General features: G+C 42.5%; 6 protein-coding genes, 1 long non-coding RNA gene and 2 other non-coding genes across 30 annotated transcripts in view; 4 read left to right on the top strand and 5 right to left on the bottom strand.

Annotated features, from left to right (window-relative positions):
* LOC132777958 (integrin alpha-M-like) overlaps positions 1 to 10,847 on the bottom strand; it is a 12,390-nt gene extending 1,543 nt beyond the window's left edge. The window contains exons 1-6 of the mRNA XM_060780530.2: positions 10,639 to 10,847; positions 9,242 to 9,319; positions 5,758 to 5,885; positions 4,097 to 4,242; positions 1,620 to 1,770; positions 1,286 to 1,436 (exon numbers count right to left, since the gene is read on the bottom strand). Coding sequence (XP_060636513.2) covers positions 1,286 to 1,436; positions 1,620 to 1,770; positions 4,097 to 4,242; positions 5,758 to 5,885; positions 9,242 to 9,319; positions 10,639 to 10,690 — 706 coding nt within the window. The 5' untranslated portion in view covers positions 10,691 to 10,847. The remainder of the gene's footprint in view (positions 1 to 1,285; positions 1,437 to 1,619; positions 1,771 to 4,096; positions 4,243 to 5,757; positions 5,886 to 9,241; positions 9,320 to 10,638) is intronic.
* A 7,270-nt stretch (positions 10,848 to 18,117) lies between these two features.
* ACP4 (acid phosphatase 4) lies at positions 18,118 to 28,247 on the top strand. Its single transcript, XM_060783083.2, has 11 exons — positions 18,118 to 19,056; positions 20,965 to 21,060; positions 21,183 to 21,269; positions 22,281 to 22,418; positions 22,739 to 22,837; positions 23,752 to 23,847; positions 23,975 to 24,107; positions 24,761 to 24,843; positions 25,874 to 25,980; positions 27,417 to 27,586; positions 27,668 to 28,247. Exons 1-11 carry the CDS (start codon positions 18,958 to 18,960, stop codon positions 27,751 to 27,753), a joined length of 1,194 nt encoding a protein of 397 aa, XP_060639066.2. The 5' UTR covers positions 18,118 to 18,957; the 3' UTR covers positions 27,754 to 28,247.
* A 477-nt stretch (positions 28,248 to 28,724) lies between these two features.
* On the bottom strand, positions 28,725 to 34,266 carry LOC132777957 (uncharacterized). Its single transcript, XR_010910142.1, has 4 exons — positions 34,176 to 34,266; positions 32,210 to 32,293; positions 30,169 to 30,265; positions 28,725 to 29,103 (listed from the first exon to the last, which is right to left on the bottom strand). It is a non-coding gene; the product is annotated as an uncharacterized lncRNA (long non-coding RNA).
* On the bottom strand, positions 29,970 to 30,059 carry LOC132779874 (small nucleolar RNA SNORD88). The gene has a single exon (XR_009631863.2). It is a non-coding gene; the product is annotated as a small nucleolar RNA SNORD88 (small nucleolar RNA).
* On the bottom strand, positions 30,590 to 30,680 carry LOC132779873 (small nucleolar RNA SNORD88). The gene has a single exon (XR_009631862.2). It is a non-coding gene; the product is annotated as a small nucleolar RNA SNORD88 (small nucleolar RNA).
* A 9,544-nt stretch (positions 34,267 to 43,810) lies between the features above and the next one.
* Positions 43,811 to 87,354, top strand: LOC132777956 (protein kinase C and casein kinase substrate in neurons protein 3-like). Of its 5 annotated transcripts, none has more exons than XM_060780525.2 (11): positions 43,811 to 43,936; positions 44,055 to 44,143; positions 65,892 to 65,959; positions 68,807 to 68,963; positions 69,158 to 69,393; positions 71,232 to 71,393; positions 72,119 to 72,294; positions 72,936 to 73,056; positions 73,740 to 73,837; positions 83,122 to 83,216; positions 85,862 to 87,354. In XM_060780525.2, exons 2-11 carry the CDS (start codon positions 44,104 to 44,106, stop codon positions 85,975 to 85,977), a joined length of 1,269 nt encoding a protein of 422 aa, XP_060636508.2. In that variant the 5' UTR covers positions 43,811 to 43,936; positions 44,055 to 44,103; the 3' UTR covers positions 85,978 to 87,354. The 5 variants fall into 5 exon arrangements, with proteins under 5 accessions (XP_060636508.2, XP_060636511.2, XP_060636507.2 ...); XM_060780528.2 differs by adding an exon at positions 55,741 to 55,790 and having other exon boundaries at positions 43,811 to 44,143; XM_060780529.2 differs by lacking the exons at positions 43,811 to 43,936; positions 44,055 to 44,143 and adding exons at positions 46,247 to 46,802; positions 55,741 to 55,790.
* Positions 87,355 to 95,413: 8,059 nt separating this feature from the next.
* LOC132777955 (cathepsin D-like) lies at positions 95,414 to 133,404 on the top strand. Its single transcript, XM_060780523.2, has 9 exons — positions 95,414 to 95,571; positions 108,307 to 108,457; positions 110,890 to 111,013; positions 113,072 to 113,190; positions 116,535 to 116,734; positions 123,587 to 123,718; positions 125,916 to 126,111; positions 126,524 to 126,622; positions 131,242 to 133,404. Exons 1-9 carry the CDS (start codon positions 95,507 to 95,509, stop codon positions 131,515 to 131,517), a joined length of 1,362 nt encoding a protein of 453 aa, XP_060636506.2. The 5' UTR covers positions 95,414 to 95,506; the 3' UTR covers positions 131,518 to 133,404.
* Positions 133,405 to 144,013: 10,609 nt separating this feature from the next.
* On the top strand, positions 144,014 to 228,013 carry LOC132777953 (voltage-gated potassium channel KCNC1-like). 18 transcript variants are annotated; one of them, XR_009631718.2, is made up of 10 exons: positions 144,014 to 144,361; positions 155,135 to 155,974; positions 175,595 to 176,528; positions 189,959 to 190,153; positions 190,616 to 190,686; positions 207,163 to 207,283; positions 211,513 to 211,555; positions 213,027 to 213,084; positions 214,126 to 214,174; positions 217,521 to 217,610. XR_009631718.2 is itself a non-coding variant. In XM_060780518.2 (8 exons), exons 2-7 carry the CDS (start codon positions 155,375 to 155,377, stop codon positions 213,041 to 213,043), a joined length of 1,938 nt encoding a protein of 645 aa, XP_060636501.1. In that variant the 5' UTR covers positions 144,014 to 144,361; positions 155,135 to 155,374; the 3' UTR covers positions 213,044 to 213,084; positions 217,521 to 217,608. The 18 variants fall into 18 exon arrangements, 7 of the variants coding, with proteins under 7 accessions (XP_060636501.1, XP_060636500.1, XP_060636499.1 ...); XR_009631720.2 differs by lacking the exon at positions 211,513 to 211,555; XR_010910136.1 differs by having other exon boundaries at positions 213,027 to 214,174.
* A 30,697-nt stretch (positions 228,014 to 258,710) lies between these two features.
* TBC1D17 (TBC1 domain family member 17) lies at positions 258,711 to 287,561 on the bottom strand. Its single transcript, XM_060780510.2, has 17 exons — positions 287,479 to 287,561; positions 285,770 to 285,868; positions 284,375 to 284,449; positions 282,001 to 282,112; positions 280,819 to 281,032; positions 279,012 to 279,123; positions 278,279 to 278,443; positions 276,922 to 277,053; positions 276,620 to 276,723; positions 276,403 to 276,497; positions 270,291 to 270,407; positions 269,402 to 269,502; positions 267,864 to 267,963; positions 267,328 to 267,425; positions 262,824 to 262,940; positions 261,859 to 261,945; positions 258,711 to 260,094 (listed from the first exon to the last, which is right to left on the bottom strand). Exons 1-17 carry the CDS (start codon positions 287,497 to 287,499, stop codon positions 259,882 to 259,884), a joined length of 1,962 nt encoding a protein of 653 aa, XP_060636493.2. The 5' UTR covers positions 287,500 to 287,561; the 3' UTR covers positions 258,711 to 259,881.
* Positions 287,562 to 288,358: the final 797 nt, after the last annotated feature.

Below are 288,358 nucleotides of genomic sequence, written 5' to 3'. Positions count from 1 at the left end.
AGATTTAAAGATGGGCTCAAAGCCAACCTTAAAAACTCTGGCATAGACACAGAACTGGGAAGCCCTGGCCCTTGAGCGCTCCAGCTGGAGGTCAGCTGTGACCAGCAGTGCTGTAGAATTTGAAGATGCACGAATGGAGGGTGAAAGAGAGAAACGTGCCAAGAGGAAGGCGCGTCAAGCCAACCCCGTCCAAGACCGCCTTCCACCTGGAAACCAATGCCCTCACTGCAGAAGAAGATGCATGTCAAGAATAGGGCTCCACAGTCACCTACGAACCCACCGCCAGGACACCGAACTTGGAGGACCATCATCCTCAGACTTAATAATACATGTATTATCTCCCCTTACTTACTTAGGGATCGCCTAAGTAAGTAAGTAAGTTGGGGGAGATAATACATGTATTTCAGAAGGACTGCTGACCAATATTGGCGACGGGAGGACAGAAATGTCTTGCACTGACATTTTCATCAGCTATTAGTATTATCACAATTCACGTTGCTAACGGTGACTTAAAAAGTTTATGGCTTCCATGCAAACTATCAGGGGCTGGATCTACACTGCCCTATATTCCAGAACCTGATTCCAGATTATCTGCTTTGAACTGGATTATATGAGTCTCCACCGCCATATAATTTGAAATAATTAGATAATCTGGGATCAGATCCTGGGATGAATGGCAGTGTAGAAGCTCAGGTTCCTACACTGCCATATAAATTCCTTATTATCTGCTTTGAACTGGATTATATGGCAGTGTAGACTCATATAGTCCAGTTCAAAGCAGATAATGTGGGCTATCTGCTTTGGTAATGGCATTGTAGATGGGGGCCTCAGACTTACCATCCTCAGAGACATGTTTGATGAGAGCCTTATAAAGGACTTTGCTACTGGATTGTAATCAGGCAAGTGACCAAGGGTGCATCTAAACGGTAGAATTAGTGCAGTTTGACACCACTTTCACTGCTATAGCTCAATGCTATGGAATCGTGGGAATTGTAGTTTTACAACGTCTTTAGCCTTCCCTTACAAATAGCGCTGGTTTGGTGTCTCACCAAACTACAACTCCAAAGTTCCATAGCATTGAGCCATGGGAGTTAAGGTGGTGTCACACCACATTAATTGTAATGTATAGATGCCCCCCTCAATGCCAACCTCCTTTATTCTTTTGTCAGCAGGAAAACCTTTGTTTATTCAAACATGGTTTGGGCAACTAATTGGCTGGTCCTTTCCCAAGTTCTAAAATTTTCTACTGCTTTGCTGCCTTTCCCCAGCTCCCAAATGCTGGTACCATGGTTGGCACAGATCTTCTCTTTCAGCTGGGTCTGGATGTCCCGGAGGCCAGTGAAGTGTCTCACAACAAAGACGTGGTCTGCGGTAGGGTGAGAGCCAATGCTGTGGAGCTCCCTCTGGGCAACTTTGCTTGTGAAGACTATGCCAATCTGCCAGAAGAAAAGAAACATGTTTGGAGGTGAATACAGTAAGCTTGAAAGGAAAAGATGGATAGCAAACAATCAGCTCAGTGCTTAGTTTTATGTCATGATGTGACATTTATTCCAACTACACAGGACAAAAAAGTGTAATTAATTAAATAAATAAACATATGTAAGTATGTTACTCCTTACCCCAATGGCAAAGCGTGTAATTTTGGCTCGATTGGCTTCCTCTATCACCTCTTCATACTCCAACATGTCCCCAAATTTCTCCCCATCAGTAAGCACCACAAGGAACCTCTTGGCTGTAGGTCGGGCACCTTTCTGTGTAGTGAATAGCTCCCTTTTGAGCAGTAGAGAGGAAGGAAAAGGAGGATTAGCACCAAGGAAACAGCAACAGTGGTAGAGTGGCTATAACATAGATCAGTGACTCCCAAACTCTAATTCTCCAGGTATTTTGAACTTCATCTTCCAGAAACCTTACCCAACAATCAGGGATTCTGGGAGCTGAAGCCCAAAACATCTGTAAGGACAATGCTTGGGAAACACAGAAGGCTTGCCCACATCTCCTGCATCCTGAGATTGTGCATGTTACTATTATAATGCTCCTATGTATGTTATAATATACAATACTACTGTTAAATGGATTTGTAATTGACTGAATGACAAAAACCAAAGGGTGCTCATGTATGGGTCCTCGTCATCCTGGAAAGAAGTGATTAGTGGGGTTCAGTGCTGTTCAACATCTTTATTAATGATGTGGGTGGAAGTATAGAGGGCATGCTTGTCAAGTTGATGGATGGCACCAAATTGGGAGGGATAGCTAATACTCCAGAAGAACTGAAATGACCTTAATAGGTTAGAGAGCTGGGCCAAAACTAGCAAAATTAATTTCAACAAGGAGGAAATGCAAGGTACTACACTTGGGCGGAAAAAATGAAATGCAGAAATGCAGGATGGGTGACACCTGTCTCAAGAAAAGTACATGTAAAAAAGATATTGGAAGTCTTAGTAGATCACAAGTTGAACATGAACTAACTGTTGGGGTCCATCAGCAAAGATGATGGAGATTCCTCAGAGAATGAGTGGGATTATGGCTTTCCCATTGAGAGTATGTGTGTAATCAGGGTGATTTGCAGGCCTCAAATCAGAGAGAAGTGCCAGCCGTTGCAGAGGAGTCAGGGGATGTTTAGGATTCCAATGTCCATTCCTTAGCAACTGGGGAAAAGTCAGTTTCTCTTGGGAATCAGTCTTCAGGCCCTTCTACAGGTGCAGATGGGGAGTTTCCCCATGATATCAGATTAGGCCTCTGCATTGAGGGAGTCAAGACTCCATGAGAAATTCTTGAGACCCAGGTCTCAAAGACATGACCTCATGGCTTCATGGCTAGGTCTGAGCTTAAATTAAGTGATGTTTACTTGGAGTCTCCAGAGCAGACAACATTGCTATAGATTCAAGGTCCTGGTTCAGCTCTCATGCTCATGATTCCAGTCTCTTGTGTTTGCCTATGTTCCTGAAAGAGTTTTGCCTTGGAAAACTCCCTGTCTTCGTGTTTATGGATTTATGCTTATGTTCTTGACTTCCTGGATTTCATGTACCTAGCTATTTTGGACTGTTGATCTTTTGTATATATGGACTACTATTTCATAGCACCTTTTCAACTGCTTTTTGGGAAATGCCCCTTCCCCCCTTTTGTAAAGGCTTTGTAAATAAACTGCTGTACTGGACTCTGTGTGATGCTGGGTGAAAGGGTGTTCCAAGCCTAGAGTGAAACACTAACAATGTGAAGCAGCAGCTAAAAAGCCATGCATAAATATTTCAAAGGCTATAATAGGGAAGAGGGAAACTGGCACAATGTGTTCAGATTACAGTACAGAAAAGAAAATTCTACTTGAAAGTTAAGAAGAATTTCTTGACTATAAGAGCTGTTCAACAGTGGAACTCTCTGCCTCAGAGTGTGGTGGAGACTCCTTTGGAGGCTTTTAAACAGAGACTTGATGGCCATCGATCAGGAGTGCTTTGATTGTGCTTTCCTGCATGGCAGAGGGATGGCACTCTTCCAACTTTATGATTCTATGTTTTTGAATGTATGTGTTAATTTCTGCTTCGGATGCCCAGTTCTTTGCTCCTGATGCTGCCCACAGCCAGTTTGCAAGAGAGTAGGGGAAAAACAGAAATTTAAAATGTTCGGTTAGCCTATTCAGCTAAAAGAAATGTGTCGCTCAGTAATCACAATAGCAAATTAAGTCCATATTTGCCTTCACAGGTTAAAGCACTCCATGCAAAAGCATGTGTTTGGCATACAGTAGGGAAAAACACAAGCAGCTGTTGTGGGAATCAAAAATCATTTTAGTTGCAGGAGTTGGTGGAGTCAGTATATGAGGGGAAGGGATATAAACTTTTTTAAAAATAGCTGTTGTTTAAAGAAAAGGGGACTGACGAAGGAGAGGGTGTGTTTTGGAAAAATGGCATTCATAACCTTTTTGAAAAGAAAAAAAATGATTTCATATTCTTTTAACAAATCTGAATCTCCATGAACATCTGGAAACCACCTTTTGGAAACTACTAGTTAAGGAAAGGCTTGGCCTTGTTAGAAGTCAACCCTGCACCCTCCACACCCCACTAGCGATGCCACTATACAAAAGGAGGAATGGTAGCAAGATACCCACGTGGCTTTCCTGATCCCAGTGGCTGTGTATGAGGAGCCTCTTAGCTGATTCACTTCTCTCATCAGGTGGTCAGGATCACGATTTCTCTGGAAATGTCTAAAGTCAAAATGCTCTTGAAAGTGGCTGGAAAACTGTAGGAGAGCAAACTGAAGAAGACATGGAAAGATGAAATATTAGTACTGTTGTTTTGGTTTTATTTTATTGTATTTTGCTGTAATGTATTTCTGGGCTCGGCCTCATGTAAGCCGCCCCGAGTCCCCTTTGGGGAGATGGTAGCGGGGAATAAATAATAATAATAATAATAATTATTATTATTATTATTATTATTATTAATTGGGGAAACTGCTCCTTGGAACTCCTGTGAACATTTATATTTCTTTCTTTGTTTATGCAATAGTGCCATGCAGTAAGAAAAAACTGCTTCTGAATATCATCTGCAACTGAGATATCGGTTTCATAGATGACATTAATTGTTCTCTGATCTCAGTTTTGGATTACAGTATATCTATCATACTTTTAGCTTAGATCTAATTATCACATATTTATGAATTAATATTTGGTTCCTCAAGTAAATAAATATTTGGTTCCTTTATCTCCATAGAGATTACCATCAACCCTGCCACATGAACTGGCCAACATTGCTGAACAACAGAGCACTGGCCTTTCTGGTGCTTCCCATAAGTTTCCAACTTAGGGTGCATCCACACTGTAGACTTCATACCATTTTAATTGTCACAGCTTAATGCTATGGAAACACAGAAGTTGCATCTGGCTTCTTATATCATCCTATAGGTAAAGGTAAAGGTTTCCCCTGACATTAAGTCTAGTCGTGTCCGACTCTGGGGGGTTGTGCTCATCTCCATTTCTAAGCCAAAGAGCCAGCGTTGTCTGCAGATACCTCCAAAGTCATGTGGCCAGCACCGTAGAGCACAGTTACCTATTGGTCTAATCACATTTGCATGTTTTCAAACTGCTAGGTTGGCAGAAGCTGGCCCTAACAGCTGGAGCTCACCCTGCTCCCTTGATTCAAACCGCCAACCTTTCAGTCAGCAAGTTCAGCAGCTCAGCAGTTTAACCTGCTGCACCACCAGGGGGCTCACATATCAACCTATAAGGCGCCGTATTTTAAAAGCTATTTTTAAATTTTTAATGTATACTCTATCTTACCGCCAAGAAGTCTTGGCATTGAAAAAATGGGACTTTGGGTGCATCCTACAGTATATGAATACAGCTTGGCGCCACTTTAACTGCCATGACCCAATGCTATAGAATCACAGGTTTTGTAGTTTTGCAGCGTCTTTAGCCTTCTTGGCCAAAGACTACTGGGTGGCTCATCAAACTACAAATCCAAATATCCCCAAACGTTGAACCATGGAGTTGAAATGGTGTGAAACTGCATTAATCCTATGGTGCAGATGCATCCCTCTTCAAGGTCTTGGAAACCAGACTGGAGTCATGCCTCAGTCTTTCTTGCAGGACAGTAATGAGAAGAGGAATTCCATTTTAACTGCTGCACATGGAATGGAAAGATCAGGCAAGAGGCCATTTTTGTCTTCACTGGAACCAGCAAGATGAATCGGGACAGCCTTGTTTAGGGATTGACCATGAAAATTCACATCCCACCCAAACCCACTCACTATTGTGCATCATTCCTTACTCACATGTGTATTCTGAGGGAAGCTTTTCATCATGAGAGCAAGAAAAACTTTCATTTGAATGAAATCTGAGGGACGGACGCTGGTTGAGCCATCAAGCAGGAAGACAATGTCTCGAGCTTCATTGGGACACTCTGCGTGGGTAAGAAAGAAGCAAAGTGGAGTCATTTATTCCAAAGCAAAACCATTCCCTTCTGTTGCCAAGAGTCTTAAGCTTATCAGGGTTCAGTATGAGCCAAGCTTCAGTACTAGGTTTTCTTCACACAGTTCTTGTACGTTGTACAGTTCTCTTGCCCAGATTTGTTTTGAAGATGCTTGCCATTCCTTTCTCCTGAGCCTGAGAGAGTGTGACATGCCCAAGGTCACTCTGTAGATTTTGTAGCTCAGCAGTGATTTGAACTCTGGTCTCCAGAGTCTAAGTCCAATGTTCAAACCATTATGATATATATCATACTGGTTTATGAAGAAATTCAGTAGTAAATCTTTCCCCATAGGCCCCAACTGACAAGTGTTTTTTTACACTGGCTTCGTTAGCTTTTTCAGCCTTGCTGATACCACTGGCCACATAAATAATTTTAAATGCTATCACTGCACCTTGAGTAGTTTTTGCAAACTATTTCTATGTCTTTATGTTAGATATAATTTAATTGTTAGGTCATGTCATGACTTAATTTTAGATATTGTGTTATAATTTGGTTTTAGATGTTTGGCTATTTCTTTTGTTGTATTTGCATTTCTGGTTTTATCAAGGCATTGCATGTTTGCCTTTTATCAGTTTGAATCCGCCCAGAGTCCTTTTGGGGAGATAGGGTGGAATACAAATAATAATAACAACAATAATAATAACATTGGAAAATGTTCAACTTGATTTTTTGCTGTTTTATTTGGTGATGAAATATAATGGCCTTGCTGCAAAAAACATTCTCCTTTCATACTTCCAAAACATATTTTTGACTGAACAGCTCAGCTCCATAGTTTTTTGTTTGTTTGTTTTTCATGTCAGGAGCAACTTGAGAAACTGCAAGTCGCTCCTGGTTTGAGAGAACTGGCTATCTGCAAGGACGTTGCCCAGGGGACACCCCGATATTTTGATGTTTTACCATCCTTGTGTCTATGCATGGGGAGCTGGAGCTGACAGAAGGAGCTCAACCCGCTCTCCACAGATTCGAACCTCTGACCTGTCAGTCTCCAGTCCTGCCGGCACATGGGTTTAACCCATTGCACCACCGGGGCCTCCATTGTGAGAAGTAACACACCATGTAACACTATTTTTGTTCCTGGGTTATAGATGTCATTTCTTAATTGGTTCTATCATAAAAACATGGGGAAAATATTAAACTGTAAAAAAATTGTTTTTGCAGGACACCCCGTAGCACATTTTGCTATAATTTTAATAAATATCTCATAGAGTCTTGACCAATTCAACCCAGTCTGTGGCAGCCACAAAAATGAAGTTTTTGGAGTATAACAACAATTACTTTCAAAGTAAGTCCCGCACAATTAAACAGGAAATAACACTTCCAAACCAAGAACAGTAAATGTTGCAAAGTTTGTTGCATAGTGTAATCAAAGAAATACCTGTCTCTGAGAGCATGCACAATACTCTTGCTTCATCTGGGAAAAAGCAACATACTAGACTTGGTGCAATTTTTCAATTTATTTCTTAACTCTTCAACCCCTGTTCCTGTTTTTGAACCCTGCTGTTGGAAAATTCCTTATTTTGTAAGAAATTGACTAATAAGATAAAATACTAAATAGAAACACTTCTAAGAATGGAATTGCTGTAACTTTCGAAACATACCGTAACTATCTTTCTTGCATTTCCTTAGCCTCAACCTCGAATCACTAACATGTAAACATGGGATGTGAGTGTGACATAGAAAAGGCTGGAAACATCTATTTTTTACATGTTTTTTAAAAATCCTTAGCAAATTATATAATTATAAATTATATAGCACTTTCTCATGTTCAAAACACATGTTATTTGGTTGTAAGCTTAATATTCACCCTTTAAGTTTAGTTGTAGTGTGATGAGACACAAGTACTCTTTGGCAGAGAAAGCTAAGGAATTTTGAAACTACAATTCTCAGGATCTCATAATATTGAGCCAAGGCACTTAACATGAGGACAAACTGGTACTTCTACACTGTAGAAGTAGAAGCTCTAGTTAAGTGTTCTTGCAGGTTAAAAATGGATTTTCCCCTTTTTTGGGGTAGTGTTGTACTCCTAATCCAAGCAAACCTGCCTAGCATATTAACTAGAAGTGAGCCTTCTCAATTTTCAAGATGATATACGATGTAGTGCCTTTAGGGCAGTGTTTCTCAACCTTCCTAAGGCCGCAATCCCTTAATACAATTCCTCATGTTGTGATGACCCCCAACTATATAATTATTTTTATTGCTACTTCATAACTGTAATTTTGCTAGTTTTATGAATTGTAATGTAAATATCTGATATGCAGGATTTATTTTCATTCACTGGACCAAATTTGGCACAAATACCCAATACGCCCAAATTTGAATGATTTTGTTATTTGGGAGTTGTAGTTGCTGGGATTTATAGTTCACCTACAATCAAAGATGGAAATTTCCAATGATGGAAATGAACCAAACTTGACATACAGAACTCCTATGACCAACTGAAAATAGTGGAAGGGTTTGGTGGGCACTGACCTTCAGTTTTGGAGTTGTAGTTCACCTGCATCCAGAGAGCACTGTGGACTCAAACAATGATAGATCTGGACCAAACTTGACACAAATACTCAATATGCCCAAATGTGAATACTGGTTGAGTTTGGGGGAAATAGACCTTGATATTTGGAAGTTGTAGTTACTAGGATTTATAGTTCACCTACAATCAAAGAGCATTCTGAACCCCACCAATGGTAGAATTGGGCCAAATTTCCCACACCGAACCGTCATGCTTTTAAGGTACTTGCTGATGCGAACTTCCCTCCAGCCTCTCATGCTCTCCCTCACCCACACACACGCACCACTGTGGCATAGGCCCTGGCCCTTGAGTGCTCTAATTGGAGGTCAGCTGTGCCCAGCAGTACTGCAGAATTCAAAGAGGCACAAATGGAGGGTGAAAGGGAGAAACATGCCAAGAGGAAGGTGCATCAAGTCAACCCTGACCAGGACTGCCTTCCATCTGGAAACCGATGCCCTCACTGCAGATCAAGAATAGGGCTCCACAGCCACCTACAAACCCACTGCCAAGACATTTCACTTGGAGGACCATCATCCTCAGTCTATGAGAGATCGCCTAAGTAAGTAAGTAAAGTATAACTGGGTGAACTTGCATTTGAACCAGTACATTGAATTGGTCCATCTAAGATTTTTTAAAGGTTCATCGATTTAGTTTTTGAGTCACAATTTTTTTTTCTCCCTACAATTTCTCACTCAGGTAGTAACAACATTTAATAATAATTTAATAATAACAGCATTCCCTAACTCTCTGCCTTCTAAACTTATCCCCAGCCCTTACTTACGATCTTTTCCTGGGTTAATCTGAGGAGGCTCCACAGGAGTTAAGGCATCAGAGAGATCAAAGATGTCATCAACAGATCCTGTAAAAGAAGAAACTAGAATAGAATGATATCAAGACTATGGGTGGGGGGTGGGGGTGGGGGGAATAAATATTAAAAGGTGGTTAATTTAGGAGAAAACACACAACTTAGGAAAGGCAATTTATTTTCACTTCAATCTACTGAAAAGGTTAAAATTCTGCCTCTTGCCTTGATTTACAGAATGAAGAGGGAAAGGAAAGAAAGAAAGTAGGATTTTTTAAAAAAGCAGATGGAAAAATGGAACAGCAAAGCATTAATCACGACTGTCCCTGCCATATCAGGATAGTTTGAAAGTATAAAGTACCATATGTGTGTTTTAATGTATTCTGTATATGAAACAGAGAGGGAGGTTATGCTGCTATATGTATAAAAGGAAACAAAAAGTATTGATTTTTTTCTTTTTTTGGGTCAGGAGTGACAAGAAACTCCAAGTCGCTTCTGGTGTGAGAGAATTGGTCGTCTGCAACAACATTGCCCAGGGGATGCCCAGATGTTTTGATGTTCTACCATCCTTGTGGGAGGCTTCTCTCATGTCCCCGTATGTCCAAATATGGACATGTGTGTAAACTGTGTGTTTCATACATACTTAATTTTCTGTCTATACAATTTGAATAGCAACTTCAGGGATGGTTTGTGGTTTGGCTTTGCGTGAGTGTTCTGTTCAATTTATACTCCGAGCATCGGAAGAGATTACATAGGACATCCAGTCCAATCCCATTCTGCCATGCAGGAATATACAACCAAAACACTCCTTACAGATGGTATTCCAATCTATTTAAAAACCTCCAAAGGGGAAAACCACACACATTCTGAAGCAAAATATTGCCACTGTCAGCTATCACATAGTGCTTAAACAAAAACAACAGAATTATGGTGTTTGCAGGTAGAAACACTCATAGAATCATAGAATCAAAGAGTTGGAAGAGACCTCATGGGCCATCCAGTCCAACCCCCTCCCAAGAAGCAGGAATATTGCATTCAAATCACCCCTGACAGATGGCCATCCAGCCTCTGTTTAAAAGCTTCCAAAGAAGGAGCCTCCACCACACACTCAAAAGATAGATGGAGGAGTCTTCAAGGTTCACTTCATTATTGTGTGCCTTCAAGTCATTTTTAACTTGTCAGTCTTAAGGGTTTTCTTAGCAAGATTTGTTCAGATGGGGTTAAGGGAATGTGATTTGCCCAAAATTCCCTGGCCGAGTGGGGATTCAAATCCTGGTCTCCAGTCATAATTCAATCCTCAAATTGCTGGCTTACGTGGCCCTCTCCACTACTCCCACAGATAAACCAGTAAGTAGATTTGGGGACTATATACTGACCTGCTGCTCCAATGAAAAAGAGGGTGCCAATGAAGGTGCTAAACAGCCTCATGATAGGTCTCAAAATCCTTCCTTGTCAAGGCTTTGGGTCCTTCCTATGTGAGAGCTATGGTATTTGTAAGAGGACAAAGGGCTTGTAAATAGGAGGGCACTGACCAGGGAAGGGCATCTAGTGGGGCAGGAAGCCACAACTTTGCTTTCCTGCCAGTTGCAAGCACATTCTGGTGTGCAAACATTTGCAGCATTAGCCCTTTGACCTCCTACCATAAAAACAGTTAGGCACCTGTGATCAACTTTTTAATAATATATTAAAACATGACATCAGTTAGGAGTGACAGATACCAGGACTCTCAAGGAGGCTTGTATATTTAGAGTATCTCTTATCCTGAAATCCAAAGTGCTCCAGAATTGTCCCCATGGAAGATTGAGATAGGGACACCTTTGTTTTCTGATAGTTCAACTGAATTGGATAACTAGGACCACAGATAAAAGGATCCATGCCCGGCGAGTGCAAGCTAAACTGAATGGGCCAGGACTGAGAAACACCAAGTTGAAAACAAGTCACAGAGATTTATTCAGTTTGGCCAGTAGGGATGCAAGTACAATTGTGTGCTTCAAAGAGTACAAGCATAAAACATATGGAGAAAGCAAAATGTCTTATACAGTTTGGCAGCTATTAAAAATTCTCACTCCGCTAATTGACTGACAGAGGGGCCGCTCTGGATCTGCATCCTGACTGAGAATGCTGCTGAAGTCACTGCCTCCAGGTGGGGATTTCCTCTTGCGGGGAAATGACAGTTTGGAATTGATTGACTAGTGAGCCAATCAGTTAATAGAATCATAGAATCATAGAGTTGAAAGAGGCCTTATGGCCCATCCAGTCCAACTCCCTGCCAAGAAGCAGGAAAATTATATTCAAAGCACCCCTGACAGATGGCCATCCAGCCTCTGTTTAAAAGCTTCCAAAGAAGGAGCCTCCACCACACTCCAGGGCTGAGAGTTCCACTGCTGAACGGTTCTCACAGTCAGGAAGTTCTTCCTAATGTTCAGATGGAATTTCCTTTCTTGTACTTTGAAGCCATTGTTCCGCGTCCTAGTCTCCAGTTGATGGGATGTTCCCTGGGAGAATGCATCATTTGCAAAGATAATGCTAAAGAAATGACAGTGTGCTCTTGATTAGCTCAACTGTCCAGTTCTGAGTTTGACAAACATAGGAGCTTCCGCAGGCAAAGGCACAAGGCTCCTAAAACAAGAGGTGATGATTTTGGGCAATCAAGGGCTGTGCCATGAACCATTAATCCTGAGTTTATCTGGGCTGGGAAACTTATCTATCTCTGCGTACATAAATAATGGATTTTTGATTATTGCTTGTCTGGGAAACAGCCAGAGGGATTCATCCAACCTTCTAATTCTCACGGAAATACCTCAGCAGGGCTATGGGGAGGTGACTGTCTCTGGGCTATATCTTGTTATATTTTATCAAGAGATAGATACAGTACACAAAAAGATGCAAGTTACACAGAAAGTCAAGGAAAACAGATAAAATTTATTAAAGGGTTAGAACAATAAAGCCTAGTAGTGGTGGGGAGGGGGAGTGTTGAAGCTGCCGCTGGTCTGTTCTTGATCTTCAATGCTTCAAAATAGCAAAAGTTTGACAAAGCATTTTAAAAATAATGTATATATTTATTAAGGAGCCACTATATATCTTTGGGCGGGCGGTCATTGTGGTTCAACAACACAATGTACACACACTTGGTTTCATGCACAAATCCTTCCCAAACCCGTGGCTTCACTGCAGATTACACAAAGTCAAGACTTGTTGCAGTGGTTCTCAACCTGGGGTTCCCAGATGTTTTTGGCCTTCAACTTCAAGAAATCCTAACAGCTGGTAAACTGGCTGGGATTTCTGGGAGTTGTAGGCCAAAAACATCTGGGGACCCCAGGTTGAGAACCACTGTTAGGGTCAATAACACTGCCTATTAATCTCGCCCCCCCCCCCCCCTGATTTCAGAAAGCAGAATAGAAGCAGCTTGTCTGAAAACGAAGTAGGACCATCTGGAGCTGGAAGAGAATTTTGCCCAGAGAACTACCAGTGTTTGTGGCTGTGTCAGAGTTCAGCCAAAGGCACATTCAAACACCTCCTTTGTTCACTTTTTGTTACTCTATCCTGTTTCCATCTATTTGCAAGCAACGAAGTTATACTTTGTATTCTTCGTGACTTTGTTTTGCTGCAATGTATTCCTAAATTGGGTAGGATTTGCGTAGATCTGGCCTTCCAGATCACTACAGGAGCTAAAAGAAAACTGGGGAGGGCAACAAAGAAAGCATTTATCAAATGGAAAAGAATTGGGTTTCCTTAGTGTTTACTCTTGGCGGCTGCACATTCTCAGCAGCTATATTCCAGGAAGATCAGGCTCTGAGTCCAACTTGGCTGGCCTGCTGCATTCTCCAAAAACAATCCATCAGGGGTAAAGTCCAAAGCCGTGTTCCTGGAGTAAGGCATAACCTGTCCACTTAGCACCAGTGCTAATTGCAGGCAGAGTGAGCACAGCCTCCAATATTTCACAGATAAAACCTAGGATGGCTAAGCAACACCAAAGTGTAGTCAAGGTGGCAAAACTTATCAATGAGGAAGAACACAAAAAGAGAGCTTGCAGCAGTTTGATTTTGCGTTAACTTATTCGGAAGAGCAGTACTCTGCCCACTGTGCTGAGTTACTTCTGCACAAGCTGTTTTTGCCCTTTTAGCTCAATGTATAGCAACTAAAGTAAGCAAACGACAAAGCAAGAGGAAACAGAAACTGAAGAAGTGGGGTGGCAGAGGACTAATCAGGAGTATTCCCACCAGATCAGGATAGATTATGGAGTGAAACAGCTACCTCCAGTAGCAGACTTGGCAATCTCATGGATGATAATAAAAATCATTTTATTTCTTACCGGCCTCTCCTCACGGCTCAAGGAAGGTTACAACATTGCTAAAACACATAACGTATATACTCGACTATAAGCCAACCCAAATATAAGCCGAGACAACTACTTTTTAAACAAAAATCTGGGAAAGTGTATTGACTTAAGTATAAGCTTAGGGTGGGAAATAATAATAATAATAATAATAATAATAATAATAATAAGGGTGACAGTCGCATTGAGGAAAAGCAACAGGAAAAACCCAGCTGCTATCAAGACCTCAAAATCGAACTGCAAAGATCTCAGCTGGCATTTGGAAACAATAAAAATTGACAAAATCATGATCTGTCAACTGCAAAAGGCCACCTTACTTGGATCTGCGCGCATCATTTCAAAATACATCACACAGTCCTAGATGCTTGGGAAGTATTTGACTTGTGATTTTGTGATACGAAATCCAGCATATAGATCTCGTTTGCTGTGGCATACTGTGCTTTTGTGTCAGTAAAATAATAATAATAATAATTATTATTATAATAATTATAATAATAATAATCTTTATTTATATCCCGCCATCATCTCCCCAAAGGGGACTCAGAGCGGCTTACATGAAGCCAAGCTCGGCGATACATTACAGCAAAATGAAATACAGAACAACAAAAATTACATCACAATAAAATAAATGCAGCAGCTACTGGTCAATTTCAAAATAAAAATAGATCCCAATAAAATTACTTAAATTGAGGCATCAGTAGGTTAAATGTTTTTGAATATTTACCGTATTTTGAAGAAAAACAGTAAACTAACTCTGTAAGTGGAAAAGTAGAGTCAACAAAAGCAATATGGTATCAACAATAAAATAATAATAATAATAATAATAATAATAATAATAATAAACTTAATTTGTCTCCCGCCCTATCTCCCCATGGGCACTCAGGCTGGCTTCCAACACAGTAACAGGCAAACATTCAATGCCCATATAAACAATGCAGAGCTAGACATACATCTATAATTGTATATACTAATTTCACACATGCATTTCCCCTATATATATAGGATTGTATATCTATGGCTGGAAATAATAGTGGTCTTATACTTTTGGTCACCCAATTTACAATACCTGTCTTAATGTTTAACTTGTTTTAGGCAGCTTTGAAGGCACTGAAGTTTGTGACTTAGCCTACTGCAATAAGATTGCCTACAAAATGTGGACTGTCTACAGACATCACATTCAACTCCTGGAACGATTCCATTAGTGTTGCCGCCAAAAAATCCTGCAAATCTCTTGGGAAGAGAGATGGACAAATGTCAGCATTCTGGAAGAAGGAAAAAACCCCAGCGTTGAAGCGATGCTCCTATGCCATCAACTCCACTGGACTGGCCACGTTGTCCGAATATGCAATCACTGTCTCTCAAAGCAGTTACTATATTCCCAACTCAAGAACAGGAAATGTAATTACATTGCATTGGTGGACAGGAAAAGAGATCGAAAGATGGGTTTAAAGATAACCTTAAAAACTGTGGCATAGACACCGAGAACTGGGAAGCCCAGGCCCTTGAGCACTCTAACTGGAGGTCGGCTGTGACCAGCAGTGCTGCGGACTTCAAAGAGGCATGAACAGAGGGCAAAAGGGAGAAACATGCCAAGAGGAAGGCGCGTCAAGGTAACCCTGACCTGGACCATCGTCCACCTGGAAATCGATGTTCTCACTGCGGGAGAACATGTGGATCAAGAATAGGGCTCCGCAGCCACATATCGACCCACCGCCAAGACACAACACTTGGAGGACATCATCCTCAGACTATGAGGGATCGGCCTAAGTAAGTAAAGTAATAAGGTTTTCTAAGCAGCAATTTCAAATAAGAACTGCTGTTCATGGTGCACATTAATATACCCCTTTATCTCCTTCTGAGAAAATGTGTGAAGCGTGTACTCATTTGCATGGCAGTCATTCAAGGTTGTTTTTTGAAGCAGCAAAAATACACATATTGTGATTCCTTCCATGCTGTTATTGTAATGTGACCCAAGGAAACAAATCAATTCAGCATTTTCTGTTGCCAGAGCATTTCATTAAAATAAAAATGAGAAATTACATCAGGATAACCAGGATATTGCTAGCAAAAGCCCAACCACACTCTATAAATTACACATATAATTCATATGGATTCCTGCTGTTGTTCACATGGTCAATGGGAAACTGTGCTTCCTTTTGGCCATCACTACTAGAACATGCAATCTGGCTTCAGAAAGATCTAGGTTACAGTTTCCAAGTGTACTGTGGATTTCGTCCCTGAAAATTCAACCTCTGGCACAATCATATCAAAAGCCTGAACATACTTTTTCCATTGATCTACCAGATATTATTGACAAGGAAGCAGTCTGAAATAGTGACATGTACCATTTCAAAGCAGATAATGTGGAGTATCAAAATCTGGATTATATGGCAGTGTAGAAGGGGCCTTAGAAGACCAAATGGAGCTTCACTGATGGATCTCTTCCTATCATCCTGTTACGTAGAAATATCAAAACTTTGGTGGAAGATAAAACAATTATACACCTAGGCCACTGTTATTTTTTCAGAATTCGATTTGTTAACTGATGACCTCACAACCTCTAGGAGAGAATTTCAATTTACTGTTATTGTTGTTGGTTGATGCCTGTTTTCACAATATTGTTGGTTTTATTAGTTTTATACTGACGTGGTGTATTTTAGCATGCTATATTTTAACTGTGTTATTTGGGCTTGGCCCCAAATGTAAGCCACCCTGAGTCCCTTTGGAGAGATGGAGGTGGGATACAAAAATAAAGTTGTTGCTGTTGTTATTATTATCATCATTATTATGCCTGCCATAGATGTGGGCAAAACATCAGGAGAGAATGCTTCTGAAACATGGCCATACAGCCCGGAAAACTCACAGCAACCCAGTAATTCCAGCCATGAAAGCCTTCAACAACACATTGATAGACTAAAATCCATAAATTGAACTTTCCGCAGTCAATGATATACTTCACTTGCATTTTCTGTTTAAGCACCCTTTTTATGCATAATCACTTGCAGGGAGTTTTTTAATGGGAGTTTTTTTTATTAGCCTGTTGTTGCTTGATACTTGTTTATTATTGTTATGCTGTTTTATGCTATTTTATTTATTTATTTATTTATTTAGAGCTTTTATAATCCAGTCTACTCAACCTCCGAAGAGGGACTCAGGTCGGCTAACAACAGAAAAATTCATACACAAATAAACTAAAACATAATAACATCATAATACAATAATACATTAAAATGCATTACAAAACAGATCAAATAGTTACATACAGCCAAATTATCAAGGTAAAATCACAAATTCATCACCATCCGCCAGTATGGCCGGCCGTTATTGACTCGATCATCATTCTGAGAATGCTATATCCCAGAGCCAAGATTTTACCAGCTTTTTGAAAGTCAGGAGGAAAGGGGCAGATCTAATCTCTATCGGGAGAAAGTTCCAGAGTCGAGGGGCCACCACTGAGAAGGCCCTGTCCCTCGTCCCCACCAGACGCGATTGTGAAGGAGGTGGGACCGAGAGCAGGGCCCCTCTAGAAGATCTTAACAATCTTGATGGTTCATAGGGGAGTGCAAAGAGGTATTAATGCCACCGTAATGGGACCACCAAAAACTGTAAGGAACTTCCGTCAAATGCTAATTAAACTGCCACCATAATGTATAGAGACGCTGGTATTAAAGTCTCTGTTAGTCTCTGTTTATGTTGTGAGGTAATTTTGGTATAGTGGAATGCACCGAACGTAAAATCAATGGAGATGAGGCAGTTTTTAAAATAACAAAGAGAACAAGTTTATTGTTGAACAAAGCTTGTGGTTGCAATATAAAGATGTTCAGCTTGGCATATACTTGATGGTTACAATATGGAGAGGTTATGCTTGGCATATACTTGATGGTTACAATATGACTTGGTAGAGATACAATTCAGCCTTTGATGTTACAACTTTTAAACTCTTGCTCTGGTGAAGGTGTCTATTATTCAGTGTTCCCTGCTGTGAATATTCTCACTGTTTGATCTATACTGGATCAAATAAAAGAACTCCAGTCTTCCACCGACTGGCAATCGCACAAAGCCTCTGTTAGCTCTTTTTAACTAAAGAAATCTAACAAAGTTTTACCCTACAGCTCCCTAGCTGAAGAAATATTCACGAACACTAACTAACACTACACTTCTTCACTCCTCAGAGTCTCTTTCCTGACTCTGCTACTCTCTCAGAGTCCTTATCTGACTCTGCTACTCTCTCTCAGGGTCTCTTCCTCCTGACTCTGCTACTCTCTCAGAGTCCTTATCTGACTCTGCTACTCTCTCTCAGGGTCTCTTCCTCCTGACTGAAACTTAACTGTCACTTTCAAACCTTTTTCTCTCTAAGCTCCTCCCACCTCCTCTTCTGCCTTGTTTCCATGGCAACATATCTCTCACAGCTGGGCCGCTCCAGCCACAGGCAATCAATGTAAAACACAAATACAGTTTTAAACACATTATAATAAACACTTCTGTACAGGGAGAATCCATTCGGACAGGTAAATTTGTTATTGTTCTGCTTTTAATTGTATGTTGCCTGGGCTTGGCCCCATGTAAGCCGCCCCGAGTCCCCTCGGAGAGATGGAGGCAAGATAGAAAAATAAAGTTCCCCCTCCTCCTCCTCCTCCTCTTCTTCATTTTTTTAACTTTTGCTTGCTTTTTAATAATTCTATCTTTTTAAAAAATATTCTATTTTATTGTGATGATTTTAATTGGAATCATATTGTTTTTACCTTAATCCGGAAGAAAGGTGGTATCAAAACAGAATAAATAAAAAATATCCCCTTCCTTTTGAAAAGCTCGTGTACCAGTAATGACTGGTGTGATAGACATCCAACAGGTTTGTGTGAAAATGTGACTATTTTCTGTGCTGGTCAATGACCGAAATAAATGATTTGATTGATTGATTGATTGACATCCAACAGGTGACATCATTGATCCTGCATCTCTGCGCTAGAAAATCCTTCCTTGATTAATTTCTCCCGGCAGCTTTAAAAGCTGTAAAATCGCAGCCAAAAACAGAGTAACCAGTTACTACATGCTGGAACTGTTCCCTGCAAAGTGAACATGAAAGACGTCATGTCTTGGTTTGGACTTGTAATCATGGGTACTAACATCCCCCCCAACTCCTATGTGCAAACACATTGTTTCAAGGGTGTGTGTTGGGGAAAGCATATTACATGGTTAACGCTGGCCTCTCACGCTGTGGTGGTGTCTGCTAAATCTAGCTTGTCAGCAAAGTGAAATCAAAGATAATTATAAGGTGTAAGGATGGGACCTATATTATAAAAACATTTCCCCTACGTCCCCCCAAAGAGACACATCCAAGTAATAGAACCTACTCAACACCATGAGACTATCTGATACTCTTGTGCCTTTGATGGTTTTCCTGCAAAATGTTTTGCATCTTACTACAGGTCAAGAAAGGACGCTGCGCTTCGTGACACTGGTAGGCAGAATTAAATGATGATAATTCTTGGGGATGTTGGGAAAAGAAGGCAAGACTTGTCAGGTCTTTAGCATAAGAGGGCTTGGATACTAGATTGCTTGAGGTTCTAGGAAGAATTGGGATCTATCGACAAGAGGAAACTGTGCCAAAGTTGGGTTGCTGTGAGTTTTCTGGGCTGTATGGCCATGCTCCAGAAGCATTTTCTCCTGGCGTTTTGCCCACATCTATGGCAGGCATCCTCTATGACAGTATAGTGATATAGTACAATATAGTAATATATAATACTAGTATTGTGCTATGCTAATAATGATAATATATTGTATGTACATATAATATTGATCATAATATTGTAATACAATATAATACTAATAATAATACAATATAGATAAAAGTAAAGGTTTTCCCCTGACATTAAGTCCAGTCGTGTCTGACTCTGGGGGTTGGTGCTCATCTCCATTTCTAAGTCGAAGAGTTGGCGTTGTCCATAGACACCTCCAAGGTGATGTGGCTGACATGACTGCTTGGAGTGCCATTACCTTCCTGCCAGAGCAGTACCTACTGATCTCCACACATTTGCATGTTTTCAAATTGCTAGGGTGGCAGAAGCTGGGGCTGACAGCAGGAGCTCACGCTGCTCCTCGGATTCGAACCTGTGACCTTTTGGTCAACAAGTTCAGTAGCTCAGTGCTTTAACCCACTACACCACCGTGAGCTCCTTAATACAATATATTACAATACAATAATACAATATAATAATATTATAATTATTGTACAATATAATAATAATAAAATACAATAATATAAAACAATATAATAATATAATAATTATATATTTTATATTACATGTAATATTATTAATAATATTGCAGTATAGTGGTATACTATTGTAGTGGTATACTACAATATAGTAATATATAATGCTAATACTGTGCTATTCTGATAATATAATATATTGTATGTTCATGTATTTTGTAAGTTGCCTTGAGTTGCTTCAGGATGAGAAGGGCAGCATATAAATGTTGTAAATAAATAGATGTGGGTGAAATGTCAGGAGAGAATGCTTCTGGAACATGGCCATACAGCTCGGAAAACTCACAGCAACCTAGTAATTTCGGCCATGAAAGCCTTCAACAACACATTGTGCCATCGTTTGTTGATTATTTGTGATAAGAGTGAAAACCAAGGATGGTCATTCTGAACCAATGGATTGTATATGTTGAGCTGAGCGATAAAAGACTAGACTATATGGCAAGAGTCCTTCAGGACAATGTGGTTAGTAAATCTCTCATTCATAAACATATGCTGTATTGGTTATACATCTTTAACCCACTCGCAGGACCTCAGAAGTAGTAGTTTTCTATTTACTTTGCCTTGTCTTTGCATTGCATCTTTGCTACCAGTCATATGAGTGGTGGAGTGCCTGTTGGCATCATGTTGTGTTCAAACTTTCACAGCCACTCAGTGGCATAAAGAGTTAACTTGTACTAGTGACCAGAAAACTTAAAAAAAATCATGAAGCCACCATAGATCAACAGGCAGCCTGAAGGCATATATGTACTCAGAAAGGCTCACAATTTATAGACTCCATGAAGAATGTGGGGTTTAAGAAGTGATCTTAAGTTGAGAAGGATTCCTAGAATGGACAACTTCTGGCACTACCATTTGAATGACATTCTCCAGCTGTTCTGTCTTTTCCTTCTTCATTAATGGAAAGGAATGAAATCTGGAAGAAGCAGTGGAAAAACACGGAAGGATCGCAAATTGAGGCATGCTGTCATCTGTATCCCCATCAAATTATCCAACAGAGGTTGAGCAATTGCTCAATATGGTGTCATCTAAACAGAGCCTTGATGGATTATTGTGGTTTAGAAAAGTTTTGTCTTGAGTTTGAAACCCCTTCTGTCTTAGGTGTATCGCCATGGTGATCGATCCCCCCTTGGAACCTACCCAATGGATCCCCACAAAGCAGCACCCTGGCCAGAGGGATTCCAGCAGCTCACCAAGGTGGGATCTGGTATATGTGTGAGAAGAGGAGGTGGATGCTCTTGAGTCCACAATTTATGTGTCTGTTTGTGTAAGGCAGAGGAAGATGAGGTATTCATTCTTGTTGTTTCTGGCCCTTGCAGGTAGGTATTTTGCAACAAAAGGCTCTTGGAAAGTTCCTGAGGGAGAAATACGATGGATTTTTGAGTGCTGCCTACAAACCACAAGAGGTAAATCTATATAAATAAAAATGTAATGTTAGTTTGTGGGATTAACATAACTCTAAAACCACTGGGTGAATTGACACCAAATTTGGACACAATACACCTATCAGGCCAACGAGTGACCATCACTCATAAAACACATAAAAATACAGCAGAAGGTACTTAAAAAGCCAAAAACAAAAAAACCAAACAAATCTACATTACAATGCATGTGCAAAACCACATATATACACATATACACAAATATATACAGAAATATATACACACATATATGCACACACAAAACACACAGAAAGGGGGAAGGAAGTTAGGAGAAAAGGAGGGAGAGAAAAGGAAAGAAGGAGGGAAGAAGAGAAGGAAGGAAGGAAAGGTAGAGAAGGAAGGAAGGAGAGAAGGAAATAAAAAAGTGAAAGAGGGAAGGAAGGAGAGAAGGAACAAAAGAGAGAAAGACAGAGGGAGGGAAGGAAGGAAAGAGACAAGGCAGGATGGAACCAAAGAGCAAAGGAAGCGAGAAAAGAAACAGGTAGAGAAGGAAGAAAGAAAGGAAAGAAAAAGAGGGAAGTAAGGAAATGGGGAGGGAAGGAAGGAGAGAAGCGAGGGAAGGAAGGAGAGAAAGAAAGAAGGAGAGAAAGATGGAGGGAATGTTTGCCACAGCAACGCGTGGCAGGTACAGCTAATATTTGATATTTACACAATAACATATTACACTCATATCACTTGCCTTCAGTAATTCCCAGCGCAACAAATAAATATAAACACAGTAATGGAAACCTGAAATATGGGATAATTAATTTATTAAAAACTTCCAAAAACTAGTGAAACCAAATGTGTTATTCAAATCAGTAAGAACTCTTTGTTAAGAAAGGAAAATCAAACAAAAAACTATATAAAGAGCTTTGAAAAATAAAAACATTTTTGCTCCGTAAGATATCAGGCAAATATCCCAAGGAAGATGCCCAAAGTTAAGGGGTCTAATAGTAGGGCTAGCCATAAATAATATGGGTATATCCATTTTAGATATACATTCGCAGCACGGATTATGACCGCACCCTCATGAGTGCCCAAGCCAACCTGATGGGACTCTATTCAAACTCGGATCCAGAGACTGGCTGGAGTCCTGTTCCTGTCCATACAGTGCCTATTAAATATGATAAGGTAAGCTAATGGAAACCAATAATCTTGGACTGTGTGAAATGAGATTCCTCTCTCCATGCCGTACACTGGTTGCCAACTTCCTGAGATCATTAAGTTTAAGATTTATTTATTTATTTATCAACCTTAAGTAATTAGTCAACACTAAGGGGTGATGGGAACTAGCATGGTAGAGAGCTGTACATTCCTCATTTCTGAAAAAGAAGGAGCCCTTAAGGAGAATGTATGGCTACTTTCTGTAATGCTTTAGCTCTGAGAAAACAAGGAACTAGATTTTTCCTATAATCAGATTTTGTTTGTTTTCCCTAAATTGATCATCACAGCTGCTGAAATCACCAACTCGGACTTGTCAACGCTACCAACATCTGATGGAAGAGACAATTAATTTGCCAAGTTATCAGGCTAAAATGGAAGGCTGGAAGGTATGAAGACGAAGAGGCGGAGGGAGAAGAAACTTCCTAGCACTGCTCTTCCCATTTAATTAATGACAATTAAAAATACATTAAACAAATGATCCAATTATAATGTTTAAAATAGATGAAAAACATTTTCAAAGAGGAAAATTATTAGTACCAATAGTAGATACAAAATAAAACAGCAATAATTAAAATGCCTGACACTAGAGTCTTTTGCACGTGCATGTCAATAATCTTAATGGAACTTCCAGCTACATTGATTTTCATATTATTGTATCTGGGGGAAACAAATAAGATTATAAACTGAAATTTTGATGCCAAATATGTTAATACCAGGCAGAACATCTGAAGGAATGGATTTCATAAGTGGGTCACCATGGTCACCACTATATTAAAGAGTGTTATGGGGAGCAACCATATTTCACCTATAAGACTTCAGCCTATTTGCATAGAAATATGACTCTTTTGATAAATGTATGGTGTTTTATGCAGTCATGCTGGCCACATGACCTTGGAAAAGTCTACGGACAATGCCGGCTCTTCAGCTTAGCACCACCTCCAGAGTCAGACACGACTAGACTTAATGTCAAAGGGAAACCTTTACCTTTAATAATGCAAATAACATACTGAAACTAAGCAACTGAAATTTAATGTATTGTCGAACGCTTTCATGGCCGGAATCACTGGGTTGTTGTAAGTTTTTTGGCCTATAGGGTCATGTTCCAGAAGCATTTTTTTCTCCTGACATTTTGCCTGCATCTATGGCAGGCATCTTCAGAGGTTGTGAGGTCCAAAGATGCAGGTGAAACATCAGGAGAGAGAATGTGTCTGGAACATAGCCATACAGCCCAAAAAACATACAACAACCCAACTGAAATTTACCTTTCTAAATCTAGTTTCTCACCTTTACACTTGTACAGGGCTTCATAAGAGAGATGGCCAATTACACAGGACTTAAACTGGAGCAACTCACTCTGCGGGGCCTTTGGAGAGTACACGACTCTCTTTTCTGTCAGGTAGGAATATTATATCACATTACATCCCCACTTTCCAATATAACTTTCTACAGTTTGGAAAAGTAACTTTTTGGCCATTGACCACTAACTTCTTCCAAGTTCTGTTTTTCTCTCACTTCCCTCCTAGAAAATCCACAACCTGACCTTGCCTGGCTGGGCCACACCACGGGTTCTGAGGACGCTTGCTGAGATCGAAGCATTTAATGTTGAAGCCCATGTAGGAATGCACGCCAGCCAGGAGAAAGTTCGATTCACTGGAGGTACATTTTAATTATTCAGTTTATAATCCTAGGCCTTAATCAGCAACACTACATCAACAACATTACATTACAAAATAAAACATTTGATCATATAAATATAGACAACTGTTAGAGCAAACTTGTCAACTGTATCCATCTGGTTTACCAGTCTGATAGATGACTTTGAACTGCAGCAACTCAGCTTCACCACCACTTGGGTACAAAGTTGATATGAACCAGCCCTTATCTACCAACTTGGGACTGATCATAGACAGAGTGAGGCAATTACCTGTTTGTTTTTTGGCCGTGTCAAGAGCAACTTGAGAAACTGCAAGTTGCTTCTGGTGTGAGAGAATTGGCCATCTGCAAGAATGTTGCCCAGGGAACGCCTGGAGGTTTTGATGTTTTATCATCCTTGTGGGAGGCTTCTCTCATGTCCCCGCATGAGGAGCTGGAGCTGATAGAGAGGGAGCTCATCCGCACTCTCCCCGGATTTGAACCTGTGACCTGTCGGTGTTCAGTCCTGCCGACACAGGGGTTTAACCCACTGCGCCACTGGGAGCTCCACATGTCTCGTGGAAAATGGATGTTTGCTGTCTCTGACTTTCCCTCTTATGTTTTTTACATGTATGACCATACCAGTTTTATCAGCATTGTGCTTATTCTCGCTATAGGATTGTTACTGGATGCCATCCTGAGCAACTTCTCCAAAATTACGTGCCGAGACCTGCCTCTCAAAATGATTATGTATTCTGCTGTAAGTCCACCCCTACCTTACAATTTCCAAAGCAACACTGAAAGATGGGGTGGTTGAGGGATTTGCATGTCCAAGAGTGTAGGTTCATAATTATAAAGTTATTTCAGATGCCTTATCACTAAAAAAATCCAAAATATCCTGGCTTTTAAAATTTTGGATACACCAGAGCTAAGTGTAGCAGGAAATGATCTCAGTAGTCAAGAGTGGAACACATATTTTCAAAAGCCATTTGGAACGTGATTGGAACAGCCTGCCTAAAACCAAACAAAGAAATAGCTGTCGAAAGCTATAGGTTGCTGTGAGTTTCCTGGGCAGTATGGCCGTGTTCCAGAAGCATGTCCAGGGTGGGAGACAATTTCAACATTCACACTTGCCTCAATCAAACAAGAGTTTTCTCCCACCCTGGACATTCCACAGATATATAAACCTCACTTGCCTAGTTTCCAACAGACCTCGCAACCTCCGAGGATGCCTACCATAGATGTGGGTGAAACATCAGGAGAGAATGCTTCTAGAACACAGCCATACCGCCCGGAAAACTCACAGCAACCCAAAGAAATGGCTAATGTAACCAGATGCCATTCTGGGAAGATTCCATCTTCAGCAACTTTGTCACTTGGTTTGGGAAATGTACAGAAGGGTTTCCTAAATAAATCTTAAATTATAAAGCAAATTAATAAAGCATCATGGCTTCCCAACAAATTCAGAGGACTTTCACTCTTTCCAGCTGAAGGAACAAGAGTTCTTGAGAATACTAAGAACTATAGCAAGGCAGCTAACAACATATTTTAAAGCACTACTAAGTAAAATTATATGGATTTTGTGCTGCTGCCTTAATGTTCTTGACTCAAATGTTCTTAGAAGATTTTAGGATGAAAATGTTTAATTGGCCTTGTGAGCACCACTGTATATGCTGAATATTATTAAATCTTCAGAAAAGCATAAGGGTCTGGTAAAGGAAAGGACACAAAAGCATTTTTAAAATAGATATGGTCACACTTTGTCTAAATTGCTTTTCTGCTCACTTTAGCATGACAGCACCTTGATTGCTTTGCATGGAGCCCTGGGCATTTATAATGGTCACCCACCACCCTACGCTGCCTGCCATGGATTTGAGTTCTACCAGGAAACCAATAAGTATGTCTGGTTATTGTTGTTTTTTTGTGTCATTTCTGGTGTGAGAGAATTAGCCGTCTGCAAGAACGTTGCCCAGGGGACACTCGGATGTTTGATATTTTACCATCCTTGTGGGAGGCTTCTCTGTCCCCACACAAGGAGCTGCAGCTGACAGAGGGACCTCAACCCATTCTCCCCGGATTCGAACCACTGACCTGTTGGTCAATAGTCCTGCCAGCACAAGGGTTAATTTAATCAAGGTGTCTGGTTAAACATGGGAGGGAGGCATTTATTTTGTGGGCTGTTAGGCGTGTCCTAGGATTTTCACTTTTTTCTGGACACATGCATGTGTACCAGCAAGAGGATGGTAGCCCCTGCTCCGCAGCATCCTAGAAAATAAAACAGGCAGCCATTTTGAGTAATTTGCTGGCATTTATTGTTCGTACAAAGCAGATTATGTGAGAATTGACTGATAGAAGTATCCTTGCGGCACAGCCAGCTGCTTCCCTCAAGTGTGATTTGTCAGCACATTTAACTGCTGACGCGTTACACCAGCAGCTTTTAACCTTTTTTTGACTCACAGGCCATTTGAAATTTGAATGGAAGCTATATGTCACCCTCCTTGGAAAAGCATTTTTTCTCAAGTGACAGCCATTTTGCACACATGGTTTGCAAGCCTCCTGAAGTCTCATCTTGAAACCCATTCATTACAGCATCATTATGAATAGATGCCGAGGTGGGATCAAAAGATTCTGATCACACTATTTTGCCATCCTCAAAGGTTGCAAGGTCTGTTGGAAACTAAGCAAGTGGGGTTTATATATCTGTGGAATGTCCAGGGTGGGAGAAAGAACTCTTGTCTGTTTGAGGCAAGTGCTAATGTTGCAATTGGCAATCTCGATTAGCATTGAATTGCCATAGATGTGGGCAAAACGTCATAGAATCAATTGGAAGAGACCTCATGAGCCATCCAGTCCAACCCCATTCTGCCAAGCAAGAAAATTGCATTCAAAGCACTCCCAACAGATGGCCATCCAGCCTGTTTAAAAGCTTCCAAAGAAGGAGCCTCCACCACACTCTGGGGCAGAGAGTTCCACTGCTGAACAGCTCTCACAGTCAAGAAGTACTTCCTAAGATTCAGATGGAATCTCCTTTCTTGTAGTTTGAAGCCATTGTCCCGCGTCCTAGTCTCCAGGGCAGCAGAAAACAAGCTTGCTTCCTCCTCCCTATGACTTCCTCTCACATATTTATACATGGCTATCATGTCTCCACTCAGCCTTCTCTTTTTCAGGAGATGATGTTTCTGGAACATGGTCATACAGCCCGGAAAACTCACAACTCCTCAGCAATTTCGGCCATGGAAGCCTCCGACAACAGATTTTGCCAATTGTTTTAACCTAACTGCACAGCCCAGAGCATCGCCTGTTAAAATCCCCAATTTTCTCCTCTTATTTCAGCTCATTCAGTATTGGCATGTTCTATCGCAATACGAGCAACCAGCCACCTTATGAAGTAGCCCTGCCTGGTTGCTCAACACCTTGTCCACTCCCACGCTTCATTCAACTCACCCGCGCAGTCATCCCACGTGACTGGGAAACCGAATGCCAAAACCCTCAGAAAAGCACAGGTAACAAAAGCCCCCACGCACCCCAGGAAACATTTTTGAGTGAGCCCAAATTTACATCTGTCCTTAACACCTGTTTTGTAGGACGCACGGTAACAGCCCTGGCTGTGGCAGTAGCTTTGCTGAGCCTCATGCTAATTGGAGTAGGTGTTCTGTACTGCAGAAGTTAATGGGAAGACGTGCTCGTGGCAACAATCAAAATTCTCCTCATCTGAATAAAGACATCACTACTGTCTTTGTGCATCTATGGAGTCAATTAGAACCAAGGCATTTTTATGTAGGCCTTATGCCTCGGAAAGGTTTTAAACAATGGATTTTAATGTCGAGATAAATGATTTTAATGTTTATGCATGTGTACAGTCTGTTTATGTCCCGGCATTGAATGTTCGCAGTTTATATGTTGTGCTCTGCCCCGAGTCCCCTTCGGGGTGAGAAGGGCAGAATATAAATGCTTTAAACAAATAAATACACTTATACGAGACACCTATTTGGATAGTTTTATCAACACTGGCAGGTGTAAAAATCAGGGCATGGACCACAAACACCAAAAGATGAAAGGTGTAACGTACTCACAAGTGGCCAGACTACCAGTAATGTAACTATTAAGATCTGCAAAGGCTAGCTATGGTTCAGCCTGAAAGCACCGAATCACATTTCCCCCGACTCTGGTGCAGAAAAGCTATTCTTATGTAAGAATTATTTTCTTTCCATTTTTGTAGTAGTTTTCTAAGCCCTTTCCTGTAAACATGGCTTCATTTGAAGGATTCCACAACAAAGTTTTAAAAAACTAGAGTGGCTTAGTATCTTCGGTCTTCATTGTTGTATGGCTTTGTTTCCAACTTATGGTATCCTATTTATAAGGTTTTCTGAGACAAAAATATATATTTTGCCCTAAGTCACCCAGGGAGTTTCATGAACAAATGGGGGTTTTCAAATTGTTCTTCAGAGCTGTAGTTTGTATTATAGATACACTTGGAATTCTGTTCTCTTAGATAGAAGTCTCTTTTCTGATTCTACAACTTTGTGGCTATTGTATCTTGCATTGATACTCCTACAGGCTAGCAACTCTGGTCTCCATCTGATTCCATGTCATACAGATGTATATACTTTAAACATATAAGCAGAATTATGCAAGGCAGAGTTTGTTGTTTTTTCTGTAACTCTTTATTGAAGTTAATAAATATTGCTCAGAATGTAATTGCTCTTGTGCAAAAGACTTCCAATCTAAGCTGGTTTCTCCCCAACCAATGAAAATGCTGTTCAATTCAATCTGAGGCAAACAAGCTTTTTAAACAAACACACATCCCTCCTTGATACACATAATGAAGTCTACAAATACAGGGGAAGAAAAATGAAGTTTGTACCAATTACAATGTAAAACAACACAGAAACAGGCTTCAATGGGCTTGTGGTGATCTAGGAAACCCTTTCAAAGCCGTATTTCCTCCTCCGGGACGACTCCATCCAAATATTCATCTTTGCTGCTTTCATGGAGCTGCAGTCAGACAGCTTGGCCAAGGCTAAATAGGAAGAAACATGCATCAAGCATTAGCATCACAGCTAGGATAATAGACTATATATCCATACCCCCAGAGACTAGCATAGCTTCAGAATTCAGTGTATTACAGGCTGCTCACCAACTTGGTGAGCCCCCAGTGGCCCAGTGGGTTAAACCCGTGCTGAAGACCGACAGGTCGCAGGTTCGAATCCAGGGAGAGGTGGATGAGCTCCCTCTATCAGCTCTAGCTCCTCATGCGAGGACATGAGAGAAGCCTCCCACAAGGATAAAAACATGAAATCATACGGGCGTCCCCTGGGCAACGTCTTTGCAGACGGGCAAATTCTCTCATACCAGAAGCATCTTGCAGTTTCTCAAGTCGCTCCTGACACGATTAAAAAAAACCAAAAACCAACTTGGTACTGTCCACATGCAATCTAACACACTGGAAATACATTACATCTAAGGGGACAGATTTGAGCCCACTGTGTTAGATGAACATAATGAAGTAGGCACTATCTCAGTAACAGCTTATGAAATAATGTGGTTTGAGCTGTAGATGTTCCTTGTTAGCCTCTCTAGAAATTTTCTAGGCCCTTGAGGGTGACTCTATGGTAACTTAGGCCCCTTCTATACTATCCTTATATCACTTGATCTTGGATTATCTGCTTATGGTAGTTTATATGGAAGTGGAGACTCATATAATCCTGTTCAAAGCAGATAACCTGGAATCAGATGTTGAGGTATAGAAGGGGCCTTACAGGCAAAGAATATCAGAAAATTGCTTGAAAGACCAAGCCAGTTCCTACTGCCCCTCAGACGTGGTTAAATGAAATTAAAGATATGGCTCCATGTGTCTAGAGATCTCATTATATATGCATTTAGCCAGAACCCCTCAGTCTCCTAGAGTGTCAAGTCTCCAGAAGCCACCAAAATCGTCACAGTGATCGGAGCCCAGTGCTGACATCATTGGGGTTGCTCCCCTTTTACATTCCCTGCTTGCTGTCCCAGCCTCTGACATTTTCTTCCAACACCCCACTTTGAAGCTACCTCCTATTTAGCAAAAAAACTGAAAAGTTATACTCACTTTATTCAGAAGGTGGATGCCCTACTTGGCCATCATATTCAGCTTTAAGGACCAATCATCCTGGGAACAGAACCTTATACCTTAAAGCCGGAGTCACCTATCAGAAGGATAGTTAGAAATCAACATGTGCACCTAGTGACTATAGTTCTGTACTTCTCAGACATTTTATTTGGCAGAGAGCAATCTCCTCATCCCTTTGCATTGGGAATCAATACCATATTTGTGCCATTGACTAAAATTACTTCATTCCTGGAACTTTGGCATGGACTGGCAGCCATTGGCCCATGATGCACCACGACCCACTATTTTGAAGTAGTGGTTATTGGCTTGTAATGGTGGATGAGGAAGCCTGACAAAAGTAACTAGGACATATACAGTTCCAGAACTACCATTTAGGACCAATCCTGATCCAACAGGGATTTCGCTCCTCAGTCCCCATGATGTCAAAGGCATGGGGGCACTTTTATCACCACAGCAATTGTCTGTGCCCAGTGCTTACATCACAGGAGGAACCCTGTTGCAAATAAGTATTTCCAGCTCCCTCACAAGTCCTGTTTCCAACAGTTGGGTGATGCAGTTCAGCATTGTTCTACTCGGATTATTGCTTCTCTCCAACATTAAGTCACAATTTCTATACACGCCAGGGACTCCCTGAACTGCAGGACTCACACATCATAGTCTGCTTGGATCTGTTAGCTCTTCCTGTGATCCTGCATGTATTGCATGCACAGCCTAGAAAATGTTAAACACATTAACTCCATGTCTGTAAAAGAATATCAGACACACTGTTTTGCTCAGCATGGACAAAGTTGTCAGAATCTTATCGAAATACGATTCTAAATAAAATGCCCTCAGAAGCACTTTATTTTCTTGTTGTGCAATTAAACCCTACCTCATCCCCCTGATATTTTACATTGCCCTGTCCCCCAGTGTTTTAAAATTTTAATCCTCGAATTTGGCCCTGCCCATGGTGATCATTTTTAATGTTGTAATGTTTTGATTTTATATTGTTGTGTCGCTTCTATACATTGGTTTTGTATTTTAGGTTATTTTTTTTTCTGTTGTGTTCTTGTGTTATATTGTGTATATTGTATTGATGGGCGTGGCCTCATGCAAGCCACCCTGAGTCCCCTTGGGGAGATGGTGGCAGGGTATAAATAAAGTTTTATTATTATTATATATCACCCGGGCAGTGGCACAGCTAGTTAGTAGCCAGCTGCATTAAATCACAACTAGCCGAGATGTCATGAGTTCAAAGCCAGCCCAGTAAAATCCCAACCATTAATAGTCTACCTTGCTGTTGACCTATGCAGCCTGAAAGACGCCATAAAACTTTCTAGCAGTTTGCGTAAGAATGAGTAAGTACTCCGTCAAAGGACGCAGTGTCACAAATGGAGGGTGAAGCGGCAGCTCCCCCTGTGGCCAGAACCAAGCATAACTTCATGAAGCCGGAAAAGCTGGAATGTTACATTGCCTCTGTGTTTGTTTATATATGTTGTATGTCTAAATGGCATTGAATGTTTGCCATGCGTATAATAATAATAATAAACGTTATCTGTAGCCTGCTACCATCTCCCCAATGGACTCGGGGCGGCTTACATGAGGCCAAGCCCAAAGTATATCAAACAAAAGATCAATAAACACAACATCAATAAAATACAAATCATATAAATCACATAAACAAAAAACAATCAATAGTGACATAAACAATTTTAAAAATGGCCAGGCCAAATGTAATAGATTAAAATTGAAAATATGCTGACGTGAACAAGGTAAAATATAACTAGGATAGGAGTTTTCAGAGAGAAATGAGGGAGCACAGTCCATTCTAAGTCAGTATTAAAGTGCATTGTGAGGACATATTGCTGAGAGTTCTCCTTATTCTCGGAAGGCACACTGGAACAACCATGTTTTTAGGCTCCTCCTAAAGACTGTGCATTGTAATCTGCCCTGAGTCCCCTGCGGGGTGAGTAAATAAATACATCTGAGAAACCGCAGTTCCTTTTCAAAACAATGCCAAACTGGGCTCAGCACCACTCACCCAGTATAACATGGTAAAAGGCCTATTGGAGGCCTGGGGTGGATGCTCCATTTTGATAGGGAAGTAGAAAGCATACTTATGCACCTGTAGGAAAGAAAAGAAGTATTAGTAAAATGCAGAACTGGATCATGAGCTTCTGCAGCAAAGTATCACCCCTTTCTTATAGGAAAAGGACGATAAATGAAAGAATTTTTACATTCTGTCTTTGATTTAACTTCTCAGAAAGCATGCTGCAAATGGGTTGTTGTAGGTTTTTTCGGACTGTATGGCCATGTTTTAGAGGCATTCTCTCCTGACATTTCGCCTGCATCTCTGGCAAGCATCCTCACTACTTCTGAGGATGCTTGCCAGATGCAGGCGAAACGTCAGGAGAGAATGCCTCTAGAACATGGCCATAGAGCCCGGAAAAACCTACAACCACCCAGTGATTCCGGCCATGAGAGCCTTCGACAATATGCTGCAAATGTAGAACGTTTAATAAACAAACTAACCGCTACATTTGCATGATACTTTTTTCTTAGGTAAAGGTTGTCCCCTGACATTAAGTCCAGTCATGTCTGACTCTGGGGTGTGGTGCTCATCTCCATTTCTAAGCTGAAGAGCCGGCGTTGTCCGTAGACACCTCCAAGGTCATGTGGCCGGCATGACTGCATGGAGCGCCGTTACCTTCCCACCTGAGTGGTGCCTATTGATCTACTCACATTTGCATGTTTTCGAACTGCTAGGTTGGCAGAAGCTAGGGCTGACAGCGGAAGCTCACGCCACTCCCCGGAATCGAACCTGCAACCTTTCGATCAACAAGCTCAGCAGCTCAGTGCTTTAACCAACTGCGCCACCGGGGGCTCCTTTTTCCTATTTTCCTTTTTTCCTATTTCATAGTAAAGTCCCTTTTGGTCTTACAACAATATAGCATGTAATAGGCTAAGTTTGGGTGATTAATCATACAATTATAGAGTTGGAAGAGACCTCATGGGCCATCCAGTCCAACCCCCTGCGAAGAAGCAGGAAAATCGCATTCAAAGCAACCCTGGCAGATGGCCATCCAACCTCTGTTTAAAAGCCTCCAAAGAAGGAGCTTCCACCACACTCCGGGGCAGAGAGTTCCACTGTTGAACAGCTCTCACAGTCAGGGAGTTCTTCCTAATGTTCAGGTGTTTGAAGCCATTGTTCTGCGTTTTAATCTCCAGGGCAGCAGAAAACAAGCTTGCTCCCTCCTCCTTATGACTTCCTCTCACATATTTATACATGGCTATCATGTCTCCTCTCAGCCTTCTCTTTTGAAGGCTAAACATGCCCAGCTCTTTAAGCCACTCCTCATAGGGCTTGTTCTCCAGACCCTAGAGTTCAGCTGTTCCACTGTTGAACAGCTCTCACAGTCAGGGAGTTCTTCCTAATGTTCAGGTGTTTGAAGCCATTGTTCTGCGTTTTAATCTCCAGTGCAGCAGAAAACAAGCTTGCTCCCTCCTCCTTATGACTTCCTCTCACATATTTATACGTGGCTATCACATGTCTCCTCTCAGCCTTCTCTTTTGAGGGCTAAACTTGCCCAGCTCTTTAAGCCACTCCTCATAGGGCTTGTTCTCCAGACCCTGGAGAGTTCAGCTGTTCCACTGCTGAATAGCTCTCACAGTCAGGGAGTTCTTCCTAATGTTCAGGTGTTTGAAGCCATTGTTCTGCGTTTTAATCTCCAGCGCAGCAGAAAACAAGCTTGCTCCCTCCTTCCTATGACTTCCTCTCACATATTTATACATGGCTATCATATGTCTCTTCTCAGCCTTCTCTTTTGAAGGCTAAACATGCCCAGCTCTTTAAGCCACTCCTCATAGGGCTTGTTCTCCAGACCCTGTAAAATTAACATAGTTTGACCCTACTTTTAATTGTTGCTAAAATAATTCAAAGAGGCAGAAAAACACCTCGAAGCCATCTTAGCAGGCCTCACCACCTTAAATCCTGAAGCACAACTTACCTTGAACGCGCCGCCATTTCAAACAGAGCCTCCACAGCCGCACGTGGCCCTTTTAAGCCTTTTTAAGCCACGCCCCCTTCCTCTTCCGGGTAGAACGCCCACTCCCGTCTATTTACGCACGTACTGCGCTTGCGCGACCATCGAGATTCTGTCGCATAGGCCCCGCCCATCTGCAGCGCAAAGCACGCATGCGCAAAGATGGGGAGGTGCTCTTGTGTATGTAACCAGCCTTGCAATGTTTCAGGATAGGACTGCATTTGAGGTTGGGACGTGTTAGCGCATGCGCAGATGGTGTAAAGCCTAGCTTTGTATGGAGAGTGCTGCAGTCTGAGGGGAAGTGTTGTGTCTGGCTCAGGTGTGGGCAAACTTGGGCCCTCCAGGTGTTTTGAACTTCAACTCCCACCATTCCTAACAGCCTCAGCCCCCTTCCTTTTCCCCCTCAGCCGCTTAAGCGGCTGAGGGGGAAAAGGAAAGGGCCTGAGACTGTTAGGAATGGTGGGAGTTGAAGTTCAAAACACCTGGAGGGCCCAAGTTTGCCCACACCTGGCCTAGAATCATTAGAAAAATATTCCTACTAGATGCCCATGAGGACAATTAAGGGTTTATTCAGGTTTAGGAATTCCACCTACGTCTACATTGTAGAATTAATGCAGTTTGACATCACTTTCACTGCCCTATGCCATGGAGTTTTGGGATTTGTAGTTTGGTGAGATACCAGCAGTCCAGAGGAAGGCTAAAGACTTTGTGAAAGTACAACTCCCAAGATTCTGAAAAGTCAAAGTGGTGCCAAACTGTGTCAATTCCACAGTGTAGATGCAATCTAGGAGCCCCCGGTGGCACAGTGGGTTAAAACGCTGAGTTTGTTGACCGAAAGGTTGCAGGTTTGAATCCAGGGAGCGGCGTGAACTTCTGCTGTCAGCCTCAGCTTCTGCCAGTCTAGCAGTTCGAAAACATGCAAATGCGAGTAGATCAATAGGTACCACTCCAGCGGGAAGGTAGCAGCACTCCATGTAGTCATGCCAGCCACATGACCTTGGAGGTGTCTATGGACAACACCGGCTCTTCGGCTTAGAAATTGAGATGAGCACCACACGCCAGAGTTGGACACGACTGGACATAGGTACCGCTCCAGTGGGAAGGTAACAGCGCTCCATGCAGTCATGCCAGCCACATGACCTTGGAGGTGTCTACGGACAATGCTGGCTCTTTGGCTTAGAAATGGAGATGAGCACCACATCCCAGAGTCGGACACGACTGGACATAGGTACCGCTCCAGCGGGAAGGTAACAGCGCTCCATGCAGTCATGCCAGCCACATGACCTTGGAGGTGTCTACGGACAATGCTGGCTCTTTGGCTTAGAAATGGAGATGAGCACCACACCCCAGAGTCGGACATGACTGGACATAGGTACTGCTCTAGCGGGAAGCTAACAGCACTCCATGCAGTCATGCCAGCCACATGACCTTGGAGGTGTCTGCGGACAACACCGGCTCTTTGGCTTAGAAATGGAGATGAGCACCACACCCCAGAGTCGGACACTGACTGGACATAGGTACTGCTCTAGCGGGAAGCTAACAGCACTCCATGCAGTCATGCCAACCACATGATCTTGGAGGTGTCTACGGACAACGCCGACTTCAGCTTAGAAATCGAGATGAGCACCACCCCCCAGAGTTTGACACGAGTGGACTTCATGTCAGGGGAAAACCTTTATCTATACCTAGATACAGTCTGAGTAAGGCATTATTCTCATATCCAGATTGTTACATGTTTCTAGCCTCAGATGCAAAAAATATCAGGAAATATAATTTTGCTATTACTCTCATATTCTGCCCGTAGAAAACTACAATTCAATGTGTTGTTGAAGGCTTTCATGGCCGGAATCACTGGGTTGTTGTAGGTTTTTCAGGCTATATGGCCATGTTCTAGAAGTATTCTCTCCTGACGTTTCGCCTGCATCTGTGGCAAGCATAATAATATTAATAATAATAAAACTTTATTTGTACCCCGCTACCATCTCCCCAAGGGACTCGGTGTGGCTTACATGAGGCCGAGCCCAAATACAACAATACAAGCAATAATAACAACAATACAAGCCATTAAAATAAAACATGGACAATAAAATAAAATAACGTAAGCATTAACAATAAGAGGTTGTGAGGTTGCTTGCCACAGATGCAAGCGAAACATCAGGAGAGAATGCTTCTAGAACATGGCCATATAGCCCGAAAAACTTACAACAATCCAGCTACAATTCACTTCCTTCTGGCTGTATCATATCCTGCACGATTCTCTTATAAGGCAGCAGATAATTATCATCCTATAATTTGTTATCTAGTGTGAGTTAGAGTACAATCAGGCCATTTTAACTAGAAATGTAAAACTGAGAAACAATTGTGTTCCAGGCTCATCTTTTTTTTTGTCAGAGGGGAAATTTAAACCCAGATGAAACTCAATGATCTCATTCTTCTGCCAATTTTTCTCTTTTTTCCTTGATTGCACTGTAAGGCTGTCTTGTTCTTCTCTAATGAATTAAATCGGGTCATGATTTCTGTTTCCATATTTGTGGCTTTGGCACAAAAAGCCCTTTTGTGATGGAAATGTCAGCAGTTTTGCACCAGAAATAAATCATCCAGCAAGCCAAGCCTAGATCCAGGGGCAGAACTGGGGGAAGTCTCAAACGAGACTACAATTTCCCAAAGTGAACAACATGTTGGCTGTAGGAGTCTGGGAATTATAGTCCAGAAATAACTATCTCCATATATTTTGATTTAATATGTTTTCAACGTCATTGGCTAGCTGATCGTTTCAATAGGCTTTTAGGTATACCCTAAAGTTGGGTTATTTTTCTCTTTAAAAAGAGACTTAAACTTTGGGTTGCTTTGAGTTTTCTGGGCTGAATGGCCATGTTCCAGAAGCATTCTCTCCTGATGTTTCGCCCACATCTATGGCAGGCATCCTTAGAGGTTGTGAAGTCTGTTGGAAACTAGGCAAGTGGAGGTTATATATCTGGAATGTCCAGGGTGGGAGAAAGAATTCTTGTCTGTTTGAGGCAGGTGTGAATGTTGTAATTGGCCACCTTGAATCCCTTAGCTTCACTGATTGGGTGCGATCCTCCAGGAAGGATTGGAGCCACTGCAAAGCAGTGCCTCCAAGACCCATTCCGGAAAGCCGTCCCAGAAGGATACCAAGATAGATGGTAATGAAAGCCGCTGAGATGTCCAAGAGAACTAACAAGGACACACTCTCTGCGAGGTCATCCACCAAGGTGATCAAAGCCATCTCCGTATTGTGACCAGGTCTAAAGCCAGACTGTATTTGAGTTAAGATCTGAGTCACAGAACAGAATAAACTCTTGACTCAATGTATCACTGTACTAGATAGCACTGAGTCCAATGTGAGAAGGGGAAAACAAACCCAAAAGCAGCAGCAGAATAAGGATCAAAAGTCCGGAATGTGGCTACAAAGCTGATGCACTGGATGCAAAATGTCCAAAAATGAGCAGGTTATGTGTGTATGTGTTTGAAAGCAGTTTGCTGCTGAATATCATTTTCTAGGAGCTTCCGAGTCCCTAAAAACTTCATAATCTGGTTTTCCCATCAGTTGGCCTCTGTGAGAAGCAGAATGAAAGTGACCTTTGGGTCGAACCAGCAAGGTTTTCATTATGTGACTGCATGATTTGCTATTTTGATTAAATAGTTATTACGACGTTTTTAATCAGTGCTTCATTGTGTCACAATCAGCACTTCCGTTTACGTGCAGCCTGGACTCCTTATGGTAAAATTAGATGTAATGATGCCGCTGCCGCATCTGATTGCCATTTCTTCTTCTGGGGAAGAAGCAGGACCAGATTAAGATGTGTTGAGGTCTCATAAGATTCTCCCCTCCCGTGTATTATTCTAACATAATGGGAGGGTTAGGTTTAATTTTATTTATTTATTAAGTATTAGTCATGATAGTCTGGGACTTTAAAATGTCACTTTCTCAGCTTGTGCATAAATCTGGCACTAGAAGACAAAGCCATCACAAAGCAAGCGATACCCTTCAGTTCTCATTTTTACAAATGTCTGGCGAGGGACTTGACTCTTATGAATTTTAATCTTTCAGTGGATAACTGTTTTATGATTGCTGCCAGGGGAATCTGCACAGCAACTAGCAACTTCTTCTTTGGCTATACCAGTTTCCTCACTGGAAGCAAAAAATAAAGCCAAATCTCTTGGATTCATTTGAATCCCCAAGAGTGTTTTGAAATGACAATAAAAGTTAAGCAAATACACAGTAGTTGGCTAGTAAATGCTGAAGTGGAGGCACTCATTATGCTAATCCCATAGTCACTGTGAGAAGGAGAGTCCAGAAATTTTGGCAAGTGTGTTTGAACAATAGAATCATAGAGTTGGAAGAGACCCCAAGGGCCATCCAGTCAAACCTCCTGCCAACAGGAAGACACAATTAAAATGCTCTTGACAAATGGCCACCCAGCGTCTGTTTAAAAAGCTGCAAAGGAAATTCCAGCACACTCAGAGGCAACATATTTTAATTTCAAGTGCCTGGGGGCCGGGCTTAGCACAGCAGGCTAAACTGTGGTGCTGCAAAAAAATTCTGCTGATCCAAAGGTCAGCAGTTTGAGCCCGGGTTGGGGTGAGCACTCGCCATTAGCCCCAGTTCACCTGCCCACCTAGCAGGTCGAAAGCAGAAATGCGAGTAGGTAATTTAGATACCGCTTTGAGCGGGGAGGAAATAAAGTTGCCTTTAAATATATCAATTGGAGGAAAGCTCCTCTGCATGGAAGATGGAGCAACAGCACACACACAGACACACCGGTGGCCAAAGTTGAGCACAGCCTCCAAGATGCCGTAAATAAGATGGGAAAAACGGCCTTTACCTCTGTTTGTGTTGTCTGTCCTTGTTAATTGTATAATTGGCATTAAATGTTTGCCATGTGTGTATGTTCTGGAAGCCGCTCTGAGTCCCTATCTAGGTGAGAAGGGCGGGGTATAAATACTGTAAATAAATAAATAAAATATCATCAGGATGTTTTGCCTACTATTGGAATCTCTTTTCCTTTAGTTCAAATCCATTGCTCCATGTCCCAGTCTCTAAAGCAGCAGAAAACAAGCTTCCTCCAACTTCAGTATGACATGCTTTTAGGTATTTAAAGATGGCGATCATGACCCCTTTTAACCTTCTCTTCAAGCTAAACATATCAAGATCCCTAAGCTGCTCCTCATAGATCTTGGCTTCCAGACCTTTGACCATTTTGGTCACTCTTCTTTGGACATCTTCCAGTGGGTCAATATCTTTCCTGAATTGTGGTGCCCAGAACTGGACACAGTGTTCCAGGTGAGATATGTCCAAAGCAGAACAGATTGCTACTATTAACTTCCTGCAATCTAGATACTATATTCCTATTGATGCAGCCTGGAATAACATTGGCTTTTTAAACCATTGCATCCTTCTGTTAACTAATCTTCACTTTGTGGTCTACTAAAACTCCTAAAACCTATTGATAGTTACAAAGCAGTTCTAGTTGCAGGTCTTTTCTAAAGCTAATGGGTGTTGCTTGTGTTGGAGCATGTAAAAATCAGTTGGTGAGTGTGTTAACTGAAAAATGCAAAATATGAAGCTGATTGATTGGGCAATGCCCAACAGCTAGCTGAGCCTGGGAATTTTGGCAACAGTTACATGTTTTCTGTGCAGGAGCTTGCAAAGACAGTTTTGTATTTTCTCACATAGATACCTAAGGGCCATTTGAATATCTCAAATGACATTGTGTGAATCAATACAACTGTTCTCATGACTGTATATATGTTGGTCTGCATAACAAAGAGTTAAACACCTTATTATTTACTGATCATCTGTGTGGCATATCTTTTCTCTAGCAATAGAGTGTGTGGATTGGTATAGACATGATAGCTTGCTAATTTGAAGCCAACCTATTGTTAAATACTTTTAATAAGAGAAGGAACACATCACAACAATATTTTGTGCCTGAGAAAATCCACCCTTTTTCCTTCAGCTACTCAGAGAATTCTGGCTAAGCTCAAAGAGAAAGGCAAAACATAAGGCAACAGTAGCAGGTGATGCCATTGCCTCTCTTAAATAAGAAATGCCACATTCTGACTCCACTTCTTCACTACCAGTAGGGCACCAAGCACAAAATGGAGCTGTTGAAAGTCAGAATTGCAGGGCTGTTTTCGTTAGGCATCTGGGTTGAAGTTACTCTGGAATAGTGGTGCTGTAAGTTAAAATCTTTGGGCAGAATGCATAAATTAACTTTATCTTTCGCATTTGGTTTGCAAAGTCTTCCCACAATGGCTATGAAGGTTTGGCAGATGGCGCTGAGAGAGGCTTGCTGAGTTTCCATGTTGAATGCCAACCTCTGTACCAGGCGGAAGGTGCCCAATTGCAGTAGACCAGCTCATCCTAAAGGCATGAAGTGGAAACGAACACAGCTGCCCTCACATCTTGGAAACCCCCCAACGAGAAAGCATTTCTACTAGCTATATCCAGATTGCAGAATGTCCAGCACTGGGAGGCTTATGACCCCAATATAAAAACTCAGTCTAGAATTGAAATGCCTTTCACTTTGCACAAGCTGCTCACTCCTTTCTACTTTTTCTTCATCTCATCCCTAGGAAAACTTTCGGGGGACATTCCAGGAAATTTCAAATGTCATACACTTTCTGAGAATTCCTGATATAGGCTAAAATAGAAAACTTTCTTTTTCATCTTTGAAGAAGCCCACCTTCCTAGACCAAAATGGCAGCTATTGAAATTAGATATGCCCCCAAAATAGATCGCTCATGAATTCCTTCCCCCAGAGGCTGAGCCAGGCGACATGGTCGTGGGAGTCAAATATAGGAGATATTTATAGACTTGGCCCAAACAGAAGAGTGGAATGGAGAAAGTCGAAGCAGCAAACTACTTTTCCACCTCTAGTTTATTTATGTGGGGATTGTATGGGGTGAACTCCTGGCTTTCTTCTGAATTCTCAAGTATAGTAATCAACACAGACAGAAGTGGGTTGTAACAGCTAGAGGTAGTTTGTGAAATGTTATAGAATTTACTGTTTGGAGGCACTGGTGTATGTTCTATGTATTGCCATCTTGCTGATACATATAGTCAACCTCCCACATTTGCTGGGGTTAGACTGGAGACACAGGGCTCTTGTGTTGTGAAAACCTGAAATTGTTATTTTTTCACTTAAAGTAGTATTTTTTTCACCAGTGGAATAATGTGTTAAACCCTTGTACTGACAGGACGGCTGACCACTAGGTCAGTGGTTCGAATCCGGGGAGAGCATGCTGAGCTCCTTCTGTCAGTTCCAGCTCCCCATGCGGGGACATGAGAGAAGCCTCCCACAAAGATGGTAAAACATCTGGCCAATGTCCTTTCAGACAACCAATTCTCACACCAGAAGTGACTTGTGGTTTCTCAAGTTGCTCCTGACACACACACACACACACACACACACAACAACAACAACAACAACATTCCTAAAGTAGCACCTCTTTAGGAATCTTCAGGTCATCCAGTGTGAATGGAGAAAATTCTAGTGTGACCGGAGAGACACTAGAGGACACTAGAAATTCCTAGATAGAAAAGTTTATTCAAATCCATCAACAATCAAATCTCCAAAAGTCAAAACCGCAAATTTGGAGCACCAACTCTCATGTACCCCCTAGATCTTAATAAGGAATTTGTTTAAATACTGTAGGTGCCTAGTCCTTATGAATGTGGTCTGTATTTGCTGATAGCAGTCAGTGCTTTGAGTGAAAGGTTTGGAAAACTTTACAATGTTTCAGATACCTTAATCTCCTTTCTTCAATTTTAGCAACAATAACAAAAAATACACACAGTAGATAAAAATGGACTAAATTGGAAAACACATCTTACAGAAGTTATTTCAAAGAATAACACAGCTGAACCACAAAAAAAATTGTGTCTTGGTTTTTACGCTTTTTCCCTGTTATTTGGGCGCTGATTCAGAAAATTACTTTGGATAGACCATATCGTTCTAGTTTCTTAGATGTTATCATGGTGTTATCATAGGGCCAGGCTTTAGCACAGTGGGTTAAACCACCAGCTGTAGAAAATCTTGTTGATCAGAAGGTTGGCAGTTCAAGCCCGGGCTGTGGTGAGCTCCCGCTGTCAGCCCAGCTTTTGCTCATGTAGCAGATTGAAAACAGCAATGTGAGTAGATAAATAGGTACCGCTTTAAGCCGGGAGGTAATAAAAGGCGCCCATAAAGACATGATCTATGTCTACGGATGACAAAGCTCCTCGATATGGAAGATGGAGCAACAGCACCTCCCCATGTCCAGAGTGAAGAACAGCCTCCAGATGCCAGAAATGGAAAAAGATGGGAAAGCCTATACCTCTGTTTATGAATTGTCTGTCCTTGTTAATTGTATAACAGCATTGAATGTTTGCCGTATATGTGTTCTGTATTCCTCCCTGAGTCCCCTCGGGGAGATAGAGTGGAATGTAAATAAAGTATGTTGTTGTTGTTGTTTTCTATGGGTGAGCAGATGGCAACTGGTTTATGGTGGATGTTCTTTATCTTAAAAACCAAAACTGATAGGGGAAAACTGGTGCCATTTTTGTAATAGGCAAGTCAAATATACCCAGAAACAGACCTAGTATTTGCAGCAACAAAATGTGTGTTGGCCAGTGTTAATTGATGCCATCTTTACTGACTGGCCTCCTTTGTGCTTCATCACACTAGAGAATGAATCCACTTTAAATACGGTTTCTATCTCTTGCAGAATTCTGGGGTTTGTAGTCTAAAAGCTCCTCCCTAAACTACAAACCCCAGAATTCTGCAGGAGGCAGCAACTGGATTTAAAGTGGGTTCATTCTCTGGTGTGATGAGGTGTGTTGTACAAATAGGCTGATGTAGTTGTAGTGGGGTCCCCCCCCGGTAAAGTTACTTAAAGAATATTTCCAATTGGGCTTTACATTCCTGCTGAAGGGTGCATGCATAGTCCCTGAGTTCCTAAATATTAAGAACTTCTTGACAGCAAGAGCTGATTGGTAGTGAAATAAGATGCCTCTGAACATAGTGGATTCTCCTCTGGAAATTTTAAGCAGAGGCTGGATAGCCATTTGTCAGGAGTGCTTTGATTGTGTTTTCCTGCATGGCAGGGGGTTAGACTGGATGGCCCTTAGGGTCTCTTCTAACTCTAGTATTCTATGAGCAAAGGTCTGTTGATGGGAAACTCAGACCCCTTCTACACTGCCATATAAAATCCAGATTATCTGATTTGAACTGGGTTATTTATTATTTATTTATCATGTCAGGAGTGAACCAAGGGTACATTGTGATGTATTTAAGAAAACACAAAGTTTAAAAACTTGGCATTCTATTAAATGTAGACTCACACAATCTGGTCCAAAGCAGATAATGTGGATTATCTGCTTTGATGATCTGAATTATATAGCAGTGTAGAAAGGGCCTCACACACTCCTCTGTTTTAGCAAAATGTTTGGCATCCGTTGCCCATATGTACACGATGCCGTCCTCCTGGAATAGAAAGCCGCGCTCCCCCAGATTTTGGAAGAGATCCAGGGGTGCAGCTGTGGCAGCTGTCAGGGTGTGGAGTGGCCAGGAATGTGCCCGGTTGGCACGTAGGAGACAACGTCATGCCCCTCAAGGGGAAGGCAGCTTTTGACCTTCCCTGCAACAGGTCTTGGGATTGTGAGGCAGTTTGAATGGGAACTGATGGCTTAGTTGGAAAGGGTTAACCAGAACATATGTGTATGTGTCAAAGAGTCCCCCTCCCCTTTTCCCACTCTCTTTCAGTCTGAAGTTTGATATTCCCCAGGAATTTTCCAGGCCTAAATCCATCTTCCATCGGCTTCAACCCCTTTTCCAGATTTGGGTTCTTCTCAGCTGGAGGCGGTGGGAGCAACAGCAACAGCAGGATGAAGGAAAAAGCCGAAGGAAAGGAGAAAGGGGGAAAGGGTGAGTTAAATGGATGCATGTATGGGGTGTGTTGCAAGCACACACATGAAAAGACCAAAGGAGAAAGGATGTGACTGAACGTAAGCAAGGCAGCACTGGATGTAAAGAGGAGCAATAGGGAAAAGAAAACAACGGTGCTTGGAAGAAGGAGAAAACAAGTTGGGTTGCTTCATAATACCGTATTCTGGATATAACATTATACTCAAGTTGCATTTACACTGTGGAATTAATGTAGTTTGACACCACTTTAACTGCCATGGCTTGATGCTATGGAATCCTAAGAGTGATAGTTTTACAAAGTTTTTAGTCTTTTTTGCAAAAAGAAACAAAAAGTACTCATGCTTCACCAAACTACAATTTTCAAGATTTCTAGCACTGAGCCCTAGTTGTGAAAATTGTATCAACCTGCATTAATTCAACATTGTAGATGTACCCTCAGTTGGGAGCAAGGCTCTAGTTTTCAGTGTCAGGTGAACAATGTGCATTGTGACAGCGTTATTTCCTTTTTAGGATGAAAGAGGGAAAGATGGGAAATCTTTGTTTACACTTGAAAAGTACCAGGAGCACAAGCATTTGTCCATATTACTAGAATTAGTGTTATGCTATGGAAGAAGAATAAACTTTGTTGGCTTGAAAAAAAAACCCCAGAATAATGACAAATGCATGGTATAGTATATCTTAGGCCAGTGTTTCTCAATCATTTTTATACAGTTCCTCATATTGTGATGACCCCCAACCATAAAATTATTTTCATTGCTACTTCATAACTGTAATTTTGCTACTGTTATGAACCGTAATGTAAATATCTGATATGCAGGATTTATTTTCATTCACTGGACCAAATTTGGCACAAATACCTGATAAGCTCAAATTTGAATATTTGTTGGGTTGGGGGGAATATTGATTTTGTCATTTGGGAGTTGTACTTGCTGGGATTTATAGTTCACCTACAATCAAAGAGCACTCTGAACTCCACCAACGATGGAATTGAACCAATCTTGGCACACAGAACTCCCATGACCATCAGAAAATACTGGAAGAGTTTGGTGGGCATTGACCTTGAGTTTTGGAGTTGTAGTTCACCTACATCCAGAGAATATTGTAGACTCAAACAAGGATGGATTGGGACCAAACTTGGCACGAATCCTCAATATGCCCAAATGTGAACATGGTGGAGTTTGGGGAAAAGAGACCTTAACATTTGGGAGTTGTAGTTGCTGAGACTTATAGTTAACCTACAATCAAAGAGCATTCTGAACTCCACCAATGATAGAATTGAGCCAAACCTTCCACACAGAACCCCCATGACCAACAGAAAATACTGGAGGAATTTGGGATGAATTGAGAGTGATTTAGGGGAGATGTAGTTCACCTACATCTGGAGAGCACTGTGAACCCAAAATGACTATGCCAAAGGGGTTCCTAAGACCACTAGAAAAATGTGTTTTCTGATGGACTTTGGCGACCCCTCTGAAACCCCCTTGCAACCCCCCACAGGGGTCCCGACCCCCAGGTTGAGAAACACTGATCTAGAGAAAGACATGTCAATAATGAGAAAGACCATTTGTCATTATTTAAACACTGAATCCCTGGTGGGGATGAAGTAAACCCTTGTGCTGGCAGGACCGAACACCGACAAGTTGGAGGTTTGAATCTGGGGAGAGTGTGGATGAGCTCCCTCTGTCAGCTCCGGCTCCCCATGCAGGAACATGAGAGAAGCCTCCCACAAGGATGGTAAAACATCAAAAACATCTGGATGTCCCCTGGACAATATCCTTGCAGATGGCCAATTCTCTCACACCAGAAGTGACTTGCAGTTTCTCAAGCTGCTCCTGAGAAGAAGAAAAACCCAAAAACAAATCATACTTTTAATTGGAGTTGAGGAAAGGTGATGCAAACTAGTCATTTTGGTATAACTATCTTCATGCCTCCCTGGAGACTTAACATCGGACAAATTCCAGAGCAGTAGCAGCACAAATTCTTTGTAGCTGGAAACAATAGAGCCTTGTGGCTGTTTAAAGGCTAACAGACTTATTAGGGCATAAGCCACAATAAATCTGGTAGTCCTTAAGGAGTCACAAGATTCTTTATTCCACTAAGTTGGCAGTACATCCCACTGGACTCAGCTGTATTTACTTTTGAGTAAATGCAAGTAGAATGGAGGCACCGGGCTGAATGTTGATGAAGAGAGAAAAGAACGAAAGGTTGACTGAGGAGAGGAAGGGAATGGTCTATGGGACAGAAGGAGAGGAGTGAATTATAAGGATAGTCCAGAGAAATACATTCTAGAAGGAAAAACAGAACAGGGAAGGAAAGAGTATTTCCAAAGTGATAGAAAAGTGGACGGCAAGCAAGCAGATTAGGCTAGACATGGATGGGTTTGGGTGAGCAAATAATACATTTGGTGGGTGAGAGGGAGAGGGTTTTAGCAAGAGGGAGGCGCTCTGAATTAGTGAGTGGGACAGGCACGGATGGAGAACTAGCAAGCGAGGGAATGTGAGAAAGACAGCAACAGGGGGAAAGCGCTAAGTTCTCTCTGGCACCTGCCCCAGTTTTCCCCCTCCAACCATCCAACTTGCGGCTGGGTTGCCATCTTCTGTTTCGTTGGGACACAGAGAGGGGAAGACGGCTAAAGTTAAGATGGGAGCCCATCCAGAGGGTAAGTTTCTTGCAGAAGCTGGCCTCATAGGGATTTGCAGAAGGGTGAAGCATGGAGTGGCATTGACCAAAATGAAGTGGGCTGGGTTCCCTGATGTGGCTGTAATGCAGGGTATGGACTTATAGTCTGAGAATAGGAAAGAGGTGTCATGCTTATGAGAAGGCATACATTGGGAAGCAAGGAAGGGATTCACCTCTCTTCCACCTTACACAAGGCAAAAACTGAACCTTTGCCCTGCAAGGAAAGCTGGCACTCTGCCCTTTATACTCATGCCCAAATTCCAGGTTCAGTATTTGGCATCTTCAGACCAGACAAAGGAAAATCCTGGAGGGCATCTGTCTGTCATGTTGATGGTTCTGAACCAGATGGATTGATAGCCTGAGTTTGATGTATATGTTTGCATAGTTTGTGTACTCTGTATCACATGGGGCCTATTTTATAGGACATGACAGAATTTGATAGGTGTGGCTGTAAATGTGATTTGTGGGAGAGGGAGAGTGTGATTATGGTTGTGCATCTGAAAAGCTGCAGAGTTTTGCAATATCTAATTTCGTTTATTGACAACTAGCCGTCCCCTGGCACAAGTTGCTGTGGCCCAGTCTTTGTATATGTGCTTTGTGTGTATAAGTGTGAGCATATATTTGTGTATATATGTGTGTTTGCATATATATATTTGTGGTTTGCGCATGCGTTGTAATTTTTTTAATTGTTTGGCTTTTAAAGTCTCTTCTGCTGTGTTTTTCAGTGTTCTTGTGAGTGATGGTCACTCATTGGCCTGATATGTGCATTGTGTCTAATTTTGGTGTCAATTTGTCCAGTGTTTTTTGGGTTATGTTAATCCCACAAATGAACATTACATTTTTATTTATATAGATGTTGTCCTCCACATTTCATTTTTGCCATAAGCCTATGAGATAAGATTAAAATCGTAAAGAGAGTAGAATGGTTGTTTGGTGAAAATATATGCACATGTACACACTCACACTCAAACACACTCACACAGAGTTAGTGGGGACGTGGCTGATTGGGGGTGGGTGAGTATTGTGCTTCTAATGCCATAAATCTAATGGACTATAGATGGCAGTGGTGTGAAGCTGTGCTTGAATTATAGGGGGGAAGTATGAATCTGGGCCTCTGAGGCCCTTTCTACACTACCATATAACCCAGATTATCAAATTAGATAATACACATAATCTTTGAACTGGATTATAGGAGTCTACACTGTTATATAATCCAGTTCAAAACAGATAACCTGGATTTTATATGGCAGTGTAGAAGGGGCTTAAGAGTGCATCTACACTGTTCAATTAATGCAGTTGGACACCACTTGAACTGCCATAGTTCAATGGAATGATGGAATCTGTAGTTTAATGAAGGATTAGCAATTTCTGGTTAAGGATAAAGACTTTGTAAAATGACAAGTCCCATGGTTTAAAGGCATGGCATTTAAAGTGATGTCCAACTGCATTCGTTCGACAGTGGAGATCAGGCATGGGCAAACTGACCCTCCAGGTGTTTTGGCTGGTAGGGTGTTAGGAATTGTGGGAGTTGGAGTCCAAAACACTTGGAGGGCCAAAGTTTGTCCATGCCTGGTGTAGATGCATTGGGTCCATCGACAGTGCCATATAATCCAGAATATCAAGACAGATAATCCACATGATCTGTTTTTAACTGGATTATCTGAGTCTATACTGCCATGTAATCTAGTTCAAAGCAGATAATCTTGATTTTATACAGCTGTGATTCTCAAACTTTGACCTTCCAGATGTTGGTGACTTCGTGTGCATGTGTTGTGTGCCTTCAAGTCATTTTCAACTCATGGCAAGTCCATCACAGGATTTTCTTGGCAGGATTTATTCAGTGGGAAGTTGCTTTTGTCTTCCTCTGAGGCCAAGAGAGTGTGACTCAGACCCCTTCCACACAGCTGTATAAAATCCCACATTATCTGCTTTGAACTGGATTATATGGCAGTGTGAACTCAGATAACCCAGTTCAAAGTTGATATTGTGGATTATCTGCCTTGATATTCTGGATTACATGGCTCTGTGGAAGGGCCCTCTGTGAATTTCCTAGGGTTTACATCCCAAAATCCCCAGAAATGTGTTGAGACTGATGGGTATTGAAGCCTACTGAAGTCCATGACATCTGAAAAGGCATAGTTTGGAAACCACTCATTGATACGTGTCTAAGGAAAATTAGTAATGGTTTAAGTTTAGTATTGGGAATTGTTACTTCTTTGGACTTTGATTTCCAAAATTTCCCAATGATTCCGAAAGTCACTGTGCCAAAGGATAACTGAAGAAATATCAAGCCCATCAGAATGAATGGAACAAGTTAGTTGGATTGGAACTGGGGCATTTGGCGTGTTATGGTTTCTTGGGGTGCCAGGTAGCCCCCGCCCTCATTTTGGTCATGCATTCAGAAGACTTTGAGGAAAATTGTGCAGACGTTGAAAGCAGTGGAGCTACATTGGCAAGGCAGTCTCAATTGTGGGAAAGAAGGAGACAGCCGCAATTTGGCAATTCTACCCTTTTTTCGTATTTTCCTCCCAATTCTTCTCTTTTCTGGATGGAAACCTAAGGTGCTGAAGCCAGTTGAGGCAAAGGGAGGCTGTTTCCTTAGAGTGGACCCCGAGCCATCCTCCTCAGCCTCTCTCACGCCAAGTCCAGCTGGGACAGCCTCCACTATCCTCCTCGCTTTTTTTCCATTTTTTTCCAACTTGTGGAAAAAATATCTAGAGCCAAAATGAAATTAAATCGCAAAGATGCATTCTCAGTGCTGGGAGGGGAAAAGGAGCTTAATATGGTCACAGAGGCCATGGGGAAGGGAGAATAAAGGGACTGTCAGGCAAACATGCACATACACTCACATCCCGGGGGCAGAAAAAAGCAACAGATGTGGCAGGACAAAACTTTGAGTACTGTCTAAGGGATTCTTATGATTTTTGTTGGAACTATGGAAGAAAGATTATGTTTAGAAATGCAAGTATTCTGTCTCCTAATGCATTCATGTACTCACAGTATTCCATGGGAAACCCTGTAATGTTAATAATGCTAACAATCATCTAGTAGGCAGCAGTTCAAGTGGTGTTTATTGCACTCTAGCCGTGCAAGCCTCTTTTCACTCAGCACCACACGGAGTCCAGTAATATCTAACTACAGCAGTTTATTTACAAAAGCATATACAAAGGGAAAAGAAGGCATTTCCCCAAAAAAGCAGTGGAAGAAGTGTTATAAAATAGCAGTAGTCCATATATACAAAGTTTGGTAGTCCAAAATAGCAAGGTATATGAAATCCAGGAAGTCAAGATCATACGCATAAATCCATAAGCATGAAAAACAAGAACTTTTCCATGGCAAAACTCTGACAGGAACATAGACATACACAGGAGACTTGAATGAGAGCTGAAACAAGAACTTGATTCTATAGCAATGTTGTCTGCTCTGAAGACACCAAGAAAACATCACTTAATTTAAGCTCAAACCTGACCAAGAAGCCATGAGGTCATCCCTTTGACACCTGGGTTTCAATTATTGTTTCTAATTGAGTCTTTCTGATCTTCTAATTAATCTTTCCTTTGCTCTCTCTGTGCGGAGGCCTAATCTGATATTGTGGGAAAACTCCCCATCTTCTGAAGGCCGAGAAGGCCAATTCACAAGAGAAACAGAATCCCAAACATTCTCTATCTCCTCTGCAGCTGCTGACCCTTCTCTCTCATCTACAGCCTGCAATTCAGCCTGTTTTTAAACTTGACCACACACAGAGTCAGTAAAAAATCCATCATTCCCCTCATCCTCTGAGGAGGAATCCCCAGCACCCCCAACATCTTGTTGCTGAGCTCCAACAATGTTTTTTGAGAAGGAAATATCTTAACAGAGGAGGTAGTGGGATCCATTTCCACTGCAGATTTGAATGGGAGGATATACTCCTTCAGATGGATTTGATCATTATAATTAAAAGCAAGTTCAATGTTCAAAGTATGTTTTTACTCGATGCACATTTGGGGCCCCCTCTATACTGCCATATAATCCAGATTTTCAAAGTAGATCATCCACATGATCTGGTTTGAACTGGATTATATGAGTCTACACTGCCAGATATTTTTTTTATTTCTCATAGAAATGCATTGTGGCAGTAATTGGTAGCGACTGATTAGAAAAGGGATTGGGATTAACAAATCAATGAAAATGTTACTTTCGCATAGTGGAGCATTCGTATCCGATGGGATTTGGTTCCACAACTACCATAACCCTGCCCCCTGATACCGAAATCATGGAATTTACAACTCCTACAGTAAAATGGTGCTTCTTATATAAAATGGCAACATCAAAGTTTGCTTTTGGGGATTTTGAATAATATTTTCATATCGTGGGTTGTTGAAACTGTGGATACAGAGGGCTGAATATACTGAGCCGCTGTAAAAAAACAGCCACAGTAAACTCCATGCTAGGGATCATGATGAAAAGAGTCAAAGATAAAACTGCTCACAGTATGATGCTGTTGTACAAATATATGGTGTACCCATACTTGGAATGATATCTATAGTTCTAGTCATTTCATAAAAAAGGATATTGTAGGCCTTGGGGGTAAAGTGCATAAAAAGGTACCTCAGACTTGGTCAGTGGGTTGGAACTCCTCCCAGGAAAGGTTACAATTTTAGAAAAAATTACATTTATTAGGGGAAAAAATAAACAAAGGGAGAACATGTTTTTGGTTTACATGAAGAAAATATAAGGCATTGAAAGAGCCAAGGTGCAGGACAGAAACAAACAAGAAGGGTAGTAATCTTATGGCAGAAAAGCCAGGAGGATAGGATTCACTCTTGGATATGTTCTTCACAGCTCTGCATGTGGTAGAGATTTATTTATGGACATGAGTATGGACAAGAGGAGACAGACACACTCTAAAAATGTTTACCCACTTTTATGTTTGTGTAGTTTACATTGCAACTTTGCATATCTAGTGGCTGCTTGCTTTTCTCTAGGACGAGAAATGTGTGGCCTTCTGGATATTGTCTGTAGTTGAATTGTGGATGGATTTTCCTTGCAAGAGTATATTATTATGACCTATCCTTTTCATAATCCCAAGTATTTTCAGCTAGCTTGGTCTTGAAAGGTGAAAACTTTACCAGGAGCAGGTCTTTTTGTCTTTGATATGGCTCACAACCTCTGAGGATGTCTGTCATAGCTGTGGACGAGATGTCAGGAGAGAATGCTTCTAGAACATGGATAAAAACAGACTGGGAAACTCACAGCAACCTAATGGTATTATTGTCCTCTCTTTGGAGGAAAATCTGGGGAAGGGTGATGTTATACTGCGAATCTGCAGGATTTGTATTGTGGTGCTTTGCTATGGTCAGGTGCTGAGTACCACATCCTACACTTGCCTAATAGCCATGTCGTTGGAAAGTCATTCATATGAAGATGGCAGTTTCCTTGTCCCTTCCAATGGAAATCAATAGCACAGAAATGATCTGTGTATGACCTGGGTTTGGTATGAAGCTTGAAGGGTGATGTAGTTGTAATCAGGGTGAGGATAGGATAAGGGGCAAATGTGCTCCTCTGTGTCATAAAACCTATTGCATCCAACCCCCCTGCCTTGTTTTGGTCATTTTGCTGTATGAATAGCTTTTCTGAGGAGTCTTCAACCAATGTATAAAAAGTATTCTGCTGGCATCATTGGCTTGGGAGCATTACTTTTAGGATTACAGTCTCAGATTCCTCCAGCCAACCTGGCCAAGTAACTTTGATGAAAATGAAAATTTGGCCGAAAAAACCTCACAACTTCACTTAGTTTAGTGTGATGAAATATTTCGCATTCCACCAAATTCCGTGGCTCCTCAAGCAGAACTGTGATCTTCCCTATGTAAAATTCACAAAGATTTGATTCTATCTACCTATCAATCTACAGTACAACGCCCATATCCATCAATCCAGTATTCTCAGTTTCGATGGTTGGTTTATATGTTCATATTTTTTTGTCATGTCAGGAGCGACTTGAGAAACTGCAAGTCGCTTCTGGTGTGAGAGAATTGGCTGCCTGCAAGGACATTGCCCAGGGGACACCCAGGTGATTTGATGTTTTTATCATCCTTGTGGGAGGCTTCTCTCATGTCCCCGCATGAGGAGCTGGAGCTGATAGAGGGAGCTCATCCGCCTCTCCCTGGATTTGAACCTGTGACCTGTCGGTCTTCAGTCCTGCTGGCACAGGGGTTTATATTGATGTGTTATATTGTTTTATGCGGTTGTTTATGTATTTTAATGTGTTTATTTTAACTATGTTATTGGGCTTGTCCCCATGGAAGCCACCCTGAGTCCCTTCGGGGAGATGGAGGTGGGGTACAAAAATAAAGTTGTTATTATTATTATTATTATTATTAATAATAATTATTATTATTATTACCGTAGAAAATGCCTAGCAAGGACATATTTTGTCAGATGTGGATAACTGTGCACCCTAGTCCAGTGGACATGTGGGTTGTCCTTGGGTGGGCAGGCTTTTGGTCCAGAATTGCAATATTCACTGCTTTATGAAGATAGTCATAGTTCATCCTTTATTGGTAGCAGAACAAAACTGAGTAGTGCTGAAGAATCATCAATGTAAAAACACTCATGACACAGCACCAGGGTTCAAGAAAGGCCCTTTAGGCCCAATCTACACTGCCATATATTCCAAATCATCAAAGGCAATAATCCAGATTATCTGCTTTGAACTGGATTATGAGTCTACGCTGCCATATAATCCAGTTCAAAGCAGATAATGCAGGTTAACTGCTAGCTACAGTAAATCTTGCTAACCAAAAAGTTGACAGTTCGAAACCTGGATCAGGGTGAGCTCCTGGCCTTTAGCCCAGCTTCTTTTACCTAGAAATTTCGAAAATAGCAATGTGAGTAGATAAATAGGTACCACTCAGCGGGGCGGTATTTAAGGCACCCATAAGGAAATGCCAGAAAAATGCCGATCAAGGTGGATGTTTACAAAGAAAGCTCTTTGGCAGCAAAAATGGAGTGACAGCACACATTCACGCACACACGGTAGCCTCCAAGATGCCGAAGATAGGAAAGCCTATACACACACACACACACACACACACACACACACACACACAGTTGTCTGCCTTTTCAGTGTATGATGGCATTGAATGTTCTGAGTCCCCTTTGGAGTGAGGACAGAATATAAATACTGTAAATAAAATAAATAAAATAAATCTGGATTATATGGCAGTGTAGAAGAGGCCCCAGTGAGCATGATATCATATACAGCACATCAAAGAAATGTTTCTGATTATACAGGGAAGGAAATGACTTAGCTGCTGCTCAAAGCCAGCTTTTTCCTCTTTGGTTGTCCAAATTGCTGGTTGTAAGCCCAGTGAATTACAGAACTCAAGTAGTTTCTTCCTTTCCTCATTTGAGCTAAACAACACTTTCTAGGACTCCAAATTGCAAAGAGCTATCAGTTCCATAACTCCTCCCAGTTGTGAGACATCTGGAGTTTGAAGATGAATGGGATAGTGAGGGAGGGCTAGCAAAGGGGAAGCGCCATTCCTAAACATCTTCTTGAACAGCCTCAGAGCAGAAAGTCCATGAAAGCCATTCCCTGGTTGTGTTCTATTAAATCCTTAATAGAACACAAACTCAAACTGGCAGTCATTTGATGGCCAGTGATTATGGATTGTGGGAGTTATCATCCAAAGACCCCCTACCTGTAAGGTACAAAGTATGAAGACCAAAACATCTGGAAGTCTAAAGCTTTCCCACCACTACCGTTTGTTCTATATTCTGCAGCTATTGCTGCAGTTTATTGATCTTAATCAGGGGGGAGTGGGGGGGTGGGTTATGATGTTTATGTTGGTTGTTGTTGCTTTGTGTTGCTGTTTTTGCACTTTTTGTATATTGGTGTTTGCATTTCTGGTTGCTTTGTGAGCCACTCCAAGTCCCTCTGGGACAGTGGTTCTCAACCTGTGGATCCCCAGATGTTTTGGCCTTCAACTCCCAGAAACCCTAACAGCTGGTAAACTGGCTGGGATTTCTGAGAGTTGTAGGCAAAAACACCTGGGGACCCACAGGTTGAGAACCACTGCTCTGGGAAATGGTGGTGGGCTATAAATAAAGTTTTATTGCTATTTATTATTGTTGTACAATATAAAGAATGAACTGAATATACAGATTGAGTATCCATTATCCAAAATGCTTGGGATCATAAGTGTTTTAGATTTTGTAGTTTTTTGTATTTTGGGATATTATCTATAGCTGCCTATACATATATGATGAAGATGGGACACAAATCCTCTGAACTGTCAGCAAAGGTGTCACTATCTTAGCCATCCAGGTGGACAATTTTAGATTTTGAAGTATTTTCCAATTCCAGATAATGGATTCTCAACCTGTATCTTTATGACAATTTTAAGAGATAGTATACTTCATGTGCTTACATAATTATGTAAACTTACTATGCAAACCCTGTCCCCAACATGATTATTCCAGATGTGTTAAACTGCAATGCCCAGCATTTGAACCAAAGGCTAGTTAGCAATGTTTGCTTTAGGAGCACCAAAAGAACCTACAAAAACAAAACAAACAAAATCTGACAGCTCAGGAATCAAGTTTCTCGTGCCAGGAGTTAATGGGGTTCACATTGTATTACCTGTCTTTTATTGCCAATTGCCTCTGGTCTCCACATGGCCAATAAAAGGAATGGTCTCTGCCTGCATTATTATTCTTGTAGACCAGTTGTTCTCAACCTGTGGGTCCCCAGGTGTTTTGGCCTACAACTCCCAGAAATTCCAGCTAGTTTACCAGCTGTTATGATTTCTGGGAGTTGAAGGCCAAAACATCTGGGGACCCACAGGTTGAGAACCACTGCTAGAGACCATCTTACCTGATAACATTTCAGTTAGGATATAGCTTGTGACTTTAACATCATCACCATTTCTCTCCAGTATGATTTTTAACATCTTTTCCTGATGAAGAAACCGGTGACACTTTGAAGGTTTGTATGATGCATTTAGTGCATTTTGCTTAGCCAATGCAGGCACCATTCTTTTATGGAGTTTGTTGTATTTTGCTGCATGGCCAACATACACCCTCAATGGCGCAGTGGGTTAAACCCCTGGGCTGGCAGGACTGAAGACCAACAGGTGGCAGGTTTGAATCCAGGGAGAGTGCGGATGAGCTCCTTCTGTCAGTTCCAACTCCTCATGTGGGGATATGAGAGAAGCCTCTTACAAGGATGGTAAGACATCAAGACATCCGGGCATCCCCTGGGCAATGTCCTTGCAGATGGCTAATTCTCTCACACCAGAAGTGACTTGCAGTTTCTCAAGTTGCTCCTAACAATCAAACAAATAAGATCCTGCTCTTCAAAAATCTCAGTGGCTCACAAGAGTTTGTAACTGTATTTTGAATTTTCTTGGAAAAATAACTTTTGTTGGAACTAGAAAGAGAGAGAGGACTGCTTTCCATTAAATGGGGACCACACTGTAGCATCTTGTGGAGTCGAACAGATCTTGGATTAGTCCTTCTGCACCTTCCCATGGCTTGGATGTCAATGCAGCCGCTTGCCATTGCTTGCCTTTTCCTCTTCAATCTGCCTGAGTTAACTGCAAACACATGTGTCCCCCTCTCTACATCTGCAGCTCTCCTTCCCCATCCTACACATCCCTCCCCCTTTCAAATTGCTTTTCCACCAGCACTGAAGACAAAAGTGCCGTCAGTAGATTGTTTCTTTTCTTTCTTTTCTTTAATGCGATGCAGTCCAAGATCCCTTGGCAGGATGGTTGAAAGCTGGAAGGGCGGAGGTGGAAGGAGAGGGAAGGACACACAACAGCCCGCCAGGCATAGCTAGGAAAAGGGCAGCATCATTTGGGAACTATGAGAAAATAGGGAAATGTTGCAGCAAGCAGCCTTTCTCTACCTGATGTCCTTCAGGGGCGTTGGACCAGAACTGTCATCACTCTGGCCAGGACGTCTATGCAGAATGGGGATGATGAGACACATCCAGCACAACTAGGCAAAAGAAATGGAAAGTTCCCCACAAACACTCAATTTTTCATTTTATAGTGCTAAATCTGTCTGCTTTCACTTCAATTTGTTTGCATGGTCTTGTTCCATTGCGTACTAATCTATCTTTTGGATTATACTCTGTATTAACTCTATTATGCAGTATTCCTACTGGTTGGTTCATTTGTTATTTCCAATTTATGGTGATGCAAAGGCGAATGTATCACGGGATTTTCTTTGCCAGATTTGTTGAGGCTGGATCTACACTGCTATATATGGTTCCTCACTGCCCATGTAATTATATGGAAATATAGATCAAGCCTGAGGCTGAAAGACTCTGACATGCCCAAGGACACCTAATGGGTTTCTATGACCAAGGAGGGATTCAAACCCTGGTCTCCAGAATTGTAATCCAGCACTCAGACCACTACACCGTGCTAGCTTTTAGTGGTTCATTAAACGGTGATGTTATATTGATCAGATATTAGAAAATGTGTTGTTGAAGGCTTTCATGGCTGAAATCAATGGGTTGCTGTGAGTTTTCTGGGCTGTATGGCTATGTTCCAGAAGCATTCTCTTCTGCCATTTTGCCCACATCTATGGCAGGCATCCTGCCAAATATGTGGGTGAAACATCAGGAGAGACTGCTTCTGGAATATGGCCATACAGCTCAGAAAACTCACAGCAACCCAGATATTGAAAAAGTTAGAAAGTATCCCTTTTCAGTCTAACACTTGAGATGTTTTGGACTTTAACCCCCATAATCCTTCAGTAATGGCCATAATAGCTGGTGCGGATGTGAGTTGCAGTATCAACATCAGAAAAGCATCAGATTGGGGACAGTTGATGCAGTCTATGGGGACAAACTATCATGTTCATATTACGGGGAAAGCAATTTTAACTAAATACTAGCAAAGACTTCCTGATGGTACAAGCTCTCCAGCAAAGAAACAGATTGTCTCTGAAACTAGCAGACACTGTTTGGAGGTAATAGGCTTTTAGGCAATGCTGGATGGTAGTTCATCAGAGATTAATTCCCTGCATTGGTGGCTATCAGTCTGGATTGATTTGTGTATGCTCTTTCAACTCAGTGATTCTGTTTTCAGGAACTGGTTTTTGTTGAATGACACCAAAGAAGATGCAATAGGATTTTTTTCCTTTTAATATCCTATTGTCTTCCCCATCTTTTAAAGTTTTTTCTTATCTGTGAAGATCACATTCTTCTCCACTGTTACCAAATTTGGACTTAGTTTTTCTTCCAATTTCAAGCAGAGCAGGACAGAAATTACTTTTGCAGTTGTCTGGCAGTTGTCTTGCCTGCTCATTAATTTCCAACATCCCAAGGAATGAAACAACCAGGAAACCCATCTTGGGTTCATCTAGCAAATCTAGAGCAAACAATTGCCCAGCCAAAAGCTAAGAAACAATGTGAAGAGTATGTTGGGCGAGTGGGCTTATTAACAAAAGACCCTCCTCATAAATGTACAGCAGAGTAACTTATTAGTAGCAGCGCGACCCAACATCAGTAGCCAAAAGTGAAAAAAAAAAACCAAAAAAACAAAACACCCAGACCAATGTTGTATCTTCCTTAGGAAGCTTTTCTTTATAGCAAAATAATATGTTTGCACTGAGGGGAGGCTCAACCCATTACGCAAAGTAAGTATTTGCAGTATAGTTGATTTTGCCCAGGGGTGCTCTTGAGGCGCTCTTGGGAGAAAATAGACCTTGACATATGCAAGTTGTAGTTACTGGGATGTATAGTTCATCTACAATCAAAGAGCATTCTGAACTCCACCAATGATGGCATTGAACCAAATATGGCACACAGAACTCCCACAATGAACAGAAAATATATATCAGTGATTGGTTGGGGGGCGCCAAAATACTGTTTGCTTACCGTTGAAAATTACACTAGGGCCGCCTCTGGTTGCACTATTTACAAGAACAAGGTTTCCATAACAAAAATAAAGTTCTTTATGCTTCCTTCTTTGCTTCCACGCTGGACTTCTTTCTCATGCAGATAAATAGCTTCACTCTCACTGAGCTTCCTCTCACACTGAACTCACACAGGAGTTTCACACAGTAGTCTTCATGCTGGAGCTTCACACACGAGGTCTTCAACTTGGGACTTCTCTCACTGATGCCTTCTCACACCAGGCCTCCTAACACTGAGGACTGCCTCACACTGAGGTCTTTCTCCCACTGACGCCTTCTCCCACTGAGGCCTCTCACATACCGAGGCAAACTAAAACTGAGGCCTTCTCATACTGAGAGCTATTAACACACTGAGGCCTTCTCATACTAAGGTCTTTCTCCCACTGAGACCTTTTCACACTGAGGCCTCTCACATACTGAGGCAAACTAATACTGAGGCCTTCTCATACTGAGGGCTATTAACACACTGAGGCTTTCTCTCACAGACTGAGGGCAACTAAGCTACAGGCTTATATAGAACTGCAGCTTTTGCTGAGTCATTGTATCCACTTAAGCCTTTCAGTGCTTGACTCACATTTTTGTAATTTAAAAAACCTAGTTAATATTTAATATATCTGACAGAGTATTAATTATGTGCAAGGTTCTAGTCCCCTCTGTTACTCTCCAGGTCATAAGACGACAGCTTCTGAGCACAGGCTATTGTCCATCTTGGAAAATGGACTTCCAATGTACACCAACCTAATTTCCAGACATATATATTTTTGCTATGCCTCCCCATAAGGGAAGTCCTAAGCAATCTTTAGAAGTGTGACCATAGATGAGTGGTGAAGCTGTGATGCTTGCTGAATGAGTTGGGCACAGTCTCATCCCATCTCCTGTTGTTAAAGGGTTTAAATGGAAAGGGGGGGGGGACTCAGTTCGAGCCCCTACTTATTAATGCAGACCACACTGATCTGAGATGTAGCACCAGTCTGAACCAGCACTGTGGATTAGGATCTTTATGTGTTCATAAAGCAATCTGGGTCTTCTCTGTTTTTCATCCACGAAGCATGCAATATTTGAAGATGTATTCCCTCTGAACAGGTTCCATTTTGCACAAATCATTTATAGTCTCCGATAGATTTATTCCTCACTGATGTGTTCAATCTCTTTTTAATCCCTTCTGTCAAAATGGAAAGTCTTCCTGATTTATTGGGGGAACAGTGGGAAGGCAGGGGAGAACTGTTTGCGTGACACCTTCTCTGAGCAGCTTGTACTCTGCACAGTGTGAAGAAGTGCCAACAGTTTATTCACTCCTTAATTCTCTGAGTTGCTAATTTGCCATTTGATATGTGCTAAATCAACAAGTCAGTGCTGCTGGGAAATTCAGAAAGTGGAGATCCTGTTATCTCCATGCATACTAATATTTTTGTATAATTTCATAGGCAATATTGTCGTCTCCACATATACAAATTTTTGGTTGGTTTCAAAAATGGATTCTGTCAACTCAATAGTATTGATTTGATATTTGAATTGTTTTTCTATCCTTACTTAGGCGATCCCTCGTTGTCTGAGTAGGATAATCTTCCAAGATCAGTGTACTGGTGGGTCCGTAGGTGACTGTGGAGCCCTATTCTCGCTCTGCATCTTCTCCTGCAGTGAGGGCATTGGTTTCCAGGTGGAAGGTGGTCTTGGTTGGAGTTGACTTGACACACCTTCCTCTTGGCACGTTTCTCTGTTTTGCCCTCAATTCGTGCCTCTTCAAATTCTACAGCACTGCTGGTCACAGCTGACCTCCAGCTGGAGCGCTCAAGGGCCAGGGCTTCCCAGTTCTGAGTGTCTATGCCAGAGTTTTTAAGGTTGGCTTTGAGCCCATCTTTAAATCTCTTATCCTGCCCACCAACATACCATTTTCCGTTCCTGAGTTCGCAGTTGAGCAAATTCTTTGGGAGACAGTGGTCAGGCATCCGGACATTGTGGCCGGTCCAGCAGAGTTGATGGCGGACCATTGCTTCAATGCTGGTGGTCTTTGCTTCTTCCAGCATGCTGACATTTGTCCACTTGTCTTCCCAAGAGATTTGCAGGATTTTTCAGAGGCAGAGTTGATGGAATCATTCCAGGAGTTGCATGTGACGTCTGTAGACAGTCCACGTCTTGCAGGCGTATAACAGGGTTGGGATAAGGTTTTCTATCCACCAGCACCTCCAAATCAATGTGCAGTAAAATCACAATGTAAAGTCAGAAGAGAAATAACACTTTCTTTAGAAATAGACAGAAATTACTATATTTTGTAGGAACCCCCAGTGGCACAATGGGTTAAACCCTTGTGTTGGCAGAACTGAAGACTGACAGGTCAGAGGTTCGAATCTGGAGAGTGCACAGATGAGCTCCCGCTGACAGCTCCAGTTCTCCATGCAGGAACACGAGAGAAGCCTCCCACAAGGATGGTAAATTATCAAAACATCCGGGAGTCTCCTAGGCAATGTCCTTGCAGACAGCCAGTTCTCTCACACCAGAAGCAACTTGCAGTTTCTCAAGTCACTCCTGACACGAAAACACACACACACACACACACACTTGTATTTTGTCTTTACTCTCTGTCAGAAGTTCAGCAAGGATGGGGCCAGTCTGGCTTCTTTGGGCAGGCCATTCCATAGTCAGGGTACTGCTGTACGAAAGGCATTCCAGGTAAGCTCACCTGAGAGCTTCGAGACTGGCAGTACAATCCCAGGCTTTCCAACATTTCACAGGACATATAAAGTATATGGTTAAACAACAACACAGTTTGGTTACAATGGCAAAAGTTGTGAATGGGAAAGAACAGACAGACTAGAAGAAGCTACAACAGTTTGCAGAGCATTGAACTCCTTCCTTTCCCACTGCTTTTTGAGTTCACACTCCTTTTGCACTTTGGACTCGGTTTGTAGCAACTTTTTTTTTCCGTGTCAGGAGTGACTTGAGAAACTGCAAGTTACATTCATTTTATTTATTTATTTATTTATTTATTTCTTGCATTTATTGACCGCCCCTCTCAGCCCGAGGGCGACTCGGGGCGGTGAACAGCAACAAAAAGACAGTGTACAATAAATCACGACAATACAAACCAGACAAATACAACATAACATATACTTATACTAAAAATCCGCTTCGTCAAGTCCTGGGGTCATAGCCAAAATTCATAGTCCTAGTTCATTCCAGTGTCGTTTCAAGATACACTCAGTTGAAGGCCTGCTCGAAGAGCCATGTTTTCAGGCCCCTACGAAAGGAGAGTCATAGAGTTGGAAGAGACCTCATGGGCCATCCAGTCCCCTTCCAAAAAGCAGTAAAATCACATTCAAAGCACCCCCAACAGATGGCCATCCAACCTCTCTCCAAAGAAGAGCCTCCACCATACTCCGGGGCAGAGAGTTCCACTGCTGAACAGCTCTCACAGTCAGGAAGTTTTTCCTAATGTTCAGATGGAATCTCCTTTCTTGTAGTTTGAAATTTCCTTCTGAACATTAGGAAGAACTTCCTGACTGTGAGAGCTGTTGTGTTCTTTCCCCTACTAGGTTTTCTTATGCTGCAGCCATTGCTTTCACTATGGATGTGTTTTCATGGTGTCATAACGATGATGATAAAGCAGTGGATGTGTCAGCCAAAGACAGCACATCAGCTGGAAATAGATACATTTGCAAGTGATAAGCTCTGTATGCAGAAAGGCTATTCTTGGCCATGGAGACTGGTATCTTTGGATCTCATCAGTTTATTCTTGCATAGGCAAGGGCTTACCTGGCAAAGAGATTGAGAAGTTACTGAGACCCATATTTTCTTATCTGGCAGCTGATCTGGATCTCCCCTTCATAAGGAGGGGTGTTGACCTGCTAGGGGAGCAATTGGGTTCATTGCGATGCTCTTCCTCAAGTCTGGGTTGCCTCAAATAGGGCAAAACAGAAGTTAGAGATGAAGGGCACTTCCAGACAGCACCAAAATGCAGGTTTAAAATGGGGGTTAAAAAATCCTGGAACCTGGCTGCAGGTCCCCACACAGACCTGTTAGTCCTGGGATTAAAATGTGATTTTAAACTGTTTACTAATTTACTTTTAAATAACAGCTTCACTGGGGAGTTGTCCTTCCCCTCCCAGGGCGCTTGTGCCCCACTTTGTGCTGGTCAGTGGCCGTAATAAAGTTTTGTTGTTGTAGTCCCAGGATTGGGTCCCCCGCCATTCTCACAGGCTCCCTCTGTATTGGAACAAGATGGAGGGCACATGGGGGACATCCGGTGGAAAGTGTTTTTTTATTACTCCGTTATGCATTATGCCCCCGGTGGGGCAGCATGTTAAACTGCTGAGCTGCTGACCTTGCTGACCGAAAGATTGGCAGTTTGAATCCGGGGAATGAGGTGAGCTTCTGCTGTTAGCCCCAGCTTCTGCCAACCTAGCAGTTCAAAAATATGCAAATGTGAGGTACAGCCTTAGCAGGAAAGTAACAGCGGTCCATGCAGTCATGCTGGCCACATGACCTTGGAGGTGTCTACGGACAATGCCGACTCTTTGGCTGAGAAATGGAGATGAGCACCACCCCCAGAGTTGGACACTACTAGACTTAATGTCAGGGGAAACTTTTCCTTTTCCCTTTATGTGCTGGACCAAATATGTGCATATGTGAATATTTTGCAGTAGATTTGCAAGTGTGCATATGAGGTTCAGCACATAATGGAGTGATTAAAAAAAATCCCTTCCCTCAATAGTTTATTAAAGCTCTGTTTATTATTCTAAATAAGGAGTTTCTGAGAGATCTAATTGCTCTTGGCTCATGCTTCCTTTAAGTCAGTTGTGTGTCCGTTTCACAGCCCAATCAGCTGATCATCTGTTTCGGGATTTTAAAAAAGTGGACATGTGCTGGAGGAAGGGAAGGAAATCATGTGTTTTCCACGAGGGCAGGGATATACAGTGATGCAAATATGCACATTTTCCAGTCGTAATTTGGATAGAAGGGGACCTTTTTATCCCGTTTCTTGACAGCTGCAGCAAATCAGCGCGGATTTACAGGTAGTGTCATGTAGCCGCCATCCCCCCCCCCCCTTTTAACCCAGTAAATGCTGTGTTTTAGGTGCTTTGTAGATGGTCCTGAGGACTGTGTTAAAGGGGAAAAAGACATTCTGCTCCATGAGCGAGGGGTTTGGATAGCAGACATAGGTGGCACAACAATGGAATCAATTGTCTATAGAGATTATGGAGTTTCTTTCTCTGGACATCTTCAAAAAAGGTCCTCTTCCAGAAACAATTTTTAAAAACGAGAAGCAACAGATAGCTGCATAGTCTCCAAAGTTTCAGAGCTGAAAAGCAGGATATGTGTGGCCAAGTGACATTGGCATGTAGTTAACATAGCAAAGTACCAGGGGAAGTTGACTATAAAGTTGTGATGGAGGACCTAAAATTCCTGAAGAGATGTCCCCAGTGAAAAGTAACAAAAATATGGAGTTTCTTAGGCCCCTTCTACACTGCCATGTAATCCAGATTATCAAAGCAGATAATCCACATTATATGAGTCTACACTATCATATAATCCAGTTCAAAGCAGATAATGTGGATTTTATATAGCAGTATAGAAGGGGCCACAATCCAGAGGTAATCAGATTGTTATCTTCCAGATACTAGCACACTAAGTTCCCATCACTCAGAACCACTGGCCGTGCTGGGGCTAATGGGAGCTGCGGTCTAACAAGATCCAAAGGGCCACAACTGGTGTGTCCTTGTTTTAGCTCCTGCTGTCAACACTGTCATAGGATGACTCAGGCTTGGAGGAGGTGATATGGATTTTTAAAAATCCATCCTGAGTCAAGGGGAATCTTGTGTGGGCAGATCAACCAGGTGGAAAATGAAGTGCTGTGGGAAGGAGGGTGTTACCAGCTGCCAACTATTTTTTTGGCGGAGAGTATTTTTAAATCCAACACAGGAGTCTGTCACATAGAAGTTCATCTAACCTCGTCCCAGTTTGGAAAATGGTTTATTTGGGTGTGTAACTTCTGGAGTCCTTTAGAATCATTGAATCATAACGTTGGAAAAGACCTCGTGGGCCATCCAGTCTAACCTCCTGCCAAGAAGCAGGAAAATTGCATTCAAAGCACTCCCGGCAGATGGCCATCCAGCCTCTGTTTAAAAGCCTCCAAAGAAGGAGCCTCCACCACACTCTGAGGCAGAGAGTTCCACTGCTGAACAGTTCTCACAGTCAGGAAGTTCTTCCTAATGTTTAGGTGGTATCTCCTTTCCTGTAGTTTGAAGCCATTGTTCTATGTCTTAGTCTCCAGGGCAGCAGAAAACAAGTGTACTCCTCCCTCCCTATGACTTCCCCTCACATATTTATACATGGCCCTCATCATGTGTCCTTTCAGCCTTCTCTTCTGAATGCTAAACATGTCCACCTCGTTAAGCCGCTCCTCATAGGGCTTGTTCTGCAGACCCTTGATCATTTTAGTCGCCCTTCTCTGCACACATTCCAGCATCAATTGTGGTGCCCATAATGGGACCCAGTGTGATTCCAGGTGTGGTCTGACCAAGGCAGAATAGAGGGGTAGCATGACTTACTTGGATCTAGACACTATGCTCCTGTTTATTCAGGCCAAAATCCCATTGGCTTTTTAAGCTGCCGCATCACATTGTTGGCTCATGTTTAACTTGTTGTCCACGAGGACTCCAAGATCTTTTTCACACGTACTGCTGTTGAGCCATGTGTCCCCCATTTTGTATCTTTGCATTTCATTTTTTCTGCCTAAGTGGAGTATCTTGCATTTGTCAGTGTTGAACTTCAGAATATCAAGGCAGATAATCCACAATATCTGCTTTAAACTAGGTTATCTGAGTCCCACACTCCATATAACACAGTTCAAAGCAGATAATGTGGGGTTTTATACAGCTGTATGGAAGTGGCCTGAGTCTCAGAAAACCCCAATGATAGGTCACTATAAGTCAGAAATGACCTGAAGGAAGAGACATCAATAGATATAGACATCCCCAGACAATTCAGTTGCATGGCATTGAGAACGAAACCTACCCTGATCTTCTTAATTCAGCTGTAGAATCAAGCTTGAAGGTCATAAATAGAGATTGAAGGCGAAGTATGAGTTTCATGTATGTGATTGCCTTCACATGATTTTTTGATATGTGCCTCTTGACCTATGACATTTATTCCTCTACAGGTGATACCATGTCGGTGATATACAGTGAGGTGGCTGCGGATGAGCCCACAACCAACAGCTTTTGGATGGTAATTGACTGGAAATGAGAGGGGAAAGCTTCATGTTATGGGAAAAAAGGGAGGAAGAAGGGATCTTAGGTTCCTTTCACACAGTCATATAACCCAAAATATTAAGGCAGATAATCCACAATATCTGCTTTGAACTGGATTATTTGAGTCCACACTGCCATATAGTCCAGTTGAATGTGGATTTTTACAGCTGTGTGGAAGGAGTTGAGGGCCCTTCCACACAGCCATATATCCCAGAACATCAAGGCAGAAAACCCCACAATATCTGCTTTGAACTGGGTTATCTGAGTCCACACACAGATAATGTGGGATTTTCTGCCTTGATATTCTGGGATATAGGGTTGTGTGGAAGGGCCCTTAGAGACAGCAGTAGGTGTCTTAAGACATTTCTTTGGTACAGAGCAGGAGACATTTGCTTGGCATGCATTTTAATTTCAAGTTGCTTGATTCTGCTCTGTTTGGCTAATACACAAATCCAAAATCATACCCTGAAAATGTTTACTTCCACAATTTTGGCTTCTAGAAAACTACAGGATGCACAACCTTTTTGGAAAATGGAAATCTCCATAACTTTTTGGCAATTTTATGATCTTTGGAAAGAGATGAGCTTATTAGAAGTCATAACCTTTTTAAAAATGATGCCGTAACCTCTTGGTAAAAGGATGACCTGTTAGAGTCATAACCTTTTTGGGAAATGGCATTCATCAGCATTCATGCAAGGCAATTAGGTATCTCAACGATTAAACTCATATCCTAAATATCTCTTGGAACTGTTAGGGGCAAAAAAAATGCCAATGCACAAAACATATATAGCAGAGGGTGATAGTATGATAGCTGGGTCCCCCTGCCACTAGCGTCACGCTGTCTCTGGAACGCAGCTTCGAGTACATAGATTGCACAACGCAGGTGCAGGAGGACACCGCTAAAGTAATTTAACGCAGGGGGGACACAGATAACAGTGAAGGAATGTAACAGTTCTTTCATGAAAAATGATAAAGAACAGTTTGGGAAATGGCTTGGGAAGATGTACTGTCAAAGACTTTCATGGCTGGAATCACTGGGTTGTTGTAGATTTTTTCAGGCTATATGGCCATGTTCTAGAGGCATTCTCTCCTGACGTTTTGCCTGCATCTGTGGCAAGCATCCTCAGAGGTTGTGAGGTTTGGGAAAACCTTAAACAGGATAGAAATCAACAATCTGACCCAAAATATTATTAAATGCTTCAATGTTCTTCCCAGCCCACATCCATGTTGTCCACAAACTGGAGGGCGCTGGGAACAAATTCAACATGCTTGCCAAAAACTCACGACAATGTCCGAAAGTGCTCAATAAACTGGATTAGAATCATTTAACACCACTCCTCGTATTTCTCCCCATATTTCTATCCTTCCTTCTAATACAACTACGAACTCTCTTCCCGACTTTGTCCCCCCACCCCCGGCTCTCACTCTGCCCGCTCTCAGTTTGCCCCCTCTCTCGACCAAGTGCTCACACATGTTATCCCTTCCCTGATTCACAACCACCATTGCAGAGACAGCATAACACTAGTGGCAGTGGGACCCAGCTATCATACCATCACCTAGCAGAGTTTCAGAAGTGTTCTTTGAAGTAACCCATAAACATCTACTCTCCCTTAAAATATATTTGCCTTAAAATCATGTTTAAAAGTAACATAGTTGGTTTACTCACAAACTTCATGTATTCAGCATACAGATACTTTGCTTATTGATCCAGTTACAAGTAGGTTTGAAGTAGTTTCTCTGTGTAGGTAACTTTCTTTGACTCAATAGTCCATAGTCCAAAGCATCTCTTTGTTCTGAGACGCTAATAGTCACTGTCTAGTCTCTAAACATACAGTTCCTACTGAAGTCTTGAAGCATACTGTTCCTGCATTGAAGTCGGAAGCATTCACCTCTACTGAAGTCTAAATTGTACTGTTACAAAATGGAGTCTGAGTCCTGAACAATCCCAGTTCTGATCACATGGTCTCCAGCCCCTCCCAAAACATAGAGTTAAAGTAAAATTGCAAACCAACACACACATATACAATACAATAAATCATATACATAACAAATAACTAGTGAAGGCTTGAGAAGGTTGCTATTCCCAACATTGGCAAATCTAATTTTGTAAGTTTTCCAGTTTTTGCAACTATATATATTTAAAAACAATGCATACAGGAATTCATATATTAGGAGAACATTAGTGAAAATAAAATTGAAATAACATGCTAAGGTTACTTTAAATGTTACAAATGCGTATTGGCAACAGTTTATGTAAAAAGATGCCTGTTTAAAGAAATGTACACAAACATATCTATAAAGTTAATGTGACCTTCTAAAAACATCTCATTGTTTCAAGACAAACAGAATTTAAGGTTGGAAAAATTTGCATAGTTCATTTTTATTGGAAAAATTAACAATGGAGAAAAGTTGAAATTGGCAGATTTGACTGCTTAGGCTTTTGGTTAGAAGCTGATAGAGCCAAGAGAGATCTCTTTCCCCTCCCTTTCTCCTCCTAACTAGGACCTCATCACAATAGGGAATGAATCCACATAAAAACTGGTTTCTGCCTCCTGCAGAATTCTGGGGTTTGTAGTTTAGGGAGGAGCATTTAACAGCCTCACTGAACTACAAACCCCAGAATTCTACAGGCGGTAGAAATCGGATTTAAAGTGGATTCATTCCCTAATATGATGAGTCCTAGATTAAATTGATTAGATTAGAAGGTGTTCAAGATTAAGAAGGGCATAGGATTAGTTAATTTGATTTCTTATGAGGACTCTGAAATATCAAACTGAGAATGAAGGGAAATGAACAAAGTCTTCTTCTATTAATTTTCCTACAGCCTAATCATTACCAGAGCACAGTGAAGCGCCTGGATGATGGCTATCGTGTCTGCGACCAGATTGTCGGCTGCTTCCAAGAGCGTGCCAAGATTGAACGCAGCTATGCCTTGATGATGGAGGAGTGGACTCGCAAGTGGCGGCCCCTCGTTGATGCAAGTGAGTTGCAAAGTTCTTCTGCTAAGAGTGTTTCATTAAAAGAAACCAAAACACACTGGGTTGCTGTGAGTTTTCTGGGCCATATGGCCATGTTTCAGAAGCATTATCTCCTGACATTTCACCAGGCATCCTCAGAGGTTGTGAGGTCTGTTGAAAACTCAACCTTATTTCTACTTTTACCTGCTCCATCCCAGGTCCAGCGTATGGTTCCTTGCTTCGAGCCTGGCAGGCGTTTTTGGGAGCATCTGAACGGCTGAGTCGGCTGCACATGGAGATGCAAAGAGCTTTGGTTTCAGAAGAATGTGGGCGCATCCGGTCCTGGCAACATGACTCCTATCACCGCAAGCTGTTTGGGGGCTTCAAGGAGTCCTGTGATCTGGAAAGTGGCTTTCAGCGGGCACAGAAACCCTGGACCAAGAAGCTCAAGAAGGTAGGGAAGACCTCACCCTCTGGAATTCTCTAAAAGTAGACCATCCTACTGGAGTAAAGAAATTCTAGCAAATTTATTTTTTTAGAGGTTCCTATTTTTTTCCTTTCTTCCACCATTGCTATGTTCTATTCTTTTTAAAATTCACCCAACAAATTGAATTTGGGAAGATCCAACTGAATAAGCCAGTCTGGGCATTAGTATAAATGAGAGGCAGGATTAGGTAAAGGTAAAGGTCTTCCCCTGACACTGTCTAGTTATGTCCAACCCTAGGGGTTGGTGCTCATCTCCATTTCTAAGCCGAAGTGCTGGCATTGTCTGTAAACACCTTCAAGGTCATGTGGCTGGCATGACTACATGGAGCATTGTTACCTTCCCGCTGGAGCAGTACCTATTGATCTACTCACATTTGCATGTTTTTGATCTGCTAGGTTGGCGGAAGCTGGGGCTAACAGTGGGAACTCACGCTACTCCCCGGATTTGAACCTGTACCCTTTTGGTTAGCAAGTTCAGCAGCTCAGTGGTTTAACCCACTGCACCAGCAGGACTAGACATTCCTTTAGGCAAAGCGAAGCAGCTGCTTCCACCAGCAGAAGAAGAGTAGCAGGATGTGTGTGTGTGTACATGCCTTCAAATCATTTGTTGATGTATGAATTTTCATGAAGTTCATCATTGTTTAATATGGGTCTGTCAATGAAGTATAGCCTGCAGCACCAAGTATTCATTATCAGTTTTGCATCAAGTATTAGCCAGGGCTGACCCTGCTTTGCTTCCAAGATCAGATGAGATCTGGTACCATTAGTACATTAAGGATAGTGTAAGATAAATCTGTACGCATCATGTAGTGTCCACAATGCCCTCAGACCTAACTGGCTGACCTTATAATAATAACTTTATTTCTGTCCCACTCTATCTCCCCAAGGGCGGTTAGCAAAATGAAGCAACAAACATACAGGCAAAACTTATATCAACTAGGAAAAATAGGAATAAAATATATCATAAATACGAATACTTATGCGCTTATATCACCTTTTTGCTGAAATAAGATTCAATTCTCAGTTTTCCTGTACTCAATGTACAAGAGCAAATTGAATCAGTGTTGGAATCTTATGTCAACACTGGTGACAGGGCAACAAAGTTTGCATCAGTGGATGGCAGGAAAGTGGCACACACAGCTCCATCCTCCAACAGCTTGCATCTCCTCATTCCCCACTCTTTCCAGCATCTAGTGCTTGAGGCAGCCTAGCTTCTGCTTACCTAGCAGTTTGAGAACAACAATGTCAGTGGATAAATAGGTATACCTCTGTGGCGGGGAGGTAAAAAGACACCCCTGAAGACATGCCGGCAATTCCATAGACAACAGGCTGCTTGGAGTGGGAAAATGGAACAACAGCACATTCCCATGGCCGAGTCAAGCATAGCCTTCAAATGCCGGAAATGAAAAAGAGGGAAGCCTTGCCTACGTATTGTCTGTCTTGGTTAATTGTGTAACAGCACTGAATGTTTGCCATATCTCTGGGCTGAGAGATTTTGGGTATTTCTGCACCCTATCAGTGGTTCCCAATTTTCTTACCCCTCTGACCCTACCATTGCATCTAAGTGCAAACATGATAATCCATTCTGCTCCTTCTTGGGAGCAAAAACCAATGATGTGTTGGCTCTTATTGGCTGTTGTAGAGCATCAAGTAATGCTACTCACAATGGGTGACATGGTAAGGCCATTGCAGGCTCGCTGAATGAATTTGATAGGAAAATGCTTTCACAAAAACATACATGAATAACATCAAATGCACAGGTTGCACCCACAGTTTCTTCCATCATTTCATTTTGACTGCTTCCAGGTCGAGAAAACAAAATCTTTATACCACAAAGCCTGTCGCAAGGAACATATTGCAACCATTCGGGAGAGTGGGCTTCCGGCAGCTGCTGGCCCTGAAGCGGCCCCGGATCGACAGCGGACCCTACGAGAGGAACATCAGCGCTGCAGTCAAGAAGTCAATAAGGTGCCCTTCTTATTCTCCCTCAGTTTGTTTTCTGATAGAGTTGCTGAGTGATCAGGGGGAAAAAATCCAAAACAGACTGATTTGCTCTTGTGCTTTAACAGGAATATAACAGACAGAAAGCATCAGCAAAAGCTGGTTCAATGCAGAGGTGATCGTGATGACTTGCTAGTGTCTGCTTGTCAAGCTGATGTCAAAGTAACCTTGTGCTTAAGAAATTGTGTTGGTTGTCATGGATGACAATTGGAGGAATAGGAGACTGGTGATTCCTGTAGTCTTTTTTATAATTGTGTGTCTGAAGCAGGTCTCACATTGGAAGCCTGTTTCCTTACAATGCTGGGCATATCATAAGACCAAGGACCCTATCACACCACTCCTTTGTGCTGCTTTATTTTCACAAGGTTAGCTGATTTCAGGTGCTCTCTACTGCACCATCACTGCATTTGTATTTTAAGAGTGTCATTTATGGCACTATTAATGGCACCATTATGGAGGGGGAAAAGAAAGGGGCCTGAGGCTGTTAGGAATTGTGGGAGTTGAAATCCAAAACACCTGGATGTGCAAAGTTTGCCCATGCCTGCTCTAATGGATTTGTTTCCGATCTAACTTTCCAAATGTGGTGGAAACCCAGTATGAAGGATAAGGTTTAGCATGTTCTTCAAGGGTCATATTCCAGACAGCGGTGGAGGACTATTGAGCACACGACTCTTCTTGGCCCCTTTTTCTAGGTGCGTGAGCGCTATGAGAAGGCACTGCAAGAGCTGGATCGCTGCAGCCCTCGATACATGGAGGAAATGGAGTCGGTCTTTGAGCAGGGACAATCACTGGAGCAAAGGCGCATTGTGTTCCTCAAGGGAGCTTTCCTCTCCCTGCACCGGCGCCTCGATGTCACTGCTGACACCAGGTACAAGAAAGGGTTGACTGGGTTCTAAAAGAGGTCTGTGGATGTGACAGGGTAGCTAGCCATCTACATTTGTGGATTTAACTTTTGAGGATTTGATTATTTAATTAATATGTTCTGTCCAGGAATCTCTTACCTACTTTGCACACTTAGCCAGCAAAGTTCTCCCAGGGCCCTTCCAGGCAGTCCCTATATCCCAGGATCTGATCCTAGGTTTTTTGTTTATCCCAGATTATCTGGCAGTGTGCACTCATATAATCCAGTTTCAAGCAGAAAACTTGCAATCAGATCCTGGGATATAGGTCCTGTCTGGAAGGGCCCGCATTGTCTGACATTGAGCTTAAGAGGGCGCTTTGGAGGGTTTAGGGTTCTTTGAATGCCAACTATAGAATCATAGAGTTGGAAAAGATCTCATGGGCCATCCAGTCCAACCTCCTGGCAAGAAGCAAGAAAATTGCATTCAAAGCACGCCCAACAGATGGCCATCCAGCCTCTGTTTAAAAGCCTCCAAAGAAGGAGCCTCCGCCACACTCCAGGGCAGAGAGTTCTACTGCTGAACAGCTCTCACAGTCAGGAAGTTCTTCCTAACATTCACATGGAATTTCCAAAGGCCTGTTCCTATTCATTTTTGTACTTCCATTCAGCATCCAAGCTGTTTATAGTGACTTGCACCAAGCCATTGAGGACATAAACGACCAAGATGACCTGAAATGGTGGCGTAATCGACACGGACCGGGGATGTCCATGAATTGGCCACAGTTTGAGGTAGGAACCTTTACTTCCTTAGTGATGATACAAGACTATTGTCAAAACTGCCATATCAGTCTGGGACTGGCTGCTTCGGTTCTCTGACATAAAGAAGAGAGGTTGGAGAGAGGGGAGGGGGAGGCTGGGAACAGTTGGGGAAGATAGTGTAAATGAGACATCTATTTCGTGAAACTACAGTTAATAGACTGTGAGCACCATGTTTGCCCACTGGGGGGCGGATGGGAGTTGGGGCTGATATATACAGCAGGTCTGAGCAGGAAACTTTAGAACTGTCTTTTATAGGGATGGTCGACATAAGGAAATAAACACTTGTCTCCAGCATTTTATTGTTGTGAGTTGATTTTAACTCCAAGATCTTCCAGAGTCTGAGAGGTACTCTATATATTTTCAGAAGACAACACAAGAGACACTCTCATCTATTAGTGGCAATTTCCATCAGAGTTTGGTAGACTTAACGGCAGTAGGAAAACTGACTCTACTCCTTTTTTTGCCATTTGCTCAATTAGGCAATGCTCCTCTTGCCTTGAGTCTGACAGTTCTCTTATTGGCTTCCGGTCTCCTGAAAGGGCATGTGCTACCAATAAATACTGAGCCATTTTAGATGAGCTTTGACTGAAGTTAAACTTTGTGGGTTGCTGTTCTCTCTTCTCTATTATTCTCACCCTATGCTGCCCTTTCAGAGTTGGTCTCCTGATCAAGAACGGCCACAGGTGAAAATCAAGAAACCGAAAGAACCCGAGAAAGCAACACTCCGCAGCATCACTCCCTCCCAAAGCAGGTAAGTTCCCCTTCCTAACAGGTAAATAATCAGGCTGTGAACTGGGCAGCGATGGGGAGAGGGCAATTGTAAATTCGGGAGGAGAAAGGCCTGTCAAATAATAATTATGCTCACATTGAGTAGAAGGGGAAAATGACTATGTTCTGGTTTCTATATAGGATTGTATCATACTGTACCCTTTTATATTTTGTGTATTACCTGTATGAACGTGTACAATTGTATATTGTATATTGTACAATTGTATATACCTAACGTAAAACAGCATAAAACAGCATAAAACAAGGGAAGATATAGATGCAAAATCAACTAACGTCAAGTTAATACCAGTATACCTATTTATATGTCACTTTCTTGAGTTGTCGGGTTCTAAGGTATGTTAAGACTTCATTTCATAATAATAATAATCATTATAATAACAACTTTATTTTTATACCCCCGCCTCCATCTCCCTGAAGGGACTCAGGGCGGCTTACATGGGGCCAAGCCCAATCATAGCATATAAAATATAACGATAACGTAAAACAGCCTAAAACAACATTATAACAACTATATAACAAACAACATAAGCAACAACCCAGGACATAACTTTAGAAAGCGTGACAGTGAGGATTTTATCTACACTTTACATATCCTTATAAGGATTCTTTACAGAATGGGGAAATTGATGGAATCTGAGTTTAGGAAAATTATCGCATATGCAAAGACTGACCGTTGTCCTGTCCATGGACCTAACCAGAAAATCATATAATTACTTAGTGGCTGAATTCACATTCTTTACCAGTAAACTGGTTGAAACCAGAGAGAATATTTTTTTCAAAGAGCCTTAAACTCGGGTTGTATAGTATATTCAAAGGGATAGCATAGGATCCAATCAAGTTGTTGATCAGAGTGTTAAATGCTCTGAAAACACTAGGGGGCAGTGTTGAGCTACTGGTCAGATATGGAAAGAGTGGAATTGCTCTTCACTCTTGGGTGATTTGACATTAGGACAGCACTTTGTTGCAAAATCTTTTAATACTACTGTACTTTTAAAAAATCCAAATAAAATTAGTGTTGATGAGTATGAAGTACTGTTACATGTTTGTGACAAATTACTGACAAATTATCTTTTACTTGTTTTAAAGCATACTTTGTTACTTTTTTTAATGGACAAAATGACTACAAATGGCCTTTTCCCAGATATTTTGAAGAAACATTATGAATTCATTCCCAAATCCAGTGCTATCAATAATAGTTGCATTAGTATCCAAAGTTTAGGAGAGTGGCAAAATTGAGAGGGGGAGAGATTATTTATTTATTATTTAAAGCATTTATATTTAGCCCTTCTCACCCTGAAGAGGACTCAGGGCAGAGCACAACATATAAAGAGAAAACATTCAATGCCGGGACATCTGTCTGAACCTATCTCCCTCTATGAACCGCTACAGAGTTTAACATCATCTGGGGAGGCCCTGCTCTCGGTCCTGCTTCCCTTGTAGGCACTATTAGTAGATACGAGAGACGGAGCCTTCTCAGTGGACCCAAGGCAGCTCACATATGTTATTCAATTATATTTTCTTTTATTCACAAATATACAGGTAGAATGTAAGTGCAGACACAATTGAACCACTGCAACATGCAGTTCATATGTACTTGCCTCCCTTTGCCCTGTTCCAAAGATATAAGAAGGGCCACTTAAATTAGTTTACAGTTAGTGTGATAAGGAGTCATAATTTTGCCAGGCTAGTATGACACATTGACTTGGGGAAATTCAAGGGCCTGTCCCCATTCACCAATTGAACCCACTGATTGACTTTAAAGCAATCTCTCTCTCTCTGTCTCTCTCTCTGTCTCTCTCTCTGGCCCCATTTATGCTGGCATATAATGTAGTGAAAACTCATATAATGCAGTTCTAAACTGCATCATATGGCAGTGTAGATGAGACCTTAACCTCACCGAGTTGTTGTCAGGATAAATCAGGAAGGCATTGCACTCTGGACCTGAAAACACCTATAACCACCTCATCGCACAAGAGTTCAGGAATATAAGCAAACAGTTTATTGCAAAAACATATAAAAAGCATTTAAAATCTGGAATAAGAAAGGAAGATAAAATCCAAAAAGGTTTAGCAACAGATGATAACCAAACAATAATCCAAAGGTCTCATAAAGTTCCAAAGGTGACAAAATCCAGGAGCAATCATGAATCACAAATACATAATAAGTCCACAATCAGGAAGGCATAATTAATAAAACTTGAACAGGAGTACATGAACAGGAACATAGAAAACTTCTAGGATATATAACATCCAAACTCAAGCTTGACTTGAATCAGGAACAAGAGAACTCAGGCTTAGCTTCTCACTCTAACACAGCGTTGCCTGAACTAACCTTAAAGTAAGCAACTTATTATTTAATAGACACCCATGAAATCATTCTGTTTCCTGTGAATTTCCTTCACAACTTTCCCACATAATCTATTTTCGGTGTTGATTTGTAAACAAAGACTTTTGTTGATTTCCATAGCTGCAGGTAGGTTCCCATGGGAATCCTCCTTATCACTCAGCTCTTCACCCAATTCCTTTTCTGCTTTTGCTACTTCTGACCCCTGAATATTCTTGAGGCCCTGCACCCTCCAAGCTGGTTTTCTCACAGAGAGAATCATTTCCCAGGCCTGAGAGCCCATCACTTTGTGTCACAGGAAAGCTCTCAATCCTCTATAAATCACCCCGTTTAAACCATCAGCCAGCAAGAGGAAGAGGATGACTTTGGCCCCAGTGAATGAAAGACAAAATAGAAGTGCAAAAAAATAGTTGTAAAAGGAGCATAACTCACAGTTTTGTCAAAGCACTTAAAATGATGCCTCCTTGGTGACTTTCAAAGCCATATCCTCCAATATTTCACAGATGGAAATCAGGAGATATGTGTCCAGGTAACATCAGAGTGAGAAACACACAAGCCAAAAGAGACTTTGCTTTTGCTTTAACCTACTGGGAAGGGCAAGATTACTTTTACTATTCTCCCCGGTTGAGTTATACAAGTGCAAATGTTGGCACTTTAAACTTAGAGCTTATTCAGAAAGTGCACAGAAAGGTGCTTACAACTGAACATTAAGAAAACAAAAATAATAACTACAAATCAGTTACATAACATTGGAGCTGACAATGAAGGCATTGAATCCATCAAGGTTTTCCATACCTTGGCGCAGTCATTAATCAGTATGGAGTCAAGAAGCCAAGAGAGAAATTAGGACTGGGAAGGGCAGCTGTGAAGGAACTAGGCAAAATCCTGGAGTGTAAAGATATATCATTGAATCCTATTCCATCATATTTCCAATTTTCATGTATGGTTGTGAAAGCTTGACAAAAAATCAACAACTGAAATGTGATGCTGGAGAAGAGTTCAGTGGACACTATGGACTGCTGAAAAGACAAACAAATGGGTCCCAGAACTAATCAAGCCCGAACTCTCCATAGAAGCCAAGATGACACAAGTGTCTTTAGTTTGTCCACACCATGAGAAGAAATGACTCACTAGAAAAAATAATGCTTGGAAAGGTGGAAGGCAAGGCAGGAAAAGAGGAAGACCGCATTCCAGATGGATAGACTCAACCAAAGAAGCTACAGTTGCCCTGAGTTGGCAAGACCTGAAGATAGGGTGACTTGAGCTAGATCTACACTGCCATATGCAGATTGGAAATACATTATATGGTCAGTGTAGACCAGGCATGGGCAAACTTGGGCCCTCCAGGTGTTTTGGACTTCAACTCAGCTTAAGCGGCTGGAGGGGAAAAGGAAAGGGCCTGAGGTTGTTAGGAATTGTGGAAGTTGAAGTCCAAAACACCTGGAGGGCTCATGTTTAGCCATGCCTGGTCTATAGTATGCATTATATGGCTCTACACCAGTGTTTCTCAACCTGAGGGTCGTGGCCCTTGAGACGGTCGCAAGGGGGTGTCAGAGGGGTCACCAAAGACCATCAGAAAACATAGTGTTTTCTAGGTTCTTGTGGGTTTTTTCGGGCTATAGGGCCATGTTCTAGAGTCATTTCTCCTGATGCATTTCTCCATGCCTCTAGAACATGGCCCTATAGCCCGAAAAAACCCACAAGAACCTAGTGATTCCAGCCATGAAAGCCTTCAACAATATAGTGTTTTCTGTTGGTCATGGGGGTTCTATGTGGGAAGTTTGGCCCAATTCTCTCGTTGCTAGGGTTCAAAATGCTCTTTGATTGTAGGTGAACTATAAATCCCAACAACTACAACTCCCAATTGTCGAGGTCTATTTTCCTCGAACCCCACTATTGTTCACATTTGGGCATATTGAAGATTCTTGCCAAGTTTGGTCCGGATCCATAATTGTTTGAGTCCACAGTGCTCTCTAGATGTAGGGAACTACAGATCCCAAACTCAAGGTCAATACTCACCAAACCCTTTCAGTATTTTCTGTTGTGCCAAGTTTGCTTCAATTCCATCATTGGTGGGGTTCAGAATGCTCTTTGATTGTAGGTGAACTATAAATTCCAGCAACTACAACTCCCAATTGTCAAGGTCTATTTCCCCCAAACTCCACATTTGGGCATATTGCAGATTTGTGCCAAGTTTGGTGCAGATCCATCATTGTTTGAGTCCACATTGTTCTCTGGATGTAGGTGAACTACAACCCCAAAACTCAAGGCCAATGGCCACCAAACTCTTCCAGTATTTTCTGTTGGCCATGGGTGTTCTGTGTGTCTAGTTTGGTTCGCTTCCATCATTGGTGGAGTTCAGAATTCTTTTTGATTGTAGGCGAACTATAAATCCCAGCAACTACAACTCCCAAATGACAAAATCAGTCCCCTGCCCAACTCCACCAGTATTCAAATTTGGGCGTATTGGGTATTTGAGCCAAATTTGCTCCAGTGAATGAAAATACATCCTTTATACCAGATATTTACATTGCAATTCATAACAGTAGCAAAATTACAGTTATGAAGTAGCAACGAAAATAATTTTATGGTTGGGGTTCACCACAACATGAGGAACTGTATTAAGGGGTTGTAGCATTAGGAAGGTTAAGAAACACTGGTCTACACTGACCACATAACTGGATTCATAAGGTCACTATAAGTCGAAGTCTACCTGCCTGCAATTAATAGCATCTACAATTTATCTAGATATGGGAAAAGGTCTGGATAGAAGTAATTTTCCACTTCTTTTTATCTTGATTTTACCTGCATATTCAGGGTTTTCTATCCAAACTCTTTCATGAAATATCCTGGGTTTTCTTTACTCACTCCCCTACCCTGGCTATGATTTTTCTGATCCGATCTAGACTCAGGCAATGTTTCCGAAATTGCCTTTCATCGATTTCCACTGAGACCTTTTTAATTATAATTCAGGAGTCATCGTCAGAGTGTTAAAGTGCCTGAGCAATATTACACTAGTTAAGCATTGGGATCATTTTTCTTTTATTGCCAGCATTCCTCTTTCCTTTGCTTGATCTTTACTGGCTCTGCTGTCCTGGGAACAGTTGCTATGTTTCTTGGCAATGACCATATTCAGTTATTCACCATCTCCGGGATAAGACAAACACACCGCTATGGAGAGGTGCATTTCATTTTGGGAAATACTGGTTTAATTTAATCTGGCATGAAGTGGGATAATAAAAACTTCCAGTAAGTGCTGGGAGGTCCATGGAAATACTTGCAAATGGGGCAAACATTTATTTCGCTATCTCCTCCGGGGAGGGAAAATCTGGAAAGAGAAGGAACAAGTTTCCCCTTCCTTCTTCCATTGCCTCTATATTTCTCAGTTTCTTTCAAACACAAGGCACATCAAATAGAATGGGTAAGCCAGGAACTTTCTAGCTTTTTCAGTCTGTCTGGTTTTTGGAAAGGAATGACCATTTTAGAGATCATAACCTTTTGGGAATCCATAGCCTTTTGGAAGGGTGACCCTTTTGGAGATTAATTAATTATAATTCATTATAATTATATATTTATACTAGCCGTCCCCGTCCACACTTTACTGTGGCCCACTCTGGTGGTCGTGGGGGTTCTGTGTGGGAGGTTTGGCACAATTCTATTGTTGGTGGGGTTCAGAATGCTCTGTGATTGTAGGCGAACTATAAATCCCAGCAACTACAACACCTAAATATCAAGATTCTATTTTCCCCAAACTCCACCAGTGTTCACATTTGGGCATATTGAGTATTCGTGTAAAGTTTGGTCCAGATCCATCATTGTTTGAGTCCACAGTGATCTCTGAATGTAGGTGAACTGCAACTCTAAAACCCACCAAACTCTTTCAGTATTTTCTGTTGGTCATGGGAGAACTGTGTGCCAAGTTTGGTTTAATTCCATCGTTGCTGGGGTTCAGAATGTTCTTTGATTGCAGGTGAACTATAAATCCCAGCAACGACAACTCTCAAATGACAAAATCAATTTTTTGAGCGAAGGACATACATTGGATTGTTAGGTGTCTTATGTCCAAATTTGGTGTCAATTCGTCCAGTGGTTTTTGAGTTCTATTAATCCCACAAACGAATATTACATTTTTATTTATATAGATTACATGTAATATTACTAATAATATTACAATATAATGCTATAGTACAATCTAGTAATATTTAATACTAATATTGGCCTAATATATTTTGTGTGTGTGTGTGTGTGTGTGTGTGTGTATCTTGTGAGCTGCTCTGAGTCCCCTTTGGGGTGAGAAGGGCGGCATATAAATGCCATAAATAAATAAATAAATGGCATGCACACTTTTTGGAATAATCATAACCTTTTGTAAAGTATGATCTTCCTGAGAAGAGTTAAATACTCGTTTGAGTGAATCTTCTCCTTAGTGGTAAATATCCACTAGTATTAAAGCAAGGTGGAATAAGCTTCTCAGTTGTTAGACTGATATACCTGGTCATCTCTCTGAACTGTTAGGAACAAAGATATGCCAATGCACAAAATAAATAACAGATTTTCAGAAGTGTTATTTCAGTTGCCCCCCAAAAAATCTACTCCCCATAAAATATATTGCTTTTAAATCATGCTCTCAAGAAACCAAAAATAGGTAGTCTTTGTGGCATAATGTAAAATAAACCACGTCTGACCAGTCCACGCACTGTCTTGCCAGAGAAAGAAAATATGCCACGCAGATGATCAATAAAGAACAAGTCGTTTACTCTTCGTAATTCAGAACAACATATGTACAGTTGTTTGAACAGTTGTATTTACTCATACAATGTCCTTTTAGAGAGATCCTTTCTGTGTCCATGAGACTTTCCTTCAGCAACCAGAAACAAATCAGGGCCTGAAATGTGGGAGTTAAAGTCCAAAACACCTGGAGGGCCAAAGTTTGCCCATGCCTGCTATAGAGTCATGCAAGAGGACCTAGAAAATACTGAGAGAGAACACCTTTGTGGTCATCACTAGGACCTCCATTGCGACCCTGTGGTCAACTTCCTGTGGAGGCATGCCATAGAATTATCTGGAGGACCTAGAAAACCCCCATATCCACAGAAACATGACCCATGAATAAATGAAACCACGGGTAACATTTCTGCAGATATGAGGGTTGTTCTCTATCAGGAGAAAAGGTCTCATGGGGCAAGTCCCAAGAGCTAAATATAGGACCAGAAATTCAAAACACCATCAGAATACCACCGAGATGTCATGAGTCAGGAGGTGTGATCATCTTGGGAGGCCGAGATGGACCAGATTGACGTCCCAGGGAAGACGGGTTTGGTCCATGCCTCATGTTCTCCATCCTGTCCTAGAGAAACAATGTGACTAGGAGTTTTGTTTGTTTATTTTGGAAATTGCACAGAGAATTACCTGATGACTAGTTATGCTTCCATGAATACCTGAGTCTCCCTTTTTGTAATGTGGCTCTAAAGTCATCAAATGGGCCTCATATCTCTTTGCTTAACCACGACAGCATGTCATGCTATGGGGACTGCTAAACTCTTTTGGATTGAGAAAAATCCCAACTTCTCAGCCATTTCCTTTCTCAGCTCCTATTCGGTTTTCAAGCTGTAATATTAAAGGCATCTGCCTGAAAGCAGAATTCCAATTGCATATTAATTTCAAAGACAAAAAGGATGCTTTTCTCTGTAATCCAAACAATGTATCGGTTCTCATCGTTTGGCAAAATCTTAAAGGATGAATATAGCAAAATACAAAATCCACAAAAGAGCGATGCAGTTATTGGCCAAGAAAAACACACACACAAAAATCCCTAGAGCTTCAATGGCATCTTCCTCACCCCCCCCCCCCCCATTCCTGGGTTGTTGTAGTTTTTTTGAGCTGTATAGCTATGTTCTAGAAGCATTCTCTCCTGACATTTCACAACCTCACAACCTCTGAGGATGCTTGCCACAGATGCAGGTGAAACGTCAGGAGAGAATGCTTCTAGAACATGGCCATACAGCCCGAAAAACCTACAACAACCCTGTGATTCTGGCCATGAAAGCCTTCGGCAATACAACAACATTCCTACCTGAGGGAATCCTTTGTTGGGAGGTGTTGGCTGGCCCTAATTGTTTTCTGTCTGGAATTCCCCTGTTTTTTGAGTGTTGCTCTTTTGAGTGTTGAACCCAGTTTGCAATAAGTGAAGTAAGTTGGGAACAAAGAGGCAAAGAAGGAGGACAGAGAAAGCAGCTGAAATAATGAGATGGCAGAGGATTAATAGAGGCCATTCAGGAGATTTCACTTCACTTTATGTCTCTGTGATAACTCAATTTTGAAAATTTTGACTTGTGGAAACAAGGATTGGTGAAAAGGCTTCAGTTGAGACACCTTTGTGGCGTAATGATAAAATAAACCACGTGTAGTTCACATCTGATCAGCCCACACACTGCCTTGCCAAAGAAAGAAAATATGCCATGCAGATGAACAGTAGAGAACAAGTAGTTTACTCTCCATAGTTCAGAACAACATATGTACAGTGTGATTAGTTTTATGAAAGAATTAATATGGTCTTTTTTCTGTCTTTGTCAGCAGCTCATAAAACGAGAGTACAGTCTGTCTCTCTCTGCTTCACTCTGCTTCTCTTCAAGCCTGAAAAATGTAACAGTAACTAAAAGTCCCAGGCTCAGCTTCATGCATCTTATTTTATAGTTGACACACACACTAACTGATTTCTTGCATGCTCCAATAACGTTTTCCCCATGATAACTCTTCCAGGAGTGAATTTTCCTTCCAAGGGGTAGATTTTTCTCACTTTTTCTTGTCTCACCCCCATTCTTAACTAGGAGTCCTTTGTAAGTCAGATGTTTGTAACTCAGGGACTGCCTGTATTTCTGCTTACGTTCCCATCTCTTTCCGCAGTGCAAAGCCAGCCCCTGCGCCAGTCTCGGGACAGAGGGTCCGTGCTGTGTATGACTATGCTGGCCAAGAAGCGGATGAACTGAGTTTTAAGGCAGGTGAGTGTCAACCTAGAGGCTCCCAGCTCCATTTCATCCTTCCCTACAAGTCAGCATTATTTTCTGGCAGAGTGCAGGACACAGGGAAAAATTGTTCCAACTTTTGCTGGAAGTCCTCCTCAGCTGAATTTTCTCCCTCTTCTTTTACTCCACGACGCACGTATATTTAATCATTTCCAGTAAGAGGCAACTCTTAGTTGGAGTTTTGGCTTCCCCTAAAGCAGAAGCAAATAACAGGTGGCTATCCAGATGTTTTGGACTACAGCTCCCATATTCCCTTAGCATTAGCCACGCTACATTAAGGTAATAGGAGTGTCAGGCCAAATCATTACTTACTTAGGCAATCACTTTTAGTCTGAGGATGATGGTCCTCCAAGTGTAGTGTCTTGGCAGTGGGTCCGTAGGTAGCTGTGGAACCCTATTCTTGACCCGCATGTTCTCCTGCAGTGAGGACATTGGTTTCCAGGTGGAAGGTGGTTCCAGTTAGGGTTGGCTTGATGCTCCTTCCTTTGGGCATGTTTCTCCCTTTTGCCCTCCATTCATGCCTCTTTGAATTCTGCAGCACTGCTGGTCACAGCTGACCTCCAATTAGAGCACTCAAGGGCCAGGGCTTCCTAGTTCTTGGTGTCTATGCCACAGTTTTAAAGGTTGGTTTTAAGCCCATCTTTAAATCTTTTTTCCTGACCAGAAAATGAAGATGAGACCTTTGGTTCTTTTGTGTGGTTATATAATGCTTATTTGTTTAGTATTAATTATTTAATGCTGTTACATAATATGATGTATTATTTGCTTTGCATACAAGTATACAAGTTGAACACTAGGGAAGGCAAGTAGCTTATATGCGCTTGCTGGGCAGCGATTCTTTGGACAACAAATCCCAGAGACCATTGCAATCCAGCAGAAGGATTCTGGAAACTGAAGTGCTAAAAGTAACTTTCTCAAACTTTCAACCCTACATTAGATCTCAGCTGTTTTCCATGAAACTCTCAGTCTTTTGCCCATCGATTTCAAAACTTTATTTCTGTCCATCTACTTCAAAATTATCTCTTTACACTTCCATGTTCTCTCCCCTTTGTCTCATTAGTTCAGCGTGTGTTTCACTTTCCCAAAGCTCCGATGGCTAACACTCATGAGAGATTTTCCATTGAGAAAGCCAACCACTCTCCGCAATCCATGAACAAGCATTCTCAGTAATAAGGGATTAGCTAGCCAGCAATCATGGCTATTATTATATAGGACAGTACTCATATGAATATTAAGTGCACCTCTATCCGTAATGCTTGATGATTTGTTATTGTGTGTCTTCAAGTTGTTTCGGACTTATTGCATAAAGTTAATATTGCAGGATTTTGGGGGCAAGGTGTGCTTTCTTCTGAGACTGAAAGGGTGTGATTTTGCCCAAGGTTCCCCAGTGGCTTAAGCAGCTGAGGGGGAAAAGGAAGGGGCCTGAGGCTGTTAGGAATTGTGGGAGTTGAAGTCCAAAACACCTGGAGGGCCCAAGTTTCCCCATGCCTGATCTAAAGCTTGTGAATATTTTTAAAAGAAATTCCCAAAAGAAAACCTTTATTTTACCATTTTATAAAGAGGACACTATTTTACCACACCATTGTATATTGTGGGATTTGAGTATCCATGGATTTTGATATCTGGGGTGGCTGTTGGAACCAAATCCCCAACAGATATCAAGGATTCACTGTATTACTTTTTGTAATGACAGCACTCGGAAACACCCAACCTGCAGACACCATAGTCCAAAAAGTAACATTTCCAAGCATTATGGCTGATCTCCAACTACTTGCTATTTTTTGCTCTTTTATGTTATTACCAATGTTTGTGAGTCTCTTTCCTCATAGTTCAGCATTTCTCAACCTAGGGGTCAAGACCCCTGGGAGAGTCATGAGTGGGTGTCAGAGGGGTTGCCAAAGATAATCAGAAAACAGTATTTTCTGTTGATCATGTGAGTTCTGTGTGGGAAGTCTGGCCCAATTCTATCCTTGGTGGAGTTCAGAGTGCTCTTTGATTATAGGTGAACTGTAAATCCCAGCAACTACAACTCCCAATTGTCAAGGTTTATTTTCCCCAGACTCACCCAGTGTCCACATTTGGGCATATTGAGGATTTGTGCCAAGTTTGATCCAGATCCATCATTGTTTGAGTCCACAGTGCTCTTTGGATGTAGATGAACTGCAACTCCAAAACTCAAGATCAATGCCCACCAAACCCTTCTAGTATTTTCTGTTGGTCACGGGAGTTCTTGTATGCCAAGTTTGGTTGAATCCATCGTTGGTGGAATTCAGAATGTTCTTTGATTGTAGATTAACTACATATCCCAACAACTCCAACTCCCAAATGACAAAATGAACCCCACCTCAACCCCACCAGTATTCAAATTTGGGTGTTTCAGGTATTTGTGCCAAATTTGGGGCAATGAATGAAAGTACGTCCTGCATATCAGATATTTACGTTATGATGCATAACAGTAGAAAAATTAGAGTTATGAAGTAGCAATGAAAATAATGTTATGGTTGGGGGTCACCACGACATGAGGAACTGTGTTAAGGGGTCACGGCATTAGAAAGATTGAGAAACACTGGTCTTAGTTGCTGTATTGATGGCCTTTCTTCCTCCTCTGTTTTCCATCTCAGGTGAACTGCTTTCCAAGCTGGAAGATGAAGATGAGCAAGGGTGGTGCAAGGGGGTGACCGACAGCGGACGGGTGGGGCTCTACCCTGCCAACTACGTAGAGCCCATACAGGCTTAGCTGATAGAAATTACAGCTTATTGAGGCAGGGGAGACCAGGGAAGGGGGTCACATGCACCCCTACACCAGTGTTAGGGTTACATTTCTTCCGCTCTTCTAAGATCCCAACATGCAAACACAGAACGGTGCAACTTTCAGCTTCCTCAGAGACTTTGCAGATAAGCACACAGCTTTGTAGTCCTTACGGATGACTTAGTGTTGACCTTGAAAATGTTATAGGCCAGGCTATCGAAATCTCAGAAGCCAAGGGTGGGTTGGTATGTGGGACCGAATGACACATTGGGTGGGTGTGGGTGCAGCCTGTGGGTTCTGCACAGCTTCTCCGCCTCCCCCGCACCCATTCGTTAACGAGCTGCAGAATAAATTATGCAAAGCAAGTGAATTGATGCTGCATTTGCATAATATATTCGGAGGAAGGCAGCATTTGGGGGAGTATTGGGCAATAGAGAGTATTTGGAGTGGGTAGTCAGAAACAACCCTGGGCAAAACATTGCCCGGCAAATGCGCCTGAGCATAACACGGGAGTTGTAATCGGACACATACATCCGGTCTGATTTACACACCATGTGCTGGCAATCTCATCCACGCCTACACAGTTGCAGATACCAGCACTCCCTCTCCTTGTGTTTGTGACACACACTCACAGACGTACGCAAGGTGCCTTTTAAAAAGATCTTATTTGTGTGAAACACCCTGCCCTGAAGGCTTGCCAGCAGCGCCCTTGGAAAAACCCTAACGCAATAAGCATCCAAGAGAAACTGAAAAGCTGAACAAGAAAGATGTCTCATATGGGAAATGTTCTTTAGAGAGCCTGAGACAGTTCCCAAAATATCACCCACACACATAGGTTGCAAAGGGCAACATTTAATTTATGTGCGGTGTTGCCCATTTGGTGTTTCAGACGTGGTAACTCACCTTTATTGGTTCTGGCCACCACATAAATTGCAAATATTGTGCTGATCATCCTCTTTCCTCCTCGATTTCCAATTTCCTCCATAGGTATACACAATTTGGGGATAGCGACATCCAAGAGATAACCACTTTATAACAATTTGTTGCTGACTCCACCTGAAAAAAGTGTGAAAGTGATGGGGAAAAAAGTAGGTGACGAGGAGTGCTTTAAGAATGAACATGAGTTAAAATAAGGCTGAGGTGTTTTAGTTCCTCTGGATATTTTAGCAAATAATAAATACATAAGCGTAGCAGTGATTTCTATGCTTTCTTGTTTCTAGTTTATATGGCTGTGAAGTGAACCTTGAGTATCTCTGGGCAGTGCCTATTGGAAAGCAAAGAAATGGTGCATGAGCCTAGGATTTTATTCCCAGTTTTGTTTATGTGTCCATTCTAATGCTGACAATAAAATCAGTTTTTTGAGCAGTCGTGCTCAATTGTCAAAATTTAATTAATCCCAAGTTCAGGGTGCCTGCTCAGCAATGCTGCATTTCCTGTTGTTGTTGTTGTTGTTGTTGTTATGATTATGTTTATTTATACTCTGCTTTTCTCTCTATGAGGAGACTCAAAGCGGCTTACATTAAAAGCAATTTAATATCTACAAATATACAAACATTAAAGCAGAATTAAATATTGACGGTATTAAATAATTCACAGGGGTTTTTTGTTGTGTCAGGAGTGACTTGAGAAACTGCGAATCGCTTCTGGCATGAGAGAATTGGCCATCTGCAAGGACATTGCCCAGGGGACGTCTGGATGTTTTACCATCTTGTGGGAGGTTTCTCTCATGTCGCCACATGAGAAGCTGGAGCTGACAGATGGGAGCTCACCCTGCTCCCCGGATTTGAACCGTCGACCTTTCAGTCAGCAGTTCTGCTGGCACCGGGGGCTCCAGTTAAAATCCATAAAACCTCCTTTTACTTATTTGGACTACAATTCCCAGCAAACCTCAACCAGCTTGTCCATTCGGGTAGCATTAGGTCTATCTAGATCCCCTGAGGTTTCTGGGCCAAATCCTGAAACCTAGTGACTGCCCTGGTGATTATTTTATGTGTTGTGTGGTAGATACCAACCACAGTTGCTTGCACCACAATTCAAACACCACAATTACAGAAAGTGTTTGGAAATTAAGACCTAAATTCTTAACCAAAAGAGTTGTTGTTAGAGCAAGGCGAAATGCAAGCATCAATCCTACACTGGCTTGAAAACAGTACATGAACTTTAAAGGAATTATATGTTCACAGTCTGTTTCAGATTTAAGTTCGAACATTAAGAGAATTAGATATTTACAATCTGTCCAAACTTTAAATATGTTATATGATCACAAACTGTTCCAGATTTAAGTCCAAACTTTAAGGGAAGCATTGGCAGGACGCTTCAGATTTAAGTCCGAACCTTAAAGGACTTTCATGTTCACAATCTACTTCGTATTTAAATCCGAAATTTAAATGTTGACAGTTTAAGTGAAGTCCGAACTGTAAAGGAGTTTCACATGAAAGGGATTTAGGAGTCTTAGTAGACCACAAACTGAACATTTATTTATTTACTACATTCATATCCTGTCCTTCTCACACCAAATGGGACTCACTCAGCGTGGCCTTTCAGATAGGCAGCAACTGGATGCCGTAAACATACATACAGTAAAATAAACAATTACATTAAAACCAATAAATTAAAACAAATCAATATTAAAACCAATTATTAAAATCACACCGTCCAAAATAATGATCCGAGATTCCATTTGTCATTTCTATATTCCTATCCTCATATTGCACTAAAACTTGCTATCCAAAAGTTTGGTCCCATAACCGCATTTTTACTTTCTTACTGAAGGTAAAAAGGGAGGGGGCTGCTCTAATTTCACTGGTGAAGGAGTTCCATAGGAGAGGAGCCACCACTGAGAAAGATCTTCCCTCATCCCCACCAGTCGCATCTGCAAAGGAGGTGGGACTGAAAGCAGGACCTCTCCAGAAGATTGTAACTGTGATGGTTCATAGAGAGATATATGTTTGGTCAGATAAACTGGGCCGGAACCGTTTAGGACTTTATAGGCTAAAGCCCACACTTTGAATTGTGCTCAGTAGCAAGTTGGCAGCCAGTAGAGCTGACATAACAGGGGGGTTGTGTGCTCCCTGTATCCTCCCCCAGTGAGAAATCTGGCTGTCGCCCATTGGACCACTGGAAGCTTCTGAACAGTCTTCAAAGGTAACCCCATGTGGCATGTAGAGAACATTGCAGTAGTCTATTTGGGATGTAACAAGAGCATGGACCACTGTGACCAAGTCTGGTTTCTCAAAGTACAGGTGCAACTGGTGCACAAGTTTTGATTGTGCAAAAGTTCCCCTGGCCACCACAGAGACCTGGGGTTCTAGCCTCTGCAATGAATCCAGGATCACTCCCAAGCTGCGAACCTGTGCATTCAGGGGGAGTGTAACCCCATCCAACACAGACAGTAACCCTATGCCCTGTTCAGCCTTTCAGCTGACCAGGAGTGCCTCTGTCTTGTCTGGATTCAATTTCATTGTATTTGCCCTCATCCAGACCGTCATAGATGCCAAGCACTGGTTCAGGACCTGGACAGCCTCCTTAGTAGCAGGTGGAAAGGGGTTTCAGAGTTGGACATCATCTGCGTATAGAGAACATCAAGAGTGTGATGCAGTTGCTTAAAAGGCCAATGCGGTTCTAGGCTGCATCAATACTAGTGTCTAGATTGAGTGAAGTCATAGTCCCTCTCTACTCTGCTTTGCTCAGACCTCACCTGGAACAACCCTGTGTCCTGTTCTGGACACCACAATTCAAGAAAGATATTGACTAGCTAGAACATGTCCAGAGAAGTGTGACGAAAATGGACAAATGTTGGAAGCCAGGTCCCATGAGGGAGCTTAGGGAACTGGGAATGTTTACCTTGGAGATACCCATGTTTAAATAGCCAAAAGGATGTCACATTGAGGAGGGGGCAAGTTTGTTTTCTGCTGCTGTAGGGGCCGCAGTGGCGCAGCAGGCTAAACCGCTAAGGTGCAGAATTTGCTGACTGAAAGATTGGTGGTTCGAATCTGGGGAGTGGGATGAGCTCCCACTGTTAGCCCCAGCTTCTGCCGACCTAGCAGTTCAAAAACATGCAGATGTGAGCAGATCAATTGGTACTGCTTTGATGGGAAGGTAATGGTGCTCCATGCAGTCATTCTGGCCACATGACCTTGGAGGCATCTGCGGACAATGCTGGCTCTTTTGCTTAGACATGGAGATGAGCACCACCTCACAGACTCGGACTCAACTAGACTTAATGTCAAGGGGAAACCTTTACCTTTACTAGGGACTTGGACATGAAGCAAGGGATTAAAATTGCAGGAAAAGAAATACAGCCTAAATATTAGGAAAAACTTATTGACAGGAAGGGCTGTTTGGCAGTGGACTATGTGGCCTTGGGGCATGGTCTTCTCTGAAGGTTTTCAAGCAGAGGTTGGATGGCCATCTGTCGGGAATGCTTTGATTAGGTGTGTGTGTATTACTGGATGGCCCTTAGGTCTCTTTCAACTCCAAGATTCTATTTAATGCTGCCTGGCACCACTTTTATTGCCATAGTCCAATGCTATGGAATCCTGGGAATTGTAGTTTTATCAGGTCTTTAGTCTTTTGCCTCATCAAACTACAACTCCTATGATTCCACAGCATTGAGCCATGACAATGAAAGTATTGGGGAACTGCATTCATTCTAGTGAATAAAGAGATGGAATAAAGAACAGTTAAGCATGCTTGCTCAACAGAAGGTTGATGCAAAGCAGAGTGGAAGGTGAGCCCTGACCCAGCAACAAAGAGGGGAAAAGACAACCAGTGACATAAATACATAACCACATACACACCCTAGAGCTAGCAACAAATAATTAAGTGTTGTAGCTCCATAAATTGAGCTGGAGATTTGCATATTTCCACTTGGAGTTGGGACACCCTAAAAACTGGGGAACTTGAACCCTAATCTCCCACCTGGAGGTGACCTATGAAAATGATGCTCGAGCATTATGAGATCTAATATAGTTCCAGAAAAAAAAACGGTTCTTCAAATCTCTAATTTTCAAATCCTATTTCAGTTTTGATCCATGTCAATTGCCATTCAAGGATCTGCCTCAGCTTGAAAAGCATCTCAGTATAAATAGGCACAAAGAATGCCGTTCTCAAGCAAGAGAATATCTAGGCCAGTGCTTGGTGCAGAGGATCCGAAGAGGAAAGACAGATTATTATGAGAAGGATTCCTGTCATTGTCATAGAGGAGGGGAAAAAGAGAGAGACACCCACACAAATTCTGCCTGATTTTTAAGGACGAACGTGCACATATTTGGAACAGCAGTCTGCTTGTAGAAACCATTCACAACAGTGAAATTGCTGCTTCTTATAACTGGAAAGGTAATATTTGTACAACAATTATTTGATTTCACCACCAGATCCACAGTCAGCCCTTCACATTGGTGGTCTAACTTTTGCAATTTGATCAATGGAAGTTGCCCATAAAGTCACACTAGAGCAGGCATGGTCAAACTTAGGTCCTCCAGGTGTTTTGGACTTCAACTCCCATAATTCCTAACAGCCTCAGGCCTCTTCCTTTGGAGTTCGGATGTTCGGATGCCCTGAGTCTCTATGTCAGTCATGGGCAAACTCTGCACATGTTTTAGAGATGCTGATTTTTGAGGTGGCAGAAGACGTTGGTCCCTTCTACATTGCCATATAATCCTGATCATCAAAACAGCTAATCCACATTATCTACTTTGAACTGGATTATTTGAGTCTACTCTGCCGTATAATCCAGTTCAAAGGGGATCATCTGGATTTTGTGTTGTCAAAGGCTTTCATGGTCAGAACCACTGGGTTGCTGTGAGTTTTCCATGCTGAATGGCCATGTTCCAGAAGCATTCTTGTCTGACATTTTGCCCACATCTATGACAGGCATCCTCAGAGGTTGTGAGGTCTGTTGGAAACTAGGCAAGTAAGGTTTATATATCTGTGGAATGTCCAGGATGGGAGAAAGAACTCTTGTGCATTTGAAGCAAGTGTGGATATTGCAAATTGCCACCTTGATTAGCATTTAATGGTCTTGCAGTTTCAAAGCCTGACTGGTTGCTGTCCAAGGGGATCCTTTGTTGGGAGGTGTTAGCTGACCCTACTTGATTTCATAGGGTTTTTAAAATACTGGTAGCCAGATTATGTTCATTTTCATAGTTTCCTCCTTTCTGTTGTCCACATGCTTGTGGGTTTCAATGGCTTCGCTGTGTAGTCTGACATGGTGATTTTCAGAGTGGCGCAGCATTTCTGTGCTCTCAAATAATATGATTTGTCTAGATTAGTTCATCAGAAAACCATGAAAATGAACAAAATCTGGCTGCCAGTATTAAAAAGCTCTAAAATCGGGACAGAAAATAAAGGGCAATACTCAAAAACAGGGAAATTCCAGACAAGAAGCAATAAGGGCCAGCTAACACCTCCCAATACAGGATCTCCTTAGGCAGCAACATGCCAGTCTTTGAAGCTACAATGGCCATTCAAGCAAACAAGAGTTCTTTCTCCCACCCTGGACATTATTCCACAGCAATATAAACCTCACTTGTCTAGTTCCCAGCAGATCTCACAACCCCTGAGGATGCCTGCCATAGATGTAGGTAAAATGTCAGAAAAGAACGCTTATTCGAGGTGATTAACAATCAGGGCCAGTCTATGAAGCTGCAAGGCCATTCAAGCAAACAAGAGTTCTTTTTCCCACCCTGGACATTATTCCAGAGTTATATAAACCTCACTTGTCTAGTTCCCAACAGACCTCACAACCCCTGAGGATGCCAGCCATAGATGTGGCCAAAACTTCAGAAGAGAATGCTTCTTGGAGGTGATTAACAATCAGGGCCAGTCTTTGAAGGTGCAAGGCCATTCAATGCTTATCAGGGTGGCCAATTGCAACATTCACACTTGCCTCAGACAGACATGAGTGATTTCTCCCACCCTGGACATTCCAAAAATATATAAACCTCACTTGCCTAGTTTCCAACAGACCTCACAACGTCTGAGGATGCCTTTCATAGATGTGGGCAAAACGTCAGGAGAGAATGCTTCTGGAATATCGTTATACAGCCCGGAAAACGCACAGCAACCCAATCTGGATTTTATATGGCAGTGCATGACCATAGATTTGAAGTGGGCTCCAAAACTAGTGAGTCTTGATAGAAAATAAAGCCAGAAGTGGAGCATTTCCTTATCATTGCAATGATCCAATGTAATGTGACCTATGTTGTACAGAGAAAGAGATGGCAGTCTTTGTTGCACCCATTTTACAGACTTGAGAATTTGAAGACTGCAAAATGAGACTTTTTCCAGAGAAGAGATACTGATGAACCAATTTGATGCCTGAATCCAAATCTGAATGAGAATGGAAGTGAAAGCCGAATGGTTTAGTCACTTAGTAATAGCATTGTAATAAACTAAATCACTGACCACATGCTGGCCAGATAATGGTACCCCAAGGACCGACATCTGAGATGCTCTGACTCACCCTTGCAGTACAACACTGTTAATTCATAGCTGACCTCTAGCCTTAGGTCAGACTTCTAGTCTATTTCACACTCTCTACATGTAGCCAAGCAATGTCAGAATGTATCCAAGTTGAGAAAAGTCATGAATGAGGACGAATACAGGAGAGGATGCAGCAGTTTACTTTTGCCTGAGCCTTATTGTCCATTTCCCTTTGCGGAGTTGTGTGCAATTTGCAGCACTTAAAGTAAGCTGAGGACAAAAGGAGAAAGCAGAAGGAGGAGGGGAGAGAAACTAGAACATTTTAAGAGGAACGGAAATAGTGGGATGGCAGAGGATTAACTGGGATCATTCCTGCCAAATCAGGAGAGTTGGAACAAATGTTATTTAATAATTGTTGGGAGGCATAACACTTGGGGAAACTTGGGTGAGATTTCATAGGCATTGACAGAAATGTTTTGCTATGCTGGCAATATTTTGCTAGGCTGCCCAGTTTTTTAAAATGCTGAACCCACTGCCAGTTTGCACAGTAAAAAAGCTGACAATTCTGAGTCAGTCTTGGCAGCGTCTGTTTTTTGGCCTAGCAAAGCAACAATATGTTTTCTGGCATTAGGACGGCAAAAGGCAGCCTTTACAGCATTGCAGGAAAGAAGGGCTGGACTATTATGGCCTTTGCATCCTAAATCTTCCTTAATGCCACTCCTATGAAAAGTGTTGCAATTCTTTGTGAGGTTTAGAAAGAGTCCAAATGATTTCAAGCGATACCGGCTTTTCAGAGTCAGAGCTGTAGAACAAAGAAGGCGGTAACTTGGAAAAAATATTTTCCAAATCCACGAAAAAGGGAGGAATGGATTTATTTCCAAACTCCACATCATTGATTCAGACAACATTTGGGATTGTATGTTTACTTAGCTCAGTGTTTTTCAACCAGGGGGTTGGGACCCCTGGGGGGGGGGGTCGCGAGGGGGTGTCAGAGGGGTCGCCAAAGAATATCAGAAAACACATCATTTTCTGTTGGTCATGGGGGTCCCGTGTGAGAAGTTTGGCTCTATTATATCATTGGGGTTCAGAATGCCCTTTGATTTTAGGTGAACTATAAATCCCAGCAAATACAAATCCCAAATGTCAAGTCTATTTTTCCCAAACTCTACCACTGTTCATATTTGGGAGTATTGAGTATTCGTGCCATGTTTGGTCCAGATGATAGATCCCTTCATTGTTTGAGTCCACAGTAATTTCTGGGTGTAGGTGAACTACAACTCCAAAACTCAAGGTCAATACCCACCAAACCCTTCCAGTATTTTGTGTTGGTCATGGGCGTTCTGTGTGCTAAGCTTGGCCTAATTCTAGTGTTGGTGGAGTTCAGAATGCTCTTTGATTATAAACGAACTATAAATCCCAACAGCTACAACTCCCAAATGACAAAATCCAATAAACTACCTCCCCCCAACCTCACCAATATTCCAATTTGGTTCAGGAAAATACATCCTGCATATCAGATTTTACATGATGATCCATAATGGTAGCAAAATTACAGTTATGAAGTAGCAACGAAAATAATTTTATGGTTGGGGGTCACCACAACATGAGGAACTGTATTTAGGTATCGTGGCATTAGGAAGGTTGAGAACCACTGACTTAGCTGTACCTGCCTGTGGAGAAAATGACACCATGCCTATAATTACAGTATAAGCATTTGTTATCTGAACCCTAGAATTTTACAATTCCTACAAGCTTGAACCCCTTTTACCTCTAGAAATCATCAGTAATGATCCTCATGGGACTGGAATTGCCATGAGCTTCAAAAAAAAGGCAGAGCCTTTTCCAGGGTGCTCTTAGCAGCCTGGAATGTGAACCCCAATAATTGCATGGAATGGGGGCGGTGAGCCCCAGCCACCCCAACCAATCAGGATCCACAATTAAACATTCCTGGGGCCAATGGGCGAGGCAACCTTGCTTTCTATGCAGCCAGCCAAGATATACATCTTGTTCTCCCTCAAGACAAGCAATCTGGGAGCAACCAGGACGAGACAAAGGACAACCCTTCCAGAGGTTGTCAAAGGACGCCCCAAAGATGGGAGGACGAGTCTGGATTGCAATTTTGCTTCTGGCAGTGGTCAGCGTTCAAGGACTGATCCGGTGAGAGAATGCAAGATGTTTTGCTCTTGGTGACAAGGCTAAACAGCTGTCTAGTCATTAGGTTTTGTGAAGTTCTTGGGGATTGACTACTCTGTGGTCCTTGACGTGTTGGGTTCTTCTGAACTGTGACTAATCTGATGCACAACTTGGGTTCTCTGAGATGTACAGCCCAGCAGGAAAATTAAAAATGTGAGGATAAAATATTTGGATGGAGACAGAAGAGTCTAATGATGCAACTTCAAAACTTTGGTCCTCCTGATGTTCTGGACTTCAGCTCTCAGAATTCCTGACCATTGGCCAAGTTAACTGGAACTTCTGGTAATTGAAACCTCAGTACCTAGAGGACACACACTTGAGAACGATTTAATAACATGGAAGATAGGATATACCTGGGAAGAGATTTTAATCTAACACCTCTTCCCCCTCCAGATGTTACCTACAACCTCTACCATCCTTAGCAGGCATGGGAAAACTTGGTTCCTCCAAGTGTTTTGGACTTCAATGCCCACAATTCCTAACAGCCTACTGGCTGTTGGGATGTGTAGAAGTTGAAATCCAAAACACCTGGAGGGCCATAGTTTGCCCATGTCTGATCCATAGGCTAAGATCGATGGAGTTCAGGGACCAAATAGTTATTTCTGAAGTCATCAGATAGGCAGGGCAGGCCTTTTCTCCAGAAGATAATCTGATTAACCAGGAGGTTGATGGGTTGGGAAACGCAGAAGCAGGATCATCTCCAAAGAGTCAATGAAGCAATCAGAAAGGCGGAGCTTTCTCCTGAAAGAGGACCTGCAGGAAGTAAAACTGATGTTGAGGCTCCAAACTTCAGAATTCTTCAAATCCCCCAGTGTATTACTGAAGAATACTGGGGAACATTTGGCCAGGCAGCATCAGGATATGGTGAAGATTTTATTACTGAGGAAGAACAGAATGTAGCAGTTTGCTATTGCCTGAGCCTTCTCAATACAGCAGTAGTTCTCAAACCCCAACCACAAAATTATTTTAGTTGCTACTTCATAACTCTAATTTTTCTGCTCTTACGAATCATAATGTAAATATCTGATATGCAGGATGTATTTTCATTCATTGAACCAAATTTGGCACAAATACCCAATATGTCCAAATTGGAATACTGGTGGGGTTGGGGGGAATTGATTTTGTCATTTGAGATTTGCAGTTGCTGGGATTTATAGTTGACCTACAATCTAAGAGCATTCTGAACTCCACCAATGATGGAATTGAACCAAACTTGGCACATAAGAACTCCCTTGACCAACAGAAAATACTGGAAAGGTTTGGTGGTCATTGACCTTGAGTTTTGGACTTGTAGTTCACCTACATCTAGAGAGTACTGTCTCAAAAAATGATGGATCTGGGCCATATTTGGCTTGGATACTCAATATGCCCAAATGTGAACATTGGTGGAGTTTGAGGAAAATATGCCTTGACATTTGGGAGTTGTAGTTGCTGGGATTTATAATTCATCTACAATCAAAGAGCATTCTGAACCCCAGCAATGATAGAATTGGGACAAACTTCTCACACAGAACCCCCATGACCAACAGAAAATACTGTATTTTCTTATGGTCTTTGACGAGCCCTCTGACACCCCCTTTGTGACCCTAGGGGTCCCAACCCCCAGGTGGAGAAATGCTGGGATAGAGCATGATTCTGTCCCTTCTTGCCTCTTCTGCTTTGCTGAGTTAATTGAGAGCAAATTCCTTTTGTGCTTTTGAAGTCATATTGCAGTAACTAAAGTAAGCTGAGGATAAAGGGGGAAGAGATTAGAGAAACTGAGACATTTAGAAAGCAGAAAAATGTGGGAAAGCAGAGAATTAATTGAGATTACCTCTGACAAATCAATATGGTTGAAAGATATTGGCTCTCTGGAAGAAACATTAGGACAACATCGTTGGGAGCTCTGCATAAAACTATGTGGATGATCATGTTACCATCTCTTTTGGTTTTGTAGGCTGCTGTTGCACTCCAGGCCAGGAAAGCCTCTGACTTTAAAACACAACACATAGCTGAGTAGAAATGCAAGCAGTTTATTGAAGATATTTTAAACATAGTAGCATTAAAAACACTCAATAAAAATAGGTAAATCCAATTAGGTAGAAAGATAAGCAGTAACAAATAGTCCAGGAAAATTAGTCCACCAGAATTGATGAAAAACAAATACAGAAACTTCCAAGGTAAAACTCCAAAATTTGAATCATGAATCAAAAAGGCACTTAACACATGAATCTATCCAAAGCAAGGCTTCCAAGAATCAAGAAAGATTCTTGACTCAGTTCCAATGATGCTTTGTCTGAACTACAGATTCTGTACTTGGCACTTTTATCCCTTAATCTACTCATTGTTCCAAGCGGCTAGCAACGGATTTTGTTTCAGCCTTGACTCTGTTATCAATCTCTCTCTGAGCCTGGCAGAATGCCTAAGAGATTGGGTTGTTTGTCTGTGCTGATTAAAAACATGCCTTCTATCTACTGGCTCATTAATTTCTGCAGCTGGCCAGGTACCGAGCTATTCTCAGGCTCAAAGTCATGGGAATTCTCCGGTAGCAATTCAGGCCCTCTTCCAGGAACCTTACCATCATCCCCAAACCCTTCAGGAACATTCTCATCAGAAAAGACACGTTGAATAGGAATCCCATTGTCATTCTCTGCATCAATAGCAACCTCATCATTAGAACCTCATTGTCATTCCCAATATCCAGAGCACCCTGATCATTAGACACAATCATAGGCTGAACTCCAACAGCTGCTCTCCCTTTAACAGCTGTGTGACGGGCTGTGTGACTTGCTCAAGTTGTGTATTTGTCAAAGAACTGCATGGTTCAACTTTCACGAAGATGTACCTTGTTGAAAATGGGAAAACTGTGTGAGGAAAATTGCCATTCTTAACAACTCAGCAAATATTTGATAAAAGGTGGCCAATGTACATTCAACCTATCAATCACTTGGTTTCCTTACTGAGTATCAAGGATATTGGTCAGTGTGGGTGTGTCTACACTGTTGAATTAATGCAGTTTGACACAACTTTATCTGTGATGATTCAGTGAAATGGATTCATGAGAGCTGTAGTTTTGCAAGATCTTTAGCCTTCTCTGTAAAATAATATTGGTGACTCACCAAGTTACAAATCCTAGTCTGATGAGGCATCAGCACTCTTGGTTTCAACCTGCATTAATTCTATAATGTAGATCAGGCATGGGCAAACTTTGGCCATCTGAGTGTTTTGGACTTCAACTCGCACCATTCCTAACAGCCTCAGGCCCATTCCTTTTGCTCCTTGGCCACTTAAGCAGCCGAGGGGCAAAAGGAAAGGGCCTGAGGCTGTTAGGAATGGTGCGAGTTGAAGTCCAAAACTTCAAGTCAGGGTGGACTAGTGGGTTGACTCAGTGGGATTGCAACACCACAGCAATATTATCCCAAGCATTTTAATATGTCCATGGAACAATTGTGATCCTGCATGCAACCAAATTAACCAATTAACTAATAACTGATCAGGGGACTTCAGTGTCTTAGATAATCAAGTTCTACAGGTAAATCAACTAATTTGCAGGAAATTGGAAAGGATTTTTTCTCATTTTGTATTGTCTAATATGAATTGTGGCAAGTTCTCGGTGGTATGGGTGGTATGACCTTGTCTGTCTCTTGAGTAATCTGTATAATAACCAAGTAGCAACAGTAAGAACTGAACATGGAACAACAGACTATTTCAAGATTGGGAAAAGTGTATGGCAGGGTTGTATACTCTCACCCAACCTATTTAACATGTATGCAGAACACATCATGCAATATGTGGGGCTTGACGAATCCAAGGCTGGAGTTAAAATTGCTGAAAGAAATATTAACAACCGTAGGTATGCATATGATACCACTTTTATGGCTAAAAGCGAGGCAGAACTGAGCAGCCTTCTAACCAAGGTGAAAGAAGAAAGTGCAAAAGCTGGGTTGCAGTTAAACATCAAAAAAATCAAGGTTATGGCAACCAGACGGATGGATAACTGGCAAATAGAGAAAGAAGACATGGAGGCAGTGACAGAATTTTTATTTCTAGAAGTGAAGTTTACTGCAGATGCAGACGCTTATTTCTTGGGAGGAGATCAATGACCAATCTTGATAAAACAGTGAAGAGTAGAGACATCACACTGGCAATGAAGGTCTGCATAGTTAAAGCAATGGTATTCCCCATAGTAATCTATGGATGTGAGAGCTGGACCATAAGGAAGGCTGAGTGAAGGAAGTTAGATGCTGTTGAATTGTGGTGCTGGAGGAAAATTCTGAGGGTGCCTTGGACCGCAAGAAGATCCAACCAGTCCATACACCAGAAAATAAAGCCCAACTGCTCACTGGAGGGAAGGATATTAGAAGCAAAGACACAGTCACAGCTGGTGCACAAACTGTGCAAACTCCTCCTGGCCACCACCGACACCTAAGCGTTAAGCATCCACACTGAGTCCAGGAGGACCGCCAGATTGTGGACCTGTGTCCTCAGGGGGAGTATAACCCCCTCAAGCACAGGTTGCCATCCTTTACCCCGAATGGCCGCACGACTGACCAGGAGGACCTCTGTCTTACCAGGATTAAGCTCCAGCTTGTTAGCCCTCATTCAGTCCATCACAGCAGCCAAGCACTGGTCTAGGATCCGGGGGGGCTTCCTTCGAATTTGGTGGAAAAGAGTAATAATGTTGAGTATCATCTGTGTAGAGATGGTACCAAACTCCAAAACTTCAGATGACCTCTCCCAGCAGGTTCATGTCAATGTTTAAATGCATGGGAGATAGAATGGAACCTTGCAGGACCCCACAAGTCAATAGCCAGGGGTTCGAGCAGGTGTCCCCAAGCTTCACCAACTGGGTGCAACTCTCCAAGAAGGAGCGGAGCCACTGCAAAGCAGACACATTCCAGAGAGCTGCCCCAAAAGGATACCATGACCGATGGTATCGAAAGCCGCTGATGTGTCTAGGAGAACTAACAAGGACACACTCCCTCTCTCAAGCTCTCTGCAGAGGTCAGCCACCAAGGCGACCAAAGCCATCTCCGTAGCATAACCAGACTGCGATGAATCCAGATAATCAGTTTCGTTCAAGAATCTCTGGAGCTGAGAAGCCACCACTCACTCCAGAACATTGTCCAAGAAGGGGAGAATAGACATTGACCAGTAGTTATTCAATACTGAGGAATCAAGGGATGCCTTCTTCAGGATTGGTCTTACTATTGCCTGTTTTAGGCAAGATGGAATTTATCCCTGATCCAGCGAGGTATTTATAATCCTCGCAAACCACTCGGCCAATCCCCCACTGGCCTGTTTGATGAGCCAAGAAGGGCAAGGATCTAGTGTATATGTGGTTGCTCTCGCTGCTCCTAAGATCTTGTCAACGTCATCAGGCTGAACAATCTGAAATAAATCCATCAAAACCGGACAGACAGGTGCCTCGGTTACCTCCCTTGGTTCTGCTCTAAGGTTGGCATCTAAGTCAGAACATATCTGGGTGACTTTGTCTGCAAAATGATGAGCAAACTCACTACATCGAGTTGTCAAATGGTCAGGGGTCTTCTCTCCCTCACAAGGATGAAGGATTTCCCTTCATTATCGTGATTCCTAGTTTTGGAACTTTGAGATGATGTGGAAGGCCAGTTTTTGTCAATATGACCATGGATGTGATATATAGCTGAAGTAATAGTACATTAACCTATGAAGAACCTTGATCTAACACTACCAGCAACTAAGGGCCTTCCACACAGCCATATAACACAAAATATCAAGGCAGAAAACCCCACAATATCTGCTTAGAACTGGGTTATCTGAGTCCACACTGCCATATATTCCAGTTCAAAGCAGAAAATGTGGGACTGTATTCAGCTGTGTGGAAGGAGCCCTAAGGATGCTGAGAAACGAGGGTTCTGGTTCCTGATCTACCTCACCTGGCACAACCTGGGGATCATAACCAGACATAGTGAAGGCATCTGCCCTTGAACTTTGCTACTCTGCTGCATGCCCAGTGTGGAACACCTCTCACCACACTAAAACAGTTGATGTGGCTCCTAATGAGACATGTCTCATTATCATGGGGTGTCTGCGCCCTACACCACTGAAATTACACTCTTTAACCAGTAGTGCACCACCTGACATTCGCCGGGAAGTAGCAACCAATAGTGAAAGGACCAAGGCAGTGACATCTCTGGCCCATCCTCTGTTTGGGTATCAGCCAGCATGCCAACAACTTAAATCAAGAAATAGTTTTCTAAGATCTACAGAGACACTTGCCGGAACACCTCAGCAAGTGAGAGTCCAAAAGTGCCAGGCTAAAATCCAAAACCTCAATCAATGGCTGATAACAAATGAGGGACTCCCTCCTGGGCACACAGAAAACTGGGCAACTTGGAAGGCGCTGAACAGACTGTGCTCTGGCACAAGATGCAGAGCCAACCTTAAGAAATGGGGCTACAAAGTGGAGTCTGCGACATCCGAGTGTGGCGAAGAGCAAACCACAGACCACCTATTACAATGCAGTCTGAGCCCTGCCACATGCACAATGTAGGACTTTCTTATAGTAACACCAGAGGCACTCCAAATGGCCATCTACTAGTCAAAGGACATTTAATAGAATGCCAAATTTTCAAAATTTGTGCTTTTTAAAAATACAATACAACTGTTTGGTTCGCTCTTGATACGATAAATATAAATAAATAAATGGACCTGGCTATAGGTGAGGCTTCAGCAACTATGGAGTCCTTCAGATGTTATTGGAGTACAACACCTTCAATCCTAAATTAGAATTGCAGTTCAACAACATGTGGAGGGCCTCACAATTACTATCCTTGCGTGAGGTAGTGTGTCCCAGAGTTTTCCTTAGAACAAACAAACAAACAGACCATGACAAACCTTAAATGTGCCAACCTCTGCTGTGAGACACGTGGGTGCGGAATCAATTTTCTCCTAAGGGCTAGTGATTCATAGCGGAAACAATCAATTGGAGTCCTACAACTAAATATTAACTAGTTAACTAATCTGGCGTATCAATTGATTATGTAATCGTTTCTTATAGATTACTGTTGTTGTTGTGTGCCTTCGAATCCTTTCTGACTGATGGCAACCTTAAGGTGAACCTATCTTGAGGTTTTCTTGGCAGTATTTGCTCAGGCCCCTTCCACACAGCTGAATAAAATCCCACAGTGTCTGCTTTGAACTGGAATATATGGCAGTGTGGACTCAGATAACCAAGTTCAAAGCAGATATTGTGGGATTTTCTGCCTTGATATTCTGGGTTATATGGCTGTGTGGAAGGGCCCACAGAGGGGGTTCCCTTCGTCTTCCTCTGAGGCTGAGAGAATGTGCCTTGCCCAAAGCCACTCAGTAGTTTTTCATGGCAGAATGTGGATTTGAACTATGGTCTGCTAGAGATGTATTCCAACACACAAACCACTATATTGCACTCGACAGAGCCACAGTAGCACAATGGGTTAAACCTTCGTGCCAGCTGGACTGCTGACTTGAAGCTTGGGTTGCTGACTTGAAGGTTGTCGGTTCGAATCTGCGAGACGGGGTGAGTTCCCATCAGTCAGCTCTAGCTTGCTAGGGCATGAGATAGTAGCACATCCGGGCATCCCCTGGGCAACGTCTCTGTAGACGGCCAATTCTCTCACACCAGAAGCGACTTATTCTCAAGTCGCTTCTGACATGATAAAAAACAAACAAACTTGGATTTCTATCATAAATGCAAATATTGAAATGCTTGAGAAGATATTGCTGTGATGATGCCATCTTAGTACAGTCCTCACTAAAAGTGGGTACACTGAATTAAGACAGTGGATATGGATGATGTATATCCCTTCCCTTGTCTTGCTGTTGAGGGATCCTTGTATTATTGATCCTGTTCTTTTTGCAGTGGAGAATATGTGACCATTTGGTGGTGGATTGCAGCTGACATCATGTTTAGCCAACATTGTTAATAGTGAAATCATCACGGGAAGTCCTGTCCAGCAAAATTTGGAGGAATGTATATTTCATGTCCTTATATAACTACAGTAGGTGCTCCGCTTTTGTGAAAGTTGGAAGTACAGAACCCTCAAAAGTGGAAAATAATAATAATTACTATTATTATTATTATTATAGGACAAAATAATAATTGCCTTTTTTGTTTGTTGGAATCCGCCCTGAGTCACCTTGGGGAGATAGGGCGGAATATAAATTATTATTATTAATTACAAGTTCACTAAGCTGGCTTTTGTATTGGATCACACGTCGGACACTTCCCAAGTGTCTAGGACTGTGTGATGTATTGGCGAATAATGCATGCAGATTCTAGTACGGTGGCCTTTTGCCGCTGTCAGATGGTAATTTTGTCACTGCCAATTATTTTTAAGTGCAGGCCAAGTTCTGCAGGCACTGCACCCAGAATGCCGATCACCACCGGGACCACCTTTACTGGCCTGTGCCAGAGTCTTTGCAGTTCAATCTTTAAATCCTCATTTTACTTACTTACTTAGGCGATCTCTCATAGTTCAAGGATGATTGTCTTCCAGATGTGGTGTCTTGGTGGTAGGTCCGCCAAGTGTGGAGCCCTTTTCTTGATCTGCATCTTCTCCCACAGTGAGAACATCAGTTTCCAGGTGGAAGGCGGTCCCGGTCAGGGTTGGTTTGACACGCCTTCCTCTTGCCACATTTCTCTCTTTCGCCTCTGTTTGTGCCTCTTCGAATTCTGCATCACTGCTGGTCACAGCTGACCTCCAGTTAGAGCGCTCAAGGCTTCCCAGTTCTCGGTGTCCATGCCACAGTTTTTAAGGTTGCCTTTGAACCCATCTTTAAATCTCTTTTCCTGTCCACCAACATTTCGTTTAAATCCTCATATTGTGTAAGCTTTTTTAGTTGCTGCTTGTTGTTGTTGTTGTTGTTGTTGTTGTTATGGGAAAACACCTCTCTAGGGTTTTCTAGGTCCTCCAACATCATCTTCTGCCAGAAGGCACCCACACTCTTTGGCAGAAAGGATAAAGACTTTGTAAAACTACAATTTGCATGATTCCATAGCCGTAAGTCATAGCAAAGTGGTATCAAACTGCATTAATTCAACAATGTAAATGCACCCTTGAAGATTACTGTAGCATCAGACTACAAATGCCATCGAGTTGCTGGTGGCATACATGCCCAGAGGACAGGAGGCAACCTGGCACCAGTCCTGCATTCAAAGCAGACAAGTGCTATGTCTGAGAAATGACGTTCTCCCAGTTCTTCTGGGGTTTCCTGGCCCTTGCCAGAAAAGCTTTGCCACCCACCAGCTCAACTTGATCTTCTTCCCAAGCAGTCAGATAAGAACTATGCAAAATAAAGAGTTTCATAACATGAGCTGATGAAAGAGACACAGTTTCTGGTCAGAGGGGTACCAGCTCCAGTTTGACCTCGGAGGACTGCCCCAGCGATGCCACCCCACACACATGCTTTGAGCTGTCAATGCTCTGTCTTATACATCTGTAATTATTTTACCAGCCCAACCCTCCTGCCTACAACTGGGTGATGCCCAAGTATCAAGGTGTTCATTAACTCATTCTGTGTGTGTGTGTGTGTTCCTTTTTAGAGCATATACTTCTATACAAGTCATGGGAAATTGTAATTGTAGCAAAGCCAAATGATAGGGATGTATAAGAAGACTCAACTCAAGTGGAAATTGGTTGTCGATGACAAAACAATTGCTGTTCAACACTCATCTTTAAACGTATAACTAAGTAAACCCTCACAATGATGTGTTGACATTTGCAGTTTGGCACTGATACTATACATTAGCATTTTTAAACTTGGGACCTCTAGGGGGTCACGAGGGGATGTCAAAGGGGCCATCAAAGGCCATCAGAAAACAGTCTTTTCTGTAGGTCATGGGGATTCTGCATGGGAAATTTGGCCCAATTCTATTGTTGGTGCGGTTCAAAATGTTCTTTGATTGTAGGTGAACTATAAATCCCAACAACTACAACTCCCAAATGTCAAGGTCTATTTTCCCCAGAATGGAGTTCAGAATGCTCTTTTTTAACTATAAATCCCAGCAACTAGAACTCTCCAAAGTCAAGGTCTATTTTCCCCAAACTCCACCAGTGTTCACATATGGACATATTGAGTATTTGTGCCAAGTTTGCTCCAGATTCATCATTGTTTCACCTACAATTTGAAGTTGTAGGTGAACTACAACTTCAAAACTCAAAATCAGTGCCCACCAAACCCTTCCAGTATTTTCTGTTAATCGTGGGAATTCTGTGTGCCAAGTTTGGCCCAATTCCACTGTTGGTGGGGTTCAGAATGCTCTTTGATTGTAGGTTAACAATAAATCCCAGCAACTACAACTCCCAAATGACAATATCAAGCTCTCCCAACCCCACCAGTATTCAAATTTGGTTGTATCAGGTATTTGTGCTGAATTCTGTCCAGTGAATGTAAATACATCCTGCATATCAGATATTTACATTACAATTCACAACAGTAGCAAAATTACAGTTATGAAGTAGCTACGAAAATGATTTTATGGTTGGGGGGTCACCACAACATGAGGAATTGTATTAAGGGGTCGTGGCATTAGGAAGGTTGAGAAACACTGCTATAGATCCTGGAATTTGCAGTTTGGTGAGACACAACTCTTTGGCAGATAAGGCTACAGACCTTGTGAAACTGCAGCTCCAAGATTCCATAGCATTGAGTCATGGCAGTTGAAGTGGTGTCAAATTGCGATGGTGGCGCAATGGGTTAAACCCTTGTGCCGGCAGGACTGAAGATTGACAGGTCTCAGGTTCGACTCTGAGGAGAGCGCGGATGAGCTTCCTCTGTCAGCTCCAGCAATCTATGCGGGGACATGAGAGAAGCCTCCCACAAGGACGGCAAAACATTAAAAAAACCCCATCTGGGCATCCCCTGGGCAACGTCCTTGCAGACTGCAAATTCTCTCACACCAGAAGCAACTTGCGGTTTCTCAAGTTACTTCTGACACGAAAAAAGGCAACTGAAGTGGTGTCAAATTGCATGAATTGCTTATGTGGCTGAGGAGCAAAAGGAAAAGGCCTGAGACTGTTAGGGATGCTGGGAGTTGAAGTCCAAAACACCTGGAGGGCCCAAGTTTGCCTGTGCTAGATGCTGTTCTTTCCTACCTTTTTCTTGCTGCTGTTCTATTCTTGATAACTCCCTTTCTGCAAATCTCTCAGCAATATCAACAAGCTGAATGCCCTTCTCTTCAGTCTGTTTTTTCTGTCTTTTCCCCAAATAACTTCCATTTATATTTTCCAAGTGTTAGCCACGTGGAATCATCTTTTCTCCTATGTTTTTGGCATAAACTGTGTGCTCAGATTGTGTGAAAAGTTGAGTTTTAATTAAGTCCAGAAGGCATCCCTTGACTTGTCCAGGTTTTAACTTCCCCTGAGTCACTGAAAAGGACAAAAATAAAAGTGAAGCTGTTCCCCTCCCGACCACCCAACATTCCAAAGACAGTTAAATCAATTTCTGTCTGCACCTCATTGAAAGCCTGCCCAAGTCCTCATCATAACTAAGACCTAAAAATTCATAGAGAAGTATTTTCACAGGTTAGAAAACAGTATTTTCTTTATTTGATCGGTTGCTGTGAGTTTTCCGGGCTGTATGGCCATGTTCCAGAAGCATTCTCTCCTGACGTTTCGCCCACATCTATGGCAGGCATCCTCAGAAGTTGTGATGTCTGTTGGAAACAAGGCAAGTGAGGTTTTTATATCTGTGGACTGTCAGGGTGGGAGAAAGAACTCTTGTCTGTTTCAGGCAGGTGTGAATGTTGCAATTGACCAACTCAATTAGCATCTAATGGCCTTGAAGCTTCAAGGCCCGGCTGCTTCCTGCCTGGGGGAATCCTTTGTTGGGAGGTGTTAACTGGCACCCTCAGAGGTTGTGAGGTCTGCTGGAAATTAGGGAAATGAGGTTTATATATATGTGGAATAATGTCCAGGGTGGGAGAAAGAACTCTTGTCAGCTTGAGGCAGGTTTGAATGTTCAAATTGGCCACCTTGATTAGCATTGAATGGCCTTGCAGCTTCAAAGACTGGCCCTGATTGTTAATCACCTCCCAGAAGCATTATCTCCTGACATTTCACCCACATCTATGGCAGGCATCCTCAGAGGTTGTAAGGTCTGTTGGAAACTAGGCAAGTGAGGTTTATATATCTGTGGGACAATGTCCAGGGTGGGAGAAAGAACTCTTGAGGCAAGTGTGAATGTTCCAATTGGCCACCTTGATTAGCATTGAATGGCCTTGCAGCTTCAAAGATGGGCCCTGGTTATTAATCACCTTCCAACAAAGAATTCGCCCAAGTCAGGAAGCAGCCAAGCCTTGAAGCTGCAAGGCTTTTCAATGTTAATCAAGGTGATCATTTGCAGCATTCACACTTGCCTCAAACAGACAAGAGTTCTTTCTCCCACCATGGACAGTCTCTCTCTCTCTCTCTCTCTCTCTCTATATATATATATATATAAACCCCACTTGCCTAGTTTCCCACAAGCCCCCCAACCTCTGAGGAGGCCTGCCATAAATGTGGGTGAAACATCAGGAGTGAATGCTTCTGGAACATGGCCATACAGCCCGGAAAACTCACAGCAATCCAGTGATATCGGCCATGAAAGCTTTCAACAACTTTGATGTTTGTCATTCTCATGGAAATCCCATATTCCTAACCCCAGCAAATGTGGAATGCTGACTGCAATGTCAACATCTGTTTTTTCTGTTCACAACAGGATCCCACTGAAGAAGTACCCATCTGTCCGGAACCGATTTGGTCGCTCTGGCGTCCCCATTGCTGAGGTGTTAAGGCGAGGGGGGATCAAGGCTGGGAAGCCCTCAGGTTCATCTTTGGTCACCCGGGAGCGTCTCCACAATTACATGGATGTAGGTACCTCTTCTTCTTCTTTGGTGGGATCAGACATAAGATAGGACTGACGGTTTAGGTGTTTGGGAGCAGGGCCAATGACCTATTGGTCATAGATTGTGGGCCCTGACTGTGGACTCAGATAACCCATTTCAAAGCAGACATTGTGCGATTTTCTGCCTTGATATTCTGGGGTATAGGGCTGTGTGGGAGGGCCCTGTGACTGGAGGACCCAGGCAGATAAAGTGGAACATACCCTCGAACCTTTCAGAGATGGAATCCAGGAAACATGTGGTGGAACTACATTAGAGTGTGATCAACATAGCCAAAATTATTGATGCAGAGGAATGCACAAGCTAGAAGAGGCTGCAACAGTTTGCTTATGCCCGAGCCTCTAGGGAAGGTGAAGATTCTGACCTTTCTTCTTTCCCACTGAGTTAATTGGGCAGAAATTACTTTTGTATTTTTGAACTCAGTTTACAGCAAGTGAAGTGAGTTGAGGACAAAGTGGAAAAGCGGGAGGACGAACGAGAAACTGGGACATTTTAAGCACAGCTGAAAAAGTAGAATGACAGAGAATTAATCCAGAATATTTTAGGCCCCTTCTACAATGCCATATAAAATCCGGATTATCTGCTTTGTACTGGATTATATGACAGTGTAGACTCATATAATCCAGTTCAAAGCAGATAATGTGGATTCTTTGCTGGATTATATGGCAGTGTAGAAGGAGCCCTACACAAATTAAGACAGTTCGAGGGCATGGTGGATTCATTGTTCTATAGAGGTATGATTGCTCTTGTTGCTTCAGTTGGAAGGATGGGGCATCAAAGCTGAGCACAACATGCATTTTCCTAGGATCCAAGCTGTTGGGTTTAATTTCTAATTTTCTAATTATTTATTATTATTGATTAGAATAATTATTTATTATTAATTATTCTAATTTCTAATCATGCTTGCAGTTGGAGAACTTTAAGAGAGGGAAACGCTGTGGAAATGGAGGAAGCATGATAGTTACATTCAGTGGAGCCTCCATGTTCAGTGGTCTTTACACCTGTGGATACATTTGTGGGGAGGGGGGTGACAATGTGGAATCCGATTCCTGTCATCCTTTTGTAGATGACTAAAAACAACTTTAGGAAAGCAGTTATACCAGATGACCCTTTGATCAGATGAAGCAAAGCTGCTCTCCAAAGAAAAATATTCCAGTGTGAAAGAAATATTATTCCAAATGCAAGCCATGCCTTCCTTGAAGCCATGCCAGAGTCTACCGTATACCATGTAGGTGTGTACAAGTCTACATAGGAACCACCAAACACAGCAGCATTGCCCAAACACAAATCAAGGGACATGAAAGGCACTACAGACTAATTCAACCAGAGAAGTCAGCCATAGCAGAGCACCTGATGAACTAACCTGGACACAGCATATTATTTGAGAACACAGAAATGCTGGACCACTCTAACAACTACCATATCAGGCTACACAGAGAAGCCACTGAAATACTCAAATGTGGACAATTTCACCAGAAAGGAGAAAATCATGAAAATGAACAAAATCTGGCAACCAGTATTTTAAAAGTGGGTTGTTGTAGGTTTTTCAGGTTGTATGGCCATGTTCTAGAAGCATTCTCTCCTGACGTTTCACCTGCATCTGTGGCAAGCATCCTCAGAGGTTGTGGGGTATTAAAAAACTCTAAAATCAGGACAGTAAATAAAGAGGAACACTCAAAAAACAGGGGAATTCTAGTCAGAAAATAGTCTGGGCCAGCTAACACCTCCCAATTATTATTTATTATTTATTTATTATTATTTCAAAGTTTTATATACCGAGCGTCTCACCTCATATGAGGGACTCAGCCCGGTTTCCAGCCATAAAAACACATACAGTTGGTAAAATATCAAAATACACATTACAATAAAACATTAAAAAAGCACATATATTTAAAGCTACAGTGGTCAGTCGTCATACTAAAATCGAATATACACCGTCTTCCATCCAGATCATTGTCTCATTCCCAACAAAGGATTTCCCCAGGCAGGAAGCAGCAAGGTCTTGAAGCTGCAAGGCCATTCAATGCTAATCAAGGTGGCCAATTGCAACATTCACACTTGCCTCCAACAGTCAAAATTTCTTTCTCCCACCCTGGAGATTCCACAGATATATAAACCCAACTTGCCTAGTTTCCAACAGACCTCACAACTTCTGAGAATGTGGGTGAAACGTCAGGAAAGAATGCTTCTGGAACATGGCCATACAGCCCAGAAAACACACAGCAACCATTTCATTCCTTCTCATTGCCCACAATGAACTGTCAGCGTCCCTATACCCTCCAGCACTGCATAAATGCAAACTGGTAGCCAAGCAAACTCCTCGGATCTCATCTTCTCCCGGGGCTGAAAATTCTGTTCTGACTTTTCTTCTTTCTTTCTCCATGTCTTCTTCCCTCCAGGCGCAATACTATGGAGACATCTGCATTGGAACTCCGAAGCAGTGCTTCAGTGTTGTCTTCGATACCGGCTCATCCAATCTGTGGGTGCCTTCCTCCAAGTGTTGCCTCTTCCATCTGGCATGCTGTAAGACCCATATTCTTCAACCAATGCTTAAGGGATGGCCAGGTTGTCATGCCCGATGTTACAAAACATTTACTATACTGGTTTGCTGATGAGAAACAGCATGCTGTAACAATTAGAGCCTTGACCTCAGACGGAGTCTCAATTCATCCTTCAATGGCGATTTTTATCATGTTTTTGATCACTTTGAATTCCTGTCTGCTGTGGATTCATTTTCCTGGCTCGTTTTACTTGCTCTCTGGTTTAGTCATCTGTTTAATTGTTATTTTAAATGTCATAAGCTGCTTTGGGGGGCCTTTTGAGATGTAGAAGGACACTTTTATGAAATCAGATGTAATACGTAAATTTATAGCCCCTGATGGCTCAGTGGATTAAAACACTGAGCTGCTGAACTTGTTGATCAAAAGGTCTCAGGTTCAAATCCGGGAAGTGGCATGAGCTCCCGCTGTTAGCCTCAGCTTCTGCCAACCTAGCAGTTCAAAAACATGCAAATATGAGTAGATCAATAGGTACCGCTCCAGTGGGAAGGTAACAGTGCTCCATGCAGTCATGCCAGCCACATGACCTTGGACGTGTCTACGGACAACGCCAGCTCTTCGCTTAGAAATGGAGATGAGCACCAACCCTCAGAGTCGGATATGAATGGACTTAATGTCAGGGGAAAACCTTTACCTTTACTATAGCTCTGGAATGAGTCAGGGGAGGGAGGAAAGACAATTGTCGGTCTTTTGGCATTTTTTAAAGGTGTGATTTCTACAGGAATGTTGGAAAAAAGTGTGGTGGAAATACACCAAAGGGTAGTCTTACAAATTCACTCAAAAATAACAATGAAGTAAGGACCTGGGCATTTAGACTTCTGGGCCAGAAAACTTTGTTGCCTCATCACCTGTATCATTCCAAGATTCCAAAAAATGTGGCTATGAACTGTGATTTTATTCTATTATGGTCTATGCTGTACAACTCTATGCATACTTACAATGGATACTGATACATAATATAATATGGAAACCAAAAAAATCAACCCAGAAAACCTTGATCAACATATACATGAAAGGTAAAGGTTGTCCCCTGACATTAAGTCCAGTCATGTCTGACTCTGGGGTGTGGCGCTAATTTCCATTTCTAAGCTGAGGAGCCGCCGTTGTCCGTAGACACCTCCAAGGTCATGTGGCCAGCATGACAACATATACATAGGTCGATGCAATACCTTTGTCTTCCTTAGCACCATTTCTTTTTATTATATAATGTTTTATTAGTGAGGTTTTCAGAATATACATAAAAATAGAAAGAAGTAACAATATATATATATAGTGATTACATTGAAAGTGGGAGAACGAGGGAAAGGAGAAGAAAGGATAAAAAAAAATAAAAATAAAAAGTGTCCAAAAACAGTGGGAAAAAGAAAAAAAATGTTGACTTCCATCTTATCTTTCTTGGTCTTTTATGTCTTTATCCATATTTATCAGAATAATTGATAAGCCGGTAGGCTGTTAGGAATTGTGGGAGTTGAAGTCCAAAACACCTGGAGGGCCAAAGTTTTCCATTTCTGGTGTAAATACACCCATATTGAACTAGAATCCTAGAGTGAGAAGTGACCACAAGAGCATCCAGTCCAACCCCCAGATACACAGTCTCTTACTGTGAGGCCATTTAATCCAGAGTCTAAAATTATTTGGCTCCCCATCGCTCCCAAGAAGGGCTATCAAGGCAACTAGAAATCTTATTTGTGAGAATGTTGAATGGTGTATGGAAAATCCGCCATCAGACATTTTAGAGGTGATGGCTGAGAGCCTCTGGTCTTTTACTTCATTGTCCCCATAATGGCCTCTGCGGTAGACAGAATTGTTTTGTTGACCAATACTGTGCAAGAGAATATAAAGATTTTTAAAGAAAGAGTTCAGTCAATTGCAGAATGATGACAGAATGCCACTCATATGAGTAACTACTATTGTGGAATGATTGACTTTAGAAGAAATACTTTATTAGAACCCAGATGTATTAGAAAAACCTTCATCTCTATCACTGTATATGGATTGCAATTTTCCCCCTTTCTGTTTTCAGGGGTTCACAGCCACTACAGGTCCTTCTTTTCCCGCACTCACAAGTCCAACGACTCCAAGTTTGCAATTCACTATGGAAGCGGCAGCCTCAAGGGGTTCTTGAGCGAGGATGTGGTTAGGGTGAGTAGCAATAAGGGGGTTCAGATGCCTTGAGTCTCTATGGCAGTGTTTCTCAACCTGGGGAGTCGGGATCCCTAGGTTGGGTCCTGAGTGGATGTCAGAGGGGTTGCCACAGACCATCAGAAAACACAGTATTTTTATTTATTCTGTTGGTCATGGGGGTTCTGTGTGGGAAGTTTGGCCTAATTCTATACTTGGTGGGGTCCAGAATGCTCTTTGATTGTAGGTAAACTATAAATCTCAGCAACTACAACTCCCAAATATCAAGGTCTATTTTCCCCAAACTCTATCAGTGTTCACATTTGGGCATATTGAGTATTTGTGCCAAGTTTGGTCTAGATTCATCATGCTTTGAGTCTACAATGCTCTCTGGATGTAGGTGAACTACAACTCCAAAACTCAAGGTCAATCCCCACCAAACCCTTCCAGTATTTTCTGTTAGTCATCCTAACCCTAACCCAAACCTCACCACCAAACCCTTCCAGTATTTTCTGTTAGTCACCCTAACTAACAGACCCAAAACTCACCACCAAACTCTTCCAGTATTTTCTGTTGGTCATAAGAGTTTTGTGTGCTAAATTTTATTCAGTTCCATCATTGGTGGCATTCAGAATGCTCTTTGATTGTAGGTGAACTATAAATCCCAGCAATTACAACTCCCAAATAACAAAATCAATACCCCCTCCAACCCCATCAATATTCAAATTGGGGTGTATTGGGTATTTGTACCAAATTTGGTCCAGTGAATGAAAATACATCCTGCATTTCAGATATTTACATTATGATTCATAACAGTACCAAAATTACAGTTATGAAGTAGCAACGAAAATAATGTTATGATTGGGGGTCACCACAACGTGAGGACCTGTATTAAGGGGTCACGGCATTAGGAAGGTTGAGAAACACTGCTCAGTGGGGAGGGTGGCTTGATATAAAGAGCACTCCTGAAAAGAAGTAAATACAGTATAATAGAATCACCATTAGACCTGTATCTATGGTTTCATTTATCCACATCGGCAAAAGTGTGTCTTCCCTAGGCATTATATAGGTCCTCAATATGACTCTATAGTATTCTTGTGCAGAAAGCCCAAAATGTTAATAGGGTATGTTATTATCCACAATTTACTTTTGCTTCTTCTCTCTGTTACATAAATAGAGATGAAAAGGGATGCAGATCTAAATGGCCTTTTCATCTAACAACCTCACAATTAAAGTTCCTCAAGAAGGCACCTTGACTCAAGTGTTGGCAGTTTACTTACATATTTCAATGTAATGGATGGATCGAAAGCTTAATTGGCTAAAAGATTAATCAGCTACAGATCTTTAAGTGCAGAGAGAGCTTTAATTAGAACTATTCTGAAATTCTTCCTGATTATTATTATCATTAGTTATTATGCATGCAGTGGCATCTGTGGATGTGGCTCTCCATAGGGTTTCATAAGCAACAAAAAATATAGGTCTCGATCCTGCCAAGCAAGCAATGTAAATTTTGACACAGATGCGGCAACAGAACGAAAGGGATGAAAAAAGGGGAAAGGTGGTAAAGGAAAAGCTGAGACAAAGGGAAGAATAAAGATAAATTGAGCATTGGTTTCTGAGGGCGCTTCCACACAGCCCTATATCCCAGAATATCAAGGCAGAAAATCCCACAATATCTGCTTTGAATTGGGTTATCTGAGTCCACAGTCAGGGCCCACACCTAAACCGTCAGTCCTATCTTATGTCTGATCCCACCAAAGAAGGAGAAGAGGTACCTACATCCATGTAATTGTGGAGACGCTCCCGGGTGACCAAAGATGAACCTGAGGGCTTCCCAGCCTTGATCCCCCCTCGCCTTAACACCTCAGCAATGGGGACGCCAGAGCGACCAAATCGGTTCCGGACAGATGGGTACTTCTTCAGTGGGATCCTGCCATGTCCAGAGGAGGGCGACTAAAATGTTCAAGGGTCTGGAGAACAAGCCCTATGAGGAGCGGCTTAAGGAGCTGGGCATGTTTAGCCTGAAGAAGAGAAGGATGAGAGGAGATATGATAGCCATGTATAAATATGTGAGAGGAAGCCACAGGGAGGAGGGAGCAAGCTTGTTTGTTGCTTCCATGGAGATTAGGACAAGGAACAATGGAACAATGGCTTCAAACTAGAAGAAAGGAGATTCCATCTGAACATGAGGAAGAACTTCATGACTGTGAGAGCCATTCAGCAGTGGAACTCTCTGCCCCGGAGTGTGGTGGAGGCTCCTTCTTTGGAAGCTCTTAAACAGCCTCTTAAACAGCCTCTTAAACAGAGACTGGATGGCCATCTGTCAGGGGTGATTTGAATGCAATATTCCTGCTTCTTGGCAGGGGGTTGGACTGGATGGCCCATGAGGTCTCTTACAACTCTTTGATTCTATGATTCGATGATTTCAGAAGAAAAGATTTCTAGGACACAGAGTGGTCTCTTATGATAGAGCAATGGTTCTCAGACTGTACTCCTTCAGATCTTTTGGACTTCAGCTCCCACAATTTCTAACATCTGGTAAGTTGGCTAGGATTTCTGGGAGCTGAAGTCTACACCTGGGGGAGTACAGTTTGAGAAACACAGTGATAGAGGCCTGGGTAAAACTTTTCTTTCCTTTCAAAACAAACCAAGCTGCCTATGTTTCAACACAAGCCAGCATTGGAAATTGTAACAAGGTTGGTCACCATCAAACCAGTCCTCTCCTTTGGCATAAAAGTCAAGACGTGGCTTTTTGAACAAGCATTTCCAAACGCAGAGTAACTGACATAGGAAAATGGAACGACGACAATGAGACTGGACAACGTTTTTAACAAGGAGACACTATGAATTTATATTTTATTGATATGTTTAGTTTTCATTATATGTTATGTTTTTAATTGTATATATGATATTGTAAGCATTGAGTCACCTACGGGCTGAGAAATGCGGTATACAAATACAGTAAATAAATAAATAAAAGAAGAAGAAAGGAGAGGGGAGCACACAGGGCACAAACTTGAGTCTTCACATGTGCCATTAACGTGTGCAAGGCAAACATCAATCACATCATTCCTGTTAACATCAGATCCATTTTGGCCATATTTGAGTCTCTTGTTTTCTTCTAGACTACACTTCCCATTATCCCTGACTGGCTGGGACTGATGGGAGTTATAATCCAGACCATTGGAAAGAGGTCAGGTTGGGAAAATCTAAAGATTGAAGCAGGAAAGATGCTGGCGTTGAGGAATTGTTTCAAAACTCTGCCCTTATAGTGGGCAGTGATGGACATGAAGACAACAGAACATTATAGGGGAGGGTTGGGTGGTGGAAAAGGTTGTGATGCTTACATTCTTACCTTCCCACAGATAGGTGATATGACCATTCACAACCAAACATTTGCTGAAGCCACAGATTTGCCAGGACTGGTTTTCGTAGCTGCGAAGTTTGACGGCATCCTGGGACTGGGTTATCCCTCAATCTCGGTGAACAACGTCACTCCTGTCTTTGATAACATGATGAAGCAGAAGTTGCTTGAGAAGAACGTCTTCTCATTTCAGCTCTGCAGGTATGGGCCCCCAATATATGTCCTGCTTTCCTCTTTTCTCTCAAGATGGTTTTTGTCTTTTACCAAATCTCTCTCTCTCTCCTTTTTTCTCATTTTTCCCTGTTTAGGCTGCTCTTTCTGGAATCTACATATTGTTTGATTACAAAAGTTATAAAGTTGTTGGATTACCACGCCTTCTTGACCATTGGAGCCCTTGGGAACTGTTTCCCAACAGCACCAATTCAGCCATAGGTTCCTTTCCCCCTTTTGCTTGAGCGAAAATCTGCAAAAACGCTTGTAGATTTTTGAGAATTTTACTCTTCCCAACAGGGCGGCCCCAAGTAATTTATTTTTATGCGGGAATCTGGGGAAATAGTTTTGTAATTGATTTGACATTCTTCTTCCCAATGACTCACCAAGACCGGGTTAGGGTTTCAAAATGCCTCACTGTACACTGTACAATTAGAGGTTTTATTGCCAGGTGGAGCACAGTCCAAAATACATATTAAGAGCTGACAGTAACTTCACACATGTTACGTATATGTCTAGGATTCCTATTATTTCTCTTTAATTCTTAGCTACTTTGTTGAGTGGCAGGTAATTCTGTTATGGTCCCGGCTGCTGTTCTATGCTCTTTTATAGTAATTGTTATGAGAGTTTCTTTTGGGCAAGAGAATAGCGGGAAGTGACATTGTGTTTTGTAATATATGTGCATTTCCAGTCATACAAGTTGAGTAAGTAGGGAACAAACATCCAATCTATTTTGTTGGCTCTTTGAAGGTCTATCTACAAGTGACTATCCATGAATTCAGCATATTCTCTCTATTCAGGCGGAACCTATGAATTTATCTGGCATTCTTCTTGATAATGTCCTTGGTTTGTGATGTGGAAAGAAATACGGGGGTGGATCAAAAAGTTTTGCCTCCTGTGTCATAAAAACGTTATGAATGAACATATTGTTAGGGCATATAAAAAAAATCAGTTGGTGTGTGTGTTAACTAAAAAATGCAAAGCACGAAGCTGATTGGCTGGGCTACACCCAGGGAGCTAGCTGAGCCTGGGAGTTTTGGCAACAGTTAAATGTTTAGGCTTTAACTGTGCAGAACTGTGAGAGACAGTTCTGAGTTCTTTCTTCATGAGTTGCAGAAGGGAGATCTCCCACATTGACACGTAAAGACCATTTGAATATCTCTCAAAGGGCATTGTGTGAGTCAATGCAACTGTTCACATGATTGTATATATGTTGCTCTGCATTACAAAGAGTAAACGTCTTGCTCTTTACTGATCATCTGCATGGCATATTTTCTTTCTCGAGCAAGACAGTGTGTGGACTGGTAAAACGTGAACTACATGTGATTTTCATTCTGCCACATATATAACAACAGGAGTTGCTACAGATCTATCTTCTACACATAACTACCGTTCAACATAGTCACCATCAATTTGTACAAAACATATGAATTTTTGCTGTTGATTGTAGCACCATGTTGCAGAAAATTAATAAGAACAACACCCGGTAAAAGCACTGTTGTCATAACCTGTGCCGATCTGGTAGACTTGAATTTTTGGGACATGGAGAACCACTGGGGAGCCATTCCTTTACTCTGCTGGTCAGTAGTGCCTCACCCACCCTATGTGGTTTCAGTTGACTTGAATGATGTTAAAACAGCTTTAAAATTATGGGTCATGAAGCAAAACCCTGATTTTTTTCCAAAATGGTTTTGATGCCTGGGTTAAAGGATGACACAAATGTGTACAAATTGACGGTGACTATGTTAAATGGTAGTTTTGCATAGATGATAGTTCAGGCTATGAACTATTGCTGTAGCATATACCCTTCAACATATCGCAAATGGAAATCAGGAAATGTGTGGTCAAGATGGCAAAAATTACTAATGAAAAAGAACACACAAGCTAGGAGAGACCTCAACAGTTTGCTTTTGCCTTACTGGAAATGGCATAATTCTGCCCTCTCCTTTCCTTCTCCATCTGCTGTGTTAACTGAGGACAAATTCCTTTTGACTTTGGAAATCAGTTTGCAGGAATTGAAATAAGCTGAGGACAAGTGAGGGGAGGAGAGAGAAACAGGAACATTTTAGAAGCAGCTGAAAAAAGTGAGATGACAGGATTAGAGCTGTCCCTTCCAACTTGAGACAGTTGGAGGGCATGCTTGCTTAGCCTTTACCAAACCAGTTTGTTACGATTTATTGGACTACAATCCCCATCACTCAAACATAGCCATTACTTTGGTGTCTTGATGGTACATATTTTCCCCCTGTTCATTTTCTCTGGGTTTATGATCTTGGGCAAAAACTGAGGGCTCAACAAAGTTTTGAGGATAAGCAAACCGTTTTCATTTGGGCAGAAAAAATAATCACCAATGTAGAGAATAAGGCTGTAATTCTGCATGCAGTTTTTAGGAGTCAATCCTACTGTTCTCAGTTTGAGTGGACACGTATAACGTTGCACTTTAATTTAGGATTAGTTGACTGTGATAAGTAAACAATCCCTTGGTCTATATCAATTTGGTCTAATGTCTTTTATATCTTGCTTAATAGAGCAAACAGATCCAAAGCTCTTGGGAACCAGGTGGTTTAGAAAGGCAAATATAGTAATTAATAAGGCTGTTTTTTGTAGCTGGAACACAGTGCTGATTTCTGAGTCCCCCCAAGTCTTTACATATTACAGATTTCGGCTGGGAAATGATGTTTTGTGCAGATGGTTCATGGATCTCTAAGTAAACGGCTAGGTATACGCAGAGTGGGATTTGGGGGTAGGGGAGCTGCCTAGTTTTCAAATGTAATTTTAATTGCATTTTATTTCATTATGTTTTAACTTTTACACTCATGATACAAATATTTGTTTGTTTAACATTCATAATCATATGTATCTGTATTGCCTTTGTTTTTAATTTTTATTATGTTGTGCCACCTTGAGACCTTATGAGGAGAACAGTGGGATAAAAAATGATGATGATGAGGAGGAGGAGGAGGCTTAAAGACCTTGGCTTGCACTTAAAAATAATAGGCACTGACAAAATTACCATTTGACAGCTGCAAAAGGCCACCCTACTCAGATCTGCAGACATTATTCGCTGATACATTTATTTATTTATATTCTGCCCTTCTCGCCCGGAGGAGACTCAGGGCGGATCACAGAACACATATACAGCAAACATATATGTTATACACTGACAAGACAGACAACTGTACATAGATAGAGGTAGATATAGGCTTTTCCCATTTTCGGCATCTTGGAGGCCGTGCTTGGTTCCAGCCACAGGGGGGTGCTGTTGCTCCACTTTCCCTGCCAAAGAGCTTTGTTTGCAGACTTCCTCCTTGATCAAATTGCCGGTATTTTTCTAGCAATTCCTTATAGGTGCTTTAAATACCTCTCTGCTTAAGCAGTACCTGTTTATCTACTCACATTGCTGTTTTTGAAACTGCTAGGTAGGCAGAAGCTGGGCTAAAGGCCAGGAGCTCACCCTGACCTGGGCTTCAAACTGTCAAACTTTCAGTTACTTGGGAAGTGTTCAACGTATGATTGAACACAAAAGCCAGCATAGTGATCTTGTTTGCTGTGTACTAATCTTGTTGTGTATCTAATAATAATAATAATAATAATAATAATAATAATAATGGTTTCCTCCAAACTACAGTTTCCCCATTTCTTTGAAGGGGAAATATTTAAACATTTGTTTTCATGTTTATATGGCTTCAAGTCATTTCATTATTTTTCTAAGGCAAACAAGATTTTTTTGTCAAGATTTGTTTGAGCTTCTGAAGCTGAGAGTGTGTGACTTGCTCAAGGTCACTCAATGGACTTCCATGGCTGAGTAGGGATTCAAACCTTGGTCTCCAGAGTTGTAGTCCAACGCTTTGGACTACTGGCTTTCAGTTGAGGTTGCATGAAACTGATATCCATAATGAGGTTATACTCAGGAAAAAATGTAGGATGAGCCACAGAATAACGAAAAGTACCTTCCACACCTACCCTAGTTTTGGTATCGAGATGGCTTGGTCCCAGGGTGTGGTTTGGGATATATGAAGAAGCTGCTTTGCGACAGCTGAGCAGGTCTTCGATCTGGTGAATGCCTGGCTGAGAAACCATCAGGAAAACCCATGCATGCAACCAGCCTAAATTGGCTAGCCAGATGGATGTGTCTTAGCTTGCATGGCATAAAACAATTTTGCTTTCTTTGATCTCCTTGAGCCCTTGTCCTGAGGCTTAGCCCAGGCTCCTGTTTGCAGTGCTTGAACTCCACCTTGAAAGCAGAGATAAGATTCCTAAGCAGATGGCGAATACCTTGCTGTGCCAGAGCTTAGGAAAGGTACTCTTTCAAACTACAACTCCCAGAATCCTACAGCCAACATGGTGAGCTGTTGTGCTGACTTGTATTGACCAAGGGTGCTTCATCGCTGTAGAATTGATGCACTTAGACATCATTTTAACTGCCAAGGTTCAATGCTGTGTAACCTTAGGAGTTGTCGTTTGATGAAGCATCAGCATTCCTTAGCAGAGAAAGCTAAAATTACAATTCCCATGATTCCGTGGCATTAGTCATAGTGGTGTCAAATAGCATTACTTCTACAATGCACCCCAAGTAATGTTCCTAGGAGTTGTAGTTTGATGAAGTATCAGTATTCTTTAGCAGAGAAAGCTAAAACTACAATTCCCATGATTCCATGGCATTAATCATAGACTGAGAATGATTTAGAACAGGTCCCATCACATGACATTTGCCCATCCTGTGAGTATGCCATTGGAATCCATCTGCAAAGCATAACTGAAACGGATTATTTGCAAATGGATTATTTGCAGATTGGAGGAGCCCCTGGTGATGCAGCAGGTTAAACCGCTGAGCTGCTGAACTTGTTGACCCAAAGGTTGGCAGTTCAATTCCGGGGAGCAGGGTGAGCTCCCACTGTTTGCTCTGGCTCCAGCAGCTTTAAAACTTGCAAATGTGAGTAGATCAATAGGTACCGCTCCAGAAGGAAGGTAATGGCACTCCATGCAATCATGCTGGCCACATAACCTTGGAGGCATCTATGGACAACACCGGCTCTTTGGCTTAGAAATGGAGATGAGCACCACCCTCAGAGTCAGACACAACTAGACTTAATGTCAAGGGGAAACCTTTACCTTCTAATCTTGTTTTTTGGAAATACTATGAATTCTTCCATTGCTGAAGTGCTGTTTTGTGTGTGATAGGAAAATCTATATTTATTTACTTTACCATATTTATACTACGCCCTTCTCACCTCGAAGGGGACTCAGGGTGGCCTCACAGATTCGCAACAATTTGATGGCATATAAAACAGTCAATTAAAATAAACAATTACACTAAAAACATAGAATTAAAACATCTTAGCAGCAACACTTAAAAACCACGCAGTCCAAAATCATATGCATTCCATCAGCAACAATACTTTTTAAAAGGTCATAGACTGATGCGAGGGTGTTTTGAATGGATTGGGGTGAGCCAGCCTTCCGTAGTGTGATGAGTCAAAGTGTAGTATTTTCAAATCATAAGAATCATTGTAATCAGGTGTGATGAGAGTATGCATCCCATCCAATACAGTATGTATCCAGTCCTAAAAAAATATGGGATGCATAAATGGATTATATTCCAATGTGATAAGGTCCAGTAACTCCCATTATCCACAGCCAATATGTGTGCCTTCCTTCTCCCCTTTCCTATAATGGATTGCTATCCATTATAGGAATTTTTAACCACACTGTTGAAGGAGGAATACGTTAAAATTCAATCCTCAAATGTTTGCTCTTTCAATAGAGGATTATACTGCATGGTTGGAATGATGCATGATTCCAACCATGCATTTTGAAAATAGTTTTTTTATTTGGCTTTGTTGGGATATATAGACTACTGCAACATTCTCTACGTGGGGTTGCCTTTGAAGACTGCTCGGAAGCTTCAAATGGTCCAACACTCGGCAACCAGAATGCTAACAGGAGTGGCACTCAGGGAGCATACAACTCCTCTGTTGCGCCAGCTCCACTGGCTGCCAATTTGCTACCAGGCACAATTCAAAGTGCTGGCTTTAGCCTATAAAGCCCTAAACGGTTCTGGCCCGACTTACCTGTCCGAACGCATCTCCTCCTATGAACCAGCTAGGACATTAAGATCATCTGGGGAGGCCCTGCTCTCGGTCCCGCTGGCATCACAAGTATGCCTGGCAGGGACGAGAGACAGGGCCTTCTCAGTGGTGGCCCCGTGGTTGTGGAACGTCCTTCTTACAGATATCAGATTGGCCCCCTCCCTATTACCATTTCAGAGGAAAGTGAAGACCTAGTTGTTTGAACAGGCATTCGATTAGGCAGTGTAATTGAATTGATTACAGGAACACGGAATAACGGACGATGAGATTGGATTCTGATTCTATTGATGAGACGCGAATGATTTGTCATATTGCTGTTTAATTGTTGTTATGCTATTGTTTTTAAATGTTCCAATGGTTTTGTAATGTGTGCATTGAAATTGTTGCTGTTAACCGCTTGAGTCGCCTGAGGGCTGAGAAAAGCGGTATATAAATGAAGTAAATAAATAAATAAATAAATAAATAAATAAAGCTACTTTACGGTGCCAAGCTATATTTCCAGAGAAAACTTCTCTGAAAAAGGAAGAATGGCAATGGCGTCACGGGCTGGATGTAGAATTTGCTGCATTGAGCTGACGAATGGGCTAGATGACCTTTGGGACCCTTCCAGCTCTTATGATTCAATCTATGAACCTGGCCTATCTTTACACCTGGGTATTGTTTCCCTCTCCATATCAATGATCCAAAAAGTGGCCTTTCTCTTAAAAGTGCCTATATCCGAAGAATATATTGACACTTCTCTCTTTTCTCCAAGCACTAAAAAAAACACCCCAGATAACAGTGGCGGTGAACTCGTCTTTGGAGGGATCAACCACGATGCCTACGAGGGAGAACTGCATTACATCCCGGTGTCGCGCAAGGCCTACTGGCAGATCAAGATGGACAAGTAAGCCTTGCATCCGAACCAGTTAACTCCTATGTGTAGCTCTGGAATGAGTTGGGGCACAATCTGAGAGAGAAATCTCTAACTAGCCAAAGTAATCAAATAATTGGGAATGGAAATAAAGCATGGGGGGGGGGGGGATGTGTGCAGAAAACATTGCTGTCACCTATGGGCATGTGAACATTGATCTAAATCCGTTCTGAAGAGGTTAAACACACAAGGAAACAAAACCCACAAATTGTTTAAATAATTGATATCCTGAGCATATACTGTCAACAAAACCCATTTGTTGACCACGCTTGGGCGTAGACGCGAAGGATAATCATTCAACTCGTCAAGGAAAACGATGAATAAATCGTTATAATTGCCAAACGTATTTCAACCTCACATTCTTATTCAGTAGCCTATATGTCAAAAATGTATCTGATAGATTAGTAGCCTGATAATTTGATAAGCCAGTTCAGGCTTGCAGTCATCCAAATTAATGTACTGAAAGCTTTTTTAAAAATTACTTTTCAGTTATTCTTTGTAGGTATTATTGCTAAAGGACTCTCCCTGCTAAAAAGGTGCTCTAACTATGTGTCTGCTCCCAATATGAAATTCATTTGTCTAAAGGAGAAAGGCAAAACCTATGGCAGGAAGTCCTCGTTAGCTAGATAATGTACACGTCTAACCAGAAGTAAACCCAGAGTGTTTAGTACGGCTTACATTTAAGTAAGTAACTATAGTATTATTGCCTGAAACTAAAGACAAGTCTGTACAAAATATCAATATTTAACATTCCTATTCTGTTGAATATGTAAAGCTGGATCCAGGTTAAAATTGCATATTATAATATGACCCTTATTTGAAAGTTTGTCCTTCCCACCCTTGTTTATACTTAGATCAGAACCATTAAATACAGGAGTGCTAATTTGAAATGAGTGAGACTTAAGAGGCATGTACACTGTAGAATTAGGGAGCCCCCAGTGGAGCTGTGGGTTAAACCGCTGAGCTGCTGAACTTGCTGACTTCTGTTAGCCCCAGCTTCTGCCAACCTAGCAGTTAAAAATGCAAATGTGAGTAGATCAATAGGTACACTTCAGCAGGAAGGTAACAGCGCTCCATGCAATCATGCTGGCTACATGACCTTGGAGGTGTCTACGGACTTAGAAATGGAGATGAGCACCACCTCCCAGAGTTGGACATGACTAGACTTAATGTCTAGGGGAAACCTTTACTTTTACACTGTAGAATTAATAGTTTGATATTGCTTTAACTGCCATGGCTCAGTGTCATGGAATTACGGGAGTTGTAATTTTACCACGTCTTCATCCCTCTCTGGCAAAGTGTACTGGTGCCTTACCAAACTACAAGTCCCATTATTTCATAGCATTGACCCATAGCAGATAAAGTGGTGTCAAACTGCATTAATCATACAGTGATGCATCCCATGAGTTCACGTTTAGTCCTAACAATGAATTTCTTGTGCTAAGCATGGGCCCAGATTGGTATCCCATTCTCAACCTGGTGCTCTGCAGATGAGCTGTATAATAACTGACTGGGAATTATGGGATTGTACTCTGTAAGGCACCAAATCTAAGAAGGATGCAATACATTATCATCAACAGTGGTGAGTTTAGCAATCTCTTTCTGTGCCAAAAGTGCTGGATTGCAATGACAGCTCTAGCCACAAGGGGGCAATGCTACCACATTGAAAACCTTCACTGTCATAGAGGTTTTACTTGATCCTGTTTCTAGTTTGGTTTGGATACTCTTGGATATTTTACGATTTTGGCTTTTTTTTTTTAAGTGTGCAAAGTCTTGTAAGAAAGAAGCTGAAATATGAGGCATACATCTTTTAAAGATTTGAATAAAAATAAATGTGTACTGTCTAGATGAGGGAAATAGTAAATTTATTATGTTGTTTCAATCATGTTATTGGTTTGTAGCTGCAGACCTTGCAAGACTACAACTCTCATGATTCCATAGCATTGAGCCATGCAGTTAAAAGTGGTGTTGAAATGCATTGAGTCTACAATCTAGATGCACGCAATCTATTATAGAGCCCAGGATTCCATGAAATGGGAGCATGGCAGTTAAAGTGGTGTTGAACTGCTATAATCTTGCACTGCAGATGGTCTCATGGGGACCCTTTCCTGCCCAAAAAGCTCAGGAGGAAAGTCATTTTCCCCTAACCTTTCCCAAACTTTCCATGTAGGATAATTGTGGATAAAAAATCCAAGGAGAAAAGATGCTGGCCATGGAAAACATTGAGCAAGGATGACTCAACTCAACTATGCAAGGACGGTTGCCAAGGCATTGTGGACACCGGCACCTCTCTCATCACAGGGCCGAGTGGTGACATCCGGGCTTTGCACGAGGCCCTTGGAGCTAGCCATGCCTATGGTGGGCAGGTAAGTAGGAGTTTACATATCCTGCTTGCTTTCAGGCCACCTCCAAAAATAATCTTTTCTTTCAGATCACGCAATCCGGACTTGAGTTTTGGTCGACTCTCATTGGCCTGATCTCATTCTGTCTTCTCAGTCTGTCTGTGCCAGAGTGATATACCATGATATCGCACTCTAATGCAGACATGGGCTGGATCAACACTAACATATAATGCATTATATGGTCAGTGTAAGTCATATATACTACATTATATGGGTCCACACTGATCATATACTTGGACCACTCTGATTTATAGGGTCACCATAAGTCAAAGTGGCCTTGATGGCAATGAATGACATTTTAATTAAAAGTGGATATGTATGTATGTGTAATTTATTTTTTGTTCATTGTGACCCTCTCTGCCTTTTCTTCCCACAGTACTTGCTGGACTGTGACAAGCTCTCAGAGTTGCCAAATGTGACCTTTCAACTAGATGGCAAACCCTACACCTTGACTCCAGAGCAATACACCCTCCAGGTGAGTGATGTCAGCAAAATACCTATGAGAGAGCAAAGTACAGCTTTAGCATGTGTTCAAAGAGAGATGTTCTCTGCCACTCTGTTTGCCTTTTGCCATTGACAGGAGCCTTAATTTAGTTTGTGCTTAAATCAGACCCTGACTTGGATGTAAGACTGGTGTGGACTACAAGTTGGCACTTTTGTTCTTACTTTAAATAGTAGGAGATTCCTATGGCAGATCAAGATCATGTCATATTTGTTGGGCGGATGGGCTTATTAACAAAAGACCTTCCTCACAAATGTACAGCAGAGTAACTTATTAGCAGCAGCGTGATCCAGTACCAGTAGCCAAAAGTGATAAAAAGAACAAAAACACACGGACCAATGTTATCTCTTCCATAGGAGGCTTTTCTTTATAGCAAAATAATATGGTTGCACTATTTGCAAGAACAAGGTCTCCATAACACAAATAAAGTTCTTTATATTTCCCTCTTTGCTTCAACACTGGGCTTCTTTCTCATGGAGATAAACAGCTTCACTCACACAGAGCCCTCTCTCACATCAAAGTTACACAGGAGCTTCACACAGTAGCTTTTTACACACAGCAGCCTTCTCAGTGGAGGTTCAACCTGGGGCTTCTCTCACCGAAACATCTCACACGAGGCCGATTCACACCGAGGTCTACTAACACTGAGGCCTTTCTCTCACTGAGGCCTTCTCACACTGAGGGCTCTCTCAGACTGAGGCCTTTCTCCCACTGAGACCGTCTCACTTTGAGGGCTCTCTCATACTGAGGCCTTTCCTCCACTGAGACCTTCTCACATTGAGGGCTCTCTCGTAATGAGGCCTTTCTCCCACTGAGACTTTCTCACATTGAGGGCTCTCTCGTAATGAGGCCTTTCTCCCACTGAGACCTTCTCACATTGAGGGCTCTCTCGTACTGAGGCCTTTCTCCCACTGAGACCTTCTCACATTGAGGGCTCTCTCGTACTGAGGCCTGCTCACACTGAGGGCTCTCTCAGACTGACGCCTTTCTCCCACTGAGACCTCTTACAGACTGAGGGCAATGAAGCTACAGGCACACCTGCTTATATTGAACTACATCTTTTGCTGAATCATTGCATCCATTTAACCCTTTCAGTGCTTGACTCATTTTTTTTTGTAATTAAAAATAACTAGTTAATTTTTAATATTTCTGACAATATGCTGAAGGTCTGGTCTTCTCAGGAAAGCTCAGAAGACAAGAAACTTAGGATGCATCTACACCAGGCATGGACAAATTTCAGCCTTCCTATAGGTGTTTTGAATTTCAACTCCCACAATTCCTGGCATCAGGCTCCTTCCTTTTCCTCCTCAACTGCTTAAGGCCATGCCTGATCTACACTGTATAATAAATGTAGCTTGACACCACTTTGACTGCCATGGTTTCAGTGCTATGGAGTCCTGGGAGTTGTAGTTTGGTGTGATTCCAGCACACATTGTCAGAGAAGACTAAAGACCTGGCAAAACTACAACTCCCATGATTCTATAGCACTGAGATATGACAAAGTGGTATCAAAGTGCACTAATACAGTTGGCCCTCAACCTTTGCAGAAGTTAGGAGTCCAGGATTACTATGAAACTGGGAAACGCTTAGAGAACATGTTTTTTCAGTTGCCTATATCTATAGGGCAACAAATGCAGTAATTTATGAATGATTAAATCTACAAATGCTTAATCTATGGACAGACAACTATAATTAGTTTTATATAGCATAGCACATAGATATGTGAAGTACATAGTTTGGGGAGATTTCTTCTATGCGGTTCCAGGTGAGGCAACAATGGCTTCAGGTAGCTGGCACACTGAGTGCAATTCTGTTTGGAGAGAAATAATCTCATTTCCCTATGCACTGGAAATGTCCTATACTATATTGCTCTCAATATGGGGATCGGCTTCTGTAATACGCTGCCCATGGGGCTGCTTTTCAATACATTTCAGAAGCATCCACTCATCCACAATGCCCAATTATTAGTGGCAGCTACATGGCCAAAGTACAGGACACAGATATTGTATCATATTCACCAGGTTGCCAGGACATTTCCAGACCCTATTTATTAATTCATAAGATTTATTAAATACCTAATTAAATAGATTTTCCCAGGCACATCACAAAGTAAAGTTAAAAACGTAATCGATACGAAAAAATCAGAACGTAAATAACATCAGACGAACAGATATGCTGACACAGCTTCAAATACAATATGGATGCGAAAACAAAACAACCGTTAGGGACAAGAGTGGAAGCCTTGGTGCAGCGGAGATTCAAATAGCTAAACACTAAAAATGCTAACATGCTTAAAAAGCCAGGGAAAACAGAAGAAGCTTAGCTTTGCTAGAAAGATATCAGTGTCAGCACAGCTAGCAAAAGGGATTTTGATACTTGAGATGAAGGGGTGACGAAATAGCACTCATTGCCCATTTCAGAAGCTAAATGGCTACCCAGTTGGGTTGTCCTATGAATGTTGTTGTTATTTGTTATCAAGATGTCTTGGACGATGAATAAGAGACCCCCCAGAGACATTATTTTTGTTTGCTTCACTCACATCTTAGACATTTATGATAATCTAGGCCAGTGTTTCTCAACCTGGGGGTCGGGATCCCTGGGGGGGGGGGGGCGTGCGAGGGGGTATCAGAGGGGTCACCAAAGACCATCAGAAAACACAGTATTTTCGGTTGTTCATGAGGGTTCTGTGCAGGAAGTTTAGCCCAATTCTGTTGAAGGTGGGAAGCAGAATGCTCTTTGATTGTAAGTGAACTATAAATCCCAGCAACCACAACTCTCAAATGGCAAGGTCTATTTTCCCCAAACTCCTCCAGTGTTCACAATTGGGCATATTGAGTATTTGTGCCAAGTTTGGTCCAGGTCCATCATTGTTTGAGTCCACAGTGCTCTCTGGATGTAGGTGAACTACAACTCCAAAACCCAAGGTCAATACCCACCAAACCCTTCCAGTATTTTCTGTAGGTCACGGGAGTTCTGTGTGCCAAGTTTGGTTCAATTCTATAATTGATGGAGTTCTAAATGCTTTTCAGTTGTAGGTGAACTATAAATCCCAGCATTTTTATGACTTCCTCCTTTCTGTTGAAATTGTCCACATCCTTGTGAATTTCAGTGGCTTCTCTTTGTAGTCTGACATGGTGGCTGTTAGAGTAGTCAAGCATTTCAGGCTACCATTATTTAAAAAAAAATCTCTAAAATCAGGTCAGTAAATAAAGAGCAACACTAAAAAAAAACCTGGGGAATTCCAGACAAGAATAAATCGGGGACAGCCAACACCTCCCAACAAAGGATCCCCCCAGTCAGCAATCAGCCAGGCGACACTTGCATTTCCCCCTCTCTGCAGAATAACCTTGACTTATCCATGAGTCCATAATTTTGGCCCCCAAACCTGCCCTCAACTTATACATGAATATTTAATTTACATACAGCTTATGCCCAGGCTGTCTTGCACACTCAAGGCACAACAATACCAACCATTTAATTTAGCTTGGAGTCATCTCCAAAGTGTGGTGGCTGTAGCAACCTGCAACTTTAAACCGAGATAACTGAGATAAGCAAAGTCGGGGGATACTCTGAAATAAAACCTGTAATGTGCATCAGTGTGCTCTAGCTCTAGTATAAACTACATCACATGGAAAAAGCAATTCCACAGAATGCGAATCACTGTGTTGACATCCAAAGTGTTCCTTTGATACACACAGACGCATTCTAGAGGTGAGGAAGCTTTTTTAAAAAGCCTTATTCTCCATGGCTGTTATTTCAAGCCTCTACTACACTGCCGTTGAATGTAGTTTGAAGCTAGCTACAGACTTCGATGGCCAGACAACAAACACCCTCAAAAGTGCATGAAAGAAAGCCCTTAAAGTGCATCAAACTTGTTCCAGGATTTCCTATATAATCATCTCTACAGGAAAACTACTTTCTTCAATACCAGTTCAAAACTGGTTAAATGGGCAGTGTAGATAAGGTCATGCCACTGACAACACAGATCCCGGAAGCAGTTTGGAGGCCAACCTCTGTGATGTGTGTAAACACTAATTAAGATTTGAATATTATCATCTGCATACCAAAACAGCTTCCTTCTATATAGGTTTCAAACTGGCCTAATTGGTCAATATAGATGTATTTCCTGTCTGAAGCTGCCTGGATCCCGATATCCATAGAGACAGACCAAGTGGTACATGCAGCTCTGTCCATCACACTAGAGAATAGATCCATTTAAAATCCAGTTTCTGCCTCTTGCAGAATTATGGGGTTTGTAGTTTGGGGAGGCTGTTAAAGGCTCCTCCCTAAACTACAAACCCCAGAATTATGCAGGAGGCAGAAATTGGATTTTAAGTGGATTTTTTTCTCTAGTTTGATGAGGCCCCTTTGGCAAGAATTAAATGATCAGAGTGCTCAGATGGTCCAGAGATACTTTTATATAGTGCTCTCCTACATTTGCCACCCAAAGCAGTTGCCTAATAGTAGAACTGGCTCTGAATTTGGGAATTCAGGTGAAGGAACTATGGTGGAAAACCTTGAAACGCCCGATGTCTATCAGTCTCCCATAGTGCTTTGACACCGAACTGTCTTTTTTCTCCCCGTTTCCTCAGGTGAGTCAGTCGGGAGTAAGTACGTGCATCAGTGGGTTTATGAGTCTTGACATCCCTAAACCTGTTGGCCCACTCTGGATCCTGGGAGATGTTTTCCTCCGGCGGTATTACTCTGTCTTTGACCGAGATAATGACCGAGTCGGCTTAGCCATTTCCAAACCAATGGCGTGCGGGGCCAGTTCTGACAAGGAAAAACCTAAAGCAGCGGCTCTTGGAACAGAGGCAACGACTGTGGCTCCGACCACGGAAAGTACCACTCCGTCTGGGGACTGTTAGATGAATAGTGCCATCTGATACTGATGGTGGAAAGATAAGAAAGATTTGATAGCCAGCAGGTGAATATCATGACATGGGTCCTGAAATCGCCATTTCTGAAAATAATTCAAATCAAAAAATGGTAACGTTTCTAGCCTTCATGGTAACAGAGAAAATAATCAACAAGGCCCTTGTGAGACTGTCTAGTGGTTGTACCACTTGGCTTTCTTCCATTCATATCTTTAATTCTACAGCTGATTATATGTTGAATTTTAAGTTTGGACTCTCCATGTCTACTGGGATTGACCTCCAAGCAAATATGGATAGACCTACATCATATAGACCAGTCATAGGCAAGCTTGGGCCCTCCAGGTGATTTGGACTTCAACTCCCACAATTCCCTACTGGCTGTTAGGAATTGTGGGAGTTGAAGTCCAAAACACCTGGAGGGCCAATTTTGCCCATGCCTGATATAGAGAGTCCTGCTTGTCTGTATTGTTTTCTTGTTGTTGTGTACTTTCAAGTCACTTCTGATTGTCTTGTCAAAATATGTTCAGAAGAGATTTGCCTTTGCTGTCCTCTGAGGCTGAGAGAGAGTGACATGCCAAGGACACCCAGTCTGGCTTGGGTACATGTGTCCCACTTTTCATCTATGTGCAGTCAAAATGTTTCCTTAAAAATCAAGTATTTAAAGATGGGTTTATAATCAAGGGTTTAAGAAACTACTTTCTGAACTGAATTTTGCAGAATCCATCAGACAGCTTTGGACGTAACGCCCAAAGAAATATAAAATAATAAATAACAACAACAACAACTAAAGACCTTGGCCTGCACTTAAATACAATCAGCACTGACAAAATTACCATCTGCCAGTTGCAGAAGGCCACCTTACTGGGATCTGCATGCATTATTTGCCAATACATCACACAGTCCTAGACACTTGAGAAGTGTCCGACATGTGATCCAATACAACAGCCAGCAGAATGATCTTTTTTTGCTATGGACTCATCTTGCTGTGTTTCAAATAATAATAATATTATTTATTTATATTCCACTTTATCTCCCCAAGGGGACTCAGGGCAGACTACAGAACACATATACGGTAAACATTCAATGCTGTTATACAATTAACAAGGGCAGACAATACATAAACAGAGGTAAAGGCTTTCCCCATCTTTTCCATTTCCGGCATCTGTAGGTTGTGCTCAACTCTGGCCACTGAGGTGTGCGCACGTGTGCGCTGTTCTTCCATCTACCATGCCAAGGAGCTTAGATTTCCTCCCGATCAAATCGCCAGCATGTCCTTATGGGCGCCTTTTATTATCGCCCTGGTTAAAGCGGTACCTATTTATCTACTCACATTTCTGTTTTTGATCTGCTAGGTGGGTAGGGAGCTGAGGTTGATGGTGGGTGCTCACCCTGACCTGGGCTTGAACTGTCAACCTTTCAATCAGAGGATTTTCTGCAACTTAGTGGTTTAACCCCCCCCCCTCACATTTCCCCCCTAATTCCAATCAAACCAAAAGTAATAATAATAATAATACTTTATTCATACCCCGCCTCCAAGCCCAACAACACATCAGTAACAAAAAACAATAACAAAAAATAACAACAACTCAATTAAATAAATCACATATAAACATTAACATACAAGGATTTAAAACCTATGGGCGGGCCAGATGTAATAGTTAAAAATTAAGAAATAACGCTGGTCATTCTGATTTTTAAATTAAACTACAGCTTTCGGTTGTGGGGTGATCCAGGTCTAGATTTCCTGTATCAAACAGCAAGTTGGAGTAGATACCCTAAGTATTCCCTCTAATTTCTGGCTGATATCTCTGATGTTTATATGAGGAAACAAGTCCATCTTAGAATGGAAGAAATACAGTATAATTCTATAATAAATGCAGATTCATGAAAATCAAAATGAATAGGTATATAATACATACATTTCACCTGATTCTGCTGGTTTGTAGAGAGGTAGAAAAGAGCCAAAAGCATACTGGCTGATCTTAGGACAAGTTATGCTCTCTCAGCCTCAGAGGAAGGTAATGCCAAATGCACTCGGAAGAAATCTTGCCTCTAAAATCCAGTGGCAGGTTCATCGTCAGGGTTGATGTAAATTGGAAGTTGGGTGCTGAAACCATTTCCCCATCCAATGGAAGTCTGATTCAGTCCTCGTATTTGATTCTCTGAGATTTTGATTGGAACTATCCACAACTTTTCATGTGGGCTAGAAACTTGACTCTTGTAAAATGAAACAGAAGAGACTTTGAAGCTGCAGTCAAGTCCCAGCCCTGCTGCCCTTGGATAAAATGGAACTTATGCACTGAGTTTTCATCCCTGCTGTGATGTCTTCCATTGCCTGACATAAGCCGCTTAATTCTTCTGCTGACGTCTAGCAGAATGTGCAGCCACACAATCGAATGGAACTGATCAAAGGCATATAATTGATTTCTTAGATCAAGTAGCACCAGCAAATGCCAGGCGGTGTCATTTTTTTTGATTTGCATAATATATTTTTGCTGATAACAAGAGCCCTATGGTAAAGCCCATCAAAGGCCTGGAGCGCATATGAGGTGATCGCATGGGCTGCAGTTGGGGGCGAATGTGATTTTGAATGTTCCTCTGCATTCACGAACTCCCTGCATTTGAAAAGTGCTGGATTAATACCTTCATTCCTGGTGTGATAGTCTGCAATGTGCAGAGAATTCCTTTCTGGGATATTTTTCAAAAAATGTCTTTCCACTGCATGGTTTAGGATAAACCAGGCATGGACATGGTTGGAAAAGGTAGATATGTTAAGGATAATATACGAGGATTGAATGAAAAGCAATGCCTCCACCTTTGTAACTCCTCAACAAATGATAGTACTGGTATGGGGCAGGTACTGGCTTGTTCAGTAGACTCTCCTCTACAGTTCCATTTTGGCAGGAAGCCTTAGCATTGAATGGTTATGTTGTTAAAGTGCGAAGTATGGAACCCTACGCAGATGGTCGGTCAGTGCTACTTAAGCAACATGCAGTCATTGAATTCTTGACAGCAGAAGGTGTCACCCCAAAGGACATTCATCAAAGATTTAGCACCATCTGACTTCCATCTGTTCCCAATAATGAAATAAGATCTGCGGGGACATCATTATGCTTCTGATGAAGACGTTGAGAGAACTGTGAGACGCTGGTTGCGGAAACAGAGTGTTGACTTCTTCCGTGACAGCTTCAGAAAACTTGTTCATCATTGGCAGAAATGTATCCAATTGTCTGGTGATTATGTGGAAAGGTGAATAATGGTAGTTAAAGAGCACATTGTAAGGAGTATTTCTGTGTTTGATTTGTTAAAATATTTCCATCCAAACCCAAGTAACGAAGGTGGAAGGATTACTTTTCATTCAACACTCATAGAGCAGGCTGAGGTGGAAAAGGAAAGGGCCTGAGGCTGTTAGGAATTGTGGGAGTTAGAGTCCAAAATACCTGGAGGGCCCAAGTTTGCCCATACGTGTGATAAACCCATCATGGGCAAACCCAAGTTTGCCCATACGTGTGATAAACCCATCATGAGCTCAGGATGCTGGATTGTAGAATCATATCTTGCATTCAGGACTATGTATCTTCCATCATTATTTATTACTAGCTTGGGTACCCGGCGGTGCCCTGGTTATTTGAAAAAGGCATTGTTTGTTTTGGGGTGATGGGTAATATTGCTTAGTTAATTAATAACCCTATTTATCAGGAAAAAGCCAGAATGTGATTTAGTTTTTTAAATGAATGCTCCCATTAGAAAATACGTAATGATGTGGGTTAACTACAATTCCCAGAATTGTGGGTCTACCCTCCCCAATCCAGGCCTGTATGCACAGTTGGCCATGTTGAGTCTGTGTGCCAAGTTTGGTCCAGATCTGTGGTTGACTGGGTTCAGTGTCTCTATATAAGGGTGAACTACAATTCCCAGATTCCCATTGCAATCACCTCCAAACCCAGCCAGTGTTTACAGTTGGCCGTGTTGAGTCTGTGTGCCGAGTGTGGTCCAGATCCGTCATCAGCTTGGTTGAGTGCTCTCGAGATGCAGGTGAACTACATCTCCCAAAATCAAGGCCATTTTCCCCAAACCTCTGCAGTATGTTCAGTTGGTCACAGGGCTTCTCTGTGCCATGTTTGGTCCTAGTCCATTGCTGGACCTCTCCAATCTGTTCAGTTGATGATCAATTCCTCTGGGTTTGCTATGTGCCATGGGAAAGGGTAGGAAAGGGTGAAGGGAGAGGCAGTGGACGTGGTCATGCAAATTCCATACAAGGAACCCAGGGATGCCTGCCTGTGATGGAGGAAACACGTCAAATCTAGGATGAAATTCTTCCCAAATGAAAGCATTCCTTGGGTGGTGGGCAGTAGTGTTTGTGGAGTACATTGGCAGCAGTTGGGCTACATGTTCATAGCACTCACTATAACCTACAATGTCAGTGGAGGGAGTGCCTTTGGAGACTTCTCAACACTTGAAACTATAGCCTGTTTGTGGAGGCTGGAGGATGTCTGTGTAATGGTAGATGCCTCCGCCACATACACATTTTTCACTTTTATTATGGGGATAGATAGATAGATAGATAGATAGATAGATACATAGATAGATAGATCCTTTAATTTCTTTTCTGTATGAAATATTCTCTAAGCAACATGCAATAGGATAATCAAGTCTAGAGTTTCCATAGTTTTTGTGACAGGGCTGGGAGGAAACAAGGCTTCTGTTATGACGAATATTCTGTTTTGACTAACTGCACGAAATCTGTAAAGCTTTTACTGTCATTACACTGTCATGCTAGAAATCCAAGCAATATTTGGTGGAATGGTGTGCAATCATCTTGTCCGTTTTTTCTCTCATCTCCAACTTCATTGAGATGAGGACAGGATACTTTTCTAATCATTTCTAATCCATTTACGAGTGGTATATAATATGGTAAATATTATATAGCCACTTTACTATTTACTTGGTTACTTTTCTCAATTGCAATGCAACCATACAAACTTATGTATTAATTTAATGGAAAACCGACAATACCTCAGGCTTGGTCCAACTTATCCCATTGTTTTGGGCTTTCCTGCTATTTAATGTATAAATTCTGTACAATTCAATCCTTCTCTAAGCCAGATAATCTACAAAGTTGCTAAATGTTCCAGCGGCTCTGTCTGTGTCTGTGTTATACTGACTGGGGATGATGGGAATTGTATTCTAACATACCTATTGGAAGGTGCCAGGCTGAAGTAACCTGCCTTCATCACCCAAAACCACTTTTAAGTGGTACAATCATGGGATTTGTAGTATTCCAAGGTCTTTAGTCTACTCTGTCAAAGAGATCCCAGATTTCCATAGCATTGAGCTATGGCAGTTTTAGTGATGCCAAACTGCATTAATTCTACAGTGTAGATTAGGCATGGGCAAATTTTGGCCCTCCGGATGTTTTGGACTTCATCTCCCACAATTCATAACAGCCTACCAGCTTTTAGGAATTGTGGGAGTTGAAGTCCAAAACACCTGGAGGGCCGAAGTTTGCCTATGCCTGGTGTAAATACACTGAAGATTAATTGGGACTGTCCCTGACAACTAAAAGGTGTACTGACGGTACGTGCACTTCACTCTGAAGAAATAGCTTTCTGCAACTTTCAAAGCCTTGCCCTGACCCAGCATTTCATGTTCCTTGCAAAGTCAGCATTACTGTATTGGTTTTTATGTCTGTTTTCCGATATGTCTGTCTGCTCTTCCTCAATAAATCTCACTTGTTGGAAAAAGTCCTGGTTTGCATTGGTTGATTTCACATTTCTTATCTGTCAGCATATTTCCTAGGGTGTTTTGATATACTTTTCAGAGGTGTGAACAGACACGATTGAATTCAGTCTGGCTGGACAAACAATCCTCCAAGGAATTTGGGAATGGTAGTATTATTAATCTATATAATAAAAATGTAATGTTCATTTGTGGGATTAACAGAACTCAAAAACCACTGGGGGAATTGACAACAAATTTGAACACGATACACTTAACAACCCAATGTATATCCTTCACTCATAAAAACACTGAAAAACACAGCAGAAGAGACTTAAAAAGCCAAAAAATAACAAAATACACTACAATGCATGCACATAACTACATTGTTCCCCTGACATTAAGTCCAGTCATGTCTGAGTCGGGGGGGGGGGGGGGGGGGAGTTAGTGCTCATCTCCATCTCTAAGCCCAATAGCTGGCGTTGTCCATAGACACCTCCAAAGTCATGTGGCCGGTATGACTGCATGGAGTGCTGTTACCTTCCCACCGGAGAGGTACCTATTGATCTACTCACATTTGCATATTTTCGAATTGCTAGGTTGGCAGAAGCTGGGGCTAACAGCGGGAGCTCATGCCGCTCCCTGGATTTGAACCTGCAACTTTTCAGTTAGCAAGTGTAACAGCTCAGTGGTTTAACCCACTGCGCCACTGGGGGCTTCAGCATAACCACATGTGTATTTATGCATAACCACATAAATACACATATACACAAATATATACACACACATATGCACATATATACACACACAAAACACATGTACACAGACTGGGCCACAGCAACGCATGGCAGGGGATGGCTAGTATTAAATAAAAGAGTGTATAGTCCTGAAGTTGTGTATCCTCTGACATTTTGCAGATAAAAAACAGGACTTGTGTGGCCAAGCAACATCAGAGCTGAAGAAGACAAAGGTGATTAGTGAAAAAGATTTGGAGAGAGTGCTGCAGTTTGCTTTTGCCTGAAGTTACCCAAAACAGCAAGATTCTGCTTCTCTTCTCCTGCACATTGAGTTACAGTAGAATCTCGCTTATCCAGCCTTTGCTTATCCGACATTCTGTCGTATTCAACACTCTTATCCAATGTCCCACTTTCCTAGCATTTCCCCTTCATTTAAAGGAGTGCTTCCCAAGTCTCTTTTCATTCCTAATAAGTGAAAAATGCAAGGCATGGAAGAGGAGGAGGGAGGAAAGGGGGGAAAGAGGCAGGACTGGAAGTGGAAGCATCCTCCCTTCTTCCCTCTGTGATTTCCATGCTCATCTTCTGCATCCAGGCATTTCCTGCTAGGACGCTTTAGCACTGTTGCCTTGCCTTAACTTTTTGAGTTTCTGTTTTTAGTATTCTAGGTGTCTAGCGCCATGTCAGACAGGTAACAGTAGAAGACTCCTTATCCAACATTTTCATTTATCTGATGTTCTGCTTATGTCAGATAACGAGACTCTACTGTAATTGATTTTTTTTTAAACTGCTTCTGCCATTTGAATTTTGTTTGCAGCGATTGAAGTAAGCTGAGGACAAAAGGGGAAGGAGGAAAGAAAATCAGGAATGTTTAAAAAGCAGACAAAAACATGGGATGGCAGAGGATTAATTGAGACTATCCCAGACAAATCAGAACAGTTGTACAGTGCACTATAAAACCCAAAAAAATACATAATGGTGATTTTATATGTATTTATATTTTACTTCCTTAGATTATGCGCTAGCTTGTAGGGCCATTTAAATAGGAAAGTTATTGTAAAGGAAAAGGTAAGGGTTTCCCCTTGATATTAAATCTAGTCATGTCCGACTCTGAAGGTGGTGCTCATCTATATTTCTAAGCTGAAGAGCCAGCATTGTCTGTAGACACCTCCAAGTTCATGTGGCTGGGATGACTTCATGGAGCATTGTTACCTTCCTGCCGGAGCAGTCCCTATTGATCTACTCACTTGCATGTTTTCAAACTGCTAGGTTGGCAGAAGCTGGACCTAATAGCAGAAACTCATCCCGCTCCTCGGATTCAAACCACCGACCTTTTGATCAGCAAGTTCAGCAGTTTAACCCACTGCGCCACTGGGGGCTCAAAGTTATAGTAGCAACATCTTTTTTGTACACAAATGGAATATACTATCTTGGCATGCAATGGAATCTCCTTTGCTGGAGATTTTAAAGTAGAGGTTAGATGGCCTTCTGTCGGGAGTGCTTTGATTGTGTCTTCCTGTATGGCAGACTAGGGATTGGATGGATTGCTGTTATGATCTCTTCCAAATCTAGGGTTCAATGAAACAACTTGAGATGGAAAGTAAAGGCCTATGAGGGCACAGTGAAAGACACCAGAGGAAAACAGAGAGTTAAAACCTGTCACTCAGGACGCAGGCGCAAAGAGCCACACACAGCAGAATGTTAAACGGCCTCGTTTGTTCTGCGAGACCCTGTTTGATCACCGGAAAACATCTCTCTGCTGCTGTCTTGTAATAGCAGGTGGGTCCCTGCAGTGCCTGACAGCGGTACACGGCAGCTCTCCCTCGAGATTCGCCAATCACTCTGCGCACCATCCGTGGGGCGCATAAGTTTGATATGAATAATTGACGCTTGCTTTTGAAATTGGCGAAATAACAACACTGTTGTGCAGCCTCTCTGTGCCTGCGTCATACAGCCTGCCTGCCAGATGTGTCGGACTACATTCCCCTTACTGTGTAGGTAGTGATGAGGGTTGTAGCACAACTCACCTTCAGAACAGGCTTTCCTGTTTGGCCATGGAAACCCACTGGGTGACCTTGGGCAAGTGGCACTCTCTCAGCCCCATGCAATAGGTTCAATTTAGGATTGCCATAAATGACTTGAATGCATACAACAACCAAGGCAATGTGTGACCCTCCAGGCCTTGTCAGACACTATCTCCCATCATCCTGCATCGTGATCCGCATTTGTTATGGTTTATGGGAACGGTGATGTGACAATTTAGAGTCCACCTTAATACAGACTAATCCAAATCATATTAAGGAAGACAGAGGCATGACAGCAGAATTTCTTTTTTCAGGCTGATGTGTCATATAAAAAGTGCTATTAATGGCACAGGACCATGGATTACTGCTCATCTGTGAACTATGGGGTGCCAGTCTATGATCAGTTTCCAGAGAGCCATTCACACTACAGAGCTGTAACAATATGATTGCATTTTAACTGCCATGGCTGCATCCCATGGGATCCTGAGATTGGCAGGTTAAGGAGAGGCATTTATAAATCTCAGCTAGAATATTTTATGATGCTCTTATTTTAATGGTGTTTTTGTTTTAATAGATTGTTTTGCTTTTATGTTCCGCTAGAATTAGAGGGGACCCATGAAGGCCATCTATTCTGACCCCATTCTGCCATATAGGAGTACACAACTAGAACACACCCAGAAGAGGCCCCTCCAACCTCTATATGGACTTTCGGTCCAATATGTAAACCATCCCAAGTCCCTTCCTGGAAATGGTGGTGGGATATACACTAATAATAATAATAATAATAACCATTATTGCTATTATCATTATTATTATTATTATTATTATTATTATTATTATTATTATTATTACTCCAGTACTTCAATGAACTACAAACCTCAGAATTCCTTGGGTTGAAACTATGGTAGTTAAAGTGGAATCACAGTGCTATGACTGGTTCCAGGAAAGGAAGGAAGGAAGGAAGGAAGGAAGGAAGGAAGGGTTGTACTCAATGGGCACAAATATAATGCTTGTCCCTGGCACATTGGGAAATGACCCCTGCCATATCAGAAACACTGACATAAGGAAGTGTGAATAAGAGACCAATTTCATCCTTGTGTAACACCTGCTCCTCCATCCAATACTGTTATATCCTACAGGTTGGTCTCCTGTAATCAGACACTAGAAAGACTACCTGTTTTGCCTGTTGACAGCAACTGCAGCTATAGTTTGAAAACTAAAATTTCAGCCATCACAAGGGAGGGAATTGTGTGACCTTCCTAATGAGTCAGGCTGCAACTCCCAGCAGTTATTGAATTGTATTGTCGAAGGCTTTCATGGCTGGAATCACTGGGTTGTTGTAGGTTTTTTCGGGCTATATGGCCATGGTCTAGAGGCATTCTCTCCTGACGTTTCGCCTGCATCTATGGCAAGCATCCTCAGAGGTAGTGAGGTCTGTGAGGTCACTACCTCTGAGGATGCTTGCCATAGATGCAGGCGAAACGTCAAGAGAGAATGCCTCTAGACCATGGCCATATAGCCCGAAAAAACCTACAACAACCCAGTTATTGAATTGGGTTGCTGTGAGTTTTCCAGGCTGTATGGCCATGTTCCAGAAGCATTCTCTCCTGACGTTTCACCTACATCTATGGCAGGCATTCTCAGAGGCTGTGAGGTCTGCTAGAAACTAGGCAAGTGAGGTTTATATATCTGTTGATGCCCAGGGTGAAAGAAAGAACTCTTGTCTGTTTGAGGCAAGTGTGAATGTTGCAATTAGCAAGCTTGATTAGCATTTAATGGCCTTGCAGCTTCAAGGCCTGGCTGCTTCCTGTCTGGGGGAATCCTTTGTTGGGAGGTGTTAGCTGATCCTGATTGTTTCTTGTCTGGAATTCCCCTGTTTTCTGAGAGCTGTTCTTTATTTGCAGTCCCGATTTTAAAGTTTTGCTACTTGTTTTTGAATTACAACTCCTAGCATTTTCATCATTAGCCAGCATAACAGATGGTGGAGGATGCTAGGAGATGCAATTCAGTAACATCTGCAGGGATACATAATTCCCCCAACCCTGATCTATGGCCATATGGATAATGTCCAAAAGTGGTACCTTTTAAAAGCTCAGCTTATGTCACCCTGCCTCAAGGGCTTTCCACACAGCTGAATAAAATCCCATATTTTCTGCTTTGAACTGGAATATATGGCAGTGTGGACTCAGATAGCCCAGTTCAGAGCAGATATTGTGGTATTTTCTGCCTTGATATTCTGGTTTATATGGCTGTGTGGAAGGGCCCTGAGCCTTCCCTACGAAGGTACCTTCCAGACATGTTGGCTAGCAAAGCCCTTTGTTCCCAATCTGCACAGATGGGAATTGTAGTCCACAGTGTGTAGAGGATGCACCACTGGGACAAGCTGACCTAATTATGTTTGCAGCAATGTCTGGTTTGGGGATTTTTGTAGTCTGGAAGGAGAAGAAGGTCTCCCCTGCCTGCAAAAGCATTGAAAACAAGAGCACCAAAGTGTCTGTGTGCCTGTGTGCAGGAAGGCAAGGCTGTCCCCTCAAATCCTGCCCTTGGGAAATCCATCCTGAATCAAGACACCATGGTCCCTGCTAAATAATTCCACCTTCCCCGACCTGTCTTAATATAGGCTTCTTTCATGCCTCTCCCACACACTTGGGAGATATTTTTGTAAATTTCATGCTAAATGGGAACTCTTTACCACTGCAGCCAAAGCATCACATCCCCATCTTCCTGTCTGCCTCCCTTCCTTTCAGCTGACTCAAGACCCCCCTCCCCCTTTCCTCAACTCAGTCTCCCATCACTCCTTGTCTTTAAGGTGGCCGCATCCTCTCTCCTTTACCTGTCCTTTTGCCTTGACTTCCCCTTGGGGTTTTTTCTTTGATTTTTAAAGTGGAGATGGGAATGTTTCTTAACTTCTTGCCTAGGAATAAAAACAATGTCCATTCCCCGACTTGTGGTTTCATCTCATCTGGAGTTGACCGAGGGCCCGTCCACACAGCCATATAATTCAGAATATCAAGGCACAAAATCCCACAATACCTGCTTTGTACTGGGATATCTGAATCCACACTGCCATATATTCCAGTGCAAAGAAGAAAACGTGGGATTTTATTCAGCTGTGTGGAAGGGACCTCAGATAACCCAGAGCCCTTCCACACAGCCCTATATCCCAGAATATCAAGGCACAAAATCCCACAATACCTGCTTTGTACTGGGATATATGAGTCCACACTGCCATATATTCCAGTTCAAACCAGAAAATATGGGATTTTATTCAGCTGTGTGGAAGGGGCTTGAATGGCTAGCTTTTTGCAGACCAAATATATGTGTGTGTGTGTATGTGTATAAGGAGCGCAGTGGGTTAAACCACAGAGGTGCTCAGCTTGTTGACCGAAAGGTCTCAGGTTCGAATCTGGGGAGCAGTGTGAGCTTCAACTGTCAGCCCCAGCTTCTGCCAACCTAGCAGTTCAAAAACATGCAAATGTGAGTAGATCAATAGGTACTGCTCCAGCAGGAAGATAACAGAACTCCATGTAGTCATGCCGGCTACATGACCTTGGAGGTGTCTATGGACAACGCCGACTCTTCAACTTAAAAATGGAGATGAGCACCAACCCCCAGTCGGATACGACTGGACTTAATGTCAGGGGGAAACCTTTACCTTTCCTGTGTGTGTGTGTGTGTGTATGTGTACACACAGACACACAACTTCAACAGATGTCCCCAAATGTGCTGCTCCTCCATCACCTTTCCATCTTGATGGAGCCACAGAGGTGAGATGGACAGTTACCTTGAGTGACCCCAAAGGGCATCCAATTGAGCTGCAGTTTCTGGGACCTAGGTGACCTTCCTCGACATCAACTCCTCACCCAAACCTTCCTCCACCCCCCTCCCAAAAAATACCACAGAAGTGCACACAGAAGTCCCAAAATTCCACCTTAAGAGGCAGTGATGTCATCGCAGGGTCCGCAGTACCAGAAGGCGCAGCCTGCATCCGGAGACCAAGGGTGGGGGGGTGGGAAGCAGAGGCTTGCAAGGTGTGTGGGGGGGACAGACCGAGAGACCGACTCCTGTTCATCGACCTCCTGCATCCTCCCTCCATTCCCCCCCATTCCCATCTCCGATCCTCTCTTTTGTTTCTCCTTTCTTTCCTCCTCTAGGGCTTTCCCCATCCCTTGCAGGTGGTGAGAGCATCCTTTTACCCTCCTTTCCATCTCCTTGTCATATTTTTTGGAGGAAAGAGAAGTGGGGGAGATCCCACACACAAAAAAATCTCCACCTGACCCTCTTCTCATCCCTTTCCCTTCCATCCTTTCCTCTCTCAAAAAACAAACAATATTAAGCCAAAGGGGTTGGTTGTAGCAGGTAAGTATGGGCCTTCAGTGGCTACGGTGTTGTGTCTTGGTCTTGTGAAGTGTGTTGATGTGTGTCTTTGTTTCCCTGGCAATGGGGCTGGAAGTGGGGAATGTGGGGTGCCCTATATTACTGAAGCGGGGCAGAGATGGACACGGGAAGGAAGGAGTAGAAGTTTTGAGCATCTTCAGGGTGGACAGTGATCACTTGCATGCTAAGTGGGTGAGTCTGTTTACATGGGTTCCCATCTTCCGCTGGCAAAGATTGAGGCTTTGGTGGCCTTTGGGCGCCTGGATGGAAGGGAGAAGAAGGGCTGTGGATTTGTAGACAACCGTGTGCCATTGCAGCGTGTGAAGGAGCGAGAGAGGGCCTGAAGGAAGGAAGGAAGGAAGGAAGGAAGGAAGGAAGGAAGGAAGGAAGGAAGGATCTGCAGTCTATATAGCCATTTGAAGGTGTCCACTACAACATCCCCAAGGCTGCTGGTGGGGTTGTGCGTGGGCAACCTGTGTGTGACACAGAGAGATTTGGATTGTCTATAGATGACTGGGACTGACACATTATGACTCAGGAAGTCTGTTGTTTGTGTGGTGTGTTTGATTTCAACTGGTGTATGTGCGAAACTAGAGCACCCAAGGGAGCGCACAAGCCAGGGTTGCTCCACAGTGGGCTTCAGGGCACAGGTGCATGAATGAGCTAACGGGCAGCACACGTATGTGTCATCATGTCTTTGTGCGGTGTAAGTGTCTGTGGTGTTGTGTGTGTGTGGTGCGAGCAAAATATCCATTTGTTAGCTGGTGCAGTGAGGCAGAAAACCAGTTGGTTGGTTTGTGGGAGGATGAGATTAGAAACAGAAAGAAACACAACTCCCATGGGGATGGAAAACAAACATGCTGACACACTGACACACAACACAAAAGCATAGAGAGAGAAACCATGGTTCTAGCATGCACAGTTTGCCTGCAAAGGTAGGGAAAGATTTCAACACAAACAACTCGAAGAAGTCAACAGACAGGACAGAGAGGCCCGTGTCCTTGCACGCTCTGCATACCGCTCACTCTCACGCACATGTGCTTACGCTTGCATAATACCTCACCCAAATTCACACACAATGGCAACCCCAAGTTGCTTGCCCTTTTGGCTGTCATGAAACAAAGAGCAATGCTTAAAAGAGCCCAAGACCTTCATAAAGAAAACAAATGCCTGAGGCTAGTTTTGAGGTAGAAAAACTATCTATCTATCTATCTATCTATCTATCTATCTATCTATCTATCCACACACACACACACACCTAAATATTGAAAGGTTATTTTTAAATGATTTTTTGAAAACATATAAATTGACTCAAACTCATTCATTTTATAAACCAGCTTTCGGCTGTTTTGTCTCCCAAAGAATTCGGCAATGAGCATAAATGATAACAATGCTCCATTAATCTCAAATATTTACCCAGATATAAATTTAATTTGATTCAATGGAGGGAGCGTAATCCCAAATGAGTTTGGATGGGTTCGCAGCCTTAAATAATAAAATAAACCCAGCCCGACAGCAGAAAGTACTGCTGAAGGTAGGAAATAAATGCTACCATAGCTTTCTCTTTCCTACAGTTACCATCATCCTTAGACATAGGGTCTTTCCACACAGCCTTATATCCCAGAATATCAAGGCAAAAAATCCCATATCATCTGAGTGGGGATTTAGATAACCCAGTTCAAAGCAGATATTGTGGGATTGTCTGCCTTGATATTCTGGGATATATGGCTGTGTGGAAGGGCCCATCATCTACCAACCATATTTGCTGGAAAGGCCAACCTACTTGAAGGCAATCTTGCTGTGAAAACATGCTCTAGACACTTTATTCATACTTTGTATATCATGATACATACATTTGAGTACCAACATGGCATGGTTATTTATGCATTGGAATATGACTTTGGAGAACAGAGTTCGAATCCCTGCTTAGTCATGAAAACCACTGGGTGATTTTGAGCAAGTTACACATTGTTAGGGCCCTTCTAACCCAGAATATCAAGGAAGACAATCCACAATATCTGTTTCAAACTGGATTATCTGAGTCCACACTTCCATGGAAGGCATGAAGTTGTAGAGCAGGCTTGGGCAAACTTTGGCCCTCCAGGTGTTTTGGACTTCAACTCCCACAATTCCTACCAGCCTACCGGCTGTTAGGAATTGTGGGAGTTGAAGTCCAAAACACCTGGAGGGCCAAAGTTTGCCCAAGCCTGTCCTAAACTATCTTCCTACACACTTACCTGAGATTAAGTTCCACTAAATAGAATAAAACTTACCTATATGTAAGTAAGCATGCAATCATATTGCAACTTTCCCCAAACTAGTGCCCTCCAGATGGGTTAGACTACAACTGCCATCATCCCAGGTCAGCACAGCCAATGGAATCATGCCACAATGCACACATTCTGACAAACAGGATTAGACACATCTTGTCATGTCAGGATGCATACAGCTGGATATTCATACCAATAAAGAGATTCATCTTCAGACAGAGATTTTTGCAGATACACAAAAAAATACACACGGACTCTTATTTACTATCTCCTTCCACAAAGTACCAATGATGTAGTGATACATTTCAAAGTGTAGGTTCTCTTCTGGCAATCATGATAGCTATTTTCCACTTTGAGTCTTGCCTTGGTACGGTAGAAAAGTGGGGTAAAAACCAACTCAAATAAATAAATATAATAATAATAAAGATCTTAAAAATACCCACCAAAAACTTATTTTTGTTCTTAAACATAATCAAACCAAGTTTTAAGAGTGTACTGTTCATCTCAGCTAGGAACAGGTCTTTTGTAAAATGTATGGTTCTTAATGGTCCATTCAAGACCAAACCACTCCCAAATACTTTACATTTTAACTAGGATAGTTCTCAGCAAGTTATTGCTGATGGAAAGGCTATTTCCCCTCTAGCTGGTAAGGATTTAAGTTCAAGGAAAAATGGAAGGGGAGGCACACTGATAATGTCATTATGCGTGGTAATAAAGAAATGTCCGTGTTTCTTCTGATGGCTCAGTGCTAGCTCTGCCATAACCCTGAAAATACACGCTTTCAAATTCATCACAAACTTTCATTCCCATTCTATATAAAGCTGTTTTACAATACAAAGAAATACATTGTCATAAATGCTATTCTCCATTGGTACAAAAGTAGCCAGGCATACATACATAGCTTTGTCCTCTCTTAAAAATCAATTTGAATCTAAATATTTAGCAACAGCAAGCAAGAAAACCAAAAAAATTAATCTCACACTTTAATTTCAAGAAATGGAGCCTAACTTTTCATGCTACCATTTAATTGGTTGTTTGAAGGAAACATTGTTGTATGCCTTCAGGTTATGGTAACCCTATCAAGGGGCTTACCTGGCATTATTATTATTATTATTAGTAGTAGTAGTAGTAGTAGTAGTAGCATTATATTAATTATTATTATTATTATTATTATTATTATTATTATTATTATATAACAACAACAACTTGGGAAGTGTCCGACGTGTGATCAAATACCAAAACCAACATAGTGATCTTGTTTGCTGTGTACTAATCTTGTTATGTATCAAATAATAATAATAATAATAATAATATCAAACTACAAAGACTCTGGCACAAGCCAGTGAAGGTGGTCCCAGTGGTGATCGGCACACTGGGTGCAGTGCCTAATAACTTTGGCCTGCACTTAAAAACAATTGGCACTGACAAAATTACCATCTGTCAGCTGCAAAAGGCCACCCTACTTGGATCTGCCTGCATTATTCACCAATACCTCACACAGTCCTAGACATTTGGGAAGTGTCTGACATGTGACAAAAGCCAGCATAGCGATCCTATTGGCTATGTACTACTCTTGTTGTGTATCAAATAATAATAATAATAATAATAATAATAATAATAATAATAATATCAAACTGCAAAGACTCTGGCACAAACCAGTAAAGGTGGTCCCAATGGTGATCAGAACACCAGATGAAGGCCTAAAGACCTTGGCCTGCACTTAAAAACAATTGGCACTGACAAAATTACCATCTGTCAGCTGCAAAAGGCCACCCTACTTGGATCTGCCTGCATTATTCACTAATACCTCACACAGTCCTAGACATTTGGGAAGTGTCTGACATGTGACAAAAGCCAGCATAGCGATCCTATTGGCTATGTACTACTCTTGTTGTGTATCAAATAATAATAATAATAATAATAATAATAATAATAATAATAATAATATCAAACTGCAAAGACTCTGGCACAAACCAGTAAAGGTGGTCCCAATGGTGATCAGAACACCAGATGAAGGCCTAAAGACCTTGGCCTGCACTTAAAAACAATTGGCGCTGACAAAATTACCATCTGTCAGCTGCAAATGTCAACCCTACTCAGATCTGCATGTGTTAATCACTGATACATCACATGGTCCTAGACACTTGGGAAGCATCCAATGTGTGATCTAATACAAAAGCCAGTATAGTGATCTTGTTTGCTGTGTATTAATCTTGTTGTGTATCAAATAATAATAATAATAATAATAATAATAATAATAATAATAATAATAGCTGGGTTGTTGTAGGTTTTTCCGGGCTATATGGCCATGTTCTAGAGGCATTTTTTCCTGACGTTTTGCCTGCATCTATGGCAAGCATCCTCAGAGGTAGTGAGGGTCACTACCTCAGAGGTAGCGAGAGCCACTACCTCAGAGGTAGTGAGAGTCACTACCTCTGAGGATGCTTGCCATAGATGTAGTTGAAACGTCAGGAGAAAATGCCTCTAGACCATGGCCATAAAGCCCGGAAAAACCTACAACAACCCAGTGATTCTGGCCATGAAAGCCTTCGACAATACAATAATAATAGCAGCAATAGTCCAGAGAGGGTTGTCCTTGCCTCCCTCTGAGGCTGAGAAAATGTGACTTGCCCAAAGTCACCCAGTGGATTTACATGGCAAAGTTTTGAATCTGCTCTCCAGAATCATAATCCAATGCTTAAACCTCTGGCTCTCTTTAGAAAGATCTAAATGCTGCAGGTTATCAGTTGTATATAAATGTAATTGCGTTAAACATTCCATTCTCCAAGTTTTAATGCTGCTTATAAATTGCCTTTCAGAAACCACTAGAGCTTTAAAGCATCCTAATATTAGCTATTTATTTATTACATGTTCTTCCATCCTGGAAGCCACAGCTGCAAAGAAGGCCTCCAGTTCCCCAAGTGATATCTCATCCGAACACTGACCAAATCCCAAATTTCATAACTTCCGCAATATGCGGCTGCATCACGTGCCTTCAGTGCTGTAGCCAGGAGAGACCTAATATAGACAAAAAAAAATATATTTTAAAGAATACAAAGAGAGATAAGATAAATGAGGAAAAAAATGCAGGCAAATTCAGGTCAAGAGAAATTGCTTGAGAATCTATTTTTTCCCCCAAGTGTATTTTAAGTCTCCCATTATGTGCTTGTGCAGAATCCTCCCACACTCTCTCTCTCATACACTAGACTAATCTTCCCTGGTGGGGGTGGGCCCCAGATGTGGTATGGACTATATCATCTCATCACCCTACAGCCGGTTTATGGGTGTTGTAGCCCAACACATCTGGAAGGCATAAGGTTGTAGAGCAGGCCTGGGCAAACCTGGGCCCTCCAGGTGCTTTGGACTTCAACTCCTACCATTCCTAACAGCCTCAGACCCCTTCCTTGTCCCCCTCAGCCGCTTAAGCGGCTGAGGGGGACAAGGAAGGGGTCTGAGGCTGTTAGGAATGGTGGGAGTTGAAGTCCAAAGCACCTGGAGGGCCCAAGTTTGCCCAGGCCTGTTGTAGAGGAAGCAGTGCCAAAGTCTGTTGTTCTCCCTGCTGCCCTTTACTTACTTCTTCATTACACAGCCAAAGAAATAGAATTGATCAGCGCAGACTTGTTCCAGTTTTCTCATCTGCCTCATCCCCAGTCTTGCCAATTTTCTCCGCTTATCACAGACTATTGTATATTCATATACATGCACACATATATACTTAATGACCTTGGTCAACTAGTTAAGAAAGGGGATTAATGATCAAGAGTGCTTCCTCTAACTTAAGTCTGTCTAGGTGTATCGGACCACAACTCCCATCTCCCCCACTATGGCCAGGGGTTGTAGCTCTGCATATTTAGAAGGCGCTAGGTTGAGGAAGAGTGAAGTATGCTACTGGGAGAAGTGGAAAATCACAAAGCAGTGGAGACATGAAGTTGAGAAAAGGTTCAGGAGAAATGGCAGAAAGGGAGGAGATCGTGAAGTAGCCATGGGGAGTGAGAAGTTGAAAAGTAACTATGGGGTGTGTGTGTGGGGGGGGGGGGATTAGTAGCTGAGGAATAGCTATGGAAAATGAAGGGAGGGAAGAGATGAGGAGCCCAAAAGTAGCCAGGGGCACGGTGGAGTAAGAGGTTGAAAAGTGGGGAGAGATCAAGAGCCGAGAAAGATATGGAGAGGGAATGGTTGCTTACCTGTAACCATGTTTCTTTGAGTGGTCACCTGTGAAATTCGCACATATGGCTGTGTGTATTTCACAGGGAGTATGAAGAAGAAGAAGGAATGGTTGCTTACCTGTAACCGTGTTTCTTTGAGTGGTCACCTGTGAAATTTGCACATATGGCTGTGCGCATTTCACAGGGACCACAAAGAAGAAGGTATGGTTGCTTAACTGTTACCATGTTTCTTCGTGTGGTCACCTGTGAAATTCGCACAGCCATATGTGTGTATTTCATGAGGACCATGAAGAAAAAGGAATGGTTGCTTACCTGTAACCGTGTTTCTTTGGGTGGTCACCCGTGAAATTTGCACATAAGGCTGTGTGCATTTCACAGGGACCACAAAGAAGAAGGTATGGTTGCTTACCTGTAACTGTATTTCTTTGAGTGGTCACCCGTGAAATTCGCACAGCCATATGTGCATATTTCACAGGAACCACGAAGAAGAAAGAGAGAGATGAATAGCCATGAGATGGGAGGAGGGAGTGATGAGCTGAAAAGTAGCCATGGGAGTATGTGGGGAGGGGGAGATCAAGGGCTGAAGAATAGTTATGGTGCCTATGGAGGGAGAGAGAGGGGAGGAGTAGGAGCTGAGAAACAGCTATGGAGATGCAGAGTAGAGCACAAGGAATTATGCTTGGAGAGATGGAAAGCTTTCAGGGGCAAATAAGAAGGCATCAGAGGGTTCAGAGAGAAGGTTACAAAGACCTCCAAGTGAATTGAAGGACGGAGATCTTTTGGATCTTTGGGAGGAAAATTAATAAGGGGTGCAGGGAAGGTTCCTGGGGAGAGGCAGAGGACAAATGGAGGGCACTGAAATGCCTGTAAAGCAGAGCTTGGCCAAAAGTCTTCTTTGCACCCTGGAACTGCCTGGACCTTTTGGCTCTGGTGCTGCTGACTGGCAGATTGTGGAGGTTGCACTCCAAAAAGGGGCAGAAGGAAAACCTGAAGGCAGAAAAGTTGGGAAGACCTGGAAAGGGAAGGACACAGAGGAATGGAGATGCTTGGGAAGGGAAAGGGGGCTAGGAGCTTGGAAATGGGGGTTAGAGTGAGCATGGGAAAGGAGAAGCATTGAAAGGGAACAACCACAGGCAAGGCTTTGTTTCTCCTGCACTTGAAGTCCTTGTGTGGAAACTTTTTGGACACTCTCATGCAGACGTAGATGGATGGAAAAGAAGGAAGGGAAAAGAAATAAAGAAAAGAAAAAAGAGAAGAAGGAAGAGGGAAGCAGACAGTGGAAGGAAGGGAAGGAAGAAAAGAAAGAAAGAAGGAAAGGGGGTGAAAATGGTAGATGGATGGAAAAGAAGGAAGGAAGGAAAGAAAGAAAAGAAAAAGAGAGAAGAGGGAAGCAGGTGGTCGAAGGAGGGAAATGAAGGAAGGAAAGAAAGAGAAAGAAGGAAAAGGAAAAGGAAGAGGGAGGGACGCAGACATAGATGGATGGAAAGGAAGGAAGGAAAAAGAAAGAAGGGAAAGAAAGAGGGGGATGCAAAGGGTAAATGGATGGAAAAAAGAAAGAAGAAAAAGAAAGAGGGGAGATGTAGAGGTAGATGGATGGAAAAGAGAAAGAAGGAAAGGAAAAAGAGACTAGGGGGAAGGAGGTGATGGAAAGATGGAAAGAAAGGAAGAGGATAAAGAGAATAGAAGGAAGGAAGCAGAGAGAGGAAAGATTGAAAAGGAAGAAAGTAGGAAAGAGAAAGAATAAAGGAAGGGAAGAAGCAGTGAATGAGAGGGAGGGAGGGCGGGAGGGAGGGAAGGAAGGAGGGAAGAAGGAAGGAAGGAAGGAAGGAAGGAAGGAAGGAAGGAAGGAAGGGGAAGTTGAGTACAGGGGTTCAAAAAGAAAGGGGGGACAGAATGAAAGACTGAGAATATAAGAGAAGAGACTGAGAAAGGGGGAAAGGAGGGAAGAAAGAGAGGAAGATTGGGAGGGAAAGAGGGAAGGATGGGGAGAGGGGAAAGGAAAGGAAACGATGAGGGAGGGAAGCATGCAATGAAGGAATGGAAAGGAGGGAGAGAGGGAGGGAGGGGAAGTTAAGTACGGGAATACAAAAAGAAAGGGGGGACAGATTGAAAGACTGAGAATGGAAGAGAAAGAATGACAGGCTAGAGACTGAGGAAGGGGGAAACGGGGAGAAGAAAGAAAAGAAGATTGAGAGGGCAAGAGGGAAGGAGGGGGAGGCCGGGAGAGAGAGGAAAGGAAAGGATCACGAGAGAGGAAGAATCAGCACACGCCAGCAGGATTCGTGCACCAAACGGGAAAAGAGGGAATGAAGTGGGGACAGTGGCAGAGGACAGAGAGGAGAAAGGAAGGGCTGGGACTGAATGGACGGTGGAGGGCGGTGAAAGGCGGCAGAGGGAGGAAGAATGGGGTCGGAAAGAAAAGAGGAGAGGTGTGAAGCCATGGGGAGACGGGGAGGACAAAGCGAAGGGGGCTAGGAGGAGGACAGAGGAAAAGGAGGGTTGATGGGGAAGGGGGTCTGTGTATGTGTGTGTCCAGTAGTAAAGGGTGCCCTGCAGGGGAGAGTGGGAAGGAAGGGAGATCCAAAGAGCTGCAGGAGGTGGGCTAGGATGAGAGCCCAAGGGGCAACCAAGGAGGTAGGCTTGAATCTCAGCCCAAGGAAGGGAAGTCTGTGTGTGTGTGTGTGTCCAGCAGTAAAGAGTGCGCTGAAAGGGAGAAGAGAGGAGGAGGAAGGGAGATTCAAAGAGCAGGGGGTGGGCTAGGGGGTGGGCTAGGATCTCAGCTAAAGGGGCAACCCAGGAGTTGGGTTAGGATTTCAGCCCAGGGGGCAACCAAGGAGGTGGGCTAGGATCTCAGCCCAAGGAAAGGAAGTCTCTGGGTGTGTGTGCCCAGCAATAAGGGGTGCCCTGAAGGAGAGAAGAGGGGGTGGGGAAGGTAGATCCAAAGAGCTTCAGGAGGTGGGCTAGGATGAGAACCCGAGGGGCAACCAAGGAGGCGGGCTAGGATCTCAGCCCAACGAAGGAAAGTCTATCTGTGTGTGTGTGTGTCCAGCAATAAAGAGTGCCTGAAGGGGAGAGGAAGTGGGGACGGAGGGAGATCCAAAGAGCTGCAGGAGGTGGGCTAGGATGAGAGCCCAAGGGACAACCAAGAAGGTGGGCTAGGATCAGAGAACCCAAGGGGCAACCAAGGAGGTGGGCTAGGATCTCAGCCCAGGGAAGGGAAGTCTATCTTTGTGTGTGTCCAGCAGTAAAGAGTACCCTGAAGGGGAGAAGAGGAGAATGAGAGATCCAAAGAGCTGCAGGAGGTGGGCTAGAATCTTACCTCAAGGAAGGGAAGTCTGTCTGTGTGTCCAGCAGTAAAGGGTGCCCTGAAAGGGAGAGGAAGTGGGTAGGAGGGGAGATCCAAAGAGCTGCAGGAGATGGGCTAGGATGAGAGCCCAGGGGACAACCAAGAAGGTGGGCTAGGATCTCACGCCAAGAAGGGAAGTCTGTGTGTATGTGTGTTCAGGAGGTGGGCAAGGATGAGAACCCAAGGGGCAACCATGGAGGTGGGCTAGGATCTCAGCCCAAGGAAGGGAAGTCTATCTGTGTGTGTGTCCAGCAGTAAAGAGTGCCCTGAAGGGGCGAGGAGAGGAGAAAGAGAGATCCAAAGAGCTGCAGGATGTGGGCTAGGATGAGAGCCCAGGGGACAATCAAGAAGGTGGGTTAGGATCTGTGTGTGTGTGTTCAGGAGGTTGGCTAGGATGAGAGCCCAGGGGACAACCAAGAAGGTGGGCTAGGATCTCACGCCAAGGATGGGAAGTCTATGTGTGTGTGTGTCCAGCAGGAAGAGAATGAGAGATCCAAAGAGCTGCAGGAGGTGGGCTAGAATCTTACCCTAAGGAAGGGACGTCTGTGTGTGTCCAGCAGTAAAGGATGCCCTGAAGGGGAGAGGAAGTGGGAAGTGGGGTGGAAGGGAGATTCAAAGAGCTGCAGGAGGTGGGCTAGGATGAGAGCCCAAGGAAGGGAAGTCTCCGGGTGTGTGTGTCCAGCAATAAAGAGTGCCTTGAAGGGGAAATGAGGGGGTGAGGAGGTGGGCTAGGATCTCAGCCCAAGGGGCAACCAAGGAAGGGAAGGAAATGGGGGGAAAGGCAGTGGAGGGGTCCAAAAGGAAGCCCCAAAGACTTGAAAGTCGTAGCGTGAGGTGGGTGTGTAGGAGAGGGGTGGAGGATCAAGAAAGGGGGCTTAAGAGGGGATAAGGAAGGGGGCAGAGTCGTCCAGGCGTCCAAACTCACCTTCCCGTCCCTCTCTCTCTCTCTCTCTGTCTCTCTCTCCCTTTGCAGACCCTTTGCCGCGGTCTCTCTCTCTCTCTCTTTCTCTCCCTCCCTCCCTCTCTCTCTCTCTCTGCCAACTCCGTCCCCTTTTGCTGCCTCCCTCCCTCCTCCCCCCTCCCTCCCTCGGAAGGGGGCGTGGCCTGTTCGGCGGCGGGCGTGGCCGCGATGGCTCCCGGGCCGCTGATTTGACGCCTGCCAGCCTCGGGGGCGGCGCCTCCGCGGGCGGGCCCGGCCCCGCCGTTGCCCCCGATGCTGAGCTCAGTGTGCGTCTCCTCCTTCCGCGGGCGCAAGTCTGGGAACAAGCCGCCGTCCAAGTCATGTTTGAAAGGGGAGATGGGCCGGAACGAGGACAACGACAAGATCGTCATCAACGTGGGCGGGATCCGGCATGAGACCTACCGCAGCACGCTCAAGACCCTGCCGGGCACGCGGCTCTCCTGGCTCACCGAGCCCGACGCCGCCAGCAACTTCGACTACGACGCCAAGGCCGACGAGTTCTTCTTCGACCGGCACCCGGCCGTCTTCGCCTACGTGCTCAACTACTACCGCACGGGCAAGCTCCACTGCCCGGCCGACGTCTGCGGGCCGCTCTTCGAGGAGGAGCTCGCCTTCTGGGGCATCGACGAGACCGACGTGGAGGCCTGCTGCTGGATGAACTACCGCCAGCACCGCGACGCCGAGGAGGCCCTCGACAGCTTCGAGACCCCCGAGAGCCAGGAGGATGAGGACAGCGGGGACCTCAAGCGCCTCTGCCTCCAGGAGGACGGGCGCTCCCTCGGGTGGTGGGCCGGCATGCAGCCCAAGGTCTGGGCCCTCTTCGAAGACCCCTACTCCTCCAAGTACGCCCGGGTGAGTCGGGGAAGGGGCCCCAGGGGTGCGGACGGGGCGGAGGCAGCACCTCTCCCTTGACTCAGCCACGCCTGGGCTAACTGCCGCCCTCCAGGGCTTTTGGACTACAACTCCCACCATTCCTGGCCTCAGGCCCCTTCCTTTTCCCCCTCAGCCGCTTAAGCGGCTGAGGGGGGAAAGGAAAGGGCCTGAGGCCAGGATGGTGGGAGTTGTAGTCCAAAAGCCCTGTTTTCCCAGGCCTCATCTAATCCCTCTCCCCCTCCATCACCTTCCTCTTTCCTCCATCTCAATGCCTTCCCTTCTTCTCCATCGCTTCCTCAAGCCTTCCTCTTCTCCCCTTATAGGAAATGTTCAAAATCAGGCAGCGATGGCACTTTGCAGAGTCAAGCCAGGGGAAAAAAAGGAGAAATAAGGGGAGAAGGAACATCACATTGAGAAGGATACAACCGGGAAGCAAGGAAAGAAGGAGGAGAAGGAAGGAAGGAAGAAGATGGTTGGGACCAAAAGGAGAATCTCCCTAATGTCTTTCTCCTTCCCCAAAGGGATCCATCTGCCTCCTCTTTTGGTCCCAACCATATGTTCCTTCCTTTTCCTCCTTCCCTCATCTCCTTAAGGTCTTTCTCCTTCCCTGTTGCAGCTGTTTATGAACTGTTGAGATGTGTCTCCAAAGAGAAGGACCCTTCCCTCTCCTCCTTCTAAGGGTGAGAGGGGAACCACAATATGGAGGGATGCTTCTTTCCTTTCCCATCATCTCTTCTAAGGTCTTTCTCCTTCCCCTTTGCAACATGGAGAGATCCTTCTTTCCTTTCCCATCATCTCCTCTAAGGTCTTTCTCTTTCCCCTTTTGCAGCTGTTGATGCACTGTTGGGATGTGTCTTCAAAGGAAGGGACCCTGAAGGTTCTCCCGCCTCCCTTTTGGTCTCAGCTGCCTGGTTCCTTCCTTCTCCTCCTTCCATCATCTCCCTAAACTCTTTCTCCTTCTCCTTTGTGGCCATTAGGGAACTGTTGGGATGTGTCCCCAAAGGAAGGGATGACAGGGTTGTTGTAGGGTTTTCGGGCTATATGGCCATATTCTAGAAGCATTCTCTTCTGAGAATGACAAAGTGTCATCCTCAGAATGACACTTTGCAAAGTCAAGCCTGGAAAAAAGGGGCAAATAAGGGGGCAAGAAACATAACATTGTGAAGGAGACAACCAGGAAGCCAGGGAAGAAGGGTGAGAGGAGAACCGTATGGAGGGATGATTTTTATAACAGAGAAAGGAACAATTGGGAAGCAAGGGAAGAAGGGAGATAGGAGAACCACAGTATGGAGGGATGCTTCCTTTCTTTCCCATCATCTCCCTAAGGTCTTTCTCCTTCCCCTTTGCAACTGTTCATGCACTGTTGGGATGTGTCTTCCCTTTCCTCCTCCCCTTTTGGTCTCAGCTGTCTGGTTCCTTCCTTCTCCTCTTTCCACCATCTCCTTAAAGTCTTTCTCCTTCTTCTTTGTGGCTATTAGGGAACTGTTGGGATGTCCCCCCAAAGGAAGGGATGACACTTTGCAAAGTCAAGCCATGAAAAAAAGGACAAATAAGGGGAGAAGGAACATAACATTAAGAAGGAGAAAACCGGGAAGCCAGGAAAGAAGGGTGATAGGAGAACCACAGTATGGAGGGATGCTTCTTATAACATAGAGAAGGAGACAACTGGGAAGCCAGGGAAGAAGGTTGATAGGAGAACCACAGTATGGAGGGATGCATTTTTCTTTCAATCATCTCCCCTAAGGTCTTTCTCCTTCTCCTTTGCAGCTGTTAAGGAACTGTTGGGATGTGTCTTCAAAGGAAGGGAAACTTTCTGCCTTCCCTTTTGGTCCCAACTGTCTGGTTCCTTCTGTCGTCCCCATAAGGTCTTTCTCCTTCTCCAGAGGGACCCTTCCGCCTCCCCTTTTGGTGCCTTCCTTCTCCTCCTTCCATCATCTTCGTAAGGTCTTTCACCTTCCTCTTTGCAGCTGTTCATGAACTGTTGGGATGTGTCTCCAAAGAGAAGGAGCCTTTCACCTCCCTTTTTGGTCCCAACTGTCTCCTCCTTCCATCATCTCCCTAAGGTCTTTGTAATTCCCCAAAGGGACCCTTCCACTTCTCCTTTTGGTCCCAACCGTCTTCTTCCTTCCTTTTCCTCCTTCTATCATCTCCTTAAGGTCTTTCTCTTTCCCCTTTGCAGCTATTAAGGAACTGTTGGGATGTGTCTCCAAAGGAAGGGAACCTTTCCGTCCCCTTTTGGTCCCAACCATCTCATTTCTTCCATCATCTCCCCAAGATCTTTCTCCTTGGATGTGTCTCTGAAAGAAAGGACCCTTCTGCCTCTCCTTTTGGTCCCAACCATTGCTTCCTTCCTTCTCCTCCGTCCATCATCTCCCCAAGCTCTTTCTTCTTCCTCTCTGCAGCTGTTAATGTTGGGATGTGTCTCCAAAGGAAGGGACCCTTCCACCTCCCCTTTTGGTCCCAGCCATCTCATTCCTTCCATCATCTCCCTAAGGTCTTTCTCCTTTGCAGCTATTAGGGAACTATTGGGATGTGTCTCCAAAGAAAGGGACCCTTCTGCCTCCCCAACTGTCTCCTTCTTTCATCATCTCCCTAAGGTCTTTCTCCTTTCCAGTTGCAGCTGTTAATGAACTGTTGGGATGTGTCTCCAAAAGAACGGACCCTTTCGCCTCCCCTTTTTATCCCAACCATCTGGTTCCTTCCTTCTCCTACTTCCATCATCTCCTGAGGGTCTTTCTCCTTCTCCTTTTGTAGCTATCAGGGAACTGCTGGGATGTGTCTCCAAAGGAAGGGACCCTTCCACCTCCCCCTTTGGTCCCAACCAGCTCATTCCTTCCATCATCTCCCTAAGGTCCTTTTCCTTCTCATTTGCAGCTGTTAGGCAACTGTTAGGATCAAGCCGAAAAGAAATGGGGAAAAGGGGAGAAGGAGCATTTCATGGGTCACTGCTCCAAGGCCAAGAGCCCTTCCACGTAGCCATTTAATATGTGTAATATCAAGGCAGAAAATTCCACAATCTTTGCTTTGAACTGGGTTATTTGAGTCTACACTGCCATATATTCCAGTTCAAAGCAGATAATGTGGGATTTTATTTTATTTATTCAGCTATGTGGAAGAGGCCAAAGATGCCGGCGAAGGCTCAAACTGTCTCCTTTCTTTCCTCTTCCTCTCTATCATCTCCCTAAAGTCTTCCTCCTTCCCCTTTGCAGTTGCTAGTGAAATGTTAGACAACCAGGGATGATAGAAGAGCAAGGATACGGAAGGAAAGAAGGGAACAGGAGAATAGGAGAAGAACGATATAAGGGGGATTTTTTTAAATTCGTTCCCATCATCTTCATAAGATTTTCCCCTTCATAGGTGTTAGGGGACTGTTTGGATCACCGCCCAGTGGCACTTTGTAAAGTGGAAGCAGTTAACCAGGGAAATAAGGGAGAAGGAGCATTTCATGGGTCTCTGCCCCAGAGGATTGCAAACTTAGAAGATTGATAGATGAGGAGGCAACCGAGGAAACAGGATAGCACTGATTTAGGGCCATTCTTTGTCTCTCCCCATCATCCACGTTTATTAGTAGGTTGTGATGATCACAGTGAATTGTTATTATCACAGAGCTTGCAAAGTCAAGGCAGAAAACTGAGGGGGGAAAAGGGAGAAGGGACATTTCATGGGTTTCTTCCCAGAGGAGAAGGCTGGGGAAGCAAGAGAAGGATGATAGGAGAACACCAATATGGAGGGAAAGAAGTGAGCAGGAGAATTACACAGGAAGACCTTCCTTCCCTCTGTATCATGCCTGGAAGGTCTTCTTCCTCTTTAGTAAATTGTTAGGATCAGAAACTAGGTAGTACCTATCAAGTCAAGAAACCCAGGGGAAAAGGGAGAAGGAACATTTTATGGGTCTCTGCCCTGAGAGGATTGCAAACCTAGAAGACGGATAGAGGAAGAGACAACAGGGAAGCAGGGAAAAGATAATAAAACAAGGGCATAGGAAGAAATTCCTTCCCTCCCCATCATCTCCATATGGTTTTTTTAGTAGTACTGTAGTCCTTCTTTCTAAGGAATAGTCCTTCCCCTTTGCAGCAAATAGTATCTTGTAATGATCGCACTTAACTGTTAATGATTACAGGCCGGTGACATCTTGCAAATTAAACTCAGCAAACAAAAAAAAGATATTATTATTATGATTATTTTTGCCCCTAGGAGTTGGCAAACCTATAAGGCTGGAGGAGACATCAGGGGAAAGTATAGGATGTGGAGGAAATCAGATTATAAGAGTAAATAATAAGCAAAGCAAAAACATTGAAATAGGTTTTAGAAAGACCATGGCAAATGGGTCTCTGCCCCTAGTAACTTATGCATCTAAATGTGGGTGGAAGAGGAGAGAAATAAGTACAGGCATATTTAAGATCATAACACATGCCCACTTAGCTAAAAGTGAATCCAACAGATTTCAGTGGGATGTAATCCCAAATCAAATATGCATAGAGTTGATTGCCAGCTTGGTCTTTGATATAAGAATAGTGAAGGGCACCCAGTGAATCAAACCATCAATCCATTGGGTCCCAGACTGTTTCTTTGACTGGGGACAGGTCTCGGGGGTCTCAGGAAGGGAAGGATCTCTTGCACACACATACATATACATTTCTTTTATTTTTAATAACTGGAGATGCCAGGGGTTGAACCTGGGAGCTTTTGCCTGCAAATATATATTTTCTGCTGCTAAGCTATAGTTTTTCCATCCACACACACACACACACCCCCCAAAAGTATATAAAATGCTTTAAAAATATTCCTACTTCTATATGCAGTTGAATTTTAACTTTATCCAAAAGCAGGCCCTCTCACAACTTTATTGTGAACCTTGAGTCCCTTCCTAAAGAAATCTCTTCCTTCTTCCCTTGCACCACACTGATGGATGCAGAAATGGCAGTCTTGGGAGAAGCGGAGCAAGGAGGTGGGCTAGAAAATGATGCATTAAAAGGAGCAGGGGCCAGAGGACTGTGAAAAGAGATGCATTGTGAGGATGTGTGAGGCGCCTTCGTGTGAAATGCTTAAGGGACAATGGCACAGGGTACATACTGGCACACAGGGAATGATTGGCAAGAGCCTTGGTAACCATAAAACCAAGTGCAAAGGCAGATATGTATCTGGCCCAGGGTGCAGGGAGATGTATAGGAAGGGTGATAAAAGTCAGTGTGATAGGACTAGGAAGGAACGTGTGTGTGGGGGAGATGTGATTGAAGGACTGAGGGCACCGGTGAAACCTCACACAAAGGACAGGCAGGGAAGTCAGGCACATTATGAATGATGCGCAAAGGGCACCAGGACTGCCCATCAGGGAATATGATGTCCTGAGCTAATTCAAACTGACATCTAGGATAAGAAAGAATTGGTTAGAACAAGCAACCTTAAACTGCGGCCCTTCAGCTGTTTTGGCCTCTAACTTGCAGAATTCCAGAGCATTGAACAAGCTGGCTAGGGCTTCTGGGAGTTGGATGCCCTTACAACTGGAGGATGCCTGGGTTAGAACAGCCTTAGCCAATCTGGCTCCCTTGAGGGAGATTGGACTGCAGTTCCCATCAATATTGGCTATAGAATCATAGAGTTGGAAAGGACCACATCTGGACTATGCAGGAATATACAACTAATGCACCACCCTGAAAATGGGGACGATGGGAGCTGCAGTGTGACATGTTGTGAAGGCACCAGGTTGTGGTGGAAGATTTTTTACGGATACCCAGTGCGGACCCGGGCATGTTTTAAATCAGGTATGGGCAAACTTGGGCCCTCCAGATGTTTTGGACTTCAATTCCTACAATTCCTAACATCTGGTAGGAATTTTGCCCATGCCTGTTTTAAATGCATCCAGGAGCAAATGTTGATTTGGAAATTTTGCAAGAGGAAATGCAAAATACTTTGCACAGGAGCAAAAGATTAATGGTTCATATAGGGAGGTGGCCCAAACATAGTGATGTTAAAAACAAATCCAAGTGTGAGAAACCCAAAAGTTAAAGATGCCCCAAATATGATAGAACTTATTGGGGGGAAATGCAAGGACCCCTCAAATACAAAGTGGCATGGAAGTGTGACGGCCAAAAGTTGAGCTGGATGCCACAGGACATGAGCGTGCGAATAAGGAGAGTAGCGTGTAGCAGCAGGGGAGGTCTTAACACGCAAGCGCCAGATTGAGGTTCAGTGACCGGCAGGAGGCACTGTTGCCTCGGCCTTCCCTCCCTGTCCCCAAAACCGAGGTCTCCTGCCTCTCTGTGCTCCCCCACTTCGCCAAAACCACCTCCAGCTTATCTCAGGTCTTCCTCCTGCCCTTCTTGCTTTTTCAACCTACCTGCCCCACTGCAGTTTTGCACCAACCTCTGCCCTCCCCAAAGCTGCTGTCCCCATTCCAGCCCAAATCTTTTTGCATCTCCATTCAGGCAGAAACCTTCAGCAATGCAGCTCTGGCCCCCATCTCGCTCAAAACTCTTCCTTGTCCTTTCCACAATCAACCACTGCAGAGCATCATCTTCAATTTTGTTCCCTCCTCTTACTGCATTACATCCCCTTTTTTTTTTTGCTTCAGTCTCTGCAGCTAAATCTCTTTGCTCAGTAAAACAGGTTAAAACTTCTTTCTTATGAGAAGGGGGGGAGGCAAAGTAGCTGAAAGGCTTGGGGGAGAGGGATGAAATTTTGCTCCCTGTTTGCCCCTCTTCCCTTTGATCTGCTTCCCTGCCTTTCCTCCCCTTTAGTTTGACTTCGAGGACAATCTGAGAGCTTTGCTGCCTGGAGAACTGCAGAGGCAGCGGGTTGGGAAAGGGGGAGGGAGGGGGCACCGCAGTGCAGTGTGGAAGCCCCAGAGTTTGCAGTGCAAAGTAGGCATTCTGCATTCTCTTCCCCCCCCCCCCTTTTCCTATATCCGTCCCCCCCTTTCTTCCTGAGCTGGTCTCAAGGGTGCAAGGCCATTCACGGGTCCCGTCATCTCCCTCACCCCCTCCTTCCTCGACACGGCAAGGAAGAAAGCCAAGAAAAAGTTAAGAGCGAGAAGGGAGACAGGGAAGAGAGGACAAGAGATTTCAGGATGCAGGGAAAGACAATGGAGATTGATGCTGGGACTGTATGAACCAATGCTGCATTGGATCAAGGCAAGAGCCGGTTGAGGGATGAAACCATTCCTTTCCTCTTCCCATTCTTCCCATACTATCTGGACTCTGTGCATTTGAGAAATATTTACCCAAGAGTTATAGGAGATTGTGGTGTGGGTGTCTCTATGAATTCATAAGAGAAAGTGGGGAAGTGAGTTACAAACAGGGATGATGTGGGTTGGGGGAGTAGCCAAGGTTCACACTCTCCCCTTCCATCACAGTGTTTGATTTACCTGCATGAGCAGCATATTAAAAAGGCTGCAAAGAAGTTGTCTGGCCTACATCCACCATGGCTCTTCTTTCCCGGAAGAGAAAAAAGGGAGGAAAATTATGGACTGGGCATGAGAAGGCTAGACAGCCGGGTAGATGGACAGGACTGGGAATAGATCGACGGCCCGAAATGCACGCGCTCTTTTATAAAATGCCTACCTAGTATGCAAAGGCACATTTGCTTTGTTTCCATTCAGTCTGCACACGCCACCATACATATTTTATAGTAATGCCTAGGCAGGCCAGGGCTACAAAATCTGTACCCAGGCATATTTGAGAGCTGCATCTATGCCCCTGTGTATTGGCGAGAAGGAAAAGTGTTACGTAGACAAAACTTGTAGACTGTGCATAAAAATACATGCACACAAAGACTAAGCCTCCTTGTGTCTCTCCTTTCATTCTTCTTTATGAATCTGGGGTTTTCACTCATTTTTTTAAAAAAAGAAATCTGGCCAGGGTCCCAACTTTGATTTTTGTAAGCACTTAAGTCCTTTTGAGATATGTAGTCAAAGGAAAAAAGTTGTTATTTTACTGTATCTGTGCCACTGTAGAGGAAAGAACAATAATTTACATAGGTATGCATCCGCATGTATGTCCCCAATTGAGTGGATAGACTCAAGGAATAATTCTATTAAATTGATTTGATTCGAAGTCACAAAATGTTGAGTGTATCAAATAAAGATACCAGACAAATAAGTCTAATAGTAAGCATGCTTACTCAAAAGTAAGTCGAATTGAGGTTTGTGAGGCTAACTTTGTGGTAAATGCATTGGGGGCTGCAGTCTAAATGTTTGTCTCTGTAGTAATAAACCAGAAACCTTGCAGATCAAAGCAGAAAAAGCAGTGCTTCTCAACCTTCCTAATGCTGTGACCCCTTAATATAGTTCCTCATGTTGTGGTGACCCCCAACCATAACATTATTTTCGTTGCTTCTTCACAACTAATTTTGTTACTGTTATGAATCGTCATGTAAATATCTAATATGCAGGATTTATTTTCATTCACTGGACCAAGTTTGGCACAAATAACCAATATGTCCAAATTTGAATACTGGTGGGGCTGAGGGGGGGCTGATTTTGTCATTTGGGTGTTGTAGTTGCTGGGATTTATAGTTCATCTATAATCAAAGAGCATTCTGAACCCCACCAGCGATAGAATTGGGCCAAACTTCCCACACAGAACCCCCATGACCAACGGAAAATACTGTGTTTTCTGATGGTCTTTGGGGACCCCTCTGATGCCCCCTCGCAACCCCCCCCCCCCACCCGGGGTCCCAACTCCCAGGTTGAGAAACACTGATATATAGAGAGTTTTATATACATGCTGGAAGAGCAAGTGTGTGCCCTTCTGACTCCTCCATAAATTCTGTACTTCTCTGCACTGATATCATTTACCAATTTTAGTATCATACAATAGGGATGACGTTCTCCCCTCTTCTCAACCAGCTCTGCAAACAAAGCTCTGGCTTGAAAATTTGATCTTCTCCCTTCTGTGGGTTCAGCTATAAAGTTGAACCTTGGATCAGAAAAAGTTGATGCATCCAAAGTATTTCTCTCAGTCCAGCAGAGTAAGAGCCAGTACTAGCTTCTGAGCTAAGGGAAATTATTTTTAACCAAGTTCACCTCTCCCTCCTTGTCCCGTTGTTGTCCGCATTGTGGGCACACGTACCTTTCCCCCCTCTACAAAATATATTGAACTTGAAGCGTGAGGCAAAGTTTTTGGAACCTTTCCTGGATGCTAGAGAAATAGTTCCCCAGATTCTGTCACAGAGGGCAATTGGCACTCCCCCCTCCTTTAAGTAAACCTTGCACACATTATTTCATAAGTCCCTTTTTGGAGGACCCCCCCCCCTTTAATTTATTTTCCCTGCTATCCGTCTCCTGTGTCTGATTATGAAACCAGCATAGAAATTCTGGTTCAACATCTTAAGGGAAGTTGAACCAGAATTGGTGATGGTGGGAGAGCAGATTTCGTTCATTCCTGTATATTTATTAATTATGGATTTTTAATGACTCGTGCATAATGACTGCAGAAAGGGAACTGAATCCAGATGCTGGCATGAAGCAGTAAAAAGAGAGAGAGTGGCTGCTCATATTTATTACAACACAGAACTCTTTCAGGCATCTTGATTTTCTCCCATTACATACATTTCACCACCCTGAGAAATGAGGAGCTGCGATGTTCAGCAGCCTCTATTTTGAGTTCACAGCTACTCAATTCATCTTCCAAAGAGCCCAGTAATCCTGGCCTCTCTGTGCTATCCTAATCCACAAGACCAGTTAGTTCCCTTCTTAGCAAAAACCAAGAGTCCTAGCTGTAGCTCCTATTAGTATAATCTTCTAACAGCTTTCCAAGAGACTCCAAGAGCCCCAGTTTCAATTTGCAACCTCCTTCCGACCTACTTTGCTCAATCCCCCTGCTTTAGAAAACTGGAAGCATTAAATTGATACTTCTTCTCCTTTCCCCATTCCTCCTGACCCTCATTCTGCTCCACAAACTTTGTCATTCCTCTTCTCCACTCTGTGACTCTTCTTTGCTATTGGCACAGAGACCCAAGAGTCCATCTCCTAGAGCAATGGATTCTCAGCCTTTCAATTCCCAGAAGTCCCAGTCTGCTTGGGAACCTTTAAGGGATTTTGGGAGCTGGAATTCTAAACACTTGGAGAACCAAAGGTTGGGAAGTATTGCCCTAGAGCCAGTAGTTTCCCCATTCCCTAGAGACAGTAATCACTGCGCATATTCAAAATCCTGGGACATTGTTGTGGTGTTTACAACCCTTATTCCACCAGCTCCATCAACTCTGAGGTTTCTACTCAGGCAATACCACTACTGTGGCTAAATGTGGGCCTTCTTCCCTTTGACCCATGACACGGGAATATTTCCATGGAGCTCACTACAGTTTCCAAAAATGAGAGTTTTCCTTGATCCCCTTCTGTAGTATAAAGACCTTCTTCTATATCTTCTGTGAGATGCCAAGTGTGAGGACCATCTGAATGCCCTCAAGGCACATACACGGATTTGAACAACTTTTGTCCCTAATGGACACCATCTTTCTATATCCAACACTACATCCAGACTGAGACATCCAAACTCTCGGATGGATGATGCTCCTGGAGGCCTAAACTGTATAAAAACAAAAACAAAACTTTGTTCATGGAAGTTGAACATCAGACCAACATAGATCAATCAACATAGATCAATCACTGACCAAAACTCTTCTTTCGCTCAGACCTACTCTAAGTAATCCAGTTAACTCCTATATGTCATTCATCGGTTTTATGCAAATCTTCTCAATCAACCTTCACTCCAACACTCAGTTCTCTGCTCTCTCCCATCTACTGTGATATCCAGTCAATGAAGCAAACATTTTCAAATACAAATAATTGTCATCACAAATCTGCATTTCTGATTCCACTAAAATTCTTGCGGGGGGGGGGGGGAGGAAGTAGTCCATTTATAATGTATGATCTAGTGTTGATGGGAAAGACCAGGGGTAGGGAATAGGGCGCAGCCAGGAACCATTGGACTATAAGCCCAATTAACCATCACAATTGGCTGTGCAGACAAGTGTTCATAGAGCTGCAGTCCAATAGCATCTGCAGGCTTGGGATGCCATCATTCTTACAATTGCTTTTATGTATATATTCCCATCTAATACCCATCAATGAATCACTCTATTCCTCTGAAGTTGCTGGTGGATTACAGGTCAGTGTGTATGGTGAACTCCCCCTGGATTTTAGGCTAAACTTTGAGGGAACTGTCCAAAGTGCTGAATCCTATCCCTCAACCAGTCCAGGCTAAAATCTGGCATTGATTCATTGCCCCACTGACATGGAAGTCACTAGCTGCCACCACTGTCCCGACACACCAGTTCTAGCTTCCTAATGTTAGTGAATAGAAGTTTTGAGTGTCCTTGTATTACATCTCACTCAGACCCTGTGTGACCATGCCCAAGAATCCATCAATGGGAGCACCCTGGTCATTCTTCATTGGATTTCCTAGTAGACCTCATCTTTCATTTTGAAACCTCGCAGCACCAAATCTTTTATTGACCATGCTTCCACCTCCATTCCCAGCTTGACTTGCTCAAGAGGTTTAGACCACCCTAAACTCAAATCCCCCCCCCTCCCTTCTTCCTATTCATTCCCATAAGGAGCTATTGTCTCAGGTTCTCCGTTTAACCCTTTGCTCCATGGATTTCTACACTAAGCAATTCTTTCTGCTCCCCTCCCATTCTGTAGTGGAGTGCTGAAATGCCAGGTTTTTTTCCTGAGGTGCTAAAATTGGTCTATTGCGGTTTAAGCCAACCCCCTCTCCAGCTCTCTTGTCACTCTCCATGGTGCTGAACTGCAGCGTTGCATCTAGTGATAGCAGCAGAGAGAGAAAATACACACACACACACACACACAAGAGAGAGAAATACTTTCCCCCCTGCTTTTAAGCATTGCCGATAGAGGTTATTCTATGATGCTTTGCATATAAAGAAACATAGAACTAAAAGAGAATATTAATGAATTAGCTCCAGGTGTCAGGTGATGATGATGGTGTGTGTGTGTGGAGGAGAAAGTATCCAGCGTAATGTATCATTTAGTCCTCATTACTGTGAACAGAGAGCAAAATTGGAACATGGGCATTGCAGCCCTGGAGGCTGGTTGGTGTGTTAAGCTAGTATAAAGGAATAGGAAGGGGAAGCATCTTTACTACCTTGAGTTATACAGAGAGAAGTTATGCAGAATTCACCATGAATTGAGCAACTTCATTAACCCAAACTGGTTGATGTTTTTTGTGAGAGATGGGGAGAGTGACAAAATCCAAGCAATAATTATTACTCGTCTTAGTGCCCTGGCTTTTTTCCCATTGAATGGGGTCTTGTGCAACAAACTTGGGGGGGGGGGGAGATGAAGAGATGTAACTTGGGATCTATGGAGACAGACAGCTCCACAAAAGGGAGAATCTTTTTCCAACAAGAGCACAACTTCTACATCTGTCATAGTTCCCAGACTAAGATTGCTCCAGTGGTATGAAAAGCAACTTCTTTGCACCGCTACTTTTGAGAATTCCCAAACCTGCATGGCCATACAGGCTGAGGGATTCTGTGAGCTGCAGTCCATAAAGTAACTTCCTCGAGTTCTGATCTGTCTTGTTCAAAGTCTGGCTCTGCTATCCATATCTCCCTCTCTCTTCTTTTACGTTAATTTGCTAATCACATTATCTCCCCTACTCTTGCCTTGAAATTAATCTCATCTCTTTCATGTCTTCACCCCCACACATGTACTTCTAAACTCAGCGTCTTGAAATTAATCTTCTACCTCAGTCTTTACTCCGCTCTCCTGAAATTAATCCTTTCTCACATGATGTCCTGTGTCCTCTTTATTTTCAGTGTATCTCCCAACCCTTGCATTGCAGCTTTCTCCTGCACCTTTTCCTGAGATGGATTTCACTTTGTGTTTCTGTGTTGCTCCCCCTGATTCTTGACCATCCCCTGTTCAATCAGACTCCGGTATTTGCTTTTAGACATCTTCTTCAAGTCTGTCTCCTCGCCGTCAGCTTCAAACACCTCTTCTTGGAAGAAAGCCAAGCTGCCTAAAACACATCCATCTGCAAAAGTACATAAACACAATCATTATGTTTTCCCATCATTTCTGGGGGGCAGAGTGGCATTTGGGAGGGGAAAGAGGCATTCCTCTAAAACAAAACTGCCTGCTTTTCTCCAGTGTCTCCATATTTCATCAAGGAATACAATTGGCCATGTGATGTTCTCATTCCCATAGTCGCGTGTGTATTTTGAGACCACTGTTTGTAAAAGACAGTTTTGTCAACCACAACTCCCAGGATGCTGATGGCTTCTGGGAGCACTTGTGTGCCCTCAAAGCTGTTTCTGACTTGAAGCAAACATATCATGTCAATATTAATTCAGAGTAATAGGAGCCCCCGGTGATGCAATGGGTTAAACCCTTGTGCCAGCAGGACTGATGACCGACAGATCAGTGGTTCAAATCCGGGGAGAGCGGGCTGAGCTCCCTCTGTCAGTTCCAGCTCCCCATGCAGGGACATGAGAGAAGCCTCCCACAAGGATGGTAGAGCATCAATAACAACCAAGCATCCCCTGGGCAACGTCCTTGTAGTTAGCCAATTCTCTCACACCAGAAGCAACTTGCAATTTGCAATTTCTCAAGCTGCTCCTGACATGAAAAAAAAAGTTCAGAGCAAGTTGCCTTCCTCGCAGGTTGAGAGTGTGTGACCTGCCCAAGGGATTCAAAACGTAGTCTTCACAGTTGTCGTCCAATGATTAATCCAGTACACTACATCACCTCCCACTTCCCCATTCAAAGAAGGGACATTTCAACATTTCCACTCTGTTTCCCCAAAAAGAGAAGAAACCTGATCTTTCCAAACTTGCCTTGTTCATTTCCAGTAACCTCTACTGATATTCTTAAGCATAGCAGTTTTAGTCCACATCAGAACCTTCTTCTGAGTTGTGGTTTGCCAAGAACCCTTCATTTAATCCTGAAGATAGATCAAGATTGACACGCAGATCTCTTGAGTTTTTCCCTCCAGTCGATCAGCAAGATTAATGTTTAAAAGTTATTGCTAATGAGAAAGCTTCTTCAATCCAAATTAAGGAACTGAATGGAAGAATGCTGGAGATGAGTGGTGGTAGGAAACCAGAATACATACAGCTATAGCAAAGGATGAAGTACTTTGGCCACATAATGAGAAGACAAGAAAGCTTAGAGGAGACAATGATGCTGGGGAAAATGGAAGCAAAACGGAAGAGGGGCCAACCAAGGGCAAGATGGATGGATGGATCCTTGAAGCGACTGGCTTGACTCTGAAGGAGCTGGGGTGGTGATGGCTGACAGGGAGCTCTGGCACAGGCTGGTCCATGAGGTCACAAGCGACTGAATGAATAAACAACAACAATAGCAAAAGATATCTTTTAAGGATTACAACTTCCAGGACCTTCCAAAAAAGTCGCATTCCACTTGGGTGTGTTTCAGAGAGCCATAATTGTGAACTCAGGTCTAGTATTGCAAATAAAAACCACTTAGATCTGACCCCTAAGTGGTTATTTTTCTTTAGGGTTTGATAGTGGATCCTGAGGACCAAATCAAGAAAAAACTTGTAAAACCCCACATATTCTCACCCCTACTTTAGCCCAAGAGTTCCCAGACCTGTCCTTAAGATACCTATTTTTTCTTTGTCTACCCATCCCCAAGAGCCTTTCCTTTACTTCAGTGGTTCTAAACCTTTGGTCCTCCAGGTGTTTTGGACTTCAGCTCCTAGAATTCCTAACAGATGGCCAAGCTGGTCAGGACTTATGGGACATGAAGTCCCAAACTCTCAGAAGACCAACAGTTTGGAACTCTAGTCCATTACTTCACTTTCTTGGCAATTAAGAAGTGCCCCCAACATAAGTTCTGTCCTCCTTCCAAGTTCCACATTCATGAGTAGTAGGTGAGGGATGGAATACAACTCTTGTGTGAGGAGAGGTGGGTGGCTAATGCACCTTGCATAATGACCATCATCAAATTTGCTGAATCTGAGCGTAGAATTCCCTTGCGCTCCTTTGCTTGCTCTCTTTCTTTCTCTCTCTCTCCACATCACCTCCTACCCTGTCAGTTTCCAATTTGTAGAACGAAAGATTTGAACAGCGAAGGGAAAGAACAAGGTCATCTCAGGGAATCTGTGGCGGCCAAGTCTTGACTCTTCCAGAGATTAGAATAACATGTTCTCTGTTTTTTTTCTTTTCTTGACCTTGTGCCCACCATCAGATAAACACAAGTACACACACATACACCTACCTATCTTTTCCTTTCCTTCTTCTCACCCCTGCTGGATTCCCCATCTGTTACTATAATATGCTCCCTCACACATTTAAAGCAAAGAGAGTGTGTGAGAGAGGGCTATTCTTGTACAGACCAAAAGACGGGTCGCTAAATTCCTTGGCTAGGTGGGTGGGTGGTGTGGTTTGCCAAGCAGTGGGGGCGACAAGAGTCCCAGACTTTTCTAACAAGACCCTAGTAATCTGAAGGATGTGGGGCCTTGGGGGTTTGGGAAGAAGAGAGGTTCAGAAAGCGATTGAGAAGCAATTGGCTGGTTCTGCTTTTTCTGTCTTCTCCCTTCAGTCTCTATGTGACCTTGCATAATCTCACCCCCCCCCCCTCCCAAAACCACCATAATAATTGCAGAAACAAATATATAAATAATATAATTTCTATCTCCCATGAATTATGCCTACATCCCCCTTTTCTCTGCACCATCCATCCCAGGAGTAAAAATTCATTATTTTTACCAAAATGATTTGGGACTCCCAGAGCTGCAATGAGAAGGACTCATATAGCCTCTTCCTCATTAATAAGGAATCTGGGGGCAAAGGGGAGGAAAAAATGAATGTAAAATGGGGTGGCAAGGCAGAGGAGAAGATATCAACCAGCATTTTCCCCAAAGCTAGAAATATGATGTGGGGCACAACTGAGGTGCTGGAAGTGGGCCACAAATGTTACAAGGTTTCTAGGCAGCTCTTTCCTTTGGGACCTCAAAATACCTCCTTCTCATCTGTGCCCCACACCACTTGAAAAAAACCCTAAAGCCAGGATGGGAAAAACAATTCCATGTATCTCAGTGTTTTCTATTAATGTATATACCCAATTGTTTGTTCTCTTACTCCTGTGCTCTCTGCACCTTCTCCTCCAATTCTCTCCCCCCCCCCCCCCCAATTTCCTGGGCACCGCACTGCGCTTCAAAAGAGATTCTATGGTTTCTGTGCAGAAAGTGCTGACGGGATGGGAATTCTGTGCAGTGCAGAGATCCAGCGAGTAGCAAAGAAAGCAGTGAGATTGCCTTGTGGAAAGAGCTGGGGATGCAGTGTGTGTACGTGTGTGTTTGTGTGCCTGGCAATGGGGATATGTTCTTGGTTGTTTGGTTGTGTACGATGTCGTGAGAGCAAGGCAGTGTGTGCACACAGAGCTGTATTGTTTCTGCATAGAGCTGTATTATCTCTGTGTCACTACATGCATACTCAGTGAGCCCATAGGCATGAACAGGATTATGCACCTCTCTATGTAAAATGTCTTGTGGTCTGGAAAAGTTGTATGAAATGCCAGACATGAGTCACTCTCACTCTCTCTCTCTCATATATATATGTGTATGTGTGTGCATGCATGTGCGTGTTGTGTGTCTGCATATATAAATGTTGCACCCGGAAAAAATATGTGTACCAACAAACAATACACCTTGAATGTGCTTATGTATTTCTGGTGTTTGCATGCAAGTGTAAGCCTTATGTAGGACTTTGGCTGCAGTCCAGTCTGCAATTAAGCCAGTTGAAATCTTATTGAAATCTATAGATATAAGCCCATGAAACAATTAGTTCGTGCTCTATATAGATTTTAATGCTCATGCTGGAAGTGTGTATGCATCCCCTCCACATGCATGCTCACACAACTAGAGTGATACAATTTTGTATCAAGTTGAGACTGGAGTAAGGTCATGGGAATGCACATCTATGTGATTTCATCTGCAAGTTCACACAAGCAATGTGTATCCAGAAAGCTTCTGATATTACATAGCATGGATTAGTAGAGGAAATAGGTTGAAATGTCCATGGCTTGTTGTGAATGGATAAAACCTGGTACAGCAATGAGTACATGTATACATATCTATATGTATTTAGGCAAATTCAGAAGTTCAGAGGCTCAGTTATGACTGTGTATGTGTGTGTATTTACATGCAAAGGGATGCTTACACAACTAGAGGTAATTATGTGTACATATGAGCCTGGCAGTGCTTTCTTGTGTGCATCAACACAACATGTGTGAGAAGGCAGTACTCTAAGAGTACATGCAGGTGTGTTTGTGTGCATGTTTTTTTTTTAATTTTTCAGTTTGGATATGTGGCTTAATGTCTGAAGGACTGCACGTGCTTTGAATGCAATTTTCCTGCTTCTTGGCAGGGGGTTGGACTGGATGGCCCACAAGGTCTCTTCCAACTCTATGATTCTGTGATATGTAAGGATCCTATCCTTGTAGCCAATTGAAGGATTTTGCATATAATTTCAAAGCATTTTGTGGTGATGTAGCTATATGTGTATCTCAAAGCTCTTCCTGCTCAATCTATTTGTGTGTGTGTCTGTGTGTGTGCATTTGTGTGCACAGTGGGAATGTAAATGAATACTGAATCCCTTGTGGTATGCATGGGTGCAGGCAGCACATGACAATTTGCGTCATTGCTTTCTTTCATGGGGTTTAAAAATGTGCTGAAGCATAGGAATGATTTAACAAGAAAGTGTCTTGATGCAAGCATCCACATGTTTCTTAAGCTTCTGCTTGAAATCTTGGAAGCATTTTTCTCTTTTTAGTAACAGCTCCCAGAATCCTCCAAAGCTGTGAGATTTGTGGGATTGTAGGTCCTGGCTTCTTCTCAAGCCAGCCATCATGTTATTTATGGCCCTAGCCATCAGCCAACGCAGCATTTTGCCTCATTCACACTACATAATTATTGTGCTACTATTCCACTTCAGTGGGCATTGTTCCATCCAATGGAATACTAGGATTGGCATATTTTGGATTCTTAGCCTTTCCACACTACAAATCCCAGGATTCCATAGGATGCAGCCATGGCAGTTAAAGTGGAATAATAGCACTATCATCCTGTAATGTAAATGAGCCCTAGATCACTCAGATCCAAAGTCTCTTAATAATCAGGCTAGATCAGTGGTTCTCAACCTGGGGCCCCCAGATGTTTTTTGGCCTTCAACTCCCAGAAATCCTAACAGCTGGTAAACTGGCTGGGATTTCTGGGAGTTGTAGGCCAAAAACATCTGGGGACCCCAGGTTGAGAACCACTGAGCTAGATGGTGTAGTGGCCTGCTTGATCGGGTGTTAATTCATAAAATTGCCATACACTTTCAGAAACCCTACTCAGAAAAGTTAATAAACTTTGCTGGACTCCTTCAGATCTTTGACCATCTATTCTCCAGCCACATAAATACAGGAAAAAAATTATATGATGGAACTATAGGTGTAAGGGTACCTTTCCGGAATGTCCCAGTTGCTTACTTTAAAACAAAACCCCACAAGAAGGAAAGTAGGATTTCAGTAGCCGGGCTGCTTTTATTTATTTATTTATTTCCGATATTTTTATCCCGTTCCTTCTCAACCCCCGAAGGGGGACTCAGGACGGCTTATATTTGGCAGATGCCACTACATATAACAGAGCAATATAATAACAATTAAAACAATAAGTAAAACATTCATTAAAACAGTAAAAAACAGTATTAATAGTATTAATATTCTTGTTGTCTTGTTTCCAACTTATGATAAACCTAAGGCGATCATATCATGGGGTTTTCTTCTGGGGGGAGTGTGACTTCTTTAAAGTCACCAGTGTATTTCCATGGCTAAGTGAGGTCCTGATAGGGAGTTATTTATTTTTTAATTCATGGGAATTTATTGATGGATCCAAATATTTGTAGGGCACAACCCACTTTACCACCTTGAGCTATAGCTTTGCCCAAATACTTTATACCTATTGAGATAAGTTGTAGAGAAGAAAGGAGAAAGGGAAATAGGTCTTTCACTACCTGCCTGTAGCACAATTTGTGATTCTCATTTGATGCTCTACAGTGAATTTTTCCCAAGTTTGCTGCCCTCTAGACTCATTGGAGGACAAATCCCATCATTCCTAGACAGAGTGGCTATTGGGAATACTAGGAGTTACCCAGTGTACTTCATACCATGTAACTGTTCTGATTAACCCTCTATTGTCACATTTATTCTGTTGGTTTCTCTTTCTCCCACTTTCCCCTTTCTACTGCAGCTTACTTTGATTGCTGCAAACTGACTTCAAAATGCAAAAGTAGTTTTCACTCTATTAACTGAGCAAACTGCGCACAGTTTCCTAACTTGGGTGTTTTTCATTAACTAAGCTTGCTGTCTTGACCATACTCTGATATATCATGGCCACACATGTCCTGGTTTTCACCTGAGAGATGGTGGAGGTTATGATATGTTAAGAGCACCAGATTGAGGAAGGCAACTGCCAAGAAAGTTGTTCTCTTTCTGGAATATTAGATGATGAATGAGTACTAATGGTTTTCTTTTCATTTTTCCCTCTTACATCTTCTTCCCTCTTATTCCTACTGTTCCTCTCTCACTACTTCCTCCCCGAAAATGTTCCTTCTTCTACCTCTCTCTAGTATGTGGCCTTTGCCTCCCTCTTCTTCATCCTCATCTCCATCACTACCTTCTGCCTGGAGACCCACGAGGCTTTCAATCACATCGTAAACAAAACAGAGATCTTGCAAACGGGCAATGTCACCAACACCAAGATAGATCTCGAGGTGGAAACGGAACCCTTCCTCACCTATGTGGAAGGGATGTGTGTAATCTGGTTCACCTTTGAGTTCTTTATGCGTGTCCTGTTTTGCCCAGACAAGATGGAATTCATCAAGAGCACCCTCAACATCATCGACTTTGTGGCCATCCTGCCCTTCTACCTAGAGGTTGGCCTCAGTGGCCTCTCATCCAAAGCGGCCAAGGATGTGTTGGGCTTCTTGAGGGTGGTCAGGTTTGTCCGGATCCTAAGGATCTTCAAGCTCACCAGGCATTTTGTAGGGCTGAGAGTCCTCGGCCACACTTTGAGGGCCAGTACAAATGAGTTCTTGCTCCTCATCATCTTCTTGGCCCTGGGGGTCTTGATCTTTGCCACCATGATCTACTATGCTGAGAGGATTGGGGCTGATCCAGATGACATCACCGGCAGCAAGCATACGGTCTTCAAGAACATCCCCATTGGGTTCTGGTGGGCAGTAGTGACTATGACGACTTTGGGCTATGGTGACATGTATCCCGAGACTTGGTCAGGCATGTTGGTGGGAGCCTTGTGCGCCTTGGCCGGTGTGTTGACCATTGCCATGCCTGTGCCAGTCATCGTCAACAACTTTGGCATGTATTATTCCCTGGCTATGGCCAAGCAGAAACTACCAAAGAAAAAGAACAAGCACATCCCACGAGCCCCTCAGCCTGGGTCGCCCAATTACTGCAAGCCGGACATGCAGTCTCCACATCGTAGCAACCAGGGTGACTCGTGCCCCCTTGCTCAAGAGGAGATCATTGAGATCAACAGGGCAGGTAAGGAGTCTCTCTGTGGGCAGAAAAAAATGAGTAAGAATTCTGACAGAGTTTGGGACAGGTTTCCTTGGGGATTCTGGGTGTTAAAAGGTAACTTATTCAAGTTGTGAATATGGTCTACCTGGCTCAGGTACTTGCTGGGATCCTGCATCAAGATATAGTTGTCTGTTACATAGCTGGAAGTTAAGCACAGAATTGCCCTGGAAGACCTAGAGATTCCTAGAGAACATATTATTATTGTTGTTGTTGTTATTATTATTATTACTATCATTATTAAAATATTTTTAATTTATTTTTGTCCCTCCTTTTGGGTCAAGAAGGGCATTGCATATTAAGCAAGTTCACAAATAATCAAACCCTGCAGTTGGAAAGCCAATATTCTAATCCTGCCATCCTCAGTATGCCATCTTCTAAACAAGTTTGGACTAATATTCCCACCACCCTCAGCCAGCAAAGATATGCTGCCTGGGTATGATGAGAACTGGAGCTAAACATGTCTGGAAAACAAGGAACCTGTTCTAGTCTGAATTCAGTCCTTACAGTAATACTTTAGCTAATTTATCCCTGTTGCCTCTGGCGATGATAAACATACGTAATTAGGAACCTAGGTGATCAACATTTTCATAATTCCAAATGATATGTCCTTCTCATAGTTTAATTTCCCCTCATTATTGTCAGAGATTTTTTTTTGCATCAGAAGCTTTTTCTTCTTACCTACTGTCCTCACCACACTGTAATCTATGCCACAGATTTTAAATGTGATAGATTTAGTCAAAGAAGGCTAGGAGAGGATGAGGAACAATACCTTCAAAGAGAGAGGAGGACTGTTTTGCAGTATGTTTTCCTCTCAATTGTATCTCTTCCTACAGTAGTACGCAAAGCAATCAAGTATGCAATAATCAAGGGGAGGCAACTCACATTATACTTTGGGTATTTTGTCTCCATCCTTTCATGAGTGTCCTGCTTAAGTGCTATAGATGGAGCTGCATAATTCAAAATCCCAAGAATCTGATTTCTATATTTTAAAGGCAACTTTTAGCATAAGCCAGAATCAAGGCTACGTAGTATTTCCAGTGACCTAGGGATGATTTTTTTTGTTACCTCATCCCTTTCTTCATCTTTTTAAAAGAAAAAAAGATGAATAAATATAAATTAAGCAATGTAAATCAGGAAGATCCACTTTTTATACAGAATTCTAATTTGTTTAATCCAGATTTACTCATGACAATCCATCAATAATACGACAGGTGCATCCTCCTTTCTTCACTCAGTATGTCAGGGAATTTTGATACTACTGTTTTTCATTTGGCTGAGGTTACACTTTACAATGTACCTGTTCTGACTTGCATACAAATTCAACTTAAGAACAAACCTACATAACATCTCTTGTTTATAACTTTGGGACTGCCTATACTTATTCCAAAGTTTCTAACTGTATCCTACTTCACTGATGGAATTTCAGAGCATAGCTTGACTGCAGGCAAGCAAACCCCATTCAATATTTTGATTTATAAATGTTAGTCTTTCTGGTGGATTGTGTCCCATAGGTCAGATCTGCCCATCTTCCCTGTTGCCACAAAACATGGCATGCAAATTTGTTCCAGTGAAACTGTTATTTCAAATTCCCTCATAGCACTGCTGCATTTCAAAGTTTGGGAAAGTTGTAGCAGTAATTATTTGAATGAAGACTTTCAGAATCCCCTGGCCAGCATGGGAACTATAGTTCAAACAAGTAATTTTCCCAATTTCTATGTTGAATTGGGTCCAAGTTTGTAATTTATCCCCTGACAGGAAAAAGCAAGTGTAGGCGTAGGACTAAGTTTTGATTTAGGACAGGGAAAATCCCGGTGAATTTATTTAATGGCTCTTGGCAGGAGTTAGTTATTTTAAGAGGAATGATTTGGCTACACCACAGGCCCTAAACACTACAACTCTACTTTTTGCTGAGTACATAGTACTGTGCTGAATCTCACAATGGTAAGATATGAGAGACAATGAGGTCATAACCTAACATAGCTGGGAAATCCTCTGTTGGGACTTAGAACAGCAGTGATCAAATCTTTCCGCACCCTAAAGCTACTGAAAGAATAGGGCAGAGGCTAAGACTCTGTATCGTTTACTTAGAGTGCATTTGTACTGTAGAATTAATGTAGTCTGATACCACTTTAATTCTACAGTATTGATGCATCCCTAGTAACCTTACAAAATATTCTTCAAACATGATCCCAGTGGTTCCCTACCTTTGGACCTCCAGGTGTTTTGGACTTCAGCTTCCACAGTTCCTAATAGCTGGTAAACTAGCTGGGATTTCTGGGAGTTGAAGTTCAAAACACCTGGAGGCCCAAAGGTTGGCAACCACTGCATGATCCCCATCAGAATGGACCTCCTACCCATGAAGCTGAAACCCTCAAAACAGATTGTAGGATGGAGTTAAGATCAGAGCAATACTATCACCAAACAACACATCCTAGGATTCCATAGCATTGCACCATGGCAGTTAAAGTGATGTCACACTGCATCAGTTCTACCATGTAGATGTACCCTCAGTGTGCTTTGCAACATATGGACAGAGAAGTTGGTATTAGACCAAGGGATACTGGCAAGATTCTGTGAGAACACTTGAGTTCGGATGCCACGGATGTTCATTTCTGCCTTCATTCCAGTTTCCTCCTTTATGTTTAAGATGAGGTGCAAATATCTTCCTTGCAATTCATTGCAAAAATCCCTGACTTAGCTTTTATTTAGAACAAGGCTACCTAGGGTAGCCCATCTTGGCTGTGGATTAAGTTTGTCCTTCCAGGATGACTCATGCTAACATCGGGCTCGTTTTGGCAATTTGAGTCACTTTTGATTAAGAATTATTATTTTCTCCGGAGGAGGAGGATCGGGGGATGGAGAGGAGAAGGAGGTAAGGTTGGCAGCCGTACCAAGATTTAGGTGATTTAAGAGCACTGGAACCTTTTACTTTGATTTACACTTAGAATTGATCCACTAGTGGTTTGTGGGGAAAGGGGTTGAATCAGGAGGGAAGAGTGTTTGCCAAAATTTAGGTCGTCCTCCTAATCCCTCTTCTTTCTGAGAGGAACAGGACACGTCTAGAGACTGCTTGGCATTGCTTGCTCTTCTAAGATCCAAAATACACATCGGTGATAGCTTTACGAGGCAAATCAGAAGGCATACCCACAAAAATTACCAAACTTCTTTGGTTTCTTCATCAGGTGACAATGGTACAGAAATTATGCCATGTTCCAAATATATAAATTGTTTAGTTTGATATAGAGAGAATATTTAAGTAGACAGAAATTTCAATCCCCTGCCCTCATCCATGCACAAAAAATAATCGGAAAAAAGACAAAAAGAATGCAACAACACCACTTCTCATTCCCAGCATGATTTCTGTACCCTTTTCACTTGTGGGTTTCAAGAACTCACATTATTTGGGAAGGTGTGTACCTCCTGGTTGTCCCAATAAAGGCATCGCTTTTACTATAATTTTGTTATATTATCATATACCTACCTTTGCATTTTTACATGTTCTTCTAATGAGTAATGGGGTGGGGGTTACTTATTTTCTTGCCTAAATGTTTGTGTAGAGAAAGAGCAACCAAAATACCCAAGGTACACTTGGGCTTAAAGTAGCAGATGGGTCCCTCTATGAACTGGCAAGGACAACAGGGTTGCTGGCAGGGAATCCCACATGGGAGACAGTCATGCGCATCCCCAGTAAAGGCCGAAAGCCAGGATTTCTGGGTTCCCTAGCAATGAATGGAAAGAGGGATTAGTAAACCAGGTTTTAAAATAATTTCAGAGATAATGAGGTATCTTTGAGAAGGTGAGGGTAGAAGGACAAAGGAACAAAGTGTCTTGGGATGTTTTTCAGACTTACCGGAGATGCATCTCATTCAGGTTGACACAACTTTAACTGCTATGATTCAATGTTATGAATATGGGATATGCTATGGAGTACTTATACAATCCCTTGTTGTCTGAGTATGATGGTCTTCCAAGTGTAGTGTCTTGGTGGTGGATATGGAGGTGACTATAGAGCCCTATTCTTGACCCACATGTCCTTCCACAATGAGGACATCAGTTTCCAGGTGGAAAGTGGTCCTTTAGCCTTCTCTATCAAAGAGGACTGGTGCCTAAGCAAACTACAACAACCAAGATTTTATAGCATTGAGCCACAGCCATTAAAGTAATATCAAGCAACATAAATTCTACATTGTAGATGCACCCTGAGATGAAGAAATGACCACTAGAGGAAACCACACTGGTGTGTCTTCACCAGGCATGGGTGAACTTTGCTCCTCCAGGTGTTATGGACTTCAGTTCCCACAATTCCTAACAGCTTACCTTTTTTATTATTATTATTAAACTTTATTTGTACCCCGCTAGCATCTCCCGAAGGACTCGATGCGGCTTACATAGGCCAAGGCCTCAAACAACAACAACAGACAATAACAATACAATGCAAGCAAATTAAAAACATAAGCAATAACAAAAACAAAACATTACACTATTACGCAATAAAACCAGGGCCGGGCCAATGAAGGGTACAGGTTAAAAAAGTGCTGGGTGTAAGAGGTGATATGTTGGGATTCTGGGCAAGTGCAATGTGCAGAGAGTCTTAAGCTCTAATAAAGTGCTTCTGGGACATAAGGTTATCCTATTCTGGAAAGGCACATCGGAATAGTCAGGTCTTCAAGTTCCTCCTAAAGACTGCCAACGTGGGTGCTAGTCTAATGTCTTTGGGGAGGGTGTTCCAAAGTCGGGGGCAACCACAGAGAAGGCCCTGTCCCTCATCCCCACCAAACGAGCCTGCGACGCAGGTGGAATCGTGAGCAGGGCCTCTCCGGATGAACGGAGGGAGCGCGTGGGTTCGTATACGGAGATGCGGTCACGCAGGTAGGCAGGTCCCAAACCGTTTACCTCATAATCATAGCTTCTGCAGTTGGATGAAATGGGAAGCAGTGGTTAATTGAAAATTTCTAGGATTGTTGCACTGTGCCCAGAAGAGAACACGAAGTGTAAAGAAATGTGTAGATGACAATGTTGTTCAAATGTCCTCTCTTTTTGCTGGGATAACAGTAAAGGTTTCCTAAAAATTGTTAGGTTAGACTAAAGGCATGGGTAAACCTGGGCCCACCAGATGTTTTGGACTTCAATTCCTACTGGCTGTTAGGAATTGTGGGAGTTGAAGTCCAAAACACCTCGAGTGCCAAAGTTCACCTATGACTGGTGTAGATGTACATCTCAGCATGTTTTTGTACCTTTGAGCATAGCAGAGCTGAGGAACAAGGTTCATAGCTCCTTGGGGACAGTGAAGATGCTATGGAAGGGTGACTTCCAAAATAGGCAAGTTGTGCGTTTGAAGAATGAAAGCCCAGGAGAGTGGAACTGGAAACCTCCTGAAGACCTCGTGGCGAAGGCAGCCGACCCCAACCACCTTCCCCTTGCCCACATGCGTGGGTGAATTCATGCACACCCACCCACACAACTTTTGTGTCTCCTGCTCTTTGGTGCCCAGTCACCCAGCAAATCCTCCAAGACAGGCAACAAGGCAGAGGCGGGGGAGAAGGCTCCGCGCTGGAGGGCCCCCGGGGCTCTCAGCCAGTTCCTGCCATGCTCTCCAACCGCTCCAGTTGCCCCGGGCCAGAAAGGCCATTTGCAGCAAGCGCAGTGGAGGAGCAAGGATTCACTTAATTGGACAGGATCTTGGCTTGTGCATTGAACGTAGCAGAGGGAGGCCCGGGGGGAATGCGGTGGTTAGAACATTTCCTAATTCTCTCGAGGGGAAACACATCAGCTGCTCCATAACTACTTCTCTCCTCTCAGTCACCCAGCTTACAGATGTACCTCCACCCTTTTCACCTTAGCTATAACCTCACAATTTCCATTCTGTTCCCAGTTCCCCCTTCAACAAGGTTACATCCTCCTTTCAGTACATTGTGTAGGTAATAGTAAGGTTACCAAACTGAAAACTGGAGATTGAAGATTGTATCAGATCTCATTTGGTTGTATGATGAATGAACAACACCGACTGAGATTTCCTCTTCTATACAACCTTTAAAAGATAAAGGGGGCTTATCCGGTTTTCGGTCTGGCAACCTTAGATAATATAATAGTCATGTTTTCCCAATTGGACCATCCTGACCACCAGATTATTGCAGCATGATCATATTTTGCCCTCCAGGTGTTTTGGACTTCAATTCCCACCATTCCTAACTGCCTCAGGCCATTTCCTTTCCCCCCCTCAGCCGCTTAAGCATACTATAGGGCAGGCATGAGCAAACTTGGGCCCTCCAGGTGTTTTGGCCTTCAACTCCCACAGTTCCTAACACCTCTAGGCCCCTTCCTTTTCCCCCTCAGCCACTTAAGCATACTATAGGGCAGGCATGAGTAAACTTGGGCCCTCCAGGTGTTTTGGACTTCAACTCCCACAGTTCCTAACACCTTCAGGCCCCTTCCTTTTCCCCCTCAGCCGCTTAAGCATACTATAGAGCAGGCATGAGTAAACTTGGGCCCTCCAGGTGTTTTGGACTTCAACTCCCACAGTTCCTAATACCTTCAGGCCCCTTCCTTTTCCCCCTCAGCCGCTTAAGCATACTATAGAGCAGGCATGAGCAAACTTGGGCCCTCCAGGTGTTTTGGACTTCAACTCCCACAGTTCCTAACAGCTTCAGGCCCCTTCCTTTCCCCCCTCAGCCGCTTAAGCATACTATAGAGCAGACATGAGCAAACTTGGGCCCTAAGGTGTTTTGGACTTCAACTCCCACAGTTCCTAACAGCTTCAGGCCCCTTCCTTTCCCCCCTCAGCCGCTTAAGCATACTATAGAGCAGACATGAGCAAACTTAGGCCCTCCAGGTGTTTTGAACTTCAACTCCCACAGTTCCTAACAGCTTCAGGCTCCTTCCTTCTCCCCCTCAGCCGCTTAAGCATACTATAGAGCAAGCATGAGCAAACGTTGGCCCTCCAGGTGTTTTGGACTTCAACTCCCACACTTCCTAAGAGCCTCAGGCCCCTTCCTTTCCCCCTCAGCCGCTTAAGCATACTATAGAGCAGGCATGAGCAAGCTAGGACCCTCCAGGTGTTTTGGACTTCAACTACAATTCCAATCAGCCTCAGGCCCCTTCCTTTCCCCCCTCAGTCGTTTAAGCATACTATAGAGCAGGCATGAGCAAACTTGGGCCCTCCAGGTGTTTTGGCCTTCAACTCCCACAGTTCCTAACACCTCTAGGCCCCTTCCTTTTCCCCCTCAGCCACTTAAGCATCCTATAGAGCAGGCATGAGTAAACTTGGGCCCTCCAGGTGTTTTGGACTTCAACTCCCACAGTTCCTAACACCTTCAGGCCCCTTCCTTTTCCCCCTCAGCCGCTTAAGCATACTATAGAGCAGGCATGAGCAAACTTGGGCCCTCCAGGTGTTTTGGACTTCAACTCCCACAGTTCCTAACACCTTCAGGCCCCTTCCTTTCCCCCCTCAGCCGCTTAAGCATACTATAGAGCAGGCATGAGCAAACTTGGGCCCTCCAGGTGTTTTGGACTTCAACTCCCACAGTTCCTAACACCTTCAGGCCCCTTCCTTTCCCCCTCAGCCGCTTAAGCATACTATAGAGCAGGCATGAGCAAACTTGGGCCCTCAGGTGTTTTGGACTTCAACTCCCACAGTTCCTAACACCTTCAGGCCCCTTCCTTTCCCCCCTCAGCCGCTTAAGCATACTATAGAGCAGGCATGAGCAAACTTGGGCCCTCCAGGTGTTTTGGATTTCAACTCCCACAGTTCCTAACAGCTTCAGGCCCCTTCTTTTCCCCCCTCAGCCGCTTAAGCATACTATAGAGCAGGCATGAGCAAACTTGGGCCCTCCAGGTGTTTTGGACTTCAACTCCCACAGTTCCTAACACCTTCAGGCCCCTTCCTTTCCCCCCTCAGCCGCTTAAGCATACTATAGAGCAGGCATGAGCAAACTTGGGCCCTCCAGGTGTTTTGGATTTCAACTCCCACAGTTCCTAACAGCTTCAGGCCCCTTCTTTTCCCCCCTCAGCCGCTTAAGCATACTATAGAGCAGGCATGAGCAAACTTGGGCCCTCAGGTGTTTTGGATTTCAACTCCCACAGTTCCTAACAGCTTCAGGCCCCTTCCTTTTCCCCCTCAGCCGCTTAAGCGGCTGAGGGGGGAAAGGAAAGGGCCTGAAGCTGTTAGGAACTGTGGGAGTTGTAGTTCAAAACACCTGGAGGGCCTAAGTTTGCCCGTGCCTGGTATAGACTCATATAATCCTGTTTAACAGCATTGAACTGAGTCTACCTTGAAGGCATGAAGGGATGATTAGTACACAATATTGTGTCTTTCAAAATCGCCCCGTGTTTTTGATTTCTAATAGAGGCTCGCAATCCCTCCAATTTTGAGTATTGACCAGTATTGAGGCTTTTACTTTTTCCAAAACCACTTGTAGGAAAAGCAAGAAGTTTCCTGAAATCTCCAGTTTGTTGAGGAGACCAAATTGGGCCTGCTCAACTCCCATCATAACCATGTCACCATGGCAATGCCAGGATAATGATTTCCCCACATCCACATGGAAGGGGATTGATTTTCAAGCAACCCTTTAGGACGACTCAAATACTTCATCTGCCATTTGTGATGAAAAGAATTACATTTTAAATATTTTGTTTGGGCCTCAGTCTTCAGCCCTCTTCCGAAGTCCTTAGTTCGGCCCCGGGCACAACAGTTTAGGAAAGAGGTTGACGAAGGATCAAGAAGGCAAATAATACACGAGGAACCGCGTTTGTTTAGCCTTGAGCCGTGGTTTTCAAACCGTTTCAAAGAATCTTTGGCGACATTGGGATTCCACAGAGATGTCCAGCATTTAACTCTGCCAACAAATCGATGTGGAAAAGTGTCCCCGAGGGCAGGAAATATGTCATCCGTTAATTTAAGGGGAAATATTGGGGGAGAGGAAAATGTGTGGCAGTTGTCACTATTTTGAAACTGTCAGAAATCGAGAACAGTTGTCCATCCTGTTAGCCACAGAATTGAATAGCGGCTGCAGGAAAAGCAAAGACATGACAGGGTCCGAGACACATTCGGTTGTTGAATAGCAATGGCACAGGACTGTTCCAAATTCCTTCCTTAAAAAGAGCACATCGGTTTCCTCATTATCGTTTCGAAGGCTTTTCAAAATTTCCAAAGAATACGTGATTCTTTCTTAGTTCAACTTGCTATTCCAAGTGTTTGTGAGTTGCAAAAGTGCCATAGTTATCTGATGGATAAATACTTGCAACGTCCCTCAACCTGATTTCAGTTGTTGTTGTTTTTTTGTCGTGTCAGGAGCGACCTGAGAAACTGCAAGTCGCTTCTGGTGTGAGAGAATTGGCCGTCTGCAAGGACGTTGCCCAGGAGACGCCCGGATGATTTGATGTTTTATCGTCCTTGTGAGAGGCTTCTCTCATGTCCCCGCATGAGGAGCTGGAGCTGATAGAGGGAGCTCATCCGCCTGTCCCGTATTCGAACCTGCGACCTGTCGGTATTCAGTCCTGCCGGCACAGGGGTTTAACCCACTGCGCCACCGGGGGCTCCCGGTGACTGAATGTCCTGATTTCAGTGTCATTCTATGATGTTCTTGAATATTTTAAATATTGAAAAGAATATTTAATTGAATAAGTATATGTTTAAATAAATAATGGAACAAGCCCTATGAGGAGCGGCTTAAAGAGCTGGACATGAGGAGACATGATAACCATGTATAAATATGTGAGAGGAAGTCACAGGGAGGAGGGAGCGAACTTGTTTTCTGCTGCCCTGGAGACTAGGATGCGGAACAATGGCTTCAAACTACAAGAAAGGAGATTCCATCTGAACATTAGGAAGAACTTCCTGACTGCAAGAGCTGTTCAGCAGTGGAACTCTCAGCCCTGGAGTGTGGTAGAGGCTCCTTCTTTGGAAGCTTTTACAGAGGCTTGGTGGCCATCTGTTGGGATGATTTAAATGCAAATTTCCTGCTTCTTAGCAGGGGGTTGGACTTGATGGCCCATGAGGCCTCTTCCAACTATATGATTCTATGACTCTATTAAATATTCAAATATTTTAAAAATATTTTAAATAGTGTTTAGATCAGTGGCTGTCAACCTGTGGGTCAACAGGTGTTTTGGCCTACAACTCCCAGAAATCTCAGTCAGTTTACCAGCTGTTAGGATTTCTGGGAATTGAAGGCCAAAATATCTGGGGACCCACAGGTTGAGAACCACTGATCTAGATCCAGGGAAGTCATGCCACCCCTGTATTCTGCCTTGGTCAGACCACACCTGGAATCACACTGTGTCCAATTCTGGTCACTGCAGTTGAAGGGAGATGTTGACAAGCTGGAATGTGTCCACAGGAGAGCAACTAAAATGATCAAGAGTCTAGAGAACAAGCCCTATGAGGAACGGCTTAAAGAGCTGGGCATGTTAAGCCTTCAGAAGAGAAGGCTGAGAGGAGACATGATGAGGGCTGTGTATAAATATGTGAGGGGAAGGCATAGGGAGGAGGGAGCAGGCTTGTTTTCTGCTGCCCTGGAGGCAAAACAATGGCTTCAAACTACAGGAAAGGAGATTCCACCTTTCCTATAGCTGTTCAGCAGTGGAACTCTCTGCCCCAGAATGTGGTGGAGGCTCGTTCTTTGGAAGCTTTTAAACAGAGGCTGGATGGCTATCTGCCGGGGTTGTTTTGATTGTGCTTTTCCTGCTTCTTGGCAGGGGATTGGACTGGATGGCCCACGAGGCCTCTTCCAACTCTATGATTATATATATCTATATGAAATACTGTTCAAATTTGGATATTTTACCACTGCAACAGCGCTTCACTTCACAGTTTTATTTTGTTTACGATGGGCCCTTCTGCCCATAAATTCTGAACCCACAGATTCAAAACACTCACACCTTTTAAAATATTTCAAAAATTTCCCAAAACCAAACTGTTACTTTGTACAAGGGACACCATTTTAAGCATTCACACATTTCAGTTCTGGGACCAAATCTCAACAGATACCAAGGGCCTACAGAACAGTGACATTTCTTCTCCCCAAATGTCATAAATCCATTGCTGTGTCCACATGCTTTTCCTTTTGTAGAATGATTACTTAATGATGGATGTTGTTGTCAGGTAAAATACAAAGTGTTCCAAAAGTTGCCATACATGGAGAAAATGGGAAAATGTAGCTAAATTTTCTTTTATTTACCAATTATTCATTTCAAATATTTACAAAATATTGTCTGTATCAAGAATAAGCAAACTCATTCAGGACAAAAAGTCATGAATGATGAAGAACCCTAAATACATCTACACCAGGCATTGGAAAACCTCAGCTCTCCAGGTGTTTTGAACTTCAACTCCCACAATTCCTAACAGCCTCCGGCCTCTTCCTTTCCCCCCCTCATCCGCTTAAGCCGAGTTTGCCCGTGCCTTGTCTATACATTGGCCATCACTTTCTACACACACACTAAGTCATCTCTCATATTCATAGTAAACACGTTCCAAGATACCTATATACCCCTAGTATGGCAACTTTTGGGACACCCTGTAATATTAGTTGTAAATTCCCCTTCACCGTTTTGTTTAAATCAAAACTGAAAACTCTGGCTTGCAGCATTCCTTTAAGATAAGAATAAATATAGAAAGACAACAACATTGCTTATTTAAATGGATAGTCTTTATCTTTTAATATGTAATAAAAATCATGTTCATATAAAACACAAGGTATATTATTTCAGATTACTGTAGTGCAGTGAATGCAAACCCCAACCTTTCCCCACCATTGCTTTAACATGCACATTTTTATGTAGTGCCCCTCTGAAACTTCAGTAAGAACAATGGCATTTGTAAACATGCACATAAACAATTTTCATGTGTCCTTCTGTGCATAATTGATCCACCTGGCATGTCTACACTACAGATTTTAAGCACTTGGTAAGTAGGCTTATGACATACCTTTCCAACTATCTTGATTTTGCTGAGACAACCCCAATTCTCTATCATCTTGTTTTTAGCTTTAAGAGATCCTAGTGGCCCAGGTCAGTATCCCTCAATGTGAAACGTGGTATGAAGTCTTATTGTTAAGAGACCAATAATTTGAATTTTCACAAGGCAGTCTGCATGCGGTGGCACAGTGAGTTAAACCGCTGAGCTGCTGAACTTAGTTCGAATTTGGGGAGCAGCGTAAGCTTCTGCTGTTAGCCCCAGCTTATGCCTATCTAGCAGTTCGAAAACATGCAAATGTGAGTAGATCAATAGGTACTGCTTCTGCTGGAAGGTAATGGCCCTCCATGCTGACCACATGACCTTGGAGATGTCTATGAGCAACGCTGGTTCTTTGGATTAGAAATGGAGATGAGCATCATCCCTTGAGTCGGACATGACTAAACTTAATGTCAAGGGGAAACCTTTACTTTTTTTTTTTTAGTCTGCATTAATAACTTAAAAGTCCAATTTCTTCCTCAAAACAAGTTGCCTATTTGGAAAAGATAAGACAGTCTTCTGTGGATCAAAACAAATGTCTACTTTGTCCAGCATTTTGTTCCCACAAATGGGAAATCAATACAAAAACATCTTTGTGTTATTAAGATGTTGCTGCAGTTACTGGTGGTATTATAAAGGCACTGGTAGCATTGTTGTTGTCATTGCTGCTGTGTGCCTTCAAGTCATCTCTAATTTATAGTAAACCCAAGTTGAAGCTATCATGAGGTTTTCTTGGGCTGAGAGTGTATTACCCAGAGTCACACCGGGTTTCCATGGCTGAGCTGGGTATTGAACAATGACAAGTTCACTTTAGTCAGAAATAACTTGAAAGTATGCAACAATAACTCCCTGATGGCCCATTAGGTTAAACCACTGAGCTGTTGAACTTGTTAACCGAAAGGTCAGTGGTTTGAATCCAGGGAGCAGGGTGAGCTCCTGCTGTTACCCCCAGCTTCTGCCAACCAACAGTTTGAAAACATGCAAATGTGAGTAGATTGATAGGTAAGGCTTCTGTGGGAAAGTAACAGCGTTCCTTGCAGTCATGCTGGCACATGACCTTGGAGGTGTCTACAGACAATGCAGGCTCTTCGGCTTAGATATAGGGGAGCACCACCCCCCAGAGTCGGACACGACTAGACTTAATGCCAGGGGAAATCTTACTTTTAAGCAACTAGATGTCCCTTCTTGCTCAGAAATGTTATGGTCATGTCTCTCCGTATTCCCTATTTTTCTCAGCTAAAAATGCCCCAAATAATATAGTGATTCTTCATAGGACAACTGGTGGAAATGGGACCCAGTGGTTTTAGATGATGTGTAAGTTCTGGAGAGATGAACCCCAAATTGTGAAGGGTGATTTTGAAAAGCCAGGAGTCTGTGGTAGCTTCTTGTTGATTCCTTTCATTTTACTCTTTCTCCCTTCTCCTTTCCTCTAATTCCTTCACAGATTCCAAGCAAAACGGTGATGCTGCAAATGCAGCATTGGCTAATGAGGACTGCCCGACCATTGACCAGGCCTTGTCACCTGAGGAGAAGTCACCTGTTACACCTGGTGGCCGGGAGCGCTACAACCGTGACCGAGCCTGTTTTCTCCTCTCTACGGGTGACTTCGGACAATCGCCTGATGGGAACATCCGAAAAGGTACATGCATTGACATCATTTTCCCCTGTATTTAAAGACCTCTGTAACAGCCTCTAAATATGAGGGCAACTTGATATGGCAACTCCCCCCTCACCATCATCATCATCCCCACCACCATAATCCTTGCCATAGCAAAAACTAAAGTTGCCACATTTCGGAGGTTTTTAAAAAATAATAATGCTAATGCTGAGATCAAGCTGTGGGAAAATGGATGCTTTGGGATAAGATCGGGGCAGATTAAAATGGGATCGGTGGTGTGCTAGCAACCAGGGGTCTCCTATTTGCCTGCTTTGCCTCTCGAGCCATATCCCACATTGGTCAAAGGACCCTCTAATGCCTGTTTCTAGTGGGCAAACCATTCATTAATTGTTGAGCAATTTCAGTTCAAATTGGGGAGAGGGGAAAGTATGTTCACCATCCCGACTTTCCCAGCTCTTTCCCATTATTGTCACCACCTCTTAGATCACCGGTTCAACCATGTTGTGTTCCCTGTGTGCTCTCTCAGCTCCATTAGTTCATCGTCCTCAATACAGGTACGCTGCTTTCTTGATCTGCTCTTGACTTTCATCAGTCTCCCCTCGTCACACCATTTCCCCCCCCGTATATGTATCATTCTGCCCCACAATGTTCGGCTGTAGTTGCATTTCATAATCCTGAAGCTGTCATTTTGAAGGTAGCCAGAAAGAGAAGCAGAGGTTGGGGGAGACAACTTAGTTTGTAGCCATTATGAGGACAAGATGTTTGTGTTAAAATGTTAGACAGCTCTCCCTTCCCATCCTGACCTGCTGTTGTAGTCCTGCTAGGGCTGGCTCACGACATTTTGCTATCCTTAGTAAATGTTTTCCTCCAAATCACATTACATAATATCTATATAGGGTGAGGAACCCTTATTCTAAAAATCCAAAATTGTCCACCTGACCTACTGAGATAGTGACACTTTTGCTTTCTGATGGTTCAATGAACAAAAATTTTGTTACATACACAAAATTATTTAAAATATTATGCATAAAATTACTTTTCAAGCTATATGCATAAGGTTCATGTGAAACATACATGAATTCCGTGTTTAGCCTTGGTTCCCATCTCCAAGATCTCTCCTTTTGTATGCAATTACAGGTGTTCAAAAAATTTAAAAAGGCACAATTCAAAACTTTTGATCCTTGGTTTCTGTGGGTTTTCCAGGCTGTATGGCCATGTTTCAGAAGCATTGTCTCCTAACGTTTTGCCCACATCTATGGAAGGCATCCTCAGATGTGTCAGTTAGGCAAGTGAGGTTTACATATCTGTGGAATATAAACCTCACTTACCTGGTTTCCCACAGACCCCTCAACCTCTGAGGATGCCTGCTATAGATTTGGGTGAAACATCAGGAGAGAATGCTTCTGGAACATGGTCATACAGCCCAGAAAACTCATAGCAACCCAGTGATTCCAGCCATGAAAGCCTTCCACAGCACTTTTGATCCTATAATAATTAATAAAAATAATTATCAATTCCTGTAATTTCATGATACCAACACCTGTGTCCTAGAGTGGCTGCCTCCCTTTTCCTAGTGATACTATCTCTTTTAATTCCTCTAAATAGGAAAAGTGAGCCTTGGATTCAACTGGCTGACTCCATCCTTTCTCATCAAACTCCCCAATTATAAAACAGAAACAGGAAAATAAATATTTCGTACTCATGTGGAAAACACACATATATGTCACTTTAAAACACAAGGGCAAGACATTTATAATAAAATGGTAGAAAACTTAACTATGTTGTTATTTACAATAGCAAGGATCAGTCTCAGATGTGAAGGTTCTTCCTCTATCAATTGAAAGTTGTATTTATACTAATCCATTCTAAATGTCAATTAGCTAGACTTTTTAAAAAAACCAATCCACACAGAGCACTGCTTTTTAAAGTGTGGATCCCAATCCCAAATGGGGTCCCCTTAACTCAATGTTGGGTCTCGGAAAAAATAGGCACTTACTGGCTGTTTGAGACATTTGCATCGTTTACAGTGAACACTGCAGAAGATGCATTGTCAGCCTGTTTAGCAAGCCTTGCACATGCTTATTTGTTACCCGTATATGTTTGACTTTTATACCTACTGTATATACCAGGCATGGGCAAACTTGGGGGAAAAGGAAGAGGGGCCTCAGGCTGTTAGGAATTGTGGGAGTTGAAGTCCAAAATACATGGAGGGCCCAAGTTTGCCCATACCTGTTATATATCTATGTATTTGGGGACTCATAAAAAATTTATGCGGCAGAAAGGAGTCACAAGTAGAAATAAGTTAAATAAGCTCTTGATCTTGTTACCATAAACTTGTAACAGGAGGCTGAAAGAACACCAGTTTCAGTAGTCACAATCAATACTTGTTATAGATTAATCAATTGATGGCTTCACATTGACATAAATTATAACTCGCCCTCAAACTTAAAAAAAATTATCCTGACTTCATGAACAAAAAGTATTACCTTCTTAGAGGTGGATAATTTTCATACTGTGATTCTGGGCTATAATACTATGTAACACTATTTTTGTTCTGGGTTATAAATGTCATTTCCTAATTGGTTCTATCATAAAAATATAGGAAAGGTTTATTAAACTACAAAAACTTTGTTTTTGAGGGACATCCTCCAGTACATTTTGCTATAGTTTTTCAATGAATGCCTCAAAGAGTCTCAACCAATTCAGCATAGTTTGTGGAAACCACAAAAACAAAGTTTTTGGAGTACAACAACTACTTTTGAAGTAAGTACTGCACCATTAAACAGGAAATAACACTGGCAAACCAGGAACAGAAAACTTTCCAAATTTTACATAGGGCACTTCCAGACAGCACTAAACTACTGGTTTTAAACAGGGTTAAAAAATCCCAGAACTTCAGAAGAGGTCCACATACAGACCCATTGGTCCCGGGATTTCTGCCTCCATTGTCAAGACTTGATGCTTTGTTGTGAACTTTAGAGGCTCCCAAGATTGCCGCCACGGGACTTCTGTTGGGAAAAAATCCCTCAAGTTGCATGTATGTGGATATGCGGAGATTTGGATATCCGAATCACAGCAAAAGTTTAATTCTTTGTCCTGGCCAGAGAAACTGTACCCTCCAGACTTTTCATGAAGTATCTGCCACACAAACAAAGTTTATGGGATAGGACCACTTCTGTCCAAGTCAGCACAGCACAGTCAAACAGGAACATACACTTTCAAGCCAGGAACAGAACTTTGTCATTATTGACACTTTTTTATAGCCTGGCAGGTTCAGTTGTGTACTTGTGGCATCGAAAACAGGGTGCTGTTCCTGGGTTATACATGACTGTTCCTGATTACTCTTCTTGTGAAAGGATGTACAACATTGACAAAGGAGCCACAATTTTGTCGTGGCCAGATAAAATGTGCCCTCCACACATTTCATGAAGTTTCTGACACACAAAGTTTTTGTCTTGTACTCAAGTGTCACCTTCTTTTTAGAAACTGACCAATCAGAAATAAACATCTAAAAACCAGGAACCTATATAAAAAATACTGTGATTTCCAATTGCAGTGACATACAGACATTTGAAGATGCGGATATTCGGCTCAAAACCGCAATATTCCTACACCTGGAAATCTCGTGTTTTTTGCTTTTTGTAGCGATTGCTTCCGTGTTTATAGGGAATGGCATCTAGCCACCCTCGTACTTGCGATGGAAGCTCCTGTGATAAAGGTACTGTCTGGACAGGCCCGTAGTGTAATTAGCATGAAGGTTCTTATGGTTTTATCTCAGGCATGGGCAAATTGTGGGAGTTGAAGTCCAAAACACCTGGAGGGCTGAAGTTTGCCCATGCCTATTTTATCCATTGCACAATCACCAATAAATCGAATGCTATGCTTTTGGGAAATCTATCAGTATGGAATATGGTATCACCTTCTTCCCACCTGTTCCTTTTTAGTGCTCTGTCCTCGATTAGGTGAGAGCTGATCTTAGTTTTGCCCATCTCACTGCAGAAAGGTATTAGAGAACATGATCCCTTTGGACAGGGATCAGCAACGGCATGCCTGTGCATTTTATAACTGCTGGTCTAGCATCTGTCAGAGGCTGATCTTAGCAGCAGGCAGCCTCTTGAACAGGGACAAGGTTGCGCCTGTCACAGCGGGCGAATGGGAGGAAGCAGCAAATGAAAGCTGACGAGGTATTTACTTCCACCGAGGGAGAGGACATGACAGATGTTCGAGGTGTTAACACAGCAGGGAGAATCGGCAAGAAGTGAGCAAGGCACAATACAGAGAGCTCAGGGGAGAAATGGCTTGTCGACTTGCGGCTTGTCATTAGGCCCGGATCTTGAAAATTGAGTTTCTGGTCCACAGACTTTGAGATATAAAATAGGTTTAGGCCAAGGTGCACGATGGATTCGTTGAGCTGACGTCTGTTGACTTAACTCCAACAGCATGCAAACTTTTGAAATGTCCATAATTCTTCAAGTAGAATTCAACTCTTATTCCTTTCTTTTTAAATCCTTGTTGGTTAATCAAATCACTTTCATCAATTAATTAATCAGTTTTAAAACTTCTCATTGACTAATCAAATGGCTGTAATAGATTAATTAATCAGTTACATTTTTCTCAATTTCCCTAGGAGTTAAAAATAGCTTTGAAAAAAGAAAGGATACTTTATTTTTAGATGTTGTGGGTGTACATCTGATAGAAAAAGCACTGGCTTACAAGAAGCATTTTTTATGAAAGTGAAACTGAGCTTCCCTCTGCAGTTTTATAGTAAAATTATGACTCTTAAAAAAGCTTTGTCCAGTTAATTGGACGGTCTATTAATCATATTGATTAATCCGTTAGAAATTGAGATCCTGCAGGTTTTTATATTTTGAATTGAGTTCTTTCTCACTTAGCCAATTATAGCACACCTTTCAAATGTCCCAATTTGGCAAGGACAGGCCTGATTAATCATCCATAGCCCCATTTTTTTCAGCTGCTATTAAAACATCTCTGGGTCCATCTAGAGTTAGAGTTTCTCAAACTGTGCTCTTCCAGATGTTTTGCACTACAGCACCCACAATTCCTAACAGCTGGTAAGATGGCTGGGATTTCTGAGAGCTGAAGTCCAAAACACCTGGAGGAGCACTTGAGAAACACTGTAGAATTAGTGTAGTTCAATGCCACTTTAATTGCTGTGGCTCAATGCTATGGAGTCCTGGAAGCTGTAGTTTTACCAGACCTTTAGCCATCCTTGCTAAAGAGTGCTGGGACTTCACCAATATACAAATCACAGGATTCCATAGCACCGAGCCATGGCAGTTAAAGTGATGTCAAACTGCATTAATTCCACAGTGGAGATCAGTGGTTCCCAAACTGTGGCCCTGGGACCACCAGTGATCCACAGCCTCACTACTACTACACCATTGCAACGAGAGCAACTGGTCTCGCGAAACCTTCTTATAGTGCCGAGGCTCATTATATATGGTTTTCTACAGGTGAGCAGATGGTGACTACTAGATAGCATGTGTTCTGTATCAGAAACTAAAGCTGATGTGGTCTATCCAATGCAATTTTCTGAATCAGTACACGAAATAACCAAACTGAATCTAAAATAGACCAAAAACTTATTTGTAACCCCTTTGGTACTTATGTTGGAGAGTGGTCCCTGGTAAAAAAAAGATTGTGAACCACTGGTGTAGATACACCCCCAGTTTCCCCGTCCTCTCCTTACTTGGCTCCTTCTTCCTTAGCTCACTTCAGTGGCTGCAAACTGAGTTCACAGTGCAAATTTGCATACAGTTTACTCAGAATGGGGAGAGAAGGCAGAATCTTTCCTTTCACAGTAAGCTTAGGCAAAAGCAAATTGCTACTTCCTCACCAATAATTTGTGTTCTTCCCCACTAATAACTTTTGCCATCTTGACTGCACTCTGTTGTCACTTAACCATGTGTGCCCTGGTTTTCATCTGTGATATATTGGAATATATGCTGTTGTCCTATTTTCTTCATACTACTTTAGAACAATCCTGAGTCTCCATGCTGGATATGCCTCATGCAAAATTGCATAAGAATGTATTGCCAGCAAGTACAGGATTTTCTGTTTCGATTAGTGAACAAGCCTAGGTACAATGAGATCCCCCTGGCCTAATGATGTCTGTGTGAAGAGTATGGTTCCATAAAGAGCCCAAGATTAAATGAATCAGAGCTGATTAACCGTATGCTTTGTAGTAGATTAATAATTTAGATTTGCATAAATTTGAATATGTGTAGAACAATAGTTCTGAAGCAAAAGCATACTTTGTAGATGTTGGTGTCAAAGCAGGTATAATCTTAGAAGGGAGAAATACCTCTTTCCAGATGGCACTAGCCATCTGCAGTTTTCATAAAAAAAACCTGTGTTATATACATACGCACACACAGTATCTCAGCTGATTAATCATGACATCATTTTAGCCAATCAAAATGATTAGTTAAATTGACTGTCAATTAAAGCTAGCAGCCCCAATAAAGATGCTTCCTTACTAATGTGGCAAATCTATGGGTTCTGATGGATACAGCCCTCCAAGGACCTGTGGCAGACCAATGCAGCTGCCAAACTCTTGACAATTGCCAGCCTGTTGTCATTAGTTTAATGGATCTTTCTCCTTTGGTATATAGGATTGCATAATTAGGTTGAGCAAATGTGTATAGCAATCTTAGTGATGGACTAAGATTTTAGGAGACCAGGTTCAAATCCCTCTCTTGATCGTGGAATCCTACTGGGTACACTTCAGGTTTGCCATAGCCTCTGATGTATCTGGGCTAAAACCTGAAGTCCAGGGACACCTCCTGCGGATGTAATTAAATGTTATGCATTAAGGACCTACCATAGTCACCCACAGCTTGTAATTCAAACACACACACAGGAGAAAATATGTATTTTATGTCCAATTGAGACAGAAACCTTACTGAAACAGATGTTTCCAGATGATGGTGAAATTAAGGAATTGTTGGGTTGCTGTATGGCCATGTTCCAGAAGAATTCTCCCCCAATGTTTCGCCCACATCTATAGAAGGCATCTTCAGAGATTGTGATGTCTGTTGGAAACTAGGCAAGTGGGGTTTATATATCTGTGGAATGTCCAAGGTGGGAGAAAAAACTCTCTGTTGGAGGCAAGTGTGGATGTTGCAATTGATTGCCTTGATTAGTATTGAATAAGCTTGTAGCTTGAAAGCTTGGCAGCTTTCTGCCTGGGGGAAATACTTTGTTGGGAGATGATAGCTGGTCCTGATTGATTCTTGTCTGGAATTCACCTGGTTTTTGAGTGTTGGCCTTTATTTACTGTCTTGGTTTTAGAGTTTTTTTATACTGGTAACCAGATTTTGTTCAGTTTCAGTTTCCTCCTTTCTGTTGAATGGCTTCTCTGTCTAGTCTGACATGGTATTTGTCAGAGTCCAGCATTTCTGTGTTAAGGGATTATTCTTTCTTGTTTTCTTAAGGAGACCGGATAACGAACATTATTCTAGCTTATTGTCTACCTAGGTGCAGTGTGGAGGGTGATCCCTGGCATCACAATGCCTGGGAGGGATGCAAAAGCTTACTAAATCAACACATGGACCTCCTGAAGAGTCTTTGCAGGTTGCAGCACCAAATCAATGAAGCATTGCAAATGGTAGCAAGCTGCTGCTCACCTGGATAAGATACAAATTTGCAGGCAGTCCCTTTCTCTTGTCTAGAGCTGAACTTGTCAAACCTGGTTAATTTGCCCCTTTTCCTCCCTGTTGGATTTTACCCATAAAAATGGAGACATAAGGCCAAGCCATAAGCTTTTAGATGTACAACTATGTCACTGGATAATCTTGGGCAATGAGACCAGTATGGCATTGGTTTAGGTGTTACAGCAGGATTCTGGACTAGGATCCTGAAGACAAGGGTTAGGATACCCATTTGGTCATGGAAACCTACTGGGTGACTTTGAGCAAGTCACACTCTCTCAGTCTTAGAAGAAGGCAATGATAAATCAAACCTGAATCAATCTTGCCACAAAAACTATGTGATTCGGTTGACGCCACACAACAACAGCATCAGCTTCATGCAAGTCAGATTGACCTAGTCTCAAAGGAAGGCATTGGCAAACCTCTTAATATACCTTTCCAAGAAAGCCCTATGATAAGGTCAACATAAATCAGAGTCCGTTTGAAGGCACATAACAACATAGTGAGGCTGGTAATTAAAAACTTGAGTTAGTGAGGAACATGGGACTAACTTGTTGCATATAGAAATGAGCAAGTTAAAATTTTTATATTAAGATAAACATGATCAATTACAGTTGCAGTAATAGTTGCAGATGAATTTGTTCTAAAAAGGAAGTGGTAGAGGACTGAATCAAAGACTAGCATCATCTAACTAGCAGCCTAATTATGTAGTGCTATATGGCTATTTACCAAGGACTATGATCCATCATTACCAGCTAGGAGAGTCTCAGTGGGAATTGTAATCTAACATGCCTGGAGGGCAACAGGTAAGGAAAGCTGAGCTGCTGTAAATTATAAGTGGGAAAGAAAACATTCGTATTTTCCCACAAAATTCAGCCATAAAGGTTCTTGATTTGTTTTCCCCAATGAACTGTATTTGCAAAAAATGCATGGAAACAAGACTGTGGTTCATACCTAGTATAGAAAGTAGACTATTGTTTTAGTTAATTAAATGTAATGACATAAAAACTGAATGTAAGAGCAGTAGCACCTTATGGGATGGACTGCCTTTTCTAAAATGGTATTTTGCATTTTCTAAAATGCACAGAGAATCCATTGAAATCACAAGCATGGGGACAATTTCAACAGAAAGGAGGAAACCATGAAAAACAAAATCTGGCTACCAGTATTTTAATAAATAAATAAATAAAGAAAGAAAGAAAGAAAGAACAACAGTCTGACAACAGGGGAATTCCAGATAAGAAACAATCAGGGCCAGCTAACACCTCCCAACAAAGGATTATCCCAGGCAACAATCAGCCAGGCTTTGAAGCTGCAAGGCCATTCAGTGCTAATCAAGGTGGCCAATTGCAATATTCACACTTGCCTCAAACAGACAAGAGTTCTTTCTCCCACCCTGGACATTCCACAAATATATAGACCTCGTTTGCCTAGTTTCCTGCAGACCTCACAACCTCTGAGGATGCCTGCCATAGATGTGGGTGAATCATCAGGAGAGAATGCTTCTAGAACATGGCAACACAGCCCGGAAAACTCACAGCAACTCACTTCCTTAAACTATCTTAAAAATAATTTCAAAAAAAATTAAAATCTGTCTCCCAGTTAAATCAGAGGCATCTTTTAAATTGATCAACATGTTTCTCACAATTCAATATGAGCAATTAACAGTACAGTCCTGTTAATGTTGTTTACTCAGAAATAAATACCACTGTACTTAGTGGACCTTACTCCCAGGTAATAGTATAAGAATAGAGAGGGCCAAGATTGTATAGTGGTTGGAGCATTGGACAACAACTTTCGACAGTGGCTCAAATCTCTACTTGGCCATGAAAACCCATAGGATGACTTTGGGCATGACATACTCTCTCAGCCTCAGAAAGCAGTAATGTCAGACATCCTCTGAAAAATATATGGGTTGCCATTACTCAGAAATCCCTTAACGCACACAACAAGAAGCATATAGGATTACATAACTGATTTAAACATTGTCGTTTGCATACTACACAGTGCTCCTGTGCACTGCATTAAAGGTGACATACAATGACCCAAATGATTGGAACCCGCTCTTCTGCATAAGTGATTGAAAGTTCAGAAGCTTTATCCTACTCTACTTCTTTCTGTATTTACCATGATTTGAATGTCTTTCTACATAGTTTATCCACAGATTGGAAAAGTTACATTTTCCCAGAATTCTCTCGTCAGCATGGCCAGTGGTCATGGTAGCTGGAAGATTCTGGGATGTAGAGACCAAACAAACTCTAAAGTTTGGGAATTATGCAGATATTTCTCTGTATGGGACATTACACTAACCCCTTGGCCTCATGGTATATATGTGTGCGCTACTGGAAAACTCCACCTTTCTCCTTTATGTTTGAACTGCATTTCCCTTTCATGGTCCTCCAAGTAAACATAAAGAAGCAAACAGGAGAAACTACTTTCCTTCTCAGCCATGTTGCCACTCTTACGTCTCTTTCTCTTTGGTCTCAGAGATATTCCACTGCATTCTGGGATGTCACCTGAGAACTCATGAGTGGGAGGAAATGTCTGGCGAGAAGCCACAAGCAGTTTTACCACCAAATTAAAAAGATGCCTAGACAAGCATGAATAAAGTGATGAGGCAATTGAAATACCACTTAGTAATTTACCACATCACAGCTTCAGGATAAACATGATACATGAAAAACCGGACTTAAGGCCACAGTATATTCATCGGAAAAAGAGATCACCTGTTCAATCAAATGGGGCTCCTGTAGAGTAAATAAACTGAGTAAGAGAAAGAAACAAAACATTAGACAGGGAACAGAATGTTGTTGCTGTATGCCTTCTAGTTGTTTTCAAGCTAACTTGATGTAGGACTTTCAGGCAAGATTTGTTCAGAGAGGATTTGGCATTGCCTTCCTCTGAGAGTGGACATTATCACACAAGGTTGCTAATGGGCACTTAGGATAAGATAAAACACCTGTTCATGGACCTTGATGCATGGCAAAATGACTGTCCTGTAGTTGCATTGATTTATGATTGGATAGGCTCTTTTCATTCATGGGAAAAACCTATCAATGAATCCAGTATTACTGTTGTACTCTCACTCTTCCCTGTGTAATAATTTTCTTCTACTGGAGTCTCAGTATAGCAAAGTAGAAGTAAGTCTCATGAGAATGCCGAAGCTCTGCAAATTCGCAGTTGTGGCAAAATAGGAAAAAATAAGAGGAAAATCCACATTCACTGAGTAGGGAAGCATGGCTGACTGGAGAATTTAACAAGGTCTTAGGCAGCATTATGCAATTGTGCTGAGATTGTTCCAATAATGCAGTGGTTCCCAACCTGTGGGCGGCAGCCCACTGATGTGCCGTGAGACCTAAAACATGATCCACAGATCTAGATTATTAAATATGGTTTTCTGTGGGCAAGCAGATGGCGACTACTGGATGGCATATGTTTTGTATCAGAAACTAGAGCTGATGTGGTCTATCCAATGCAATTTTCTGAATCAGCACCTCAAATAACCAAACTGAATCTAAAGTTGACCAAAAACAGATTCATAATCTTTTTGGTACTAATGTTGGAGATTGGTCCCTTGTCAAAGTAGTCCCTGGTCAATAAAAGGTTGGGAACCACTGCAATAATGGTATGTTCCTGTTTATTTAAACAGCGTGATTGCAAGGAACACAGGCTGGTATGATAAACAGAGTGGGACTCACCCAAGATCATCTAGGGTTTCCATGGGCATGTGGGGATTCGAATCCTGGTCTCCCAGAGTCCTATGCTAACACCTAAATCAATATTACACTGCTTCTCATATTATTTACATACAGTTGCTAATTAATCCATATGTATGCAAATTAAAAACAGGGTGACTGGAAAAGGCCAAACCATTTCTGGTGCTTATTCATTGAAGTACAAAGAATGCTGTAGCACCCTAGAGACTCTCTGGTTTACTGTGGCAGGAGCCTGTTTCATCAAATGAGTCTAATGAAGTAGGCTGGGGGTTTTCAAATGCCTTGCCTAGAATGAGAGCCCTTTCCACATTTACTGCAGAGCCTTTGTGCATTGCAGTTGTTGATTATTCTAGCTAGAGCATAGAGAAATTACTTTTTTTGACTACGTCTCCTACAATCCCCAAGCTTGTATAGACAATAGCCATTTTGACTAGCTGATTATATTCCTAAAGAATTATATTCCAAAAGAGTTATTTTTCCAAACTGAAACTGTGATGTATTTCATAATACCTTATTACCCCTGTTTACCTAATTGTTGACTATTGAACCTTGTAATCACTGTCCCCTTCTTCTGCCTTAGTGAGTATGTTTTAACATTTTGTTAGTGATGAGTTCCCAATGTTGACGTTATTTGTAGCATTGCTCCTTCCCTAGGAAAGTTACTTTTATAAACAAAGCTGATGGTACATGTCTCAAATCCACAGCTTGGAAAAGAGACCTTTTGGACTATATCTGGGATATTTTGGAGGGGGGATTGTATCCCCCCAAGATTTAAGAAAATTGTTCTAATATTCCTGAAGCAGAGCTAGGAAGACGTTTTCCCAATGGTTTTTTTTTTTTTTGTCGTGTCAGGAGTGACTCCTGGTGTGAGAGAACTGGCCGTCTGCAAGGACGTTGCCCAGGGGACGCCTGGATGATTTAATGTTTTTATTATCCTTGTGGGAGGCTTCTCCCGTGTCCCCGCATGAGGAGCTGGATCTGATAGAGGGAGCTCATCCGCCTCTCCCCGGATTCGAACCTGCGACCTGTCCTGCCGGCACAGGGCTTTAACCCACTGCGCCACTGGGGGTTCCTCAAATAGATTTTCCCAAATAGAACAGCATCAGTGCCAGCATGGCAGGACTCAGACCTTCCATTTGTCCCAGTTTTTCAGGGACAATGCCAATTCATCTTCTGCTGACCCATTTTTCAGCTACTTTTAAAATATCCCAGTTTCTTTCTCCTTCTTTACACTCCCCCCTTTGTCCTCAGCTTCCTTCAGTTCCTTGATATTCAATTCAGAGTGCAAACGGTATTCTTGAAAACGTGTAACACCGATCTTGGAAGATTTGGACTCCCAATTTGCTTCTAAGCTCAATTCAAATTGCTGCCATTGGCCTACAAAGTCCTAAACGACTTGGGGTCAGGATATCTGAAAGATCCTCTCCTAATCTAGAAGTATGAGCTTCAGAGGGTCGCAAAATCGTGTGAAGCTAGATTGGTGGATAGATATACTTTCTCTGACGCAATGCTTTGACTGTGGAACTCCCTGCCTAAGGAAGTTAGACTGGGCCCATCTCTTTTAATCTTCCATCAGGCAGCAAAAACAATGCATTGCTTGCAGTATTTGAAAATTGTGCTTTTAAAAACTGGATTCTAGGATGGTTTTTAAACTGCTTTTAGAAGTAACATATCCCATTTTCATAGATAGGAGGGGGAAGGCTCTTAGAAAATTGGTTAACCTCACTGTTGTTAAAAATCAGATGATCTCCAAGGTCAACAGCATCTTTTGTGTGGTATCTGCTAGAGATTTAGGGATTTTAAACTAAATACAAATGTTTGAGGATGGGAAAAATCAACCTACTTCTCATCTGGATATGCATGTTAAGTCGTAGCATTGCACATCGTTGCATATACTTATTATCACAGGCATGTAAGAGTCATTGAAAGAGTATTGTCTATTTTTGTATTCATATTTACTAATCCTGGTGCATATTGATTTTTCAAATATTTTGGGTTTAAGGTCACTGCTTTTTTAAAAGACATGAGTCAAGGCTTAACATGCATAGAAATTTAATTGCAAAACTAGGGTTCTCTGCTGAAATATGCAACAAGATTACAAATATGGGTGCAAAGTGTTTTCTCTGTGCCACTGAATAGCCACTGCCGTACTTGTTTTTATACATTTAACAGGAGAGCAAATGCTCCTGGACTGGATTGTGCCCTAACACCTCTGAAAAATTAAGAACGGCATGTATCTTAATCCAAATTATGCAAATTAAAATGTGAAATAGGCCATTGCTGATTTGCATATGATTGTTAATCCAGATGTATGCAAATGGAAATTTCCTATTACCTAAGATTTGTGTGGGGGGAAATTAAAACTGTCTAGAAAGGAAAGAGACTAAGCCAAAGGCTGCTGAAGTAACCATTATGTTAACAAAACTATTGTGTCTGGTGCCTGACTGTCATACAATATGGGGATGACAGCCCCCCCCCCCCCAAAAAAGTATTTATTTATCTTGCAAAGGGGACATAGAGCAGTCTGTCCTGCTCTGTGTCTGCGTCTTCTATCATATTCCCTGCAGGTTAGAATATAATGGATGTTCCCACACTGGGATGAGGGAAGCTGTGTTCCCAGCTGGTGGGAAATGTAGGACATTGGTACTCTGGCCAGCACAGAAAGACTGCAATATGCCATCTGCACCACCGAATGAGATGCTGGGCAACATGAGGCTGATTGAAATGAAGGAGGTTTTTCTTTGTTTTCAAACTGACCCATTCTCTGCTAGTGGTGCAGACCTCCCTTGTAGGTCTGTGGTAGAATTCTCACCACAAACAGGAGGTAATACATTTATTTCTGACCAGGAAGAAAGAGCAGTGGCTCAGTAACAGAGCCGGTCCAAGAGCTCAGTGGAAGGTCCGCATAAACATTTGGCAACTACTTCTTTGGAATGTAACTCCCAAAATCCCCTAAATGGCCATGCTAGTTAGACAGTTTTGTAAGCTAAAGACTTTAAAAAGTATTCTTTTCAAACTCTGGGAGATTGTTGTAATTTTTTCCCAATATTCCTCCCTGTCCTCCAAATTGGTCACCCCCATCCACATTTTTATCAATATTGAACTAACCCAAAAGAGTCCTGTAAAATAACCCAATAACAAAAGTGATGGTGTTCAAAAAGAGTAACTGTCCCTCATAGAATCATAGAGTTGGAAGAGACCACATGGGCCTTCTAGTCCAACCCCCTGCCATGCAGGAAAAGCACAATCAAAGCACCCCCGATAGATGGCCATCCAGCCTGTGTTCAAAAGCCTTTAAAGAAGGAGCTACCAGCACACTCTGAGGAAGAGGGTTCCACTGTTGAACAGCTCTCAGGGTCCTTCCACACAGCTATGTAACCCAGAGTATCAAGTCAGATAATCCACAATATTTGCTTTGAACTGGGGTTTTTGATTCCACATTGCCACATATTCTAGTTTGATGTGGATTTTGTACAGCTGTGTAGCATGGACCTCAGAGTCAAGGAGTTCTTCCTAATGTTCAGGTGGAATCTCCTTTCGGTTAATTTGTACCCATTGCTTTGAGTCCTAGTCTCCAGGGCCGCAGAAAACAGCTTGATCAGCTGGACTCCGAGTTCTGGTTTCCACATTCTTCAATCTATTGCCCAATGTCCACTGGCTCAAATCGGAATAAACCTTGGAAGAAATCATGTGATATTCCCTACTACAGTGGTTCTCAACCTGGGGTCCCCAGATGTTTTTGGCCTTCAACTGCCAGAAATCCTAACAGTTGGTAAACTGGCTGGGATTTCTGGGAGTTGTAGGCCAAAAACATCTGGGGACCCCAGGTTGAGAACCACTGCCCTACTACAACAACTTATAAATCAAACGGCCCATTAGAAGACAAAACAACCCCAGTATAATAGCCTGATTAAACAACATTAGAGAAGCATACTCAATTCTGGTAAAACTATAGAGGCTGGCATTCTATGCCATTGTCAATGGGCTTCCATGAAATGAGTAATTTCATATCTCTATTCACTAGGTTGTGTCATAATATTGAAGTGTAAAGTATCCATTATCCTATGATAGCCAGCAATATTTAGTGACCATTGATTTGCATTGAGTCTTCTCCCAAAGTGTATCCGCGCACAAACTAGGATGTACCAGAGCAATATAGGAGCACCTGATACACATCAGAAGTGCCCAATATGCATATTTCTGGTGTCCAGATATGCATTTTCACAATTCACCAGCAGGATTGTATTTCATTTCTATAAAATAGCTGAGGATTTATAAAGTTATGAAACATATATTTTGATGTAGGATTTTGGCCAATTTTTTAAACCATGGAATGATTTTAAGTCAGGTTCCCATATGAAACTTCACACCTAAGCAGAAGCCTAGTTTTGATGGAGTTCACTAAAATAAAATAAAAATTATGATAGATCTAAAACTACCTTAGGAGAAATCTTGGAGTTCTGACATGGGATGAGATCAAGCAGCCTATTGGCCAAATGATTCCTTCGTTCTTCTTTTTTGCACCACTAAACACGGAGAATCATGCATCTATATACACCATTTTCCTTTAAACTAAGCCACACAGATCCCAGTTTGCCTTGTTTTATTTTTCAGGGGTTGGTAGAGAAATAATTTCAACCAAAAAAAAAAAAAAAACAGAGTAAACTTTCTACTCCTTTTGGTCTGGGTGAAAGGGTTTGGTGAGACTTGAAATGATTCTGGGTGGTTTGTAGACAGCTGGCCCTAGAACCTCAACATTCGTTAAGTTAAGATGTTATGGTAGGTGAAGGCCTTTTTTATTTTACATTCCCCCAGAACGCAGCCTAGACAATTGTACCTCATCTGCTTTATCTGCATTGCAATCCTGTGAAGTAGATTATGTTAGACAGTGTCATCCTCTGAGCTTCATGGTTAAGTGCACATTTGAACCCATCCTTTCTCCAGTCCTAATCATTTTATCATGCATGCTTACTTTTTCACAAGGACAGATAGTGAGTTCTGAATAAAGAAGCTAAAAAGCAAGGCTCTTGAGAACCATGGGAGGGAGGGCAAATATGGCAGAAGAAGTGAGTCGGGTCACTATGAGCCCATACCCTTCAACTGACATGATTTGTCAGTGGCATTTCCAGTTAATCCCCAGACGTCCAAATCTATCACTTGCCTTTAAAATATTTTTCTCTCCTTCTTCTACTTTTCCCTCTTTGTTCTCAGCTTACTTCAGGTGCTATAAATTAAACTCAAAGAGTAAAAGTAGCTTGTGCCCAGTAGCTTCAACAGGAGGGAGAGGAGAAGGGACAGATTTTCCCCCTTTCTAGTGAACACAGGCAAACTGCAGCCTGATAATGTTTTGCCATCTTGCCCACACTCTGATGTTGCTTGGCCACACACATCCCGTTTTCTTTGAAATTTTGGAGGGTATGTGAGTCCTGATCTCATGTGCGGAGGAGGGCTGTTGTGGCGGGTGGTTGGGAGGTTTCATGGCTGCGCCTTCCTCTGCGTCATCGCATGCCCATCTTCAGTGCCTCCTCCTCACATCACCTCTGTCTGTTTCTCCTGCCCCTACCCCCTTTTCATCTCCATCCATTGCTCCTGCCCCATCCCTCTCTTTACCTCACTGCCCACCACAACCGGGGCCCTATAGGCGCCCGTCGCCTGCCGCAGCCAGCATCAGACTCCTCTGCCACATCGTGGTACCTGCATGACTACAATGCCAACGCGGCCCCCTGGAAGCATGAGTAGGATGCCTGGAATGCAGGGAAATGGTGAGTAGGCTCCCATGTCACTCCCTCCACCTCCCAATCTCATGATCCATTCTGGCAGTCCAGTCCTATTTGTTGCTTGACCTCTGTGCAAATCTCATCACCACTGTTGCAGCTCCCGCCTTCAGCAACTGGATTTGCAAATTTGATTTCTGGTAGCGTTCCTGTAGTATAGTGACTGCCCGAGAGTAGGTTGTGATCAATATGTACCCTGTGTCTTTGGTTAAGGAACAAAGCAATTCTGGCAGATACGAGAAAGAGAAAAAGAAAAAGAATGCTTTGTTTTTCTGCAGCTGTTGTCCTTACATATGCTGGAAAATAAAATGATGCAGTACTAGACTTTAGGAAGTTACAATATAGTTTGCTCTTGGTATCCAGGGCACCTCACCACCCTTGGATAACAAAACCCATGGATTGTCAAGTCCCATGATATATACAATGGCAAAGTTAAATGGCAACCTTTATATAAAATAGCAAGTTCAAGATTAGCTTTTTGAGATTAAAAAAAATATTTTCAAGCATAGATGGTCAAATCCATTGATACAAAGCGCAGACTTCACTTTAAAATATGATTGCTTACTGTTAAGAGCTCCAAACGCCTAAAGTAGTTGGTGATAGCAATAGTTGCACCTTTTAAAAGCCCCCTAACGTTCTCAATTTTCCAAAGCAATTGAAATAGATAGCTTTTATTGCTTTTCTTTAAAAACAGTTCTGTGGCTTTAATTATTTCAAAACAGATACTTTTATGTCCAGGACAAGATTATGATGTTACCTCCATAGCTTATTTTATGTTTAAGGGAACCCATAGAGTTATCAAAATCTGTCTAGTGTGCCAACATAATACTTGTTTGTGCACTGTTTTGTATTCAGAGGTCTCACATAATCTAAGACCCTAAATTGTTGATTACAGGGAGTGCATAAGTAGAATGTGCACAGGGTAACAAAACCTTCCCAGGTATCAGACCTAGGCAAATATTTTGGCGTAATAAAATGCATGGGATCAAACCTGATCTGTTCCACAATTAGCTGAAACCTCAAGATTTTCATGATGCAGAAGGCCTCCCAAGAGTTGAAAAACACATTTGATCCCCAAACAAATAGTTCTGCATACAGCCAGCAAAATATTGCTTTCTCACTTCTTTTGATACTGAATTTGGGTTATCTTAACACATAATTTTTCTGTCTTTGGTGCAGTGCAGATTCCTTACAACCTTTGATTCAGATGTCATCATGCTAGACATTGAATTCAGTATGGTTTAAAGTAGCCATTGAGTCCAATCTGTCTCCATTGATTTTTGTGGGTTTCAGTTTGTTTTACCTTCTATGAAATTTTGCCTGCTGCTTCATAAGAACAAGTGCTGCCTTTTAAGGTCAAAACATATCCCACAAACACCCTCCATAGGTCAGTGTTGTCTCTTGCCTATTTCCCTGAGCTACGAAAACACAGTGCTAATGGGTTTAATATCATTTTGATGGGAGAACACAGGAGATTGTAAACTGTAGGGCGGCTTTTCTTTTTGACAAATATATAAGCAGAACATTAGTGAAACCAAGGGGGAGATGGTTGCTGTGAGTTTTTCGGGATGTATTTCCATGTTCCACAAGCCCAGAAAACTCACAGCAACCCAGTGATTTCGGCCATGAAAGCCCTTGACAACACAAGGGAGAGATGGTTGCAACCAGCAAATTGATCAGTCCCCTTGACCCATTTCTCCTACTTCAGCTGGGCTTGGTGTACACACACACACGCACACACTGCTTTCTCACTTTCTCGGGAACAATATTACTTTATCTAGGCTCCAATTGATCTTTTTTTCAAAAACATAGAACAATCCCCTGCCTACTGGGGGACACACATCTTGAGTGTTATTCTTCCATGAATGAAATATCAACCAACCCTCCTAGACTATAACAATAAAATAATATATTGTGAATGCACTGCCAATTCATGGCAGGTTCCATGTGAGTGGAATAGTGTATCTGCTCCAGGATTTCATCCACTCTTTAGTGGTGCTATTCATGATGAAGAACTCTTATCTCCTTGAGCAGCTAGATCATCTTACTACTTCATCACACTAGAGAATGAATCCACTTTAAATCCAGTTTCTGCCTCCTCCTGCAGAATTCTGGGGTTTGTAGTTTAGTGAGGCTGTTAAAGGCTTCACCCTAAACTACAAACCCCAGAATTCTGCAGGAGGCAGCAACTGGATTTAAAGTGGATTTATTCGCTAGTGTGATGAGGTCTTTATATAAAGATTGGACTGAAGCTGGACTAGGCTCACCTTCTGACTGATTGCCACTTGCTACCAGAGACTTATGGATAGTCCATGATGATGCCATTAAGTATCCATCACGGTTGCTCATAGCTTGAATTTTGAACATGTTTTCAGGGAATGTCATTTGGCCACCCTCTAGTTTGAACTGGGAGCTTCTGGGATAAAGGTCCTGTCTGGACAGGCCCTCTAGTAGGTCACAAGAACTGGGAAGGAAGGAAGAAGTTAACTAAGTACAGGCAATCCCTGAGTTACAAACATCTGACTTACAAATGACTCACAGTTAAGAACGGGGGTGAGACAACAGGAAGTGAGAGAAATCTATGGTACCCCTAGGAAGGGAAATTCACTCCTAAAAAGAGTTATCATGGGGAAAAGGGGTCCCTGTTTCCACATCAAGCCATTTTTTCAAAATCCTATTATCACAGGGACAGAAAGTAAGGTGAAATCTTCTGAATAACAGCACAGACAGCAAAACAAATGCCACAGGGGTGTTAGCCCTTCCCTATGTGATCCAATGCTAGCATTTGGCTGAAGTTACACTTAAAAAGTATACTTGTTCTGAAATTGCATACAAATTCAATTTAAGAACAAACTTACTTGACCTATCTTGTTCGTTACTTGGGGACTATCTGTAAATACATAGAAGAGTCTGAAGAGTTGCATCAATAAATTAATTAGTAACAAGCTGGTATTAAATGAGATGGAGATTCCCAGGTAGCACTTTCCTCATGCCTGGAGAAGAGCCTTAAAACTGGAGAATTTACAGCCTCATCTATCCTGAGGTGACCCACAAAAACTGGAGACTCAGGACTGGGCTGAGATCTGGCAACTCTAAACCATAATCTTGATCCCACCAACAGTGAGTACAATATTCCAAAGTCATTCCAAAGCTATGATAGAAGTGCAGCCTGGAAATGGTAGTCTAGAGCAGTGTTTCTCAAGCCTTTTTCCTCCAGATGTTATGGACTTCAGCTCCCACAATTCCTAACAGCTGATAAGATGGCTGGCATTTCTGGGAACTGAAGTCCAAAATATCTGGAGGAGCACAGTTTGAGAAACTCTGGTCTAGAGACTTTCTTCTCTCTCTTAGTCATTGTAGAGTTGTGAGACTTAATACAAACACAGTGTGCTTACAACTGAGATTTTGACAGTGTGGGAACTTCAAAGGAAAGGGAGAAGCAATAGCAAGAAAGGGATGAAAGGGAGAAAATGTAGGTGTCTTTTCTCAAGCCAGCCATGTGAACCTGTGCATTAGTCCTGGAGTTGAATGAGACATTACACAGTAGGGAAGCGTGGGACTGCAGACTCCTTTTAAGTAAGAAATGAGAACAAAAAGCTTAAATCAAGTGCTTCCCCAAACAGTTCCCCTAGTTGTTCTAGATTCTAGCAGTTCTGAAGAGGTGGATTGCTCTTCATTTCTGTTCATCTCCCCAACGTTCATACCTAAAAGCACATACCCTCACAAGACCTCTGCCCACCTGCTCACCTAAGTGTCCCATGTGCTTGTGGCTTTATTTCATTATTATCTGTTTTCATTTTCAGGGCAAATATTGCTCCTGTCCACGGAAGGGAACACGATGGGGGCCCCCATAGCTGTGGATTTGAGGTGTTTAGGGGAACGTGAGGGTGGCACTACATTCCAAAGCATAATGAGGAGAGGAATATTGCTGAGAAAATGGGAACTGGAACATCAGCATCGTTGGAAAATTAAATAGGGATGGTATGAAGTGCCCTTGGAGAAGGATTGATTTGCTCTAACACTAGAAGTACACACAAAACTAAGGCAGGAGCATGGGGCAGGTGGTCTGGGACATGGGAACAGACGATTCATAGCACACGAGTGAAGGATATTTGCACAGCACATGGTAGGGAGCTGGGCTCCCCTCGTGTTCTCCCCAGAGATGGGCTGCACCAATATTTGATTCCAATTAATGCCCCATTTCATACGTCTTGTAGGGTCCACCCTGTATTCTCGTAACGCCCCGACTGCGTGAGCCAGGTATGTAATTTGCTCCACACATCACAGCCTACTTGTTATACTCACCTGGGTGGGACATCTCTTTTATTTTTCACAGGAAGGCAGTGATAGACGTTTGGATGAGGCTGACATCTCTGTGGCCACATCCCAGCGTCTCATGCATGGGGATAGGAGCAGGGGAGGGGGAAGCATCAGAGATGATTTATTTTGCAAATAATGCCTTCAAGTTACTAGCCTGTCTGATTTCCTGTGTTGTGTTATCCACTTGCAGCCTGAAAGAAAAACAAAAGGCACCAGCTTATACAAGGGTCTTATATATGGTTGCTTGGATGTCATTCTTAACTGGCCACAGGTGATCAGATGAGATACTACTTAGAAGCCCACCTAAGATGTTTCCTAGGACTGGCTACATAATCTTCCATCCTCACTGCTTCAGTGCTCTCTGAAATTGTTGGGCTACTGTCCCAAACAAATCAAAACACCAGTGCAAATTCTGTGAGTGCATACCTGTCTCCATTTGCACATTCTGGTTTTCCTCTGTATTCAAAGAATTCACCATTGCCAAATTATTTTGCATACAGAATTGAAACCCATGCACCTCAGCTCTTTGCACTTGCAAAATCTCTTGCAAATACACAGGAGATAAAGGTGATCTTATTCCGGTTACAAAAGAAATGTTCTTTACTGTATAATATATATGTGTGTGCGTGTGCCTAAATGCAAAGAAGAGGTAAGTGTGAAGCTGGTGACATGTTCAAATCTTGCTGCATGCCAGGAAAGCTCTGCTCTCCATCTGCACAGAGAAAACCTGGGTGAACACATGACTGTGACAAATGCAAACAAAGCCAGTTGTGCGTTTGCATTTGTGCTAGGTTGTCTGTTTGCCGGTGAGCCTGTTTCTGCACATGCAAAATGGGATCAATTTGCGACCTGCTGCTTGGTGGCAAATGGTTAAAAAGACTTGCACATGCACATAGAAGAGAGATGCTATTTGCCTCTTGACAATCGCTTCACCCAAATACTGCTCTGTAGGAAATCAGATAGAGGTGAAACGATCCTTGAAATGTATTCTTTTTCCTTGTGCACGTGCTGCTTGTCCAGTTCAAATGTGTGCTGGCTAGCACTGAGAATGTGCAGTTTGCACGTGCTGCATTTCCTTCCCCCCTTGTTGTGTGTAAAAGGGGGTACATGAGGATCAGTTCCTTGTAAACCCAGGCTGGATCTACACTGTCATATAATGCAGTTTGGAATTTCATTATATCATCAGTGCAGACCCATTTAATGCAGCAGAACTGCATGATATGGGTCTACTCTATACTGACCATATAATGCAGTTCCAAACCACATTATATGGCAGTTTAGATCCAGCCCTAGTCACCATTCTTGTACACACAATAGATATGAACTTTCCTCCATGCTGCTTGCACAAGCTCTCCTGCTTAGCATTTCCAGCGCGGTGTGATCAGATCTCCGTGTCTTTCTTTGTCCCCAGCTCTGATTACCGCCTGAGACTGGCTGGGCATGTGAACTCCAGCGCCCCTCGGAGGCAGGTCAGCCCTGCACAATGCTTTCAATCCAAACTCAGTGTGTCATTGCTCTTGGTACTGTGGTGGGATCTGCCAAGCAGATGGGAAGGAGGCTGCAGGGCATCACACACCATGTAGATAAAGTCCATTTTCTCTATTGCATTCAGTTAAAGGCACCTGCTCATACAGGGAGCCTTTGGGTAGTCCTGCAAAGTTGTGGTATCTTTAGGGTGGAGCAGCTCCTTCATTGGAAGAGGTATGCCTTGACTGCCATTGTCTTTGAGAGATAATCCAGGAGGTTTCTACAGCTGAGAAAATGGGCTTTGCCTATGGGTGTAATGTGATACTCTAGTCTGAAATGTCTCTGTTTGTGTTACATACTACAAACATTCAGTAACATGCTAATCTAATAAGCATGCTATGTGCAGAGCACATGTGACGCCTTGTAACCTATATCCATAACATTACAACATTACATTACAGGATGTATGCCAAATGAGCTGGCAAAGAGCATGCTAGCACATCTGGTGTCATACTTTCCACATGCATGCTGGGTCAAAATACTTGAAGTTATTCAACCCCAACCTACAACATGCTCTTCAGAAATATACAACACATATGTTTGAAATACTGCAGACATGTCACACCACGTAAATCATGTTGTACAACACATTCTATTTCGTGCTGTCTATTTGTCTACATATGCGTATGCACTATTTATAACGAGCTCGCATATTATTTCAGTCTACCACATAATGGCATTGATCTCTCACATACTAGCAGCACATGTCACTTACAGATTGAGAGTCATCTCCATATAGACTATGGCATATGTGTAAGTCACATGCCTAATATGCAACATATATGGATGTTGTTTTATATACTGAGTATATGCATAATATTACTGCACAAAGGTTCAAGTAAACATTTTTATCCACTAGTACAATTGGCAATGTATTCTAACACCATGCTTTTCCAGTAACTTTAATACGTCGTTCATGTTACCAATACACAGTATCTTCTGACCGATAACCCCATGCCTACATATGTGATTATGTTATTCAGCTGCGAGGTATCCTCTATGACAGTTTGCTCTGATATACCTCAGTGACATGTAAGTATTCCTTTATGTATTTATTTTAAAGACTAATACCCCACTTTCCCATAACGATGGATTTTGTTGTGTGCATTTCAATACACAGCCCCCTTTGCCCCAAAAGCTTCTGTGACTTCATCACAGGCAGTGAGGTTCTTCTGCCCATCAGTGCCACATGCAATGCCACTGGGGCACTTTTCAGCACACGCATTGTTTCTTATGCACACATGATCTAGTAAACACCTCTGTTAACAGGTCATAACATGCTCAAGTCCAACATGTCTCCTCATCTGGCCTGTCATAAAAGAGGGGCAAGCATGACATGTATGTTTTTGCTTGCATTGCATGCCTAGCTATGCGGACACATGTGCGTGAGCATGTGAAGGGTGGTAGTAAGGACCACCCAATTCTAGGTAAATGAGGGAGAGAGGTGAGAAAGGTGCTAGAGGGTGGGGGTGGGGGTGGGGGGTGGGCCTTTACATCAGTGGGGAATTTCCTCACCATACAAATACCACCTTCATTGGCGGGATTTTCCTCAGGATCACAGCAGGGCAACAAAAGACCAAATTTTCTGCTCCAACCCTGTCTTCTGATATGCAGCATGGCATTTAATGTCATGTTTTGGTGTGCCCTGAGTGCAATTTCAAATAACAGCTCTCACTTTTTAAGCTGTTAGCCAAAATCCACAGTCAAACAATGCTATAATTCCATAGTAATGTATGTTCTAGTTCTCCAGAACCCATCATCAGTCTTATTGGGTTTGAATAAAGTATAGCCTTGGAGTTGCATGCTCTCCCCATGATTTTTTTCTGGTTTCCAGTTCTCAACCCTTCCAGAATACTCAGACTTTGCTTTTTCTGCTCCCAAAAAGAGAGGATGAATTTCTCCTTTGAGAAGCCTCCAGGTGCAACACTTTACTTTATAAATAGGTTTCAAGGCCTCCCTGAGCTGTTGAACAAAAATAGCTCTTTTCAAGAACCAAAAGTGAACCTCTTTTCGTCGTTTTATTTTTAGTTCGACCATAAGATCTCCAGAGAGTTCTGGGGCATAGATATGGTCCCCAAAACATGCTGCAGTTGCTCAAAAATTTGGCTAGATGAAGCATTTTCAGGTTTGATAACTCACATTGTTCAGATTTCACCTGGCAATGCTTCCCGGGATAGAAGGAAAATAACCCTTTCCATATTTTTTAACTGGCCAGACTGATGAAGAGTTCCGGAGAACCTTAAAAGTTGTATACTATTTTGGAACTATAGTTGGTCCTAGTAAATGGGGCAATCCCCAATTGTCTGGTGGCTAGAAAATAACAAATAAGGTCAAAATTCTAAGTGACCACAATGAATTGGTATAATTTGCATTTGGGAGGGGGGTAAGGAAAAAAAGAATAAAAGTCTATTTAGGTACAAATGAATATGCAAGCTGTATATTGGCAGTGGCTCTAGTACTAAATTAATTTCCTGGAATCTCATGGGTTAGAAGAGAAACTGGATGACCATTTCCATTTTTGCCTAAAAGCTTAGAGATCTGCCGCCAATAAGAATAGACAGCGGCTATATTGAAACATTTTCTGGTGGCCTCATAAATCACAAGCCATCATTGTGGGAGGCTTCCCTCATGTCCCTTCATGGGGAGCTGGAGCTGAGAGAGGGAGCTCATCCGCACTCTCCCCAGATTCGAACCGCCAAGTTGTTGGTCTTCAGTCCTGCTGGCAGAAGGGTTTAATCCATTGTGCCACCGGGGGGTCCATATCCATGATCTATCCCTATTCATGACCTGTACTTACTCAAAGGAACTGTCCAAGTTTCGGACAGGAAATTACCTTGAATCTGGAACATTGTAGGGAAAGGCTGGGCAACTGTGGAAGACTAGGGGGGGGGGGGGTTCATTGCTTCTGTCAGGTACATTGGAGAGCTGCAATCTCCACCACACGCTCCTCTGCAAAGAAACCCCCTTTTTTCTATGTATGTATGTATGTATTTATTTATTTATTTATTTGGAGTGCTTCTACCCCACCCTTCTCAACCCCCTAGGGGGGGACTCAGGGCGGCTTACCAAAAGGCACAATTCGATGCCTAACAATTCACAAAATACAGTACAATATACAGTATACAATACACAAATTTACAATATAATGTATGGTAAATTTGCACTCCTGGGGCATTTTAGATCCAGAAGATACATTTTAATAGTGGCAAGATTGAGTAGAAGGAATGTCCTGTTATTGTCTTTTTTCAAAAAAGACTTCTCGGCCCCAAAATACTGTGAAAATGTCCCCCAAACCCTCAAAGGGCAATTTGGGACAAAAGAGGGGGTGGCTAATGCAAAAAATTTCTTTTTCCCCTGAGTGGCTGCATAATGATGGAAATGCTTTCCACATTAGCGGTCATTTTGGGTCCTTTCACACAGCCATATAACCTAGAATATCAAGGCAGAAAATCTCACAATATCTGCTTTGAATTGGGATATCTGAGTCCACACTGCCATATATTCCAGTGCAAAACAGATAATGTGGGGTTTCATTCAGCTGTGTGGAAGGGGCCTTTGAAGCAAAACAAATTTGACCCCTGAAGGACACACCTTTGATGTAAAAGATGTGCCCCATCCCTTCCCTAGGAAAACAAAGGGGAGCTCAGGGCCTTAAAATAATCCATAGCATTTTTTTCCGTGTCAGGAGCAACTTGAGAAACTGCAAGTCGCCCCTGGTGTGCGAGAATTGGCCGTCCGCAAGGACGTTGCCCAGGGGATGTCTGGATGGTTGTGTGTGTGTGTTTTTGGGCTTTTTTGTGGGTTTTAAAAAACGTTTTACCATCCTTGTGCGAGGTTTCTCTTATGTCCCCGCATGGAGAACTGGAGCTGACAGAGGGAGCTCATCCATACTCTCCCCAGATTCAAACCTCCACCCTGTTGGTGTTAAGTCCTGCCAGCACAAGGGTTTAACCCATTGAGCCACGGGGGCTCCATCCACAGCATCATGCATTATGGTTTATGAAGACATCAGTGAATGCCTCAATGTAGTCAATAAGAACTAGATATATAAGCATAGCTGAGTCAATGTAATATATATATAGAGAGAGAGAGAGAGAGAGAGAGAGAGAGAAAGAGAGAGAGAAAGAGAAGTTTATTCCTTTTAACATGCTGCCAGGGCTTTAAAAATTTGTTTTCGTATTACAGTTCCCAGAATTCCGCCACTAGCATGCTGGCATGGGATTTCTGGAAGTTGTAGTTGAAACATTCCTAATTTCATGCTACTGTGATGGCTGAGGAAGGCCCTGCTTTTAAATCCTTGGTGACTGACAAATTCTTCATGGACGTTTCTCCTCTTCCTTAATTTACAGCTTTCATCTCTTTCCCTCCTTTCCCACAGCGCTCCCCTCAGGCTATGAGAAGTCCCACAGCCTGAACAGCATTGCTGGACTGCGCCCGTCTCCAGTGCCCACTCCCTTCGGCTCGCCTGGTTCCGTCCGACGCCCTCGCTCGCCCATCCCTTCCATCCTGTAGAGACACACCAGGGATGCTTGGGGTTAGCTTGTATGTTTGTTTCTTTTTTTAAAAAAAAACCTCCTAGAAGAAAAAGAAAAAAAATAAGGTAATGCCAAAAAATATTAAAAAGCAAAGGGAACAAGAAAACAAACAAAAAAAATTGCAGCCGAATGCACTTGAGACATTGGAATGCAGCAGGCATCTCATAGGTGGTGTTGCACTAAAGTTTGCACTTTTAGGAGTGTCCATGAGAATCTTGAAGCCTTCTGTCCCCGTGGCTCTGAGTGTGGAGTCTGCAGTGTGGCTTAACAGCTGAAAGAAGCAGGGAAGGGGAGAGTAAGTTGGGAAGACTGGCTTGCTCAGAAAATCCAAATACTTCAGAGAGCAAGAGGGGGAGGTCAATGAGAGAAGACACTTTGGGAAAGGTCCCCAAGGCCCTCCTTGGCTAGGTTGCCTGCATTTCTCCTCCTCTTTGGCCTCACCAGACTACGCTGTATTTCTCTAACCCTGGCTTTGTGCTTTATCTCTTTCCATTTTACGCTCCTTGTCTCATCATCTTACTCAGGACTGTAACGAGCCATAGAGCTTAGTGATCCTTTATTTCCCTCATCACGTGTCTCTCTCCTTGTCTATACTCTATAATCTGCGTTTGGTTGATTCATCTCTCTGGCCTATCTCTGATCGGTTTTCTTGCCAACCTTCCTCCGTAAGAATATCCATCCTCTACCCTGTAGCCATCCATCCACATTGTCTGTATCTCTCTCTCTTACTCTCCTGATTTGCATAAAGAGTGATTCTGGTTCTTTGAACACATGGACACTCCACGGTCTCTCTGGGGAAAGCCACCCTATCTACCTGCCTTGGACCTTCTATCTCTCCTTAGAATTGTTCTTCTGTTTTGTGCATGGATCTTCCATCAATCACAAGCAATAAGGTCAAGCGCTCCCTTCTGCCTGGATGCATGATAACGACTTTCCTACAATGTAGATATTCTAAGAACAATCCAGTTCCTACAGATGAAAGAGCTGAGGGTAGGCACAGAGAATAGTGTGTGTAGGGTTGAGGGAGGGAGAGCAGGAATTCCAGCATTCGATGGAGCCTGAAGGAGAAAGCTTAGAGACACAGCCTCCTTCCTCCACCTCCTCCTTGTGACCTTTCTTCTGTTTCGTTCCTTTTTGTTCTTTTTCTGCTCACAACAGAAAAACGACAATGGAGCATCCCTCTTTGAGCTGGGTGCTTTCACTGTGATTTTTTTTCTCCTGTTTCCATCCGAAGTTGGGATGGTTTGGCTTTTGATCTGGTCGCATAAATAAATAATAAATAGGGAAAAAAGAAGGGGTAGAAACAAAGAGACTCAACTATATATCATCAACAAATGAAATGCAGGAAATAAATAAATAAATCTATTTTTCAGCAGAAAATAATAATAATATATGTAACAATAACAGGAACAGAACTTTTGTCGGCGATCACGTGGGGAACGATATCTCCGCTAAGCTTCTCCTGGAACAACAGAATACGGGACATGCTATCGAGCAGCTGAGCATGGGACACGTTCTTTTTTTTTTTCAAAGCGATGCTGCCGAAACAAAACAAAAGTGCAAGGAATAGTGCTGCCAAGCTAAACTATTTAGAGTCTGCATTTTTCAAGCCAGCATGTATTTGCATGTGATACTGTAAGCGACAATATTTAATGCTATATGCAAAAAACAAAAGGGAAAAAAGACAAAAAAAATCAACAAGGAAAAAAGAGGTATATTTTCCTTCAGAACTTGCAATCCCCTGTAACAACAACAACAACAAATCACCCAGTTTAGCCAGTGCCCCCTCCCCTGACCTATTCCCATCCCAAAAGGGGGTAAGAAGCACCGCACATGATAGGAGCTTGATGTATCCTAAAGGGCTTTTTTCCTTCCCTGGGTGTCGGGTGATGGATGGCTATAAATTGTTGGCAGGGAGAATTCTCTGCCCTAAGGCAGAATCCACCAGCCTCTCGTTTTGAATAAAAGGCTTATAAAATTTGAAAAAATGCAAAGGGAGGAAAATAGAGTGCATACCACTGACTTATTTAGTAATCTCCAGGGGAAAAAGAACAGCAAAGGAGGCATATCTAACAACACAATGTAGTTGAGGTTATGTTATTCAGAGAGTTGCGTCAATAGAGTAGAAAAAGCTGGAAATAGTATATCAGAGGTACTGTATTGCTATCCTTGTACACAAAGGCATTATCTCTAGATGAAGTCTTTCAGCCTAGGAATTTTGTTTCATCAGAGAGCTATAAAACACAAAATAGCATATCGCCTTTGTCAGTTTTCTCTTCACTGGAGATTTCCAGTTCCTCAATACTTCAGCTTCCAATAAAAAAGAGGGGCGTTTTCTTAGCACTTGCAAAGGGGGAAATGAATGTGCCATTTAGACTGCTATTTTAAAAAAAGTAGTACAAGTTTGAACATTTCCACTTATCCAAGCTTTCAGAAAAGAAAAACACATTTTGTAGGAGGCTTGGGAACAAGAGTGAATACCTGGAAGCATGCTGGTCCTTACAGTTTTAGGAAGGAATTCTTAAAATCTCTATAGTTTACTGAATCAGATCTGGGATTAGACTAAGCTAATGCTAAATGTCCTTTGGCAGAAAATATATCTTATGTGTCATGTTGGGAAATGAAGCAAGCAAGCATTGTGTCTTGAGCTATATTGCTGGTCTGGTAGGAAGTCTTTAAAAATAGTTCTTTAGCACCATATTTCATAAGCAACTGAAGCAATAGTTAGCCTGTAGTGAAATGTTGGTCCTATTGCTGATTGGCTTTGTGTGTATGCAGGGAGAACATACTTATCCTTGGGGACTGACACACAATAGTCAGGTTAGTGCAAAAGCAAGTTATACAAGGTGGCAATTGGTTAGCATTGGTTGAGCAATCCTTAAACAATTTCAGTCCCTGTAAATATTTATATTGTAAAGTCTGTGAACATAGCTAACACATCACATCAGCATCAGCATCTGATTGGCTTCTTAGTATTACGGAGCGCAGAGCTGGTTATGTCCATTGAAAGCCTGACCTTTAAGACCATATTACTAAACTCACCAGCATCATTAACTGTATGTCATTTCCATGGCGCCATTGTTGGCTCTCGAGTAGGGCATTATGTAGGGCTCCTTAGAACAGTGGTTCTCAATCTGTAGGTCCCAGGTGTATTGGCCAACAACTCTCAGAAATCCCAGCCAGTTAGGATTTCTGGGAGTTGAAGACCAAAACATCTGGGGACCCAAAGGTTGAGAACCACTGCCTTAGAATATATATTTGACTCAAGCTTATTTCTCAAAGTGTCTGGTTTTGCTTTTGCCAGATCTACATCAGCACCCATGAAGGCCATGTTAGCCTTCTACTAATATAATAGCAACTTTTGTATAAAATGAGGGCCATTCAAGCAATTGATAATGAAAGGAGGGAAGGATTATGGAGAAAAGAGTGGCAGAGTCAAAGACTGCATTTAGATTTAGATATACTATACTGAAGGGCATCCATAAAAACTGAACTCTAGGACATTCACAGACAGCCTTCTAGGACTGATTTTGTTATTTAAGCATCACACTTAACTACAGTTGCATGGCCTGTTCTCTGAAACTTTGTGAGGTTCTTATGTACACACTATATGCCTACTCAAAGTCAAATGGCAGACAATGCCAAAGGAACTCCTTGAAGACCCCACTCAGCTTTCTGTAGAGCACTCACCAGTGTTTCTAGGATGAAAGAAATCATTTTGAGAAGTCTGGTGAGATTGTTAACCTTATGATAAGAGTAGTGATGCTAGAAAGTCCTCAGGCACATTCTTAAGTATTGTGTTTATTCATTGTGGTTCTCCCCCTGCATACACCCTCCTTTAAATATTTTGTAAATGTTACAGCACATAGAGCAGGCATGGGCCAACTTGGACCCTCCAGGTGTTTTGGACTTCAACTCCCACAATTCCTAATAACGGGCATGCTGTTTGGAATTGTGGGAGTTGAAGTCCAAAACACCTGGAGGGCCAAAGTTTGCCCATGCCTGACGTAGAGTGTTATTGTGGTTTTGAATTCTTTTGTGTTCTGTTCCAGTGCTGTCGACCTCCACGGCCTGTGTTTTTTCTTCCCACTGTTTGTAGGCTTCTAAATGTCACGGGTTCTGATGCAAAGGTTCAAAGCCACATGTGAAGAAACCCAAACGAAATGCACAGGCTTTGTAGCAGTGAAAACCACGAGCCCATATTGAGCTCATGTAGTACTAGGCAGCTTTCTCCCACCTCTTAAAAAAACCCTCTGTCCTTACAGACAAGGATGGATTTTGTGAATGCTTGCACTCCTAACAATCAACAACAATTGATCAGCAGTTTTAGACTTCAGATCCCAGAATCTTCCTACTAGCCTTTGGGTTTTTGATTTGCCACTGAGTAAATCCAATCAGACCAAAATCAGTTCCAAGAACCTCCATAGCAAAAAGATAGATCAAACCACTATTAGATGCAAGCACTATGTTACCATCTCAACAAATGACATCTTAAATGTTACACGCATCCATGTATACAGTCATCCAGTTTCTATTTTCCAGAAAGTTTGTGAAAAAAATTCTGGGCAAATGACAGGATAACATTGATGTTTGTTGATGTTAATGTTCATTGTGAAACTGGTCTCATCATTTGGGGCTTTGTTGATTTTATTACATTCATTATATGCTAGCCTCAAGTGGCTGAATTCATTATGGATAATCTGTTTTATCTTTTTTAGTTTACATATAAAATAATGGGTCTCTTGTCCAAAAAAGATGGACATTCTGTTGAAAATCCATGACATTATACTCTACATAAAAGTATTTCAAATCGGGATTACAGCCTCATTTTATGGCCCCAGGATTTAAAGAAATGGAATATTCTAGTATTGCTAAACATGCTACCTCAATTTCAACTATGTATGATTGGCTTCACAATCTGACATAGGACTTGAAATAGTTCCAGTTGCACAATATTATTTTTAAATTTCATAGGGGGCTTGTTGCTGCAATACTAGCAAATTCCAACAGTAGCCATGTAAAACTTAGTTTTGTTGAGGTTATAAACACATCTTATCATTTCAGGCTGGTGCTGGCAGCTTTTCTGATATACTTTTAAAGATGTCAAAGTCTCCTTGGCATAAAAAGCTAGCAGGAGAAGGGTTCTAGTGAATCATTTTCCTTGACAAACTAGTTTTCTCTGTGCAAAGATTTTAAAGTGTTGTTGAAGGCTTTCATGGCCGGAATCACTGGGTTGCTGTGAGTTTTCCAGACTGTGAGGCCGTGTTCCAGAAGCATTCTCAGACATCCCAGAGGTTGTGAGGACTGTTGGAAACTAGGCAAGTGAGGTTTATATACCTGTGGACTGTCCAGGATGGGAAAAAGAACTCTTGTCTGCTGGAAGCAGGTGTTAATGTTGCAATTGGCCACTTTGATTAGCATTGAATGGTCTTGCAGCTTCAAAGACTGGCTGCAAACTAAAGATTAGGAAAGCACATCCAGTGTGCTTCCGCCTTCCCCTCCATTCTGCAGAGACACAATGTTGTCTCTCAACAACAGAATTGTTCTTAACAGATGGTCATTCATTTGTTTATGTGCCTCCTGCTGTCTGGAATAGTAAAACCACAGTATGAATGAGATGTCAGAACATTTTACTAAGGTTGGGATTCAAATAACCATGGATCCCAATGAGTTTTAAATCTAAAAATCCTACACTCCTGGATCACAGTGATAATCACTTCAAATAAAATAAACAAACAAATAAATAAATCACTTTAAAGAAGGGATACTGATGACTTGCATCTCTTAAAAAGACCTGCTATAAAATTCTGTCCAGAGATTGGAAATTTTATTTTTGTACCACAACATCCAGAATACTTCCATCATCCTGGTCAGTGACTGTGCTGGCTTGTGGTATCTTCCTAACTCAATATCTGTTACACCAATGCATCCATATAGAAGGAAGATATAAAGATTCCATATAGATGTTTTGCTTCTACGTTGTCTTCAGTTTTTACCCATCAAGAAACTGAATTTGACCCTGATATATCTTATTCTTTTGCTTTTCCTTCTTTTTGAACTCGAAAGAAAGCATGCACATACACAGGAGCATCTTGGCAGAGGCAGTCTAAGTCGTGGATCTGGGTATTTTGGATCCTGAGGTTTGGATTGCTCCTTCCGTGGATGTACATACAATAGCCTATGAGGCTGTTGCCGTTTCATTCCAAAACACACTCATCCACCCAAATTCCTCACTGAGCATTTTGCTTTCCGTAAGAGGTTTTCTGCACACTTAACAAAAAAACACACATTAATACCCTGCTACTCCTAGTGGAAACTCATCCGCCTCACATACTATGCAAGTGTTTCACCATTTCAGTGGAGGCATATATGTATTTCCTACTCCTCCTCTGTGAATCCCAACCTCAGCTCCACCTCTCTCCTCCCCAAAAAGATAGAAGCTTTTTATGCAACAATTCCTATGCAAAATAATAATAAAACAAAACAAATGGCTGGCTGGATTCAAAAGGGTGATTCGGATCCCTTTCCCCAGTGAAATTGGGGATGAGGTTGATTCATGCAAGCTCCTATATTGAAACAAAACAAACCGTTGCGGTGCATTCTCCTCCTACCCACTTCTGGGCTGGGAAAATGGGGGCAGTTGTTAAGTCAGTCATATTGACTGAGATTTCTCTTTGAAGGACACACAGAGTCCCATGTTAAATTAATTGAATGTCCAGGTGTGTAGCTGAGATGTAGGGGGTGTGGAGGCATTCAAGTGAAGGTGTGCCGTTTCTAAGGACACATTTTTGGGGGGGAGTTATTGGAGGAAAAGGCCAACTGATTTCAGGCTGGGCTCATTCTATGTAAACACAGATTGGGCTTTGTACTGTTCAAGTGTGTGCCCTGTCAATATGCCCGTTTGCCCTTTGGTTTTGTCTTGACCCTCCAGAACAAAAATGCCAAGAGACAAGACACTCTGCTTGCTAAACCACAGGCATTTCCGCATCAACTGGCCTCCTCTACGCATCATGATGACCATACAAATTTCCTATGAATGGCTCCCCACACCCACTTTAAAGGTTATATGCAGGAAGGGCATGGGACCAGGTAATCTTGGGACTTCTGCTGTGTTGCCATTCTGCACTTTAAATCCTGCCCCCATTCCCACCCATTTGTCAGGGTTTAATGGGCAATTTCCCTTTCTCAGCATTGTCTGTGTCTGCTGTGATCGCTTTCCTTTGTACAGCTTCATTTGGTTGGTTTGTTAGAGCCGATCAACATGTATCAGTGTGGTGCAATTGTGTGGTACCACTCCTGGGGACTATACTACTTCCGAATGCAGGGTTTTTTTCTTTCTTGTGATTGTGAGAGGAAGTTTGCACAGGCTTGTATATAGCCACTCACTCACCTGGGATAGATAAAATTATCCCATGGAGAGCAGGCAGGGAAATTTTGTAAATTGGATTAGAATAGATTCTTGGATATTTTTTTTCCAGGCTGTAGATAGCTTCCATTAGTAATATGCATGAGCATGACTGCGAGTTACATTACTTGCGGGTTAACCATTTTTGTGGACATAGTTTGCATACACAAATGCACTGCAATATCAAAAAGCATATCCCTGGAGAAAACTAGCATATCAGGTAGGTTAGTGTATAACTCTTGACATGGTAGCTTTCCATAGATTGGTGGGATCTTTTCAAACGTGAAGTGTATTCAGTCCGACAATCTGAAATGTTACAGTTAGGATGGCCTGCATTCAGAAAAGGTACAGTCCCAGGGGAGGTATACCACATGCTTTTTGCGGCTATGTAATCTGGCTCTGAATACAGAGATTGAGTTGGTGCATCTCTTTCCAACTGTATCACGACTTTGCTTCGAAATATTGTCACTTGATTTCTATGTCCTTTGTTCGCTCTTCTTTAGGGATATTTTCTTCCCTGCCTAGATGAAGAAATCTAATTTTTCCATGAAAAATGATGATAGCAACTTGAGTGTTGCTTTGCCTTCACGTGCTATTATTAGAAATCTTTCTTTTTTGAAATTTATGGAGAAATGATTTGAACTTTACATGACAACGAATTAATGTTTATCTTTTAAGACTGCTTGGGTTTCTTTTATTACGATATGAACATGTTTGGTTGCTCAATCAATGTTGTGCAATATGGGTTGGCTTGCCAAAGAAAGAAAGGAAAAGAAAGAAAATACGTTATTTTTAGCCAATGATTTATTTCCATTTCAGTTGCCAAAAATGAAACCAAGAATGTGTTTTTAAGAAATAATTCTAGGACTTGGGGAAAATTAATAAAACGACCCTTTTAAAAAAAACAGGAAATTTGGGGAATTGCTAAATAGAACTGATTGCTCCCATAGAGATCTAATTTTTCTTTCAAAATTAATTATCAATAACATCTTTCAGATTGTTGACCTATCTGACTCTGTCAAGTAATTCAGATTCAGTCTCTCTGGTGATCTGAAGCACATTTCCTGTAATTTTCAGGAATAAAATAATTGATTAAAAATAATCCATTTTGGGACTGGATGGCCCTTGTGGTCTCTTCCAGCTTTGTGATTCTATGATTCCATGTTAATTTTCCCATTTTCAGCCTGTAAGGGACCAAGAATGTTGTTTCCATTGCCAATATTTATGATACTCTCATAAATGTGAGGGTTGAATATTGGAAAATTTGAAGAATGTTCTGTTTCATATTGGTTTTGATCCAAGCTTAATGTAGACTATTATAGCATTCCCTAGGAGTTCAGGAGGAGAATTGGTAGAAATCAACCTAGAGTTGATTTACATCAATATGGGGTAGTATCACAATCCCTAGCTCACAGTGTCCAGCTCAACAAAGATTGTGGGGATAATGGTGTCTTGAAAGAGCAGTGAGTGCTTCAGTTGTGTATCCCAGTATTTAACTGGGTTTGTGTGTCTGTGCATGCAAATGTGTGCACATATAGAAGTACATTTGTAGTAGTTGTCAGCTGAACATTATTTGTGTGTGATTACTCACAAGGCTTTGTAAGGGCTTGCCAATGTATATAGACTGATAAATTGTTTTCGGGTCCAGGAAACACAGCTCCACAGCATCTTCTTTTCTTTGTAATTTGAGCACAAATATATGTACTCAAGCAAGCAGGAAAGGCACAATTGCAAGGCTAATTCAGCAAGACTTGAATGTGTGCACATAGAGTGTTAAAAGCTCTCTGGAAAGTAAGCCAGCCTCTGCTTTACATGTATAACTGATTTAAAAACCCTTATGGGAAAAACACAACTTTGAGGCAAGTGGTGGGCAACCTACACATATTCAGGAGCTGTTTTTCACCAGTCAATAGGAAAGCCAGTTTGTGTTTTGTTTTGTTTTTTTTATGTCAGGAGCAACTTGAGAAAGTGCAAGTTGCTTCTGGTGTGCGAGAATTGGCCATCTGCAAGGACGTTGCCCAGGGGAGACCCAGATGTTTTACCATCCTGTGGCAGGCTTCTCTCATGTTCCCACTTGAAAAGTTAGAGCTGACAGATGGGAGCTCACCCTGCTCCCTGGATTCGAACCACTGACCTTTTGGTCAGCAGTCCTGCCGGCATACGGGTATAACCCACTGCGCCACTGGGTGCTCCTAACTGGGATGCTAGGAAACTAGAGTTTGTATCCATACTTGACAATAGAAAAAAATATAGGGTGACCTTAGGTAAGTCATGCTCTCTCAGCATGACTTATCCTAATAAATTCTGTTGAGAAAACAATTGTGATAGGATCACTTTAGGGTTGGCGCAAGTCTGAAATGACTTGAAAGCATACAATCTGCATGGTGAAAAATACACTCCCAGGCATGGCATTGTAGATGAGGAGCAAGTTCTGTAGCTAAATCGCAATGGTAGCATGGTCAGGCTCAAAACACTCCTGAACTTGGGTGTGATATTATTCACCTTTTTTGGCATACTGACAAACAATGCTAGAATTTTAGGTCGGTCGGTGTCCATCTGTTAGAAGGGATAGTATCGTGGGTTCTCTCTCTCACGTACACACAAAAAATCTACTAAACCAATCCAATCCCAGCTGTGTTATTAATCTGTTGTAGGGATTTGTTTTACTTTAGGGAACTATGAGAAATGGCACACCTTGACTAAACAAACACAGACCATTCTGCCACCCCATTCTATGTTATCCTCTTGTTCTGCAGCACAGGTAAGCCAGAGCCTTGCACATTCATATGTTTTGCTGAGTATGATGCAGTTGTAAATTCACTGTGAGTTTAGAGTGCTTCTCATTGTTAGTCAAAGGGTAGGTAGAGCACAAGGGTGTGCACTGTGTCTGTCTCAATTCTCAGCGTAAATCATAAGTTACTGTAAGAAAAGGGGGAAAAAAGGATTGTGAAAATATGGTGATGAACTAATACACCAAGCCAAATGTCTACTTGAGACCACATTCAAAAACTGTAGCCAGAGGTGAATTTTCTGGGCTGTATGGCCATGTTCCAGAAGCATTCTCTCCTGACATTTCACCTTCATCTACAGCAGGCATCCTCAGAGGTTGTGAGGTCTGTTGGAAATTAGGAAAATGGAGTTAGCCAGAATCAGTCCTTGTAAGGTTGAAGCATAAAGCTTGCTGCGAAATGACTATTGTAATTACTCTTTTAAGTCTCTACATTGGATCCTATCTAAGTCTTGAAGACACAAAGTAGGTTATCTTTTAGTGAAAGTCTAGACTACCTTTATATAATGCTTTAAAATAAAACAGAAACACCAAGTCTTCTCTCTTCACCAAGCAGACTGGACAAAACTTTCAATTTTTAATCCGGTGGAAAATATTGCCCTAATAGTAAACTCAACCAGAAATGCAATCTGTTCTGATGAAAGGGCATGTTTGATGTTTATGAAATCCTTTGGTCCCATCACACAAAGAAGCCTTGCATTTGGGTGCAATATATTTGTGATTACCTTGAGCGTATCTGCTACAAGACATCTCTCCCACCTTTGCTAAGCTGTATACCTGTTTCTAGGTGCATCCCCAATCTGGGTTGTGGGAGGGGGGATATTGTCAGGAATAACCCACATTCATCCTGGAGGGATGGGGGACTGGGTGCCCCATCCTCTTGCAGGTGTTTGGGGTGATCTTAGGCCTTGGAAGGGGAAGTAAGAAAAAAGACAGCAAGTGCCCAATAGAAACTCCAGCACTCAAAAACTTTAAGCAGTGTTTCTCCCTGATATTGTATGAAATTAGAAGCAAGAGTAGTGAAAAGAGGAAAGACGGGTGATTTTAGACTCAGGAAAGCTTGGGTGTGGGGGCGGGATGGACATGGGATTTTGTCCTATGGTTGGTGCAAGGATGTGCTGTACTATGGGGGAAAAGACTCCTTAAGTTTGCCAAAAGGTGATAATGGGGGTGGGCTCAGGGATGGTGGGGGAGGGACACAGAGCTATTTTTTCAAGCAGATGTATTATAATTATAATAATAAAGTTTAGAAAGTGACGCTATTTTTTCATAAATCCCTCTTTTCCCCCTCTAGTTGCCACAGCAACATTTTTAAAAGTCCTGTAATGGAGGCATAAGGATTTCCCACGGGGCCGATCAAAGAGCACCATCGAAAATGCAGGGGATGATGGGGGGAAAATACGTAAGAGAAAGATTTCTTTATGGTTTTCAAAGTATTTTTCTCCCTATTGCCCAACTGTTCAAAAAGGAAATAATATTTTATAATTATTTTTAATCTGCCAAAAAGAAAAATATGAAAATACAATTTACACACCATGAAAATGTGCAATTTGATTTTAGAAAAAAATATATTTATTTACACTCAAACCCTAAACAGAAGCTTTAATACAGAATGCTATATTTTGATGCCTTGAAACTTGAAATTATTTTTACTTCCTCTCAATGTAGGTGACCAAAATTATCACAAACTTAAAAAAAATCAATTTTCAGGAATTTCAGAGTTTTAAACAAGTGTTTTTTTATCATTCCAAAAAGAAATTATGTGGGGGAAATTCATACAGTTCAAGAAGGAATAGTAAATGTGGGAGAAGGTGAACCTTTCCCTCCCACACATTCAAATGCCAGGGTCTTTATTCTGCCTGAAACCCCGTGGTATTTCCTTCCTTCACATGCAATTGTTGTGCCAAAATGTTTTGAATTCCCAAATGTTGAACTGCTCAATGTTGGGGGCATGGGAGAGGGGGCTGGAGAGTCAGTGGGGACAACATTGAAGTTTGTATTATTGTATCGGCTCCCTTTCTCCCTCCGCTCTCATTTCATTCTTGCTTTGTTCTCCTTTTGCACCACCAGAACATATTCTTTCTACATTCTGGAAGAATTGCCATGTCAGTCTTTTGCAGCAAAAAGCCAATAAAGAGTCTTGTCATGGCACCTTAAAAACTTAAACATAAGCACCGGACACATACATATCAGATTTATTTATAGCATTTCATTTTCATGACGGTCCACAACTGAAGTTTTCTAAGAGAGGCTTTTATAGGTTTCCTGGTGAAAGGGAACATGGCCGCTGATAGTTGTTATCCAAAAAATTAACTTTTACAGGCTCTCTATGCTGGAAACGCACATCTTACTTTTTGGATTACAGCTTCCAAAAAGTAATATTTGAGCGGTAGTCCCAAAATGTAACTTTTCCCAAGCTGGGCTGTATGGCCATATTCCAGAAGCATTCTCTCCTGGTGTTTCACCTGCATCTATGGCAGGCATCCTCAGAAGTTGTGAGGTCACAGTCTCTGAGGATGCCTGCCATAGATGCAGGTGAAATTTCAGAAGAGAGTGCTTCTGGAACATGGCCATACAGCCTGGAAAACTCTGAGCAACCTAGTGATTCCAGACATGAAAGCCTTTGATAATACCTTAAACATTGTTTTTCTGATATTGTAGGTTCTTGTCTGTCCCAAACTAGTCTTTAAGGTGCCACTAGAACAAGCTTTGTTGTTGTCTTTCACAACCTCCACACCCTACAGTTCTGCTCATCCTTTCACTTCCTCTTGACAGGAAATTATTTCTAAGGATCTAAACCTTGCTCATACTCATTCCATTCACACCCAAAACATTCTGGGCCCTCAGGAGGTAAGCAAAATATTTTCCTTTTTCCCTTCCTTCCACTTGTACCCTATTTTGAGTTTCAAAGGAGTTGAAAATGGGAAAAAAGAAAGAAAGGTCTAATTTTTTTAATGGGGAGAAGAATTGGAGATATATACTATATAATTAAGCATCGTAGTCAAGCTATGGGCAATGACACCCGTGAAAGAAACCATCATCTCTACAGGATAGAGTTTGCGGAAGTTACTTTCCTAGCTCAGGCTGGCTAGGTGTTGTTGAAAGTATTAATCCAAAGTATTTTTCCCCCAACTCAGATTCCCAAATTGAAGGTTGCTGAGTGGAGGGATGACATGCATGATTGAGTCATTGTTCTGCAATAGAACTTCTTTTAACATTTCATTTACTTTGGGGAGAGGAAGAGATGATAGTGGTTCTCAACCTCTTGGTCCCCAGGTGTTTTGCGTACAACTCCCAGAAATCCCAGCCAGTTTACCAGCTGTTAGGATTTCTGGGAGTTGAAGGCCAAAACATCTGGAAACCCACAGGTTGAGAACCACTGCTCTATAGCCCTTCCCTGCCAAACTGTAGTGCATGGATTCCACTAGAGCACATGAGACAACCTTCAGCAAAGTATACCAGGAGAGTTGAGGCCTTGGCATGTACACGAGTTGGATATATTCACACATGTGGAGTGCAAGATTCTGCACATGCATACACACTTTTGTGCACTAGTGTGGCACATCAATACATAACAAAGGGGTATAGTTGCACATTTGTATGGTCCACCTTTCTCAATCTTCTAGGGAACCATGAGGGAGAATATCCTATATATTTTTTTAAAAAGCTACACCAACAATTTGTAAGTAGCTAGCACACATGCATGGTACAATATGTTTCTGGCAACCACATTTTTGCATACACATCGTATATGCTTCTCAGAAATACATGTACATTTGAGGAAACATAGATCAGGGCATATATATATATATATTTGTTTATTTATTTACAGTATTTATATACCACTTTTCTCAGCCCTAGGGGGACTCAAAGCAGTTTACACAGAAATAGTGGCAAAATTCAATACCTTACAAACAACAAATTACAATCAATACCATAATAAAGTATACAATCAATGGGAATCAATACATCATTCCAATCAAGGAAAGAACATATCTCAGTGCTATAAACGCCAAACAAAATGAATTTTGCAGTTTCAGGTCCCTGGGCTGGGTACCTTTGTGAACTTTTCAAGCGGTTGCTATACCAGGGATGGGGGCTGTGTGGCCCTCCAGAATTTTTGGACAGCAACTCACATCGTGTTTCATTGTCAGCTGTGCTGGCTAAGGCTGATGGGAGTTGCAGTTCAATAACAGCAGGAAGGTTACATATTTCTCCATCCCTACTCTATAGCTGTAGCTTTAACAGCCCTTGGGTCAGCAAAAAATGGCAGGTGATAACTTCTCCATGCAGAGAGAAATCTTTTCTGCCAATTGCTGCAAGACTAGCCCGCTATTGAAGGAACAGCCACAGACTGAAAACTGGGGATCTTGCTTCCTACTGCTGTCTTTAAAGACCTCTGATTCCTGAGACTCCTTAAGGAGAAAGTTTTTTCCTTTTAAAAAAAAAACAAGGTTGTATTTGCAGTGTAAATATATCCTCGGGAAATGTGTACTTGACCTACATAAACGGGTTCCTCTATCCTGATTCCTGACTATGTTGTTCAGGGAGGGGAAAGAGTCGACAGGCCCTCCTCATAGAACACTCTGAGCACACTTCCCAAAATAACAGTTATCAGAAGTCCTTTCACAGCTATTAATTTGGCTTATTGCTGGCTTAGTTTTATATAGTATAGATCAGGCATGGGCAAACCTTGGCCCTCCAGGTGTTTTGGACTGCAACTGCCATAATTCCTAACAGCCAATAGGCTGTTAAGAATAATGGGAGTTGAAGTCCAAAACATCTGGAGGGCCAAAGTTTACCCATGCCTGGTATGCGTGCATCCTTGAGGATTTTACTTGAAGAGAGAGAAAAGAAAGAGAGCATGCTTTCATGTCTGGGTAACAGATACATTGCTTCACTCTCAATGTTCTCACACTGGGCAACACACAGAAGTGTGAAGCCTGTGCATTTGCGCACAAAACCAACACATCTATGCAAGGCATGTGCTGATAATTCTCTTAATTGCTTACATAATTGTGACCTAAACTTTTGAGATGTATCCACATCTCAACTGTCATGGCAGCCTTCAAAGAATTTTGGGAGCTGTAGTTTGCTGAGACTTAGTTGTTATAGCCCTTTGGCACAACCACAGTTCCCAAAGATTTCCTAGGAAAAGCAATGGCTATTAAAACAGTTCTATAGTGCCCATCCTTTGCACATAAGAAGGTATACGTATGCATATACCCCCACAATCAGAGAATTTAGGAACATAAGGATCTTATTACTGAATCAAACCATTAGTCTTTCTTGCTCAGTACTGACTAGCATTTTCTTAAACTAGATTTTCTTCTTAGTCCTACCTGGATATGCCTTGACTTGAACCTGGAATAGTCTTTCTGCAAATCATGTACACTGCCCTTGTGCTATGATCCTTGCCATAGCAGCTGGACCTCACAACATGCAAACAGTGTATATACTGTATGCTCACCACCCCCATCCGCTCTCAATTTTTGCATCTATAGTTTGTAGTCCACATTGTCTCTGATTGCTGGACTTTGGGGACAGCAAGGCAGCCATTTCTGGACTGCACTTCAAGAAGGTGCTGTTTTCTCTTTCACAGTTAACCTTCCATCACAAACATGCTCTCCTAGTGGGACCAGGTCAATTTCATACAAAAAAGCAATAAATCAGCTTCCATTGCTGACCTGTCCCAGTAAGTGAGACGATTTCAGGACTCAGTAATGGTGACAGGACAGCTTGGGGCATCATCCACATCATTCCTTCCCACAAGAAGCCAGCCAATCTTTCAAAACCCCTTTCGTTTGTTCCATCTGTGCCCTTCTTCCCTCTTTCCACGGGGGTTTATTACAGACAGCTATCCCTCAGCCCTCTGGCCATTCATTTCAAGTAAGTCACCAGTTGTCTTGTCAATCACATGCTTCCATTCATTTAGCCAACCAACCACTCAAGAGTCCATGTTCCCTATACTCTGCTATTTACTACTTCAGTTTCCCACACACTGTTCCTTTGTCCAAGTCAATCCACTTCAAATGGAATTATTACCTATTTTATTAACAATGAAAAAAATGTGTGTGTGTGTGTGTGTGTGTGTGTGTATAGAGAGAGAGTGTGTGTGTGTGTAGGAAGGCCCGACTGCTAAAGTCTGGGTAACCCTTTATATTTTAATAATGTCATGCCCTATAGCTCCTTAATCCCACCCATCAGTTCCACCAGCCTTCTGTAAAACCACATATATCACATTCTCCAATGCTGATCTACATTCCCAGTGTATAACAATCCATTCATCTATAGCCTCATTCATCTATGGTTCCATCATCACAACTAATAGTCCATATATGATATTCCCAACATAGCAGAACTATGGACATGTTCTCCTTTTATTCCTGCCCTTCATTTTTCTGGTCTTTCTACATGAACCCACTACCATACACGACCCACACAAGGTGCTTCATCTGACCTGTTCTGTAGTTTGCCCAGGTAAAAGGAAGAATTAGACCTGATGAACTAGAAGAAGAAACTGGGCCTGGCTGGTTTTGGGGACTCACTACCATCCAATTCCATTCTTCCTTGCATCTTTTTATTATCATTCAATTCTGGTGCTACAATGGACTCCTGGAAGAGGGTTTGGACCTGTGTTCCCATCAAAACACCTTGCTCCCCCATCTATTTGCATCTCTCTTTCATGCTGATAGAAAGAAGGTGTATTACATTTCATCCTTTTTGCACTGAGGTTTATTTCTTATCTCATTTTATTGTCCATTCATCCTGTTCCCCTTGCCAGCACCCCATCCTTTTCTCCCCTTCCCTCCAACATCCCCTGGTCTTTGGTCTCTGGGACATTATATTGTCTGCATGAGCTGACATGCCGAGGTAACAGCATGTAATAAAATTATTTCCTTTTCATTTGAAACTTTCAAAAAAAATCAATCAACAATAACAACAATTGTATCCAGACTATTATTCACAGGTTGATGGAGGGTTGGAGGGATGGGTACACAAGAGGGAGGCTTGGTGTTACATGTGGAAAGGTTATGGGGTGCTAGTAGACCACAAACTAAACATGAGTCAACAATGTTTTAGCAATCAAAAATGCCAGTGCAATTCTAGTCTGCGTGAACAAGAATATAGAGGCTAGATTGAGGGAAGTAGTATACAAACTCTATTCTGATTTGGTCAAACCTCTTGAGCTGCAAGTTGGAATATGTCCAGGGTAAACAAATCCAGCCCTATGAGGAATTACTTAGGAAGATGTTAAAGAGAAGATTGAGAGGTAACATGAAAACGTTCTTTAAATATCTGAAGACTGCGAGCTTCATAGTCTAGAACAGGCATGGGCAAACTTTCCAACTTGGGGGTGGGGGAGTTGCATGGCAGGTCGAAGTAGGGTGGGTGGGCCAGAAGGAAGGGGGCTCTCCTTAAGTCCCCTTCCTGCCCTTTCCTCCCCTTCTTCTCTTTCAGAGGCAGAAAGTGAAGGAAAGATGGGAAACATTTGGATCCCAAAAGGGTTGGTCTTGGTCAGGATTAGATGGTGGACAGGAGAGAAATAGTGCATCAATTAGACCTCATATTGCCTACTCCTGATATAGAATCCTAGAGCTGAAAGAGACTCCCAAGGGCCATCCAGTCCAATCCTTGCCATGCAGGAAGGCACAATCAGATCGCTCCCGATAGACAGCCTCTGTGGAAAAACCTCCAGAGAAGGAGACTCCACCACATTCCCAGGCAGCCTATCCCACTCTCCAACAGCTCTTACTCTCAGGAAGTTCTTCCTAATCTTTTCAGTCTAATCTCTTTCCTTGCCATTTGAAACCATTGCTCCCTTGTGCCCTGGTCTCTAGAGCAACAATAAGTCAGTTTTCCCCCTCCCTCCTCCTCAATGGGACACTCTTTTAAGTCTTGAAACATGGTTCTTAAGTTCCCTCTCTACCTTCTCTTCTCTAAGCTAAACATCCCCCAGGAAGAAAGGAAGAAGGGAAAAGAGATGAAAGGATGGAAGGGTTGAAGAGAATGGAGGGAGGGAGAAAAGATGGATGGATGGAAGGAAGGAAGATGAAAGGGGGAGGAAAGAGGGAGTTAAGGGAGGGAGGGAAGGAGGAAGGAAAAAGAGAAGGAAGGAAGGAGAAAATGGTGTGAGAGAGGAGGAGCTGAGAAAAGAGTCCAAGGGACTGCATCTGGCCTCCGGGCCTGAGTTTGCCCATGCCTGGTCTAGAACAAGAATCAATGGATTATAATTCTCTTAAGAATCATTCAAAAGTGAAATGAACTGCCTCAGATGGTGGTGGACTCTTTATCTGGAGATCTTTGAACAGAGGTTGAATAGGCATCATTCAGGAATGCACTAGTTATATATTCCTGCATTTCAAGGAGTTGGACTAGATGTCCCTTGTGATACCTTCCAGTCCCTAAGACTATGATTCTGCAATAATGGGGTGAAATTAGGTCTTGTCCCAAAGCAAATTTGGAAATGTTGGCAGCAGACTGTATGCCCTTCTATATGATGGTGTCTATAACTAGTAACAACAACTAGTTGTTCTGATCTTTGACCTAGAGGAAATGAGAAGACCCAGGAAGAAGTTTCTTTCATTTGCACTGATGCTCAAACTCCTTGAAGAAGAGGCTTGTATCTTGAGTATATATTAAACAAGCCGTAATTAAGAAGAAAAGGTGCTCAAATTGTACCCAAATTGTGGGCATATTATAATGCCACATCTGAACCATCCGTTTGCTTTTCTCATAATTGGTTTAATCTGTTATGATTATGCAAAAGAATTTCATGACTAACAGATTACGTTGTTCAAGAGCTGGGCATATTTTCCTATATTCTGAGTAATAGATCTCTTGAGTGAAGAATTACACACACACATAGAGAGAGAGAGAGACTGATGAGCATACTGGTGTAGTGCAAGTAGGCTTTTATTCACTACATCACAGGATCTAAAAGTAGTGGTAGGAAAATTATAGCTCTGGCAAGGTCTTAGATCTGAACTGTCATCAAGCAAAGCAGAACTTGGGCTGACCAAGGCAGGCATTTTCGCCCATTCTTAAATTAAATTAGAAAACAGCAAAATAATCTGCTTTTTTGGGTGTGTGTATGTGTGTGACAAAAACGGGATAAAGTTTGTCCAAGCAGCAACCTGTCAAATACTTCTGCTTAATTTAAGATCATATATAGTTTAATACTTAGCCTCCATACGTAAGTGGAAAATGGGCTGCCATCTCTCTGGTCTTTTATCTGCCTGCCTAATTTTTATCCAACTCGAACTGCTTGTCAATACCTGAGTCAGAGCCAACCACCCCTTCAACTATAACAGATTGATGCTTCAGAGATGCTTTGACAAATACATGTATAACTTGGGAAAGGTTCTTGTTTGGACCACAATGCCTAGAATCCTGCAGTCTGCATGTTTGGGGCTGTGGTTTAAAAAGCAAAGTCTGTTTTCCAAATGGTACATTCAAGAGCCTATATTCAACAAATCTCGTCAGAGCATTTGACTCTTCCCCATTAACAAAGACCTCTGTGAACTAAAAAAAGACTATTGTCCTTGAAATGTTTCTGCATCTCATTTGGCTTTTGTTGGCCTGCAGCTGCTTCAAATGTCTAGCTGGAAGCGAGATGAGATTAAGTTGCTGTGAGTTTTCCGGACTGTATGGCCATGTTCCAGAACCATTCTCTCCTGACGTTTTGCCCACATCTATGGCAGGCATCCTCAGAGGTTGCGAGGTTTGTTGCAAACTGTGCAAATGAGGTTTTTATATCTGTGGAATGCTCAGGGTGGGAGAAAGAACTCTTGTCTGTTTGAGGCATCTGTGAATGTTCCAATTGGTCATCTTGATTCGCTTTTAATGGCTTTGCAGCTTCAAAGCCTGGCTGATTGCTGCCTGGGAGGATTCTTTGTTGCTGGTGTTTGCAAACAGGCTTTGAAGCTGCGAGGCCATTAAAAGCTAATCAAGGTGGCCAATTGCAACATTCAGACTTGCCTAAAACAGACAAGAATTCTTTTGCCCACCCTGGACATTCCACATATATATAAACCTCACTTGCCTAGGTTCCAACAAACCTCACTACCTCTGAAAATGCCTACCATAGATGTGGGTGAAACGTCAAGAGAAAATGCTTCTGGAACATGGCCATACAGCCCAAAAATCTCACAGCAACCTAGTGATTCTGGCCATGAAAGCCTTCGATAGCCAGATGAGATTGTGTCTATAAAGCACCTAATGATCTGATTTGAAACTGGTTTAAGTGATGTAGTTCCTTTCATCACACCCAAAACAGCTCTCTGGACACCTTAGTTTTGATTAACAACCATTAAAAAATTGAAAAACTCTTTTGTTGTTCACTAGTGATGCCATCTTGGCTTTGTTAAGTACACGCCAAGGAAACAATAATAGCATTTGGGATTTTTTGGCTCCCAGCTCCCAGGATCCCATAGTCAGCATGGATAATTGGAAAGCTGGCTTGGATATTCTGAAACTTGCGGTCCAAAAAGTAACCTTAGGCAAAGGTCCAACAAAAAAAGGATCAATTACAGTGTTTGTGGGCAGTGAGAACATGAGGTCCCTTCATAGTTTGGAACAGTCAATATATGGAAGCAGTGATACAACTGACGCTAGAAGTGGTTCTGATGAACCCTCGGAGGAGGAAAAAAATGCCAATACCTAAATGGTTCTTGTGCCCACCCTAATTGGCGCCCTTGAATGGGACCCCTCTTTTACAGGAGGCCAATCCATCATTGGTGCCCTTGTTTCCATCCAGCTGTGTTTATCTCTTAATGAATCGACACCGCCATTAAATGGATTCTGCGGCCTTTCAAGGGGCCCCAATGGGATTGGGATGCTTCTGTGGTTAGCAAAGACGCTTCTGGGACTCCCGGCCACTGACGGGAAATGGCTGTGGCTGCCAGCAAAGGAGAACTGGCCCCTTGCCAAAAAAACAAAACCCCTTTTTTCCCTGTGCCAGGAACTCTTTTGGCTCAGCCTTGGACAAGGATGCTGGCAGAGAAAAACACAAACAGATTGCAGGAGAACAGCGGCGGTGGCGGCAGGAAAAAAAGGGCTGTCAGAGTTGTTGCTTCCTATCTAAGGAAAAGGCAATGCATCAATCCGCCCCCAGGCTAGCCCTTTCTAGATTCACTTAGGTGCTTAAGAGCATGTGTAAACAAGGCGATTAAACCAGACTTCAGCCGCTGAATTGTCATGGCTGCCAACCTGGAAAACTTTAGTTCCGAAAAGAAGCTGTTGAGGTTGCCAAGTGTGGAATATTTTAGCAGTCAACACCATGCCTCGGGTTTGTAATCTGGAACATCGGAGAATAAATCAAGTTGAATAAATCAATTATTTTGAGTGGTGTTTTCTGTTGAACTCTCGCTTTCATGTGGCAGACTCCAGACAATCCTTTCATCCTCTGGCTTAACTGAGGCTTGCCATCAAGTCTTGCTCTTGGTTTCCCAAAATCCTATAGGTTCTTCCTCCTGACTGGTCCAAATCAACCCCAACTTTTAACCAGGGACTAAGGCTGCATCTAAACTGTAGAAGTAATGGAGTTTGACAGCTCTTAAGTGCCATGGCTCAATGTTATGGAACCCTGGGAGATGTTGATTAGCGAGGCACCAGAACTCTTCGACAGAGAAGGCTAAAGTCAAACTACAGTTCTCAAAATCTCATAGTATTGACCTATGGCGGTTAAAAGCTACCTGCTTCATTTGGATTTTTTCTCTAGTATGAGTGGTGCCAAACTGCATTTATTCTACAATGTGAATGCACCCTAAGAGTGCATCTGTTTTGCAATTATAGCACTTCGAATGCACTTCAACTGCCATACAAAATCCTGTAATTTGTAGGTTGGTGAGTTGCAAGGTAAAGGTAAAGGTATTCCCCTGACATTAAGTCTAGTTGTGTCCGACTGGGGGTTGGTGCTCATCTCCATTTCTAAGCCAAAGAGGCTTTGTCTATAGACACTTCTAAGGTCATGTGGCCGGCGTGACTGCATGGAACACCGTTACTTTCTCGCCAGAGTGATACCTATTGATCTACTCACATTTGCATGTTTTCTAACTGCTAGGCTGGCAGAAGCTGGGCCTAACAGCAGGAGCTCACCCTGGATTCGAACCATCAACCTTTCAGTCACCAAGTTCAGCAACTCAGCAGTTTAACCCACTGGAGTTGTAGAGAACTCCAGATACATTTCCAGTCAACAAATCACGGGATTTCATAGGATGATAGCAATTAAAAGTGATATGTATATAGAGTGGATCCATTCTAGGGTTCACTGAAAGAAAATCCTAACATTTGGAGGATTCTTTATGGGAATTGAAGTCCAAAACACCTGGAGGGCCCAAGTTTGCCCGTGCCTGGTTTAGATGCATCCAGGGTTCTTCATCATTCATGACTTTTGTCCTCTTGACCACACTCTGACATCGTTTGGCCACGTGTTTCAGTTGTCATCTGTGAAATGCTGGAGGGTATACCTTCCTACACAACTCAGTACATTCCCCACACTCTTCCCCCTTTTGAGCAGGCAATGAAGGGAACAATGCTTTACAGCTTCCTTCTTTGCAGTTTGGTTTCTGCTCCTTCATAGCTAATTAAATGTCTTTGCCCAGAGGGCTGAGTTAATGAGAGCTGAGAGTGCTGGCTCCCTAGAGGGATTTGGGTCAGATTTTTCCTTTTTAAAAAAATGAAAAAGCACGAATGCAGCATCACCAGTGCCATTCATTTCCATACTGCAAGACAAAGTTAAGATCGAAGAGTGGTACAGGTTTGGTATCTGTATCCAAAACGCTTGGCACCAGAAATGTTCCGCATTGTGGATTTTCCTCCAGATTTTGGAATACTTGCATATACATAATGAGGTATCTTGCAGATGGGACCAAAGTCTAAACATGACATTCATTGATATTTCATATACACTTTATATACATAGCCGAAAGATAATTGTGTGCTCTGTCGCACACCAGAGCAGGAACACCTCTGACCTTAAACACCACAACAGCTTGGTAAAATCAGCAAGCAGTTTATTGAAGCAGTTTATGTAGGCAAAGCAGTAAAAATATCAAAAACAGTAAAGGTCCAATATATAAAAGAGTCCATAAGCTTCAAGGGAAAACACGATCCATAGGTACATAAAAATCCATGAAACTAGACACATGAATCCATGAAATAAGACAGCAGGAAAAATCTCATACATAAATCTGGAGTTTGGCAAAAACTTGGTACATGAAACTAAGAGCACTTGAAAGCGAGACAGTGATGAAATTCCAATGTTGACTCAACTGAGGCAACTCTTTCCCATGAATCAATATATGGCTTCTCCAGATCCCAAAACTGAAAGGAAAGCATTTCTCTTGACCTTACCACCAGCTAAAGGTTTGTTATCTCTCTTTTCCTGAAAACAAACTGATTGTCTTAGTATCTGAAGACTCTGTCTCTGCTTACAAGAATGTTGCTTTCTATCTAAGCTTTCATGCCCGCTCATTAACTTCTGCACCCGACAAATCATCTTCAGATAGTTGTTCAGAGAAAAGCTGTGAAGGGCCTCTCCCATGAATGTGGCCTTGTGAATCTCCCTGAGACAGCTCGGGCCTTTTGTCTGAGCTTAACTCAGGCCCACGCAAACCTTCATCCCCAGTGATAACAGACCCAGACCCAGCATCAGAAACATCCCCATTCCCAGCATGAACATCAGCATGAACATCAGACACAATCACAAGCTGAACAGGCTGACATACAACATACTCTGTATTTTACATAATTTTGTGAATGTAATAAAGTTTGGAGACACCACCCCATCGGAAGGCTAAGGTGTCACTATCTTGGTCAATCATATGGATGGCTATGGAGTATTTTGGATTTCAGCATTCAGGATGAAGATGCTCTAGCTGTAGCTGTGCTTTTCCAGTTCAGAAAACTGAAACTCACAGGTGATTCTCCTCCCTTCTTTTCTCCAAAATGCAGTATTTTCTCCATTTTATATTATTGGAATAGACAAGGTATATAAGAGCTTAAACTAAATCTTTGCACAAATACCTCTTCTATGATGGAAGCCATTTTATTTAGCCATCTGTGGACTATTTGGAGCCTTAAAAGGCAAGGAACACTCAGAGGTGGTTTTGCCAGATCCTTCCTCTGAACTATAGCCTACAGCACCTAATAGTCATTGTCTGACACCTATCTAGTACTAACCAGGGCTGCCATCTGCTTAGCTTCCAAGATTAAATGGGTTCTGGTGTCTTTACAGTGCTTAGTAAAGTCATTGAATATAAGATAGCTTTGAACAATGTTAAGAAGTTGGGGATATAAAACACATATACACACACTTGCTATACTACTTGGATTTGGTGTGCTGTTCACAGCAAGTGGCGATTTCCCCCTTGAAGCTCTGAATTCCCATCAGATGTGGTCCAATGCAGAATTATTATGCCCTTCTATGGAGGCAAGCTGTACTGGATGTATGTGTGTGTGTGTGTGTGTGCCTTCAAGCTTCCTATCCTGTTGTCATAAATCTCTGAGCAACTATAAAATGTGTTATACCTAGATGATGTATCATACTTATTCTGGGGGACAGTCACATTGCAGATCCTCCAAAAGATGCAGACACAGCAAAGCAAAACAAAGAAAGAAGGACAGCAACATTTATATCTGTACCAAGCAAATGGAAGGAACTAAATCAGGGGTCCTCAAACTTTTTAAACAGAGGGCCAGGTCACATTCCCTCAAACTGTTGGAGGGCCGGATTATAATTTGAAAAAAAAATGAATGAATTCCTACGGACACTGCACATATCTTATTTGTAGTGCAAAAAATAAAACACACTTTAAAACAATACAGAAATTAAAATGAGTAACAATTTTAACAAATATAAACTGATTAGTATTTCAATGGAAAGTTTGGGCCTGCTTTTAGTGACTAAAATGATCAAGGTTCTGGAGAACAAGCCCTATGAAGAGTGGCTTAAAGAGCTGGGCATGTTTAGCCTGAAGAAGAGAAGGCTGAGAGGAGATATGATAGGCATGTATAAATATGTGAGAGGAAGTCATAGGGAGGAGGGAGCAAGCTTGTTTACTGCTTCCCTGGAGACTAGGACATGGAACAATGGGTTCAAACTACAAGAAAGGAGATTCCATCTGAACATGAGGAAGAACTTCCTGACTGTGAGAGCCGTTCAGTAGTGGAACTCTCTGCCCCGGAGTGTGGTGGAGGCTCCTTCTTTGGAGGCTTTTAAACAGAGGCTGGATGGCCATCTTTCAGGGGGTGATTTGAATGCAATATTCCTGCTTCTTGGCAGGGGGTTGGACTGGATGGCCCATGAGGTCTCTTCCAACTCTATGATTCTATGATTCTATGAGATAGGATTGTTGGTTTTTTTGTGCTTTCAAGACATTTCAGACTTAGCTTGACCCAGAGCGAGGGCCTCGGGCCTTAACTTGAGGATCCCTGAACTAAATGAAGGAGGACATACTAGTTTTCATGCTGAAAGGCATCAGCTGTCCAACTCCATATTTGGCAGCCAAAGGATGGTCACTTGATGCGACTTTAAATACAAATTTCTCCATTTGAACCTGAAAAGTATTCTTCCAACTGTTGGACATGGGGTGCATCTGCACTGTCAAATTAATGCAGTTTGAAAACTTTAATTGCTATGGTTCAAGGCTCTGGAAACATATGAGTTGTTGTTTTACAAGATTTGTGGCCTTTTCTTACAAAGGATGCTGGTGCTTCACCAAACAACACATCCCATGATTCCACAGCACAATTCCTAATGCCATGACCCCTTAATACAGTTCCTCATGTTTGGGGATCCCCCCAACCATAAAATTATTTTTGTTGCTACTTTATCACTGTAGTTTTGCTAGTGTTATGAATTGCAATATAAATAGCTGATATGCAGGATATATTTTCATTCACTGAACCGAATACCCGATACGTCCAAATGTGAATACTGGTTGGGTTGGGGGGGGGGGGGGGGGCATTGATTTTGTCCTTTGGGAGTTGTAGTCGCTGGGATTTATAATTAACCTACAATCAAAGAGCATTTGGAACTCCACCAATGATGGAATTGAACCAAACTTGGCACACAGAACTCACATGACCAACAGAAAATACTGGGAGGATTTGGTGAGCATTGACCTTGAGTTTTGGAGTTGTAGTTCACCAACTTCCAGAGAGGACTGTGGGCTCAAACAATGATGGATTGGGACCAAACTTGGCACAAATACTCAATATACCCAAGTGTGAACACTGGTGAAGTTTGGGGAAAATAGATATTGAGATTTGGGAGTTGTAGTTGCTGGGATTTATAGTTCACCTACAATCAAAGAACACTCTGAACCCCACCAACGATAGAATTGGGTCAAACTTCCCACAAAGAACCCCCATGACCAACAGAAAATACTGTGTTTCCTGGTGGTCTTTGGCGACCCCTCTGATACCCTCCTTGCAACTCCCCCCCCCCCCCAGGAGTCCCGACCCCCAGGTTGAGAAACACTGCCCTATGTGGTGCGCCTTATAGAACTGGGTATGTTTAGCCTGCAGAAGGGAAGGCTGAGAAGAGACATGACAGCAATTTATAACTATGTGAAAGGGTGTCCTAAGGAAGAGGGAGCAGACTTGTTTTCTGCTGCTCTTGAAACTAGGACTAGGAGCAATGGGTTCAAATTACAGGAAAGGAGATTCCACCTGAACATTAGGAAGAAATTCCAGGCTGTATGAGCTGTTCAACAGTGGAACTCCATGCCTTGGAGTGTGGTGGAAGCTCCTTCCTTGGAAACTTTTAAACAGAGGCTGGGTGGCCATCTACGATCAAAGAGCATTCTGAACCCAACCAAGGATAGAATTGGGCCAAACTTCCCACACAGAACCCCCATGACCAACAGAAAATACTGTGTTTTCTGATGGTCTTTCGTGACCTCTCTGAGCCCTTTCAACCTCCCCACCCCCAGGGGTCCCAATCCTCAGGTTGAGAAACTCTGCTTAAGAGCAACTACTCCATCTCTTCTGACCATGTGCAGAGTGCGATCTTCTGCTTCGAAAGGCAAATTCCATCATAAAAGATTCAGTGAACGTAGAAGCATCACCCTTTCACACCTTTCGGTTCTGACAACTTACCCAAAAGCATGAAGTTCTGACTGGTTGGCAGCTCTATTTAAGAGTTAGCTACGGGTCAGGAGATTCCACTTGAACATTATGAAGAACTTCCTGACTATGAGAGCTGTTCAGCAGTGGCACTCTCTGCCCCGGAGTGTGGTGGAGGCTTCTTCTTTGGAGGCTTTCACACAGAAGCTGGATGGCCATCTGTCAGAGGTGCTTTGAATGTGATTTTCCTGCTTCTTGAAAGGGGGTTGGACTGGATGGCCCATGAGATCTCTTCCAACTCTATTATTCTATGATTCTAAGGTCAGCATGGAGCCCCCCGTGGCACAATCCTATTTTAAATTGTAAGTCGCTCGGAGCACCTTGGTGGAGAGCGACTAATTAAGAAATAATGTGAAGTGAACAGTGGGTTAAACCACTGAGCTGCTGAGCTTGTTGACTGATGGTCGCAGGTTCGAATCCAGTGAGCAGGGTGAGCTTCTGCTGTTAGCCCCAGCTTCTGCCAACCTAGCAGTTCGAAAACATGCAAATGTGAGTAGATCAATAGGTACCGCTCTGGCAGGAAGGAAACGGCGCTCCATGCAGTCATGCCGGCCACATGACCTTGGAGGTGTCTAAGGACAACGCCGGCTCTTCGGCTTAGAAATAGAGATGAGCACCAACGCCCAGAGTCAGACACGACTGGACCTAATGTCAGGGGAAAACCTTTACCTTTAAGCTTGGAAAAAGGTAAAACCACAATGCTGTGGGGGCAGAGGATGTTTTCGGCAGAGGGAAGGAACAGGCACAGGTGCCCCTTGTTGTTCCAGGCCTGGCCTATTTATAAGGCTGGTCTGAGGGAGAGGGCAAAATGTGGGGCAAGGAATAGATAGGAAACATAGTGCAAGGGAAGCACTGGGTTGCCCCAACCCCTTTGCCAGGGGTACAGCTGGCACCATCCGAGCAGGGCCTGCATTTTGGACGTCACAGCCCTCATGCTCCCAGCTGGGATAAAAATAGGTTTGCTCTCAGGGGAGTCACGCAGTTGCATAATGGGGGCTGTAGTTCCAGAAATAGCCCCCTCCCCTCCTCCTGCCTCTCTCTATTGGGGCAGCCATGAGAGAAGGAGGTACGGATTCGCGTGTTGCAGTTTTGCTGGGGTGACCTAGATTTCCCCTAGCTTAAGCCTAGAAGGACATTAGCGGGAGTGAGTGAGGGAGGCAGTGCGTGTGCTTTTTTAAAGTTTTCTCCTCTGCGAGCCAGAAATCTCAGCGCTGCCAGATCGAGAAGGTGCCCCCGGCACCCCAGAGTCCTTCATGCCTTGCACCGGAGAGTCCGTGCTTTTGTCTATCCTTTTAATAGCACCCTCAGCACACAAGGCTTTTTGGAAGCCCTATTATTATCCCTCTCGCAGCAGACCCCCCACACGGAAGTAGGCTACTAATAGCCACATTGTACAGGGGGGAACTGAGGCCATGAATGAGTTGCCCAAGGCAGGGGAATTGGAGCTGGAGCTTCATCTCTCCATCCTCAACTGCAATGTTTCACTGCAGTACCATCATCAAGGCAGGCCCAGCAACAAAATGAACGAAAGGGGCCTTCAACCCAGAAAGCTATGTATTGTCGAAGGATTTCATGGCTGGAATCACTGGGTTGTTGTAGGTTTTTCAGGTTGTATTGTCATGTTCTAGAAGCATTCTCTCCTGACGTTTTGCCTGCATCTGTGGCAAGCATCCTCAGAGGTTGTGAGCATGCAAGGCTGGAGGGAGGCTCGCACCAGGGAGTCTCTTCAAGACTCCCTGGTACTCTGTGTGGGAAGTTTGGCCCCATTCTATGATTGGTGGAGTTCAAGAGGCTCTTTGATTACAGGTGAACTATACATTCCAGCAACTACAACACCCAAATGACAAGGTCTATTTTCCCCAAATTCCGCCAGTTGTCACATTTGGGCATATTGAGTATTTGTGTCAAGTTTGGTCCAGATCCATCATTGTTTGAGTCCACAGTGCTCTCTGGATGTAGGTGAATTACAACTCCAACACTCAAGGTCAGAGCCCACCAAACCCTTCCAGGATTTTCTGTTGGCCATGGGAGTTCTGTGTGCCAAGTTTGGTTTAATTCCATTGTTGGTGGAGTTCAGAATGCTGTTTCATTGTAAGTAAACTATAAATCCCAGCAACTACAACTCCCAAGTGACAAGATTTATTTTCCCCCAAATTCCACTAGTGATCACATTTGGGCATATTGAGTATTTGTGTCAAGTTTGGCCCAGATCTATTATTGTTTTAGTCCACAGTGCCCTCTGGATGTAGGTGAACTACAACTCCAAAAGTCAAGGTCAATGCCCACCAAACCCTTCCAGGATTTTCTGCTAGTCATAGGAGTTGTATGTGCCAAGTTTGGTTCAATTTCATTATTGGTGGAGTTCAAAATGCTCTTTGATTGTAGGTGAACTATAAATTCCAAGCAACTACAACTCCCAAATGACAAAATATATCCCCCCCAACCCCAAACGTGGGCGTATGGGGTATTTGTGCCAAATTTGGTCCAGTGAATGAAAATGCATCCAGCATATTGGATATTTACATTATGATTCATAACAGTAGCAAAATGACAGTTATGAAGTAGCAACAGAAATAATTTTATGGTTGGGGGTCACTACAACATGAGGAACTGTGTTAAGTGGCCGTGCCACTAGGAATGTTGAAAAACACTGATCTACACTGTAGAAATAATGCAGTTTGATACTACTGCATGGCTCAACACAATGGAATCATGGGAGTTGTTGTTTGGTGAGGCACCAGCATTACTTGCCAGAGAAAGCAGAAGACTTTGCAATAGTATACCTCTTGTGATCCATAACATTAAGTTCAAGTGGGTTCAAAACTGCATCAATTCTACAGCGATGCACCCTTGATGTGTATAAATGTCAAAAGATGGTGAACCCATCTAACATTGCTGAACTTGCCCTGATTGTGTGGGTCAACACAACTATTTGACAGTCCAGGCAGCAGATGATGGATATGAAGGCAAGCAGCCCCACCTGAACCACAGCAACCATCCTTCCTCACTGCAATGCCCTCTGAAGTCTGCAACCTATGATCTCTGGCCCTAGTTGCTCTCTCTGCCCACTTTACCCACAGCTCTAAACAGGCCCTGAACAGAACAAAGAGGCAGAATATTTACTGGCCAATACAGCTGCCTCCAGCTTGGCATGGGCACATGCATTATTCTCTTCACATGACACAATGCTGGCAGTGCTGCATTGCAGCATTAGTTTGAGGGGCAGCCAGTAGGCACCAGACAGAGGGTTGAGAGAACAGCAGGGAGGGGTTGGAGGACAGAGTCATAGGCACCCCTTAATTTAGACTGCCCCATACATTCAAGGGCAATGAAGAATACTCCTTACTTACTTACTTACTTAGGCAATCCCTCATTGTCCAGGTAAGATTGTCCTCCAAGTTCGGTGTACTGGCAGTGGGTCCGTAGGTGGCTGTGGAGCCCTATTCTTGACCTGCATGTTTTTCCGCAGTGAGGGCATCGGTTTCCAGGTGGAAGGCGGTCCTGGTTGGGGTTGGCTTGATGCGCCTTCCCCTTGGCACGTTTCTCTCTTTCACCCTCCATTCGTACCTCTTCAAATTCTACAGCACTGCTGGTCACAGCTGACCTCCAGCTAGAGCGCTCAAGGGCCAGGGCTTCCGAGTTCTCGGTGTCGATGCCACAGTTTTTAAGGTTGGCTTTGAGCCCTTCTTAAAATCTCTTTTCCTGCCCACCAACATTCCGTTTTCCATTCTTGAGTTCGGAGTAGAGCAACTGCTTTGGGAGACGGTGGTCGGGCATTTGGACAATGTGGCCGGTCCAACAGAGTTCATGGCGGAGGACCATTGCTTCAATGCTGGTGGTCTTTGCTTCTTCCTGCATGCTGACATTTGTCCACTTGTCTTCCCAAGAGATTTGCAGGATTTTCCAGAGGCAGAGCTGATGGAATCATTCCAGGAGTTGCATGTGACATCTGTAGATCACGTTTCGCAGGCATATAGCAAGGTTGGGAGGACAATAGCTTTATAAACAAGCACCTTGGTATCCCTACGGATATCCTGGTCCTCAAACACTCTCTGCTTCATTTGGGAAAATGCTGCACTCGCCGAGCTCAGACGGTGTTTTATTTTAGTGTCAATGTTGACTTTTGTGGAGAGGTGGCTGCCAAGGTAGCAGAAATGGTCAACATTTTCTAATGTTATACCATTAAGCTGTATCTCTGGCATTGGAGAGGGGTTGGCTGGTGACTGCTGGAAGAGCACTTTGGTTTTCTTGATGTTCAATGACAGGCTGAGCTTCTTGTATGCTTCTGAGAAGGTGTTTAGAGTGGCTTGTAGGTCTTCTTCTGAATGTGCACAGATGACATTGTCATCAGCATATTGGATTTCTATAGCAGATGTTGTTGTAACCTTAGTTTTGGCTTTCAGTCTGCTGAAGTTAAATAGCTCTCCATCTGTCCGATAGATTATTTCCACTCCAGGTGGGAAGCTTCTCATCAACAAGGTGAAGTATCATAGTGATGAAGATGGAAAATAAGGTTGGGGCAATAACACATCCCTGTTTGACACCTGATTGTACCTTAAATGGGTCACTTAATGAGTCACACTCCACTGGCCCCAGTATTAGTGACCTGCCAATGCTGCTGTCGCTGGAAAGGGGAGCTGGCATCTTCTCCTTAGCCTTGGAGTTAGTCAGACAAAGAAGGGCCAATAGGTGCAAATCAGTTAGTATAAATTGTACTTCAAGATGCATACCCATGTTTCATAGAATCATAGAGTTGGAAGAGACCTCATGGGCCATTCAGTCCAACCCCCTGCCAAGAAGCAGGAAAATCGCATTCAAAGCACCCCCGACAGATGGCCATCCAGCCTCGAGCCTCTGCCACACTCCGGGGCAGAGAGTTCCATTGCAATCCTTTCAAAACAAGCTTGAGGAGTAGTTGGGTGCATCTACATTGCAAAATTAATGCCTTTTGAGGCCACCTTAACTCCCATGGCTCAGTGCTACAGAATTCTGGGTGTTGTAGTTTTACAAGATCTTTCTCTTTCTCCACCAAAGGCTGCAGGTGCCTTGCCAAGCTTCATATCCCAAGAGTCCCATAGCATTGGGTCATGGCAGTTAAAAGGGTGTCAAACTGCATTAATTTTACAATGTAGATGCACCTGTAGATTGGAAAGTAAAACTAGTAGTTAAATATCATGGCAAGCAGGTATCTGAACCCAGGCCATTCTTTTCCTAACCTCTAACAAACTAACTTATGGTCCTCCTGAATTAGAATTGCATCACCAAACCATCGCTATTAGCATTGGTATTGATGAGGAGTGATAAGAACATTGGGAGAGTCATAAGTTGTCTGCTCCTGCTGTAACCGCTGCAATAATTCTAGTTCAAATTTCCCCATATAGAAATAATTAATATCTGAAAACACGTAAGACATTTATTTTATTTTTTCTCCATCTTTTTCCCCATATGGGACCCAAGGCAGCCCTGAAGAAATACAGTGCATTCCATCACTTCATTTTGCTGCAGTATAGATTAGGATCTTCAAGCATTGTGTAAACAACTGATAAACATGTACCTCTGTGAACCAGATTGCCTCATTACTTGCTTCTCTCCTTTGAGAGACACACAGGGTGAGTTGGATTGGGTTATTTTAATGCCTCATACTGAATATAGCTCTGTCCATTTAAGAAAGCATTGGGAGGCGGGACTCCTGGGAGGGGGTCGCAAGGGGGTGTCAGAGGGGTCACCAAAGACAATCAGAAAACACAGTATTTTCTGTTGGTCATGGGGGTTCTGCATGGGAAGTTTGGCCCAATTCTGTTTTTGCTGGGGTTCAGAATGCTATTTGATTGTAGGTGAACTATACATCCCAGCAACTACAACTCCCAAATCTCAGGGTCTATTTTCCCCAGACTCCTCCAGTGTTCACATTTGGGCATATTGGGTATTTGTGTCAAGTTTGGTCCAGAACCATCATTGTTTGAGTCTACAGTGTTCTCTGAATGTAGGTGAACTACAACTCCCAAACTCAAGGTCAATGCCCACCAAACCCAGTATTTTCTGTTGGTCATGGGAGTTCTGTGTGCCAAATTTGGTTCAATTCCATCATTGGAGGAGTAGAGAATGCTCTTTGATTGTAGGTGAACCATAAATCCCAGCAACTAAAACTCCCAAATGACAAAATCAATCCCCCCAACATTACCAGTATTCAAATTTGGACATATTGGGTATTTAACCCAGTGAATGAAAATACATCCTGCATATCAGATATTTACATTACAATTCATAATGGGAGCAAAATTACAATTCTGAAGTAGCAACAAAAATAATTTTATGGATGGGGGTCACCACAACATGAGTAACTGTATTAAGGTTGAGAACCACTGGTTTAAGAGTATTACAGGTGACTTACATTATTATAGGTGGCTGGAAATCAGGGCCATCGCTTGCAAGTTTTCAGGTGGCAATGCTGCAAAATGCCTTCTGGGCAGCTCCAGTGCTCTCTGAACTCTGCAACAAAAAGTAAATTAGGAAACTAAAATGTGCCATCTGCTTGGATGAGGGTTAAATAACGCAGTGAAGCGTGAAAAGCAATTTCCTCTGCATTTTCGGATGAAACAGTGCCACTTCATCCTGCTTCATGTGTGGATTCAGCCTCAGATAAATCTGACACACTTCAAGTTCTGTAAAGTACTGTATAAAATGCTAGATTATTACTCCTGTCTCAGGAAGCAACAGTAGCCTTACTGTGGAATTTATAGAGGGAGAAGATTGCTCTCTGGCTTCAATCTTTACACCAAGGACTATTTCGGATACCTATTGATAAGGAAAGCAATGGATTACTGGAGGTGAGCAGGAAGAGGAACTCTGGATACAACCACAAATTAACCCTCAACCATCCCACTTTTCAATCTGCTTTTAAAATGTCCCGGTTTCTCTTCTGTCGTCCCACTTTCCCCCTTTGTCCTCAGCTTCCCTCCATAGCTGCAAAAGACAAAAAAAAGTTCAATGTCCCATTCTATTCTGCTTTAGTCCAACTCCACCTGGAATACTGTGTCCAGTTCTGGGCACCACAATTCAAGGATATTGATAAGCTGGAAGGTGTCCAGAGAAGGTAACCAAAATGATCCAAGGTTTAGAAACCAAGTCCTATGAGCAGCAGCTTAGAGAGCTGGGTAAGGGGATGTTTAGCTTGGAGACAAGGAGGCTGAGAGAGGACATGATAGCCATCTTTAATGTCACATTGAGGATGGGACAAGCTTGTTTTTTGCTGATCTGGAGAATAGGACACAGAGGAATGGATCCATATTACAGGAAAAGAGATTCAACCTAAACATTAGGAAGAAGTTCCTGATGGTAAATGTGCTAGTACGGCTGTATCAGAAGCTCAAATTTCCTTTCTTTGCATGGTTAATTGCTTGTGTTTGATTTGGCCATGCCTTTTGCAGCTGGGTGGTTCCTTTTAGTCTGCAGTTATGGGGCCTGCCACCTGCCTATCATCATTGTGTTTTTTAGTTCTGCCCCTTTCCCCAGGGTTCAGGAAAGAAAGGGAGCCATTTTAGCTCAGTCTTACAGTTGAAAGCATAGCTACAAGGACGTGAATCAGCTTCACCTGTAGAGAAGCTTCGTTTCTTACGAAATTCCGGGGGAAAACAGTTCTAAGGGACTCCAGCTGGAGAATCTACAAAACCTTGACTGGCAGGTCTACTTGGGACCCAAGAAGCAGTTTGGAGCCGGGAGTAGCGCCCACACCAGCAAAGTTAAGAAAGTAGATTGCCCAAGGAGGAGTTAAAAAGGGTTTTCCTTGTTAAAGAAAGAAATAGTTCTCCAAGCAAGGTGCCTGTCCTTTGTAGACAAGTTAAGAAGCATTGGTTTGACCTGTTGAAGATCTGAGAAGTATTTGTTTGTTTTGTTAAAGACCTAAGCAATAATAAAGGACCTTTTTAAACTTTTCAAGCAATCTAAAGACTTTTGTATAGGAAAATCCTTACAGCCACTCAGCTGAGGCACCCCGGCTTCCAGCTGGGCACAAAGAGCACGTCCTGTTTAAAAGCCAATTGCTATAAGCCCAGTGCACGACAGCACAGTAACAGCAGTTTGGCAATAGAATATGCTACATCCAAGTGTGGTGGAGTCTTCTTTTTCGGAGATTTTAAAGCAGAGTTTGGCTGGTCATCTTTCAGGAGTGCTTTGTATATTCTTCCACACTTTACTTGTTTACTTAGGTGAGTCCCTGTAGTCCGAGGATAATGGCCTTCCAAGTGTAGTTCTTGGTGGTGGATACGTAGGTGGCTGTGGAGATCTATTCTTGATCCACATGTTCTTCCACATTTTCCAAGTGGAAGGTGGTCTTCCACAGCAGAGGGTTGGACTGCATCGTGGTCTCTTCCAGCTTTATGATTGGTGGTGTGTTGGTGGTGGGTCTGTAGGTGGCTGTGGAGCCCTATTCTTGATCAGCATGTTCTCCCGCAGTGAGGACATTGGTTTGCAGACAGAAAGCAGTCCCGGGAACAAAAAACAGAATGTTGGTGGACAGGAAAAGAGATTTAAAGATGGGCTTAAAGCCAACCTCAAAAACTGTGGCAATGCCACCGAGAACTGGGAAGCCCTGGCCATTGAGCGCTCTAACTGGAGGTCAGCTGTGACCAGAAGTGCTGCAGAATTCGAAGAGGCACAAATGGAGGGCAAAAGGGAGAAACGTGATCATTATTATCTAGACCAGTATCATGGTTATTATTATCATTATTATATACACTAGTATTATTATTATATCATAGAATCATATAGTTGGAAGAGACCATCCAGTCCAACCCCCTGCCAATAGCAGGAATATTGCATTCAAAGCACCCCTGACAGATGGCCATCCAGCCTCTGCTTAAAAGCCTCCAAAGAAGGAGCCTCCACCACACTCCGGGGCAGAGAGTTCCACTGCTGAACGGCTCTCACAGTCAGGAAGTTCTTCCTCATGTTCAGATGGAATCTCCTCTCTTGTAGTTTGAAGCCAATGTTCCGCGTCCTAGTCTCCAAGGAAGCAGAAAACAAGCCTGCTCCTCCCTCCCTATGACTTCCCCTCACATCTTCATACATGGCCCTCATCATGTCTCCTATCAGCCCTCTCTACTGGAGGCTAAACATGCCCAGTTCTTTAAGCCACTCCTCATAGGACTTGTTCTCTTGATCATTTTAGTTGCCCTCCTCTTGACAAGGCACATAGATTATATAAGCCAGTATTATTATTATTTACATTATTTACATTTACCAGCCTTAAGACATTACCTATAGGATTGATTTTTCATATGTTTAATGAGCAATGACTGTATACCATTCTGTAAACCTGGTTGCTATTTTTTATATCTTTCTTCTTTTTTCTGATTTTTTGTTTTTCTGTTGTGTTTCTTGTGCACACTATAATAAATAAAAAGAAATTTCCTATATGAGAAACCAGCTCTTTCTCTTTTCTTTTCCATTTAATCAGACTGGGACGGGGCACAGCAAGTATAAATAAATAGAGAAAAGGAGAGTTGGTCTTTCCCAGTTGGCTCAGGCCAAAGCAGACCACTGCAGCCTTTTCTTGCTTGCTATTCCTCAAGAATAACTTTTGCCATTTTAACCATACACTGCTGTTACTTGGCCATAAGTGTCCTACTTCTTATCTGCTAAGTGTTGGGAGGTATGTCTAAATAATATATGAAAGGGAGATATTAGGAAACTGGACAGAGGAATGCTTTTTTTGGTACCAATCCCCAAGGCTGCTTTCTGGAGAAGGCAGGCTTTTTTTCCTCTTCACCTTTTCTGGCCTCTTTCTCTGACACTGCGGCTGAATCTTCCTCTCCTCTCTCTTTAGTGAATGAAACTTGCTTGCCAGTGGCAGTTTTATGAATGTACTGAAGACAAGCGGAGAAGGCCAAAACACGGCATCCTTTTTTCTGCAGAGCTGTACACTGGGGCTCTCCATATTCCCACATCTAGCCCTCCTTTTGGACACTTCTCTTGCCTGACTCCCTAATTCTGCTAGGTTCTTAAGCAAGCAGGAGAGGGAAAAGAGGGCACAGAAGCACAAGGCAAATTGCCAGGCTTTCCGATCCTGCGTGAATTGCCAGTTAGTACTGCATCACCACTTCCCTGCATTACTTTCCTGCAGCGCTGGCGGAAGGGGGGAGGTTGGCAGCGGGAGAGAAAGGAAAGAGGGATCAAGAGAGTAGAGGCGGAAAGCAATGCTGCATTCACTGCAGAGGTCTCTTCTCCTTCTCTGCTGCAGAGACTATAAAAGGGAAAATCTTGCAGCTATTACCCTTCAATCACATCGGTGCGTTTAAAAGTAACACACGTAAAAATATAAAAGTGCATGTGCAGCCAAGGCTTGCACTCTCTCTGCAACACGTTTGTGCCTTCAAGTTGCACATCGACTTATGGCGACCACATGGATTTTGTTGGGTTTTCTAAGGCAAGGAATATTCAGAGGCACTTTCCTCTGAAATATTGCCGACAGGAGACCTGGTCTTTTCCAGTATTGGGAAAGACCAATTCTCCTGTCGGCAATATTGGCAGCCAATATTATTGGCTGCCAATAAGTCGCTGAGCCAAATTCAAGGTGTAGGTGATGCCCTATAAACAGAGGCAGCTCAGCCCATTACGCAAAGTAAGCATTTGCAGTATAGTTGATTTTGCCCAGGGGCGCTCTTGAGGCACACTTGGGGGAAAATAGACCTTGACATATGTGAGTTGTAGTTACTGGGATGTATAATTCACCTACAGTCAAAGAGCATTCTGAACTCCACCAATGATGGAATTGAACCAAATATGGCACACAGAACTCCCACGATGAACAAAAAATATATATCAGTGATTGGTTGGGGTGGGGGTGGGGGGCAAAATACTGTGTGCTTACTGTTGAAAATTACCTAGGGCCACCTCTGCCTATAAAGCCCTAAACGGTTCAGGCCCCATCTATCTTCGTGATGGCATCTCCCGCTACAAACCAGCACAAACTCTAAGATCTCCCACTAGGGAGGCACTCCTCTTGCTCCCACCACCATCATCAGTGCGGTTGGTGGGGATGAGGGAGAGGCAGAGGCGGCCCTAGGTATTTTTCAATGGTAAAGAAACAGTATTTTGGTGCCCTCCCCCCCCCCCCAACCAATCATTGATATTTATTTTCTGTTCATCATGGGAGTTCTGTGTGCCATATTGGGTTCAATTCCATCATTGGTGGAGTTCAGAATGCTCTTTTATTCTAGGTGAACTATACATCCCAGTAACTACAACTCACATATGTCAAGGTCTATTTTCCCTCAAGAGTGCCTCAAGAGCACCCCTGGACAAAATCAACTATACTGCAAATGCTTACTTTGCGTAATGGGTTGAGCAGCCCCTGGGGAGAGGGACTTCTTGGTTGTGGCCCCCCTGCTTCTGGAACACCTCCCCAGGGAAATAAAACAGGCTCCATCCCTCTCCTCTTTTCATAAGAGCTTGAAGACTTGGTGGTTTCACCAGGCCTTCGAGAATGATTAGCATGAGCTCCAGCCCTCTGGCCACTAGTTAGAATCTGGCCTCTTACCCCTACCTATTACCCTGGTCAGTTCCTCAATTGGCTCAAGAAATGAGCATCTACAGGTCCCATTGCTACTACTGTTGAATCTAGTTACTGCACTTCACCCATTTCCATGGCCCCCTATGGCTTAGTTTTCACTACCTTTGGTCCAGCCATCCCAAACTGCCAAGGTCCTTTCTGAAATCCCGGCCCCAATAGTTAATCCTGGCATGAAGAATAAGGTCGATTGGTTTTATTGTACATGTGTTGTTTGACTATTTTATGCATATGTATTGTTCTGTTTTGTAATCTTTATTTATTTATTTATTTATTTATTTATTTTGTTGGGGTTTTTTTGCTTACTCTGTATGGTTTTGTGTTTTTACAAATTGGAAACCGCCATGAGTCCCCCAGAGGAGATAGAGCGTTATATAAATAAAGATTTATTTGTTTGCTTATTTATTTATTTATTTACAGTGCCTGGCATTTGTTGGAGTTTCTAACTACAGCTGACCCTGCTGCTTAGCTTCAATGGGATCTGATGCATTTAGGGTATTGAGGTCGACTTACACAATCATAACTTGCCATATCACATGGCGTTACACTTTTGTTGTGATTCATCCCCGCCAGTTCCATTTCACCTTTTTAGCAGCTTTTTGGACTATTCGTCCTCATTGGTGGTTAAAAAATCCAATGGGATTTTGGCCTGCATAAATAGTATAGCGTCTACATCAGTGTTTCTCAGCTTGAGGGTTGGGACCCCTGGGGGGGGGGGTGCGAGGGGGGTTTCAGAGGGGTTGCCGAAGACCATCAGAAAACACATATTTCTGATGGTATCTTAGGAACTCCTTTGGCAGAGAAGGCTGAAGATCTCTCTGCCTGTTCTTCTCTTCCTTTTTGTGTTGGTGAACTACAACTCCCAGAATGCAAAGACACGCCCCCCCCCCCACGACTATAGAATTATATCACTATGTTTCTGCTTTAACGCCACAGTTCTGTCCTACTAAATCCTGGAACTTCAAAAGGTGCCATTTATAGTTTTCCAGTGCCTTTCCAAACTATAAATCCCAAGATCCCATAGAATGGAACAATGCAATTAAACGTGGAATAAAGAGCTATAATTCTGATGTATGAATGTGTCTAATTTACCACCATCTCCAAGCAAGTCTGGGGAGGAAACCTCTGTGCTTATTAGAAAAGAGCAAATGGTGTTCAGGCTTCAGGCATGCCGTTTTGTTACAGGAACTCTTGGATTGATCAATTGGCATTGAGTGAAAGTAGTGACTCCAGGAAGCAGATATGTATCACTTATACACCTCAGGAATGTGTTTTAAGAACTGGAGCTGGAATAGCAAACAAATATACTCCTGGGTTGCTGTGAGTTTTCCTGGCTGTATGTTTCAGAAGCATTCTCTCCTGATGAGAATGTTCACACCCAATGTTTTGCCCACATCTATGGCAGGCATCCTTAGAGGTTGAGGAGTCTGTTGGAAACTAGGTAAGTGGGGTTTATATATCTGTGGTAGACAGAACTTTTGTCTGCTTGAGGCAAGTGTGCATGTTGCAATTGACCACCTTGATTAGCATTTAATAGCCTTGCAGCTTCAAAGCCTGGCTGACTGTTGTCTGGGGCAAGCAGTGGAAAATCTAGTTCTGGAAAGAAAAGCAGTACCCTCATGCTATCCAAAATGGCAGAGCCCCTGTTGGCACAGTGGGTTAAACCCTTGTGCCGGCAGGACTGAAGACCAACAGGTCACAGGGTTCAAATCCGGGGAGAGCACGGATGAGCTCCCTCTGTCAGCTCCAGCTCCTCATGCGGGGACATAAGAGAAGCCTCCCACAAGGATGATAAAACATCAAATCATCCGGGCATCCCCTGGGCAACGTCCTTGCAGACAGCCAATTCTCTCACACCAGAAGCGACTTGCAGTTTCTCAAGTCACTCCTGATACGACAAAAAAAATGCAAAATGGCCTTAGGAAAATCCATAGATTGAGCTAGTTTGAAATGTGCAGTGCAGACAAAAAAGGAGAATTTCATATGAGCAGCAGGAATTTGCTTTTTTTTCTGAACAGAATGCTGTGTTATGGACTTCCAAGCTTTGTTTTGCTTCTCCCATCTCCAAGCTCTGCCAGGCCAAAGGAAATAGCTCAAAGTGAGTGGGTTTCCATCCAAAAAAACAACCCCACACCCAGACATTTGACACTACATTTTTAATGTACGTTATGAAGGAAACATAGAAGCCAAAGTAAGGGCTGGCAAACAGGCAGTTCGACCGTGAGACGTACCCATAGGCACATAAGTCATCAAATCCACATGCGCCCTAAGGTGGAAAGGCACCACAGAAGAGTCTGACATCTTTCCCCTTCATATCTATGGGCTGTCAGTTCAAAACCACGCACTAAGAGGACTGCGGCAAGCCGGAAGGGAGATGATCCCCTGGCCAAGGGAGGGAAGCACAAGGAGCTACGTCAACAGGAATTCCCTGGCAAAGAACCAAAGGACCTAAGAGCTTTGCCTTCCAGCTTCTACTGCTGTTTCCTCTGATGCCATGTTTCTTTTGGAGAGAACCTGCCTGCCTCCCACTGGCAAGCTTTCTGCTCACAAAAATGCTCCAAATCTATTCCCCCACCCCCTCCTTTCTCTCAACCAAAGGACCTCTGTTTCTTAACTTCCACGGTCGGAGAGAAAAGCTTCATCAGCGACCTGGAGAGAAAAGATGCCACCATCAGTCTCAAGCTCAGCAGATGAGCCTGAATACTGCAGATGGAAGTGAAATGGGAGCATCATATAGCAGGCAGTGAAAGGAAGTACTGCACAACCTATAGCCCTCTAGGTGTTCTGGACTCCAACTCCCAGAATTCCTGACCATTGGACAAGCTAGCTAGGGCTTCTGGGAGTTGGAGGCCCAAACATAAGGAGGGCTGCAGGCTGTGTAGGTCCAATCTAAAGACTGAGGAAGCCAGGGTAGAAAAGGAAAAAATCATGGCAGCCATTCACTTGCTCCTTTCCACCTTCTCCACACATCCGAGGATAAGAAGGTGAACTCCATACCAAGTCAGACTGTTCTTTGAGAGATGGCCATACCCCAGTGCATTATGGGAAAGGCACACAATGCACACCAAGCACTGGGGGTCCTTGGAGGCCACTTGGGATGGGAGTAAGGGGGAAACTCAGGGGTGGAGGGGAAAGACAGCTACTCCCAGCCCCATCTACGCTCAGTAAGTGTTGACGGCTCCTACAGCTACCTGAACCCCAGGGAATACACAACGCCTCTAATCCTCCACCCATCTTGCCTTATTCCCAGCCCCCACCCTGCCCTGGTTAAAGTGCTTGTGTTAAGAAGACAGTGGCCACGATGGGAGGTTCTCAAGGAGTAAGTGATTGAGAAGTGGAGGCGTCCTCGGTAGGCAAGATTTCGATGCTGCTGTCCGGCAGGCTGGGCGAAACACTGTCCGTCAGTTCCATCTCCTGGGCCTGGCTGGGAGACAGCGGCTGTGGGGAGCTAGCCGTGTCTGTGCTGGGGGTCGGGGATTTGCCCTCCGAGAGGCCCAGCAGTTCCTGAACATTGCGGGGAAGGTCCTGGGGACGGAAACCACAGAGGTTAAGTATGTAAAGTTGTAAGAACACATCTCTGCTATATGATCCCATCCCATCCTCGCTTTGGGTATAGGGTTACCGCCTGTGCTGGATGGGGTTATACTCCCCCTGAAAGCGCAGGTTTGCAGCTTGGGAGTGATCCTGGATTCATCGCTGAGCCTGGAACCCCAGGTTTCAGCAGTGACCAGAGAAGCCTTCACAGAATTAAAACTTGTGCGCCAGTTGTGCCTGTACCTTGGGAAGTCAGACTTGGCCACAGTGGTCTACGCACTGGTTGCATCTTGCACAGACTACAACAACGCAGTCTACATGTGGTTACCTCTGAAGACTGTTCAGAAGCTTCAAGTAGTCCACTGGGTGGCAGTCAGATTGTTGACCAGAGTGGCATACAGGGAATGTACAACACCCGTTACGTCAACTCCACTGGCTGCTAATTCGCTTCCGAGCACAACCCAAAGTGCTGGCCTTAAGACTATAAATCCCTAAATGGTTCCGGTCCAGCTTATCTGTCCGAACGCATCTCCCTTTGTGAGCCGGTGCGATTGTTAAGATCTTCTAGGAAGGCCCTGCTCTTGGTCCCACCCCCGTTGTAGGCGAGGTTGGTGGGGACATGAGACAGGGCCTTCACGGTGGTGTCCATGCGACTATGGAACTGCCTCCCCAGTGACATCAGAACAGCCCCCTAACTCTTAAGCTTCAGGAAAAATCTTAAGACCTGGCTATTTAAGCAAACCTTTGGGGATTAATATGACCCATAATTATGACGAAATCTGCATAAGAATGGTGAAAGCAATTGATTTAATGCTTACAAAGCTCAGTTGGTGCTAGACTTTTTATATGTTTGATATGTTTTAATCATTTAAAAGATTATTTAATTGATATGTATATGTTTTTTACAGTTTCATAATATTGTGTTTTACTGTCATTGTCTGAATCTAGCATTGAATTATTGTAAGCCTCCCTGAGTCCCTTTCCAGGGGGTATAATTACAGTAAATAAATAATAAATAATTGATGACCCATGAATGCTGAAACACAGTATGTCTACAGAAGATTTCAGCATCAAGTTAATCATTTACTATATTTTATTTTATTTTTATCCCGTCTTTCTCCGAATGGGGACTCAATAACATGAAAACCCAATAAATTTAAAACATGGCAAATATGAAAGTTTAAAAAATTACATATTTGTGCCATGAGTACAAACTACAGTCAAAATACAATAAAAATACCCATACAATTAAAATTGCATTTAAATCGAATATGCCCACCAACTCTCATTCCAAGCATCCCAAGCAGCCTGTTCCTCATCATCTCCTAAATGTCTGATGATAGAAGTATGTTTTCACCTGTCTGTGGAAGGCAAGCAGGGATGAGTACACTCTGATCTCTCTTGGGTGGGAGTTCCAAAGTCTGACAGCAGCCACCAAAAAATTCATTAGAAGGATTAAGAAGAGTATGATTGGGGGGGACGGGACCCCTGGAGAGTAATTGGTAATCAAGACGATACATTAAGACCCCAGTATCTGTAAGGGATTATGGTCACAACTAGACCATAGTTACCTGAGTCTTGTCTACTTGTCAACAATTATGTTATACATCTTGCTTTTACCAAGAATGTCAGGAAATGAGACAGAGAGCTGTCTGCTCACTCAGTTTGCCTGGCATAAGACTGTGCAGAGACTCTACGTCTCCCCAAAGAATGCCAAGATAACAGAGACTCCATACTGTGCTGGAGGAAACTTACAGGAGTAGTTGCCAGCTGTCTGTAGATTGCCTCAGCTCGACACAAGATGTCTTCCACACTCATTTTCATTGTCAGCTCATTAATATGCTGTGAGAAGACCAACAAAGCCAATGAGAAACTCAAATTAAAACTAAAAAGGGGAAAGATAATACAGTTGAGAAAATAAATATGCAGGAAATGGGATGGAGAACAAAAATATAGATGTTTTGATCAGGAATTGGGGGGAAGGAGTGAAAGAATTATTTCAAATCAATGAGTAGCATTAGAACAACTAGTAAAAGGGTAAATAAAACAAGCTTAGGGACTAAAATAAAAAAAATTAAAAGCAGAGTTAAGAAACAATATTAAACATGAGATTTAATAACAGTATTAATTATTTTTATTTTTAAAACAGCGATAAAAGAACAGAATTGGATAAAGGATGGATGATGTACGACTGCAATTTAATTTCAAGTTAGAATGTTTTTACAAAATACAAGTAATGCAAGTTGTGTAAAATGTGCTGACCAACTCTTAAAAAGGGCAAATAGATATGGCAGGACCAGAGGATTTGGGGGTAAGGATTGATATTTGTGTTGGGAAAAACTAACACCACACGCTGACCAAACTGATGGATATTGGGCCATATCAGCTTTCGAAGCATTCAGCAGAAATCCCACACATCAGCAGAGGGCAGAGTGTAGCACAAAGGGAAATTGGATACAGCAGCAAAGAACCACAGACAAGAAAATTAAGAGGGGAGGGTTTGAAACGGAGGAAGGGCAGACCCTTTTCTCTTTTGGCTTCAAAACAAATAGCGACCATGCATTTTCATGTATATAAACCCAAGAGAACTACAAACTTGGCTGTTCTTATTATAACAAGCTGAAAGTGCAAATGGCACTTGCCTTTGTCCACTAAGCAGAGCGCAAGCACAAACACATACACAAGTAAGCGAGAGATGAGAGCTCCCCAGGCCTCCTCACCTTGAGGATTTCGCTGAAGCCAAAGCCGGAGTTCATCAGAGCCTGCCGCTCTGCATCCAGAATGCCACAGGCCACCAGAAGGTGGAAGCTGGGGCAAGGCAATCCTGTCCAGAGCACCTAGAATTGAGAGGAAAAGAAACCCAACTTAACAGCAGAGAATCTCCTGTAGCACAAGAAGGCCGGAGTTAAATGTACCCTTTTCTATGTCTGCAACTACCTCAGCCAAAGTGTCAGAATTCCTAATAATACTAATAATGCTAATGATATTAATGTAATACATTTATTGGTTACCCTCCTCTCCTAACAGCTCGAGGCATGGTACAGCATAGTCAAAACATATGAACATAAAATACATACAATAAAATGCATAGATCAAAACATAGCTAATGTAAGGATTTCCCCGTGACATTAAGTCATAGAATCATAGAATCATAGAGTTGGAAGAGACCTCATGGGCCATCCAGTCCAACACTGCAAAGATGGCCATCCAGCCTCTGTTTAAAAGCCTCCAAAGAAGGAGCCTCTACCACACTTCAGGGCAGAGAGTTCCACTGCTGAACAGCTCTCACAGTCAGGAAGTTCTTCCTCATGTTCAGATGGAATCTCCTTTCTTGTAGTTTGAAGCCATTGTTCTGCATCCTAGTCTCCAGGGCAGCAGAAAACAAGTTCGCTCCCTCCTCCCTATGACTTCCTCTCACATATTTATACATGGCTATCATGTCTCCTCTCAGCCTTCTCTTCTTCAGGCTAAACATGCCCAGCTCTTAAAACCGCTCCTCATAGGGCTTGTTCTCCAGACCCTTGATCATTTTAGTCACCATCCTCTGGACACATTCCAGCTTGTCAATATCTCTCTTCAATTGTGGTGCCCAGAATTGGACACAATAATACAGGTGTGGTCTAACCGAGGCAGAATAGAGGGATACCATGACTTCTCTGGATCTAAACACTATACTCTTATTGATGCAGGCCAAAATCCCATTGGCTTTTTTTTGCTGCCGACTCTGGAGGTTGGTGCTCATCTCCATTTCTAAGCTGAAGAGCCAGTGTTGTCCGTAGACACCTCCAAGGTCATGTGGCCAGCATGACTACATGGAGCGCTGTTATCTTCCCACCAAGGCGGTACCTATTGATCTACTCACACTTGCATGTTTCCAAATTGCTAGGTTGGCAGAAGCTGGGGCTAATAGTGGGAGCTCACCCTGCTCCCTGGATTTGAGCCACAGACCTTTCGGTTAGCAAGTTCAGCAGCTCAGCGGTTTAACCTGCTGCACCAGCAGGGGGGCTTCAGTGTAGCATATCTACCAACATTTCACAGATAAGAACTAGAACATGTGAGAGGCCAAGCAAGATCAAAGTGTGGTTAAGCTTACAAAAACTATTAATGAGGATGAACACATATACATCCACTTTTGAGTCTCATTTATGGAGATAGAAATTGTGTATAAATAAATATAATGATACACCAGGAGAGGGTGTAGCGGGAGCTCATCTCGCTTCCCAGATTCAAACTGCCAACCTTTTGGTCAGCAAGTTCAGCAGCTCAGCGATTTAACCCACTGCGCCATCAGGGGTGGCTAGATCAAACTTACCAAAATAAAAAAATCCTACACCAAACACAGGGCACAAAAATCAACATAGAGCGGTAATAGAATGCAGATTTAAAGCTCATGAGTCAAACTTGACTGGGTGGCCTGCCGGAAGAGATAGGTTTTCATTTGTGTCTTGAATTTCAACCGCTAATTTATCTGTGGTCCTTCCATAGTCATGGGGCAGCCAATAAAAAGGTCATCTCAGTGACGGTCAACAGTCAGGAGCAAGCGTCCGCCAGATGACTTAAGCATTCTAAAGGGCGGAGTGTGTGGGAGAAGACAATCCTGTAGGTAACCTGGACCCAAACCATGTAATAGGCCAAGAAATCTGCTATGGGCTGATACCCCTCCACAAAATAGAAAACAGATATTTACTAGCTCACATCCATTTTTATTCTTGGAGAATCAGACCTTAGGAAAGTGACCACTGGGCTTGCCAACTAGGGGATTCTGGGAATTGTTACCCTGAAATAAACTCATCCAATCCATGGCACAAGTTTATTCAGAGAGACAGAATAGAAATTAGATTTCTATTCCCAGAAGTAGTTGCTTTTTCTTATGGTTTTCCTTGTAACCATAAGGAGTGATCTCTTGCATTTTGGCCTACCGGAAACTGAATACTGAAATATAGGAACTACAATGATCTACGCTGGGAACTGGACAGAGGGAGTGTGTCCTTGTTGGTTCTCGTGGATGTCTCAGAGGCCTTCAATACCGTAGAGCATTGTATCCTTCTGGGACACCTCATAGAAACTGAGCTTGTAGGTACTGTTTTGCAGTGGCTCCAGTCTTTCCTGGAGGGTCGTTGTAGGTTTTTCGGGCTGTATGGCCATGTTTCTAGAACATGGCCATACAGACCGAAAAAACTGCAACAACCCAGTGATTCCAGCCATGAAAACCTTCGACAATACCCCTTTCTGGAGGGTTGTTCCCAGAAGGTGTTGCTGGGGGACACCTGCTCAGCCCTGCAGCCATTGGGGTCACTATTGCCCCCCATGTTGTTCAACATATACACAAAGCTGCTGGGAGATCATCCGGAGTTTTGGAGTTCGATGCCATCTGTATGCAGATGACCAACTCTACTACTCCTTTCCACCTGCTACTAAGGAGGTTGTTCAGGTCCTGACCGGTGTTTGGCAGCTGTGATGGTCTGGATAAGGGTGAACAAATTGAGATTGAATCCAGACAAGACAAAGGTACTCCTGGTCAGTCATAAGACTGAACAGGGCATAGAGTTACAGCCTGTGCTGGGTTACACTCCTCCTGAAGGCTCAGGCACGCAGCTTGGGAGTTCTCCTGGACTCGTCGCTGAACCTGGAACGCCAGGTCTTGGTGGTGGCCAGGGGAGCCTTTGCACAATTAAAACTTGTGTGCCAGTTGTGCCCGTACCTTGGGAAGTCTGACTTGGTCACAGTGGTCCATACTCGTTACATTCTGAATAGACTACTGCAATTCACTCTACATGGAGTTGCCTTTGAAGACTGTTCAGAAGCTTCAAGTGGTCCAACGGGCGCAAGCCAGATTCCTGACTGGAGCTGTTTACATGTAGCACATAACCCCGTTACATCAGCTCCACTGGCTGCCAGTCTGCTACCGAACACAATTCAAAGTGCTGGCTTTAGCCTATAAAGCCCTAAATGGTTGTGGCCCAGCTTACTTGTCTGAACATATCTCCCTCTATGAGCCAGCAAGGAGATTAAGATCTTCTGGGGAGGCCCTGCTCTCGATCCCACCACCTTTGCAAGTGCGACTGGCGAGGACGAGAGACAGGGCCTTCTCGATGGTGACCCCTCGTTTATGGACCTCCCTCCCCAATGAAATTAGTTCAGCTCCCTCCCACCTGTCTTTCAGGAAGAAGCTTAAGACACAGCTGTGGGACCAAGCATTCAACCAGTAAATAGTGCGATAAGGATGATGGACTAATGGAATTGACAATTGGACAAGTCTTGGACTACGATCTGAATTAAATGATTTTAATTGATGTTTTAATAATTAATGTTTAATTGCATGGTTTTAATTGTATTTGTTTTAACAAAAACAAACACAAATACAATGTAAATGTAATACAAATGTCTGGTTGCTGATAACACGATAAATAAAATAAATTGTTTATATTTGTATGTATTGGCATCAAATCGCTGCCTGCTGTAAGGCCATCCTGAGTCCCCTTTTAGGGTGAGAAGGGCGAGATATGAATATGTGAAATAAATAAATCTATCTAAATAAAAATGTAATGTCCATTTGTGAGATTAACACAACTCAAAAACCACTGGGTGAATTGACACCAAATCTGGACACAACACACCTATCAGGCCAACGAGTAACCATCACTCATAAAAACAAGGAAAAACACAGAGTAGAAGACTTTAAAAGCAAGAAATAAAAATACATTACAACGCATGCGCAAAACCGCATATATACACATATACACATACATACACACACAAAACACATATACACAGACTGGGCCACAGCAACATGTGGCAGAGGATGACTAGTAAATGATATAATGAAAACAATCCCAGATGTTCCAGTAGCTCATCTAGAGCAGATAGTAATTGTAAGTTATAATGTATTGGCTTTTAAAAAAAAATTACATTTTGGATTAGAGCTTCCAGAATCTTGAAGCAAGATGTCCACTGGGAGCCACAGCTCAAAAAGTACACTTTTTCTAATCAAAGCACTCTGATCAAAAGGTTGGCTTAAAGCTGTATCAATTCTTTCTATACATTGTGCATCTCTAAAGTAGCTGATCCACTGGGATATTTTTCAACCCAATGAGTACAGGAAACCTCAAGGTAATTTCCCCCCAGAAACTTTCCAAGCTTCCAATTATTTTCCCACTCTGCACTCAAATCAGAAATCCTCTTACAACTTCAAAAACATCCCAAAAGGTTTCAATTCAATCTCACCTCCCACAGCTGAAGTATTTCAGAGAAGGCGAATTCCCTCTTGAACCAGATCAGGATCCAACGGAAACAGAAGCACAAAGTGCCGGACTCCTTCGAATCTGATGATAGCAGCAAAAGAAAGTAGAAGTCAGGAAGACTGTTTTATGCCTGTGCAGACCATCTGCGTTCCCCCAAGACTTCATCTCCCATCAACCCTGACAGCATAACCAATAGCCAGGCATGATGGGAGTTGGGAAAGTGCAGGTGGGCACGTCTCCTTTTCATAGTTTGCAATTACTGGGATTTAACCAAATAGGTTGTCTTCATCTTAATGTTTATTTTCACCTTTCAAAGGGAAGCAGCTAGGAGGCTGAGGAGAGGTGAAGCTAAAGAAGTGGCCCCTCCCCAAATAATCACAGACTGAGAATTAATCCACTTATATCTCAAACTTGTACTTCACCATAAAATAGCCAAACTGACATTTTTTAATCTTTCTCGGTTGGCCCAAATTAATTTTAATAAGGTTTCCCCAGCCCCAGAGACAATCCGCCAACTACCTAGGAAATCACAAAGCGGGGGATCCAGCACCCTGAGGAGCAAAGTGAGCTGTGACAGCTGTCGCTTCATAGACTCTTGGCTTTCTTCAAAATTGCGGTGCTATCAGCAGAAAACAAGAGAGTGTAAGCAAAGTCACAGGGAGACATTTTTAACTCATGTTATCTTCCCTCTAAATCTTCTTAACTGGGTAACACCACTACGATATTCATGGCAATACAAGCTCCGATCAGAAGAATCAGAATCACAGGGCGCCACAAAAGGTATTCACACCAACCTAGTATCAATGATGGCTAACAGATGTTTCATCCTGAAATCTGCATCAGCTCCAATGGTTAGGAACTATGGGAGTGGTAATCCAAAACACCTGGAGGACTCAAGGTTTCCTGCCCTGATGCACAAACTGCTGCTACAGCAGCTCTGATAGCTGAGGATTACCGTATATGCTCGAGTATAAGACGGGTTTATCAGCCCTTTTAAAGGCTGAAAAAGCCCCCCTAGGCTTATACTCGAGTCAAAGTTATTTATTATTTTACTCTGTTATTATTATTATTATTATTATTATTATTATTATTACATTTATCGTTTTACTCTATTTATTATTATTATTATTATTATTATTACATTTAATTACTTTATTATTACACTTATATTTCCCCTATTGTTGCTATTATTACATTTACATTATATTCTATTATTATTACATTTAATTACTTTACTGTATTATTATTACACTTATATTTTCCCCTATTGTTGCTATTATTACATTTACATTATTATATTCTATTATTATTACATTTATTATTTTACTCTAAGTGTAATAATAATACAGTAAAGTAATTAAATGTAATTATTATTATTACATTGATTACTTTACTCTATTGTTATTTTTATTACATTTATTATTTTACTCTATTATTATTTGAAGGATACGTAAGCACATTTACATTGAAGAAGGTTAGAATAATGGTTTATTCAGAGGTAGACAGTCTTATCTTTACAGTTACATTACAGTTTTATGTAACTATTCAAAAACATTTAACCTACCGATGCCGCAATTAATGTAATTTTATTGATATCTATTTTTATTTTGAAATTTACCAGTAGCTGCTGCATTTCCTATCCTTGGCTTATACTCCAGTCAAAACGTTTTCCCAGTTTTTTGTGGTAAAATTAGGTGCCTCGGCTTGTATTCAGATTGGCTTATTCTCAAGCATATACAGTAATTCTTTCCTCCAAAGCATCTGAGCAAGAATATCCACTAATTTACAGTCTAACCCACTGTCAAACAATTATACTTGAGAAATTCTTCCCAATAATTAGGATTTGGGTGCATAATTTGGAGTTTCACTGCCATTCATGAGAACAGCCCTTCAAAAATGTGAAGATGGGCATCTTACTTCAATTGAATGGTCTCTTATCCAGGTCAAACTTGGTCTCCAGATCCTTCACCTCATCCTCTGTAATTTTAGCCCCCAATTACATGGAAACGGGCTACCTTTCCACGATAAACTGAGCCCCCTCAAGACCATGCACTCACCACCTGTTCCATGAAGCCACAAAAGCACCAGAAGGCATCCACTTCATTCTGGGTGATGTAGAGAATGGGAGACAGGAGGTCACTCATGCCTTGGACATAACCTGCCCAGAGAAGCAAAAAATAGAGTTCGTAAATTGCTAAAATAAATGAATATACAACAAACTGCCTCAAGTTGTAGACTCATCAAGTTCTTTCCCATGTCCTTCATGACTTCATAGACTGTCATTGTCAGGAGTCAGAACTTGAAGATAAGTATTCTGAACAGATAGAAGACTTTTTAAAAATTCTCCTTGAAAAAGACTAACCAGGGAGGTTTCTAGGACTGTCAACATTGCTTTCTGTTCAGCACTGCATTCATATCCTTATTTTCGCAACTTTCATGTATGAGCAAAAAAAAGCTAAGTCAAGTTGCTGGTTCATACTGCTGTGAGAAGCTTGAAAACAAGCATGCAAGTGATTATTGTGGCATTAAAATATATGCATAATCAGTCAGTTTTAGGTAATAGGCAGCATGTGCTCTCTCTAATCTCATTAGGCCCTATTATAAAGAACACATCCTATATTCCTCTGTGATGGACACAAGGAACGGTGAAATTATAAATTCTTGCTACTCTTTCATTAGCCATATCTCTACTTCTGCCCAACTTGGTTAAGCAAATATTCTAGGCCAAGCAACTCAAGGGCCCTTCCAAACAGGCCCTATATCCCAGGATCTGATCCCAGGTTTTCTGCTTATCCCAGATTATCTGGCAGTGTGGACTCATATAATCCATTTTAAAGCAAAAAGCCTGGGATTAGATCCTGGGATATAGGGTCTGTCTGGAAGGACACTAAGTCTTCCCTGAAAGCCAAGCTGGTTGTCCCCCTTTCTCCCCTCTTCCAAACTCACCCAGATCAAAGTTATACATGCAGTAGGTCATCAGCACATCATTCAGGAGGACCAATCCAGGGTTCTCGCTGCCTTCGTAGAATTTGTTGTTCCTATCCGTGCGGCTCACATCCCTTTCTGCAAATGTATAAAAGCATCCTAAAGGTTATTTATGTACCTTGAAGATGACACTGGCACAATATGAAACACTGTAATGAGCTTTGATATCATTATCAAAGAATCATGGTGTTGAAAGAGACCACTAAGTTCTTCCAGTCCAACCCCCTTGCCATGCAGGAAAAAAAACAATCAAGGCACTCCTGACACATGGCCATCCAGCCACAAGTTGCTCTGCTGGAGTTCCTCTCTTTCTGTGACAGGGCAATGATGTTTTTTCCCTTTTCAGTGGGCTTTGACCTTTTGTCCAAAGGAGGCTTGTGCATTCCTTCTGCAGGACTCCTACTAGGAGACCCACATATTTGACTCTAGGAGTTGTCTGCTCTCTCACTTTGTTTGTTGTGTGCAGTGTCTAGGATAAGGAGACTCTAGTTTATTCTTGGTATGATATCCAAGTCTCTTCAGCAATGCATTCACACTACCTGTGCTAGTAGAGCTCGTGGAGTATACAAAAGAGAATAATAGTGTTGGAAGAGACCCCAAGGGCTATGCAGAAAAACACATTCAAAGCACTCCTGACAGATGGCTACTCAGCCTCTGCTTAAAAACCTTCAGAGAAGGAGACTCCACCAAGCTTCAAGGATGCATATTCCACTGCCAAACAGTTCTAACAGTTAGAAAGCTCCTCCTAACATTTAGGTGGAATTTCTTTTCCTGAAAGGTACCACTGCAAGATGGATGGATGGGATCCTTGAAGTGACTTGATTGACCTTGAAGGAGCTGGGGGTGGTGACGGCTAACAGGGAGCTCTGGCATGGGCTGGTCCATGAGGTTATGAAGAGTTAGAAACAACTGAACGAATGAGCAACAACAACAAACTACTGCATCATAGTACTTGGGGCAGAAAGCTATCCTGGCCCCTCTCTGTGGACACACATTCACAGGCTTCCTCTGTGTAAGATGACACACAGGCACTGCAGTCTGAATTGTGTCACTAGTGGTGTTGCTATGGTATCATGGCTTTCCCCCTCTGATTATGATTTTTCTGCGCTGCATATTGTTCCTTTCCAACCCCAGGCTAGGCATATATAGGATCTGGAAGCGATTGCTGAAACTATCTTTTCCTTGACACAATTTGCAGATGCAATTGCTTGGCCTGCTTCTGCAGCTATGTGAGTGCAAAGCGATGCATATTGAGCATGAAATCCTTAAAAACCAACTAAAATTGGAGATAGAATCGACAATGAGGCTCTGTGGACAACTCACGAAGTGTCAATTCAGTAATCAACAGCCATGAAAAAAGGCAAGTTCCATGCAAGGGATTATCCGTAAAGCAACTGAAAATTAGATAGCCAGTATCTTAATGCCATTACGTAATCTATAACAAATGTTCCCAAGGATAATATATGTAACATTAAGGAACAGGCAGAATGAAAAATCAAGCTTCTTAGTGAAAATGTTTTGCCGTCGTCAGGGAAAAATTGGAGATTGATTGCTACCATTTTGAAGCAAAATTATTTTCATAACACTTTATAAATGGTATCATAAGCAATACATGTTTTTTAAAGAAAATAAAATTAGCATAACCAGGTCAGATGTTGGTGTTGTAGTATATTGGATGCAGACTATATTTATTGATCTTGGCACCGGAAGAAAGTGCAGTCGCCTTGGAAGTTGCATTGCACAGAACGCACTCTAGGATATCAACATTCAATGGATCCACTTAAGAATTCTTCTGAATAATTTAAAAGGTATTGCAGGTAATATCCATTTGGAATGTATTGTTAATTTATTGACAGCAGCTAAAAACTGGACAGTTTCATTCTGGAAAAAGCTATCTCTTTGCCAACGATCAAACTAATCCATAGGGAACACTGCGATTATGATGAAACTGATATTATTACATTAGACTAAGAAAGAATATTTAAAATCAATTCACTAAGCCATGGGAAACATTGTCATTTTTCAGAATGAAAGGAGGAGATAATGCCTGCCATGTACTGTTTCTTTCAGTCAAATCAACTAATATGGCCATATTACAGTACTGAATTTTGCATTTAAGTACTACTGAATTTTTGCATGCTTGAATTGTGTGATGCAAACACACCAATAAAAGTTTTAAAAAATAAGGAAAAGGTTAACTTCATGAAGAAACCGAAACTAGGGTAGCCACTTTGTAATTCCTTTGGAATTGGTGATGTGGTCCAATTTAGAAAACTACCATATGCAGTCAGTCCCCAAGTTACAAACATCCAACTTACAAATGACTCAGAGTTAAGAATGAGGGTGAGACAACAGAATGTGAGAGAAATCTACCCCTTGGAAGGGAAAGTCACTTCTGAAAGAGTTAGCATGGGGAAAAAGTGTCTTCGTTGAAGCTTTTTCACCAAGCCTTGTTTCCACAACAAGCCAATTTTTTCAAAATCCAATTTTTCACAGGGACAGAGAATGAGGTGAAATCTTCTGAACAGGAGCACCCAAAACAAACACCACAGGGGTCTTAAGCCTTCCCTATGCTATCCAAAGATGCATGCATGCACATGTGTGTGTGTGTGTGTGTGTGTGTGTGGCTAGAGTTACACTAAAAATTCACCCGTTCCGACTTACAAACAAATTCAATTAGCACCCTTCCTCCTGACCTTTAGAAAGAAAACAAAGACGTGGTTGTGGGACCAAGCCTTTGGCCAGTAAAATAATGCAGTGCAAAGAATAACTGAGAAATATGTGCAATGATAATCAGAATGGCTACGGTGTACGATTTTTGGATCATGTTATTTTAATATTTATACTAGGATGTTGTAATGCTTTGTTTTAATGTTGTTGATGTCTTATGTTTAATGGTTTTAATGATTTTAATTTACAGTTATATGTTAATGTTTAGTTATGATTTTTTTCTTTCTATATATATATGCCATTGAATTTTTGCCAATTCATATGCTGTAAACCCCCTTGATTCTCCCCCTGGAGTGAGAAAGGTGGTATATAAATATAGCAAATAAATAAATACATAAACTTATGAACAAACCTATAGAACCTATCTTGTTCATAATTTGGGGATGGCCTGTATACTTTTCTGCCAGTCCCGGTTTTTTAAAAAGTTCCAAAACAGTTCCAGAAAAAAAGCAGACAAATTATTAAGACATTAGAGTTATATTCCCAAACCTCAAGACTGAAGGATTAGTTACCACTATTACTTTAAAAAAAAACCCATCAATTTCTATAAAGTAACAATAGGCAGCCCTCCACATTTGCAGATTTCACTTTTGATTAAAATGCCCTCCTGTGGAAGGTGGCCATAGTGTCATGCAGCAGGTCCTAAAGATTTCTATAGAGATGTTCTCTCGGGTAAAAAAAAAACCCAAAAGAGTTATTTGTAGTTTCCCACTTCTGGGAGGGTTCTGCACCTCTAACAGCAGTTAATGTGGAGAGCTGACTGTATAACAAATGCCATTATTTCCCTTTCCCAAGAAATATAGTTACAATGTATTGACATGTGGTACAAAATATATTTTCCTTATGTTCAACTTTTTGTTACACTACTCACAATAGCACCTGAGCCAGCAAGTGAACAATGTGGTGTTCCTTCTTCCCTGTTTAGTCAAAACAGACCTAAATAACTATACAAAAAACTATAGTGTTGGGTTGCTGTGAGTTTTCTGGGCTGTATGGTCGTGTTCCAGAAGCATTCTCCTGATATTTCACCCACATCTATGGCAGGCATCCTCAGAGGTTGTGAGGTATATTGGAACCTAAGAAAAGTAGGTTTATATATCTTTGGAAAGTCCACAGTGGGAGAAAGAACTCTTGTCTGTTGGAAGCAAGTGTCAGTGTTGCAATTAATCACCTTGCTTAGCATTGCAAAGCCTTGCAGCTTCCTGCCTGAGGGAATCCTTTGTTGGGAGGTGTTAGCTGGCCCTGATTGTTTCCTGTCTGTAATTCCCATTTTCAGAGTGTTTCTCTTTATTTACTGTCTTTATTTTAGAGTTTTATTTTTCATACTGGTAGCCAGATTTTGTTCATTTCCATGGTTTCCTCCTTTCTGTTGAATTTGTTCACAGGCTTGTGGATTTCAATAGCTTCTCTGTGTAGTCTGATAGGGTGGTTGTTAGCTTGGTCTAGCATTTCTGTGCTCTCAAATAATAATAACTCAACCAGAGAAGTCAATCATAGCAGAGCACTTAATGAACCAACCTGGACACAGCATATTATTTGAGAACACAGAAATGAGACATTTATCCCTTGTTCAGATAAAGGCATAAAGTGAGTTATCACATATTTAGTATAGGAAAAAAAACCCCTCATTATAATTTATTTATTTATTTCTGGTATTTCTATCCCGTACCTTCTCAACCCCCAAAGAAGGACTCAGGACAAATTACATTTGGCAGCAATTTGATGCCACTACATATAACAAATAGTATAATAACAATTAAACAATAAATAGAACATTCATTAAGAGCAATAAAACAGTAAAAAAATAATCAAATTGTTAAAAAAGGTACTGGTTTACCAGTTCATGGAAACTTCCTACTTTTAAATAGATACTTCCAAGCTCTAATGCTGTGGAATTCAAAGAGGCACAAATGGAGGGCGAAAGAGAGAAAGGCATCAAGAGGAAGGTGCATCAAGCCAATCTTACCCAGGACCACCTTCCATCTGGAAATTGATGTCCTCACTGCAGAAGAACATGTGGACCAAGAATAGGTCTCCACAAGTCACCCACGGACCAACCGCCAAGACCCTACGCTTGGAAAGCCATCCTACTCAGGATATGAGTGATCGCCGATGAATGAATGAGTTTGGCCAGGATTAACCAAATATAGCCTTCATGTTTGAAGCGGATGTGCCACTGAATACTAAATCTTGGCAAGAAATAGCAGGAAAGAGCCATTGTCTTGCATCCTGCTTGAGCTTCCAGAAGCATTTGACTATAATAATAATAATAATAATAATAATAATAATAATAATAATAATCTTCATTTGTTACCCCGCCACCATCTCCCCAATGGAGACTCGGAGTGGCTTACATGAGGCCAAGCCCAAATGACAATTACAATAAAGAATAACTAAAAACACAAATCGAAAACACAAACAATAAACAACATCATAGTTATATAACACACATGAATACATAACAATATGAAAAATAAAGAATATGCACAGGCACAATAATAATGGACTAATCATTCTTAGAAATAGGATGTTGCAATAGGTTATTCAGGGGAGCTGAGTACAGGAAGCGCACAACTCCCCTGTTACGCCAGCTCCACTGGCTGCCAATTAGCTTCCAAGCACAATTCAAAGTGCTGGTTTTAACCTATAAAACCCTTTATGGTTCCGGCCCAGTTTACTTGTCCAAACGTATTCTCCCTATAAACCATCAAGAGCTTTAAGATCTTCTGGAGAAGCCCTGCTCTCGGTCCTGCCACCTTTGCAGGCGTGTCTGGTGGGAACAAGAGACAGGGCCTTCTCTGTGGTGGCCCCCTGACTGTGGAACTCTCTCCCAAATGAGGTTAGGTCCGCCCCTCTCTCCTGTCCTTCAGGAAGCAAGTGAAATCCTGGCTTTGGAATCAGGCATGCGCAAAGTGATGGTGGATACCAATAAAGACTAAGAGCTATTGGCCACAATGTGCGGACAGAATTGGATGATGTTTTTAACTTGGCGAATTGGTTCATATGAATTTTAACTTATTGTATTTGTATGTGGTTTTAAACTTATATTATTGTCTTGCATTGAATTCTTGCTGTTAGCCGTTCTGAGTCCCTCCAAGGAGATAGAGAAGAATGGGATATAAAAGTTCTAAATAAATAAATAAATAAATAAATAATAGCTTTTAGGAATAAGACAACAGGATTCTCTATGCATGTATTTTCAACTGTTAAGAATACCTTGTTGCACACAGATAAGCCTGCACTGTCAGCTAAGAGAAATGGGGAAATATGAATAAAGAACACATGCTGTGACTGAGAATTATAAAATCAAGGATTAGATCTGGGAGATTAAATGGATACTTACCAATCAGGCTACGGTATCCTCGCAACAAGGAGTTCCGTTGTTCCTGCTCTTCGCTGACCGACTTCCATTGTAGCTTCATGCGAAAGTACTCATCTCTGACAAAGGCAGTAGTGAAAAATATGGTCAGGTTAGGAATCTGAGCCTTGAATACTGATGAGCCAACTGATCAAAAGTCAGCTCCATTTCTCCTTGGAAAACAATCCTGAGCCATGCTTACGTTTTCCGCCTCACTTGTGCCTTGTTCTCCTCACTGGTGTTGTCCCAGGCATAGTAGCCCAGAAGGTACTTCCATGCCTCCTTGCGCAATGCCATGCTGAGACCCTGGAAGAGGACAAACAAAGCAGCAAGGGGAAGGTCGTTTATTAGGCCAGGTTATTTCATGACAAAGAGGTCAGGGTGGAAAGGAACACAATCCCATCTTACACCCACCCTGTCACCTCACCTACACTGTCACCTTGCTTCCTCCTTGCACATGACCAATGGCTAGTCACCTGAACCAGTCATTCCTGCATGTCTTACCCCTGCAAAGATCTTCCGGCGTAATCCAGCGAGGTCCTTCACACGCCCATCAGGATCCAAGTGCTGCTCCCATTCCTGCTCTGTAACTGGGGCCTCTCTCTGGACAGATGGTCGCTCTCCTAGCTGTGCCTGCTGCCAGGGAAAACAGAAAGGATTTAAATGAGGAATCTTCATAGGGAGCTTTTTTTCTCCTTATGGAAAGAAAAAGTGGGGTATAAATAAACACAATAATAATAATAAACATCATCATCATCATCATCATCACCTTCTATACACTTAATAAAAGTGAAAATATGTATGTGTGTGTGTGGCTGGGGTGTCCACTTCCACAGACAAGCTCCTGCCTCCACCAACAGCTCTAGCTCCCACTAAACAGGAGCCACCCTCCCTCCAATGACATTGAAGGTTATAGTGAGCACCGTGAACATGTCTAAGAACCCTGCCAAGGTCCTCCACAAACACCACCCAAGTGAAGGGACAATTCCATCCCATATCGTATGTGTTTCCTCCACCACAGACTTCCCAGTGTTTCTGACTCTCTCCATTGGTGTGGAATGTACATGACCCCACCCACTGCCTCTCCCTTAACCCTTTTCTATTATTTTCTATGCCACACAGTAAACAGAGGAATTGATCAGCAACTGAACATACTAGATTTATAGGAAGTCTAGGTCCTTGGATGTATAGTTCACTGTAATCTCAGAGCACTCTGAACTCCATCAACGATGGCCAAGGAACTAACTTGGTACACAGAACGCCCATCACCAATAAAAATAATGGAGGGCTTTGGAAGGATTTATAGGAGTTGTAGTTCACCTACATCCAGAGCAAATTATGAACCCAAACAATGATAGATCTAGACCCAACTTGGTATGCATATCCCATTATGCTCAAATTTGAACACTGGTGGGTTTTGAGAGGAATTGGCCTGGACATTTTGGAGTTGTTGGTACTTGGATTTATAGTTCACCTAGAATCAATGAGCACTATGATCTCCACCAAGGATGGAATTGGACCAAAGGAGTGGGCCACTTGCAGCTCTCAAGAAGTCCTTGAGACTGCAACTCTCATAATCACTAGCCAACATATGATGAAGGATGATGGGATTGAAAGTTCAAGAACATCTTAAGGACCACAAATTGCCCATCCCTCAACATGGTTAACCTTGGCAGAACAGCAAACCAAGATGTAACAGCTGATGGCTGCTGGAGACTGCAGATGGCCAAAGCTTGTTTTGGTCTATGGAAGGATATCTCTGCACATAAATACTCCACAAGTGCACACATGATGCCCAGCTGATTACCATTCCTACCACCCTTCTTTGCTCCTCACTGGAGCTGCTTGCCCCAGCACTTACACAGGTGATAACTTCAAAGCCGGTCTCATCTTCGACATTGGCAGCAGCTGCATCGCCCTGGGAATGCTGACCCACTCCATCTTCATGGTGGAGAGCCCCTCGGAAGAAATTGGTGACTTTGGAAAAGCCACCAAATGTGGCGGCATATGGGTCCTGCAGGAATCGCTAAGGGAAAGAAAGACAGCATATTGGAAGGTTATGCTTTGCATTGTATAGGATACTATGGGGCATAATCTATTCCAAGTGGAATGGTCAATGAGAGCTTTCTCCCAACATTTGAAGAGGCTGTCTTACAACTTGTTGCCTCTCCAAGTTTCTACCTAGTGATGGCATATATTAGCTAATCCTAGGGGCTGATTCTCCTCATATGCTGGAGCCACAGCTTTGAAGCCTTTTAGTATCAGGCTTCACTAAATCTGAGTTTCTCTTCAGTGTGATATAGTGGTTTGGGAGTAGGACCTGAACTCTGGAGACAAGAGTTTGAATCCCCATTCTGTCATGGAAACCCATTGGACAGGTTACACACTCTCTGTCCCAGGGAACTCTGTGGTAGTCCACATTCCAAACTAAAGTTTGGAAATATCACTTTTTGGACTGCAATTCCCAGGGGCCACCTTAGTCCAGACTAGTTGATTGGGCAATTGTAGCACCTGCAGTCCCCAAAGGCACTTTCCCAAAGTTCTGTCCCAAACCCACTAAATTAAATGCATGGGTTTTTAAAAGAAAAACTCACTGACACCAGGTTGGAAGAGCTGTCATCAAAGAGCTGAAGCTCATCAAAGGAGTGTGAGAGGGCATACGAGTCGTGTGTGTAAACCAGGTAGAGACGGGAATCTTTGGGAGAGCTGCAACGAGAGAAGGAAAGTTACAGAAAGTTTCTTATTGTGCCCCAAGTGCACCTAGCTCTGAGATATACAGCCTATACTAGTAAAAGGGAATCTTTTCTTGGATGGGGGTTCAATTCTTCCACCTGCATCTAATATACTGGCTAAACAATGTCAGGCACTCAGCAGATGACATCTACAGTACATACAAGTCTTTCTTGACCAGGCTTTCTTCTAGCAAACTACTGAGTAACTGGAAAAAGCAAGGGAAGCGTGGCCATTCAGCAACTGGGAAAAGTCAGGGTATAGGGAACCTGGTTGCCTAACCTTGGTTGGACAGTTAATTTTGCTTTTAATGAGTTTTATGTGACTGAGAGAACCTGTAGGAGTGAATCTTACTGAGTTGGAAATTTAGCTTCTCTCACTGTAGCCTTGTGGAAAAGGCACAACCATCCAAACTTAACCAGCCCATCAGGGGTCATTAGAGTCCCAACCTCTGGATGGACTTGGCTCCTAAAGCACCAGCTAAATACACCTGGCTTTCCTCTTCCTCACATAAGAGTGCGTGGTGCATTACTTTGCAACAACACTTGACGCCCTGAGTCCCCTTCGGGCTTGATAACGGCACTATATAAATACTGCAAATAAATAAATAAACAACATAGTAGGGTTTTTCCAAAATACATATTGCAGTTTGTAATCCCATTTTCTGAATGCTTTTTTTCTGAATGTAGAAAATCAGCACACACGAAGTGCTCTTGATTCACCCTGTGCCAGACATCCTACACAAAGCTTTTCTCTTCATGTCACAGAACAGACAAAGCTGTTCATTCCAATTAGAAGGCTTTTCTTTCTTAAATTACAGTGATAGTACCAATAGTACAAATACTAACAAAGTATTTACAATATGTAAAACCTCTCTCTCTTCTATCTTCATTCACCAACCTCCAACCATCAGCAAATCAACACAGGGTTATTACTACTTTTCTTATCTGCAACAGTCTTAGTTACCACACCCCAATTACTGTTGGTAATCCTGAGACACCGATTCTGTAAGCACTTAAAGAAAAGCTGAGTAATTTACACATTCTGGCACAAGCTTTTTATTTATTTTCAGTACGTTCTGCTTTTCTACTATAAAATACCTTCCAAAGTAATTAAAAATCTTAACATGCTTTTCCTCAACTATTACAATCCAGGAGAAACTCTACTACACAATTTTGATGAACTTAGTCTGAAAACAAAAGCCACTTTGTCATGTAAACAGGGAAATAAAAAGCCTTGTAAGATCTCACCAAATGTCCATCAGATCCAGCAATCTGCTTTCTATAATATACTACCAAAACGAGCTTCAAACAATCTTCTCTTGCCATTGTTTTCCAAAAACTGGGACTAATTTAGGACTTAACTAGAGCTAAAGGCACAAAAAAAAATCAAAATTCATTTTTTTAAAGTTATCCTCTCCCACACCAAGTCCATAACTTCAGATTGCTTTTCTTCCCATTACAAGAACAGGATGAGTAAAATATTTTTGGAGATATGAGTGGAGCATATTTTCCCAATGCTTTGTCACATTAACACAAATCAACAGCACCCACAAAGTCAAAGACTAGATGGATGAGGGTCCTCCATAAGAAATTTGAGCTCCCCTCCCCAATCAACTCCAGCCCTTTTGCCTTTCAGGCAAATGAGACAATAAGAATGAGGGTCACTCACGTGGCAAGGATAACATATTTGCAGAGAGCTTTGAGCAGGGCCTTGGTGCCCCCACGATGAAAATGGAGGGCTTGGATGGAGATACCGTCTTTGGTGATGAAAATCAAGTAGGACCAGCCCAGACCTGGCTTACTTTTGCGGATGGATTTCAGGTCAGACAAGCTGAGAGTGAAAGCCCACTGGCCACGAGGGATTGGGGATTTTGGCACAGAAGCTGGCAGGGAAGAAAAAAAAAAAACAAGGGTAAGGACACTAGGTTCTATCTAATCAAGGGAGCTCAGTAGGTTAGGACTTGGAGAGAGACTGTGAAGGAAAACAATCTGCTATAGGCTATATTTCAGAGGGAGAAACTGGAAATCTTTTCAAAACCATCTTTGAGTATTCAAATGCAAACTCTATGAAATTAATGGATTGCCACAAATCAAGAAGCGATTTGAGAGCACATACAGAAACAGAAAACTGGAAGAAGTGGTACAGTAAAACCTCCAATACTATGGAGGATATCTTCCTGGTCGGACCACACTGAAACCATGGATACAACCAAATGACATTTAATTCATTTCTGGTTCAAACATGCCATAAAGTTGCATTCAAGTACCTGTAGATTTTTAGGAATTTGCCAGGTCCTCCAACACAACTTTGTGGTAATTTCCAGGGGAAGTATACAATAGAATCTCCTGGAGGATCTAGAAAATTCTTAGAGAGACCATTAAATTTTGGGCATGAGTTTGTGAGACAGGGAATATGGGTCCTGTAGTTACACAAGTCTTAATGTGTAAGGATTTTTTTTCTTTTGGGAAGATATAACTCATAATTGCTAGTAAGTTACTTATTCCCTACACCAGTGATTCTCAACCTGTAGGTCCCCAGACGTTTTGGTCTTCAACTCCCAGAAATTCTAACAGCTGGTAAACTGGCTGGGATTTCTGGGTGCTATAGGCCAAAACACCTGGGGACCCACAGGTTGCCCTACACCAACCTGGTCTCTGTATGTACAGCTTTATCAATATTTCTTAATCCATGTCTTTTAGTCCATTACAATATTCCGAAAAGTTTCAAGCCATGGCCATGCTGGCTGGGCGGAACATGGAAGGAGTAGCCACACAGAGGAGTTTTTCTAAGCTCAGATCCATGTCTCTTGGCTACACTAAGCAACAGCCCTCTTTATCTTTCTTTACTTACCATCTGTTTCTTCCTGGACCCGAGATCGAGTCCCCACTGTACTGATCACAGCCCAATCTGGTTCATAACCTGGATCAAACAGTTCTTCTTCAGTCTGGCAGCCCACTGGCTCCTGTGGAGAGGGAAAAAGGACAGTGTTACAATCTGAGAGGGCATACAAGTCCCTACAAGTTTTGCAAAGAATGTTGCAGATCAGGGCCTGACCAATGCATACCACACACACAAAATTTTAGGGTAGTCATAATGAGAACCCCATTGGTGCGAAATGAATTGATTTGGTGATGAATAGGTCGCAATAGTTTACAGAAGAGAAAAACCACCTTCCCATGTGATCATAGTCAGATTCCACAACCTATGAGCAGAAGTGCCCTTAACACCATTAAGTCCCCAAATCATAAGCAGATCTCCTTCACTGGGTTCAAATTCTAAGAATCTGTTTTTGGGATCTGTTTATATATCCATGTGTTGCTGTGCACTGTCAAGCCATGTCTGACTTATAGTGATGCTAAGGAAAGCTTATAACGGCATTTTCTTTGCACAATTTGTTCAGAGAGGATTTGCCCTTGCCTTCCTCTGAGGCTGAGAGGGTGTGACCTGCCCAAGATCACCTAGTGGGTTTCAATGGATGAATGAGGATCTGAATCCTGGTCTCCTAGTGTCCAGTGCAATACACAAACACTCCCATGACTCTCCATCCTAATGTATATTTTAGAAGGCACTGGAAGGCATGAGGATAAGGGGAAGGTTTAGATATGACTTCTGGCCACTCAAATAATAAGGGCACAAGACCAATTAGGCTCTCGGTGAGATAAGACCAAGGAATGCGGAGCCACTGGTACAGCCAGACCGCTACTACCTGTTTGTTGACAAAAAGGATTATGCAGGGGGAAAACAATGTGAGAGAGCTCACTTTAGCTCATGTCTCTTTCTGCTCAAAGTGCTGTATAAAACTGATGTGGAAGGCTACGAATCTTTGTGCCCACACAAAGCATATTGTGTTCAAAAGCAGTTACCCCAATGCAGTTTGCCAAAAAAGAGGTGTGGGGAAACAACCCATGACAGATCCATTAAGTTGAAGGCACATACTTTTTGGTTGCAAATGCCAACTCACAACAAATGTGAATGCCACATCTGCTTTCTATAAATGAAAGGGAAGTTATAAAGCTATGTCCCTGAAATATGACCTGGACTGTGTGATTTTAATTGATGTTTTAATGTTGTGTTTTAATTGATCTGGTTTTAATGCCTTGTTTATTTTTTGATGTATGTTTATACCTGGCATCAAATTGTTAGCTTTGTTAGGCCGCCCTGAGTTGCCTTTCGGCTGAGAAGGACAGGCTACAAGTGTGGTAAATAATAAATAATAAGACCCTCAAGTGTAAAATGTATGGCTGAATACCCATGTCGGAATCCAGCATATTATAGTGCTGGAGGAGAATTCTAAGAATATCATGGACTGCTAGAAAGACAAATAAATGAAAGTAAAGAACAAGGCAAAACGACTCAGCCATTAGCCACATCATGAGATGACACAACTCATTCGATAACCCTAGATAGAATGGTAGGCAGTTGGGAAAGAGGAAGAACATATGACAGATGGATTCGTTCAATAAAGAAAGCCATGGCCCTAATTTCTAATACTTAAGCAGAGTAGATGGTGACCAGGCCCTGAGGCTTTTCATTTAAAGGGTGACCAGATGAAACTGACCTGATGACAAATAACAACTAATACTAACAGAGTGCATTGACATTGGATTATATTTTGTGTAAGCTGTAACCTGCCTGAGGTATTGTCTAATGAATCACAGGATAAAAATAAATACATATAAAGAAGTTTCCAATACCACAGTAAGCTTTTACTATTCTAAAAGTGCCTCAGAGACAACTCAATGAAAAAGAGGCTACCTCAAAACTGGAAAGCACAGCAAAAAAGAATAAGATATAAATTTAACAATGACATTAGTGTGCAAAGTGGAGAAGTCAAGAAACTTAACTCTTTTTGTAGAAAAATAATACACAAGCTTCTGAAAAACTTTTACAGAAGTACTCAAACCTGGTTAAAAGAAGCACAGCTCAAGAAACAGTTCAAATCAAGAACACATGCAGAAGTAATTTCAAAGTTATTTCACATTCCTGCTGCAATTTTCTTGATTTGAAACTAATTCAAAACAGCAGTCCACTGTTTTGCCAATGCTGTATCTATGACAACACAGTGGTATGCTAAGAATAAAAAAGCATACTAAGGATACCTGATACAATGAATAGTCACTAAAGGAAATCCATAATTTTTGCCAAATCATTGGGATGAAATGCATTGAAAAGTTGATTTGAGAGATATGGGTGAAGGACTGTAATACCAGGAAAGGGGTCTCACCTTCTTGGTGTACACAATTTGAGCAGAATCTGAAGACTCCTCTATAGGTGTCCATTGCAGCAAAGTATCTGAACCCTGAAGAAAGGAAGAAACAGCATTCTATAAAAGGCCTTGAACGCCAAAATACACTATCCATAGATGTACATGTACTGTATTAAACAATCCACAATATAACAGTTCCCAGTTTAGCATACACATAATTAGAGTACATACACTGTATTGAGACACTCTAGATGAATGAAGGAAATCTGAACGGTCAACACTATCATGCAAATTTCAGGAAAGATGAAAAAAACTGTTTCTTCTAAAAGCCACTTGTAAAATCAAGAGGCCATCTAGAACACTGCTTCTTAAACTGTGGGTCCCAAACCCAAATGGGGTCCCCTTAGTTCAATGTTGGGATCTCAAAAATTGTAAAAGATTTCTGAATGCCACCTAGACATTTACATGAATCTGTCAGCAACAACAGTGGACTCTGCAGAAAATGCTTCATTTGCACTTCACAAAAATGAACATTTAGCAAGCCTGTTTAGCAAGCCTGTTTAACAAGCGTTGCAAATGCTGATTATCATTTATATAATTTATCATGGGTATATAGATATTTTATATATCCATATACCCAGGTTCGCATAAACTTTGCTCAGGCAGGAAAGGGTCATGAGAAAATTTCTCAGGTAGAAAGCAGTCATGAGTGGGAAAAGTTTAAGAAGCCCTGATCTAGAATACAGTGAGCCCATGGTATCCAATGGGGTCTGGTTCCAGGACCCTCTATGGATGTTCAAGTCTCATTATATACTGCATAAAGTTGTAATAAAATGGTGATCCTTATAGAAATAGCAAAATCAAGGTTTTGTTTCCAGAAAGAATATTTCCGTGTTATGGATGGTAAAATCCATGGGATTCAGAAGTCATACATATAGATGGGCAACTGTATTGGTGATGTAATGATTTTAATTCATTATTTTAATGGTATAATTCTATTTAGTGTTCTAGGCTTTATATTGTACATTGTTTTAGCATTGTTTAACATTCTGTGAACAAGATACAGGAAGTCTAGGAATCAGGTGTCCTGCTTCCCCCTTATGATACTTTCAAGTAAGCCACAGTTAGTACAAATCACAGTTTGTTGGTTTCAATATGAAAAGCTATGGTTAAACAAAACCAGAAGTTAAAGTCCCTTAATTCCTCACTATGTTATATCTGAGAAGCAGCATGTCAAAACATAACTCAATGCGGTTTCTTCATGTCACGCTAAATCAAGGTTCAAAATATTTTCCAAACACGAACAGATTCCTCAGTGCTAGCATCTGACGACTACCACCACCCACCCACCCACCCCCTGCCTCACAGTCACATGGCTTTTCCATTTCAGTTGGTAACCCACATTGAACCCACCTTTTCAATGATGCGGATAACCCCTGGGATGAGGGAATCCTGATCGGGATGACGCTTTGCACTGGTGTGCAAGTAGACACCATCTTTCTCAAATGCAACCTGGAACAGAAGAAAATGGGCATTTAGAACAGAAAAAGCCACAAAAGCCAGCCCTCCCGTTCCTCCTCAACATACAATTATGGCACGAAACTCAGAATGCATCTATCCTTTAGAATTAAACCAGTTTGCCACTACTTTAACTGCCACAGCTCAATGCTAGCGAAGCTTGAGAATTTAGTTTTGCAAGGTCTATATACTTGTCAAACAAAGGGTGCTAGTACCTCAGCAAACTACAAATCCCAGGATTCCAAAGAATTGAGTCATGACTGTTCAAATGATGTCAAACTACATTTATTCTACAGTGGAGAATCACTTTAAGTTACTTTTTGGCATTGTTCAAAGAGACTGTATCACAACATCGCAACATAGTGGGAAAATATATAGAAGGGACAAAATTACAGGCATAACATTGATTTACAAATTATTGTGTATGTATCTGTATGTGTATATGTGTGTTTGCAGAAGTTTAGGAATGGTATTGGTTTACTGTGTATCGATATATGGGTGTGTGTATATGTGTGTGTGTGTATTTGCAGTTGTTCATAAATGACACTGCTTTACTGTGCCTCTATTTGTGTGTATGTGTGCTTATGGATAGATAGCATATGTATGTTTACAGGAGTTCAATAATGGCATTGTTTAACTTGTTGTCCACAAGGACTCCAATATCTTTTTCACACGTATACTGTGTGTGTGTGTGTGTGTGTATTGTTGTTGTTCATCCGTTCAGTCGTCTCCGACTCTTCGTGACCTCATGGACCAGTCCACGCCAGAGCTCCCTGTCGGCAGTCACCACCCCCAGCTCCTTCAAGGTCAGTCCAGTCACTTCAAGGATGCCATCCATCCATCTTGCCCTTGGTCGGCCCCTCTTCCTTTTGCCTTCCACTTTCCCCAGCATAATTGTCTTCTCTAGGCTTTGCTGTCTCCTCATGATGTGGCCAAAGTACTTCAGCTTTGTCTCTAGTATCCTTCCCTCCAATGAGCAGTCGGGCTTTATTTCCTGGAGGATGGACTGGTTGGATCTTCTCGCAGTCCAAGGCACTCTCAGAACTTTCCTCCAACACCACAGCTCAAAAGCATCGATCTTCCTTCGCTCATATATATATATATACACACACACATGTGCAGTATAATATACTGTATAAATACTGTAAATATGTATGTACATAAAGTACACAAACATTACACATGCAGACATACACACACATGGTGGGCCAAAAGTCACAAAGGTGTTGCAATATTTAATAGCCCCTTTATTGATTTATTTTGTTTCTAATTTGCAACAAAATATATTGTTTATATGGGAAATAACATTTGCAGTACAGTGCATTTCAAAGACATTTCAAAACCTGATTAAGTCTCTGTGCCTTTTGGGCCCTCCCTGAAGGGCCTGCATAAGTCTCCCCTCGACCTCTCAGCTGAGGAAAAGGCTTCCCACTCGACCGCCCACCCACTGCATTCACAAAATGGGCGCCAGGGCCTTCCCACGGCTCCCACAAAGGGAACTAAACTCCTCCAGGGAGAGAAACCTCTCTTTCCCCCTCTGAGCCTGGTCTCTTTCTGTGGGAGGCGAACCCTCCCCACCCCAATGGGCCAAAGGCACCGCTCACCCTGCAGCCTCCTAGCTCCATTCTCCCTGGCAGCCACTTCCGGGAAAAACAATTCGTCACTTCCGGGTCCTTTTCTGCCCCTCCTGCCTCTTTGACGCCATTACTGTTAATGGCGGAAGAAGCGGTTGTGAAGGGAGATGTGCTTCAGACGCCATTTTGGAATAGGGCAAAATGGGAGGGGGCTAAAAATGAAGGTTTGCTCTGACCTACAAGAAGCACTGCCTGAACATCAAACAAAAAGTGGGCGCTAGAAACAACATCATACGAAAGCTGACTGGCACAACCTGGGGATCACAACCAGACACAGTGAAGACATCTGCCCTTGCGCTGTGCTACTCTGCTGCTGAGTACGCATGCCCAGTGTGGAACGCATCTCACCACACTAAAACAGTAGATGTGGCTCTTAATGAGACATGCCGCATTATCACAGGGTGTCTGCGCCCCACACCACTGGAGAAATTACACTGCTTAGCCGGTATCGCATCACCTGACATCCGCCGGGAAGTAGCAGCCAATAGTGAAAGGACCAAGGCAGAGACATCTCCAGCTCATCCCCTGTTTGGGTATCAGCCAGCACGTCAACGACTTAAATCAAGACATAGTTTTCTTAGATCTACAGAGACACTCGCTGGAACACCCCAGCAAGCGAGAGTCCAAAAGTGGCAGGCCCAAACCCAGCACCTCAATTCATGGGTGATACCAGATGAGAGATTCCCTTCTGGGCACACAGAAGACTGAGCGACTTGGAAGGCGCTGAACAGACTGCGCTCTGGCACCACGAGATGCAGAGCCAATCTTAAGAAATGGGGCTACAGGGTGGAATCCTCGGCATGCGAGTGCGGAGAAGAACAAACCACTGACCACCTGCTGCAATGCACCC

Source organism: Anolis sagrei, chromosome 6, assembly GCF_037176765.1.
Source record: "Anolis sagrei isolate rAnoSag1 chromosome 6, rAnoSag1.mat, whole genome shotgun sequence".
NCBI classification, from domain to species: Eukaryota; Metazoa; Chordata; class Lepidosauria; order Squamata; family Dactyloidae; genus Anolis; species Anolis sagrei.
This window is presented reverse-complemented; position numbering and strand designations above follow the sequence as displayed.

What these genes read in the sequence shown, in the direction of transcription:
- ACP4 (XM_060783083.2), top strand. Translation starts at nt 18,958, where the DNA reads ATGAGACTATCTGATACTCTTGTGCCTTTGATGGTTTTCCTGCAAAAT. An exon ending in AAATGATTATGTATTCTGCT is followed by an intron (nt 24,844 to 25,873) that starts GTAAGTCCACCC and finishes TGCTCACTTTAG; the next exon opens with CATGACAGCACCTTGATTGC. An exon ending in TTCTACCAGGAAACCAATAA is followed by an intron (nt 25,981 to 27,416) that starts GTATGTCTGGTT and finishes CTCTTATTTCAG; the next exon opens with CTCATTCAGTATTGGCATGT.
- LOC132777956 (XM_060780525.2), top strand. Translation starts at nt 44,104, where the DNA reads ATGAAGGAAAAAGCCGAAGGAAAGGAGAAAGGGGGAAAGG. An exon ending in GGACCAAGAAGCTCAAGAAG is followed by an intron (nt 69,394 to 71,231) that starts GTAGGGAAGACC and finishes GACTGCTTCCAG; the next exon opens with GTCGAGAAAACAAAATCTTT. An exon ending in ATCACTCCCTCCCAAAGCAG is followed by an intron (nt 73,838 to 83,121) that starts GTAAGTTCCCCT and finishes CTCTTTCCGCAG; the next exon opens with TGCAAAGCCAGCCCCTGCGC.
- LOC132777955 (XM_060780523.2), top strand. Translation starts at nt 95,507, where the DNA reads ATGGGAGGACGAGTCTGGATTGCAATTTTGCTTCTGGCAGTGGTCAGC. An exon ending in TGAGCGAGGATGTGGTTAGG is followed by an intron (nt 113,191 to 116,534) that starts GTGAGTAGCAAT and finishes ACCTTCCCACAG; the next exon opens with ATAGGTGATATGACCATTCA. An exon ending in TTCTCATTTCAGCTCTGCAG is followed by an intron (nt 116,735 to 123,586) that starts GTATGGGCCCCC and finishes CTTTTCTCCAAG; the next exon opens with CACTAAAAAAAACACCCCAG.
- LOC132777953 (XM_060780516.2), top strand. Translation starts at nt 155,375, where the DNA reads ATGCTGAGCTCAGTGTGCGTCTCCTCCTTCCGCGGGCGCAAGTCTGGG. An exon ending in ACTCCTCCAAGTACGCCCGG is followed by an intron (nt 155,975 to 175,594) that starts GTGAGTCGGGGA and finishes ACCTCTCTCTAG; the next exon opens with TATGTGGCCTTTGCCTCCCT. An exon ending in GTTCATCGTCCTCAATACAG is followed by an intron (nt 190,687 to 207,162) that starts GTACGCTGCTTT and finishes GGGGCCCTATAG; the next exon opens with GCGCCCGTCGCCTGCCGCAG.
- TBC1D17 (XM_060780510.2), bottom strand. Translation starts at nt 287,499, where the DNA reads ATGGAGCTAGGAGGCTGCAGG. An exon ending in CATGTATAACTTTGATCTGG is followed by an intron (nt 269,503 to 270,290) that starts GTGAGTTTGGAA and finishes TTCTCTGGGCAG; the next exon opens with GTTATGTCCAAGGCATGAGT. An exon ending in GCTTCAGCGAAATCCTCAAG is followed by an intron (nt 261,946 to 262,823) that starts GTGAGGAGGCCT and finishes GTCTTCTCACAG; the next exon opens with CATATTAATGAGCTGACAAT.